The sequence below is a fragment of the Jaculus jaculus genome, chromosome 2 (genome assembly GCF_020740685.1).
Source record: "Jaculus jaculus isolate mJacJac1 chromosome 2, mJacJac1.mat.Y.cur, whole genome shotgun sequence".
Classification (NCBI taxonomy): Eukaryota; Metazoa; Chordata; class Mammalia; order Rodentia; family Dipodidae; genus Jaculus; species Jaculus jaculus.
Genome location: NC_059103.1, coordinates 180,396,639 through 180,684,996, shown reverse-complemented (window position 1 = coordinate 180,684,996; position 288,358 = coordinate 180,396,639). Strand labels below are relative to the sequence as shown.

At 39.9% G+C, this 288,358-nt stretch overlaps 2 protein-coding genes and 1 pseudogene across 16 annotated transcripts; 2 read left to right on the top strand and 1 right to left on the bottom strand.

The window, feature by feature from the left end:
• Positions 1-69,470: 69,470 nt before the first annotated feature.
• LOC101604374 (protein SMG5-like) lies at positions 69,471-206,071 on the bottom strand. Of its 13 annotated transcripts, none has more exons than XM_045142640.1 (8): positions 206,043-206,071; positions 191,250-191,366; positions 184,254-184,330; positions 134,347-134,429; positions 113,441-113,601; positions 86,791-86,869; positions 73,700-73,715; positions 69,471-72,879 (listed from the first exon to the last, which is right to left on the bottom strand). In XM_045142640.1, the coding sequence occupies exon 8, from the start codon at positions 72,834-72,836 to the stop codon at positions 69,918-69,920; it is 2,919 nt and encodes a 972-aa protein (XP_044998575.1). In that variant the 5' UTR covers positions 72,837-72,879; positions 73,700-73,715; positions 86,791-86,869; positions 113,441-113,601; positions 134,347-134,429; positions 184,254-184,330; positions 191,250-191,366; positions 206,043-206,071; the 3' UTR covers positions 69,471-69,917. The 13 variants fall into 13 exon arrangements, with proteins under 13 accessions (XP_044998575.1, XP_044998574.1, XP_044998567.1 ...); XM_045142639.1 differs by lacking the exon at positions 113,441-113,601 and adding an exon at positions 113,357-113,411; XM_045142632.1 differs by lacking the exon at positions 73,700-73,715.
• LOC101613069 lies at positions 101,704-102,897 on the top strand (annotated as a pseudogene).
• A 4,328-nt stretch (positions 206,072-210,399) lies between the features above and the next one.
• Sybu (syntabulin) lies at positions 210,400-287,215 on the top strand. 3 transcript variants are annotated; one of them, XM_004661387.2, is made up of 7 exons: positions 210,400-210,483; positions 212,169-212,382; positions 238,742-238,939; positions 274,072-274,174; positions 281,190-281,393; positions 283,618-283,767; positions 285,395-287,215. In XM_004661387.2, exons 1-7 carry the CDS (start codon positions 210,460-210,462, stop codon positions 286,473-286,475), a joined length of 1,974 nt encoding a protein of 657 aa, XP_004661444.2. In that variant the 5' UTR covers positions 210,400-210,459; the 3' UTR covers positions 286,476-287,215. The 3 variants fall into 3 exon arrangements, with proteins under 3 accessions (XP_004661444.2, XP_004661443.2, XP_044998576.1); XM_004661386.2 differs by having other exon boundaries at positions 210,445-210,483; positions 212,172-212,382; XM_045142641.1 differs by lacking the exons at positions 210,400-210,483; positions 212,169-212,382; positions 238,742-238,939 and adding an exon at positions 251,319-251,453.
• Positions 287,216-288,358: the final 1,143 nt, after the last annotated feature.

Genomic DNA, 288,358 nt, shown 5'->3' with positions numbered 1-288,358 from the left:
CCTTAACCACTAAGCCATCCCTTCATCCCTTTCCCATGTCTTAACACTGGCACTGAAATTTGTTTTGAAGTATGAAAAGAGGAGTCCTGAAAGCTTAGATGGCTAAAACCCATCAGTACAAAACAGGATTTCAGAAAAACCCAACAAAGAAACATCTCCCTTGAGCTGAACCTGAAATTGAGTAACTCATAAAGCATTTTATTCTCCCAAGTATAAGATAATTGAGATCCCTGCCTGGGCTTCACTTTTTTTTTTATTTATATAACACTGAAGTGTTTTGTTGATGCTAATATTCTTTGAGATTTTTCTCTCATGACTTTTCTCTCTAGTTTGTACAAAAGTCACAGATGATTTTTGCAATAGAATTTGAAAGTTTCAAGGACCATAACACAAGACTGGTCTCCAGTCAATCCATATCAAGAATTTCTAAGACATAGTCACTACTCATTTGTTTTAAAACCTCTCTGTGCAACAAAGAATGTATTCTGGCATGTCAATTTTCCTACCATAGTGCAGGCAGGAGAAAAGTATACCCATACACAGAGTCAATATGCAGAGACATTAGCCATTTTTGTATGATCTGGAGGGTAATATAATGTGGAAAAGGAAGAAATCCAGTTAAATAGTCACATAAACTGCTAGGTTATTTTGTTGTTTTTGGTCTTGTTTTTTGGGGGGGGTTGTTTTTTAATGGCCTTCTACCATAGTTCTTTACCCCTATAAAATTCCTGAAATTAATCCCTTCATCACTGCTTTTACGTTGTCTTCTTATCCTTTAAGAAAGGAAACAGTGTGACTTAAAACAAACTTCCAATGAAGTGTTTTTTCCTGTCCAAGTCCCAATTAAGAGAATTTTCAGTGGGGAAAGCATGAAAGTAGAGGCGCTGTTGCTTTACCACTGCATGCCCAATGCCCAGAACAGTAACCATGACACAGTATATGCATAGTATGTCTCTAAAGTTATTTAATTTTCTCATATTTAGATAATGATATCCCATTGATCACCATTTCCTCCAAGTCAAATGTAGAATATTTCCCAGGAGGGAAATGGTGAATGATCATACTGAGAGATACTTGAACTATATTCTAATCTCTTAAGCATATTTCATAGAAGTGGTGCCAAGAATCAAAAACGCTTATATGTTGTGCAAACTATCTCAGCAGTTAAAGAAAAGACCTAACCTATAGGCAATCCCTTGTTCTCTAACTCTGAGATGAATGGCTTTGCTTTTGCCTCATTGGAGTTTCTGATGCTGTTACCTGACCTACTGAATAAATAATACCACTTATTGTTTCTAATAATATCCAAATTTAAAGAGTATTTCCATCATCTTGACCTTTTCTAACTTGCAGTTGAAATATTATAAAAATTTTCACTTTCTGAAAACACTGTGAAAAAGCAATTTTATATCTAAGGTAGCTCTGATTGCCACGCCCCCTGGAAAATGCAAATTGCATCCCAGGTTATTAATGTTGAAAATGAAAAATATAATGCTATTTCATTTTCCATGTGTTAAATTTTGTGAGGTGACCCAGATAAGTGAGAAATTATTAAGCTCTAGAGGAAACTCCAGAAGAGAAACTTATACCAAGATCATTTGTCTTTCAATGGCAAACATTGCTCGATTACGCTCTTAAAAGATTTCCTTTTGAATACAGCATTTTGATTGCAGGAGGAAAAGGCATTTGAAGCCCATTAGTAGTTCTCCAAGCTTCTGAATGTGTATTTTATTCCAAATGCAAAATACATCACTGTGGCAAAGCATTTATTTTAATGAGAAAATTCCCCAAGAGAAAAATGGTTTTTCAGTATAATGCTGATCATTTAGAACTCTGCGAGTCACTGTATTGTACATAATTTTGACATTTTATGTGCAACTCGGAAATTTCTTGGAACCATAAAACAGAAACCTACGGAGTTTCAAAGTCCTTTTGCTCTGTGTTTGCTCTGTGTAATCCTCTGTTCTAGCCTAATGCCATCTTGATGTCATCACTGAAACCAATCATAATGGTGAAGCAAAAGAATTTTTTATTTCATTTTTTTGTCATTTTGCTAACTACCAATGAATTACTTTCAAGATGGAGAAAATCAAATGCACAATGTCTTAGCACTAAAAGGGAAAATGTGGCTCTTCTTATACTGTGACGTCTGGTCCTCAAAGGTCTTCACAGTCAATTTATACATAGTGACACTGAATCTGATGTTCAGAAACACAAACTAACTTATTTCCTAAAGACAGTAAAATTGCTAAAAGAACATTTAATGATCACAACAGCAAATGATGATTCCTATCCTTGCTTTGTCTCACCTAGGTAATATTTAGCACCTAAGAATTTCTGTTTCCTCATACTTTCATTAATAAATTGAACTTATCTATAGGGGGTAGGAGGCGAGTGGAGAGCTGTGCCAACATGATAGGAAATATTTAGCATTATTTCATTAAATGATTGGCACATGTCCTAGTGACCTTTAGTAAACACAGAGCTGTCATATTTGCTTTTAAAATTCACTAAGAACAATTCTAAGACATCATAAGGCACCTAAGGTTTTGCTATTGTCATTATTCAACAATGGACTGAGAGGAGAAACCAGCTCCCAACATTGAATGTTTTGAAATTTCTTCTAATTATCTCCAAGCATGCCATGAAAGATAAATAACACAGTAGACAGTTGGTAAACAAATGAGGCTGTGATGCTATTTCTCTCATACAATGTCTAAGCAGAAAGCACTGATTGAATATAAAAACACGAGTCAGTCTTAGTATTCTTCCTACCTGAATGGTTATTGACAGCTCCTTTTCTACTGTAGCCCAGGGAAACTTGACCCCACACAGCCTTAGGATACTTGATTATAGCTTACTTATATATATGTCTTAGCCAAGGGAATTATTAAATGGAAATCCAAATAATGAGGAAAAGCAACAGGCCCTCCACCAAATACCTATTTCCATATGTGTACTATATTTGATCAGCCTTTATAGTACCCCAATAGAGCAGAGGAAAATATAATCCTATACATAATCATTTCTCTAACCTTAGATAATACATAAGGGAGATAGAAATTCAAAGACAGAAAAGCAATATAGATGGGAAATGCTTATAGTAGCAGGATGAATGGGGAGGAAAAGCAATCTTCCAGAGGGAGTTAGAAACATCACATGGAGAAGATGAGTTCTGCACTTTAAGGTTAGCATTGAGAAGGATTTTTGCCAAGTGAAGAAAGATAGTATGATGTAGTTATTCAGTATTTGGTGAAAAAATCAGTTGAATGATACCAATAGAGGGTTAATATATAGATATAGAAGAAAATTGTACTAGAAATACTGGTTATAGCTAAGCTGGAAATAATCTTACAAATACTATTTGACTTAGGGAAAGAATTTTCTTTCCAAATCTGCTCTGATGTAATCAGATAGGAGAAGAAATAAACTCAAAACAGGCTAACTAAATATTTGCATTTTTAAGGTTAATTGGTGTCATCAACATCCCAGACATTTTTTTTTTCCTTCTTTCAAATTAGCTACCCTCAACATATTGAATTAATCGTAAAATTAGTCTTACCAAATTTCAAGATGGTCACAATAACTCAAAATATAGTATCCTAATATAACATAGACTAAAGAAAAGAAGAATGTAATTTTTCCTCCCTTTGTAAAGTGAAAAAATATCTCAAAACCCCTTAATAAATACTTCACCATATCTTCTGGCTAAAAGCCGCATCATCAGATGATTGTTCCTAACTCAACTAATGGAAAAGGAGAGTGGAATTGTGTGATAAGTGAAAGCTAATCAAGATGCATGTGGATCCATGAGGAACATTGCCTGTACATACCAAAACCAGATCTAGGATTTGTTAAATTGTAAGGAAGAAAATGGTGGAAGATCATTATGTACTTAACAAATAGTGCTTGTAAAAAGAACTTAGTCTAGGATAAGAGAGAGCAATGGCCAGCCAGGCTCTGTCATTCACTCCTTTAATAAGTCTAGGGATGGAGTTATTGCCCAGTGGTTAAGGTGCTTGCCTACAAAGCCCAATAATCTGAGTTTGATTCCCCAGTATGCACATAAGCCAGGTGCACAAGGTGGTGCATGCATCTGGAGTTCATTTGTGGCGGGTAGAAGCCTTGGAGTGCCCATTCTCCCTCTCTCTCTGTATGAATCAGGGCGCTCTAGAGGAACAGAACTGCTAGAACAAATTATTTTTAAAGGGGAACTTATTGGATTAGTTTACCGTAGTCCAATAGCAGTTGCAGGCCCAAGAATCAAGGAACCTGGTAACTGCTCAGTCCATAAGGCCAGATGCCTCAGCAATCCGGATCCTGCACTGCAGATGGTGCTGGAAGACATGGAGGCTTCCTGAGGAGCCACTGGGTTTCAGTCCATGGGGTCTTCAATTGATGTTGGTCTTCAGTCCTCACTGGTCTTCAATCCACGTTGGAATGCAGCAAGCAGCTCCGACAGCCAAGTGAGAAAAAGGAAGGAAGGGGCTCTTTTCACCCAGAGTTTCCTTATATGAACTCCCCCTCTGAGGGGGGCCAACCCCTCTGGAGGAAGGACTCAGTCTGGGAGAAGGACTTCCTCCTTCAGTTAATCCTTCCTGGAAGCAACCTCAAAGATCCACCCAAAATGAATTTCTGTGGATTACTAAACAGATCAAGTTGACAACACCTTAACTATCATACTGTCTATCTGCCTCTTTCTCTGTTTCTCCAAAAAAATTAAATAAATAAATTTTAAAAAAAATTGTATACTATTGTTACCTTTTCCATTTTGCCTAATTCAACGTGTTTTTTGAGGCATTTTTGAGATATAAATTGTATCTATCATGGTATGACCATCAAGTATTTCCCCAAAGGCAAAGGTACTGAAGGCTTTCTCCCTAATGCAAACATTATTCAGAGATGGGACTTTGAAAAAGTGACTGGATCATGAGAGTTGTATCTTCATCAGTGGATGAACCACTTCATAGATTTATATGATGGCACTATTGGGAAGAGGTGGAAAGTAAGAGATTGAACCTAGTTAGAGGAAGTAAGTCAGTGGAGGTCCTGAAGATATACCTAGTACCCAGCCCTTTACAAGCAAGGGAGACTTTCATTCAGCTGTTCTGGTTTATTGTTTGGATCTATTCTCTCTTATACACAGGTGTTCTTACATGAATGTTGTGGTCAAGACTCCACTAAAGACTTCGGGGAGAAAGACGCTCAGTAGTTCATTGGGATCAGAAAATCTCACCTTTTCTCTTTCCTCTCCTCTCTCCTCTAGTGTCCTGCCTTGTGAATAAGTTGCATCAGGACAGTTGTAGGTTCCACTTAATTCTTAAATCTCACCTTCCTGAACAGCAGCCTGGAAAGTCCCTTTGGTAGAAGTATCTCACAGGGAGTATAAATGCTATGACCAGAAACCATAAGTTATCCCATAAAAATTTCAGGGCCAGGGTTGGGATGTCTCCCAGCGAGGTATTGGCCAATGAGGCCTCTGAGTTCACCAAAACAATACAGGCTGTTACCAAGGTTCTTGGTTGCCCATCAGAAATGGAAAGTGAGTCCCCATTACTGAAGACACCACATGCTTCAGTTGCAGGACGCCAAGATATCAAGCTAGAACTGGGCTGGAAGCCTCCTTCTTTCTGACTTGTGGTATTAGGAAGCACTATGCACCCTAGTACAGAGAAAAGTCACCAACAGTCTTGACCAGATGTGGACTCTGCAAGCTACACAATTGACTAGATATAGCCACTGGGATGATAGTGGTGGTGTGTCTGTTATGGGTGTAACTAATTGCTCTTTAACTCAAACTGAGGCCTACTCCATTGGAGGTAATTAATGACTGATACTGAAAACCTAGTGAAAAGCCTATGGCTGGGATAGTCACAAGGAAGGAAATTGCTACTGTTGTTTGGTTACATCAAGTTTCTCTCTAAGTACTTATTTTTATGCTTATATATGAGTGCTCCTCTCACTTTTTGTTACAAAAGTAGCTCTTTTCAGATAGCAGTGACTTCTGGAGAGAATAAAAATCTCATCAAAACAATAAGAAGTGAAATATGAGAGTTCAGCACTTAAGGAGACTTCTGTACTATACTTTCCAGGGGCTCAAGGTCTATAGCAGAAGAGGTAACAGTAAGAATGTAAGAACCAAAGGGTGAGGAGAAATGCTTTGGGACACTGTCTCACACATACAAAGTGGCTGTACTCATGACTTCAGAGTGGCTGTCTTTATCTGCATAAGACCTGCATAATATTGGACCCATCAAAAGTTGTCGTGGATGATGGACTAGAGGAATACACTTATCAATATGGAAGAGGGAGTAGTAGGAAATAAGTTGGAGGTTCAGTGGAGGGGAATGGAGGGCACAAAAGAATGTGGCAAAAGGGATTATGTAAAATTTTTAATAAACTTTTCATAAGAAGTGGGCTGAAGAGATGGATCAGTGTTTAAGGCATTTGGCTCCAAAGCCTAAGGACCTGAGTTTAATTCTCCAGTGGGCATATAAAGCCAGATATGGAAGGTGGCATGTGTATCTGAAATTTGTTTGCAGTAGCTAGAGGCCCTGGAACACCCATTCTCTCTCTCATATTATGTGCCTCTTCTTCTCTCTCACTGTCAATCAAATAAAAAAAAATGAAATTTAAAAAATTAAAAAGGAAAGCATTAGAAAGGAACTCTTTTCAAGTTGTAAGCTGGGCCAATAGTGGGGCTCACGATAGTGTTTCATCTCTAAAACTCCATATTCTAATTGTCTGGTGTCCAATGTTTAGAAAAACAAGATTTATGTATTTTTTTCAGATATTTGCTCAGTTTATATGGAACTGTAAATCTGGGCCATTTTGTCTGACCAAAGACATGTACTCTAGAAGGTTTCCATTACTCTTGAGTCAAACTGCCTACAGACATTTCTGCATAATGCCATTTGTAATAAAGAGTTACAATTCACATTGTTTTACATGGATTAATCAAATTAGTACATATTAGGATGCCTTTTGTGAATTTTAAGATTTTTTTCAGTTCATAATACTGTATGAATTTATTAATGAAATGCTAATGGAATTTTACTCAGAACTACAGAGAAAAACATGAAATTTGCAAGAAAATGAATGAATCTGTAAAGAATTGTGTGAAGCAAAGTGACCCAAACTCAGAAAGTCCAAAATCACATGTTCTCTCTGATATGTGGATCCTAGCTCGTCATATCTATAGGTATGTATATAAGGGAAGGGAGCATGGGGAATATCTAAAAAGCAAGCATGGCAACCAAGAGCAGATATAAAGAGATATCTAAGACTGATGGGCTAGGGCAAAAGGGCATGTAAACATAATACAGAACAATATAGAGGGAGATGAGAGGAGACGGGGGTGAGAAAGAGACTCTTACCTAAAACAAGTGGTATCTGAAAATGCCAGAATGATACTTACAACTCTGTATGCTAATGGGCAAGCAAAACAAATTAAATGTTAAGTAGGAAAATACTAGATAGATAATAGGCATACACAATGATTGAGATCATAGCTTAGAAACCCATGGAGAAAAATATTTCTTTTCATCTTCTGCTGTGACTCTCAGGTTAGTTTGTCTTCCAACATAGATGAGGAACACCTCAAACTCTGTGAATAAACTCAGCTGCTTAAAGTAGTTATCCTCCAGTTCCTGTGTCTGGGGGACAGAGTGTGTGGATGCAGAGAAGAGAGGGCAAAGATATTTCAGAATGGTTAGGATATACTGTTTGAAATAATTCTCAAAGCCTGGCATTGGTGGCACATATCTTTAGTCCCAGGACTAGAGAGGCAGGAGGATCACTATCAGTTTGAGGCCAGCCACCTGAGATTCCATAGTGAATTCCGGGTCAGCCTGGGCTATAGTAAGACCCTACCTCAAAAAAAAAAAAAAAAAAAAAAAAGAATTCTGAAGTGATGGAAACACTCATGCCCTCATGCCTTACTTCAATAATCCCTAGTGTACATTATAAAACTGTAGTATTTCCAAAAGAAATCACTGAAAGAATTTGACAGATTTGAGAGGCACCTGAGTAATACCAATTCTCAATGTCTTGGTAAAACACTCACGAAGACAGAGAAGGTAAAACAATGGAATAAAAATTACCTCAGAATTTAGATCAGATTATAAAACATTGGTTGATTAGTGTAAACTCACTTATACCTCTGTGTTTAAAAAAAAAAAATGCCAGTTTCATCGTTAGTGCATCTTCCTATCTTATCTTCCATGTTTATCTACCTCATAGTTCAGCAGAGTAGCTTTGTCTCCCACTGCCTTCTTAGGGGTAAAATGCCATGAGACAGAGACAGGAGAGAGAGGGAGATGTACAAAATATTTTGAGTGAAGAACCCCCCAGAGTAAAGCAGAGTGGCGAACAATGGAGCATCGGCTTTCATGTGCTTTATCAGAAAATGTACCCAAGAGCAGTGCATGGAGGGGGCATGCTTCCATGCCTGTGAATGCAAGCAGACAGAGGGTAATGTACTTGCCCTGGCTGTTGACAAAAGACTGAATTTGAGAACTATCATTTTTGTCAGAGGATGAGAAATGAAAGCAACACCATTCATTAATATCCCTCAATAATACTCCACTCCCTGCTGTTAGAGAGATTCAGAGGAAATAATGCCACAAAAAAAAATGAATTTGAGATTAAGAGGGACCTTTCAGGAACACATTTGGTATTCTGGGGAGAAATAAGGAGTCTTGTTGTGTTTGGAAGGAAGGATAAGCCATAGACAGGATCAGGCTGAGACTAAAAAACAACTGAACTAAGTTAAAAGACAGCTAAGCAAGAGAGGCAAAAAGAGTCACTACTTATGTGATGAAAATTTTCAGGAAAATTTTTTCTAATAGTGATTTTTCCCATCTTTCCTCACATTCATCCTCCTTGTTCATAAAGTGCTTGTTATTATGCAGTGTTTTAGACAAAAATTGTTGGTGTTTAGTGCAGTTTTGCAATTAAATATTTTCATTTGATTATACTTTATCTTTTTTATGAAAATGTTCAGTTGTATATAGTCATGCAGATTCATAGAAAAACTATGAATATTTTCTATTTTCCCCACAGTTTGGAACAATTTAAATAGCATAGAAATTATTGTTTGATGCTTTCTAATTAGAGTCTGGTAATGTTTGGTCTGCAGACATGGAAATGGAGACATTGGTCATTTTCTCAATGCTCTCTATGCTTTACCTTATTTTATTTTGTGTTGTACTGATTTAACCCTCACTCCTGCTCCTGTTACCCTGGGGGCCCTCCTCAGTGGGGTTATGGTATTCCTGTGGGGTCATGAAGGCCTCAGTCAGTCTTTGTGGAGTAGCAGGGCACTGTGATATTTCTACCCACTCAGTGGCTCTTACAATCTTTCCACCCCCAATTCCACAATGTTCCTGAGCCATAGCAGATCTGTTGGCAGTCTGATTTAGCATTGAGTTCTTTGTAGCTTCTCTATAGTTTTTATGCCAAGATCCTTTCAATGTTGCTTTGTGTTAATTCTGGGTTATCCTTTCCAGAAATTCATGCATGTATTCAAATTAATTAAACACTCAACATATAGCTATGGAAAATGTTTTCTCATAATTTGAGATTTTTGACACAATCTTCAGTTTTTCCTCTTTATATTCAAAATATTGTTTCATTTTTCATCTTTCAATCTCAAGTGATCTATCTTGATGGAAACTGATTTTATATATCCCCACATTTCCTTAAACCTTCTGAGTCAGGCTAAGTATCCACACTTACTTTCTAGTCACAGATAAAATGTTTCAAAATATGAACACAATCCAAGTAAGAAATCATCTTTCTTCTCTATATAATCACTAACTTCCACTCAGTCGTACAGAGAATCACCTTGGTGTCCTCTAATCCTTCTTTAAAATTAAAAAAAAAAAATCAGGAATTGGTAAAGAGGAAGCATTTCTGCATTTACAAAGAACTGCCCAGTCTGCATGATGCCTACTGTTAATACTCCCTGAGGAACTGAAATAGCACTGGGGTGTTTCCAAATTCCCACTCAGTCAACAGTCAGTACAAATATTCTCCCTTTAGTGGTGATTTTGAATATGAGACTCCATGGCTGAAGCTCCATGTGCAGGACATATGAAGAAGGGATTTGCATTTGATGCTGCATTATTTTTCTCTAAGAAAAAGTTCCCAACTAGAAATATCCTAACAAAAAGCAGTCTCCTACCAAGAGTGAAGTTCAATCACTTTGAACCATGCTTTGTCTAATATGTCAGCATGTAGCTACTTTACTCATATAAGTTCATTTAGTTTGCGTATACCTGCATTAGCTGCCCATCACAGTTATAAATAAAAAAGGTTTATTTAGCTCAAGTTTTTTGAAGGTTTCATTTTTAACTGAGTCCACTACCTTGGGCCTGTGGCAAGGTAGCACATAGTGACAAAATTACATGATGGAGAAAAGCTGCTCATCTCATAGCTGGAAAGCAAAGAAAAAGAAAAGATGGGGGCCCACAGTCCCCTTCAAAAGATATCCCCAATTAATGAAAGACCTCCTCCCATAATAACCAGCTCTTAAAGTTTCTACCATGACCCAATAGCATGGAACTGGAGATCAAGCCTTTTAAAGACGAGCCTTTGCAGCACCCTTGCCCATGATTACACAAGGCTATTTTTTTAGTAGTTTAAACAGCTGGGGTGTGGTGGCTCATGCCTTTAACCCTGAAACTTGGGAAGTTGAGGTAGATGGATTTCCATGAGTTTCTGGCCAGCCTGGGCTACAGAATGAGACCTTACCTTAATGAATGAATAAATAAATAATATAAAATACTTAAAAGATAATTATACATGAATAAAGTTACAGTTAATGCTTTCCAACACTTATGCATAACAAATTTACCAAAAAACATACAGACTTTCCAGCCCATTTGGAAATTTATCCATAGTGACTAAGAATATGAATTTTTTAATTATTTATTTATTTGAAAGTGAGATGTGGGAGAAGATAGAGAGAGAAAATGAACATTCCAGGGCCTCTAGCCACTGAAAATGAACTCCAGACACATGTGCCACCTTGTGTTTATGTGGGTTCTTGGGAATTGAACCTGTGTCCTTAGGCTTTGCAGGCAATTATTTTAACCACCAAGCCATCCCTCCATCCCAGGATATGAAATTTTAATAAGTGTTTAAACAACTATCTTCAAACTTATATTGTTGCAGTACAATGAATTTAAGAGAACCACCAAAATTTATTGGTTCTAAAGCAGTTCTCCCAGTAATTATCAGAGAAGAAACTAATCTCCCTCGCTGTAGCGTGTGAGGAAAATATTGTTCCTGGTAATTTTTCATCTCTTTTCCATTATTGAATTTATTTCCTACCTGGTTTTCACGTTTCTTTATTCTTCCAAAATCTTTTTATCTTTTTCTCACAGAAATGGTGTTCTTGTCTTTAGTTCTTCATCTTTCTTTAATCTCTCTGTTTGGATGGAAATGTGTATTTCAAACTTAATTTGGTTCCAAGGTGGAGGTTTTTGTAGTTATTATTTTACTTACAGATGCATTCTGGTATGACATATTGGAAGTCATAGGGCAAAAATTGTGTGAACACATCATGCGGCCAGCTGTGTCTATAGTATTCTTCAACTGAAGAGAATAGCTCAAGCATCTTCAATCAGTAGTGGAAAGCTAGAAATTGTCATGCATAGAAGATGTTTTATTTGCTCTAGCATCAAAATATACTGAATTTGAAAGATAGTTTGAGTATAAAGCATTCTGCAGAGAAACAACCACATTACAAATATGTATGGCTTTTTTTCTTTATGACCTTACTCAGCCACATTAATAAATAAAGCTGCCCAACAGATGTACCCATGGAATAGGATTATTTCATAGCTCAATGCCAAAATTGATAGATTCAAGACTACTACTGCCATACACAGATCCACCTTTAAAACTTTCCTCACCTCCATGTGAAAACTTCCTATAGTTGTTGAATGTATATTGTTACCCACTCATAACCCTGTTTACTCTAAGAACTGGGGATTCTAATCCAAGAAAATGAACTCTTCCCTGTGTGATCTACCAAATTTAATCTTCTCAAATGCCTCTTCTATTGAAGCCAGCCATGCGAGCAATTCCTCCCCAGTGGCCCCAAGCAGTATCCACTTCTGATACTTAAGGATGCATATGTTCCCAGCACCACATTCTCCTATCCATGACCTATCTGACTTCAATTTCTCCATTTCAGGGTAACAGAAACAAAAGAGAGAGACATTGGGCAGTAGAGATGGCTTAGTGGCTAAGGCACGTGCCTGTGAAGACTAAGGACCCAGGTTCGATCCTCCAGATCTCACAGAAGCCAGATGCACAAGGTATCACATGCGTCTGAAGTTTGTTTGCTAGAGGCCCTGGAACACCCATTCTTTCTATCTCTCTCTCTTTCTGTCTCTGTCTCAAATAAATAAATAAATAGACATATACCCAACCATACAAGTGTAAGAATATCAAATTATAACACTAATTAATATACTTATTTATGGGGCTGGAGAGATGGCTTAGCGGTTAAGCGCTTGCCTGTGAAGCCTAAGGACCCCGGTTCGAGGCTCGGTTCCCCAGGTCCCACGTTAGCCAGATGCGCAAGGGGGCGCACGCGTCTGGAGTTCGTTTGCAGAGGCTGGAAGCCCTGGCGTGCCCATTCTCTCTCTCTCCCTCTATCTGTCTTTCTCTCTGTGTCTATCACTCTCAAATAAATAAATTTAAAATATATATATATATATACTTATTTAGATGTAAACATGCATTTATGCAGACATACGTCTATACACTACATATGTGATTATGGAATCATAACATATAAACAAACATTAGAATTTGACATGATATTAAAGAAAGTTCAAGCTGTAAAGAGAGATTTTTGTGTTACAACAGAAAAAGTAGTAGAGATGGAGAGCTAAGGAATAGAGAACAGGGAATAGAAGCAGGAAGGTTGACACTGGTGTCAGAAAGGTTTTCAAAACATGCTTACAACCAGTCAATAATATTACTCTTACTAGTGCCTTTTTCTTAGCCTCCTATATGCTGTTATTACAATGCCTTGAACCTGCTACCTGACCTCAGAGAAAACCTTAAGTTAACCAGGAACTCTCTCAGAACGAACGCATGTAGAATGGAAGTTCAGGACTAGGCCACACCCACACAGAACTAAACCTTTTTTAGAGACTTTCTCCTTTGTATCTCATTGCTTGTTGAGGTCAAATGGATTCTCTCTGCAATTCATCAGTTCTGTGCCTATTGTGTGCTTAGCAGCTCCAAATATTCATCTTTAGTGTGAAAAGCTCTTTTATCTGAAAACTTCATAAAGATACCTAAAGAAATAACAAACAGTAACGGAGCACATAGTAGAGAACAACAAAAAACTTAATGTGCAAAAAGAAAAGATATTCTAAAACACCGCCTATTGGAACTCAAGTTGGGACTCCAATGTCAACTCTGGGTATGTGCTCTCAGTGCATGTAGCCCACAGATCCTGAGTATAGATACGTCTAGGGCCTGCTTCTTGGCAGCAAGATATACGAAAGCTGACAGGATGTCCTTCCCTGACTAGATTAAGTAATATAACTAGGAAGATGGGTTGTCACTCCCATGATGACTCCATCTTAGCCAAGTTATTTAAGTCTTCAGACAGAGCCATAGCTCCAGAACTATTTTGATTTCAGCATCCCTGGATGCTACACAGAAGATCTAGACATCTCCGTGTCCTGAGTCCTAAATCAGGAAAAGTATAAGATAATGATAAGCACTGTTTCCAGCTGGGCATGGTGCTATACAGCTATAGCCCCAGCATGCAAGAGTACAAGAGGGCGAGGCAGGATACTCACAAGTTCAAGGCCAGCCAGAGTTACATAGTGAAACCCTCTCTCAAAAGCAAAACAAAACAAAGGGGTTGTATGGTCTTATTCTGTTAACTTTGTGATAATTTAATATATAACAATAAAAAATGAAAACAAATGGGTACATGAAACTATTGTGAATTTTTTCTTGAAGACCTCTCAGGCAATAGGATCTTTCTGAATTTTAACCATAACATTGTACATCATACCAATCAAATTTTTAAGTTCCCACATAAAGCATAAAGCATATTTATTTATAAAAAATTTACACAGGATTTTCATAGTTTTATTTATTCCAGAATAAACATTTCCATTTTTCTTATCTTGCCTCTTTACTGAGCTATAACTAAATTAAGCTTCAGTTCAACAAGTAATACATTGTGCCTTATGGATATTTTACAAGAATTAATAATTTAAATTTTAGTCTTCTTTTACTATTCTAAATCCAGTAAGTTATTTTTCAAGTTATATATATATATATATATATATGTATATATATATATATATACACATATATATATATATATATATATATATATATATGAAGGGAGACAGAGAAAGATCTTCTAAAATATACAGTTCTATTTGTGCTTATATCATATGTGGATAAATGTCCCTGCACAAAATAAAATTATAAAAAATAAAATAAAATGTTGAAGTATCTTTTTCAATTTTATTTCAGTAGTCTTTGGTGAAACTTTAGGCAAAGTTTGGCCGGGGATAGGGGGTGGTGTCTTACTGATTGTCTTTTTATCCTCTTTGTCTCTATGGCATCATTTTGTGGTGAATTACTTGCTTATAGTTGCAGTTCCTATTCCCATTAGTTCCAGACATGTTCCGAAGCAAAAGTGATAGAGAAGGTGTGTCCTTCCATTCTCTGAAATAATGACTAAGCTATCACTTTTCCGGGAAATGTTTTTTCTAACTACGATACAGCTTTTGGCAGCTATGAATGTCTGTCCTCTGAGAACTTGCTCTGAGGAAGGAAGAGGGATCTGCACAGTTTTTTTCTGGGGAAGGAAAAGCCCTTCCATGTACCCAAGCACCATGTTCAAGACCTCTCCTTGCACTATGAACCGAGGACAAATCCAAAGTAATCCACTGGATCAGAACTTCATTTGTTGTGACATGCTCCATAGTTATCCCCATGCCCCAGCCAGCATCTTTCTGCTATGTTTTTCCAAGTTAGTGTGGTCCAACCTCATTTTTAATCCATTTCTATAAAGTTGGAAAGAAATGTATTCTTTAAAGGTGGTCCCCATGTATCAAAAATAGTGGATAATAATAGAACCTTTCCATTCTTATAACTCCAAGCAGAAAGATATGGCAATAAGGCTTAACGCTTGAAGATCACAGGGAATCACAGTAGTAAACACAGTCGGCATTTTGCAGGAACACAGCCTGGTGGAAGGTTATAGAAAGCATCAGGGAGGGTTTGCAGCAGCATTCTAAAATGGGGTTGCTGGGTGTACTTCTCCATATGTCATTAAGAGGCACACATAGTTCCTAGGTATTACACCAAGTCACATATGGAGACAGACCTTGAAATAAGTCTTGGCAGTCAAGACAACTTACTCTACCAACTTGTCAAACAAAGATTTAAATAGTGATTTTTAACCATCTTATAATTTTACTTGTATATGCTCCTCATAAAAGTTAAACATGTTAGTATGTCAAGACCTTTGATATTTTCAATGACAATAACATTGCCATCGCTGTATTATTATAATTTGCATTACAGGTAGTATAACAGAATGACTAGTTACTTCTTTGTTCATTTGTTTGTTTGATTGGTTGGTTGGTTGGTTGGTTTTTCAAGAGGTAAGGTCTCATTCTAGACCAGGCTATCCAGGAATTCATGATACATTCTCAGGCTGGCATTGAACTCATAGTGATCCTCCTACCTCTGCCTCCCAAGTGCTAAAATTAAAGGAGTGCACCACTATGTCTGGCATATCAGAATGATTAATCAACATGAATTTTAGAGTCAGATAAATTGATATTGAAGTTGACTCCTCTCTGTTCATGAGAGAAGAGTTACTACATGAATCATTTAATGTCTTTCTGCTTCTTCACTTGAAATATATAGGAAGTAAAACTTTTTTTTAAAATTTTATTTATTTGAGAGCGACAGACACAGAGAGAAAGACAGATAGAGGGAGAGAGAGAATGGGCGCGCCAGGGCTTCCAGCCTCTGCAAACGAACTCCAGACGCGTGCGCCCCCTTGTGCATCTGGCTAACGTGGGACCTGGGGAACCGAGCCTCGAACCGGGGTCCTTAGGCTTCACAGGCAATCGCTTAACCGCTAAGCCATCTCTCCAGCCCGGAAGTAAAACTTTTTAATAAAAAGCTAATGAGATAATATTTATGTTGTGTTGGTCAAAATGTTTAAAGAAATTATTAGTTACAAAATGCAACAGAGCCAGGCGTGGTGGCGCATGCCTTTAATCCGAGCGCTGGAGAGGCAGAGGTAGGAGGATCACCGTGAGTTAAAGACCACCCTGAGACTACAGAGTTAATTCCAGGTCAGCCTGGACCAGAGTGAGACCCTACCTTGAAAAACCAAAAAAAAAAAAAAGAAAGAAAGAAAGAAAGAAAATGCAACAAAGAACTTATTTTTTATATTTAGAAGTATTCATTTCAAGTTCATATACTTTCTAATGTGCATTCAGCATGTAAAAGTGAAAAGGTGAAGATACAGTGAAGAAGAAAACATAACCATCCCATGATGGCTAAGTATGTGTCATAAAGACGTTGCTAAAAATTGTGTATATTATAGACTTGTATATTTTGTTACATATAAACCATAAATTTATCCTAGAGCTGACTAGGAGCCAGTATGAGAACACAATCAATTAAACATTACCTAAAAATAAATGTAGGGAGACTTTGTTCAGATCATCTGATAAAAACATCACTTCTAGATATTCATAAAGACAATATGTGAGGTATACACAATTTCCTCAATTAGTTTTTAACAGTATATTAAACACATTTTTAATTTTGCTATGATGCCTCTTGAATTTGGTGATAGGATATTACCAAAAGGCAGTTCTATAAAATCAGTTTTAAAAGAGTTCATTATGGGGTGTGAAAAATAGCTTAGTGGTTAAGGCATTTGCCTACAATGCCTAAGGACCCAGGTGGGATTCTACATAAAGCCAGATGTACATAGTGGTGCATGTGTCTTGTGTTCATTTGCACTGGCTAGAGGCCCTGGCATGCCCATTCTCAATCTCCCTCTCTCACTGTCATAAATAATAAAAATAAAAAATATTAAAAATGAGTTTCATTTGTGTTTATGACTATAATGAGAAACATTAAATAAATAATTTTTAGTAACAGCCAGCTTGTCCATGGTTATTTTTACATTCAAAAGCTAGGTAAAACAAGCATAGTCAGGCTCCTTTCACAGATCTGAGGTTTGAAACAAGTTCAATGATTGGGCAATTCTATAGGATGGAGGTGATGGATCAGAAACTTAAACTCTATCTTCTGTGATTTCAGTGCCTTTTTGACAACATGGGTATTGGATGAGCTGAGCATCAAAAGGCAGAAAAAGGATTTTGGTCAACACCACTCTCAGTGACAGAAACCATTTCCAACAGCTTTATTTTTTTAATATATAATTTTTATATTTTTAATATATAAATTTAATATATATTTTAATATATGTATATATTTTTATTGACAACATCTATACTTACAGACAATAAACTATGGTATTTCTCTCCCCTCCCCCGCTTTCCCCTTCATAACTCTGCTCTTCATCATATCCCCTCCCTCCTTCCATTAGTCTCTCTTTTAATTTGATGTCATCTTCTTTTTCTCTTTTTATGAGCGTCTTGTGTCGGTATTGCTAGGCACTGCAAGGTCTTGGATATTGAGGCCCATTTCTGTCAGACAATTGTATGTAAGGAGTGGTACCCTTCCTTTGGCTCTTACATTCTTTCCGCCACCTGTTCCGCAATGGACCCTGAACCTTGGAGGGTGTGAGATGTTTCTGTGCTGGATACTCTTCTGTCCCTTCTTCTCAGCACTATGTTGCCTTTTGGGTCATCCCAGTGCTCATTGCCATCTGAAAAGGGAAGCATCGCTAACCAGAAGTGAAAGTAGCATTAATATATGAATATGAACCTTAAGTGTAGTGCTTTTGGGGCAATTTGGGGAGAGTAATATATGCATTTATCCAGACAAGAGCAGGCTTTATAAACCTAAGAATCATGACCTCCCCTGTCAGAGGCGGTTTTTTTTTTTTTTTTTGAGAGCTACAGAGAGAGAAAGAGAAAGAGGGGGAGATAGAGATAGAATGGGTGAGCCAAGCTTCCAGCCACTGAAAATGAACTCCAGATGCACGTGCCACCTTGTACATCTGGTTTATGTGGGTCCTGGGGAATCAAGATTTGAACCGGGGTCCTTAGGCTTCAGAGGCAAGCACTTAACCACTAAGCCATCTCCCCAGCTCCCTTCTTTTTCTTTTTTTAATTTGCTACAGGCTTTTGATTAGGTTTTCAGTACCAGTCATGTATTCTCTCCCATAGAGCAGGCCTTTAGTCCAATTAGAGGGCAGTTGGTTTCCCCCAAAACAGACATGCCACTATTACGCTCATTCAGTCAATTGGCCTGTCTGGCCAAACTTGAGGTTTCCAGTGTCCACTGTTTTCACCACTGATGACTTCTGTTTCCCATAAGGCTGCATACAGTGCATACTTTTCCTGATTTCAATGGGCTGGGCTATAGGGAGAAGGTTTTCTGCTTAGCACCAGCTTGATTTCTCAGTGACTTGGCTGCTCAGGCAATATGAAGTCTTCAGCAATAGGGTCTTACCATCTCTTTCTCATGGGAAACCAAGGGCTTTCGCAATAGCCTATAATGTTTTGGAGGCCACAGGGATTCCCTGGCCAACAACTCACTGGAACATATCCTATTCCTGGCACAGAAAACTTTCTAGTAATAATCTATGGCTTCTGGATGTGCCGTTATTCAAGAAAATAGATTTTCAAATGTCTTATTCAGAATATCTTTAATTTTGATTGACCCTCCTCCCCACCCTTCTTTTATACGATCTCCTCCCCTGACCTCGCTTAGGCCTTTCCCTTTCCTTTCCCTGTAATCTGTTCTTCTACTTACATATATACAATACCATCCCTGAAAGTCCTTCCCTCTCCATGAATGACAATAAATGTTGGTGAGAATGAGGTCCACCAGTTTGATTTTGATGTACTAAAAAGTGAATTGGAGGGCCTTAACCAAATAGTTGTTCTGCTAAAACTCAATAACATGAAGGACCTCTGAAAGGTAATTTTAAAGTACAAGTCACTGGGTGTGGTGGTGCACGCCTTTAATCCCAGCCCTCGGGAGGCAGAGGTAGAAGGATCGCCATGAGTTCGAGGCCACCCTGAGACTACATAGTGAATTCCAGGTCAGCCTGGGCTAAAATGAAACCCTACATTGAAAAACAAAAACAAACAAACAAAAAAAGTACAAGTCACCTATAAGTTATAAAAAAAAATAACAATATTGTTTTTATGCCCATAGTACCTTATATTTCTCAAACAAGTTAAATATGATGGCTTATGACTCCCAAAAGAAGTCTGTCCCTGCAAGGCAAATCAATTTGTTTATGCAAATGAGATGCTAATCAAGTGTATCCTTTGCAAGGACTGCAGATAAACAAGAGGACATAAAATCTCATTATGAAAGCCCTTAAACAGGTCTTCTTGCAAGAACAGCAGCTCCGTGGTGGTAGTGGTCGTGGTGGTAGTGTTGTTTGAGGTACTGGTGGTGTATGTATAGAGATGTTTGTTCATGTGAGCACACGTTTGCCACAGCATTGTGTGTGGAGGTCAAAGGTCAACTAAGGGGTCAGTGCTCACCTTCCACTTCGTTTTGAGGCAGGAACTGTGATTCTCATTATTGTTCACTGCTGTGTTCCCCAGGCTACATTGTCCATGAACATTTCTGGGAAACTTCCCTGCTTCCTCCTCCTATCTTGCTGTCTGCCTGCAGGGATCACAGAAGCCCACAGCGTTCACAGCATGTATGTGAGGCTTAATGATCTAAACTCAGGTACACTCATGTTTGCCAGTCAAGTGCTTTATGCACTGAGCCAACTTCCTAACCCAAAAGTCTTGCTTTAGAATGTACCAAATTCTTCCTGACACTTTCTAGCAATCTTCTTACCCCACGTGGCATGGAAATTACTGTTAAGTTGAAAAAAAATCTGCCTATATTATGTGCGTCAGCCTTCATCAATTTACTCATTGGTATTTCACACATAGGAAAGGAGAAATGGCAAGTGTGGGCAAAACCGAAACACTTTAAAAAAGAAAAAGACTGAATAAACTCAGTTCAGCCCTCAAAAAGGGATAAATTCCCACTGCATTCTGAAAATTCTATACTGCTAATTTTAAATGCAACCCACAGCTAAGTGCAAAAATCTGGTCTTAGGGAAAATATTTGCTCAGATTTTAAATTATGGAATGTTCTACTTTCCACAGATGCGAATATTTAGTCTGTCAATAATTTTCTGTTTTCTGCAGGCAGTTAGTATAGGAATAAGAGGTGGTGGTGTGAAATTCAGCAGTTACTAAAAACTCAGTGGCTCAGCAGGAAAATTAGGTTTTGAAATTTTATTATTCAATATAGCCCTGAATATAGTAGTGACCTTTCAGTTAATATAGAAAACATCTCATTTGAGTCTAATATTTTGATCCTGGCACCTTATCTTCTACCGAGAAAATAATATAATCAGTCTGAGAGAGATCATGCAGAACCAAAATTAACCAATATTAACCAATGCTATTTTAAAAATGGTGCTCAGTGTACAAAAGGTCATTCGTTACCTATGTGCCATGACAAGCTGCCCCCTTGACTAATCACTGCGGGCTTCCATCCGGTGAAGAAAATATGTTCCTGTTCATCTACGCACACTGAGCTCTACAGCAGGGCTTGTTGAGAAAATGATCACTCTGCTGAAACCACGACCTCTCAGCAAGACAGAGTAAATCATTTCTTCCTGATAAATCAGAACAACAGACAAGAACCAATGTTTTAAATTTATTTCTGATTTTTTCGTGAAAACAAAATTGCAACTAAACATTTGGAAATTATATTCTTCTGCTACTCAAAATATGAGCTCAGTTCTTACAAAGGGTTTGCTGAGCTAGTACTGAAACATTTAGCAAAATATGTTCAATGTAGATCAATTATTCATGCTACTACTTCCTCTGGCACCCAGCTTCACTTTCATCTGGTGTTAAATATGAGACACGTGGGAACAGCATTTGATCTTTCTTTTATCCACTTCTCCTGGTTTGTTTGATATTCACTGAAGAACATAGTTGTGTAATTAAGCAGCCAATAAATTTATGGGAAATTTAATATTTTGATCTAGATGTTTGAGACCATCAAGTACAATATGATGACAGAAAAGCTTATAGAAATACAGCCAGCTCACTTTTCACTAACATGTCATTTTGGTTTCCAAATATTGTTCTGACATATGGTACCACTTCTCAGTCTAAATACAGACCTATTCCTCTATGACAGCTTAAAAACAAATGTGTTTCCTTCTTTTGCTGCTGAAATAGGTGCTGAGGGTGTTGAGGGCAGTGAGCTTGAGAGTGTCATTGATCCCATAGCCCCTAGACTGAAATATTACTATGAGCAGGAAAACAAACTTGGAAAAAACAATATTTTAGACTTCATTCTTTCTCAAATTTAACAAGAATGTCTTTTAAATGGATTCTTTTTATTCATGTGTGTATGAAGACAGAGCGAGGTTGCTTCACTTTGGCTTAATGAATATGTACAGACCATTTTCCATGTCCTCAAGATGGGTCTGGATCCTAGAGAAAACAGGTCTGAATCAGACCCTAAGAAACAGGACCATGGTCTTTGAAGTGTTCATATTCTAGAAAGGAGAATGGCATGTAAACAAAAAGCCTCCTTACGTGGTAAAGGCTGGACAGAAGTAGGCACAGGAGTTTTTGGAAACTACCACAGACTCTCAAGTAAAGACATGAGCAACTAAACGTAGCAGGGAAACATTGACTTCGGATAGCCATCTGAACAGAGGGGGCCTGTTCTGGGAAGATCACAGATGCATACATGACATTGTTTCCAGCTTTGCGCCGCTGCTGGGGAGAATCAAACTCTCATTGGTAGACTTTGTGGGCAACACCTCTTAACAACTGAACTATCTCCCTAACTCTCCATTATGAATGCTAAAATGTTAAAGCATTTTATCTCCCCTTCAGAAATTGTTCATGTGTATGTTGTTTTAAGTGAAATTATGTCTTCTTCCCTCAGATACAAAAGAGACTAAGAAAACTGAAAGTTAACATAATAACAGCTATATAATCACAGGTATGACCAAATGGACTCACAGTTGCTTAAGAGGGTAGGATAAGTGATTATCTGAAGAAGTCAGGGTCAAAAGCCACACCTCTACTGTAGGCTTCTTACTTCCCAGTTTGGGGGCTGCTCCCCACCTTCTATGTTGCCCAAAGTGGATTAGTGCCCTTGCAGCATTGTTCTGCCATTTTAAGTTTTTTAAATCACATTATCATCTACAAAAGAACTTCCTTGCTAACATAAATGTTTGATTAGAAGCTTTCATATACTTCAATATGAAATGTGCCTCTCACCCTGGGCTCGTGAAAGATACATCAAACAAGTTATTTGTGTAACATAAAACAAATTTCAAGACTCCTCTTCAAATATAATAATAACAGTTATAGACAATTTTTAATTCCTATAATTGGCTGCAGAAAGTAGTCATTATATCCCATGGATATATATGAAAATTTTATTTTTCAGAAAAGCTATTCTGCTAGATCTGTCACATGCAAAGAATAGTAACAGTTTTCTTTTTCAGCATTTCCCTAAAACATCTTACTAAAAAAACATTTAACTGGGGCTCTTTTTAATCATCACATAAGAATTTATGGAGCAATTCTTGACAATTCATCTTATTAATAACAATATCAATTCACAATTACATTGAAATCTGAGTTGCAACTGAGTTCAATCCTCAGATCTCCTTTGTAGCTCATTCTTAGGTGATCTCCTCCAGCATCAGAATTTTTACTATTTTCTGTGAAAATACAAGGAGGCATTTATAATTCAAGCCAAACCCTGTCTTGAATTCTAGGCTCATTTGTTCAATGTCTCTAATAGTGGATGAGGAGATGTTAATGCATGAAAATGTAGACATGAGCCCAAACTACATGCTATGAACAAGGTAGGAATGGCTTTTTTAAAAAAAAACTTTTAAAAATTTTTCTTGAGCTTTTTTTGAGGCAGGCTGTCATTCTAACCTGGGCTGATCTGGAACTCATTTTGTAGCCCAGTGAGTCTGCAAATTCTTGACAATTTTCCTACCCCCACCTCTTTAATGCTAGGATTATAGGTGTGAGCCACCATATCCTGCAAAGGTCCTTAAGTTGGACACTCCTACAGCTGGACAATTCAAGACAAAGAGAGCTAACACTGACAGTGGACAACCACACTACACATTTAACATAGAGATCAGTAGGTTGTTATTTATATTCTTGGGTGGGCTGAAATTTGGCAATTTTTCATTAGTTGTGGCATGGTTTAAAACATGTGCATCCTATGAGCAAACATCCTGATCTTTCTCTTGTTGAGCTATCAGGTGGTCAACTTCATTTAGGAGCTGACATTACCATCTTGGCCTTATGATTAGAGTGAGGGAATGTAGGTGTTTGAGCTGTTGAGAAAGCATAAGGATGATTCAGAAGAAACAGATACCATCCTAAGAGATAGGAGGCCAGCTTAACCCTGTATGTCTTGGACAGATCACTTTTAAAATGACTACTGGGCTAGAGAGATGGCTTAGTGGTTAAGGTGCTTGCTTGTGAAGCCTAAGAACCCAGGTTCAACTCCCCAGGACCCAGGTAAGCCAGATGTACATGATGGCACATGTAACTGGAGTTTGTTTGCAGTGAGTAGAGTCCATGGCACTCACATTCTCTCTCTTCCTTCCCCCTTCCATCCTTCCTTCCCTTCTTTTCTCTCTAAAACAAAAAAAAAAAAAATGACTACCTTGTATTCATGCAAACCTGACTCAAGGGTTAAAACACCAGAGAGGACAGGCCCATTTTGAAAGCAGAGGTGTCAGTGCTTTACTCCATTTTAGTTATCCATCAGGTGTCCGTACACTCTAGTCATTTTGGCTAAAGAAGCCCCGGAGGTTTTACAAAGTTACCTAGGCAACCGTTGTTACAAGCACATACCTGAGGAGTCATCTCCACAAGCTAGTGGGAAGCTGACAATGTATCTTCAGACCTGTGACCTCCAAAATTAGTGAGTTTTCAATTAACTTAGAGAAAATGCTGAAAATTTGCTCTGACAAATTGTCTGATATCCCAGTTGATGCTGAAGAATCAGCAAAGAAGTTTCTTGGTAGGATGACATTTTTCCTCAGTTACAGTAACAGGCTCCCTGTCACTGTCATTTGTAGCTACATAGACATACATACAAGCTACACTCAATGTAGCTTGGTTTAGCCCTTCAAGACACTTAACCTGTAGATTCTGGATTTGTGACCTAATCTGGAGCTGAATTAACAAAACTATTGAAAGCATGCTTGTAGATTTTGTCTTTTGTGCCACTGTCCCATTTCTACTTCAGATACTCCAAGCTTAATTTACCTAACACTAAACTTTAATATTTTACCCAGTTACCCCTCCTTTTACTCATTATTATTCAGTAAGTCCATATTATATTTCAGAGAAAAATTCTTGGAAAACTCTTTGTCATCCAACATATTACCCTACCCTGCCAACTCTTGACTGGATATACCCCTTTAATGTGACCAGTTCTCCTCAGTGCTGCACTGCATTCATCCAAATCTTGAATATTTCCACCTAAAGTGCAATTACTTTTTAAGTAGTCATCGCATTTCTCTTTTTCCTCCATTAAGTCAACATTACATGTAAGACACAGGGTTAGCTTTCTAATATGTCATCTCATGTCTTCCATCCACTCAGTTCTATTCATGAGTTCTTTATCACTCTCAGAGTGAAAATTTATTGTATTCAAATACTCTCTCTTTACCTGCTCTTTACTGCTGCCTCCTAGATAACAGCTTCCACCCTTCACATTTCCTACCGATCTAGTCACTAGTGTGTCTGTTTCTCCTGGTGCAAACCAGGCATCCTCCAACTTCATGGATTTCATACTTGCTATTCTATCTTTATTTCATGTGTCTACAAAAATAATCTTACATGATAGATACTTTTTTTTATTGCTATCACTCTTATTACTTGTACCGTTTAAAAAAAAAAACTGGGGTCCTCTTTGGAGGTCCCAGATATGTGCTTCAATAAGGCCTTTGACTGTTAAGACAGCAGAGGAGGAGAGTAGTGCTGATGATTCATAGGGTGGTCAGATATGCTGCTACACAATGAGTTTATCTTCCTTCACAACAGATGAGCTAGCCCACATGCCGATACTGTTGACATTAAGAAGTCTTGCTCTAGTTCTAAACTAATGGCTTTCCCCATCTTACTTAATAATCTTCTGCCTAAGAAACACCAATCCTCATCAATCTTATCCCTTATCCCCCATAAAATTTTAGATTTAGAGATATAGTGTTTCTCTGTTTATGTTTTGTGGCTCTTTAGAGTCATACACTATCGCATTATGATTCTGGGCTCTCAATAACGATTTTGACTTCAACTTTGTCTAAACCATATTTTGTCATAGCCCAAACAGGACTTCATGTAGTACTTTATGTGAAGACATAGTTACTGATGTGTAATAGCAAAACAAATTGGTAAATTGGCTTGGATATTAGGGTTGGATATAGGGATATAGCATATGAATTCTTGACATAGGCTTTCTCTGTGGATATTATGTTGTCCTTATAAACTGGACATGATGTAAGTATAATAATCAATGTTTAATTAAATACATTGTAGCCTTTATAGAGTGCCTAGTGAAGAATTTTGAGTTAAGAAAAGTAACCAAGATAGACTGAAGTCAGAAATATACCAACTAACTAGCTGTGCTCAGAGAGGGCCAAAATGACAATCCTGTCACTGAAACAATAATGACCACACTAGCACCTCAGGAATCAATGTCACTGCAAAGCTCTATGGTAAGCTAGAGTAATAGCAGGAAATCATGCTTCCTGGTGTCAACGAGAATTATTGATTAGTATTTCAAAGTACAATATTTTACTGTCAGGAAAAATTAAGCAGCAAGACACCCGTAGCAACCAGGACTATTGACCACGGAATTTGTGTCAATAGCTGTGATGCTAGGACCCTGGTATGATAGATAAGTGCCAATAACATAACAACAGCAACAAAAGTCAAAGGTTCTTGCAGTCTGTTCCTGCCATGCATAGTCCTTATGCCTTGTCCAAATCTGAGCTAGTTCTTAATCCTGCCCCTTGAAGATGAAGTTTGTCTAAAGAAGAATTGGAATGGCACAGCAAGTATATGCCAAAATGGCCTTTGAATCCTTTTGAAGAGGATTATGGATATATAATAGAGTATCTATACATGGAAAAATGTAGAAGCCCAGATATTCTTCCAGACAGACAGGTGAAAATTCAGTGTTATGACATATACACTGTTAGAGACTTTGATGCCAGATTCCATAACTTTCCAAACCACTTTGAGGACATCATCAGCTGCAGCAGTATTGGGGCCATGAACTACTTTTCGTCAAGTGCTCAGCTGCTGCCTGTTTTACTCTGCCTGTGGGCTTCCTCTAGTGTAACTGGTGCTCACTATAACTCTAAGGTTTTCAAATTCCAGGTAATACCAGTAAACAATGAGAGTTGATTGATAAAACAACCTAGTTTCCTCTCCCACTAGTGAGATAAAACTGATGTGTGACCTTCATGGTTTCTCAATGCACAGTACAGGTAGCACAATCACCATTAATGCTATTGCTGGTGGTGATGTTTGGTTGTCTTTTCAGAGCAAAGGTCTTCTTCCTCTTCCTCAGTTTCTACATCTTCCCTTGAACGTCATGGACCATCTCCTAGATAAAACATATAGTTATGTCTAATGTTGGATAAAACCAAACCAGAGTTGGAATGATGGCTTAGTGGTTAAGGTGCTTGCCTACCAAGCATAAGGACTTATGTTCAAATCTCCAGATCACACGTAAGCCAGACACATAAAGATGAGGCAAGTGCAAGGTCACACATGCCTACTAGGTGGTACAAGTGCCTGGAGATTGATTGCAGTGGCTGAGGCCCTGGAGTGCCAATTCTCTGCCTCTATCTATCTATCTATCTATCTATCTATCTATCTATCTATCTATCTATCTATCTTATCTATCTATCTCTTTCTGTCTCTCTAAAATAAAATAAAATTATTTTTTTAAATTAAAATATCCTTTTTCCTTAAAAACTTACCTATTTTATGACTTAGGTGTCTACTTAAATTAGGAGAATTTTACATGAAAAGTACCTAGAACAGGTTTAGAAATAGATAGATCTAGCTGAGAACCAAAAACCAGAATGCTGCAGTGAGCATTTCATAGACTATGTAAACCATCATTTGAAATAATTACAGGTTCATTTATAGTTAAATACAGGGACTTAAATTTTTTCACTTTTGAAATGGTCAAATTTCAGCTACCATTAGCACAAGGAAATTTTTTTAAAAAATGGCCCAAGAACAATCCTCATGAATTTAGACTGACTGTATTTTGGGGAGACAAAAGATTTAACTTGCTTCCTGCATGTCTTGACTTCAGTCATTTTAGGAGGCATGTCACTGTCTGTGGAAAATATCATTGTTTTGATTGGCATTTTCCAAGCCAACAGAAAATGGAGGTGACTTTAAATTTTCATTAGCTCTACCAGGCCTCATCCTGCCTGTCACTCTGCTTGCAGCTATTAGGGAGCAATTACTTGATGAGCTCTTCTAGAAGAAGGAAACGCTAGATGAAGTTCACTTAGTGGTAACTTAAAAATCTGATCTCATTTCAGAATCAGAGTTCCTGCTATAGGAGGTACCCAGCCAATGTTGGCAGCACTTCAGCAAAAGATGAAGAAACTAGACTTGGAGCAAACACTGTAAAAATTTCCTTAATGGCAACTTTACTCCAAAACATCTAGCATGTATTGCCCTGTAGGTCAAGTTATTTTGAAGCATATTAAGTCCAAAGAGATAAGCTGAATGACAGCAAATAAACAATACCAAAACTGTAAAGGAGAGTCCTCCATATATTCTCAGAACAAAAATATTTCTCCACAAAATTGGTCAAATACTATGGAAAATCCATTGGTTTAAACTTAGGGAAAAACCAATCTAAACAGTTGTCACTTACTTAATTGTATCCAGGAGAATCAGAATAAAACATACATGTAGCATATGCATACACACACACACACACACACACACAGTAAACAAGCAAGTGGGAGAGAAGAAGAAGAAGAAAGCTGGTTGTCTAGACTAGCCATTATATGCAAAGTTCATGCAATTGACAAGGAGGTAGAATTTACAGTCTTGCATAAGGAAAAGAGATACCATTACTTATTTCCAGTCAAGCACACGTAGGAAAAGGCATTGCTTTTGAGGAAGGATGTCTGAGCTACTTTCCCATTGTAATGTTACACTGAAGGTGGTGAATTAAAACCTCAGTGTTAGTAGAGATTGATAATTTTGCTAAAGTTGTTGCACATCTATTCCAACCTTAATTACAGCTCTCCTTCTTGATTTGAAGTTGTCAGAGAGCTAGTTACAAATATCAATGCATCCAATCTGATATAGCTTTATGTTGCTAAAATAAAATAATGAATTACCAACAGTAGTCTGCTTCATAAAAAACAAAGTTCACTATTATGAGTTCTTAATATTTTCACATGATATCAGATACAATTCAAATTTTTAAGCTTATGAGATAAATCCAGAGAAATGAGCCACAGTGGAGCTCTTTCCCTTGCTACTCATTGCTGCAGAACCACTGCCACATCACTCATGATGGTGAATATTCATTGTTAACTTGACTGGACTTACAGTGACCTAGAAAACTAAGGCACAGATCTAAGTATGTCTGTAAGGGCCTTTCAAGAGAGTATTTAAAGAGAGCAGAAGGACAGAGGTGCTCCCCAATGCCATAGATTATTAGGTGACAATAACAGTGCCAGGGGTGGATTCCTTCCTATGACTTATTGGTTAGGAAGGCCCTTTAAGCCCCAAAACAATGCATGCTATTGTTACTGCTCTTAGTAACCACTAGAACAAAATGCCAAGATCCTATTTCTTAAAACATTGTACACTTTGGTTTCACTACATAGAAAAGTCAAGCTGAATGAGCTTTAGGCTTTCTGTTGGCTAGCTTTCATCATGCTGGAAGGTGCTCTTTAGGGGTAAGGAAAGTTATAAGTAGCTTTCCTTAGCTGTGGACCCTCCATGCTTCACTACTGACCTACCAGGAAAGATATGCTCACTACTGCAACAGTTATGTGACTACTGTAGGGGTTACCAACCTCATTTTCAATGGATTTAAGGAGAGAATTCATGCCAAGTACAATAAACTTAGTAAAAAGACAATGGCTGGGGAGTTCATAGGCCCTAGTGGGAAAGTTATATTGTTTTACTAAATGGACACATTGTACTCACCAAACTACCTTCTAAATAGTTATGTTTATGTCCATAGATTAGTATTACTCTCAATTTTAGTCAGAAAATGGTCTTTTGCAATGGGCAACAATTACTGCAGACACTGGAAACTGGTCAAAGTGCTGAGATTAGAAGACTATTGAGTGCTTAGCCCTAAACAAGACATCTAAGTCATCCCGTCTAAGGCTCAGAGGATATTAGAGAAAAAGAAGACAGAAATAATGTAAGAGCTCAAGGAAGCAGAGAACATGCTGTCAAACACTTTCATCTTGCCCTGACACAGCCATCCAATCATGAATGCAAGGCATTTGTGGTTATGTGCACAGGGCCTGCACAAGGTAGTGTCCATAAACATTCCCTTGTGGATGAGGGATGGTCTCAGTAGGCCTCACCTATCAGTTAGCAGTTGCTATAAAAGAGGGTCTCATGAGTGCAACCCCTTCCTGGAGAGTCAATGGAAGGTAATGGTTGGGGGAGGGGTGATGTTTTTCTCCCTTCATATAGCCAATAGAAAGTTGCACGTGTTCTGGTAAATAACCCCCAAATCAGAAGTTCCTGAAGTGTGTTGTGCTGTGCTGTGTGGTTTTTGGCTTTTTGGCTTTTAATTTTTTTCTCTCTTTTCTTGGTCTTTTAAGAGGGGACCAACTTCTTCTGCCATTATGGAAATTCCTCTGGATTTGTAAGGTTCAGTAAATCCCTTCTTCCATAACTGTGCCTGGTCTGGAAGTTTATCTCAGCCATCCTGAAGCTGTCTGCTACAGAAGTTAACACCAGAATGTGGGGTGCTGGCTGGAGAGATGGCTTAGTGGTTAAGCACTTGCCTGTAAAGCCTAAGGACTCTGGTTTGAGGCTCGATTCCCCAGGATCCATGTTAACCAGGTACACAAGGCGGTGCACGTGTCTGGAGTTCATTTGCAGTGGCTGGAAGCCCTGGTGCACCCATTCTATCTCTCTCTCTCTCTCTCTCTCTCTTTCTCTCTCTCTCCTTCTCTCTGTCATTCTCAAATAAATAAAATTAAATTAAACAAAAAAAACAGAATGTGGGGTGGGATGAACCTGACCATATGGATTTTGTTCTTTTGGAAATTCTGTTTTAGAGCAATGGGCATGGACTTGGTACTTGCAACTGAAGATGCCTTCTGGAGTGGCAAGCCAAATATTATGGACTATTCTGATGAGAGTTTGAAAATGATAAGTGCAGACAGTATTGAACTTGGAGGCTTGGCTTATGAACTTCATAAGGGAAAGGAAAGACTGCAGAGGACTTTGCTGGAACTGGGCTACTGGCATAAGAGCTGGATGCAATCTGCTGCCCAGGCCCAGAGAGTTTGATCAAGGTTAAATTTGTAATGGACTGATGTGTTTGGCTAAAGATATTGGATTGAAAGATTTAAGATTTTAAGTTGGAAAACCTCAAGGAAGTTAAAATAACAGATATTGAGACTGGTCTTACATTACTGAACCTGCTATTGTCAAACACTTTAGCAATATAAAGGAAGATGACCCAACTGCTTTATGTTAAAACAATGGACAGGATGTCTAAGGAAAGACTGTGATAACAAATGCCAACTCTTTTTGGAAACAGTTGACTGAAGAAGGAACCTACTTTTGAAGGTTACAATTGATTTCCTCCCTGAATGAAGAATATGGTGGTGTCCTGCACACTTATGGCATTGGTTTGGGAAGCATGAAAAATATGCAAAATGGTCAGAAAGTGTACACACTGTTCCAGAAGCCACTGTTGAGATGTAGCATGAAGCAGGGTACAGTTCCTGGATAGGCCTGGGTAGACTACATGGTGTGGTGGTTTGAGTCAGGTGTCCCTCATAAACTTTGGTGTTCTGAATGCTAGGTTTCCAGCTGATGGAGATTTGGGAATTAATGCCTCCTGGAGGAAGTGTATTGTTGAGGGCGGGCTTATGGGTGTTGTAGCCAGTTTCCCCTTGCCAGTGTTTTACACACTCTCCTGTTGCTATTGTCCACCTGATGTTGGCCAGGGGGTGATGTCCACCCTCTGCTCATGCCATCATTTTCCCCATCGAGCCTGTAAGCCAAAATAAAGCTCTTTTTTTCCCACAAGATGCTCTTGGTTGAGTGATTTCTACCAGTAATGTGAACCTGACTGCAACAGTAAGGTGGTACCAGGAGTGCAGTTGCTGCTAGACACCTGACTATGTGACTGTGGCCTTTTTAGAGGTGATTTTCAAGAGGAATGTGGAAAGATTTTAAACCTTGGCCTAAGAGATACTTTGCAGTGCTGTAAGTACAGCTTGATGGTCAATTTGGTCAGAGTTGAAAGACCTGAATGCAGTAATAACTATGGACTGTGAGGTTTGGCTTATGAGGGTAAGAAAGAGTTTTGCTTGGGCTGGGCTATCAGTTTGTGTGAGGCTTGCTGTTATACTCAGGTCCTGAGAAGTTGTGCAGGGTTGCTTTGTGTAGAAATGAACTGGGGTGAGTAGAGGGATGTGATACAGAAAAAAATGAAGTCTTTGGGCCTAAAGTGCTGCCCATTCACCTGCAAGTTGTTTGAGAAATTATAACCTTTGAGATTGAGCCAGATGAAATCTCCATCAGCTATAAACCTAGCATTCAGAATACCAAAGTTTATGGGGGATACCTGAATCAAACCACCACACATGGAGATCCAAAGGTGTTTTGAGTATACCAGAACTGTGCAAGGGCTACAATAGAGCACACTGTTGGCCTGGGATGGAAGTGTTCCCTGGCTACTCTGGAAAATCTGAAAATGGTCAATATCTGATTATGATGGACCTAAACTGCAGAAGTTTGATGTTTGCATGATGGTGGTTGAGTTTACATTGTTCTAGTCTTTCCTTGCTATGCCTTATACTAGTTGAAAATGTTTACTCTGTGCATTTATATGTTGAAAGTATGTAACTTGTTCAATTTTACAGGACTCACAGATCAAAGACAATCTTAAATCTCAGAGGAGACTTGGGACTTTGGAACTATCTTATGTTAGTCAAAGCTGTGGGGACCTTTGTAATTGGACTAAATACAATTTACAATGTGTGATGGTTTTGAATCTGTTGGGGGCCAGGGATAACATGTAGTTTATAGATGGCTCCCAATATATTTAGTGTTTTCTTAGTTTGTAGTTTGGATCTGCAGCCACCTAACTAGAGAAGATGTCACTAGACAGATCTTAAGGTGTGGTAGTTGGTTTGAGATTCCAATGTAAAGATATGCAAAATGTGCCTTGTTGGAGTTCCTGAAGTGTGCTGTGCTATGCTGTGCTGTGTGGCTTTTGGCTTTCAGGCTTATTGCCTCTCTCTCTCTCTCTCTCTCTCTCTCTCTCTCTCTCTCTGTCTCTCTCTCTCTCCTTGATCCTTTAAGAGGGGGGCAACTTCTTCTGCCATTATGGAACTTCCTGTGGATCTGTAAGCTTCAATAAATTCCTTCCTCCATTAAAAAAAAAAAAAAATCTTTCATATGTAAAATTGCACTAGTTGGGAAGAGGAAAGAGGAATACAAGAAGGTAACAAGGAAGTGAAAATACATCACATACATGTATGAAATTGTCAAATAAAAATAATAATTTGGGCTGGAGAGATGGCTTAGCGGTTAAGCGCTTGCCTGTGAAGCCTAAGGACCCCGGTTCGAGGCTCGGTTCCACAGGTCCCACGTTAGCCAGATGCACAAGGGGGCACATGCGTCTGGAGTTCGTTTGCAGAGGCTGGAAGCCCTGGCACACCCATTCTCTCCCTCTCCCTCTATCTGTCTTTCTCTCTGTCTGTCACTCTCAAATAAATAAATAAAATAAAAATTAAAAAAGTAATAATAATAATTTAAAAATAAAATGGCACATGCTAAAAAAAAAATTAAAGGTACAAAGACTTGCCCTATATTTAGGTGGCACCCTTCCATAGTTTGGGACCAGGCATTGAAGGAAATAAAAGGGAGAAAGCCAGCTAAGCACCTGTATCTCCTTCCTCTGCTTCTTGTCACTGTCTTATGAACTGACATGCCTTTTCTATGATTTTCCCACCACAGTAGAATGAACCATATGACACCCTTAGCCAAAATAAGTCTTTCCTCCCTTTAAGTTGTTCCATCATGTAGTTCATCACAAGCACTCAATTCCTCATTATCTCCCTTGTTCTCAGATACTTTGTATTCAAAGAGAATAATTTGTCCTAAATTCTTCAGATGGTCATTCTCTGCCCCTAAGTTCTAGCTTTTTATAATTATGTAGTGATTGTAACTTTGCTGTAGTTACATCAGATTTCAATGTTATTTTATACTAAGTCAGTGTTTCCTTGTACAACTGGGAATATAGAATTTAATGTTTACCCAAAAGTACTGTGGTTCAATGGACACATGCTTTTGATACAGAACAAATTAACCATCTTTTAGAATAGTCATCTAAGAGTCATAGCTCACAGCTATGTTTCTGACACAAGGTGCAAAGAGTTTCATTTAATTTTTGCTTCATTTGGTCTGCATAATTCTGTGATGAAATCAACCTAGAGAATTTTTTAAGCTTCCCTAGCATCCATGCTCTTCTGTGCTGCTTTATAATGACTTAATTCAAGAAAAGAAAGCCCTGGGCATGGCGGTGTACATCTTTAATGCGAGCACTTGGGAAGCAGAGGTAGGAGGATTGCTGTGAGGTGGAAACCATCCTGAGACTACTACATAGTGAATTCTAGGTCACCCTGGGCTAGAGTGAGACCTTACCTCAAAAAGATGAGCCTCCAAACCAGGCACAATTATGGAGGAAGGGAATTTATTTGAAACTTAGAGATCTAAAGGAATTTCCATAATTGCAAAAGCAGCTGGCCCACTTTGATCAGTCAACACTGAGAGAAATACCTCCTCCAGGACCAAAAGCAAGCGGGCACACACAGACAAAGCTCTAGCACTTTGCACATCTTTAGACTGGAATTCCAGTTCCACCCCCACACCTTAGGGCTGGACCCTAGGATCCAGCCTCAGTGACAAGTTACAAGCTTTAATAAAACTTCTGAATTGATTGGGGGACATCCATTCAAATTACTACAACATGTAATAAAATTGATACACACATCCTCCAGATGAAAAATTTAATATTCTTACAAAGAAGAAAATCCAAGGGCAGATTACAAGTAATCACATCTGAAATATCCTTTACTTCTTGCTTATAATTGGCATATAATATTTGTAAATATTTATAGTATGGAGTATAATTTGATGCATTTAAAATCTATGATACATAAACAAGGTGTTTAATATTTCTATCTCTTTCAAATATTTACCATTTCTGTACATTAGGAATCTTTGAACTATTTTGACTATTTTTTTTTCTGTGCCTTTGTTATTTCTTTTTTTTTTAATTTAATTTATTAGGTTTTATTTTTCATCAAATACAGGCAGCTTGGTACCATTGTTGAGGTTCATCTATGATCTACTCCCTCCCATTAGACCCTCCTTGTTGATGTAAATGGGTTGTGCATTGTGGAGTTAGTCCCCAGTTATTGGTATGCTAAATGTCTATGACTATTTTTAATGTTTTTTCCAATTATTTAGCTGTTTTATGTTTTATGTATTTTGATTATAATTCCCTCTTATTACCTTCTTTTGTCTCCCTTCTCCCCAGTCTCTTCCATTAAACCACTTCTTTCCAACTAGTCCCTCTTCTATTTTAACACCTCTTTTTGTTCTCCTCCATCATTCATTATGGAATGTTGATGGGCCCAATATGATGTTGGTCTGTGTAGATAATGACAGCTGCTGTTAGGTCATATATGCACCAGTCACATCATGTCTAAAAGACTGTTCCCATGTACTTCACCCCATCTGCTGGCCCTTACAGTCTTTATTCCCCCTCTTCTACAATGTGACCTGAGCCTTACTTTTAGCACTGTGATGAGCTTTGAGTGTTCCCAGAAGTCACTGCCATCTCCAAACAGAAGCTTCTCTGATCATTGAGCAGCACCAATATATGGACATAAACATAAATATTTAAATAACAACTTTATGGGTGCAGCATATCCATTTAGCCAGATAATACTAATAGCTTCCCATTTAGAGCCTATGACGCAAAATCCATAGAATCTTGACCAGATTTTCAGTACCTTGCATGGATTCCTAGACACAGAGCAGATCTCAAATCCAATCAGAGCACACTTGATTAGCCCCATAGTAATGTCACTATTGTATATGTGGTACATCTGGCCTGGCTGGTGACTTGTGTAGCTTAAGAATCCAGTCCTGACAGACACTATTGATGAAGCCTGCATGTTACTTTCCAGCACTATGACAAGGCAGAGACTTCTAGTTCAGTTACAACTTAATTTTTCAGTGTCCTATACCTGATGCATGTGGTGTACTTAGAATAGCCAGTACGGCTTAGAGGAATTAAAAGGCCTCCCTGACCAACAATTTCATTGGGAGGCATTCCAACTCTGAAACTGGAATTTTACTATAACTATCTGTGGCTTCCGGGAGCAGCGGAAGTACCCTACTAGGTACTTGTGTCCAAACTCCTCTCTTTTTTAAAATTGATTGTTTTACTTAGCTAAAAAGTAGATTTCTATATGGATTTTTCTTAACATCATGAGTTTTGGTTAACCCTGACCCATACACTCCTCACCTCTATCCCTCTCCTCTGACCACCCTTAAATCTTTCCACCCCTCTACTTACATATCTATTACTATCCCCTCCTCTTCTTTAGACTTACATTTTCACAAAGGATGTAGTTTTATATCCTCCTTCCCTGGTTGCCCTTTGCCTAAGGGCTCCCTTAGTGGGGTTTATTGGTATTCCTTGTTGGGTAGTTGAGGCTTCAGTCAGTTTCTGTGGGTGGGTGGCTGTGCTTCAGGGTATTTCTACCCACCCTGTGGCTCTTAGAATCTTCCCAACCTATAGCCTTAGTGGGTTTTGTTAGCAGATTGGTTTAGTGATGAGTTCTATAGAACCTCTAAGGTTACGATTCAATGTATTTTGATTGACTACAGTGACGGTTGCATTTCCCCTGGAGCTGGTTGCCAGGCTACCAGTGGGAGCAATACTCATGTTGCTACTTCCTCTGCAATTTCTCATGGGTCCAGGCATATTTGGTAGAGGTGGCACATCTTATGGTAGGCAGTCAATTTCTTATTTTGTCATCTTTTTGGATCATTCCTCCATATTCTCTGACATCTGTATAATAAAACAGATTCTCCAACCAAGAGTGAGAGCAACTTGGATTAAGGGGCTATGCATCATTATTTGAGAGGTTTTTGGTATGTAATGCCACCCTTCTTATTCAGAGAGCAGTGCAGCTTTCTCTTCTAGTCTATGAATTTCCTTGTCATGGGATTCTGACTTGGTTTCCAATACCAGATATAAGTTCTTTCCCACTAAGTAAGCCTCATGTCCAATGAGAGAACATGGGTAACCCACAAGGGCTGTGTGCCACTATTGCACAACTATGTACTTCTTGTCTAGCTGGTTGCTTTCATAGTTTACAAGGTCTACCTGTTATGCTGTTGGTGACCATTCCCCCCCGCCCCCAGCAACTTCCATAGTGCTTTTAGGGATGATGAGGACTAGCAAGGTGGGAGCTGGTTTCCACCTAAGTTCTAGCATGGCATTTCTATCCCTCCTCTGAAGCCCTCCATTCTTCACTGTCCCCTCCTGGCCCCTTTATAACTTACTAACCTCTATTTACTCTTACCCAAACTCACATATAAATATAAAACATCAAACCTAGGATCTGCATATGACAGAACATGAGGCATTTGTCTTTCTTAGTGTGTGTTATCTTACTTAGTATAATATTTTAAAAATCCATGTATTTTATAATGAATTTCATAATTTAATTTTTACTTAAAGCTATTCTAGTTATTTTGAAGCATATAATAAATTGTCATATATTGAGGTAGTGTACTAATAGACAAAGGCCTAATTTTCCCTAATTGAAGTACACAAGCAGTTATATCTGGTGCAGTAAGAGTTGTGTCAATTTCATAAAAACTTCAGGAATAGACAACTGTAATTGATTATCTCATATTTTTTTTCTTTCAAATAATAAAAGCAGAAGTCCTATTTAAAAGCTCAAATATCACCACTATGATAGTTAAAATAGACTGTCAACTTGAAAGATCCAGAATCACCTGGTAGAGATATTTCTGAGTATATTTCTGAGATATTTCTGCAGGAGTTTCTTGATTGATTTAAGCAAGGAGGGAACACCCACCCTTAATGGGGGCAGCACCATCCTATTCCCTAGCATCCTATAGTGAATAAAAGTAGAAAGTGAGTGGAACGCTAGCATTCATTTCTCTCTGATTCCTGATTGGGGATGCAATGGGACAGTAGTCTAACGCTTCTACAGCTGTGCTTTCCTCACTATGAGGGTCTGTACCCTCAAACTGCAAGTCAAAAGTTACCATTCCTTTCTTCTTAAAGGTGCTTTTGTTAAGTATTTTGCCACAGCAATAAGAAAAGTAGTTAATGGCACCAATAGCAAAGTGTTTTCTTATACTTGAAGTAATGGATCAGAATTCCTAGTATTCTTATAGTAATCCTATTTATTTATTTAGATATAACTTATAGTATTAAGCTACGTTAATTGCCTTTAAAATTATAACTCAACATTAAAATAGTTTCTTTGTAAAGAAATGTCAACATATTACAAATATCAATTTGTTTTATAATATTTTCTATTTACATACATATAATTCAAAAAATAAATCAATATATTCTTTGGCCATTTTAAATATGTATCACATATTATATATTTAACACAAAAATCAACCCATGTTGTTATTATATACTCTTCCAAAGCACCACTTCTCTCTAAGTTTGTTTTGTTTAAGGTGAGTTCTCATTCTAGCCCAAGCTGACCTAGAATTCAGTATATAGTCCCAGGCAGGACTCAAATTCACAAAAATCCTCCTGCCTCTGCCTCCCAAGGGCTGGGATTAAATGTTTGTGCCACCATGCCCAACTCTATAAGCATTTTACAGCTATCAGTTTCTTTTTGTCATATCTCATATAAAATACAGGACCATTCAGTGCTTTAGGGGAATTTTTTATATGTATTTAGGAAGCAAAACTCAGTGTCATTAATGTGCTAAGTAACAATTGTCATTTAAACCTCAATTTATGATACACAATGTAAAATAAAAATATATTATGTGGTATGATGATTTAAATCAGATGTTCTCCATAAACTCATGTGTTCTGAATGTTTGGTCTATAGCTGTTGGAAATGTGGAAGGTGGGCCCTTGCTTGAGGAGGTGTGTTGAGGTGAGTTTAGGGGTATTATAAGCTCCTCCTTGCCAGAACTCAACTCACTCTCCTGCTGCTCTTTTCCACCTGCTGTGGTAAAAGTAATGTCTAGCCTTTGCTCATGCTATGCTTTCCCCTGCCATCATAAGTCTTCTTCTGGAGACTGTAAACCAAAATAAAAACTTTCCTTCCATCAGCTGCTTTTGATCAGGTGCTCTGTCCAAGCAACAAGAAGGTAACTACAGCATATGGCTATGTTGCCCATGTTATAAATTACCTAATAAAAGTGGCCTTATTTTATATTTCTGTAATGATTCACATACCCCAGTAAGAAAGAATATACAATATATACTCCTACATCTATTAGCTAAGGGATGTGCCTTTTTTTTCTTATAGACAAAGAAAAAACAAGAAGAGAAAAAAATTCCATGGTATGTTATCAAAAAAAAAAAATCTAATAAGAGAACAAATCTTCTTCCACAGATGAAGGGTCCATGAAGTAAATCTATTCCATTACTATCTAGAGAATCAAAGTGAATATCAAGAAGATTTTGTAAATGAGCTCACTCCTTGCCATTTATGAAGTAACTCAGAAATGGGAATTTTAAGTTTTCTTGCCAAATAAACCAATGCACCAATAAATTTATAGTACCCAGGATTTCCCAGATTTTTGTCTCATAAAATTAGAGAATTCACATCCATACACCAAAGGGTAAAGTCTAGAAAGGTTTTATTAGATTAAGAGAAGCAAGTGCAGAAAGTCCCTGCTACATGCAGGAGGGAGTAGAGAACTCATGTGGGAGTAAGTAGAAGATCTCCTCTCATCTCTATCCAGCTGAAACAAGAAAGGGAAGCTTAGTAGAACCCCAAAGATCAGGAGCCAGCCAAGAGAAGCTTGTGTCCTAGCATGCCTCTATTTATAACCTTATTGTAGTGGATTTCACCTTCCAGCTCAGGAGAGCCAGAACGAGAGATTATTGGTCTGGGCTAGAGGCTGGTCCAGGAAGAGACTAGTCATAACACCAAGTTCTAGGGGGCAGAACTTGACCAGCCACAATGTCAGGAATAGATTTAATGCTAGGAAAATTGAATCTCCCTCCCAGGAAAGGCTCAGGATTTTTTGTGGAAAAACAGATCAAGGGAACACCTTTAGGCAAGAGATAAGGACTCAGATCATCCTTTGATCTCTTATAAAGTAAAGATTGTGAGAGCAGACATTCCTGCCTTTACTTTGGGGGCCCAGTCACCCTGAACTACCGAACAAAGCTACCTGATGCCCTCTCAACTCCCTACACAATGACCAGTATAAGATATGAGATTCAACAAGTATATACAACATACAATGAAATTAATATAGGATTTGAGGGTTCAGGGGAAGTCCTCCAAAATTTATGAACCCCAAGTTTTGGGTTCTGATCTACCTTTAATAAAGAATTTAAAAAGAGATCCTCCCACCTCCCTGGTCTGGTTTCCTTGCATGGATAGTGTGTGGGCAGGTGCAGTGGTCTAGAGTGAGTATGCCAGACCCATTTCTGGGCTCCTCCCACTTCCCCAGTCTGAGTTCCTTGAATAGACAGTGTGTGAGTGGTGTGAGTGGTCTGGAGGGAGTAGGCCAGACCTGTGTCCAGGCTCTGCTCACCTCCAAGGTCTGAGTTCTTTGTGCAAACAGTATGTGGGTGAGCAAGGTGGTCTGGAGTGAGTAGGCCAGACCCCTATATCTGGGTTCCTCCCACCTCCCCAGTTGGGATTGCCTGCCCTGGTCTGTGTGCAGGAGGGGGGTGGAGCGGGGGAGGCATGAAGTAGGCCCGATCCCTGTTCCCTTACTCCTCCCAGTCCCCTGCCCGGGGAGGCCTGGTCCCTGAGTGAGCTGCGGAATCAGGCCTTTTGTTATGGCATCCTGACTGGCCACTAAATACCAACATCCCTATTCACCTGAGTCAGAGGGTGAATGAGCCAAAAAAAAAAACCTTGCTCCCTCCTCATTAAATTAAAGGGTCTTCCTAAAACGTGTGGACAACAACACAAAAAAGCCAATGAAAGTCAGAAAACTGAGAGATCATTACCAAAGATGCCTAGTACTACAATGGAAACCTCCAATGAAATCATAGAGAAATCAACAGAAATTCATTCCCAAAATGAAAACAAAATACCCAATGATACCCTGATTTAAAAAAAAAAAAAATTGCTGAAATTGAAACAAACTATCAAAGAACCACCACTAATATAAATAAAATTGAGCAGCATCTTCTCCTAAAACACTCAGCTTTTAACAGTAGGCTTACTTGATTGAAGAAAATGTTAGAACCCTCCATATATATATGAATAAAATTAAGGTAAGTCAAGAATTGGAAGACCTTAGCAACCAGTTGATTAAGCTTAATAACAACTTGATCAAATGCAAGCATGAACTACAGGAAGTGTCAAGAAAATCTGAACTCGAAGCCGGGCGTGGTGGCACACGCCTTTAATCCCAGCACTCAGGAGGCAGAGGTAGGAGGATCTCTGTGAGTTCAAGGCCACCCTGAGACTCCATAGTGAATTCCAGGTCAGACTGGGCCAGATACCCTACTTCAAAAAACTAAAAAAAAAAAAAAAAAAAAGAAAGAAAGAAAAGAAAAGAAAATCTGAACTCACATTGAAATCATACCTCAAAAAAGATACAATGTGTGCCAGGCATGGTGGCGCACGCCTTTAATCCTAGCACTCGGGAGGCAGAGGTAGGAGGATCACCATGAGTTTGAGGCCACCCTGAGACTACATAGTGAATTCCAGGTCAGCCTGAGCCAGAGTGAGGCCCTACCTAAAAACCAAAAAAAAAAAAAAAAGATACAATGCAAAAGCAAAATAACACAACAGAAAACAAAAATCAAATAGAAGTTACAAAAACTTCTCTAGAACTATTCACAAACAGAATTACTCATGTGGAATACAGAACCTCTGACCTGGAAGACAAGACAGATGAAATTTAACAGGTCAAAAACTGCTAAGTTCAAAGAATCAAGTGAACAGAATAGAGAGGGAACTATGGGACACACTAAATGACCAAAAATTCAGATCATGGGTGTATCAGAAGGAGAGGAAATTCAGACCAAAGGCATAGAGAACACATTCAATATAATTATTGAAGAAAATTCTGTGAATCTCACAAAAAAGAGGCCCATCCAGATACAAAAAGCCCATAGAACACCAAACAGAGAGGACCAATGAAGAAACTCTCCAAGACACATCATAGTTAATACTCTTAACAACAAAAACAAAGAGAGGGTGTTTTAAAAAAAGTTCCTAGAATTGAATAATAATGAAAACAAAACCTTTCAAAATTTATGGGACACAATGAAGATAGTCCTAAAGGAAAACATCACATCCCTAAATACCTTCAATAAAAGACAGAGTTCCAAAATCATTAATCTGACTGTCCACCTAAGGGAGCTGCAAAAACAAGATTTTAACCCAAAGAGCTCCAGATGGAAAGAAACAATCAAGAATAGAGCAGAAATTGATGAATTGGAAAATTAGAAAACAATTTAATTCCTTGTTTGCTTTTATTTATTTATTTGAGAGAGACAGAGAGAGAAAGGCAGAGAGAGAGAGAATGGGGGCACCAGGGCCTCCAGCGCTGCAAATGAACTCCAGATGCATGCACCCTTTTGCACATCTGGCTAACGTGGGTCCTGGGAATCTAGCCTCGAACTGGGATCCTTAGGCTTCACAGGCAAGCTCTTAACTACTAAGACATCCTTCCAGCCCAGAAAACAAATTTATAAATCAATGAAATGAAGAGCTGGTTGTTTGGAAACATAAGTAAAATGTATAACCCCCTGTTCAAACTGGTCAAGAAAAAAGAGAGAGAGGTCCCAAGTTAACAAAATCAGAAATAAAAAAAGGAGAGATCATAACAGACATCAATAAAATTGGAAGAAGTATCAGGACCTACTTCTAAAATCTCTATTCCAAAAAATTAAATAATCTGGAAGAATGACACATACCACATACAAAAACAAAACTCAGAGCAGATGAATTTCCTAAACAAACCTATCATAACCATGGAGACTGAAAAGTTAATTAGAAAGAAAGAAAAAAAGAAAGAAAGAAAGAAAGAAAGAAAGAAAGAAAGAAAGAAAGAAAGAAAGAAAGAAAGAAAGTTAGTTCCAGGACCAGATGGCTTCTCAGCTGAATTCTATCAAACCTTCACAGAAGAACTCAAACAAAAATTTCTCAAACTCTTCCGCATAATGGGAGACCAGGGAATCCTCCCAACTCCTTTTATGAAGCTAACATCACCCTAATACCAAAACCAGACAGAGAGGCAACAAGGAAAGAAAATTATAGGACTATATCTAATGAACTTAGATACAAAGATCCTGAGCAAAATCCTTGCAAACCAAATTCAACAACACATGAAAGCATTATCCACTTTGATCAAGTATGCTTCATCCCAAGGATAGAGAGATGGTTTAGCATACAGAAATCAGTCAACATAGTACACCACGTAAATAAACTGAACCATAGGAACCACATAATAATCTCAATTGATATAAAGAGGACTTTGACAAAATACAACACCACTTCATGATAAAAACACTGGAAAGAATAGCCATGGAGGGCTTATATCTCAACAAAATAAAGGCTATATATAAAGGTCCTGAAGCCCAAATAATACTTAATATGGGAAAGCTCAAGGAGTTCCCACTGAGATCCAGAACAAGACAGGGTGCCCACTCTCACCATGGCTCTTCATCATAGTACTAGATAACTAGCTTAAGCAATAAGAGAGGAGAAAAAAATAAAAGTGATTCAAATTGGAAAGGAAGAAGCCAAGTCAGCTCTATTTGCAGATGATGTGATTCTATACATATAAGTGACCCAAAAGTCTCCATCTCAAAACTTCTAAGTGTGGTAAATTTCTTCAGCAAAGCAGCAGGATTCAAAATCAATGCACAAAAGCCAGTAGTAATTCTATATGCAAAGGACAAATATGCAAAGAAAGAAATAAGTGAGGCTGTCCCATTTTTCAATAGCAACAAAAAACATTAAATACTGTGGAAAAACACTAAACATTATATAGGTTAAATGCCTATATAATGAAAACATAAAAACACTCAAGAAAGAAATACAGGGTGATTGAGAAGATGTAAAGACCTCCCATGCTCATGGATAGGTAGAATTAATATTGTGAAAATGGCAATCCTATGAAAATCAATATATAGATTTAAAGCAATACCAATAAAATTACCAGCATCATTCTTCACAGAGATTGAAAAAAATGATCTCAAAACTGACATGGAAACTGGGTGCTAACTCCACAATGCACGACGCATTTTCATTAACAAGGAGGGTCTAATGGGAGGGGGTAGATCACAGATGAGCCTAAATAATGGTACCAAACTGCCTGTATTTACTGAAAAGAAAACTAATAAATTAAATTTAAAAAAAAAAACTGACATGGAATGGCAGAAGGCCTGGGAAATCCAAACAAAAACAAACAAACAAACAACAAAAACAAGAACACATTTCTGGTAGAATCACTATACCTGATCTAAAGCTATATTACAAAGTCATAGTGAAAAAAGCAGCATGGCACTGGAATAAAAACAGAAACATAGAATAATAAAACAGAATTGAAGACTCAGACCTTAGGGCAAGCAGCTACAGCTGCTTGATCTTAGACAAAGGTACCAGCAATGAACACTAGAGAAAAGACAGAATCTTCAACAAATGCTGTTGGACAAATTGGATGACCATATGGACAGAAATGAAATTAGACGTACTCATTTCTCCATACGCAAAAATTAAGTCCAAATGGATTAAAGATGTCAATATAAGACCTGATACTTTTCAATTACTGTAAGAAAAAAATAAGAGTCACCTTCACTATGCGGGACTGTGAAAAGACTTCCTGAACAAAACCCCAGTAGCCAAGGACATTAAAGAAGCACACAACCAATGGGATCTCATCAAGGTAAAAAGCTTTTGCACAGACAATCATACTATAAACAGAGCCAATAGATTACACACTGAATGGAAAAAAAAAAAATCTTTGCCAGCTATACCACTGACAGACACCTAGTATATAGAATCTACAAAGAACTCAAAAAACTAAACAATTAAAAAAATCAAACAACCTACTCCAAAAGTGGGGCAGAGAACTGAATAGGAAGTTCTCAGAGGAAGAATTACAAATAGGTAACACACACTCAAGAAAATGTTGAGCATCCCTAACCATTAGGAAAATGCAAACTAAAACAACTATGAGATTCCACCTTACCCCACTAAGAAGAGCAAACATTAAAAACAATAAAATAAAAAATTTTGTTGATGAGGTTGTGAATAAATAGGAATACTCATTCACTGTTGGTGGGAATGTAAACTGGTACAACCACTGTGAAAATCAACATGGAGACTCCTGAAAAGGAAGAATATAGAGTATCAATAGACCCTGTTAATCCCTTTCTGAGTATTTTCCCTAAAAGCTCCACATCTCAGTTAAGAGTTGTTTGCTCAAGCATGGTTATAGCTTCTCAATTCATAATAGCTAAAAACTGGAATCAACCCAGGTGCCCATTATTACATGAATGGATAACCAAGATGTGGAATATCTACACAGTGGAATTCTACTCAGCCTTAAGAAAAAATAACACATTGAAATGGCTATAAAAATGGCTGAACATGGAAGAGATCATTCTAAGTGAACTACTACAATCACAGAAAGACAACTGTCACATGATCTCACTCATCTGCAGTTCCTAACCTGGATCAGCCCAAGTTGCTGACATAACTGAATAGCATCTTGAGGCTTGGACAATAGGGACGGTAGGGCTTGGAGGAAGGGAAAGAGTGGGTTTATAGATTTAGAAGGAAGATATGTGGGCCCACCCAAGGTCATCTGTCTAGGTATCATACTAGACTTGGCAGTAGAGGGGTACTATAGATCAGTCTCAATCAGATATGATTTCAATTTCTGCCAAGAGTTCCATTCTGTGTCAGGGCAAGTTGGCATGTGGGATGACATCTTCTGGTTCTCTCTGAGCCTCAGTCTCTAACCTAAATTATATAAAAGAAGCTAGCTTTCTCCTATCCTCCTTTAAAACTGCAATGGACAAAACATCTAGCCCCATTCAGAAATGATGAAGCCCTTAGAGTATCTAAAAGAACTTGTACAACTTTGCTAGATAAAATGGTAAGATGTGGATGTAAAATGTGTCCTACAGCCAGATGTGCTTTGAATGCTTTGTCCCCAGCTAATGGTAATTTAGGAAGGTTGTGGAGCCTCTGGGAGATTGGGTGGAAGAGATATGTGGCTGAGGGTAAACATTGAAGTTTATTACACCATCCCACTTGACATTCAGAACTAGGTCGCTCAGACTACTTCATTCTGATATGTGATATGTATGCTGCAACACCTTGGCTGCCTGATGTGCCTTAGTTTCCCCACCAAGATGAAGCTTACCCTTAAAATCATAAGCCAAAATAAGCTCTTTCTTCTCACCAGCTGCTTATGGTCAGGTCGTTTTTTGTTTTTGTTTTTGTTTTTTTACCAAGAAGTAGAACTTTTCCTGCAGTAAACCTAGTCTTTGAGTCTGGTTTGTTTGTGGCCATTCTGGTGATAATTTTAAACAACTAAATACAAACAAGACAATGGAAAGTGAAGGCTTATCTTATAAGATTTCAGAGGAGAAAGAAAGGACTTAATTAGAACTACACTAATGGTAGCTCATGATATATTCTGCCAGAGAAACTGGATGCATTTTGCCCATTTCCTAAGAACTTGAATTAAAATTATAAGTAATTTACTGGTGTGTTTTGTGGAAGAAAGTATACAGCAGTATGATTTGAAAAATATAAAATCAGGCTAGAAATAAATGTAAGCAAGTTTGAAATCCCAGGTACAGAGACTAGTTTTAGATTACTTCAGGTGCAATTAACTAAAAGCTTACTACCATTAAAAACAGGCAAATTGGGTTAGAGAGATGGTTCTGTAGTTAAGGCACTTCCCTGCAAAGCCAAAGGACCTTGGTTCTGTTCCCCAGGACCCAAATAAGCCAAGTGCCCAAGGTGGTGCATGAATATGGAGTTTGTTTTCAGTGGCTAGAGGCCCTGCTGTGCCCATTCTCTCTCTCATTCTATATGCTTCTTTCTCTCTCAAATACGTATATTTAATTTTTTTCAATTTAAAAATCAAGCCAATTACCCTGTATTGAGATAATAGGAAGGATGCCCAGAAGGCTAGATCCAACTCATTGAAGGCTCAAAATAATTTAAAAAAATGCAAATTCTTTTGAAATGAATGGGCCCAAAGGAAGAATGGTAAAGGAGTTTCCTATTCTTCAAGGACAAGTTTCAGCCAAGCTGGATTTACAGATATGACAGTGACACTATCCTGGTAGTGGTTTTAGAACTATGATGAATAGAGCAACTAGAGCGTTATTGAGTACAATCATGGCTCTGGGAACCACTAAGGTGCAGCAATGAGAAGCAAGCTCATAGTCCCATCATGGAATGCTGATGAGACTATCATGTGGAGCTTTGAGGATGAACCATGGGTTACAAACACTGCCAAGGAAATCTGCCATCTGTCTCTCAGGGAGAGTCTGCTTGGAAAGGAAGTGACCCAGCTAGAGGGGCAGAAAGTTTCCTAAGCCTTTCGGAAGCCAGAGGATTTCATCAGGAATCCCAAGTGCCAGCCATGGAGCTGCAAGATGTGATATTTTCCTTGATGGCTTTTGATCTTGAATTGAACCACTCTTGCCTTGCTATGTCTCCATGATAAAACTTTCCCTCAAAATTATAAGCCAAAATAAACACTTTCCCCTGAAAAGCTACTTCTCAGGTATTTTCTTTCAGCAATGAGAAGGTAATTGCTGCAGAAGGTAATCTAGACAAATGGAACAATGTATGGAAATTCTTGGAAATGAGAAGAAAAGAAATGTAGATTACAGTCCATTGAACTGTTTGATATGGCTGGACAAGGCTGGGTACTTGAAGTAAAGGGGAAATGCTGAATGATGCTAGAAAGAATGAATTGTGGCTATCCAACTTGGAGTCATTTGGACTTTGTTTGCAGTCATCAGCCATTATATTGTAACAGAGAGAGAGACAAAATCAGACATAGAATAGCATGGTGATGCAGGAAGCTACATAGATATAGGACAGAATGGTATGAGCTAAGTTCACCAAAAAAGTAGTGCACTTACTTTTAGCAATGCTAAATGGACTAATGGAACTTCTGCTATCCCAGAAGGATGGACTATTACATGATCAGAACAAAATTGCACTGGGCTACCATTATCCCCTTGTATAGACATTCAATGCCCACCTCTGTGTCTGCCTTAGCATACTGGTGACTGTCAGTCAATCATGATTGACCTTTTGGAATGTAAAACAGATCCCCAGCTTCCATCAACCCAAAGGCTAAAAATGTCATCAGGTAGCATCTGAAGTCCATGGTGGAGATTTTTCAGCTTGCTATAACCCACCTACCCAATGGTCAGCCAGTGTATTAAAAAAACACCTAAATTAAGATTCTGTTTTGTCTTGTAACTATAAAGCCTTCATTACATTTTTTTAAAGTTTCGAACATGAAGTTGGGATAACTTAAGTCTGTTTTTCCAGAATAAAATACCTCATCCCCTGTGAGGTATGAGCTGTGTCTTTTGCATCGATAGTGGGATTCAGGCAGCAAGATCATCTGGAAAGACAGTAATTGGTCAGCTCATGCTGAGGAAGACTTGAAATAGAGTAGGAAGAGTGGTTTGAAACAGCACTCTTAGAGAAATTTTGAATACAAATATTTTTTTGGAGTTCTTTAGCTGGTACTGTCATATTCTATGACATTTCATTCATAACAAACTGTAATGCATCTGATTGTATGGCATTGTGTATTTGGGAACACTGATTTCTGTGGACAATAAATATGCCTTACTTTCCATGACTCATGAAAAATATAGATTCCTCTGTGTCAAACATATTACTTAAAACTGCTTTTATAATCCTTATGTAAGTTGTCATAAGTATATGTTCAGTATAAGCATATATTCAGAGAGTTATTGAGAAACTGTTGCAAATTTGTACTGTTTGGTTTTATGCATTGACTTCATTAAGCTATAACACCCACTTTTTTAATTGGCCACTAATCTGATGATTGTATGAAAAGATTTATTGACATGTGGTTAACTTTACAGTCAGCTACCACTTAGTAAGGGCAATTACCTCATCAATGGTATGGACTTCATTCAGTTAATTGAAAGACCATAAAGACCTTAAGGGTAGAATTGTGAATTTCCTATTCTGCTTTGAGACTGTAGCTGCTACCTCAGACTCTATATCCTACAAATTTGTCAGCTATAAGCTAATGCCTTCAAAAGAACACACACAGGCACACACCCACAACCAAACAGACACACTCACAAATGCACACACACAAACACATTCACATGTATGTGTGTTTTCATTTATGTACTTTTGTCTGTGTGTTCAATTACAAAGTTTTTTCATTGAAGAAGAGTTAGAAGAATGGAATGAGTTTTTTCAAACTTAGTTAAATATCACTTGCAAAGACTACAGTAAAAAATCATTCAAGAATAAATAATTACTTCAGTATTAGACATGTGGAATTTCAGATATATGGGGAAATCTAGCAGAGATATGGAGAAGGCAGATGAAAATGTGAGGCTTACAGTCATAAAAGAAACTATTATTCAAAATATATGTTTCAACCACAATATAGTTTCTGGTTGCATCAAAAGCACAGATAACATATATTTATAGTGAGACTGAAATTTACACACTGTAGCAGACACACATACCTAGTTCTGAACATAATTTACCTTAAAACCTATTCCAACCAAACATAAAATTCTCCTTGTAGACAACTCAGTGTCTTCATACTTAAAACACTTTCCTCTTGGGTACATACAAGGCAGAGATAAAGCACCCTGTCAGGGCTCTGCTCTGCTCCCCTAACTTTGCATTCCCTGGGGCACTGATGAAGGGGGAAGGAAAGTGCCTGTATCACTGTGTGATCAGATTGGGAAGGAGAGAATAGTGTCTGGAGTTCATTGCTGCCCTCTATGTACTCCCTGAAATTTACTGATACCTCTTTCTCTGCCCTTCTTGGTACTGATAAATGAGTCAGATCTAATGATAGATTTACAGCCAAGTGTGTCTGGAGTAGAATATGAGATAAGTCACTAAGAAGATGCAGGTCTTTGTGCTGACTTCATTTTACTCATCTATGTGAATATGATTCTCTCCTATATTCTAGAGGAAAAGTAAAGTCAGAAATCAGTTGGCTCACTGAAGGTACTCTTCCTACCATAATTTTTAAATTTTATTTTATTTTATTTATTTGAGGAAATTTATTTGAGGAAGATGTGGGGGAAAATAATGGGTGCACCAGGGCCTCCAGCCATTGTAGACAAACTCCAGACATAAGAGCCACCTTGTGCATCTGGCTTACATGGGTCCTGAGGAATCAAACCTGTATCCTTTGGCTTTAGACAAGCACTTTAACCACTAAGCAATCTCCCCAGCCCCTGCCATAATCTTTTAAGCAATAGCATTGACTGGTGACAAATTCTCATTCATTGAAAAGAAATGGATGGCCTTTATCACATCATACCCTTCCTATCCACTAGGAAGTGAACAATCTCTTGTTGTACACACTCCTTCCCAATGATATTTTGTCCTGTAAAATGAGGCCAAAGAATTATGGACTAAATTCTCTCAAACTCTAGATGGCTTAAAGACTCTGATATTGAAATTGATGGATTTTTGAACTCCACAGCTGTTCTTACTTGGTAGAGGTGCTAGATTATGTTTGAAACATCTACTTGTTTGGGCACTGTACTAGGAATTTGGGGAAATTGGTAGAGGTTCAAAGAAGACCCAATGCGGTTCTTCCTTTGAAGAGCTTCCAAGCTGCTAGAACAGAAGGACTTTTTCCAGTATTAAACCCGGGGCCTCATGCATGATAATTAAGCACTCTACCATTACACTCATCCCAGAACAAAGATTTCAGTTCACAATTTGTTCTGCATTGGAGTGACCTTGATTATGGTCATCCCAATGGAGCCATGAGTATAGAAACCACAAGGTAGGAGTCAGAGGAATGGCTCAGAAAATATATAAGAGAATGGGACAAGTAGGTGTGGTCCATTGTTTTAAAATTTGTTGGAGAAAATGCAGACACTTTAAGAGAAATATAAGTCTAAACAAAGGGGTTATATGGAGTGTGTGTGTGTGTGTGTGTGTGTGTCTGTGTGTGTGTGTGTGTGTGCATGTGCACAAGTGTGTATGTTGTGCAGCTTAGAGGACAACATTTGATATTGTTCCTCAAGTACCATTTATCTACTTTGAGACAGGGTCTGTTATTATACTGGAACTCTTATAATTAGGCTAGACTATCTGACCATCTAGTCCAAAGAATCTGTCTTTCTCTACCTCATGAGTTCTGTTATTAAAAACACCTAGTATTACAAAAACTGGGGTTCTTATGCTTGCCAGGCAAACACTTGACTGGCTGAGCCGTCTTCCAGCCCTGTATGTGGGTTGTGAAAGACTTAAAGTATGAGGGGCTTTGGATTCTTGGTGGGTCAGAAAAAGCCTGTTTTATTTGATCTTTATAAGAAGGCGTAAAAGGGAAAATATAAGGCAGAAGGAAAAAAAAAGATAGCAAACTGTACATTAAAGACTGAGAAAATATAGGTGGACAAATTCGCACATGCCTGATGTCCCAGAATTTGGGAGGTAGAAACAAGTTGATCTTGAGATGAAAGCCAGCCTGGGTTGCATAGCAAGATCCAATTCACCTTAGGCTACATAGAGAGTTACTCTCTCAAAAAGGAAAGGTAAGCATGTAATATAAATAATGCTTTCAGTCATTCTGTTTTGTTGCTGCTCCATCCTCTGTTCTGTTGTCACATTGGAGAGCATGGCTATAATCCAGCCAACCTGGAGATACAGTAGGCACAAAATCAATAGCACAATTTGTGATAAGGTTCTGCTGCTTCCCCTAATGAACAAAAAGAATTCAGGAAAAGAAAGAAAAGAGTTTATAGAATTATACTGTGGTAGAAGAAAATCAACAAAGAAACCAGGTCCAGGTGATCCTCTAAAACACAGTTTGTATTGTAGGAGGTTTACCTGGGAGAAAGCATGACCCTGAGTCTCCTCCTTATCTATGCAGCTGCACCCTGCTCTTATGTTATCTGGTTAGTGCAGCAGTAGACACAAACATCCCAGAACAAACAGCTTTCTTATCACTGATTTACTGCTAAGGAATTTTCTGTTTGTGATCCAAAAATCATGTAACCTTAAAAATTTGTACCCCACCAATAGTATAATGAATTCAAGAGGATGTCAAGTTGCCTGCTATACTGTCTATAAGACCCCTGAGCTATCAGAGTCAGTACTCAGGCTTTGAAAGTTATTGCCCTGGTCCATATCAGCATGTATAAATTTTCTGATTCTCCACTCTATCTCTGGTGCCATCTCTGTGTGACTCAGCTTCCCATAACAATGTAGAAAACATGATAAAAAAATATTGATACAATGCTGCTATTTGAGAATTTGAAGTAAGGTATATTTGATCCCCTGAATACATGGAAGCATTTGTGTTCAGTCCCTCCTGCTTTCAAGACGCAAGTAGGAGGAGAATGGAAGAATCTGAACCCAGGTATGATGATATCTGACAGCCTGTGAGGAATAAAACAGAAATGAAACATATGAAGGCTTGTTTAGATTTTCTGATTCAGCAAATAATGGCTCTAAGTATTAAATGTGCATAGCCCAAGTGTTCATTGCTAGAAATTACTCCAGAGATAATATAAGGAACATTTGGAATAAAGGGTATCACGGAAACTGAAAATACATTGCTCCCTTGCAAAGGTTTGTGAAATTTCTTGGTGCTAAAAGTGAAAGTGGTACTGTTATGGGGTCCAGTGTCACACAAGCAAGACCACTGACTCATGGAAGGTGAGGCAAAGTTTTATTGAGTAAAAAGAAAGAAAAAGGAGAAAGCTGGTACACCAGGTCTGCACCCCAGATTTCAAGATCTTAAGATGAAGCCATGCTCTGTTCAGAGTGTCAGCTTTTATTGGAAATCACCACATGATGTTTATAGTAAAAACAGGATCAGGAGTTAAACCACAAAATTACATACTAATAATCAAGGGGAGACTATTACAAAAAGAAGTTACAAGGTTAAATAGGTCACATAGGCAGAACTGAGGCAAGAAGCATTCTATGCTATGTTAATCACAAAGATATTTAGAAACAAAGAGATACAGGGAGGTACTGGTATATTGCACAGAAGGATCATCCCATTCTTTTCACATTCCATTGTCCATTTCCCCTCTGATACGACACTAAGTCAAATCCTTGACTCATGAGGGACAGTGTCTAGGGTGTTTTCATCTAAGGGGTTGTATTGTGTCTGCAATACCATGAGTTTAACAGAATTTATTTTATTCTTTATATGTCTACTTAGAGCATTAATCTCCAACATCTTGGTCAATTCCCTAGTGATTATTGACACAAAGGCAGACCTGTTATCTGACCTTATCCTGAGACCCAACCCATAGCACATAGTCACTATTTGAGCTGTCTCATACTTGGTCAGTAAAGCTTCCACCCATCCTGAAAACGTATCAACATAAACGAGTAAATATTTGTATCCATATTGATCTGGCTTTACCTCTGTGAAATCCACTTCCCAATATCTACATGGCTATGTTCTGTGTTCTTTCATTTTGATTGGTGGTACCTTACCAGAGGAGGCATTTGTCTGTTGGCAAGCCTGGTAGCAGGTGGTGGTGTCCTTGATGACTGAGTCCATACCTGGGGAGAAAACTCTCCTTATTATCTCAGCTATCTTGTTTCCTAAGTGAGTTCCTTCATGGAGTTGCTTAGCCAGTCTCTGCCATAGGGCTTGGGGGCAACAACAGTCGTCCATTCTCCAGCTGATACCATCTTTGTGGGGTCTGTTCCTTTATCAGTCAAGAGGTGAGCTGTAGGTCCTGTTTTGTGTATGTTGGTCACTCAGGAAGAGTAGGTGCTGGGAGGGTGACCAGACAATTTGACAGATGCTGAGGGGAAGCACTCTTTGTAGCTAGGTCTGCCAGTCTGTTCCCTCTTGCTTCTGTGGTCTCCCCTTTCTGATGACCCAGACAATGGATTATGGCTACTTTAGCAGGCACACAAGTGGCAGCCAATAAGTCCAAATTTCATTTTTTAATTTTTAATGTCTTTTCTTCTGTTGTTAATAGCCCTCACTCCAAGTAGATGGCCCCACGTACATGTGCCATGGCAAAGGCATAATGGCTGTCTGGCTAGATATTCACTGTCTTGTCTTTTCCCGATATCAGATCCTTGGTCAATGATATCCGTTCAGTTTTCTGAGCTTATGTACTCCAAGGCAGAGCCTCAGCCCACAGGGTTTCTTCCAAAGTCCTCACAGCCACTGCCCCTGCATCCCTGATTCTGTCCACAACAAAGCTGCTGCCATCAGAATCCATCACCAGGTCAGGGTCCAGACAAGCCACATCTGTCAGGTCTGGGCAGAGTCCATGGCAGGCAGAGGTGATCTCTAGGCAGTCAGGCAGAAAGGTTGATGCCATATAAGTTTTTGGCAGTAGGAAGGGGTTCAAAGCCTTAGTTTGGCAAAACTGTAACCTTGGTTGATCTAAGAGCAAGGCCTGATAGTGGGTTATGTGAGGGTTGGAGAGCCACTGGTCTGGGGGGGGGGGGTTCTTTAAAAGTGTCTCTATCATATGTGGAGCCATAATTGACAAAGTCTGGCCCAATGTTAATGTCAGTGTCCTCTGTCAGAATAACAGCGGCTACTGCAATAGCCCAGAAACATGGGGGCCAACCAACAACTGCTGGGTCTAGCTTCTTAGACAAGTAGGCCACTGGGCAATTCTATGGCCTCAGTCTTTGAGTTAGGATGACCCTGGCTGTCCCTTTCATAAGCCAGGGCAGGGGCTGATGTCAGAGCTGACTTTAGTTCTTGAAATGCTTGTTGCTCATTTTCAGTCAAATTTAAATCTTTTGTTGTTGTTGTTTTGGTTCTCCCATGGCTTCATATACTCATATAAAGGGTTGGCTAAATCAGCAAACCTTAGGATCCAAATTATGCAATACCCTACAGCTCTGAGGAATTCTTGGATCTGACTCTTAATGGGGATTTAAGTGGTGGCCTGAATGCTAGAGGCTGACAGCATGCTCTGACCTCCTTGGACTTCATAGGTTGCCTTACGCACACAGAGTTGAGCCTTCCTGGCTGATACGCAGTAGCCCAGATGTTGTAAGTTGTCCAGGTGATGCTCTGTGGCAGAGGGGAATTCCTCGTCCATTTTTGCAGCTAGGAGTAGGTCTTCCATGTATCATAGGAGAGTTGCCTCAGGCATTTCCTTGTATAAAGGCCTGCAAGTCTCTATGAAGAGCTTCATCAAAGAGGGTGGGGTAATTTTTAAATCTCTGTGGAAGCCTAGTCTAGGTTAGTTACCCACTGGTGCCTTGTTCCAGGTCTGCCCTCTCAAAGAGAAAAATTGGGTTGACTTCCCTTTGCCAATGGGATACTAAAGAAAGCATCTTTTAGGTCCAACACAGTATATATTTGCCTTTCAGGTGGAATCATACTGAGCAAAGTTTAAGGGCTGTCTCATGGAGCCTTGTGCATTCTGGAAGGGAGCCACCATAACCTTAAGCCATTTTCTTAGTTTGTCTATCTTCAGGAGTGTCTCTATTATTATGTACCCTGGCAGCAATCTCTGTCAACTCTGAAAGAAGTTTACTCTCAAAGCCTTCTATTTGCTGAATCTCCTTTCTAATATCTGGTGAGGACTGAGTTACAAACACAATGTTAATAGTTCATTTATTCTCAGAGGCATCAGGGCCTATGGGGTTATTCCTATGTGTTTCCTGCAGCCTTCCTAGGAAAGCAGTGGGGGGTCTGTGGGCCCTTGGGTCACTTCATTCACCTTATACAAATTTGTAGGGTGCCAAGCCAGTGGCTGCCTGGAGACCACCCATCAGAGTCAGATAAAAGAGGTTAAAGACCACTCTACCTTCAGTTGGGATCCCAGTCCAGTCATGTGGAAGAGAAGACCTCATCAATAAGAGTTCTCTATGAAGTGGCCGTCAGCTCCCAACACTGGGTTCTTGGCTTCTGTTCAGATTTTCTCATGTTCCTCTGTGGTGGTGAAGAGGGTCTTCAGGAGTTGCTGACAGTCCTCCCATGTGGGCTGATGGGTATAGAAGACTGTTTCAAGAAGGAATATTAGAGAAACTGCTGTAAATCAGATTTAGGTTTAGCAATAAGAATAGGGGTGCTGGGGAATGAAACCTACATCTTTAAGCTTCCCAGATAAGCACCTTAACCATTAAGCCATCATTTACTTGATGCCTTTTTCATCACCTGTTTATATCCTGATTTACATTTTAGGTAAGTCTGATGTTTGCCTTATGTAAGGAGTTTGTAACTTGATCAAGTACCTTGACTCATTTTACCTATTTAACCCTTTGCCTACTGAGAAATTTCATCTAACAGATATGACTTTAGGCGTGCAAAAGAGAAGAACTATAAAGAAAAACTAAGTTACATGCCATTTGTCATTCCCTTTTTCTTGTCAGAGACAATTGGTTATTTTGTCTCTGGACAAGGTTAGGGGGACACATGGCTTAAACTTGCATGAGGTCTGAGATAAAGAGGGCATCATCCCTTTTACCATAGTCCAGCTTCCCATGACTTTAAATAGCATATAACAGGAAGCAAGAGCAAAAGGAAATGACATAGCAGACAGCCAAGCATCCTGACATCCCTTGTCTTACTCTGAAGTTGCTTGTTTTTACCTAGGAAATTTATTTCACCCATTTGTAATATATAAGGTGATAGGGTCTTGTCTATGTCTAACCTGGTTAGACATCCAAAGAATGTGAATTACTTCTATGCTTATGACTTTGTGACCCACCTAGCATAGGACATCACCTGTGTCTAATGTAAGCTGAATTTACATTAAGTCTATGTCTCTGTATAAAACCTTTAGAGCATCCTTTCTGTATATACACATCTTTATCTACATACTTTAACATTCTGATCTAAGTTCCATTGAAAAAGCATTTTTAGAGTAAGCATTCTATGTCCAAAATTGAAAAATACCTTCCCAGGTCCTTCAATCGTCTCATTTCAACCCATAATTAACCATCTTTATTAAAAGACTATTTAAAAAAAACTACAGCAAATTGATTAATCTTATAATCTACTGGCAAAGAAGCAATTAGTCTGGTTTCAATGAGTTATACAGTTTACTATTGGAAATTTGTAGAGAAAAAGCCTTCCTTAGTATTTAGGTCATCAAAAAATCTCTACCTGACAACCAGACTTACTTTATAATACCAACATGTACACCTTGAGGTTTTATATAACCCATTGATTTGAGATAGCTTCTATTAACAAATTCCATGAAATACACTTTCTGTAAATACAGGCAAAACATGACAACCATTTTGGGGATAATCTTTATCAATACTTCTAACACATTTGGAAATACTTTTATTAGGAGTAACTAAGGCAAATTTTTTTCTATCTTGAGGCAGGCTGGCCTAGAGCTCAGGCCAGTTGCCTCTTCCTTAAGTAACAGGACATTACAAACTTTTCAAATACCTCCAAATTATAAGTCAACACCTCAGAGAGAATTTTGTTGTATTTAATAATATGTAAGTTGAAGTTTACCTAGAATATAAACTCAGTAATTATATTTATGAAATGATCATGTAACAAAATATGGCCTTGTTTACACAAAATTTTAGTCACCATAAGCTTTAGTTAGACTTAACTTACTTTACTTTAGTTAGATTTAGACTTTTAAAGATAAAAACCAAAAAAAAAAAAATTGAAAGAAATCAAATGTCAACAAAAGCTTTAGGAGAGATTTGTTGAACTATTTGGATTAATAAAGAAGCCCAAAGGTGTCTATAAAAAAATGTCATATTTGTTTAAAGCCCCCAAAAAAGAGGAAATACCAGGCATAGTTCAAATTAATATTATTTACTTATTTTTATCAAGCAATTTAAAAGTCACATGGTTTAAAATGTGGAGTCAGGCTATCACATTGGAACCTTGAACTGGAGTCTCAGCTTCCCAACTAGAATAATAGGCCAAGCTCATTTTACTGTTTATCTTTTTTTTTTCTTTTGCCAAAGATCTTTAAAGTGCTTTTTAACCAGTTTTTTAAAATGTTTTATTTATTCATTCATTTATTTATTTGAGAAAAAGAGAGAGAGGAAGGGGCAGAAAGAGAGAGAGAGAATGGCATGCCAAGGCCTCCAGCCACTGTAAACGAACCCCAGATGCATGCACCCCCTTGGTGCATCTGGCTTACATGGATCCCAGGGAATTGAACCAGGGTCCTTAGGCTTCGCAAGAAAATGCCTTAACCACTAAGTTATTTCCCTAGCCCACTTAACCAGTTTTAAAGATTTTCAACAGAATGATTTTGACCTATATCTTCAAAGACGAGGACAAAACAAACGAACACAACACCAAACACAAACATGCTAGCAATAACAGCTCTCCTGACACTGCCACTTAGCTTCCAAACCAAAACTGAACCAGAAACAGACCTCCATTCAAAATCTCTGAATGAAGCCAGACAGTGTGAAGGGCGGCCCCTTGATCCCTCATCCAGGACAGTTAATGTTGCGTCCCTCTGCAATTTCTTCTGGACCCTGGCAGATGTTGAAGAAATGGCAATACTCATTGTAATCAGTTGGGTATCTTTTTGTCTTATCAATGGGTCTGGGTTCTCCTCCATTTTCTCTGCCATCTGTAAAATAAAACTGATTCTACAACCAAGCATGAGAGCAGTTTGGGTTAAAAAGGGATAAGCAAAATTTTTTGAGAGACTTTTGGTGTGCAAGCCTATTTTTCTTCTCCAGAGAGCAGTGGATGCTTCTCTCTGAAGTTTGGGTTTCCAGACCATGGGATTCTGACTTGGTTTTAATACCAGATATGAGTTCCTTCCCACTGAACAGGCTTTATTGTTGGGCCTTGAGAGGCCCGGGCGTGAGGCCTAGTGGAACTTCCTGAGCCTAGCTAAAGTTTGGTGACCTGTCTCTGGCCTAATGGCTTCTTGTCTGCTACTTCCACGCAGGAGTTAGAATTTTCACTTCAATAGTCACAGTTTACTATTGGCCTTTACCTTTTCTCTCATCCTAAAATCCCCGACTTCATCCCCAACATTATATAGGCCACTGCTTGTAACAATAAAGCGAGTTCCTGTGAGTTCCTACCTCCACAAGACTCCCGACTCAGTGTGGTTTTTCTCCGGTGACTAGGAGAGGTTCTGAGTCATGGACACTCATTCCCCCTTCTCCTCAACCCCTTGGGAGGAACCAGAGGGCCTGGTTCCTCCTCAGCACTAACTACCTGCTGGGGAGGAGCCCGGCCCTTCATGTCCAATCAGAGAACAGCTGGGTACCTATAGAGGCTGCATGCCACTATTGCACAAGTGTACACTTCTTATCTGGCTGGTTGATTTATAATCTGTAGTATCTTCTGCTTATTCATGCTACTGGTGACTGTTGCCCTCTAGCAACTCCAGCAGGGCTCTACAGTACTATGAGGGCTAGCCAGGACGAGTTAGTTTGCCTTCCAACATGGTACTCTAATGGCCAGGAAGCCTAGGCTGGGGTGTCTTCATCAATAGGAGAGAGAGAGAGAAAGAAGAAGAGAGAGAGAGAGAGAAATAGAGGAGCCACAAACATGGCTGAGCAAGTATCCCTGTAGTAAACGGTGGAGTCCTTAGGGTATATTGTATTGCTTGATCAAATAGTAGGTCTATTTCAACTTTTTCAGGAATCTACGTGCTGATTTCCATAGTGCCTGTACAAGTTTGCACTCCCAACAACAGTGGGAGGTCCTCTTTCCCTGTAGCCCCTCCCACATTTGCTGTTTGATGTTTTGATATATGCCATTCTGACTGGAGTGAGATGAAATCTCAGAGTTGTTTTTATTTGCGTTTCTCTGATGGATACAGATTTGAACATTTCATTTTGTAATGCCATTTGTAGCTCTTCTTTTGAGAATTCACTGATCAAATATCTGCTCAATTTTTAAATTGGGTTGGATTTTTTTGTTGTTGTTGTTTAGCTTTTTGAGTTATTTGTAGATTCCAAATATTAGACCTTTGTCAGTGGTATAGTTGGTGAACTTTTCCATCTATTCTGTGGGATATCTACTAACTCTGTGAACAGTCTGTATAATAGCTTTTTAGTTTCATGAGGTCCCAGTGGTTGAGTGTTGATCTAGTCCCAGGCTACTAGGGTCTTATTAAGGAAGTCTTTCTCTATATCTATATCTATATCATGGAGTGGTCTCCCTGGGTTTTTTTGTTTGTTTGTTTTTTGTTTTTCTCCTAGATATTTTACAGTTTCAAGTTTTATACTGAGGTTCTTAATACATTTGGAATTGACTTTGGGGCAGGCTGAGAGAAGTGGATGTAATTTCATTCTTTTACATGTGGTTATCTAATTTTTCTATCACCAATTGTTGAAGATGTTGTCTTTTCTCCAGTGTGAATTTTTTGTCCCTTTGTCAAACATGAGGTAGCCACAGTTGTTTGAATTTATAGATAGGTCTTCTCTTCTATTCCATTAATCTGTGTGTTTTTGTGCCAGTACCATGCTGTTTTATTTGTGATAGCTTTGTAGTATAACTTGAAATCAGGTATGGTGATACCTCCAGATGTATTTCTCTTGCAGGGTACATTTTTGGCTATTCAAGGCCTTTTGTCCCTCCATATGAATTACGAGACTACTTTTTCTATCATATTGAAAAACATTATTGGGAGTTTTATTGGAATTGCATGGAATCTGTATGATGCTTTTGGTGGGATGGGATTTTTTGCAATACTATTTCTTCTAATCCATAATCATGAGAGATTTTTCATAATTCTCATACCTTCAATTTCAGTTTTGTTAGTATATTTCTTTTGCTTCTTTGGTTAGTATTATTCCAAGGCATTTGATTTTTTTGTGGCTATTGTAAACCAGGTAGAGTCATTTATCTCTTCCTCCACATGTTTATTTTTGGCTTATAGGAAGGCTACTGGTTTTGTATATTGATTTTGTATCCTGTCAATTTACTGAAAGAATTTATCACCTTTAGAAGTTTTTTGGCATAGTTTTTTGGGTCACTTGTATATACAATCCTGTCATTACAAATGGGGCCAGTCTGAGTTCTTCCTTGCCAGTTTGTTTCCCTTTGGTTCCTCTTGTCTTATTGCTTGAGCTAAAACTTCAAGTATTATGTTGAAAAGCACTGGTGAGAGTGGGGCCAGTCTGAGTTCTTCCTTGCCAATTTGTTTCCCTTTTGTTCCTCTTGTCTTATTGCTTGAGCTTAAACTTCAAGTACTATGTTGAAAAGCAATGGTGAAAGTGGATACCCCTTTCCTTACCTAGACCACAATGGGAACACTTTGAGTTTTTCCCCATTTAGCATGATATGGGCCTTAGGTGAATTATAAATAGCCTTTATTTTGTTGAGACATATTTCCTCCATATCTAGTTTCTCCAGTGTTTTAGTCATGAAGGGTTGTTATATTTTGTTAAAGACAATCTCTGCATGTATTGAAATAACTTGATGCTTGTGTTTATGTGATGAATTACATTTAATGATTTCCATGTGTAGAACCATCCTTAAATCTCTGGGATGAAATCTACTTGATCAAGATGGATGATGCTTTTGATATGTTTTTGAATTCCATTTGTGAGGATTCTATTGAGAATTAGTTTTGTTTTTTCATGTCTAAGTTCATTAGGGATATCAGTCTATAATTTACCCTTTTTGTTTTGTCTCTGTGTGGTTTAGGTATTAAAATAACGGTGGCTTCATAGAAGGAGTTAGAAAGCATTCTCTTTTTTTCAGTTGTGTAAAATGCTTTGAGAAGTGGTTTTAGTTCTTGAATGAGGGGTTTGGTAAACTCAGCAGTGAATCTATGTTGGCCTGTACTTTTTTATTAGCAGTCTTTAAATTACTCTCTCAATTTTTTAGAAGTACAATTTAGTTCTGGGAGGTGATATGAGTCAAGGATTTCATTCATTTCTTCTAGGTTTCCCAATTTTGTGGAATATAGGTTTTTGAAACATGCCCCGGTGGTTTTTCCAATTTCATTGGTATCACTTGTGATGTCTTCATTTCCATTTCTAATCTCGTGGGTTTGAGTCTTGGCTTTTTTTTTCTTTTGAACAGTTGGGCCAGTCATTTATTAATCTTCTTTATTTTTTTTAAGAACAAGATCTTCAACAATTATCAATTGTTTTCTTTATTTCCAATTCATTGCTTTCTGCTTTCTGATCTTTCATTGCTATCTGATTATACTTTTCTTCCATTTGGTAGTTTGGGGCTTAGACTGTTCTTGTATATATAGCACTTTCATATGGATGTTTATGTTATTTATTTTATACCTATCTATTTTTGTAATGTAGGCCTTTAGTTCTATATTCTTCCCTATTAGAACTGCCTTCATTGTATCCCGTAAGTTATAGTATGTTGTGACTTTATTATTATTCAGTTTTATAAATTGATGGATTTCTTTTCAGACTTCTTCAATAAACCACTCACTGTTTAATAGAGAATTGTTCAGTTTCCAGGAATTGGTTTGTTTCTGATTGTTACTGTTGTTGCTTCTAGTTTTAATGCATTGTGGTTGGATATAATGGAGGGTATTATGTCATATATATATATGGTTATGCTTTGTTTGAAAGATCTGTCTATTGATGATAGTGGGGTATTAAAGACTCTTACTGTTATTGCACTGTGGTTTATTTCTGTTTTATTGTCTAGTAAATTTTAATTTATAAAATTGGGTGCCCCTATGTTTGGTGCATAAAATTTGTGATTATAATATCCTCTTGCTGTATTGTTCCTTTAATGAGAATGAGATGGCATTATTTATCTTTTGGTTACAAGTCTATTTTGTCAAAAATCTGGACAGCCACTCCTGCTTGTTCCTTTTTTCCATTTGGTTGGAATTTCTTTTTCCATCCTTTCACTCCAGCTTTCTGATATGTGTCTTTTGATTGGAAAGTTAAGCTTATTGATATTCAGTTATAACTGTGAAGTGTGAGTTAATCCCAGTCATTAGAAGGTTTTTAGCATATGTTTATTTTTCTTATTTTGTCTTTGTATGCTTTTATGTCCATTCAAAATTTTGATTGTTTCTTTTTATCTTCTCATGTGCATGCTGGTTCATCTCCTGAGTGTGGAGTGTTCCATGCAATGTTCTCTGTTGGGCTGGCTTAGTGCTCATGAAGTCATAAAGGTAGTTTATATCATGAAAGGTTTTCCTTTCACTTACTATTATGAGAGATAATTTTGCTGTGTACATCAGTTTGGATTGGTAGCCATGGTCATTTAGCTTTTGAAATACTCCATTCCAAGTTCTTCTGTCTATAAGTGTTTTCCCCAAAAAGTCTGATGTAATTCTGATAGGATTAGCTCTTTATAAATAAAGAGCTGTTTTTATCTTACAGCTTTTAGTACTCTCTCCTTGTTTTCTGTGTTTAGAATTTTGGTAATTACGTGACATGAGTTGTCTCTTCTCTGGTCCTACCTATTTGGTGCCCTGTGCACCTCCTATACCTGGGTTGGTTTCTCTTTTGTAAGGTTGGGAAATTTTTCTTCAACAATTTTGTTGAAGGTACTCCCTATACCCTTGGCCTTTATTTCTTCCTCTTTCAGTGTGCCTGTGATCTGCATATTTGGTCTTTTTTAAAGTTTCCCAAACTTCCCTCATGCTCTGTTTGCACATGTTTTTGAACTTGACAGCGTTCTTGAAATTCCAGTCTAATTCCTTCATTCATCCTTTGAGTTCTTTAGTTTGCCTTGTTTTCAATTCTTTGAGCCAACCTCTGATTTATAATCTGAATGTTTATTATTTTATTTGAGAGAGAGAGATAGAAAGAAAGAGAGAGAGAGAGAGGATGGGCATGCCAGGACATCTAGTCACTGCAAACAAACTCCAGATGTATGTGTCACGTGTATCTGGCTTACATGGGTCCTGTGGAATTGAACCTGGGTCCTTTGGCTTTGCAGGCAAGTGACTTAACTGTTAAGCCATCTCTCCAGTCCTGTAATTTGAATTCATTTTGCCAATGTTCTTTTCATTTCCTTCAGCCATTCTTGGAGTTCCTGTTTGATTACTTTTTGACGAGTTTCTTCCATTCAGACATCCATTTGTTCATAGTCTCATTGAGTTCACTTAAAATGCTAGTTGACAATTCATTTTGAGCTTCTATGCATTTGTTTTTTTCTAATGTTTTATTATAGGCTTCCCTTGTGTGACTAGGTCATCCTGGTGGGGATCCCTTTGCTGCGTGTCATGTGTTGTCTGTTTTGCATGAGGGCTTGTCCATCTCAAGATCAGTTGTCTTATTGAGGTTTCAGCAATAGCAGCTGTTGTATAGCCTGTGTTGGCTGACCTCCCAGGCAGCAGCCCTGGAAAGGAGCCTCGCATTTGGCAGATACTCCTGTGCTCAGCAGACTCACAGACTCCCTTATATGTTTTATTGTCTTTATATAAATACTATATTAAGTTCATTCTTGTTGCTTTGGACAAATACATAACAAGTGTCAGGCTCAGATCTCCCTCTTCTTCCCCATTCAAAACTGAACCCTTCTTCAAAGGGTACCATTCCCATCTGCCCCACAGAAACCCAGATAACCTGGCTCCTTGAGCTTGAACTTCTACCAGCCCCCTCTCACTGGCCAGCCAGCCACACTATGATCAAGGGAAAAGACATGAAGGCCCTGCCTCCATTACCCTGCATCTCTTGCTCTGTTTGCCTTTGTGTCCATGTACATATTTATGTCTACCCCTGCTTTCCCTGCTCACATGAGCTCTTTTTCTTTATTGCATTCTCATTCTGTCTATATATCACTATCCCTGTACCTCTCTGTGCTCCCTTCCATTTCTTCTTTCCTGCAAGTGGGCAGTTCTTTTTCTTTCTCTAAATGTGCTGTCATGCCCCTGAGGCAGAAATGCTGCCATTGGAGCCTTTATGCTTGCTGAAAACACCTCAGCAGTGGACAATGGGCCCCTTCCTTTGCTTTTCCATTTTTTCTTCTTGGCTTGTCCCCAAGCTCACAAGTGCCCCCTTCCCATGGGTGCCTTTAACCAGTGTATTGCCCAGGAAGTTTTCTTGTCTAACCCAAACAGTGGTACCAGAGTCTCTTACCTCAGACCCAAACATCTGCAAGAAACAACTCCAGGGAGGAGAAGTTTATTTTGGCTCTGTCTTTGAAAACCAGGGAAAGCAAGGTAGTGGAAGTGACTCACAGATATGGCTGCCGGAGCAGGAGGCTGCTTGCTCACACCTCAGAAGACAACAATGAAAAAATGGAAAGGAAATGGAGAGTGGGAAATGCCAATGTTCAATTAGTTTTCTTCTTTTCCCTTTTCTACTCACTCCAGATCCAAGCCCATAGGATCTTCCCCATCAGTTATTTCTTTCTGGAAAAACACTTAGAGATACATCCAAAAGTTTGCTTCATTAATAGTCTAAGTATTTCTTTATACAAGTAAGTTGGCAATTGAAATTAATCATCACAATATCAAAATATTTATATCTTTATTTAAAGTATCTAAAAGTATTATTATATTATCATTTATCATGCCTCCTTACAACTTTGAAATATTGGTACTATTTTGATATTTCAATGCTTAACATTTATTTAAAAAATATATAAATTATTTGTTCAGTGGAAAATTTATGACATAATGCATAAGCCTCTAGGACTTATTGATCAGCCTCACACAAATACTACTATTTTGGTACTAGACCAGTTAATATGGTAATTTTGGTTTATCTCACTCTTTATATAATGATGTAGAAAAGAAAAAGCTATGTGTCTCAGCAAACAAACTTTCATCCACAGTCCCACAGGCCTAGGCTAAAAGACTGAGCCACTTTTTTTTTCACCATTTCTGATATTTTCATGCATGTGTACAATGTATTTTCATCTTATTCCCTCCAATTACTCACACTAATTCCCATCCCCCTTACATTAGTTCCCTTCTTATTCCCTGTTAACTTCCATCTTACTTTTATGCCCACTGTGTTAAATTAGGGTTGCTTGCATGATAATTCAGGGAAAGGAAGTTACAATGGAATGGACAATTCACCAGTGGCTACAGCACTGATGAACCTGACTCTCCTTCCAGCAGCCATTAGTTGCTGCTAGCTACGTCATGCCAAAAGTGCTATGCAAGCTATTGGAGGAGAAAATCAATAATCCTGTCCACTTGTGAACCCTGTGTATTCCACAACAAACCTTCCAGGAAGGATATACTTACTGGTGCAATATTGGCACAAATGTTATCAGAATAACCAACCACTTTCTGATTGTTTTTGAGGCTTGCTCTATAGGAGAGATTTCATGCCTGGTACTATAAACCTGACCAAAAGCCTATGGCTAGGGACATAGGCTCTATGGGGAAACATACTACTGCAGGAATGCTAAACAGGAGCATGTCAAATTGCCTTCTAAGTATGTATATTTTCCCCCATAGGTTAGTAGTGCTTGAAGCTTCAACCACAGATGTTTCTTATTGCAATGGGCCTTGGTTAATGCAGATATACATAGCAAAATTGCTGAGAATAAGTGACTACTAGTGTGAAATCAGTCTCAAACAGGACATTTAAGCTAGGCATGGTGGTGCATGTCTTTAATTCCAGCACTCCACTCAAGAGGCAGAGGTAGGAGGATTGCGGTTCAAGGTCAGTCAGAGATTACATAATGAATTCCAGGTGAGCCCCGGCTACAAGAAGATGCTACCTCAGGAAACACACACACACACACACACACACACACACACACACACACACACAAAGAAAAATAGGACATAGGACATAAAACATCTATACCACCTGTCCAAGGCTCAGAGAACCTTGTGGAAAAGGGGACAGAAAGAGTTTGAGAGCAGTAGAATGCACAGGAGGGTTGTGAAAGACTATCTGGGTACAACATGCCCATTATGCTAATGAACTCGCAGGATCTGTGGTCTCCTGAACTATGGAGCCTGCCAGTACCTCCCTTCAGTGGGAGAAAGATAATGAGACATGACACCAGAATAGCTAATGGCAGGAACAAAGGTTCAAACTCAGCTCCATCTCAGCTTCTTTGTGTTCTGAAGCTGCAATGTGTGGTGTCTTCAACAATAGCAATTACCATCTAGATTTTGTAGGCAACCAAGAGCAATGGCAATAGCCTGTATTGTTTTAAGAGCCTCTATAGTATCTCACCAATAATGCATTGGGAGGTTTCTCATCCCTGGCACTGGAACTTACAGTTAATAACCTATGGTTTACAGTATCAACTTTGTCTCCCCATATGTGCAACCTTTGATCAAAGTTTTTGAAAAATTTATATTTTAATTGGCTTACCATGGTATTTTACTTAACAAATTGGCAAGGCAAAAGGGATTTTCTGTATTGAATACAGTGAAATACGTACATTCAATCTTACAAAGAAGAATTCCTACCACCTATCTGGAGGTCAGTTTAGTCTTATCATTATCAGTTAGCATAATTTTTAGAATCATTAGGGCTATAATCCTTACTTATCCTTACTTTAGTAATTCTACCTTTGGGAATTTGCTCTAATGATCAAGGTAACATGCAACATTGTATTTGCATTATTTATAACACAAAAAGGAACTTAAAATGCCAAAGAAAAGGGGAATTATTATGTACATATGGCATACCCCTGTGATGATCATTTTAAAAATAAAAATAGATGAACAAATGATCACAATACACTTATGGGAAAAGATAAGCTATAAAACTTTATGTTTGTTCTCTGTTTGAAAATAAAGTATTCTCTAGGCAATAATTCTTTCTTTAAAAAAGTGTGTGTGGGTGGGTGGCCTTGAACTCATGGCAATCCTCTTATCTCTGCCTCTCTGATATGGAGATTAAAGGCGTGAGCCACCATACCTGACTAGAAAAGGTTCTTTTGTAGTGGGTGATTGTAAATGCAGAGATGCATAACTGTTCTAAGTGCTGAGAATAAGTGAATGCTCAGGAATGTCTCAGAAGGAGGGTTGTGACTTTCTTCTGGACATGGCATGGATGTTACAATTATGAACATCCAACAGTTGCGGTTATCTGCATGAGAGTAGGCCCATCAATACTCCATCAACGGTGGGGTAGGAGCTCATGAGGCTCCCTTTCGTGAGGAGTTCATGGTATTAATACTTGTTCAGGGAGCAGGAGTCATTTTATTCAGTGGTACAGCCAGTAGGTGCCCACACCCTACTAAATAACCTCGCACCCATGTTTACACAAGCACCCCTAATTAAACTCAGAGCAGAGCCATCACAGGAAAAAGACATGGAAGTAGGAAGGGGACTAGAGGATATTAAGGAACTAGTTAGGAAGAAAAAGGTCAGTGTGGGAAGGTGATGAGGGGTAAATATGATCCAAATATATTATGGGTATAAAATTGAACAAAAATAAAAAATAATTTCAAAAAAATTCGTTTTTAAAAGATGTTAGTAACTTATGGTCCTGGGGAGATGGTTCAGTGAATAAAGCACTTGCTACATCATTATGAGGACTCAAACTTGGATTTTCAACATGCATGAATGTTGTGACCCGCATGCCTGCCTGTACTGCCTGTAAACCCAAATTTCAGGAGGCAGAGACAGGGCATTGCTAGAAGAAGCTGAATAACTAGACTGACTGAGTCAGTGAGTTCTGGGTTCAGATGAAAGACCACACCCCAGTAAATAGAGAGCAATCTAGAAACACAACCATTGTCAACTTCTGGATTCATGAGCACGTACACTCATGCATGCACACCTGCATACCTGTATGAGCATACTCATGCAAACATGCATACATACACACAAAAGAAACAAAACAAGGAAGTGAACCAAAATTGTTAGCAACTTAAAGTAGTCTGAAAAGATGATTAGCTAATATGACTGCAGCTTGAAAACGATGTATACAAATATATACAAAAAATATGGAAGGGTACAAATAGAATAATAAGTGGTAATATTACAGTGAGATATTTGGGGTATTTCTTTTCTTTAGTTTGTTGAAAATATTTCAAATAAGTATAATAAAATGCAAACAGTTTGAAAATTATGGTCATGATGTGGCAAGAAGTTTAAGTGAGACATGAAATTGCAGGAAAATAAATATGAGTATAAGATAGGCGTGAGGGAGAAGCTCCATGTGGGACTCTCTGCTTCTGAGCAAGTGGAACAAAGCTCAGTGTATGAGGAGGAGGAAGATAAGGGGACCACAAACACCTCCATGATTTGAGCTCCTTACTGGGTGCTGAGTGTGGCCTAGACATGTGGGGGCTGGCTACGGGAAGAACTCTGGAAATTAACAAAAGGAAAGAGGCTGATATTAATGCTTATAACAGATTTTAGTCAGAATAATGTAGACTTTAACTTCACACAGTATCAATAGGACATAGGTCTGTTTTGCTAACTATAAGAATAGAGTGATTTCCTGGAGAATACATAAAATGGGAAATTGAAGAGAGCTCCCAAATGAAATCTAAGAGCCAGAGAAAAAGGAAAAGACAATTTCACAGTAATCAAAGTTGTAATTTTTGAGCAGATGTAGGGCAAAAATGCCAATATTATACCATGAAATATGCATTTCTGAGTTACCCAGAGTCTGCCAATTCCTGGGGCTATTGATATCCTGCTTAGTTAAATGTGGCCAGGAGCATCAATAAAACTCGTCACCAGAATCATGAAATTTTAACTGTATGTTTATTGAGTTTCACAGATGGCAGAGGCATGCCTTCAATAGTAGGCATGGCCTCATCCTAATAAAACACCGTATGTAAAATCTCATGTCACAAAACAAAGCTAAGCAAGTTACATTAAGTCCACAATGCTATACTTTTATGTGGGAAAGATTTTTTTAACATGTTGCTTTACTATAAGATCACTGAACACTGAGTTCATCTTGGGTTTTTTGTTTTGTTTTGTTTTCAGAGAAAACATGGAAACAAGCCAAGAAGACAAAGAGGGAAACAGTAAGGTCTCCAGGAGCTATTACACTATAAGTCTTCCTGTGGGTAGATGCAGGTACTCATTTACACAATGCCTACCTCAGCGTCAGTGCTTACAAAAGAAATATAATGAGTTTCAGCCATACTGGCCGAAGAAGGTGGAACAAGACAGATGTGAACACGTCAACTGATGACCTTCCATTCTCTGTGGAAGCCCAGGATGTTCTTGATCTCGACACCAGCTTCAGTGGCCATCCCCAGCACCAGCTGCAGTGGGTAGGAGAAATTCCTGGGGTTATCCAAACAGACACCAGTGATGATAGTCACCATACTGCTGGGATCTGGTGTTCCTGGCCTCGATGTGTCCAGCAGCCCTTGGCAGAAGTCAAGAATGTTGTAGAGGTCCCAGGCATCCGAGTCTGCCCTGGTCATCCTAGGTCTCAGCAGTCTCTTGGATACAAAGGACTGGCAGAGAATGTACTGGTTTCTCCTCTTCAGCTCATCCTCTAGGAAGGCAATGGCCTCCAAGGCCCTGCTGTCTTCCCCCCTCAGAATGTACAGCGTGTCCACCACAATCTTGGGTATGATGAGAAAAAACTTACCACTGGTGGCGAGTTGTTGGATGACGAGAAGATGTTCACAGAGGGCCCTGGGGTCAGGGAATAAGTAAGGAGTCAAAGCTGACCGAGTCTGGGGACCCCTCAGGGTTTTCTCTAGCAACGCCACCTCACGCTGAAGCCAGAGCTGAACAATGTCTTTGGAAAACCTGATCCTGGCAGTTTCCCTTGGAAGCTGCTCAGAGGGGTTTTCTGATCTTTCAGTGCTGCTCACAAAGACACCTAGCTTAGAGTCAAACCTCAAGAGCTGTCCGGGAAGTCTGGTTGCAAAGTGGCCAAAACTTCTGAGGAAACATATGCGCACAATGGCTTCCTCCTGGACGCTGAGCGAAGGCAGCTCCGGCTCTGAGCCCGAGCTCTCCTGGGAGGCTTTGGCTGGTGTCTGCTGGAGCACAGCAGTGTCCTCGGGAAGCTGCAGGAACCTGGGAGCATGTGGCTGCTGAAAGCTCCGCAGAAGGTTCTGCAAATGATGGGACAGGCCGAGACCAGGCTGCTGAAGGTCTCCCATGGAGGGCAGCAGGTTCAGCAGCACACAGAGATGGTCCCACAGGCTAAGAGAGCTCCGCAAGTGTGGTGAAAGGAGACCGTGGTTGCTGCGGAGCCAGCTCAGGATCACTTTGATGATGGGCAGCAGCCCCTCCGCAGACAAGATCTCCAGTTTCCTTCGAATGCTCTGAAGATCGCTGTGACACTGGCCGATGGCCGGCTGCTGCCCCACACAGGAACGCGTATGGAACTCTGTGTCAGGAAAGCCACTCACATCGCCCTCAGTGCCAGAACTGCTGAGGTCAGGGCTCAGATCAGACTGGGGTGGCACAACACTGTGACTAATGACAGGAGCCATGTGCAAGCCGTGTTTACTGGGGAGCTTTTGGCTCAATGGAGCTGGCTGCTTGGCAGAAATAGTTGTTTTCAAGAGCTCTAAGAGTCTGTTGGGAGGTGTAAATGCCTTCAGCTTACTCCTGGAGTCAGCAGCTTTTGGTGTGGCTCTGACTCCATGTTCCTGCGTTGCTGATGGCGTCAGGGAACAACTCCCTTCTTCATCACTTGTATCTGAGTATGAAGTTTCACTACTTGTGTCTGAGTGACCCTGGGAACTTAAGAAAGTATTTTCCTCATCCTCTGTCTCATCTGAGTCACAGCAAGAATGAAAACTGGCCTCAGAGTTGTAACCCTCACTAGACACACAGGACCATGTATGGCTTCTCTGGGGTTTGCTGAGGGGGAGCCTGACCTCTCCTGTATCTTTCTTCCAGGATCCATGCCTCGGGGGAGCCACCTCTGGAGTCAGCTTCTCCTTGTGCAGCTGAGCATGGATTCGTGTATTCACGTGTTGAATTAGATGAGAGAAAAGTGTCAAAGTGAACATGACTGCTGGCTTGTGCTGTTTTGAGCCCGTTTTCCTTAGGCTGTGCACATTCATGAGGCAAAGAACCACCATGTGGGAGATGAGGAAGTCCGGGAGAAACAGGTAGCCTTTTGGGGCCTTCCCTTCTGTGGAAGCTTGGCACTGGCCAGACGGGCATGGTCGGTAGGCAAGACAGAGACGAAAGTCTTCTAGAACCAGCTGACACAGGGCTATTAACCTGGCGGCTTTGAATTTCCTCTGGGGCTGGAGGAGGCTCTGAAGGTAGAGGAAGCTGACCAGCAGCCTTTTGTTGTCCCAGCACTGCCGCTGGCTGCGAGACAGGACCCTCCCCCGGTACCTTTCCAGACAGCTGTACCTTTCCCCAGCTCGGTCATAGAGACGTTTCAGGTTCCAAGCCGCCCCTTTGAAAGGCACTTCTGAGTGGAGACAGCACTGATAGAAGTATGTGGCTTCAAGGTCATAGTATTTGCTTCCCACTAGAGCTCCCAACTGGTTGAAAGGCATTCCCATGCGTGGGGCCACTGACAGGGCTCGGTAATAGCATCTCTCTGCCAAGTTCTTGGTGTCCATGTCTAGGAACTCATTCTGGTAGCGGAACAAGTCTCCAAGGTAGAGCAGACAGCGATGGCAGGCCATGCGGGCCCAGGTGGTCTCTTCCTCTGACGCAGGTCCTGCTTTCTGACAGCCAATCAAGCGGATTGTGCTGTGGGGCCAGTCGATGTAGCTCTGCAGCCTCAGTTCGTAGTGACCCTGAAGGAACAGGAAGAGATGCTCATAGAACTTGAGGCCGCCCATCAGGTGGGCCTGCAAAGGGCCTCCCCAGTGTCTGAACGTGTCTGTGTGCTTCCTGTTGGCCTTCATGAGCAACATGAAGATGTCAGAGTACATTTTCCTCCACAACAGCTCTTCTGCCTTCCGTCCATAGGCCACCGGGTGCAGAAACATGAGCTTAATGCAGGCTTGCTGAACCACTTCTCTGAGTGCCTGCATGTGCGGCTTGAACACCTCTTTGTGGGCATTTGCTCTCCGAAGGAAAAGATCCAGGTGCTGAGCTGCTGAGCAAACCTCTTGGTAGAGGAGTTGGGCCTGCACAGGGTCTCCCTGGCTTCTCTCCATGAGGATTTGTGCTCCTGTGTTTCCAAAGATGCTGCAGTGTTTCCTGAGAACACACAGAAACTGCCCATCAGCACTCATTCACCAAGACTGACGTCAGGACAACCAGAACAATAAAAGGACATATCAATAAGCCCCTTTAGACACGGCAGTAGTAGGTCTTGCTTGTCCTTCCGCCCTCAGTTTAAACACCCTGCCTGCTAGAAAGCTCACCTTCCCTCTTCAAGTTACACTATGTGCCTCTTCATTTGCATTTGGGATTCTGAGACTCAACTGGTTGTGAATTTTTCTCATGTTTCTCCTATCAGGGCACATGTATTATTACCTATCTTTTCCTCCTAACTCTCAAAGTTCCCCAAAGATATAATGTGAGCCAACCGCACCATTTCCCCTAATATCTAAGAATGCTTACTTCAAGTGGATACTCAGTAAAGTATAAAGGTCATTCCCAATGCTGGTTCCTTGAGAATGCTTTTCAATTCCATGTTTACAAGAAAACAAACACTCTATTTTACTAGTTAAGATGCATGTCTAAAGAGAGGATAACATGATGGTTACATGATCATATTACAGTATGTTCATATATTAAACTTCGCAACATGTATCTAAAAGTGAAATATATTTTTTGTGATTCCCTGTAACTGTAATACAAAGCTGTAACACAAAAGGAAATCATCCCATATCAAAACTTAAATTTAGTGGCGATAAATTCTTTGGAGAATTAAACTTAGAATATAGTTAAATATATTTATAATGTAAATATAATAAATAAATGTAATACTATTTAATTAAAAACATCAAATTAATTACCTATGAGTAGAATTTGCTTTTAGAATACAGGATAGAGGGAAAATACAAATACATACCTTTTGTGCAGTATCTCTACAAAAGAAAATACAAAGAATCAACACAAAAGAAAATATTCTGCTTTCATAATAAATACAAAACAAAGTAAAAGAACTAAAAGTACAGTTCAGTGATAAGGCATATGCTTAGCATTCTCAAGGATCTGGGTTTCATCCCCACACAAGAAGAGAAGGAAGAGGAGGAAGAAGAAGATGAGAAGAAAGCAAATTAAAACAAACTTGAGGTAACAATTAAATTCTATCAAAATATTAAAAAATGTCTTAAATATTTAATGTTCACGGCCTTGGCAAAACTTTCATAAACAGCTGGCACCATTAAAACCTTTTCTTTTACTTATAAAAACACTTATGTTCATGATCTTTTACCTAACAACCCTATTCATAAGTGATTTTTCTTAGACATTGCTACCAAAAAACAAACCTACATAAATAAGAGGCCCATCTCAAATATATCTCTAATAAAGTAACAAAAAGGAACTATGGGGCTGGAGGGATTTCTTAGTGGTTAAGATACTTGCCTGCAAGGCTAAGGACCTATGTTTGACTTTTCAGATCCCACATGAGCCAGGTGCACAAGGTGACACAAGAGCACAAGCTCACACATCTGGAGTTCGGTTACAGCGGCTGGAGGCCCTGGCATGCCAGTTCTCTCCCTCTCTCTCTCTGTCTTGCATTTAAAAAAAGGCCAGTATGGGCTGGAGAGATGGCTTAGCGGTTAAGCGCTTGCCTGTGAAGCCTAAGGACCCCGGTTCGAGGCTCGGTTCCCCAGGTCCCACGTTAGCCAGATGCACAAGGGGGCGCATGCGTCTGGAGTTCGTTTGCAGAGGCTGGAAGCCCTGGCCCGCCCATTCTCTCTCTCTCCCTCTATCTGTCTTTCTCTCTGTGTCTGTTGCTCTCAAATAAATAAATAAATAAATAAATAAATAAATAAATAAATAAATAAAATTTTAAAAAAAGGCCAGTATGTTGGGATTACCTAAAAAAAAAAAAAAGGAATGATGGGAATTGAAATTAAAATAAATAATCTAAAATAAACGAATTGCTCATATACATGTATATATAGAACAATTATTAAAGCTAGTAAAATTTATAATTATGTCGAGTTATGAAAATAATTACTTGGAAAAGAGTAGAATATAAAATAATGTATACAATGAAAACTTGCATCTTTAAAAATAGAGCTGGGGTGGTGGGACACACCTTTAATCCCAGCACTCCAGAGGCATAAGTAGGAGGACTGCCATGAGTGTGAGACCAGTCTGAGACTACATAGTGAGTTACAGGTCATCCTGAGCTAGAGTGAGACCCTACCTCAAAAAAAAAAAAAAACCACAAAAACTAAAATATAACATCAAAATTAGAAGATGTTGATGAATAAACATGCATTACCCTCCAAAAGATCTATACTGCTGTCACTATCATACAGCCTACTGAAACTCCTTAGTTTCTATAATTTACGAATCTATATATTTGAAGGACTGGTACTAGAGACAAAATAGTAATTAAATACATGTTCCAAAACTATGAGGGCTGGACCTGGTGCACACATGTAATCCCAGTTACTAGGGAGTCTAAGATATAAGAATCACAAATTCAAAGCCAGCCAGGCTTTTTTCAGCAAGACTTTGTCTCAAAATGAAAAGTAAAAACGTGCTGAGGGCATAGTCCAGTGCCTGTCTAGCATGTGTGAAGCCCTGGGTCCATCTGCAGCACCTCAAGTATTAAAAAAGTGACTGGATAAACGAAGCTTCAATTGAGTAACTGGAACAAATAGTCTTGAGTGTCAAGAAAAGAAGACTAGGGCTGGTGAGATGGCTTAGCGGTTAAGTGCTTGCCTGTGAAGCCTAAGGACCCCGGTTCGAGGCTCGGTTCCCCAGGTCCCACGTTAGCCAGATGCACAAGGGGGCGCACGCGTCTGGAGTTCGTTTGCAGAGGCTGGAAGCCCTGGCCCGCCCATTCTCTCTCTCTCCCTCTATCTGTCTTTCTCTCTGTGTCTGTTGCTCTCAAATTAATAAATTAAAAAAAAATTAAAAAATTAAAAAAAAAAAAGAAAAGAAGACTACATGAATACATGCATCATCCGTGCAGCACACGTGAAGCTACAGCAGCTGGAATCTGTGACTCAGCTGGGGAAGTTGAGAGGAAAGAGCGGCGCAGGCAGAGCAGGATGCAGGGACGTGGCAAAGCTCCGGAGCACCAGGCCTCTTGCCAGGGCGTGGTGAGCCTGGCTTCTCCTGATTCTGAGAGTATGGACTAGGGAGATGGAAAATTGGTAAAATAACTAAATAAGTATCTAGAGAGGATGGGCCTGTGATAGATGGAAGCCCACACATACACACACACACATACACACATACACACACAATTTTTCTAAACTAAAATCTAGCTTTTTATTAAGCCTTAAATTCAGAAGCAAGAAGGTACAAGGTAAAGAAGAAAATTTTAAACTTCCAAATGTACTAGAATATTTTGGAGAAACAGACCTCACTGCAAAGCTCTCAAAGAACTGAGAATTGACCAAATAATTTATTTGCTTTTCTCCCTTCCCCTGTCCTCAAATGACACCTTTTGACCTCAGGTTAAAATGCTCATTGACTTTCAAAAGTCCTATATCCAGAGTCACCCACCAACATTTGCTCTGAGTTCACATTGTGCATGGAGTTCTCCTCCCCCAGCCAACTCTGATACAAGGATCAGATATTTCGACAATTTTATAGTCTTTATAACCCTGAGGTAGAGTTAAACATGGATAGAAGTATACTTAGGTTACTCAAAATGTATAGATACAAGTGAATCTAGAAAGAAACCCAGTTATAGGATGTCATCAAATTTTTGACTAAATAACTAACTCTGTAAGAACCATAAACAACCCTTAAATAGAAGTGAAAGATTTCTACAGTAAAAATATTAAAACACTGAGGCAGACATGAGAAGATGGAAAGAAGCCCCCATGCTCATGGACTGGGACTACTAATGTCATGAAAATGACCAAAGCCAATATACAGATCTAATGCAATTCCAATCTAAATTCTTACACTCTTCTTCACAGAAATACAAAAAAAAAAAAAATTCTCAAAATTCATATGGAAGTATAAAAGGCCTAGGATAGCCAAAAGTATCCTCAGCAACAAGAAAACTGCTGTTGCTATTACCATGCCTGATTTCAATATGTACTACAAAGCCATAGCAATAAAAACAACATGGTACTCGCAAACAAACAGACACATAGATCAATGGAATAGAACAGAAGAACTGAGTAAAAATTAAATTAACTACAGTCAGTCACCAGATCTTTGACAAAGAGGGCAAAAATGCACACTGGAGGAAAGAGCATTTTCAACAAATGATGCTGGAAAAACAGACGACCACGTGTGGAAGAATTAATTTAGACCCTTTTCTCTCATCCTGAACAAAATCAATTCCAAATAGATCAAAGATCTCAACATAAGACCCTAAACTGTGGAACAACAAGATGAGAAAGTAAGGATAACACTGCAAGATATAAACATAGGGAAAGCCTCTCAGAATAAGACCCCACTAGCCCAGGGAATAAGAAAACCACTCAATCATTGTTATCTTATGAAATGCTTAGTAAACCATCAACAGAGTCAATAGACAACCTGTAGAAGGGAAGAAAATATTTTCAAGCTACCCATTTCACAGAGGTTTAATATCTAGAATAAACAAAAAAAAAAAAACCCTCAAAAAACTAAACATTAAAAAAATCTAATCAACACACTAACAAAATGTGGGAGGGAACTTGAGAGTTTTCAAAGAAATACAAATAGCCAAAAACATCTAAGAAAATGTTCATCATTATAGTCATCAGGGGATGCAAATTAAAACTACTTTGATATTCCATCTTACTCTGATCAGAATGGCTACTGTCAAAAAATAAAATGACAACAAATGCTGATGAAGGTTTTAGGAAAGAGGTACCCTCAATCACTGTTGGTGGGAATACAAACTTGTACAGCCACTTTGGAAATCAGTACGAAGATTCCTCAAGAATCTAAAAATAGATTTACCATTTGACCCGACTGTACCACTCCTGGGCAAATAACCTTAAGACTCTTCTCCTTATTATAGACACACTTGCTCAGTCATGTTTGTTGCTGCTCTATTCACACTAGCTAGGAAATGGAATCAGCCCAGATGTCCAATTGATGAATGGATAATGAAGATTTGGTAAGTATACATAATAGAGTTTTATTTAGCAGTAAAGAAAAAAATTATGAAATTTGCAGGAAAATGGATGTACCCAGAAAAATTTATACTAAGTGAGGTTATCCAGGCTCAGAATGACAAACATTGCATGTTCTCTTTCATATACAGACCCCAACATGGAATTGTTTGATTTGTTTATAAAGTATAGTAAGCATCAGTGGTTCTGGTTTGGAAGCTAAAATAAGGGTAGGAGAGAGGAGAAGCATGGAGTGATTAGAGGAGGGGATAATCGACAGGCAAGTGGAAGAGCAGAATACATAGGGTGGAAGGGTCTGGGGGGGGAGCAAGGGTAAAAGAGGAAGGGAATGGGGAAGATACACAAAACTAAGGTTGGAATGAATCAGTACTACAGAAACTTTAAAAGAGGGATATGGTGAAACAAAGAGGGAGAAAGAGATAGGGACAGATAGAGAGAGAGAGATTAGGACAAGGCTTTACCCTAAAATAGGCTGCTGATGGTAAATCCCAGTGCCAATATTGGTTTACCCCCACAGTGAACTGTTGGCTAGCAAGGCCTATGAAGCCTCCCAAACAAGGCAAGACATTATCAAAGCACTTGGTTACCCACTAAAACGAAATGGTAAGGCCCCAATGCTAGAGACATTGCAGGTTGCAGTCATAGGAAATTAAGAAGATTAAGCTGGGACTGAGATAGAAATCACCTCCTTGCTAGATAGGCCTCATACTGCTAGAAAGGGCCATGTGAGATGCTAGGGATAAAAGTCACCAACAATGTGGACAAATAGTGGATCCTGCAAGCTACAAAATCAACCAGCCAGGTAAGATGAACCTACTGGTGAAATAGTGGCAGATAGGTTATGCTCTGATTGGGTATGAGACCCATTCTTTGGGAAGGAATGCATGCCTGGTACTGGGAACCAAGTCAGAAGCTGTGGTGGTTTGTCCCCAATTGATGGTAGTTTGGAAGATAGAGCTTTGCTGGAGGAGGCATTTTGTTTGGAGCAAGCCTAGGGGTGACACAGCCAGCTCCCCATTGATAGAATCTGGCTTGGTCTCTTGCTTCTGTTTTCCACCTGCTATGGCAATGCGATAATCTTCATCTTTTTCCTGCCATCATGGAGAGTCCCCTTAAGTCTATAAGCCAAAAATAAATAACTCTCCTACCAGGATCTGCTTTTGGTCAAACGCTTTGTACCAGCAACAAGAAAGCAACTATAACAGAAGCCTATGGCTTGGAAGGTCATAGAACCTAGAGGGATGCTTTCACTGTTCTTTGGCTAAAAGTAGAGAGGTATGCCTGTCAAAAAGTCTTCTAAATGTCTTGATTTATCCTCTTAGGTCCCTGCTGTTTTCACACTTGGTTAGAGAATCTGCCAATTAATATCAAGGAGACCAAAGACCTATCAGAATGACATGAACAGAAGCTAAGAGTGTAGCACAGGATGAGTCATCCCTCTCTGTCACACCTACCAGAGGAAGAGTCAGGTTAAATAAGAGTGATGTACTCATGGCTAACCTGAGAACCTTCTATAGGGAGATGGTGGTGGTCACTGAGAAGATCCAAAGCTCATCAAAAGAGAAAGGCAGAGGTTGCTAAGAGCTCAATGCTAAAGAATGTTTAGAATCTGCCTTCCAAGTGTCAGGGGATATTGAAGAAGAAGCATAGGAAAGAATTTAAGAGGCACAGGGTGGGAAGGTATACTCTGAGGCATTGGCCACCTCACAATAACTGACTAGTGCACTCACAATTCCATAATGATTACCAAGAATTCAACTGAAGAAGGACCTCAGTGGAACAAGAACATGAGTGTAAAATGGGATATGAGGACATGGATGTATAATAGGGACATAAGAGGATAACCTAAAGGGAAGAAGACCAATTTTCAATAAGTTCAAATATTAAAATTCACAGTAAAAATTACTTCCTTAAAATAAAAGTCTTATGTAGGGGCTCAGGAGATGGCTCAGCTCTTAAAGGTACTTACTTGTAAACCTGCTAGCCTGAGTTCACTTCCCTGACACCCACATAAAGCCAGATGCAAAAGTGACATAATTCTGTTTCCAGTGCAGAACCAGAATCTGGAGGCTCAAAGTCAGCTAGACTGGGACACATGAAGTGGCAAAAACCAAACAACACCAAAGGAGACCCTGTCTCAAGCAAAATGGAAAGAGAGGTAAACACCCACAAGGTGTCCCCTCAGTCTTCCTGCATCTTCCATGCACATATCATACACAGACACACATAGACTAAAAAAAGAAGCCTTAAGTAACACACTTATAAGTGACAAAATGTAGAAAAGTTTTCTAAATGTAATCTTACCTCATTCAACTTGGGAAAATTATTCTCCAACATGTCCAGAAAACAGAAAACTTATCAGCTTGAATCTAATTTCTCAATCTTAAAATTCAAATTAATACATTTATAAATATTTATATTTTTTTCCAAATTCTGTAAGCAACTACAGAGTGCTGTGAAATTGGATCACTGCACTCCCCAATTTCATCTGCATGATACACAAAACAAAATATCTAGTGCTCTACATATCTGGGCATGAGCCTGTGGAGTGAAGATATATTTTTTCACAAACATTTCCAAATTCTTTAATTACTGAGAGGTGTGCATTTTCTCTGACTGGACAGGAAGATGACCTGATCCTGCCATACTTCAATCTAATGCCGATGTTTCATTTAACGTCTTACTTACTTCTAGAACCTCTTTTCTCCATTGAAGACTGTAGTGACACAAAGAGCATATCTTTTCCTACTGAAGTCCCAGGCCAGTCACAGTTTATTGAGGCCAGGTGTTCCCTGAAGTTTAAGAATCTTATTTATAAAAGAGATAAAATCAAATCACTTCATTGAGATAAGTTCAAACATGACTTTTTAAACCCTTCCTTGGTCTCACCAAAAGCTGGGCTCTTGGGGTTACTGCTGCTCAGCCTTCTTCTTCCCCAGGCTGAAATCTCACTACCCAGGCTCCCAAAGTCTCTACAGAAGTTCTCTACAAAAGTTCTCTACAGAACCAGCATCAGCTGGGCTCAAAGTAGCCAGCCAGTCTGACTCAGGATGCAAACTTAGGCAAGTAACACAGGATCAGGCATGACCATGAATATAGAGAGATATAAGGACATATAAAAATCAGAAACTGGGATGGAGGCATTTGCTTGCAAAGCCAGAGGATCCAGGATCAATTCCCCATGACCCATGTCAGCCATATGCACAAGGGGACGCACATGTCTGGAGTTCGTTTGCAGCGGCTGGAGGCCCTGGTGTGTCCATTTTGTCCCCCCCCCCACCTGTTTCTCTGTCAAATAAATAAAAATAAAATATTTTTTTAAAAAAGTAGAAATTGAGATAAGATAGACAAGTATCACAGAGCCAGGTGCAGTGCAGCACACCTATAATCCCAGCACTTCAGAGACCAACACACGAAGACTGAAAGCCTAGGCTATATGGTGAGACTGTGAGCAAACAAAAGGGTATAAAGGAAAGAGCATATTACAGAAATTAAAAATCATAAAACTATCATGCTGCATATGGTAGATATCTTGCAGTTCTTTAAAAATTAAAGTCAGCTATTTCTTTATAACCTAAATAGGTGGGAGGGTACATAGATTCCTTATAATAGCTGCATTCAGGGTTAAGCTGGGAAGGATCAGCTTTTTCCAACCATCTGAAAGTCACCTTTTCTCCTGGCACTAGATCTGCTTTGAGGATATTAGTTTCTATTATCTTGTAATGGCTAGCATGTTGCAGATGCCATGATACCTTCTGTATCTGGTATATTTTGCAGCTGCCTCTTATTTGGTGATCACTGTTTCTAAATAGTAGCAAAGAACAAGTCCCCAAAGATACTCCTGTGCCATAGCTTAAATCCAGAGAAAATCCATCATTAGCAGATACAGATATCTCAGAGAGCCCATCCTCGTAAAGCCACCACAATGAGAACGAGATTAAAGTTCATGATCAAGTCCCTGCCCTCACCTCACGTGTGTCTATGGCAGTGAGATAGAGACTCCACATTCCTAAACCACAGTGAGATAGAGACTCCACATTCCTAACCACAGTAGGGGCCACTCCTGGGTAAGAAACACTTTGGAAACCAAAAGAGAGACATGCAATTCACATTAAAAGGCTGGTGGAGGGCTGGAGAGGTGTCTCAGCAGTTAAGCCACTTGCCTGCAAAGCCTAATGATCCAGGTTTTGTTCCCTAGTACCCATGTAAAGACAGATGCACAGTGGTACATAGATCTGGAGTTCATTTGCAGTGGCTAGAGGCCCTGGAATGCCCTTTCTCTCTCATTCTGTCTCTTCTCTCTCTTTCTCTCTGCTTACAAATAAACAAATAAAAATATTTTAAAAATGTTTTTAAAAGGATGATAGAAATATCCCTCCTTTATGTGTCAATCAAAAATATATTTTAGGGGCTGGATAGATGTCTTAGCAGTTAAGGTGCTTGCTGGCAAAGCCAAAGGACCTAGGTTCAAATTCCCCAGTAACCACGTTCAGGAGGATGCACAAAGTGGTGTATGCATCTGGATTTGTCTGCAATGACTAGAGGCCCTGGCATGCCCATGCACTCTGTGTGCCTCTCCCTCTCTCTCAGAAATTTAAAAAAAAATGGCTGGAGATATGGCATAGTGTCTAAAACTGAGGATTTCAAAGTCTGATGGCCTGGGTTTGGATCCTCAGTACTATGTAAAGACAGATGCACAAAGCGATATGTCCATCTGGAGTTTGTTTAAAGTGGCAAGAGGCCCTGGTGTACCCATATTCACTCTGTTTATCTCTGTGTGTCTGTATCTCTCTCAAATAAATGAATAAATTAATATATATTATTTAAAATGATATATTATTCCATGAAAATAGTAACACAGGAGCTTCTTGTCTACACCTGGCCCAATACAATTATAAAAACCAGTTCTTTAGTAGTCTGAACAATTATGGGGATCAGAAAATCTTTTAAACCAAATATCCAAAATAAAACAAGACAAAGCAAACAAGAACTCATTGACAGAAACCTACTGAACATTAGCATCTTCTTCTTATGTCTTGGCCATCCTGTGCAAAGCCTACAGTCATAGAAACTATACTTCCAAAAGAAAAAGACTGACCCACAGGCATGACAGTTACATGAGTTTAACTGAGCCCTCTAGGCTGGATTTCTTACTTTCACAACCAAACTTTGTGCCAGTTAACTATTGAGATCTACATTTAAATTCAAATTATCTAAACTACCAACCCAGAATCATTTATATCACATGGAAAAGCAGCAAAATCACTGCAAAAAAAATAATATTTTTGACAAATATATATTTATATTTTATTAGGTATATTTTAAATATATGGATAACAAGTGAAGAAATGAATTAATAATTTTTAAATACCCATCAAGAATGCTAAACTCCCAAGTTCTTCACTAATTCTATCAAGTATTTAAAGAATATTTAATAGCAAATCTTCACAAGCTTTTCCAAGAAATCGAAGTAAGTGTTCTTCTTAACTCTGTCTGAAATCAAAACCACATGAAACTAAAGACCAAAATCTTTATACAATTATAATATAAAAATTCTCAAGAAAATATTACAAACTGAATCTATCAACTTTTAAAATCGTCGCATTGCATAACTAATGAAGACGTTTCTAAAAATGCAAGGCTATTGAACACCTGATAATAAACTAAGGCAACACACCATGTCACTATAAAAGAGCAGACACGTACTTTTGTCTCAGTAGTGTAGAATGGGCAATGGCAAATCTCAACAAGCACCTAAGATAAAAACACTCAGTAGAGCAAGGGTAGAAGGAAATGTGCCCACACTGACAAAGGCATCTACCAAAACAGCATCAGCAGTATCATAATTAATAGTGAGGGAATTAAACATGGCAAAGATGATCACTTTTACCACTACTGTTCAGCATTGTACTGGAAACTCTAGCCAGGAAAACAGGACACAGAAAATGATAGAGAACTATGTTCAGATGTCATGATCTTGTATATAGAGCCAGTAAATGAGCTCAGCAAGGTTTCAAAACAGAGTCTATTACACTTCTATATACTGTCAATGAACAATCCAAAAATGAAGTTAAGAAAATATTCTACATATTCTGAGCCTGATAGTTTATACCTATTATACTTGGAAGGAAGAAACAAAAAGATCAAAAGTTCAAGGCCAGTCTCAAGTACATATTGGGTTGAAGGTCAACCTGGGTAAAATTCTGAGTCTCTGTCTCAAAAAGCTAAAAGAAAATACTTTGTTTACAATAGTATCAACAAGAATAAACTATGTGTCAAAAATTTAGAGTATGTGTAAATTTTAACTAATTTGTATTAAATGTTGTTTAAGAGATCAAAGAAGAATGAAATAAATGGAAAGACACTCATACTTATGAATCAGAAGGTTTAATATTATGAGATGAGGATAATTTCTAAACTGATCTATACATTCAATCCTTTACCTATTAAAATCCCAGCTAATGTTCTTGTGAGAATTCTAAAGCCTACACTGCTACCAACATAGATTTGAGCAGACTATTTAGTGCTATAGCCCTTGATTTGCTTGCACAAAACTCTAGATTCACTCCTCATGAACACACACACACATACACACAAAGAAAAAAAATAGAGCACTTAAAATTACTGATCTTAAAATTCCAACAAAGCTATATTTATGAAGGGAGTATGCTAATGAAAAAAGAGACATATAGATCGACAAAATGGAAGAATGAAGAAATAAGTGTTTAAGTGTATAATTGTTTTCAAGGATGTTAATAAAAGTCAATGATGAAAGAATCAGCTTTACAACAAAGGGTGAGGAATAACTCTATGTTATATGCAAAGGAGTAAGTTGAAGCCCTTCCTTAGGCCAGTCATTTAAATGGATTATAGGCTCAATATTTATATATGTTTAAAGCTAAAACTCTAAAATTTTATTAAGAGAACCAAAGAGAAAATATTTTGGATACATGAATTTTTCTTAGATAGTATAAAAAATGGTGAGACCATACCAAAGTCTTATCAGGGAAGTTCTCATGAAATTAAAATGGAATCATATTTTTATGCCAAGCAAAGATTATTTGCTACTATTTTAGTCAAAATATTAAAATATAGTCCCAATGACAACACATTACTTTCCGAAGTTCTAGCTCTCAGCATTACTTCAGAAAATATATACCTAACTGAGTGGTATCTTTGTCTGGGCAATCTTTAGGGAAGGGACTTTGAAAAATCTTGAAATACCATTCTCTTGCACTACAGAAATGATGCAGTACTGTGAAATATAGCAATTGTTCTTCATTTTCTAAGCATTTAAAAATAATATGCAAAACACATTAGTATACAAATAGGTTTTTTAATATTTTATTTATTTATTTATTTGAGAGAGAGAGAGAGAATGGGCATGTGAGGGCCACTAGCCACTGCAAATGAACTTCAGATGCTTGCTCTACCTTGTGCATCTGGCTTCATATATATAGGTACTGGGGAATTGAACCTGGATCCTTTGGCTTTGCAGGGAAATGCCTTAACCACTAAACAATCTCTCCAGTCCCATAAATAGGTTTTAAATTATAAAATCGGTTTTCAAACACTGTTACAAAAGTATAGTAAATATCAATTATCCCATGTTTAGGTAAAGAAATATGAATTTTGGAGCAGTACAGAAGACACAGTGGTTAAAGGCTCTTGTTTGCAAAATCTGATAGCCCTGGTTCAATTCCACAGTACCCATGTAAAGCCATATACATAAAGTGGTACATGTGTCTGCAGCTGCAGTTGCATAAAGCCCTAGTGTGCCCATATTCTCTCTCTTCCTGCTCGCAAATAACCAATAAACTATATTTTAAAAATATATGAATTTTTTGTTTTAGTATTTGATATATGTAAATTTGTCCATATATAATAGAAATGCATTCCAAAACATAAATAAACCTTTTTAGAACATAATAATAGAAAAGAACATTTTCATATCTTCAGAATAAAGAAGAAATTTTTAAATGAGTCAATATTCAAGATATACTGACAAAAACAAAAAGTTAATATATCCACTTGCACTAAAATAAAGAACTTGAATTATAAAAATTATTTAGTATTAAATGTTCTAGAGGCTGGCAAGATGGCTCATCAGTTAAGGCACTGGCCTGCAAAGGCTAACAGCCCAGGTTCAATTTCCAGTACCCATGGGAAGCCAGATGTACAAAGTGGTACATGCATCTAGAGTTCTTTTGCAGTGGCTACAGGCTCTGACATGCCCATTCTCTCTCTCTCTCTCTTTCCTTTCTGCTTAAAAATAAGTTAATTGATTTTTTGAAAAAGAACACAGCTTTATAAAAAGTTCTATTGCATGGGATAATTATAATATTCTTAATATTAAATGATTAATATCAAGAATTTTTTAAATTTTTTTGTTTGTTTTTATTTATTTGAGAGCAACAGACAGAAAAAGAGGCAGAGAGAGAGAGAGAAAGAGGGAGAGAATGGGCATGGCAGAGCCTCCAGCCACTGCAAAGGAACCCCAGCCACATGCACCACCTTGTGCATCTGGCTAACGTGGGTCCTGGGGAATCGAGCCTCGAACCGGGGTCCTTAGGCTTCACAGGCAAGCGCTTAACCACTAAGCCATCTCCCCGGCCCAAAAATATTATTTTTAAGTCTATGAGTGTACAAATGAAAAGGGTAATCTTTTCAGGCACTTCCAAACTTGAAAAAGGTCAAATGGCCAATAAATAATATCCAATCTTAATCTTCAGAGATTTATATTTTCATTCACAATCAAATACATGACATGCATACCCTCCAAATGGCAAAGTGTTAAAAATCTGACAAAGCCAAGCATTTGCAAGTAAGGAGGAAGTTGGTACATTACTGTCACAATTGATTTCACTACTGTTAGAAACTCACATACCTTACAATGCAGCACCTGCGAGTTTCGATTTGCATCTGCACTCCACTTGATGTATGAAAAATATTCCTACCAGCATTGTCTGCAATAAATAAAAGCAAAACAAAGAGAAAGCAATGACTGGAAAGTATCTGAGTGTGTTAACAGTCAATTGCATAAATCATAATATGTCTACACAACACTACATGTAAGTGAACACCACCACACACATCAGTGTGAATGTGTCACACAAACATAAGTCTGAATGCATCACAATAAGATAAGGTGGGCAAAAGCCATAGGACAATATATAAAATATAATGGTCTTTATTCTCAGACTCCAAATAGGCAAAACTGTACAATGTATTCTTTATGTATGCAAACTTAGCCAAACCAGGACAGGGGAGGTATGTAATTACCACAAAAGTTAAGAGCATTTTCCTATGGGGATACCTTATATATTTTTATATGTGAAATGTAAAAACTCATATGAAAAAGAAAATAGTAAGTATATCACAGATTTTTTATTCTTGTATCTGGGTAATTTCTACTTTGACTCTTGTGGTTAACTTGAATAAGAATTGATATTAAATATTAAGTGACTGTTTTCTTTTAGATAGAGAAATTAAGTCCAGTAAAAGTATTCAAAATAGTCAAAACAGTCTTCTGCAGAGAGTAAGAACCAAGTAAGAACTGGGAACGATGATGAATTCAAAAGTGCAAGAAAGTAGAACAACCTCTCAAATAATCTTTTGAACTATAAATCATTCCCAAGTACTGCAGCTGAATTAGGTGTGGTCACAATATTGTGTGATCAGGAGGTGTGATGTGGAAGATTTGTTTTAGTACAAATCTGGTGTCATGACAAATCTTCTGAGCATCCAAGCCTACCTATTTTTCTAGCTGTATTACATTGAACTTTTCTTCTATTTTCATCTTCTTTCCTTTTCAGCCATGCAATTCAGGCTAAACATGCATGATACACTAGTTCTAAAGTATAAATGATGAGTTTTTATTCACATTAGGTATTCTTTACCTAATAAGAGCACATAGCTTTATGAAAAAGTCTCATAAAATGACTGATTTAAATGGAGCTCACAAATGAATGTGTCATCCATCATTCAGTAATTGTAAGGCCAAGACGCTTGGAAATATTATATACCTTTTGTTACATCATGGAGAAATCCCACATGATAATATACTGAGAGGGTCTCTAAGGTATTGATAAAGCCATAGATACCAGGACAAAGATCACAAGAATATAAAAAGATTCCATCTGTATGAGCCATAGTGTTCATGTCAAAATGGAAAACATCCAGGAGAGTGTTTGAAATGATCAGGCTGAGGGAGCCTAGAGATATTTATCTTAAAGGTGAGAGACCCAAGAAGACTTTTAAAAGGAGAGGAGATAGATGCCTTCAGATATTTGAAAGGATATGCAAGGTAAATACATATATTTCAATAACTCCAAATGGAAGCCAGAAATGACTTCAAGAAAAAAAAAAAAAGGAGATTTATTTTGCTTTTAAATTTTTGAGACATGGTCTTATTGTGCAGCCCAGGCTGGCCTTTAATTTAGGATCCTCCTCTCTCTCCAGTGCAGGGATTATAGGTGCCCATCAGCACAGCATTTGGCTCTGTGTCTTTAAGAATGAATGAGCTCTCTGATGAGGGGCAGACCCTCCAGCCAGGGAGTGGATGAGCTTTGGCTGAGAGTGGAAGACTGGCTTAAAAGAATGCTAACAATCTTTTTTTGTAATTCTGTAATGCCTTTTTAATAATTCCTAGAGATTGTTTATAGGAACTAGCTTTTATGTAATGGTGGGGCTTTGTAAAGAAATCCAGGTAAGGCTCTGTATTAGTCTTTAAGTCTCTGTAGCTGCTAAAGTGAGCAGTTGGGAAGGAAAGCTAGACTTGAGGGGAGAGCAAGTGTAAGTGGAAATCTCATCACCTACAAAGAGAAACTGGAGTCAGCACAGCCACAGGAGGAGTCAGCACCCTCCTCTGTGAACTTCTGTTTTAAAAATCAAATATTCTCAGGTTTTCTCCCACAAAGATTCCCTAATCTATTTTCAGATGCAGCTTACCAAATCACAATGAGTTTATATAAAAAGATAAAATCATATTATATGCACATTCATTTTGACCAATAAGTTAGAAATAAAGGATTTTCTTCTATTGCCTTGCTTCTGTTGCATGAAGAGTATAACACTCACAGGCGAATCTGGACAAAATGGTTGTGGAGCACAGCATGTGCCTTTTAAATGTAATCTGCCATCACTCCCTACAGCCTGGGCGAACAAAGGAAATTCCAATTTCAACCCCAAGGAGAAATGGCAGCAGCAAGCACCAGTGTGTTGACAGAATCCTGTCTATAATCACTGTCTCAAGGCAAAGGCTTCAGTGAGACATAGCTGCAAGGTCAGACTCTTTTCTTTCACAGTATGAGAATGAAACCTGAACTTCGCTGTCGGTGACAAGGTTAGAGCAGTACACCACCCACACAGAAAATGAATCAGACACAAAGAACCAGATTCTTCCAGAACTTAAAGCACTTCTGCAAGCTTCCTTAACTCTTTCAGAATGCTGGGGAAACAAAACAACGTATCTAATAACAAACTTACAGCAATTTAAAGCTACTGATAATGGGACAATGGAAAGAATTTCAAGTGCCCAACAGAAGAAGATAATTAGATGAGTTATCATTTACCCAAGTCATCCGGCATTATCACATTCTACATCCACTAGGCTTGCTACGTATTATAGCTATAAGCAGGGAGGTTAATGACAGGAGCTAGGTAAACAATTTACAACAAGTTCAAAAAACTTTATAAGTGAACACCATTAAGAGAAATAAAACTTTGCAAAATATTTGAGTGCTTGACCAGATGGCAAACTACCAGCAATGTTGCCTCTACCCTGTGCTTGACAAATCATTTGCACAAACGAGAAGAAAAATGGCTAATTTTAGAGAACTACGCTGGGAGATGCTCAGTGGAAATAGAAGTTGGTTATATCCAAGTCAGAGAAGAGAGAGGGAAGGGAAAACTGCCCACACTGAGCAGAAGAGGATCTAAAACCAGGACCTAGGGTCAACTTCCTTCTTGTGTCTTTTATTTTAGCTCAGCTGGTCCTGGATTATAGTACACATGATTGGCAATTGTATGCAACATAACATCAGGATTACCAGCGAGGGTCATTCTGAGCTAGCCAGGGGCATCAGAGTATTGTTCCAATAGAGACAAACCTGGAACCAATATGGAACAGCAAAAAATAATAGGTGCAGGTAAGAGGGCCAACTATTTATTAGAACTCATCTTTGATCCAATGTCTAATTAGCATTTCCTAACCAGAAGCACCAGGGCCACCTTGCAGCTAGTTAGAAAGGCAAATATTTGTCTTCTCCCCAGATTCCATGTATCAAAAGCTCAGGAGAAGGAAGGCTGAGACCTGTGTACTTAGTTAAGCATGCCTGATGATTTGGATGTGAAACAAAGTCTAGGTAATATAGTACAAGGAAGGCAGCTCCAGAAACGGGCCCTTTGTGAGATAGAGAATGAGTTACTCAGAGGCAGGACCAATGGCATTGTGAAAATTATCACATCTAATATCAGCTTAATTGGACTTAGAATCACCTAGGAGATAAATCTTTGGATATGTCCACGAGGGAGTTTTAGATTAGGTTAATTAAGGTGGGAAGGCTCAGTCTGTGAGTGACACCATATTGTGAGCTTAGGTCCTGGAAAGGGCTCACTGATCATGAGCATTCATTGCCTTTGCCATCTTTGCTATGGACTGAGTGTGGCCTGCTATTTTATGGTCCTGCTACCATGTGTTCCCTGCTGTGATGGGCTATAACAAGGAAATCGAACCATCAACAGGCAAAGAGAAGACAGACAAAAGCAATAGTCCAGCTCAATGGTAACATGACACCTATGATACCTCCTCCTCACACCTAGTCCCCAAATTCAACAGGAGAAGCCCAGGACCCATGAAAACACGTTGCCAAGTTCAACACCATAGGCGAGGAGGTCAAATGCATGGACTGAATTAATTATGAACTTTTAAAAAATCTTAAAAAGGATATAAAAATCCTCTAAAATAAGAAAGAAAGAATATTAGAAATATGAAGAAAGACCAAGACATACGAGGGTAACCTCTGGAGATACTGGGTATGCAAAGGTATAATAGTTGAAAAAAGTGAGTTGAATGGCAGAAAGAATAGTTCTATAAAGAAAATGCTTTAAAAATAGAATGGAAGGAATAAGATCTGTATGGAATCATTTATAGAAGCCAGTTAACAAAACAACACTATAGTTCCACAATGTCTGTGGGCACATAGCTCAGTGAGCATAGGTTAAATAATAGTAGAGTGAAAGTATGAAATTGAAGGGGTAAAAATGAAGGGAGAAAACATCAAAATTATAAAGAGCCTAACTCAGAGCTCTGATGTAGGCTGTGAGTACTCTGCTGCTTCAGAGAACCAAACATAATTGTTTAATTATATATTTTAAAAGCTGTAAAACAAGAAATTAAAAAATTGTTATGTTTATAATGGATACATGTGGATATTGCATAATTTTAGAATTTACTGTAATTTTGTTTTATAATAATATTCAAGCAAAAAAATGTCTTCCTTTTCAAAGCAGTGTATATACTAAGATAATCTAACATTAATCCATTGATACACTTACAATATTGGATTGATTTTATTCCAGCTGTGAGTCATATGGAAATTAGAACATCTGACAATGTAATGCCTTTTTAAAACATTAATCCTTGTGTAACAATAAAGGCCTGTCAGTCAGTAAATGTCATCAGGAAAAAAAAAGAGGAAAGTTTATCTTCATTTAAATAATCTAAGCTTCTAGAATTTAGTGTGTCAGTTGCTGTATTTTACTCATCAAAAAATCCTATTGTTGTTTCAACCAGGGTAATTATGAGCCATCTGTCTATTATACAAATTGCCTGATATTTCTCTCTACACATACATGAAGATTAGAATAGCCCTGTTCTACATTTCTAATTCCATGTGCAATTGTTAAATAATATACTTAAAGTATAAGTTATCATGCCAGTATGTTTTGAATTAAGATGAAATCCACATTAATTTAGCCAGTTCTTTTTTTTTTTTTTTTTTTTTTTTGGTTTTTTGGGGTAGGATTTCAGTCTATCCCAGGCTGACCTAGAACTCACTATGTAGTCTCAGGGTGGCTTCGAACTCATGGCGATCCTCCTACCTCTGCCTCCCGAGGGCTGGGATTAAATGCGTATACCACCACGCCTGGCTCATTTCAATTTATTTTTATATTCTTATTTTTACTTATGAGAGAAATGCGCACCCTTGTGCATCAGGTTTATGGGGGTCCAGGGGAATTAAACCCGAGTCCTTCAGCTTTACATTTACCTTAAATGCTAAGCCATCCCTTCAGCCTCAAGTTAGCCATTTTAGAAGGCACATGTGGACAGGTTTAGTCACTCACATCAGCTGACCATCATCATCTCTACTGTCTACATATCTTCTCCATCCCCACAGAGGTACCCTGCCCACTAAGAACTCACTCCTGGGACCCCTCTCACAGGCCTTGGCAACAGCTGAGCTGCTTTTTCTTCCTAAAGATTGACCTAATCTGGATATTTCATATACACTTAATTACATAATACATTGCAGTGATTTTTATATCTCTTTAAAAGAAAATCATTTTCATTGCTTGAATTGTTAAATGCTATAATTGGGACAATCCCAAAGGTTTGATCTATGTTGCTTTACAAGTAAATATAATTATCCATTAGAGTAGCACTTACCTAAACAATGGGGAAAACACAACCTGTGCACATCTAAATCTAATTTCATGTCTTTCTACCCGTCCAATCTAGTCACTCACTAAATTGGGCTCTTGCCAATGCCTAAAATTTCATTCATTCACATATACAAAATACCTACTTATCCCTCTATGCATTTATATACACTGACTCCTCGAAAGTATTTTTCCTGTTTGACCACCGTAAATTCGACTAGATTTGGTGGTTCACACCGATCATCCAGCCCTTGGGAGGCTGAGGAAGGAGGAATGCAAGCCCAAGGCCATTCTAGGCTTTATTAGGATAACATATCTAAAAAAATAATAATAATAATACATAAAAGTAAGAAAGAACTCTAAGTAAAAACATCACCCTGATATTCCACATCCCCCATGTAAAAGCTTTCCCGACACCACTCCAGCCCCCTGTTACCACTCATCCTGGTGTGGGCAGATGGGCCTCTCTTACTCTGCTCACCGCCTTGCTTTGCAGTATACTCATGTTTACTATATATGGACTACGTCTATGTCTCTAATGACTATCACAACTTCTGTAACAAAGAAATTAATAAGGTATTGAACAGATACAAGAAGGAGTAGACAAGGTGATCACAAATATTCTGCGGACCGTAGTTCAAAACACCTTCCTCACAGTGGTTCTCAAATGGTGGACCCGCACAAGCAGCATTGGCATAAACAACCTCAGAACCTGTTCTAAATACGAACTCTTGGGCCCAACTCCAGGCCTGCTGAGGCCCAACGATCTATGTATTAGCAAGTCCTCCAGGGGACTGGTGCCTACACTTTTGCACACAGTGATCTGAATGTGGAAAACAATGGAACAACTGCCAGAGCATGGCCCCTTGTCAGCCACACCCGCAGGAATTTGTATGATCAGAGGCTGCTCATTACAAGAAACCTCTAAGGAACCCTCCTCCCTTTTCACACACAGTGCTGGAGAGTCCAGGCTTTTCTGGGCTCTTTTCTGTCTATACTCACTGCATGTCCGCACGCATCTTCTGTGTAATGATGGTCTATTCTTGTCTCAAACCCCTCTCCCCTGAAGTCACCTCATGTCAGTCAGCCTTCTCTGTGTCTCTGTTTGGATGTCTGAAGCATCTACTCATACTCTCTCCCTTTACAGTGTGGCTTTGTGAAATTGAAAACATTTTTTTTTCAGGCTTCTATGTCCAAAAACCTTAAAATCGCACCTGATCCCTCTCCTTCTATGAAAACTCAAATCTAGTCATTAGCACGTTTGTGCAGCTACCTTCCCTGACATTCTCCACTAGGCCTCCTCATCACTGCTGCCACTCAGTCACCTTTTGCCTGAGTTATACTAGACAAATATACATACCACAACCCATATATTCCATTCTCCACATAGTAGTTAAAATATTAACTATATTAACTGAATTATTTCATCTCCAATTGTACATTAACATAAAAATCTCAACTCCTTCCTGCAGCCTTTAACACAATATACAATCTTAGCTTCAAAATCTACGACAATGATTCTCCTTGAAATGTTGATATCCTAGAGTTTTTCCTAAACACTTGGAAATTCACCTTTAATTGTACCATTGTTTATAACAATCTTCTCAGAGCTACCAGAAAAGTCCTTCAATACTATATTCTTCTTAAATTCTTACTAAGATATTATTTATCTTTACCATCCAACTTGGCACTGTCTGTACTAGCTATCTACTGCCACCTAGCATTGTCCCCAAACTTGAGCTAGAACGCATTTGTTAGCTCACAGTTCTGGGGACCAGGTAGCTGTGGGTAATAAGAATCCTCCCCCAGTACTTCAAGGCTCACTTGAGGAAGGATTTGCTTCCAAAGTTACTTGGTTATTATCTGTTAAAACATTCCTGGAATGCTGTCGGGTTGAGGGCTTCAGTTTCCTGCTATGTGACTTTTTTTTTTCAAACACACACACAGAGAGAGAGAGAGAGAGAGAGAGAGAGAGAGAGAGAAAGAGAGAGAGAGAAATCAGCCAAAGAAACAGTGCTAGCAAGATGGAAACCACAATATTCTGTAACCTACGCACAGGACAGACATCTTGTCAACCTTTTCCAATTCCATGGGTTAGAAGTAAAACATCCCACAGTTAAGAAGAAAATTCGGTAAGACTATGAATTCCAGGAAGAAGCGTTCCTTGGATCCTTCCTACAAGCCAGCTACACTCTCCTAGCACGTGTCATGTGTGTGAAAAGTAGTGCTATATAAGAGAGCTATTTTCCCATTTTAAGACAAGATTACTGAGATAAGCAGAGTTCATACATGTCATCAAGTTCACCTACCTAATTAGTAAGAGATTGGCTAGAATTTGAATGCTAGTCTTCCAAGCTCCCCTGATCTTTGTGAGGTCATTCCATTCTACCACATCTGTAATCTGTTGCAAGAATGGAGTTGTATTTTAGTGCTAAAAGTTGCAAAGTTTAACATTTTACCTTAAGTTTTACTTTTTTTTGTTTCCATTAGCCAATCTTATCACCATCTTGATTATTATATAAATGTCTATTGCCTGGGATCTCAACAGAAAGGTACCTGGATCTTTGAATGACACAGCTAAACTCTTTCACATCACAACAATTCAGTGTGAAAGAGTGTTAATCACTGGTATTGTTTAAATGGTTAAGTAACACTCAACTAAATAAAAAACATCTGCTTTTGCCCCCTGATTTTAACTCCTCTAGGCTTATTACATTCATCTGTTAAATAAGATCATTGAACTAAAACTCCTCATAAAGCTCTTATGTCTGGATGACACAGTACCAGGCTGCAAGATTCCACCAAGCCTTTTCCATCCTTACTGTCTTGCTGCTTCTAGGGTAGAGGTACATTTAGGCAGATTCTCCTCAAGATTTTATGAGACTATTTACTGAATCAACAGAATTTCAAGCAGATGGTTTCCATATCCTTATGTCCTAGTCTTATTTATTTTTTATTATCTGACATGTGAACAGAACAGGAAGATGAAGTTTAGCTATTTTATTGTTCTCAGTTTTCTCTTTCATCCAAGTTCCTGGGGAAATTCCCCTGCCTTTCACTCTCCAGAAGCTGTAAGGAACTATCATCACTCAGGCCTGCCTTCATCTCCACTCTGAACTCTACTTTTCTGTTTTTTAATTATTATATTATATTATTTATTTGAGAGAATGAGGAAGGAAGGAGGAAAGGCAAAGAGAGAGAGAGAGAGAGAGAGAGAAAGAGAGAGAGAGAGATTGAGAGAGAGAGAGAGAGAGAGAGAGAGAGAGAGAGAATATGGGCACACCAGGGCCTCTAGCCACTACAAACAATCTCCAGACACATGCACCACCTTGTGTATCTGGTTTACATGGGCATTGGAGAATTGAACCAGGCCATTAGGCTTCACAGGCAAATCCCTTAACCACGAAGCTATCATTCCAGCCTATGAACTCTTCTTTCCTGAGATGCATGTAAGTCAAATAAAAATGCATAATGAAATAAAAGGAGATCACTATTGCATATGTACATTAACTTTTCTTCTATTAAACCTTTTAAAATATTTAGCTCAAAACCTCATATATGATGTTAAGTCCAAAATGGTTATTTATAATGAAAAGGAAATCCAATTTTAGTAGATTGAACTCAGTCTGTTGAAAGTGATATTAATTTCTGACTTTCCAAAATAATTTAGGATTTCTTTTAATTTTATCAACTGTTACATATGTTATTTCTTGAAAGACTTATCCAAAGAAAACTATATTTATGATTCCAAGTTATTTGAATACAAATAAAGCTATCAAAGTTACTTACATTCACAGAGGCATTTCTGTTCAAATCACCATTACATAATAAGATACAAACAGATGCTTCTCGTGCTTGAATGGCTGCCCACCCAGGCAAATCAGAGAAAACAAAACACTATCTGACTAGAACTTTATGTACATCCGAATGAAGAGCAAAGTCAATAAGTAGAAGTTCTTGCATGCAGCAGATGCTTAATGAACATGAAATATGTAGAGGGAAAATGAAGTTAGGGGCTGGAAAGATGGTTTAGTAGCTAAAGTACTTGCCTTTGAAGCCTAAGGACCCAGGTTCATTTCCCCAGTACCCACATAAACCAAATGTACAAGGTGGCACATGTGTTGGAAGTTTGTTTGCAGTGATTAGAGGACCTGTTACACTCATTTGCTCTCTATTTTTCTCTATCTGCCTCTTTCTCGCAAATAAATAAATAAACATTTTTACAAAGATGTTAGAAAGAATGACAACTAAGGAATTTAGGACCTGAAGAGTTGAGATGATGATTACATGCTTTATTTCCATACATGTTTCTACAGTGCACACTAATGACCAGGCTCTGAAAAACAAAGACCCTAAAAGAACATCAGTCAGACAAAGATGGTGTACTCAAGTAAATTAGCATTTGAAATGCTATGTGGAACACAATGGAAGCTTAGCAGAAAAGCTAGGTAGGAACTCAGAACTTGAGCCAAGTGACTTAAGTAATAATTATAATAGAATAAGCAGAAAGGTAGAAAGACATAATCCAAGAAAATGGACTCTCAATAGCAAAGCCGGAAAAAAAAAAAAAAGATTCATTAGAACCTTGGATAGATTCCCCATTACCCATATAAAGCCAAATGCACAAGGTAGCACATGCATCTGGAGTTTGTTTGCAGTGGCTAGAGGTCTTAATGTGCCCATTCTCCCTCTTTCCCTTTCTTTCACTCTATCTTTCTACCTCTCTATATATACCTCATAAGTAAACAAATATTTAAAAGCAGGATATGAGAAATAAATAATAGGAACACCAAAGACCAGAGTGTTAAATTTTCATAATAATTCAAACAGTTGATTTGTTTCTTCCTAAATGTCAGGTGGGTAGAAAAATGTTCCTTTGAAGAATAAAGGAGTAAAATCCTCCATAACAGGCAATTCTGATGAAAAATTATTAAATTTAGTCTGTTTGATATGACATTATCTTGCCTAGAGTTGCCAAAGTAAATAAATAACATCAGATTGGATGACATATTTTCTCAGAATTTTGGAGGTTAAAGTTGAATTAGCAAGGCTAATTTCTTCTAAGACTGCTCATGCTTTCCCATGGCCATCTTCTTCCTGCTTCCTCTTTCAGGGGATCTGTGTCCCATCCTCTTCCTGTACATAAAGATTCATGGCTATGGCTGCACTGTATAACACAGTGCCCACCATCCACATATGCCTATATAAATTTAGATCATTAAACTTTAATGGACCTTAAAAACCTAGTGTTGGGCTGGAGAGATGGCTTAGCAGTTAAGCGCTTGCCTGTGAAGCCTAAGGACCCCGGTTCGAGGCTCGGTTCCCCAGGTCCCACGTTAGCCAGATGCACAAGGGGGCACACACATCTGGAGTTCGTTTGCAGAGGCTGGAAGCCCTGGCGCGCCCATTCTGTCTCTCTCCCTCTATCTGTCTTTCTCTCTGTGTCTGACGCTCTCAAATAAATAAATAAATAAAAATTAAAAAAAAAAAAACCCTAGTGTTTCTGTTGCACAGCTACATTTCAAATGCTTAACAGCCACATGTGGCTAGAAGTTCCCATCTCAAGTAGCATACATGGAGAATAGTTTTATCATTTTTTACCAAGTTCTACAAGACACTTGCAGTCCAGTATATTCTAGAAATCAGGAAACTATTTCTTCAAGAAAATTTGGTGGAGCTTAGCTTTAAAGCTCACTTAAGTAGCTGCTGCTAGCTCATTTCCACTAAACACTGTCATGTATTTATGGCAGAGGGAAAACCCTTTCAAACTTTCCCTTCATATTTCTTTTCAATTTCCTACAGACACATTTATTCAGATGAGGCTAAACTTGGTGTTAAGACCAGAACAAAAGTTATAAATATATATACCTGATATCAATTAATATAAACCATTGAATAATCTCAAATGGCTTAGCATTAACTTTAGGTTATTTCAAAAGTTCTCCCTTCCTCAAGAAACAGTTGGTTCCTTCTCCATTTCTAAAACACTGTCATCAATTCTGCATGGTATTTCATCTAAATATTGAATCAGCTATGAGACATTCTTCTACCCATATGCAGATTTAAAACCAAAAAAGTATAAGTAATTGAAACTCCTCCTAAAGTCACACTATATGGTAATAATGAAAACTACCACAACAAACCATTTTATTTTTTAACAAGAACAGAACTTGATAAGGTCTATACAAAGGTCAGTGAATAGTATGGGAGGTATTTGGGCACTGAGGAGCCATGAGGGTTTGAGTAGGATTTGACTTAACAGCAGGCTCTACAGCCCAAGTGGTATGCTTCTCAAAGGGTGGCATTAGCCCCTCAGAAGCACTTGAGAGGGTATTCTGAAGAGACCCAGAACCTCCCCCCCACACACACAAATTCATGATGTCAAAGTCCCAGTGGAAAAGATATGGAGGGCTCCATCTATATGGCTTTCTTGGATGATTTTCTTGACTAATTTTAAGGAGAATATGAATATCAAAATAAAATGCAAAGCCCATATGTTTGAAGACAATCTGGTGCCAATTACTAGCTGTCTGGTCATAAAAGTTCTCTATCAAGGTATAGAGAAGTAGTACCTTTTATAAAGCAGGTAGAATTAAATGTTTGGTTTTTGTCTTGTTTTGAACTGCAATACTGACAGGAGTTTCAATTATAATTAGAATACTCTTCACTCTGCCTCATAGCCTTGTAGCCTCACCCAGTTATATGATACTTGTGCATGCACAGGATGGGATAACCAACTTCTGAAGGTCATTTTGAAGGCTGATGGTTTTATATCCTGTCTTTACTCAGCTCACCATTTTTTTCAACTTTAAAAATCAAACTTAAAGACATCTAATCTGGAAACTATTTCTACGGAATTGAAATACATGAAAAATAATAATGAGAAATGTTGCTGGGGATTTGCCTCAGCAGTTGAAAACACTTGCTTCAAAGCCTGATAACCCAGGCTTGATTCCCTACTATACACATAAAGCCAGTCAGCAGAGGCACCTGGAGTTCATTTGCAGAAGCAGGACTCCCTGGCATGTGCTTCTCTCTCTCTCTTTCTCTCTCTCTCTCTCTCTCTCTCTCTCTCTCTCTCTCTCTCTCTCTTCTACTTTCTTTTTTACAAACAAATGAAAAATGTTTTAAAAATAAAGCACAAGAATTTTTAATTGCTTGTCTTGTTTTAAAAAATAAAAGCAAGCTGAGTGATGGTGCACACCAGCCAAACGTGGAGGCTGAGGCAGTAATGTCACTGAAAGTTGAGCACAGCCCGAGCTACACAATAAAACTTTATTTGTAATGAGAAAGGAAGAAAGGAAGGAAAGAAGGAAGGAAGGAGAGAGAGAGAAAGGATAACATTAGAAAGGAAAAGAGTAAAATATGCATCACTTATGCTAACATCTAAAAATATTTCAAATTAATCCATTGATTGTTATCTAATATTTTTCCACATAGTCAACAGGAACTGAGTTCTTATAACTCCTAACAATGACTTTGTCCAGAGACTACTATCTATAGTATAAGATGTTTTGGTTAAAATGAAAATACAGGCTGGAGAGATAGCTTGGCAGGTGAGGCCCTTGCCTTCAAAACCCAAAGGACCGAGGTTCAATTCCCCAGGATCCACATAAGCCAGATAGCCAGATGCACAAGATGGCACATGCATATGGAATTTGTTTTCAGGGCTGGAGCTGGAAGCCCTGGCATGCCTACCACGCCCCCCCCCCGTCTCCCTCTCTCTCTAATGAATAAATAAAAATAAAATACTTTTTATAATTGACAAATATACATATATAACACACATAACATGATGACAGATAGTGCATGGCTTTACGAAGTTACACTGTCACCCCGCTCCACATAACTAGTTTTGTTTTCAATATGACTTCTATACTATGAATGTCTCTCCTCTTGCTTTGTTTTGCATAGTATCAACAATTGAGAAGGCCATTTGGAATATGAGTGAAGAATTCAGGTAGAACTTTCTACAAGCACTCACTGAACACCTAACATGTGCTGGGCGTCATCTATGTCTTTTGTAAACACTTTTAACACCTCTTAAGTTCTGCCAGTGCAAAGCTGGACTCCACCTTTTGCTTGTGGGTCAGCTCCAAAGAACTACCCAGAGAATCACATTTGCACCTTGAGATACTCCAGGTGTCTGAGTCACCATTTACTTTCCACAGGGAAAGGGTGGGAAATGCACTTAGAAAGTAGTTTCCACCTGCTAAATCATTTTATTTGGCAAGTGTTCTTTGTTGCTGACAGAACCCAAAGATGTGTGTGAGAAGGAAACTTTTTTTCCCTTTTATTTGAGAAACCCAAGCACTCTTCATCCAGCCATTGCTATCCAAATAAAGTGAAATGATGACAGTTGTAGGCTCCAGGGCTCATTCTACTCTTTTTCATCCTGGCAAGAGGATCTATCACTCATCTGAAAGACATCCAGTCCCTGAAAACAAGACCTTAACGCTTCATCAAAGTGTGAGGAAGCTGGAGGATGCTTTGGAAGTTAGCCAATTAGGAGCATCTGCAGGGCTGCCTGCCCCTCTTTCACTCCCTTCTACCCTTCACTGCCTGAGTTCTTTTATCCTACGCTCAACAGCAGCCAAGGAGCCCGAGGCAGTAAACAGGATCTGAAACAACTTTTACACACATCAAAAGCCAGCTCCTTTACATAGATGGCAAGCCCAGCCTTTACCCTGACTCTGGCCAGTTTGTAACTACACACTACTAAGCCCAACCCCCGAGGAAAATAAATGATGAAGAATATCAGAGAAAACAGATCACTATGATAAAGGAAAAATTTAACCTCTTGCTGTGTAGAACTATTGAGTTATTATTCCCTCACCATGAGTTCTTTACAGGTGAAAATGAAAATGCTACCTTATTCACGTCTCAAACACAAGGTCTGTCACATGAAAAAATTCACAAAGTTTAAGTACTAATTATAGAGAAAAGCGGCGGCAGCGGCTCCAGCAGCAGAAGCAGCTGCGCCGGTGCGGGGTGCAGGTCTCCGCGGCGGGTGCGCGTGGTCGGGACAGCTGCTGCTGGTCACCTCGGAGTCAGGACGAGCCCGGTTCGGGTCCGTGCGTCGGGTTCTCTCTCATGTCGCTCAGCTGCGGGAAATCGGGCTGAAGCGACTGAGTCCGCGATGCAGAGAGAAAAGGAACAGTTCCGTAAACTCTTCATTGGTGGCTTAAGCTTTGAAACCACTGAAGAAAGTTTGAGAAACTACTAGGAGCAATGGGGAAAGCTCACAGACTGTGTGGTAATGAGGGATCCCGCAAGCAAAAGGTCAAGAGGATCTGGTTTTGTAGCGTTCTCATCCATGGCTGAGGCAGATGCTGCCATGGCTGCAAGGCCTCATTCGATTGATGGGAGAGTAGTTGAGCCAGAACGCGCGGTAGCCAGAGAGGAGTCTGGAAAACCTGGAGCCCAGGTGACTGTGAAGAAGCTATTTGTTGGCGGAATTAAAGAAGACCCCGAGGAGCATCACCTTAGAGATTACTTTGAAGAATATGGGAAAAATTAATACTATTGAAATAATTACTGATAGGCAATCTGGAAAGAAAAGAGGCTTTGGCTTTGTTACCTCTGATGACCATGATCCTGTGGATAAAATTGTATTGCAAAAGTATCACACCATTAATGGTCATAATGCAGAAGTAAGAAAAGCACTGTCAAGACACGAAATGCAGTAAGTCCAGAGTCCTAGGAGTGGAAGAGGAGGAAGCTTTGGTTTTGGAGATTCCCCTGGTGGTGGTGGAAATTTTGCACCAGGACCAGGAAGTAACTTTAGGGGAGGATCTGATGGATATGGAAGTGGACGTGGACTTGGGGATGGCTACAGTGGCTATGGAGGAGGACCTGGAGGTGGCGATTTTGGAGGTAGCCCTGGTTCTGGAGGAGGAAGAGGAGGAGATGGTGGTGGAGGACCTGGATATGGCAACCAGGGTGGGGGCTATGGAGGCGGTTATGACAACTGTGGAGGAGGAAATTATGGAAGTGGAAATTACAATGATTTTGGAAATTATAACCAGCAAGCTTCTAACTATGGTCCAGTGAAGAGTGGAAACTTTGGTGGCAGCAGGAACATGGGGGACCGTATGGTGGAGGAAACTGTGGTCCAGGAGGCAGAGGAGGAAGTGGGGGTTATGGTGGGAGGAGCCGATACTGAGCTTCTTCCTACTTGCCATGGGCTTCACTGTATGAACAGGAGAGGATGAGAGCCCAGAGGTAACAGAACAGCTTCAGGTTATCGAAATAACAATGTTAAGGAAACTTTATCTCAGTCATGCATAAATATGCAGTGATATGACATAAGACACCCGAGCAGATGCAGAGAGCCGTTTTGTGAACGGATTGGATTATTTAATAACATTACCTTACCGTGGGGGAAGGATTGTGAAAAAATGCCTTTGAGACAGTTTCTTAGCTTTTTAATTGTTGTTTCTTTCTAGTGGTCTTTGTAAGAGTGTAGAAGCATTCCTTCTTTGATAATGTTAAATTTGTAAGTTTCAGGTGACATGTGAAACCTTTTTTAAGATTTTTCTCAAAGTTTTGAAAAGCTATTAGCCAGGATCATGGTGTAATAAGACCTAATGTTTTTCCTTTAAAAATTTTGCGTGTCTATGTAGAGTTAAGAAGCTGTTGTACATTTATGATTTAATAAAATAATTCTAAAGGAAAAAAAAAAGAAATAATTATAAAAGAGTTAGAGAGCCCAGACATTATCTCTGTATTACCTTTAAGCACTCACTCTCTGGTTTTATTTTGTTTGTGTGATCTTAGAGCCAAGGATGTCAATTTCCATTCCAGTTTATTCCTTGTTATCTCTCAATTAGACCATGGAAATTGACTTCTAGTTAAATGTCCAGTTTTTCTTCTCTTCAGCACTATTCACTGGCACAGAATTCCTCAAACTGTACTATTACTCCAATTGTGCTAATCCCCACACACAGAGATGCCCTGGCAGACCTCCTTATTCTATGACAAATGAATTCACCTACCAAGCCAAATTTTTTTTGTTTCACCTTCTTTCCTTCCAGGCATGTACTGACTTTGCAGCAGTCTATAAAGATGCCCTGAGATGCCCATTCCTGACCTGCTTTCCTTTTCTCAGAGGGAATCTTGTTTCACCTGTTCATCACTGAGATGCTGGCTCAGGAACCATGCCCTCCGACACCAGCCTAAAGATAATTTCTTTCTAAAACAGACACTGTCACTAACCTTCTAACAGCACTTATGGCCTACACTGCTAAACTGGATTCCTGGGAATCTTTGTCTAACCTGCTATAGCAAATATGGAACTAGAGTTCATCTCCGTAACATCTGTAGGCTCCTACCATGACATTTTTTGTATGTAAACAACACATGTTGGTACCATCCTTTCACTCCTCCCTGCCCCTTTTCTGAAGAGGCCTTCCTCTTTAGGGATGCAAGTCAACCCCATGGGGATTGTGGGTCATGCATTATGGGGGGGGGGGGTGTTAGAAGGAATGTCTCTGTGCAAAATGTCCCAACAATCTTTCTGTGCCCTCATCCACAAAATTCCCTGAGCCATGCTGGGAGCATTTTAAGACAACATCCGTGATGGGCACAAAGGAGCCTCTGGACCTCTGGTTTAGTAGGTGTTGGGTGTCCTCAGTGTCTGTCTCCTTCACCCTTGTGCTGATACCAGATTCACTGAGAAAGTAGCTCCCTTGCTAATTTCCCCAATTCCTCTGTGGTTTCAGCTGGGGCCGGGGTAGAGAACACTGGGTAGTTCATCTCCTCAGGTCTAGCACCCATCTGAAAAATAAAAGCAGATTCTCCAACGGAGAATGAAATCAGCACCAGTTAAATGGGATAACCTTCTTATAGTCTAAGGTTAGTGGTAGCTTCACAATGGAAAACAGAATTATTGTCTGCATATGATTCTGACTTGTTTCCCAGTTCTAGATATAGTTTCCCTTCCAATGAGCAGATCTGTTAGCCAATCCCAGAGCAGTTGGTTACCCACCATGGCTGTGTGCCACTACTGCACTTGTGTGAGCATCACATCAGGTTGTTTGCTTCTGAGTCACTTAGACTTTGAGTTGCTTAGACAAATGTTGGTCACTTTCCCCTGACAGCTCATGTAGTACCTTCCAGCACTAGATAGTCTACTTGTCTAGGGACTGGCTCTCCTCCAGAGACACATAGGTGTCTCTATGGTCTGTGCCAGATGCATTTGGTGTCTTCAGCAATAGGGTCTTACCCTTAACCTCTTGTGGGAAATCAAGTGCTCTGACAGAAGTCTGTCTTGTTTGTTTTGGAAGACCTAGTAGGTCTCTATGACTAACACTCATTGTGTATGTAGACCACATCCTGGCACAGGGAATTACAGGCCAGCACCAAGGGAAAAGAAAAAAGAAAATGACAGAGAAGAAAGAGAAACAGGAGAAATTTGAGGTTAGATTTCATCTCACCCTCTCCAGGGACCTTCCATTCGAGTGCCCCACCTAAGGTCCTCTTGATGGTTCCCCTTTTAGTATAACTTCCAGGATATAGGATTTTATGGTACCAGTTCAATTTGGGTTCAGTTTTGTGTCCCCCACCCTTTACCTTCCCCCTGGCCCTACCCTCCCTATTGTCTAAGCCTCAAGATGCTGTTCAGTTATGTCAGCAACTGGGGCTGATCCAGGTTAGGAACTGCAGATGAGTGAGATCATGCAATTGTAGTCTTTCTGTGATTGTGTGAGTTCACTTACAATGGTCTGTTACAACTTCAATGATTTTTCTACAATTTCAATGTGTCATTCTTTCTTACTGCTGAGTAGAACTCCATTGTGTAGATATACCATATCTTGGTTATTCAATGAAGAACACCTGAGTTGATTCCAGTTCTTAGTAATTGTGAATTGAACAGCTATAAACACGGTTGAACAAATGTCTCTGAACTGAGGTGTGGAGCTTTCAAGGTAAAAGCCCAGTAAGGGAATAACAAGGTCTGTTAGTAACTCTATATTCACCCTTTTCAGTAGTCTCTATATTGATTTCCACAGTGGCTGTACCAGCTTATATTCACACTAACAGTGGATGAGTGTTCCTATTTCCCCACAGCCTTACCAACATTTGTTTTCATTGTTTTTTTTAAATATTTTTTTATTTTATTTTATTTTTTTTAATTAATTAATTTATTTATTTATTTATTTATTTATTTATTTATTTGAGAGCAACAGAGAGAGAGAGAGAGAGAGAGAGAGAGAGGGAGGGAGGGAGAGAATGGGCGTGCCAGGGCCTCCAGCCACTGCAAACGAACTCCAGACGCGTGCGCCCCCTTGTGCATCTGGCTAACGTGGGTCCTGGGGAACCGAGCCTTGAACCGGGGTCCTTAGGCTTCATAGGCAAGTGCTTAACCACTAAGCCATCTCTCCAGCCCTATTTTATTTTATTTTTATTTATTTGAGAGCGACAGACACAGAGAGAAAGATAGATAGAGGGAGAGAGAGAATGGGCGCGCCAGGGCTTTCAGCCTCTGCAAACGAACTCCAGACGCGTGCACCCCCTTGTGCATCTGGCTAACGTGGGACCTGGGGAATCGAGCCTCGAACTGGAGTCCTTAGGCTTCACAGGCAAGCGCTTAACCGCTAAGCCATCTCTCCAGCCCTCATTTTATTTTTTTAATGTTTGCTATCCTCTCTGGGATAAGGTAGAATTTCATATTTGTTTTAATTTGTACTTCCCTAATGGTTATGGATGTTGAACATTTTCTTACTTGTGTGCTAGCCATTTGTAATTCTTCCTCTGAGAACTTCCTACTTAGTTCTGTGCCCCACTTTTGGAGTGGGTTGTTTGACTTTTTTATTGTTCAGTTTTTTGATTTCTTTGCAGATTCTAGATATTAGGTTTCTGTCAGTGGTATGGCAGGCAAAGATTTTTCTCCCATTCAAGGGGTAACCTGTTAGCCATGATTATGGTATGTTAGTATGTGCAAAAGTTTTTCAGCTTCATGAGATCCCATGAGTGTTTGTTTAATTTCCTTGGCTACTGGATTTTTGTTCCAGAAGTCTTTCCCAGTTCTATATTGTGAAGAGTACGTCCTACTTTTTCTTATAATAGTTGAAGAGTTTCAGATGCTATACTGAGGTCTTAAATCCATTTGGACTTGACTTTTCTGTATATAGAAATGAATGGCCATAATTTTATTTTTCTACATATGTCATCCAATTTGTCCAACACCATTTGTTGAAGATGCTGTCTTTTCACCCATCTGCATTATTGGCACCTTTGTCAAAGATCAAGCAGTTATGGTTGCTTGCTCTAAATGTATGGGTCTTCAAATCTGTTACATTGACCTATGTTTCTGTTTGTATTCCAGCACTATGCTGTTTTGTCACTATGGCTTTGTAATATACCTTTTGGTCAGGTATGGTGATACCACCAGAGATGTTTTTTTTGTTTGTTTGTTTTGTTTTTGCTGAGGAGATATTTGGATATATGAGGCCTTCTTCCATTACATATGAATTTTGAGATCATTTTTTCAATCTCTGTGAAGAATGATGCTGGTATTTTCATTGGTATTGCATTAAATCTGTATATTTCTTTTGGTAGAATGCCCATTTTCACAACATTAGTTCTACCTATCAAGGAGCATGGGAGGTCTTCCTATCTTCTCAGGTACTCCTTATTTCATTCTTGAGTATTTTCATTATATAGGTATTTCACATCCTTGGTTAGTGTTACTCCAAGGTATTTATTTTGTTGTTGTTATTGAAAATGGACAGCCTCACTGATTTCTTTCTCTGTATATTTGTCCTTTGCATATGGAAAATCTACTGATTTTTGTGCATTGATTTTGTATCCTGCTACTTTGCTAAAGGAATTTATCATGTCTAGAAATTTTGAGATGGAGACTTTCAGGTCACTTATGTATATGATCATATCATCTGCAAACAGAGCTAACTTGACTTCTTCTTTTCCAATTTGAATCCTTTTTATTTCTTTCTCATGTATTATTGCTTGGTCTAGTACTTCTAGTACTATGCTGAAGAGCAGTGGTGAGAGTGGGTATCCCTGTCTTCTTCCCAGTCTCAGTGGGAACTCCTTGAGTTTTTCCCTATTAAGTATTATTTTGGCTTTAAGGAGCTTTATATATAGCCTTTATTGTATTGAGATATAAACCCTCCATGCCTATATTTCCCAGCCTTTTAATCGTGAAGTGGTGTTGTATTTTGTCAAAGTCCTCACCTGCATCAATTGAGATGATCATGTCATTCTTATGGTTCAGTTTATTTATGTGGCATATTACACTGACCAATTTTCATGTTAAACCATCCCTGCATCCCTGGGATAAAGCATACTTGGTCAAATTAGGTAATGCTTTTCATGTGTTGTTGAATTTGGTTTGCAAGGATTTTGTTCAGGATCTTTGTATCTAAGTTCTTTAGGGATATAGACCTATAATTTTCTTTCCTTGTTGCATCTCTGTCTGGTTTTAGTATTAGAGTGATACTAGCTTCATAAAAAGAGTCAAGGAGGATTGATTCCCTGGTCTCCAATTATGCAGAACAGTTTGGGAAAATTTAGTTTGAATGCTTCTATGAAGGTTTGATACAATTCAGCTGAGAAGTCATATGGTCCTGTAATTTTCTTTCTGGAGAGGTTTTGGAATATCTTTTCAATCTCCATGGATGTTATAGTTTTGTTTAGGAGATTAATCTGCTCTGAGATTAGTTTTGGTATGTGGTATGTGTCTAGGAATTCATCCATTTCTTCCTAATTATTTAATTTTGTGGAATAGAGGTTTTGGAAGTGTGCCCTTACAACTCTTTCAATTTCATTGATGTCTGTTGTGATCTCTTCTTTTTCATTTGTGATCTTGTTGAGACTTCTACCTCTCTTCCTCTCTCTCTTTGCTTGATGAATTTGGAGAGAGGTTGTCAATCTTGTTTATTTTTTCAAAGAACCAGCTCCTCATTTTGTTGATTTTTAAATTTTTTTTTTCATTTCCAACTCATTCATTTATGTTCTAATCTTGATTATTTCTTTCAATCTGGAGCTCTTTGGATTTAATTCTTCTTTATTTTCCAGGGCCTTTAGGTGGACAGTCAGGTTATTGATTTGGGATATCTCTGTCTTTGTAATAAAGACATTTGTACTGGAGAGTTTCTTCTTTGGTCCAGTCTGTTTGGTGTTCTGTGGGCTTCTTGTATCTGGATGGGCCTCTCTTTTGCAAGATTGGGAAATTTTTCTTAAATAATTTTGTCAAATATTCTCTCTGTGCCTCTGGTCTGGATTTCTTCTCCTATAGTATACCCATGTTTGATCCTTTTAGGATGTTCCAGATTTCCCTTGTATCCTGTTCATTTGATTTTTTGAACTTAGCAAAGTTTTTGGCCTTCCAATCTATTTCTTCTGTCTTATCCTCCAGGTCAGATATTTTGTCTTCCACATGTGTATTAGTGTCTGTTAGTGAGTAGTTCTATATAGGTTTTTATGATTTCTACTTGATTTTTGTTTTCTTTTTTTTAAATTTTTTTGGTTCATTTTTATTTATTTATTTGAGAGTGACACAGAGAGAAAGAGGCAGATAGATAAAGAGAGAGAGAGAGAATGGGCGCGCCAGGGCTTCCATCCACTGCAAACGAACTCCAGACGCGTACGCCCCCTTGTGCATCTGGCTAACGTGGGTCCTGGAGAATTGAGCCTCGAACCGGGATCCTTCAGCTTCACAGGCAATCTCTGAACCGCTAAGCCATCTCTCCAGCCCTGATTTTTGTTTTCTTATGTATTGTTTTGCATCTTTTTTGAGGTACAATTTCAATTTGAGTTCTGCTTTTCTTGAGGCTTCCTGTAGTTCATTCTTACATTTGATCAAGTCTTCATTAAGGTTCATCAACTGGATATTGAGGTCTTCCATTTATTGACTTACCTTCAATTTATTCATATCTCTTTGAGGGTTCTAACATTATCTTCAATTGGGTTAAGCCTACTGTTAAAAGCTGAATGTTCTGGGAGATGATTCTGTTCAATTTATTGATATAATTGTTGGTTCTTTTTCTTTTTAAATTTTGTTGTTGTTGTTTATTTTTACTTATTTGAGAGTGACAGATGGAGAGAGAGAGAGCAAGTATGGGCGCACCAGGGCCTCCAGTCACTGCAAACGAACTCCAGATGCATGTACCCCTTTGTGCATCTGGCTCACATGGGTCCTGGGGAATCAAACCTCAAACCAGTATCCTTAGACTTCACAGGCAAGTGCTTAACTGCTAAGCCATCTCTCCAGTCTGATTGTTGGTTCTTTAATTGTCAGCTTCAAATTCAGCGACTTTGTTTTAAATCAGGGTATAATTGGTTGTTGTGTTTTCATCTTGGGAATGAATTTCTGTTGATTTCTGTATGGTTTCATTGGAAGCTTCTACTGTAGGACTTGAAATCCTTGGAGGAGGTATCTCAGTTTTCTGGCTTTTGTTGGCTTTTTTGCATTATTGTTTACCCATTTTAGGAAGACTCTTTATTTTATTAAGGTGGAAGCAAGTTTTTAACCTTTGGCCCATTCACACTCTGAGTCAGGTGAACAGGGATGTTGGTACCTAGTAGCCAGTCAAGATACCAGAGCAAGAGGCCTGATTCCATAGCTTATACAGGGACCAGGCCTCCCCAAGCAGGCCACAATGAGACCTACCAGGACCAGGTGACTTGGAGGAGTAAGGGAACACGGATCTAGCCTACTTCTTGCTGAACCCTCCAGCACACAGACCAGGGCAGGCAACTCAGACACTAACCCTAACTCTAACCCACAACTGTCAGAGCAAGGAATTCAGACAGGCAATTGGTAATAGCCTGGAGGAAATGGGTCTGGCCTACTCACTCCAGACCACCTAGTACCCACCCACATATTATCTGTACCAGGAACTCAGGCCTGGAAGGTGGGAGATGTCTGTAATTGGGACGGGCCTACTCACTCCAGACCGTGCTACCTGCCCACACACTGTCAGAGCAAGGAACTCAGAACCAGGAGTTTGAATTAAAAAGATTTTATAGACATTCAAAAACATTTCATTTCCTATTTCTTCATACTACTGTCAGAAATGTGAATATATTGGCTGTTAAAAGTGAAAGGAAGTACTTTTTTTTTTCAAGAAGTAGAGAAAGAAAAGTTACCAGCAAGGTACCTAAATATGCAGAATTAAGACGATACACATAGAGATTCAAAAGTTGATGGAAGAAACAGTAGTCTTACCATTAACTGGAAAAACAATTTGAAGATGTATGCTGATCTGAAGGGAATCAGTGACTTTATTTCCTTCATTCAATAAGTACTTGTTGGGGGCTCTCTAATGCAGGGGAATTTTAAGTTCTATTTCAGACAGGTTACATTTTTTCCTTGGTATACTCTGTAATAACTAGATGTGAAAGTCAGTGAAAACCACTACTTCCTATGCTTAATGAAAACTTATTAAAAATAAATTGTTGAAGGCTGGAGAGATGGCTTAGCGGTTAAGCGCTTGCCTGTGAAGTCTAAGAACCCCAGTTCGAGGCTCAATTCCCCAGGACCCACGTTAGCCAGATGCACAAGGGTGCGCACGTGTCTGGAGTTGTTTGCAGTGGCTGGAGGCCCTGGCGTGCCCATTCTCTCTGTCTCCCTCTTTCTCTCTCTGTCTGTCGCTCTCAAATAAATAAATAAAAATAATTTTAAAAAAATAAATAAATTGTTGAGAAGGAAAACTTCTACTATATCCCCAAACTCACATGAAATTCACAGATATCTTGACAAGCCTACCACTAAAACAATATTTTGGGGGGCTTGAGAGATTGTGCAGTTATTAAGTCACTTGCCTGCAAAACAAAAGGACCCAAGTTCAACTGCCTAGAACCCATGAAAGTCAGTTGTACAAGGTGGCACATGCATCTGGAATTTGATTGCAGTAGCTGGAGGCCCTGGTGCACCCATCCCCTCTCTCTTCCTCTCTCTCTCTGTCTTCCTTTCTTTGACTCTTTCTTTATCTCTCGCAAATAAATAAATAAAAATAAAATATTTTAAATATAAAATAATTATTTTTTAGAGTTTAAAGAGACTTTATGACTTTTAAAAATTTTTATTGATTTATTTATTTGAGAGTGAGAATGAGATTCAAAAAGGCAGAGAGAGAGAGTAAGAAACTGGGTGCTCCAGGGCCTCCAACCACTGCAAATGAATTCCAGATGCATGCATCACCTTGTGGATCTGGCTTATGTAGGTCCTGGGGAATTGAACCTGCGTCCTTTTGGCTTTTGCAGGCAAACACCTTAACCATTAAGCCATCCCTCCAGCCTGACACTTTATGAGTTTAAGAGAAGAGGAGATACCATGAAGAGCTTCTGTCCATGAGAATGCTGGAAGGGGTAAAGTCTAGATTAATAAAAAAAAAATGTCTGTAAATGACCATTTTGTTTAAGATGGAAAGCTTTGTTTGAGGTCATGTGGGACTTTAACTATGCTGCCTTTAAAAACCAATTTCCAAGTCTTAACTCCATTATTTTGAGCTACAGAGACAAATGGAGTGCTAGGCACTCATACCTGAGACTCATCTTATCTCATGCAAAAGTGGTAGGGCCTTTTCACCCTCTGTAGGAAACTACTCTAGAGAGTGAAGCAACCCCCCACAATATCTCAGTGCTCATAAACACGCCTGCTTTTACCCACTTTATTTGTTTAGCAACAGAAGTTTGACAAAAGTATGCACTTTTTTTTTGCAAAGAATTTTTTCCATGTTAACATTCCTAGAAGCTCCAAGAACTTTGTCTTCACTGACAAGATCATATTGTCATTAGTGGCATCTCATTGGAAACCTAAAACCAAAGCCCTTTACAAATAAAAGGGTCCTTCTATTTTTACAGCCATGTGTTTCTATGTATTTATTTCACTGTTTCTACCTTAACTGTTTTAACTAAAAAAATTGCTATAAACAAATCATTGTCAAGTAACTTTCATATACCCAAAGCAATAGAAAATATAAACTGGTTTTGTTCAGGAAGCCAACTGAAAATAAGAAAACATAGAAATCTACATATCACACAGAAAATAGGAACCCCAAAGACATGAGTAGAAATGAAACCCCTAAATATTTTCATACCAAATATCAAAACATATACTATATCGAGGTTCATGGTCTGCAACTTTAAAAACCTTGTGTACCAGATGTAAAATTACAATTGTAAGAATAAAGACTCAGTAAACAAGAGAATTTTCAATATTTAATCATTCAGCATACTAGCTACTGATTAGCAATGAGCACCAGGTATATCAAACATAAAAGAAGAAATTATCATTTTTTCTGTATTTTTTAACTATTGTTTGTAGATTTAGTACTAGGTGAAATAAGCTGAGGGTTCCTCTGAGAAACAACCAAGAGCTGTGTCCTAGATCACAATCATAAGCACTGGTGTCTATTAAAAAGAATTAAGGACTAATGATTTTGCCTAGTAACAACTTCATTTCCAAATCTGTAGCTTTTTGGGGGGGGACGGGGGACTCTAGATATTGGATATATTTTCAAATGATAAACAGTGCTGACCCAAACAGAGAGATTCCATACAGCCTGTATTTGCTGAGTTTCAAAAGGCTCTGAGGGATGTTTATCTACTCAGTTCATTTAGAAAATATTTATTTGAAACCTATTAGTACAGGCATGAGGGTAAAATATGATCTGCATTTTCAACAAGCTTATTTATCTGCATGATAATTAAAAACTGATGAGGTAGCAACTGTGGTCAGCCTTGAACAATGAGATTATGGCACATTTAGAATACCTATGCAACACGGCCCTGTGATTAAAAGCATTAGAACTTTCCGTTCTTACCATCTGTGAGAGCTGCGCCATCCACTCAACCCTGTGTTCTACTGAATCCTTTTACCTAGGATATAGAGAAATAAAAACAGTTACCTTGTGGGGTTGTTTTGATGAGGGCTATTTTTTAGCACAAAGTAGTTTCCCTGTGACTAATGGTTCCTGTTGCTGGTAGACGTAGTTCCAGCCGTGGTTGGGTACACTGCAGCACTGCAGAGGGAGTGCTGGGCTCTGAGGAAGGCGGGGATGGCACCTAACTAAAAAGAGAGGGGAAGGTGTGTTGAATAAGAACAACAGCAGGTGAGAAGAGATTTGAAAAGCTGTTTATTCAGAAAAAAAAAAATAAATCAATTCTGCATTCTATTAGGTACTAATTGAGTGGTGGTAAGAAATAATAGGTTTATAAAAAGTTTAATTATCATACTCCCTGCCAGATGGGACTTCCATTTATTAGAATAAGGAAATGCTGGTGTCTAGAAAAGTTTTAAAAGTCAAATATTAGCCACAGGGACTTTATTGGAAGTGCATTACAAGTCTACTACAAAAGATTTGAATAGGCTACATTTGAGGAATATTCCTATTGGAATAATTAAAATCTGTTCCAAAACATTTTTAGAATTATCATTACTGCTGATAAGTGAAAAATGTAAACAAAATCATTTGTGTGATGATGAAACTCTATAGACAAGAGGATTAGCTCATTTTCACTTATATATTGAAATATATTGTATAGTGAAATATAATGTTAGAAGTCACCCAACCAAGACTAGATTTTGTGGGGAAAAGGCGGGGGTTTACTTTGGTTTAAAGACTCAAGGGGAAGCTCCATCATGGCAGGGAAAAACGATGGCATGAGCAGAGTCTGGGCATTACCCCCTGGCCAACATAAGGTGGACAATGGCAACAGGAGAGTGTGCCAAACACTCGCATAGGGAAACTGGCTATAATAATAATCCTGCCCCCAACAATACACTGCCTCTGGGAGGCTTTAATGTCCAATTGACATCAGCTGGGGAGACTAGCACTCAGAACACCTAAGTTGATGGGAAGCACCTGAATCAAACAACTACACATTTCTATGTTAATGGACTGAAAAGATTGGAATCATAGGGACATAGTGAAGTCCCTAAGAGTGCCCTGAGGGAAACTGGAAAATCTATTCAAAAGCAAGAATTAAACATATTCAAACTGCTGGGTCTCTTCACTGTGATGAGCAGAAAAAACAAAATCAAAATCTCTCCTCTCTTGGCAAAGATGAGAATAGCCACCAAGGATATGTAGTTGTGGGTAACTGAAATAGGTATCCCTCGTGTACAGATATAGTCAGATTTAAGCTTGAGTTGTTGCAATTTTAGGTTATCTCAGACACATCATCCCATGCCTTTGTGAACTGTTTTTCCTCAGACCATCTACAACATAATCACCTAGAATGCACATTTAAAACTGAAGATTCATGAGCTCCAACTTGTACTCACTGAACAAAACCACCTGCAAGGTAGCTTCCATCCAGGTGAGCTTTAAACACACTACCCTAAATAATCCATATTGATTCAGGAACTTGGGGTGTCTTTGAGAATGATGGAAACATTCTTTGTGAGTTTTTAACTCAGGAGTTAGGGTGCCAGACACTCAGGAAAACACAAAACCTCCACTGAGTCAGTGGTCTTCAGGTTCTTGTCTCATGAATTTGATGAATGAAATCCACAGAGGGTGAAGTTTAGAAAGATTTTATTATAAAGCTCAAGAGAAGGAAAGACAGAGCTCCTGTACAGCAGGAGGGTGCCCTGGAAATAGAACACAGCTAAAGAAAGTAAAGCAGAAGAGTTGGGAAGGGTTGAGAGAAAGTGATCCACATTGTGAAAAAGATGGGATTTCTTATAGAAAAACACTTTGCTGGATGGGAGAGGGGGATGAACTAGTCAGTCTATTGTGCCAGGTATCTAGGCACCCATCTCAGGCACATCTTTATGCCTGGTTTCTAGAAAAGAGGAACTCCTTTAGGGAAAAAGTGATAAGGAGAAAAGTACAGATCCTCCCTTTTGGCATTTCTAACCTCCAGCAAGGTGGAGACTGCCAAGGACTCTGTTAGTGAAAACAGATAAGGAAAAATTCAGGTCCTTCTTTATAGGCTCAAAGACATCTCTCCCTTTTAGCTAAGACAATAAAGAAGAAGAAGGAGGAGGAGGAGAAGGAGAAGAAAAAGGAAAAGTTCACTTTTGAGACCCTGTTCTGCTAAACTGTCTAGTCAATTTCTGCCTCCTATTCTTCATCAGTGTGGGCACCAAACTGGAAAGTAAGCATTTTGAAATCACATTTCCCTAAATATAAAATATTTTAAGTTAAAAGGGTTATAGAACATGTACTGTTATTTTAACCTTTGTTAAGTAATAAATGTAATATGATGTCAGGCACAATAATTCTTGTCCTTAAGATCTTGGAGTGTGAGGGTGGAGACCAGGAAGACAGATGAGAAATGTGTGTGAATTCCTGCTGTGGAGGGGAAACAGTGCTGAGTTCTCTCAAGAGGGCCTCATCTGACTAGCTTCACAATAATACTGTAAACTAGATATTATCAATTAAGTCTGGTTCAGGGATCTGTCCTTTACACTAGAGGTTAAAAAAAAAAAAGTAATTCAGTAAGATGGGATGAGTTTCAAGAAGTAAGAGCAACATAGATAGTCCTGGAAGAGTTTTTTCCACATGTAAAAAATAGGCATTTCTAGGATTTTACCTCCCCAGAAAAGAAGGAAATCATTGCAGGGTTCGCCGCAGCCAATTTTTAGAATGTAACTGTGGATTTCATCCAAGAGGGAAGAACTTTGTGAGAACTCAAACAGAAAGACAACATTAGAGAATCCATGAAACTTTCTGATTTCCAATGTAAATCCCCAAATAAAGAAGGCTTTTTTCTTGGTCTACCATTCCCCTACCTGGGGAAGTTTTCTGGTTCTTTTACTTCCATTCAACCAAAGAGTCTTTCCATTGTGTTCCCATAATGCCACATGCTTATATAACTGGCTGGCAAGCAACATAGGCTAGCTGTATCATAACAGTCACCAATACTGTGGACCTGTGTATTCTTTAACTTCTCTTCCACTGAACCAAAACCTACTTAATGAAAATAACTCGTGTGTGTGTGTGTGTGTGTCCAAGACATTCTCAACTTTCATTTCTATTATTGCAACCTTCTCAATGATTCCCTACTCACACCCTCAGCTCCTCAAAAACTCATGTGTTCTGAATGCCTAGTCCCCAGCTGGTATTAATTTGGGTGGTGGAGCCTTGCTGGATATGTGTTGCTGGTGATAGGCTTAGAGGTATTTTAGTCAGCTTCCATTTGCTAGAGATCCTTTTACTCTCTCAAAGCATGGAACCTCTAAAAGCATATTACATAATAAATACCATTCCAAAACACTTAGTGAATGAACAAGTGACAATATTAGGAGATATTTATCACTAGCAGAATGCCAAGAAAATAAATAAGCCAGTAGAGGACATGATACTATCACATCCTACATGAGCATGGGTAGCTCACCCAAGTTCTTACAAACTTCATAAAGTGAAGTACAAAGTACCAAGCTAAGTCTGATAAACTCCATTGTCCACATTCTATTACTCTATCACTGCCCCCAAATTAGCACCTACAATGACCAGGTCTAATACCAGGCACTTTACACATGTTATCTCCATTCACACTCAGACCAACACTATGAGGACAGATTACCAATCTTGTTTTACTGTAGTGGAGTGTACATTTCTTGCCTAACAACCAGCACCTAGCCATCAAGGCACTGACTGGTCCAATGAACTAAACAATTATATTCATTGTGTATGTTCTGCCTTCTAGTGTAGACACTGAACTACTGGAATAACCTGCTGTGTCCTAAATTCTCTGACTTATATCAGTGCTCATGCAGCCTTGATCAGTGAGCTTGGGATCACAGAAAATGTTTCATTTGGAATCAATTCCTCTCTGGCAATCTAGCAGGAACTAGTATTCAAATTCTAACCAGGGGAAAACAACCAACCAGATCCAAAACATCCTAGGGTTTTTTTTTTGTTTGTTTGTTTTGTTCTTCAAGGTAGGGTCTGGCTCTGGCTCAGGCTCACCTGGAATTAACTATGTAGTCTCAGGGTGGCCTCAAACTCACAGCGATCCTCCTACCTCTGCCTCCTAAGTGCTGGTATTAAATGCATGTGCCATCACACCCAGCCTAGGGGATTTTTATAATCTCATTTAGTTTGGGCAGGTTCTGTTTTAACCTAGCAGGATTTCCTCTGTATAGTTTGTATACATGTATTTTGGAGGGTTGGGTAAAGAGGCACAGACACAAAGACAGGGGCATAGAAGGTAAAAGGAAGGAAGGAGAGAGAAGTCACTCTTCCTGGACGCCTGCATTCCTCACAGTTTGAAAAAGTATGACAGCTGGACCACTCAAACCCCAGTGGCATGGCTCACCTCTGAAAAGCTCTCTGAAGCCTGCCTTTGAGTGATTGAAAAGGACAAAATTCAAATTCTTTGCTTAAGAAACCAGAACTCAAGTCTTCAAAAAGAGAAACATTTGGGGATTAAAAAACAAAAATGAATAATAAATGGAAGATTTATTGAGAGAATGATGGCTCCCAGGAGAGATTGCTGAAAGCGTCTCCGGAGTGCGCTCAGTGCTCGGTGGCAAGGCTGCTGCTACCCAAAGCCAGGACTCGTCGGGTGGGATTAGTGAAATGACAGCTCATTTCTCAGTCTGAGGCTGAGGTGTGTCCTCCAGGATTTCTCTCTTTGCTTTGTCTACCTGGTGGGTTGTGGAGATGGGTGGGTTTTGTTTTGTTTTGTTTTGAAGCATTACTTTAGCTCAGTATTTCATCCTTATCAAGCCATGCCCTTTCCTAATATCACAGGAGGAACATGCCTTGTCAGTGTAGACAGGGCCCTAGGCGGGCTTGTGCTGTTTCTCTATTGTGAGCTCCCTCCTGCTAGTTTCCACTGGCCCGTCACCCCTTGGGCTGCCAGACTGAGAGCCCAGGACAGAAAGCAAGTCTTTCTGAGCCTTCAGATCCTCTGAAGCTTGATCCTCAGCTCAAGTACAAAGCAGTTACCAAAGGACCTCTTGAATTCAAGAAAATACTTTGTGCATTTTAGTATCTAAATTACAAGTACATGTGACAGGTTTTCACATCTAATTGTAAAGAAACAGGTAGAGTTATTCAAAATTACATCTGGAAATACAAATACAGTGAGGGATAGAGAGTATAAAAGTGGAAAAGGGAGGGAGAATGAGCTTATAAAATGTGAAGAAAGGAAAGAGGAGAGAAACAAACTTTTTTTTTAACTGTTAGAAGTCAGTTTATATTTTTGGTTATTCACTCCTGCCATCTAGTGGTTACTATGCAATAACGCCTAAATCAGATCTGTCTAAAATAACTTTTTCAAAACAAATTATTTTTATTAGATCTAGACAACACATGTTGGGACCATGTTTCCCCTCTCCCTGCCACTTTTCCAAAGAGGCCCATTGGGAACTTTGATATGTGAGTATACATTAATTTGATCATACTTTGCCTTTTTTTTTTTCATTTTTATTCCCTTTCTCCACCCCTAAATATCCTACTTTTTGAAGTTAGTCAAAAATGTGACGTTCATTTTATCCCAGTCAGAAGGGCTATAGTCAAGAAAGCCGACAACAAATGTTGAAGAGGATGCACGAAAGGGGAACTCTTATTCAGTGACGATAGACTGCAAGCTAGTGTAGCCATTATAGAAGTCTACTTGAGGCCAGACGTGCATGCCTTTAATCACAGCACTTGGGAGGCAAAAGTGTGAGGATCGCTGTGAGTTTGAGACCAGCATTGAGAAAGAGTTCCAGGTCAGCCTGGGCTAGAGTGAGACTCTGCCTTGAAAAAAAATATCTATTTGAAATATTTCAAAAACTTAGAAGTAGAAAAAACATATAGAAAAGAAGTATGGCCCAGGTATACTCCATTTGGGAGTACACTCTAAGGACTCCACTCTGATTCCGAGAGAATTGCTCATTTTTCTTTATTACTGCCATATGTACAATCGCTAAAAATTAGAACCAGTCTACATGCCTATGAATGAATAATAAAAATGTGTTGTATGTAGATAATGGAATTATATTTGGCAAAATGTGAACATGAAGTTTGTAGGAAAATGGATGGAGCTGGAAAGAAGTGACCCAAACTAAGTAAGAGTGAAACCATGGGTTCTCTATGATACACAGGTCTTAGTTTGTAATCCATGTACGCGTGTATGTATACAGGGAGAATTGAAACCAAAGACAAGTAAGAGAAGATGAGATGAAAGAGGAGTGAGAGAAAGTACAAAAGGGAAAAGATATTAGGAAGGAGTTGAGGGGAAAGGAGAATTGGGAGGTAGGGTACGATAATCAACTAAAACAAATTGTATTTGAAACTACCAGAATGACACCTCAATCTCTGGATGCCAACTAAAAAAATAAAGATAAAAATATGTTAGATATCTGTTTATCATTGTAAAAGCCCCATGTTATTCAGTATCACATGGACATGACCGTGAGTGTTGTTTTTGTCCCCAGAGTTTTAATAGGGATCCACAGCTTGTATCTCTGGATTGTATTTTAAGTTAGTGATTTCCCCTAACCAGCTGTCACTAGACAAATTCACATCCCAGAAAAGTTGTCTTTGAAATTCCAATTTTCAATAAGCTTATTTCCCTAAATATTGGATGATATTTACATCTGCTTCTTATCAGATTCACTTAAGAGAGAGTTTATAGTAATAAAATAGAATAATAGACCCTAAATATGGATTCAAAACTCAGGGCTAGTAATAGAGTTTATTTGGTAGAGTACTTGCATAGCATGCATTTGGCCCTGGGTTTGAACCAACACATTCAGTACTTCATAAACTGAGTTCAGTGGTCCACATCTGTAATCCCAGTTATTGGGAGGTGGAGGCAAGGTGAACAGAAGTTCAAGGATGTCTGTTACTACATGAGGATTTAGAGGTCAGCATGAGATACATCAGACACAGTCCAAAAATTATTTTGAAGACTCCTTTGAAGTTTTAATAGTCCTCTTACTTTTTAGTTTTCAATATTTGTAAAGTTGTTTTTAAAAGACACTATTTCAAAATTGACAGGGTCTGATTATATATAGTATATGTATTATATGTACTTATTATTTTGCACAGGCTGGCCTTAAACTTGCAATCTCCCTGGCATCTACCTCTTGAGTGCTGGTATTGCAGGCATGCATCACTACTCCTGTCAAGCTTCAATCCCGCCCCCGGTACAGTCATCAGATTTTAGACCATTGTGTTGCAGACTCAGCAAACCTGGGTGCTGTGCTGGAGACTCCCACTGGCATTGTAAAGACCATACCTTGCTGTATTGCAACAGTACTAAAAGGATTGGGAACAAAACTAGTTGTAAGATAAGGAAATTTTACAAGCGTTGGACTCCTGCAGTGAGGGGCTTGAGCTGTAAAATCTGAAACAGAGGGTCAATTTTTTATGTTATTTTTATTAATTGTGAACTTTACTACATGAACGTGTGGTGTGTTGGTCATACTTCCATCCAGTTATACTCTTATGTTCCTTCTCTTCTGCCATGTTCTGCTGAGGGCATCCTCGATATAGTTACTGGTATCCAATCTGCTTTTTACTGATGGATAGTTTTTGCGCGCGCGCGCACACACACACACACACACACACACACACACACAGTCACTGTAGCCCAGGCTGACCTGTAGTCTTTCAGGGTGGCCTCAAAGTCACTGCAATCCTCCTACCTCTGTCTCCAGAATACTGGGATTAAAGGCATGTGCCACCATGCCTGGCTGGGTTTATATTTTTTAAGGTAAGAAAAAAAAAATCACAAGGGAAATTCCAAGTAAGAATTATGGAGCAGCAGGCATGAGTAGCTTTCTGGATTTTTCCAACAATGTAAAACAGACCCAGTTCTTAACATGTGGACAAAAAAAGTCAGAAACCCAGATATGTTTTTAAAAATAGGATGCATTAAGGAGAGATAAGATTTAACATAGACCTTTAAAAAGTCAGAATTAAATGCTAAAAATAATGTAACTCAGAGGCACAGATACACCTTGCATTTTCTAGTGGAAGAGAAATTTTCATTGATCTGTTTTATTCATGAAGTCTGCATGACAGTGAGATGAAAAAGTCAGGAATGTGTAACAAAGCCATCCTTGTGCAAATACAAGGCTGACCAGATCTCCCCAAAAGATATTTCCCAGAGCCAGAATGGGCATCAGGTCACATGATCCCTTTCTGGTATCCTTCCTTTCTGTCCCTACGTTCTGATCACCCTGTGTCTACCACTTGGGCTTCTTTATAATCTTTGTTCTTTCTTATTCCTGCCTGAGGACCATTGAGCCCAGCAGTTTTCCTCTATCAGAACACTGACCTTCAATGTTCTGATGCATTTCACTTAATAACATGTATCTATTTTAATATAATTACTTTTAAAAGTTTTCCAGGACTGGAGAAATGAGCTAGCAGTTATGACACTTGCCTGTGAAGCCTAATAACCCAGATTCCATTCCCCAGTACCCACATAAGCCAGATGCACATGGTGGCACATGTGTCTGGAGTTCCTTTGCAGTGGCTAGAGGCCCTGGTGTGCCCATTCTCTCTCTGCCTCCCTCCTTCCTTCCCTCCCTCCCTCCTCCTCTCTCTCCCTCTCCCTCCCTCCCTCCCTCTCTTTCTCTCTCCTTTCCCTCCTCTCTCTCTCAAATAATAAATAAAAATACTTTGTTTTTAAAAGTTTTCCATATCCCTATTAGTTGTATGTCATCCAACACTAATTTCTCATCATTAAACAAGTTACTTTTTGTCAAAAGGGCAATTTCATTACTATTAGTTTGTATAGTAATTAAATTTTAACTATCTGTTCTCCCCTCCCAGAATATATACTCTACAAGAGCACGTTCTTTCAGTACTTATTTCCTAAATGTTTCAAAGCCCTATCAGGAAGAGCATCAGTAACCAGAGGAAATTTAATATGTGGCTGTGTATGAAGTGATGGCCACCCAGCCTATAGTACACAGGTGCTGGACAAGTTTGAGGGAATATAATTAGGGAGTGCTGGTGTCACTCTCAGGTCTGAAGGTCAAGATGAAAGCAAAACTGAAAGCCAGAGAACAGAGGGGCTGCAGGAAGGGACCACATGGCATGAACGGAGACCTGCAGTGGAGACAGATCCAGCCTGTGGACTCCCTTTGGGGAAAGGCGTGAGATCTCCACTTTGCTCTCTCCCACCTTCAATGGTCATCATTGAAGCTCTCTAGTACTACATTCAGAAGAAAAGCAGAAGTCATTCCTGATGAGCCTCAGGGATACAAATCTGGGTAGAGATGTCTGAGAAAAGGCCTGCAAATGCTCAGAAAACACATTCAGTAGACAGCCACATTGGATGTGAAAATAAATCTTAATGCATACAAGTGCAATCAGTGAGTAGTAGCATGTCTAGGAATCCAAGCCTGAATGACCTCTGCCTTAAGAAAAATCAAGCTTGCTCTTTCCCTGAAGACAAGTCTCAGTCCAGGAATAATTAAAGACATATGCTTTCCAGGATGACACGAAGGAGCCAGACTTGACTACTTGCCATGGGTAATGTCTGCCTATGCTGGATACTAAGGGGACAATAGAAACCTTGCAGAGAGATCAGAGTGTGGGATTTCAAAGTGGACAGAGGAAAGATGCATACTTTAGAGGCTGGCACAGGCTGTTCACTCATATTCTATCAGCCTTGCTAGAAGGCTTTGTCATTCCTCAAGACCTTCATATAGACTATCTCATTCAGGGCCCAAATTCACTTTTAGCCAACTTAAATGTCCTCCCAAGGGCATAGAATCTTCAGGGTCAAACACCGAAAAGAGAAAAAAGAAACTTGTGAGAAATAAAATTTCTTTAAAACATGGGAGATGACGTGAGGAAGCCCGGTAAGCCAAGGCAACCAAGAGATTTTTATCATCAGTCACTGCTTTGTCCCAGCCATTGCTGGCTTTGAACCTGTTGAGACTTTGAACCACCAATATTGGTAGTGAAAACAAACATGAAAAAACACAAAGAACATAAAATGAAAAAACGTCATGGATCTATGTCATCTGTCTGGATAATTCAAATCCTAAGAAGATAACATCTAAGTAAAGCTGCCTTCAAACACAATTCCTCTCCTTCCTGCACCCTAAATCTTCTCCCAGGAATCAGATTTAAGGTGCAAAAACAGTCAACTGCAAGTGTTAGCAATTCCCGTGAAATACTGAGAAACAGGCCTTTTCCTTCTGAAATATTAAATCTGCCAAGATAGAATTCTGACCCACAGGGACCAAGCTAGGAAACTGAAAACTCATTGTTAATGATCTGTCTTCACCCTTCAGCTTGCATTCATCTATTTTATCTCTTTCCCTGCAATAAGTTCAAATGCCATTTCTCATAGTCCACTCGCACAGAAAATGTAAGGGAAGCCTTTCTTTCCCCTCGCTTGCTGACTTTTGGCCAACATAAGAAAGCCTGGGCCCAGGCTATCCTGGGAAACCTCAGTGACACAGGAAACAAGGATGCAACTCCAGTAAAGGGCAGGAATTCCTGGAGATTCGTAAGTCTCAATCAGTGAACAGTGCCCTCCCTTACCCCCAAATGGATTGCTCTCATTAGCCTACACTCTGGTCTTACACACCTCATGTGGGTACATGAGACTCTTAAATACTGGCTATTAGTGAAAACCACTAAAAGAGCTACTACTGAAAAATGAGAAGGTACACACTATTAAAATTCATTTTTTTAAAAAAAAACTTGAAGGTATAACCTTGGGGATATCATTTAGAATCTATTTTGGAAAGTATCCATTGAAAATGTTGCCCCTCTGGGACTGCAACCACTGTTTTGCATTATTCAATGAGCTAGTCTGCAATTAATCTGAAAACCTTACTCCCTTGCTGTCCGTGGAAGTTGAACAGCACACAATAAAACAACCTGAAAACCAACCTTCCTGCTTGATTATTCACGAGCTGGGTTTCATAGTTGCTATTCATAGACAAGTTTGTTCTGAGACCAGACAATTAAGCAGACAGAAACTTGATTCTGTCTGCAGCATATGCAACAGAATTAAATGACCTACCCTGCAAATGAGAAAATTCACATCATAACTGCTTCCTTTAGGATACAAGGTGAACCTTTGGCTACCCAATCATCCTAGTTCCTAAATGAGAATGGTAATGGTGTTACAGACCACAAGCATGGCACGACTCACCAGAATTAGCCTCTAGCCAAGGACCTTGGCAACTGCCTTTAAGCGTAGATATCTGAACAACTATCACGGAGTGGCTCATCTATCTAGGGCCACAGGGTGCCTGTAGATGGGATTTGGAATTAGGAAACTTCACAATTTGCACTGTTTTCTGGGGCATATTTACCCCCAGCCCTAACGCTTCAACTGAAAGAAGAACATCATAATAGTGTACAGTACACTAGGGAACACATCAGAGGCACACAGGGAGCCTGTAAGCTGCATGTACACAGCCTAGTTAAGTGGTGGAGCAAGGTCGGCTTCTTCTCGGCAGGACTTCCCCTGCCTACAGCAAACAGCCGATCTTCCCTTTGCACTACTGGCTGCTCTTTCCCACAGTACTTACTCCCTCCCACATTGTCTCTCACATGGGCACCTCCAAGGACTTGAAGGGGACCAGTGTCAGTCCCTGGAAGGCTCGCTTTGCCCAATCTCTATGCATCCGTTGAGACTTTGATGGTAAGAGAGAAACAACAGTTACAGAGGAGGAGGGACCTGCAGGACACGTGAAAAGGAGCTTGAAGCATCAATAAGAGCCTGGGTTACCAAGTACGCTGGAAGACCAGGCTCAGAATTTCCTCCATTTCTGGATTCTCACTCAAAATGTTCCAGCAACTTTTTGTCACTGTAACTATGTCCCTATCGGATGTTCATGTTCATTTGTGTCTCATTAGATCGTAAGGTTTTATTAAGTTAATGCCTACCAAGCCCTCCCCTAGAAAAATGCACCAGCGCTAGAGAACCATTAGTGCGTATCTGTTACATACTGCCGAAAGACTTCTCACTTCCACCATGAGAATAATTGTCACCTCCTTTGTCATCGCTTTAGTTACCCAGTGTACTGCTCACCATCTCACCACAGCAACTTCCTCCTTATATGTCTGACCCATACCCACCCTAAGAGAGTTACCCAGCATCCTCTTCTCCACCCGTGGACAGACCCTTCTAGTCCATCTGCGCCACACTCCTCAGACAGTTACCCAGCCTTCTCCTCTCCTCCTGAGGACAGACCATCTAGTCCATCTGCGCCACACTCCTCAGACAGATAACCAGCATCCTCCTCTCCTCTTGAGGACAGACCTTCTAGTCCATCTATGCCACACTCCTCAGTTACCCAGACTCATCCTCTCCTCCTGAGGACAGACCCTTCTAGTCTATCAGTCCTATACTCCTCAGTTACCCAGCATCCTCCTCCCCCCCAGGACAGACCTTCTAGTCCATCTGTGCCACAGTCCTCAGACAGTTACCCAGGATCCTTCACTCCACCTGGGAACAGACCCTTCTAGTCCATCTGTCCCATACTCCTCAGTTACCCAGCATCCTCCTCTCCTCCTGACGACAGACCTTCTAGCCCATCTGTCCCAAACTCCTCAGACAGTTACCCAGCAAACTTATCTCCACCTGAGGACAGACCCTCCCTCTCTCTGGCACATCTGATCCATATCTACTTCTCAAGACAGCTCTCACTGAACCTTCTCTCTGCTTTCCCTACACAGAGCCATGTTTAGCTATCTTAGAGGAAGTGACTCTCAGGCCACTCCTCTCTCTTGTCTCTCCCTCTCTCCCTGCCTTTCTCCGACATATGAAACTTCTGAGTATACCACAGAAAATCAGCTGCAAATTTAATGTAGGAATTGGAAGGTTCCAAATTCACCAGCCTTTTCTTATCTCTTCAACTGATACCTGACTAGTTTTGTGCCCCTACCCTATTATGACATCAATCTTGGGACTTAGTCCCCATCACCAGCGCTAGGATACCTATGTACAAACTTCCAAAATCTTACTTTTCACTGAGTATTTTAGTTTAGCTTTCCTCTGTCAAAGTACAATTCCATGTCTCTATTCATTGATACAAAACATCTATTAGTGGCTCCTGAGCCATCCAGATAAACAGGTATCAGAGATTATTAGATTTCCCTCAGTTATCCATGTTCAATGTCTAGGCAGGGCTCCCATCCTTCCTTCCTTTGATTTTATCTCATCCCCTTGCTTCCAGACCTGCCTAGTGGATTGGATTTCCCAGAATGCATTCAGTGATGCTTAAAGAATAGCATGAGGCCACATTTCCCAGCTATGTTCAGGGTGGTCCGAGTCCCTACCAAGACTGCCTGTGGTAGCTCTTGTCCTGAAATGCTACCATCTACCTTCGCAGCCTCACTCCTCACCTGTGTGATTTGGGGAGATTTGCTTTCTTCACCTACTGGGTAGAGACAGTGAATGATATTTCCTACCTTAGACAAGCCTTTTTTTTTCTTTGGAAAAAGGTAAGATTTGTTTATTTATTTATTTATGAGAAAGAGGCAGATAGAGGAAGAGAGAATGGGCTGAGCAGTCCTTCAGCCACTGCAAATGTACTCCAGAGGCATGTACCACCATGTGCACGGTTTATATGGGTACTGGGGAATCAGATCTGGGTCCTTTGCAGGCAAACACCTTAACCAATAAGCCATCTCTCCAACTTGACAAAACTTTTTGTACAGGCTTAATGCTTGTTTTTGTAAATACTTTCTTGGTTTTTCCTGGGCCCTTGATCATCCCCTGCTAACTTCTTCAGCTGCGTCTCTTTCTATTTTCCCTTTGACTTGTGCTATGCCATGACCCTGAGTGAAAACTTGACCTTTTCTTGATCCACACTGCTCAGCCTGCTCCCTGGGAAACAAATGCTCCACTTATTCCTTCATTTGGTTCTAGTCAATCTCAGGTTTCAACTGTTAAATTATATCTTAACAGACTTCAGAGGGCTGGAGAGAGAATTGAGTTGGTAAAGTGCTTACCCTGCATCACAAGGACCGAAACTGTGTGTGTGTATGTACATATATGAAGACAGAGGGCACCTTGCATGTTATTCCTCAGCAATATGTTGTCAAGCCAGGTATGATGGCATGTGCTTATAAGCCCAGCACTGGGGAAGCAAAGACAAGCAGATGTCTGGTATTAGCTGGCCAGCTCTTTTCACCTACTTGGAGAGTTATGGACCAAAGGAGACTCCCTGACTCAAAAAACATGTGGACAATGTTTAGCGCACGAGCACACACACACACACACACACACACACACACACACTTCCCAGACACTCCACCACCTGAGTGCCTTCCATGTGCTCAGCCAGCCCTGGCCCTCAGCAGGATCGGCGTATTTACTTGCAAGGAGCTAATGTTCGTCTTTACTTTCATCTTGGTTGCATCCAACTGCACATCCTGTGAAAGCAGGAAGCATCTCCCTCCCATTCATGCTTTCTCTGTGCATCACACATAACATTGACACCTGGTAGATGTTCCACAAATATTAAGTATTAAAATCATGGAGTTTAAACAAAGGAAAGACACTTACACAGTTTTTCTTTTGTTATGATTATTAACAGCATATTTCGTATGGATACCTTATGTGTTGATGCCCTCTTTTCCCTCATCCCTGCCCCCATTCCACTTGGGACCCTCCTCAGTGGGGTTGCAGGTATTTATTTGCCACAAATGTTCATAAAACTCTACCACCTTTGTGGGCTGGAGAGATGGCTTAGCGGTTAAGCCCTTGCCTGTGAAGCCTAAGGACCCCAGTTCAAGGCTCCGTTCCCCAGGTCCCACGTTAGCCAGATGCACAAGGGGGCACACGCGTCTGGAGTTCGTTTGCAGAGGTTGGAAGCCCTGGTGGGCCCATTCTCTCTCTCTCCCTCTATCTGTCCTTCTCTCTGTGTCTGTCGTTCTCAAACAAATAAATAATTAAAAAAAAAAAACTCTACCACCTTTGTTTCAAACTGTAACATCTTCAAAACAAATTATTATCTTTGCTATCCCTGAACATGAACAGAAGAAAAAAAAAAAAAAAGACATTTCCAGAGATAAGAAAACCTTGGCACTTCCAGCCAGGGCTTCCAGAAAAACCAGAAAAAGACAAAAATGATGTTTCCTTTTAATGTACTTCCTATCACTTAGAAATTTATGAATGGTACTTAAGATGTTTCTTTTGGCTGTAGCCTGAGTTTTGATAGGAGGAAAGAGAAGGAAGGTCGTAGACATTGCCTTCTCATTGCTGGGACAAAACACTTGACCCAAATCAGCTTATGGAAGGAAAGAGCTTATTTCAGCTTTCAGTCTTGAGGGGAAGTCTGTATCATGGCTGGGAAAGCATGGCAGGAGCAGACAACTGGGCACCCCATCTCCACAGCAGGAGGAAGGAAGGAGAGGGAGTGAGCGCCAACACCCAATGGGGATGGACTATTAGAACTCAAGGCCCACCCCAAGTGAGGCATCTCCTCCTGTAGACTTCTATTCCAAAGACTGCACCAGCCAGGGACTAATCACAAACACAAAAAGCTGTGGAGCACATTTTCTATTCAAACTAGCACAAAAGTGAAAGATGTCATCTAAAGTACCTGATGTCAATCATCCCTTCAATCATTGCCAAGTCTTCCTATTTAAAGTATTTTAATTCAGAGAGAGAAAGAAAGACCCCTCCAATTCACCTCTCTTTGAGATATCTTTCTTCCTCTCCTTCCCAGCAAAATTTCTTCAGTGAGACATTTACAGGTCATCACCTCCTGTCCACCCTGCAGCCATTCTTGGCCAGGACTTCTTTTCTACCTCTACTGTGGCAACTATTCTAATGATGATTTGGGGTTACATTTTGTTTTGTTTTGTTTTGTTTTTGACATAATGTCTCACTCTATCTTAGGCTGACCTGGAATTCACTATGTCGTCTCAGGTTGGCCTCGAACTCACAGCAATCTTCCTACCTCTCCCTCTGCCACCATGCCTGGCCTAATGATTTTTCAATCTCCTGTTATTTAATCTTTCAGCAGTGGTCTTTCTATGTTGCCATCTTCATTTCCCCACCCCTTTCCTTAACACACTCAAATCTGGCTTCCAGCACCTCCACTCCACTCTTAACTTCCCCTCCAAGATTATCTAAGATTTCCAGATAGGTAAGGCTAAGGACACTTCCATCCATCACTATTATTGACCCTTAGCACATCTGATACAGTGAGTTTGAAATGTTCTTTACTCGGTCTGTTCCATACATGTCAGCTCCCTTTATGTGTGTTTTTCTAAACCATTAAGTGTTAGAGTTCTTCCAGATACATTTAGACTTTCTTCTTACTGTGTATCTCTTCCTAACTCTTATTCATGCCAAATTATATATCTGTGACTTAAATTTTTCTCTCTCTCTTAATCCTTCCTTCCCTCCTCCATCATCTTCTCTATCTCCCTCCCTCTTATTTAAAAAATGACAGCCATCCATGCACTATATTGCAAGAAACCTAAAACCTTCTTCATATCTGGTTCGTTATGAAATGTTGAATTTGTTTCTTTAATTTCTGTGAATATCACCTCCTGTATCATCTTTACTGGAAAAGTCAAGCCTACACACAGTATAAATATTAGTTTGTTTTTTTGGGAGGGGTTCAGTTTTTCAAGGTAGGGTCTCAGCTAGAAGAAAATTAGAAAACCATCTACTATGCCCAGATTTTTTTTAATGTTTTAATCTTTTTGAACACCATTTCAAATGATGTGTGTGTGTGTGTGTGTGTGTGTGTGTGTGTGTGTGTGTGTGTTGTGAATATGGGTACATGTGTGCCATGGTGTGTATTTGGAAGCCAGAAGACAGCCTTCGGCTATCAGTTCTAGCCTTCCACTTTGTGTGAGTCAGGTTGTCTCCTGTTGATATGCCATTGGGAACACCGGACTAGCTGATCTGCGAGCTTCAGGATTCTCTGGACTTTGCCTTACATTGTCATAAACACAAGGGTACGTGTGCCATCCGTTCTGACTTTATATAGGTTCTGAGAATCCAAGCTCCACTCATCAGGATTAGGCACTTTTAACCACTGAGCCATCTTCCCAACCCTTAAATGATTTTAAGTAGATTATAGCATCCCTTACAAGCTCTTAGATATTCATCCATTGACACTGAGAAGTTAAATGACTTTTCCAAAGCCACACACAGAATCAAGCCTTACACCTGAAGATTTGGCCAGCAAATCAGATCTCTGAACTCAAGTTGCATTGCCTCTCTGCTATGCCATGTAATATTTCTGCTTTGTACTATTTCTCAAAGCACTTCCTGTGCCTCTTCACATTTACTGTTTACAACAGCCCTTGAGGAAGAGGTTTAACAGAAAGAGCTTCCTCATGGAGTAGAGCTGGACACCTGCTCTGTATGTCTTGCTAACTTTTTGCTTCGGACAGCCACTTCATTGCTCTGATTCTTCACATTTATAACAATTAAAGTAGATAATCCTTACCAGTTCCTTTGGATTAAAAAAAAAAAAAGAGCCTTGAGCCGGGCAAGGTGGCACACGTCATTAATCCCAGCACTCAGGAGGCAGAGGTAGGAAGATTGCCACGAGTTCAAGGACACCCTGAGACTACATAGTGAATTCCAGGAGAGCCTGAGCTAGAGTGTAACCCTACCTCAAAAACAAAACAAAACAACAACAACAAAAAAAAAATGCTTGTTATTCTGCCACATATTTTCTCTCCTTTAAATCATCATTTGAGATCCATTATCTTAAAAAATAAATAAAATAAAAAAGGAAAAAATTACCTCTGGAGCCGGGAGAGATAGCCCCATGGGTAAGACAGCTCACTGTGCAAGAATGCGGGACTGAGTTAACAAACAAAAGGCTAAATATGACCACACACAACTGTAATCCCATGCTGAAGGAGGTGGAGACAGGAGGACCAGCGTGTCTCACTGGGCAGCCAGTCTGACGGAAAAGTGGGGAGCTCCAGGGTCAGTGATGGAATCTTTGGAGGGAAATAAGGTAGAAGAGTGAAACAGGGCTCCTGACACCGTCCACCTTCTTCTGGCCTCCACATAATGCTCACAGAGCATATACATCTGCACATGCCTATGCATAGCACACACGCACACATGCACACACACACACACACGTTGTTTTTGAAGTGGTAACAGCAACCCTTTAATGCATTTGAATAAGGGCTTTCCTCCTATTGCATGTATCTGTCACAAGTTTACTTTTTAGCTACTATCATGGATTTCTCACTTAAACCATTTCTGTAAATCTGTTCAACTAATACTGTTCATGTATTGTATGTGAAAATAAAATTAATTGCCTAACAACAACACTATACCATGTTCACAGAATCTAAAATACTTAAAATCACACATAGCATATTATCTCTTTGTATTCTATAAATGTATACAATTATATTATGTAAATTTACAGTAACAAAAAAAGAGTAAATTCTTGGGAAATAGTCTGTCCTGTAACCCTGTAATTTACCACTAGAGGGCAGGGTTGATCCAGTTGTGTGGTTTATCTTTTGTTAATGTGTTAACAGGGATATTCGGATGTAGATCAGACAGTAATATAAATTAACAATTTTTTCTCAAAAATAGTAGTTTCTTTTACAAGAATTATAAAAATTTTCATAACATCTTCTCTTGTGTTCAACTAAATGGAATTATTTTGAAAAGTATGAGCCCTAAAGAAATAAAAAAGCTATATACAAGAAAATACTCCTTGTAACACTTTCTAATTATTTTAAAAGTGGAAAAATCTAATATTTTAATGCTGTATATCCAATCTCATAAGTAGATCATAAATCAAGGATATTATTGTATAGCAATTATCTAAATGAAATATTAAGCATTTTGTAAGGAATAAAAAATTCAATTTATTCTGGATGAAATACATGCGAAAAATCACAAATATATATTTAGCATAACAAGAAAGAAGTGAAGGAATATGAAAACGTTGCTTTTATGTGAGTTCTCATTCACAGGATGTATCGTGCATTTTCATCCCTTTGCCTGGAACAAACAGGATTCATGGTAGATGTCAATGCACATTTAGAGACTTCTTCAATATATTCAGACTGCATCTATGACACCATAGCCCAACTGTAGCATAATCCGCAGAGAGAAGTCAGTAGTGTAAGAAAAAAAAAAAGTCACAGGATCTGCTACCCACAGAGGAAACGGAAGTTACACGTGAGCGCTGCTCTCACAGCCAGCCTGACCAACTCCCCTGGGAGGATGACAGTCAGTGCTGAGGACACTCAAAATGTACCAAAGCAGAAGTTCAGAAATTGTTGAGAGCTCAGCACTAAGACAGACTTATAACACACCCACCGCGGCTCAGGGAATATTGCAGAAGAGAGAGCAGAAAGATTGTAAGTGCCACAGGGTGAGAAAGAGTATTCAGGGGCATTGAACTCACCCACAGTGACTGCTACATTCATAAGCCAATGGTGGATCCCAGTAACCCCACTGAGGAGGACCCTCAGTGGAATGGGGTTAGAGAAAAGGGGGCATGATAGGATAATACGAGGAGAATAGGACAAACCCATGACTTATCCATATAACAAAGTTTAAAATAATAAAATTTTAAAATAAAATAAAAATGCTACCGTCATCCACTCATTGTTTCCACCAGCATTTTCTGAGGGCCTAAGTAAGACCCAGGATCAGAAGCAGAGTCATAAATACCAGAGATCATTATCAATGCTGACAATAGCCACAGAACCACAGTGACAGCATCACGTGTTCAGGCTCCTAGGGCTCCTATGCATTCATTTCAAAGGCACCTTCATGCTTCCCATAACTATAACAAATACTCAAAGCAAACAACTTATAAGAGGAAAGAATTGCTTTCAGCTAAAGTTATGGAGGATTGATTGGTCCACTATTTTGTGGCCTGTTGCTAGGCAATAAATATATCATGGCAGGAGCAAGTGTCAGAGCAAAACCCACTCACCTTCTGACCAGAAAGCAAAAGAGGAATGGGTGGAATTACTTAGGTCCTACCGTCCACTTTAATGGCCTGCACATAGCCCCCTAAATTTCAGCTCCTCATGCCACTTCTACATCTGAGGAATTCATCATGGAAAGAAGAAATGGATTCAGCTTCCACCATAGTTTTGAGAGAATTCTCTGAGCTCTATGTTATAAGCACAGTGACCCTAATCACCTTAAAACCCCGGGGATGGGGGTGGGGGGAGTTGGCTGAGACATTTGGTATGTATATGCTGTGATTTGAATGTGAATGTTTCCCAAAGATTTATGTGTTTGAACATCTGGTCCCAGGTGGTGGCGCTGTTTTGCAAGGCTGTATTACACTTGTGAAGGTGCAGCCCAGCTACAAGAAGTGAGTCACTTGGAGGGCAAGATGGTGAGGTTCTGGGTTTCACCCTAGCTCTCTTCTTTCTGATCCACAAAGACATGAACAAGCCCAGATGTCACAAGTTCCCTCCCATGACAGACTACCCTCTGAACCATGGGTTGAAATAAATCCTTCCTCCCTTTAGATGCTTTGATCAGGTATTTGGTTACAGCCGTGTGAAAAGTAACTCAAATGATGGGCTTGTATCCTTCATCTGGACTCATGAGACTGCACTACTCTGTGCTGTTCTAGCATCTTTCCAGAGAGAAGAGAGGCAGTCACATATGTTGTCTTCTATTTGGAACATAAGGCAAAGCTTGGACTTGCATGGCAGCTGAGGACACTGAGAAGCATTAGTGAAAGTCACTAGATAAGTGCCTGACTTAGTGTGGAGAAAAGATTCACAGCATGAAGTGATCTCCCTTCCAATTACATTCATTCATCATCTCAGTAAATATTCATTGAAATCTACAAGAAACCAGGAGTTGAGGTTGGTATTTTCACATAGGAAATGGAAGACAAGTCTTGCTCAGCAGGGACCAGAACCTTGTGCCCACTGCAACCAAGGAGACTTACGGTGGTAGCACATAAAGGTGCCAAGAAAGGCTTCTTGAAGAAGAACATTTGAGAGTGGCCAACAAAGCAGAGTCTGTGTTATTCTGGAAAATAAAAGGAAGAGAAGATTATGACAGAAAATAGGCGTATGTGAAACTTTGAATATTTAACTATAACTGGGACAAATCAGAACAGGACACAGGGTTGAAAGTTGATAGAAACCAAGTTCATGTGAATGTCATTCTAATATGTCTAAATTATCCTGATAGTGATCAAATGACAATGACATATTTCAAAATAATAACATTAATTATCCATTTAAGGTAATTGATTAAAATTTATTTTGAAGAATGGACTGAAGCAGGAGGTTAGGTTAGCTTGGGAGGTTAGGTGACATTTAAGGTAGTTAACTCCAGGCCATAGGTGATTCGCACTTAACATATCCATTCCACCAAATTGAGATAATATGCATGAAAATCACGTACTAGTGTGATGAGAAAAAAAAGAAGCCACTTAATAAAGGCAGCAGTATCCAACTCTTGCTCTATTTGGTCCTCGTAACAACTACATAAATTGTGATTAGCCCTGTCTGAAAGATGAGGAAACTGACAATAGGGAAGTCATCTGATTTATCAAAGGACTCACAGCTAGAAACAACAGAGTCTGAAATAAGAACTGAATTGGTTTGACTGCCAAACCAGAACACTCTGAACCAACCTCACCATGGTTTACACTGTCTCTGAACAACTATCTTGGAATCTGACAACCTACTAGGTAGAGACAGAGATGAAATTCAGAAACCTGAGCACAAATATCAACTAAACCTTTAGTTCTGTGATTCTACTGTTCTCTGGCACGTAGATGATCCTACAGAACCACAGTCTGACAGCAGAAGGAAAAGAGATGATGTGGCCCTCCAGGGCCATGAGATTACTTGATTTCCATTCTCATTAACTGGCAACCTCAGCCACATTATTTAGGATAATTAACTACAAGTCTCCCAGGAGTATGCCCATTCCTCCTCTCTTGCCTCTCTGATGGGTAGAAGGATGAGTCTAGAAAAGAAGGCAAAATATCTCCATGGAAATGAATCCTGTCTCTCTCAGCTCCCATAATAAGGCCATCTTTAATTTTTTTTCTCTCCCATCCCCTGACATCTTGATAATGTCATCGTTTTAATATTGATTTCCAAGGATAAAGAGCTCTGAGGAACTTGTGCTAAGCAATTACCCCAGGGAACAACACATACAAGCGCATGATATTTACTTAAAATTCTCAATTTGGTGGATATGTCAAGGTCTTTATAAACAAAACTGACTTTTTCAGTGTTAGCAAATTAGCACCGTGTCCAGAATAATCATTTCCACATGGAGAATGACATGCCCTTATATTTCTTCTCATTCACTGGTGACAAATGCCATTTCAGTCAAATTTGTAAAATAAATTACAAAGATTGTATGGAAATAATGTCTAAATTGTTTTTGTACATGATGTAAAAATGTCTTCATATGGATAATTGTTGAAAGGCAAGAAAGAGCAATAGTAAAGAACTTTCTCATTGTTTGAGAGTTTGTCACCAAGTCGTCTGTAAGGTGATAACATGAGAAAAGTATCTGCTATTTGAACACAGGGTGATCACAAAGACACCAAGGTGGATTCCTATCAGAGGAGTTACATAAAGCACTGACTAGGGAACAATCACCTGAGTGATTCTATTGTGATTATAAGCAATAATTTTTTGTGTTCTGGCTGTTTTTTTTTTTTGAAGTGGGGTCTCACTGTAGCCCAGGCTAGCCTTTAATTCACTCTGTAGTCCCAGGATGGCCTATAACTAATGGTGATCCTCCTATCACAGCCCCCAGTGCTGGGATTGAAGACCTGTGCCACCACTCCTGGCTAAAAATAATGTTACTCTTAAAAAAAAAAGAGAGAGAGAGAGAGAGAGAGAGAACTTTCCCAGCACTTCCACTTTTAGGTTCATACCACAAATAATTGAAATGAATCAAACAGATATTGGTACATCCATGAAATTTATGACAGATTAAAAGAGACTGTCCATGGAAGATTACACACACAAGATATGGTACAAATGTAATGAATACACCTACAAGATATGGTATAAATGTCATGAATACACCCACAAGATGTGGTACGAATGTAATGAATACACCCACAAGATATGGTACAAATTCAGTGAATACACACACAAGATATGCACAAATGTAATGAATATACTCACAAAATATGGTACAAATACAATGAATATGCCCCACAAAATATGGAACAAATGCAATGAACACACTCACAAGATATGGTACAAATGCAATAAATACACCTATGTGTTGTGGCTGGTGAGATTGCTCAGTGGTTAAAGAGATTTTCTTCCAATTCCTGCTGTCATTGTCAAGTCCCCAGTATCTACTAAAAAAGCCAGATGCACCAAGTGGCACATGCATCTGGAATTCATTTGTAGTGGCAAGGCCCCAGCACATGCCTATACCCCCCATTTCTCTTTATTTCTCTTCCCCCCTCTCTCCCATTGCAAATAACTAAGTGAAATAGATTTTAAAAGTAATGTTCCTTTGAGTAGTCTTCTGGAAACCTTGGGGCCTTTTTTCTGGAGAAGGAAGGACAAGAACAGAATTGATGGCACTCAGAAGCTTCCTTGTTGACTATGATTTAGAGGACTAAGCACAGAGGGTAACTTTTATAGTGTGAACATGCAATGCCCCCATTGACTCATGTATTTGAACACTTGATCGCCAACTTATGATGCTATTGTGGCTGCGGCATGTTGTAAAAACTTGTTGACATGGGCCCCAGACTGTAGAAGTATTGTTGTAGGTGTTGGCCTACAGTGTTGTTGCCCAGCCTTGTTCTAACATGAGCTTTGTGCTCTCTGATCCATCAAGATGTAAAGAGTCCCAGCCAAATGCTCCTGCCACCATGAACTCTTCCATGTCTCCCTCTCCCCCGTGGTGGACTACACCACTTCTAACTATTACTGAAAAGAAAACTTTTTGTTTTATTTGGTTTTTTAAGGTAGGGTCTCACTCTTGCTCAGGCTGACCTGGAATTCACTCTGTAGCCTCAGCGTGGCCTCGAACTCCTGGTGATCCTCCTACCTCTGTTCAGGAGTGCTGGGATTAAAGGCGTGCACCACCACGCCCAGCGAAAACTTCCTTTTGTTGTTGTTGTTTATATCAGGCATTCAGTAAGTAACACAAGAATAGCAAATGGATGAGGATTCTCCTGGGCTATGATGTCTGACTCCATCTAAAGAGACATGGGAGCCACAGATGGGATAACAGAACAGAGACAATCATACGTCATCCAAACACTAATGGAATTTGCGTGAGATTTCAGCTTTCTCTGAGACGTGTGCCTTTCCCACAGCCTATGATCACAAATGCTGAATCGTGACAAACTTAACGTAAAAGAAAAGCCCTTATACAAGCTGGGCATGGTGGGCCATGCCTTTAATCCCAGCACTCAGGAGGCAGAGGTAGGAGGATCACAGTGAGTATGAGGGTATCCTGAGCCCTGAAACCCTAGTGAATTCCAGGTCAGCCTGGGCTAGAACAAGACCCTGCCTCAAAAAAAGAAAAAAAAAAAGCTTTATACATGGTGATGTCACCTCACTATAGTAGTCTTGTTAATAAGCTATTACATTCAACTTTGGAACTATTTTTGAGACCTGCCTGCACACAGCTGTCTTTTTTTTCTTTTTTAAAGGAAAACTTAATAATATCCTTTCTGAGTAAAAAGAGATTTTGTATCCGGTTGTAATTTGGAAAGGAACAACTAAAATTATATATTTTGGAGGAATGTAGGAAATAAACACCCCATTATTACTGGCTATATGGTTCTATTTTTATGCTACTAGTTAAATTACCATTCTCTGTGAATTTTATAGATGGGAAGCATTTTTATGCACTTAGTAGAAATTGATACTTTATAATCCTAGGTTAAAATTTCCAATGTATTTGAAACATTTTAAGTGATAATTTTTGTTTCTCAGTCCCAACTTATTAAATATTCAGTACAAATATTGGATTTTAGCAAATCAAATGAAATAAACATTGTAATGCAAACTATCCTATTGTGTGTCTACTAAGTGTACACATCAGTACCTAGAGAAGAAAAAGCTAAGAGTAAATGAAAAGTAACAAGAACTGCATATTTGAACTCTTTAGACAAATAATGGGTCCTTTTGAAATTCTTATGAATAGAGAGTTTTGCAGTCAGATGGCTGTGATTAAGCCCAGCCTGGCAGCAGTACTTGACCAACCCCAAATCTAAATATAAGGTCGTGTTTTATTCTAAGTTCATGTGCGCCCTACCACATAATCTAACAAATTCATCCTGACAGTCAAGTTTTCCATAACAACATCTGCCCCCTGAGGCACAACATCCCATTTTCATTGCCCCACTGATCTCATTGTCCTTTATCTGTATTTAATACTTTCCCTCCTGAATTAAGACAAATGCCATGGGATATGTGGAAGAAGAAGCACTTTCCATCACCTGCTGGGATTAAGAAACTCTATAGCCAGCCAAAAGTGCACCATTTGCAGAAAATTAAGATTAGGGCTTTTTACTCAAGAAAAAGAAGAAGAAGAAATAAGTGTGATGATTTAAAGATGCATTTCATCTCTTCCATAGACTTAATCTGTTTATACTATGATTATCTGAAACTATTTGTCAGAAATTCAATCCTTAAGTCTTTCACTGTCTGATAATTGATGCAAATGAGCAGCATGGCACCAGCGCTGTGTATGTCTCTGCTAATGTGCAGGGATATAAGGAGCATGCAGTTAGATTTCTACAGCAATGGCTTCATCGTGATGGGCTTCTCATATTTATTGCACACAACACTGCATCTCCCATTTAGCATAGAAATATAATATTTCCTTTTTGAATAAGTTTATCTAAATTAAAAGCAAGTATATATTAGCACAGTTAATATGTAACCATGACTACAGACACAAAATTATATGAAAAAGTTAGAAAATAGTAAAATAAGAATATATTCTCTATGATTATATAAAGTAAGAATAATTGACTGTGCTTAGGTCTGGAAATATAGGCGGCAACTTCTAAGATGGCAAGGACCAGGAAAGTCATTGCAGACAAAGAAAGACCACACAGACTGTGACCAGAATTGTATGTGTGACATACATGCGAATTCCTGAGTTAATATGGCTAGAAAACTGGAGGGTAGAGGAAAATAAAAGACTGTGAGTTGTAACGCAGTAGAAGTAGTTATAGAAAGCAGAACACAGATCTGTGCTGCATGTAAGTGACAAAATTTATACAAGGAACCAGGTCAGCAGAGGTTTTCTTACTATAGTGAACGTTATACAAACCATGAGAAAGCATCATGGTTTGTACGTGTTGCAAGCAGAAAGTAGCAGGGCTGACAGCATTCTGAAACTATAGCACAGAACCACTTAAGGAAGGGTAAGAAGACTGTGAGAGGCTACTTATGGGAATATGAAGTAAAGCACTAGGAGACATAACTTCATAAAATATTGATGAGTTGAAAAAGATGGCATAGCAAGCATAAAACAATATTTAAAGTGGTTGGGTTGCTCAGTGGTAGAGCATTCCTAATATACACAAGAAAGACCCTGGGTTAAATCTGAGCACCACCAAAACCAGAAGAAAAAAAAGAAAAGAAAAGAAAATGGAAGGCTGAGTTCAAAAGAAAAATAAACATATACATTATAGCTCTTAAGTCATAAAGAACTCTCCCAATTTACTACAAATATTTAAATGCTACTTTAATAATAATTAATGAGCAAAATAGGCAATTCACATTATAAACATGAGGCCAATAAATATATGAAAATGCTGGGATGTGGGCTCGAGAGGTGGCTCAGTGTTTAAGGTGCTTGCCTACAAAGTCTAAGGAACTAAGTTTGATTCCCCAGTACCCATAAAAAGCCAGATGCACAAGGTGGCACATGCATTTGGCGTTCATTTGCAGGGACTGGAAGTCCTGGTGCACCCATTCTCTCTTGCATATGTGCTATCTGCGTCTTCCTCTCTCTCACTTTCTCATAAGTAAGTAAAATATATTTTAAAAATGCTAGAATCTGTTGACTTTCAGGAAAATTGGCACTGCAAGAGAATGGAGTACTGCTGGTTTTTGCCTTAGATAATATTTAGGCCTGTCAACAGTGTGACTAAAAAGACTTTCATATAATGTGAATGGAAGTATACATTGATACTGGCATCACATAAACCATAATTGTGATATATTTTTGACCTTTACCTAATTTGTAATTTTTCATATTTTATTCACAGGACTATGTTAGGAGAAGGAAAACATATGTTACAGAACTCAGTGGTTAACTCAGCATATTACAAACTTTATTATCAAATTGAAAATGATTCCCTTATCATTTCCACTCTTCTTTGTAAAGCACTAAAAAAAAGACTACCTAAACTAATGTAGTAGAAATAGCTATAAAAAGCAGAACACAGATCTGTGCTGCATGTAGGTGACAAAATTTATATAATTTAGTATCCTAAAATGAGAAAGATGACAAGAGGGGGGAAGAATTGATTATGGCTTAAGTTTTTTTGGAAATGAGATGGTGTCTTTCCTTAGATAGAAAAGAGAAAAACAAAACAGGTACATGTGTGAATGTAAGTATGAGTTCATTTTGAGACTTGAAAGATTTGAGGAACCAAAGATAAATTCACAGGAAGATATTCAACAAGGTGATGAATATTTGTGTCTGCATATATATTGTATTAAATCACTAAGAGAAGACAATCCCCAAGAAATTTTGGAGAAAACATGAAATTTGTAATAAGTATATAACATAAAAAGAGGGGCTACCAAAGGGAAAGCTTTGGGATAACCAGTGTGCAACTAGAAGAGAGAAACCACGGCAGGGAAGCGTTTGAGGACTGGCCACCTGGGCCTCAGCCAGTGGGTCTGGACTCCCAGGCCCGGGCTCTGTGACTGAGACGGACAGGTGGAAGTCTCAGCCTGTCTGTGTTTACATGACACTCAACACTACTGGGAAAAAAAGGTGCCAGCGAAGGTGAACCAACACATCCTCTTTGTCTGCCTGAGGCATTCTTGTTTCTAGAGGAAAAGGGGTGCCACACATAATGAGACGTTTTAGCAGCCATATGGATTCTCAGCCCAGGAACACTTGCTCCCCAAATTTGTATGCAAAGAAATTGGCAGGAGACTAGCCACCCCTCTCTTCTCATGCATTATTGAAGAGTCTATGCCCTTTTGCATACACACAAAAATAATCATATTAGTCCAATTGGATTAGTTCAATGCATATCATTTGTAAAGCCCCTGGGAAAAAAAAATGGAAAATACTTTCCTTTGTTTTCAGAAAATTTGATTCAAGCAGATCATACATATGTTTGCAAAGGATAAAGAGCCAGATTAATTTACACAGGTAATGCTACAGGGAGCTTTGGTCATGGGCATTATTTGTTAACAAAGAGTACCTCAAAAAAAAAAAAAAAACAAAATAATATGAGTACTTGAGATGCATTAAAAAATACTGTAATTGACAGTATTTACATAATAAATCCTAAAGCAAATTTATTTATAAAAATAAACCCTATTCTACTGTCCTTTGATACTAAATATCATTGGTAAGTTGAGTTATACAAGCAAGCACTACTGTGAAAAAATATATAGCCATATTAATATGAATGTAAAATTAGGAGAAATAAGATGATGAAAGTCAAAAAATGGAAAAAAAAATTCTAATCATCCCTTTGTCTAGTCTGCTATTTCTTTCTTTTTATAAAAATAAAATCACATTTTTAAAATCCCAAATTCAGTATTTGCTATTAAGTTGACACCAATATATATATATATACATACATACATACATACATACATATACATACATATATATATGTGTGTGTGTGTGTGTGTGTGTGTGTGTGTGTGTGTATTAGAACTGTGTAGAAGCATAGATCCTTGTTAATGAAGTCTAACAGGACAAAAACTATGGAATGCTCATTTGCTGAGTCATGGGACAGGACTGTCTTCTTTCATTACAGAGAGATATTTGTTGTAATGTTCTTTTATCACAGCCCTTATATGTTTCAAATCCCCACAAAAATAAAAATATTCTTTACCTAATAGCATATGGAAATTCCACGTCCAGTATTTTTCCTCAGAACACAGATAAAAATATTTCTCACCCTACTAAACCAAAAAATACAATATTGCTAAGCCTCAAGAGGTGAAGACAATGGATTTTCATCTATGCCGAATGACATTTACAATCTCTGTCTTCTATGCCTTCCAAATAAATGTAGTTCACAACATGAAAGGAAAGGATCAGAAAGAAATAAAGGGGGAAAATTGAGGCAGGATGACAGGCTCATTAAAATGTACAGAAAGCATCTCCAACTCCCTCGAGGATGCTGTTATCGTGAAATAATCACATTGATGAACATGGAAAGAGTGGACTCCGGCAGGGGCCTTATATTGCACCCAAGAAGTTGGTGATTATATCCTGGAAATGTGACCCAGTGAAAGGCTGGCTCCTTTGTTGCTTAATAGAGTTCACAGAAAATGCTTGTCTCCAAAATGAGATTTCTTCCCTATTTGCTGTGCAGCATGGGAGTCTTGACAGGATGAGCAGGGGGTCATTTCTCCTAATCAAGGGGGGATGTGAACCCCTGGGGGTAGAAGATTGCAAGCAATCAAGCTCAACTGTTGCAGGGAACAGTATTGCCTTCTGCTCCATTGTCAAGTGGTCATAAAGGAAGGGTTAGGAAGCTGCTAGAATTTGGTAGAAATGAGGATAATAGGTCAGATGGACCTATTTGTCTTAGTAATTATCCATCTCTGGGGCTCAGAAATATTCCCTTGCTGCCTGAGCAGCCTATCCACATAGTGTGCTTAGCTCTTAATTAAAATCTTTGTTAGTGTTTCATTTTATCACCCTGTTAGTGCAAAAATCACAGACATGCTTTAATATGAAAACACGAACAGGCTCTATAAACTGTAACCAAATAGATGATCTTCCCCTTGGTGTAGCAGAACTGTGAGACAATGGGAAAGACAAGGGTAAGAGTCCACATGAAAAAGGCAGCCATAACTGCATCTGAAGGAGCCCTTTGGAAACCATCTCACAATATGGGTTTCCAGACAGGGATAATGATTTCCAAAGCTTGATCATTTCTGGTACAAGTACAATTAATTTGTATTTTCAAATGAAATAGTAAAAAAGCATACTCTATAATTTCTTTAATATTTGATAAACTGTATATTTGTGCATATTCACAACATGGATATAAATGCACTAAAATGATCACAGCAAATACTCCACTATTAATAATGACAATTTTTATAACAGCATCCATGGGATAAGAGATAGGAATGAATGAAGACTAGCCCTTTGTCCTGAATGTAGTCTTTAAGACTAGTTCCAAAAGAATGTACTCACATATGTTGCAGTTAGCTTTACATTGCTGGCAGAAAACAACCAACTAAGAACAGCTTGTGAGAAGAAAGGGTTAATTTTGGCTTATAGACCTGAAGGGAGACTCTATGATGGCAGGAAAATCTGATGGCATTAGCAGAGTCTGGACATCACATCCTGGCCAACATCTGCCCAACATCACTAGCAGCAAGAAAGTGTGTCAAACACTGGCAAGGGGAAGCTGGCAATAACACTCATAAGCCTGCCCCTACCAATGCATCACCTCCAGGAGGCTCCAATTCCCATATTTCTATCAGCTGGAGTCCCACCATTCAAAATACATAAGTTTATGGGGGACATCTAAATCAAACCACTAAAACATATCACTTATGTCAACTAACCTTTAAAAGATGAAAACAACATGGTTATTCTATGACTTGATCTGGATTTGGATGTCAAAGAAAACTGAACCGCAGGCTCTAAGATTCCAAAACAAGTATAATTAAGGTCAATTTCACAATTCATATTGACCATTGGGGATTCTATCCCATACAAGCATTCTCTGAGGTTACGTCTATCGGGTTTAAATAACTTTCTGTCTCGGATATCTGTTTATCAACGTAAACCTCTTTCCCCATACCACAGTTTAGACCTTAAAGGATCATGTGATCTCTAAGCCTTAGTCTCCAGCTTGGCACTTTTGAGACAGGATGGAAACCTTTAAGAACTGGTGTCTAGTGGGAGGTATTGTCATGAGTGCAATCCCCTACAAAGTAATTGTGGATCCTGCCCATGTCTCTCTGACGCTGCCTGCCACCCGCCTCGAGCTGAGCGGCCTCCTCCATCTGCTCCTTTCATGCTGCTCTGTGTTGCCACAGGCCTCCAAACTATGAAGCCAACTGACCACAAACGGAAACTTCCAAGTTGTGAGCTAAAATAAACTTTCTTTTTAAGGTGATTACTTTTGGTATTTTACTACAGCAATGAAAAGCTGACTAACTTAAGCTATATTCCCTAAATTACTCCTGAAGCAAAATTAAAAGATGTTCAAATTGGCTTTGTCTCTGCACACAATATGCTAGTCCTATCAAGATGTAAAAAGCGGGCTGGAGAGATGGCTTAGCGGTTAAGCGCTTGCCTGTGAAGCCTAAGGACCCCGGTTCGAGGCTCGGTTCCCCAGGTCCCACGTTAGCCAGATGCACAAGGGGGCGCACGCATCTGGAGTTCGTTTGCAGAGGCTGGAAGCCCTGGCGCACCCATTCTCTCTCTCTCCCTCTATCTGTCTTTCTCTCTGTGTCTGTTGCTCTCAAATAAATAAATTAATTAATTAATTTTAAAAAAAGATGTAAAAAGCATGGCTCAACCTAGACAATGATTGAGTTACTTCTAGAATTGGTGTGATTTCCAATGTACCTCTACAAATTATCCTATGTATTAGACTTAAGAAAAAATAAATAACTGAAATGCCATGTGTTTATAGTAAAACTTCCATAATCTCATTTATTTACACAATGTGATGAGTAGTTCAGAATGTGAAAATTCAGGTACAACTCACGTCCTAATATAACTAAAACAGTGCCTAACAAAACTCTCTAATAAATTATTTGAAAATGAGAGGTGAAAATATTTTTATAGATTTTTCCAACCAAAATGTGCTTTGTAGCCTGAAGTCAGAACTTTTGGTAGATCACTGTTGTTTGTAATAGTTTAGCCTTCCTGAAATCCCACATACCCAAGTCAGTGATGTCTTGGTGATACATATGTTAGGAAATGTTAACAAGTAAAACCAGGCACAAGGCATCCACTTCATCCTGTCTCCAGTTTCATGGAGAAGTTTATCCCATGTCATGAGCTACTTCTAGAACAGAGGCCCTAAATTGGCCCAAATGTCAAAAATCTTTCAGTTGAATCCATTTTACTAATAGCTGATAATTATGGACTGTGTCTCATCTAACATGCTTAAATGCTCTCTCTAAAAGCAACAATTATTAAAAATATTGAGTTGTATAATTTTTTTCTCAGCATGTTAGTTGACAAGACACCCCACTGGTTATAATGCAGCCATCAGTCAGAGTTTTGTATTATTTAATGCTGAACAGATTATTCTTCACAAAGACAAAATGAAGATCCACATCTTCAATCTTGTTTTCCATTCTGTTACGTTTCCATTTCATAGAATATCTTGAGTTTGATTAATGGGGGTAGGGGATCTCTGAAAATCTACAGCAAGAATAAATCCAAAGGAAAAGGAAGGATTCATAATACTTTCTCTGCAGGGCCAGAGAGATGACTTGGAGCTTCAAAGAGCTTTCTGTGCAAGCCTTTTGGCAAGAGTTCAGATGCCTAGAAGCCACTAGCTGACTGCAAACAGCACACTTGTCTACAGTTCCAAAGGCATTTATGCCAATGGGATGCAGAGGTGGGAGAATCCCAAAGCTAGTGTGGCATTTTTAGAGACAAACAGTAAGAAAGACCCTGGCTCAAACAAAGTGGAATGAGAGAATAGAAATCTCAAGATTTTCTTCTGAACATCATGTGTGCACTGTGACACATATGCATCCACACACACACACACACACACAACTGTCTGTAAAATTAATGGCAGGAAAGTGTCTTTTGTGCCTGAACACATGCACCTATTCATTTATACTCAACACACACACACACACACACACACACACACACACACAAAACCTGTCTGCAAAACCAGTGGCAGAAAAGTGTCTTTTATGGCTACATGTCCTCAAAGGAAGATTTCTGAACCTCTATATTGGAAGAATTATCTGCAGCAGAGGTGTTTTACGTTGCAAAAATGCCTGGGATTAAAGCTATAGGATATTGAAAGAGGTCATATAAAGTGACTCACTGTGTAAATTTCTATCTAGCTGAACATTCAAAGTCCCTGTGATTACTCTTAATGTTGGATTGCATGTAATTTGGGGAAAGAATAAATCATGCATTATAGGTAAAATTAAAAATGCTCCTTTCAATATTAGGAATACTATGTAGCAGGTACTGGAGAAGTACTGATAATAGTGTATAAAGCCAATCCCCAACTTCAGATTTCCAATTCAGTTCTTCAAGGGTGAGATTCTTGCACTGGTGTCTTAAAGTCTCTCAAAGTCTAAGGAGTCTGTCATACACACACCTGTCAGAGACCACCAGTGGTTAGACCATGTGGTTTAACTTAAATGGACTTCCCGTTAAAAATGCTCATACAGACAGTATCTTTACACCTATATCTAACAAAGAACCTATATCTAGAATATAGGAAGAATGCCTACAAAATAAAAACAGATCCACCACCAAAACAGGTCAAATATGTAAAAGGTTCTTCCTGAAAGCATAGTTCCAAATGAACATTAAAATAAGGTCATTGTGGGCTGGAGAGATGGCTTAGTGGTTAAGCGCTTGCCTGTGAAGCCTAAGGACCCTGGTTCAAGGCTCGATTCCCCAGCACCCACATTAGCCAGATGCACAAGGGGGCGCACGAGTCTGGAGTTCGTTTGCAGTGGCTAAAGGCCCTGGCGCACCCACTCTCTCTCCCTCTCTGCCTCTTTCTCAATCTGTCTGTTACTCTCAAATAAATAAATAAAAAACAAAATTTTTAAAAAATAAGGTTATTGCTATTGCTAGTCACTACTGAAATACAAATTACAATATCCTACAGGACAGTACCGCCAGAAGGGCTCAAAGGAAACCGAAGGTTGTTTCAAATGAAAACTAATCACACTTGCAGGTGTGGCTGAGGAACAAGTAATCAGCCATGAATGTTTTGGAAGCGTGTTTAGCAATTATCAGCTAAGCTGCACATATTTGTGTTCTGTAGTGACCCCACTTCTAGGTATGAGGAAGGCTTTGTATATATGCTCACTAAAAGACATGGAGACAAATATCCACTGTGCTATTCACAACAGCTCCAAATGAAAACCAGTCACACTGTCCCTCCCTCCACCACATATTTTTATAAAGGAATATGGTATGGTACTGAGCATGAACAAAAACTGGCTTCATCCTTAAACACAAACTGGTTTTACATACTTTTTAACCATGAAGTATGAAGTATACTGGCTGTGTGAGTCTGTCTTATGGACAGCAAAAACAAATCTGTAGTGTTCAAAGTCAAGACAGAGGTTAACCTTGTAGAAAACTTACTGGGACTGGGTAGGTATAAAGGGGCCTCTGGGATGTTGGTGATAATTTTGGTTTTGACTTAAGAGCTAGTTTCATGACTTTTTTTCATTTTGTAAACCTTACACATTTCTGAATGTAGTCATACATTGGAAACAGCTAAATCATACCAAAGAGTAAAAATAATAATAACCCTTTTTATTAGGATGGCAGTTTATAATATGCAGGTGGTCCTGTTTCATTCATTAACTCACTCATTCATCAAAATTCAGAATGTGATATTTATGTGAGGGAATATGCTAAGTGTTGCAAGAAAGGTTAACAGGATGTGGTGGCTGACCTCCAGCAGCTTAGAGAACTAAACACTTTGAAGACCCATGTATAGCACAGCTGTGTTGCAACTAAGTTTCTGTTTCCAGCATTGGACACTACCATCATTCTCCCTGACTTTCTCAACAAAAATCACTTTATTGGAATTAACTCACAAATAAAAAGATCATATAGCTGCTCAAGAAGGCCATTCAAATATTTATGTAGCCACAAAATATGCATCTCAGTCAACTGATAAATAGTCAGAATATACTTTTTTCATGACTGTTCTGAAGTAATGGAGATACTAATACAAAGAGCTTTAATTTAGAGCCTTATACTTTCACAATCAATTATATTTTTTATGCTAAGGAAACTTGTTCATCACAGAAGCTTTTTCATTTCTTCAACTTGAACTTCTTGATGAGATTAATCCTAATAAGTGATGTCAAGTTTTTCAGGCTCAGCATTACCACCTTCCATGAAGCCAACAATGAATGACCCAAGACATGCACCTTGGCAGAGCCACAGCCATAGCAGCTGTAGCAGATGCTTTCTGGAGCTGGCTGTGGGGATGTAGCATCAGAGGGCTAAGTGCAGATGTGGGTACTACTGCTGGTAGCTCAGCTTCAGTGCTACCAGTGCCTGGGTGTAGCTCTCATCTAGCTGGCCGGAGGGGGTCACAAGGGAAATCCAGCTTTGGATTCCCAGCAGTGTAGCATCTGAAGAGGGTATACTCTCTTTCCCTAGTGGTATTAAATATTTGGGGCAGGGGATGGGGTGTCAATTGTTGGTGCTAGGGAGAATACTTAAGGCCTTATACACACTATATGCAGCAGTTACCTTCTCATTACTGGGACAAAACAATGAGCCAGAAGCAGCTTATTTATAGCAGGAAAAATTTTATTTCCCACTTAAAGTTTTGAGGGGAAGTTTCATCATGGATGGAAAGTCAGGGCAGGGGCTGACAACCAGATACCATATCTCCACATCAGCAGGGAGGAAGGAGACAGCATGGGCTAAATAATACTGGGCTACAAAAACCCCAAGGTTTGGGCCTGAAGTGACTCACTTTGCTTTCAGCAAAACTCCACCTTCCAAAGGCCCCACCAGCTGGGGATTAAGTATGAGGTCTAATCACAAACATATGTGGTTATTGGAGACATTTTACATTCAAACCACTATACCAGGCAAGTACTCTACCACTGGGCTACATCTTATTACATGAAATAATTTCAAGAAAATAAAGATTTTCATGTGATATTTATTTTCTTTTTGTAACACAGCATTATGTAAATGCAAAATAGAATGACAGTTGTGGAAGAAAAGAGATGAAATTCTATTTCAAGTCTTTATCTTCAGGGGAGACTATAAAGCCTGGCAACAACACATTGTTCCATGATTTCATCTGCTTACTCAAGAACTGCAGAATTTAAACTGACTTCCAAACACTAGTATATAAGTATGAATTCCAGGACTGGAGAAATGGCTCAAAGCAGTTAAGGTGTCTGCCGACAATGCCAGAGGACCCAGATTTGATTACTCAGCACCCAGGTAAAAGCAGATGCAGAAGGTGACACATGTCTGGAGTTTATTTGCAGTGGCTAAAGGTCCTAGCATGCCCTTCCTCTCTCTGTCTCTCTCAAATAAATAAATAAATAAAATAAGCATGAATTCCTTTCCAATATGTGTCTTAATATGATTTTTCATAAATATCCAAAAGAACCATGTACTAGTTTAAATTTGTTTCCTAAAACCTAAGAAATTTTAGCAGTTCAAATAGAATGTCAGCCTAAAAAAAAATGGGAGAAGTGATAAAACAACTGTAAGGATAAAATAATAGGAATATTTCTAGGAAAAATTTGATGCTTCCATTTATTAAAATATAGGTTTTATGAATGTGTCAAACCCCTATGAATCAATGTCAAAGAAAATATGTAACAACTTATATTATCATAGGTATAGCATTTTACATAAATGATATTTACAAAAGCATATGGATGTATTTTAAACAAGACTAACCCTATATAACCAACTTTACAGATTCCAAATCCATTAATGTTTGTTTGACATATAAGTATCTCTATTTGTTCTGTGGTGATAATCCATTGATTTTACCATATCTTGTGGCTTGAATTGGGTGTCCCACACAAACTCATGTGTTCTGAATGCTAGGTCCCCAAGTGATGGCAATTTGGGAATTGGAGCCTTGCTGGAAGTGGTGTGCTATTAGGGGCAGGTTTAGAGATGTGACAGCCAGCTTCCTCTTGCCAGTGTTTGGCTCATCTCCATGCTGTGGTGTTCTACCTACTATGATTAAGGTGATATCCAGCCTTTGTTAATGCTACATTCTTTTCCTGCCATCACGGACCTTCTTCTCCAGTTTGTAAGCCAAATTAACCCCTTTCTTCCCATTAACTGTTTTTGGTTGGGTGTTTGTCCCAACAATGAAAAGGTAGCTGAAACAGTAAAATTGGTACTGAAAGTGGGGTCACTGTTGCTAGAAACTTGACTATGTAGCTTTTGACCTTTTAGAATTAATTTGTGGGGGGAATGTAGAAAGATTTAAAACCTTGCCATAAGAGACACCTTGAAGTGTTGAAGGCAAACTTTCATGGACCATTCTTCTCAGAGTTGAAAGACCTGAATGCAGTAAGAACTATGAGCTGTGAGTTTTGGCTTATGAGGGTGAGATAGAACATGAGAACATGTCTAGTCTAGAAAGAGTTTGTCCGAGAGGCTTGCTGCATTCTGCCTGCCTATGTCCTGAGTACTTGTGCAGAGTTACTTTGTATAAACATGTACTGGTATGAGCAGATGGATATGGCATAGAAAAAAATTAAAGTTTCAGGCTGGAAACAGCACCTGTTCAACTGCAATTTTTTGAGAGATCACCACTATTGAAATGAGGCCAGACATTCTGCATTGGAACAGTAGGAAGAATCCTGAATCTTTTAACATTAGGGGTCCTGAATTCTAAAGTGGTATCATTCCTTTCAAAGTAGGCTTTATTGCCCACGGGATTAACAACAAGTTGGTAGACCGCCTAGTACCATGAAAGTTTAACAAGAAAAAAGATGGACATTGCATTTCCTTTATTAAATATTTTGATTGATTGATTGATTGATTGATTGGAGAGAGAAAAAGAGGTAGATAGAATGGGTGTGCCAGGGCCTCCAGCAACTGAAAATGAACTCCAGACTCATGTGCCACCTTGTGTCTCTGGTTTATGTAGGTTCTGAGGAACCACACTAGGGTCTTTAAGCTTCACAGGCAAGTGCCTTAGCTGCTAAGCCATTTCCCCAGCCAGTCACTGCCTTTTCCATGAAGATTTGTTTTATAGAAATGGCCATGGGCAATGTGAGGCAGGGCTGTTGAAAGTCCCTATATGGAGACCTAATGGAGCCATAAGGATGAACCAGAGGTTGAAGGAGAAACCACATCCAGGATTTGACACAGCTTCCAAAGAGTGCTGCTGGCTCACAGTGGAGTTTTACTTGGGCTGTGAACAGCCAAAGGGGAGGGGCAGAATTGAAACTACAGACACTTATTCACTGGTCAGAGATGTAGGATTTAGAGCTACAGTATTTGATGTTCAATCTTTCCTTGTTATGCTCAATGCTATCTTTTGCAGTGTGAATGTTTGTTCTGTGACATTATGCTTTTTGGTTTTACAGCACACACTTAAGAGATCTTAGACTATGGGGATATTTGAACAGTGTTGGGATTGATAAAGACTGTTGGGATACTTAAAGTTGGACTGAATGCATAGCATTTTATATTATGGATGATTATCAGCTTATGGGGGCCAGAGCTAGCATGTGGTGGTTTGAATTAGGTGTTCTCCATAAATTTATGAGTTCTGAGTGCTAGTTCCCCCAGTGGTGGCAATTTGAGAGGTGGAACCTTGCTGGAGGAAGTGTATTGTTGGAGGCGGGTTTGTAGGTGTTATAGTCAGCTTCCTCTTGCCAGTGTTTGGCTCATTGTGATGCTGTAGTGTTCCTCCTGCCTTGAAAGAAGTGAAGTCAAGCCTCTCTGCTCATGCCACATTTTCCCTTGCCATCATGAATCTTCTCCTCAAGACTGTATACCAAAACAAACTCTTCCATCAGCCATCAGCTGCTTTCACTCAAGTGTTGGTCCCAGCAACGGCAAGCTGACTGTAACACCGTGTATGTTTCATCATTAACATTCATGTCTTTTTCTATGTTTTTTTTTAAATTTTATTTACTTGAGAGAGAGAAGAAGAGAAAGAGAGACGGGGGGGGGGGGGAATCCCAGGGCCTCTAGCTGCTGCAAACTCCAAATACATGTGCTACCTTGTGTATCTAACTTACACGGGTCCTGGGGAATTGAACATGGGTCCTTTCGCTTTGTAAGCAAGCACCTTAACAGCTAATCCATCTCCCTAGCCCCTCTTTTACCACAAATTTAATCCACCAAACAAAATAGTGGTCAACAAACATTATCTTATGAAATCATTGAACTGGAGTTATAGCTCAGGGGTAGAGTACTTGCCTAGCATCCACAAGATCGTGGGTTCAATCTTTAGCCCTACCACACACAAAAAGTAAACAAAGACTTTCAATGAAGTCATTGGCTTTGCCTAAATCTTTCCAGGTACTGTGATGATCTTCAACAGAGCAACTGAATCACAGTAGACTGTAACTTGTAGACACCATGCTTTCAAGGACTATGCTTAAGACCTATGAGGAACAAATGCAATTTTTAGTACTGTGCTCAACTTTGAGAGTTCTGAGAACAAAATGGAGAAAGCAGAGCTCATGGGAGCAAGAATAACACAAGATCTCTAGTGAAAATGCTAAACAGCCATCAAGATTTAAAACCCCATTAAAACAGAGGCTTATAAGAAATACATTATGAAACGTGCTAAAGCATGCTAGAAAAATGTATTTTGAAAATAAAAGTGGAAAACAGAGAGTGATTTCATTCATTAGCACATTCATTTCTTTAAATAACAATTCTTCAATACCTTTGGCTTGTCAAGTCCCATGGTAGAGATTAGGTATAGCAAAATGAAAACAAGGTCCCCAGTCATCATACTATCTAATGGTGGTAACAGCGATAGTTTTAGCACAAAAGCAGTAAATCTTATAATGGATTTGACATTAGGGTGCCAGGTAGACACCTGGTGAGGAACAGGAGGTGAAGAACTTGCAAGCTGTAATTAAGAAATATTTGGGTGTGGTGGTACATGTCTTTATTCCAAGCACTTGAAAGGCAGAGATAGGTGGATCACCATGAGTTCGAGGCCACCCTGACACTACATAGTGAATTCCAGGTCAGCCTGGACTAGAGTGAGACCCTATCTCAAAAAAAAAAAAAAAAAATCAGTAATTAGGGGACATTTAATCTACTGTGGATGAACAGCATGAACAAGAACAAGATGATTAGGCTACATGTTGTGGCTTCAATGTTACATGTCCCTCTTAGCCTTACATGTTTGTAATTAAGCCTCACAATTTCTAGCTGGTGGAGCCTTTGGAGTGGAGACTTGTTGGAGGAGCTGTGTCAGTGGGGGCAGAATAAACGTTTACTAGTCCAGTCCTACTGAGTGCTTATTAGCTTCTTGCTCTTGTGACTACTACCCAGTTGATTTGTGACAAAACGTGATGTCCAGCCTCTGCTTTGTCATGATTTCCTACCATGATGAAGCTTCCTCTTAGGGCTGTAAGATGAACTAAACTCTTTCCTTCCATAAGCTGCTTCTGGCCAGGTGTTTTCTTCCATGAACAAGAATGTGACTGCTGTAGTTAAAGTAGCATTTCTGAGTATTTGGAAGTAATTCAAGATGGGTAGAGCCTATGTCATATGGTCAAGACAAATGAAAGGTTTGAGGCTTGAGACAGACTAATGACAGGACTTGCTAACACTCCTGGATTTTATCCAAAATGCAATTTTCTCTGACTTTAAAATGGTTTAAGTAGTGCACTTAAGACTCTGCAACATAAAATAAAAAATAAGACAGAATACAAAAGAACATATGGGTTTAGACATGCACTTATCCAGGCAAGGTCAAAGTCAGTTCTGGTTAAAAATAAACTGGTCCAGATCCAGTCCTGAAAATACAAAAAGATTCCCTGTATGGGGAGGGCTTCCAAATATTTGCATAAATTATATTTTTTCTGCTCCAGGCTATAATGTTAACAAATCATGTCAAGAAAAACTAAAAGGTCACATCAAGAACCCTAGACAAACTTTTATACTATATTCATTCAAAACAAAAATAACCTGTGCAAATCTTTGAAAGGATGGTGGGTAGGATAGAGTTCCACTTCAAGCAAGAGACTATATTGATGAAACTATAAGGTAAGGATGGCTGCTCTTTAGTTGCTGGGTCCTCTCTCTGATGATGTGATGTCAGTTTATGGAACAGTTTCAGTGCAGATAATTAAAAAGTACTTAAGGATTTTATCCCTTCCCTTCCCTACCCCCATCTACCTATTCTGCTTTCCATCCCCCCCCCCTTATTCTTGGCATGCTGGAAAAAATTTACAACAGATCCATTTTAAGACATGATCAATCTAAATTCTGCAACCTCAGCTATGCTCCCAAGCCTGCTCAGAACCAAGTGTTCAGCAAATCATTATTTCCCTCATCAGCCTTTCCACCTTTTAACCTAGATTTTACTCCATCTTTTGGATAAAGCACCTATTCACTGGTTGTAAGGACTGAGTATGAAAGATTTCATCCACAGATGCTCAAAGATTGTGACCAGCAGACTGATGGTGTTTGGCCCTTAAAGAAGACTGCAAAAGGAGATAACAAAAAAATGAGGAGGTAGCCAAAGGCTATGCATTACAAAATCAAAGAAAGCAAGTATTTTAAGGATGAAGTAGAAGATAGAACCAATGCTGCAGAGAGTTCTAGTAAGCTAAAGGTCAGCAGGGTCCACTGAATATGATCATGTCGTGGTCATAGCAAGCAGTGCTTTTATGACAAGTACATTAAATTAAGTGATGAGACTTTAATTGGCCAAGCAACAGATGAGAGTGGAAGAAGGATGGGGAAACAAGGGCACGCTCCTCTGCAGAAAGGTTATGTGAAACAGGGAGGTGCCATGACTGCTGTAGCAGACAGCTTCAGGTTCGCTGAGATGAAATTTCAGACCAGACACAGTTATGGAGGAAGGGATATTTATTGAAGCTTACAGCTCCAGGGGAAATTCCATAAATGGTAGAAGAAGCTGGCCTGCTTCACAGGACCAAGCAGAAGCAGAGAAGTACAAGCCTAAAAGTCAAAAGCCACAGCACACTTCAGGAACTCCAGCTAGGCACACTTTGCTTATCTTTAGATTGAAATCTGAAACCCACCACCATATCTTAAAATCCACCCAGTGACACTGCCACCAGCCAGGTGGCTGAAGATACAAACTACAAACAATAAAAACTGAATATACTGGGGACCATCTATTCAAACCACCACATTCTGCCCTGGCCCACAATAGACTTATAACCATCACACATTATAAATTGTACTCAGTTCAATTTCAAAGGTCCCCACAGTCTTGACCAATTTAAGATATTAAGACCTGTAAAATCAAACAAGTTAAACATTTCTAACATATAAAGGCACAGAGTAAACATTTTCAACAGGTATAATGCATAGCAAGGGGAGACTAAAACAATGCAAATTCAACCACCATCAAACAAGCCTCTAACTTTTGCAGTTCAAGTCCAATACAACCAAAGACTGACAGTCTCCAGATTTTCCAATTCCACCCCTCCAGCTGGGTAGAGTAGCAGGGAACACTTCCATCTCAGGCCAACAGTGTGCTCTATGGTAGCGCTTGCATAGTCCTGGTATATCCAAAACGTCTTCAGGTCTTCATGCAAACCACAGTCCATCTTCCAAAGGCTCGTTCAGCCTATCAGGGCATCAGGCCTTACCTCATGCCACATCTCAGCGGCAGCTCCTGGAAGCATGTGCAATTCACGACCACTCCTCGTATTTTTCATGCTTCTGAAACCAATATCAGGTGTGCAGGACATAGCCATGGTCTTATTTCACAGACAAAATAAATCATAACCTTGAAAAGCAGGTTCCTTCTCCAGTCAACTCTTTCCAAAAGTTTTTGCATTTCTATGATAGTCTTTCCTCAGGCATCCTTTCTGTGGTAAAGCAATTGAAACATCTTCTTTTACGATTGCTAATGTGAACCGGGCGTGGTGGCGCATGCCTTTAATTCCAGCACTTGGGAGGCAGAGGTAGGCAGATTGCCGAGAGTTCAAGGCCACCCTGAGACTAAATAGTGAATTCCAGGTCAGTCTGAGCCAGAGTGAGACCCTACCTCGAAAAACCAAAAAAAAAAAAAAAAGATTGCTAATGTGTTTTGACAATAGCAGTGCCTGTAATTTTAACTTGCTTGAGGTTTTCCAGCTTAAAATCTAAATCTCTCAGTCCAATATCTTTAGCCAAATGCATCAGTCCATTACAAATTTAACCTTGATCAAACTCTCTGGGACTGGGCAGCAGGACGCAGCTAGCCCTTGTGCCAGTAGCCCAATTCCAACAAAGTCCTCTGTAGTCTTTCCTTCTCCTTAGAAAGTGCATAAGGCAAGCCTCGAAGTTCAATACTGTCTGCATTTAGCATTCTCAAACTCTCATTAGAATAGTACATAAAACTTGGCTTACCACTCCAGAAGGCACCTTCAGTTGCAAGCACCAAATCCATGCCTATTCCTCCAAAACAAAGGTTTCAAAAGATCAACATCCACATGGTCAGGTTCATCTCAGTCCACTACTGGTAACAAGTTTTGTAGCAGACAGCTTCAGGTTCACTGAGATGAAATTTCAGAGCAGATGCAGTTATGGAGGCAGAGATATTTATTGAAACTTACAGATCTAGGAGAAGTTCCATAAATGGCAGAAGAAGCTGGCCTGCTTCATAGGACCAAGCAGAGACAAAAAGTACAAGCCTAAAAGTAAAAAGCCACAGCATACTTCAGGAATTCCAGCTAGGCACACTTTGCATATCTTTAGATTGAAATCTAAAACCCACCACCACAGCTTAAGATCCACCCAATAACACTGCCTCCAGCCAGGTAGCTGCAGATACAAAATACAAACAATAAAAAACTGAATTCATTGGGGGCCATCTATTCAAACCACCACAACTGCCTTAAAGGGGAGACGCAAGGGACAGTTTCATTATGGTTATGTCAACCCAATGATGGTGGTAAAGCTGGCAGAGCAAGTAGCAAAGGTGATGGCAGAGACTGAAAAGATGGGGTGCTGTAGTGGTGGTAGTCTTGGAGTTAGTAGGGATGGTAGTGATGCAGGTAGTGGAGGTGGTTGCATTGATTGTAGAGGAAATGGTGTCAGTGGAGGTGACAATATGATGACAAAGGGCATGGTGGTAGTCAAGGTGAAGGAAGTGATGGTGGTGATGGTGTCAGTAATGACAACAGCAATGTAAGTAACAGTTTCAAGTGTAGGACTCACTGATGCATGCTCAAACATTAAGGTAAGAGACAATAAAGAGGAAAAGGATGATAACTGTTGGCCCCAGAGGAAAACAGAGAAGGAGGTTAGAATACTTATAGAGGAACTAAAACTGTCTTCCATCCTGAAAATCCTCCTGCTAAACTACCTTCAGTTCTCCTTGTGTGTCATGGAGTTCTGTGTCTACCTGTCTGCTTTTGTACTTCAGCATACTCTCTGCCCACCCGCTCCCAAATCCTCCCTCTCATTGTAACCTTATATACTATTCCATCTTCAAACCAGGACTCAGAATCCACTTCTTCCACAAAGCCTTTTCTAGAATACCTGTCCATGATCTTTCATTGTTGTTGTAATTGTTTTCTCCACTTCAGTGTAAGACCCAAGGGTGCAGGCTGACAGCATACTTTCACGTATTCACCCAACAAAACTAAAATACCATTACCATTGACATTAAAAAAAAAATCCATTGAAGCTCGGTGTGGTAGTGCACACCTACAGGTACAGACTGAGATGACTGAGTCAGGGGGATTGTGAGTGCCAAGCCAGCCAAGCCACGCAGTGGGACCATGTCTCAAAATAAACCAACAAAACATTTCTAAGCACTTACATTATTAGCTAAGGAGGAAAATTTCAACTCATCGCCTGCTTTGTGATTAACGTTTTATTGGAACACGGCCACATCTATGCATTTTCCTATTGTCTACAGCTGCTTTTACATTATATAAAGTGCACATCTGTATTAGAGACAAAGCATTACACAGATCCTAAGTGTTTATTATCTCATCTTTGTATAGAAAAAAAAAATGCCAACCCCTACATCAAATAGTACAGACACAATAATTCAATCCTATCCTATAAAACTCTGAACTTCAATGGGAAATACTAGCAATTATAACATAATATGATATGTGTTTTTTAGTGAGAATTAGAATTGCTATGGGAGCATACAGGAGAACTATTTAGCCTATGTTTGGGAAGATTAGGGGCCTTTCTGTGTCCAACATTGTGGTGGTTTGAATGTAATGTCCCCATAGCCTTAGGCATTTTTTTTTTTTTTTTAAGATTAAGCTTCCTATTTGGTCTTCAAGATGCAGAGCCCTGCTGGGGAAGGTTGTCATTGGGGGTGGATCTTGAGTCCAGCTCTACTGGGTGTGTTCAGAGCCAGCTCATGCTGGCTGTTGTCTCTCAGCTGTGGATATATGCTAAAGTGAGCCAGCTTATTTCACCATGAGGAAGTTTCTCCTGGAATCTGTAAAACAGCAATAAGCCCTTTGCTCCCATAAGCTGTCCCTGGTCTGGGATATGCCTCAGCAATGCAAAGGTAACTTCAACAAGCATCTAGCATAGACAACATTAGTGGATGTTTTACAAGTGAATCATATTCCACCCCCCAGGGGGAATTCATTTAGAACATGAAATATTTGAGTAAGACTCTAAGACATACAGCCAAACCACAATTCCAAAGAACTACAAATATTTCCACCATAAGGGAACTAAATTAAGGCCTCATGTACTTATAACATCCAGTTAATAATAAAGCTAATGTATCCACCTTTCAGGCTCTTATTCTATCCCAAAGTGATAAGACTCCAAATTGGAGCTTCTAATAAGTAAAATAGTAACTGAATCTACTGCCTGACCTGAGAGGCTAACTTGAATTCTTATTTAAAACTAGAAGACCAAAGCGATATTCATATCTTTCTTTAACCTTCTCAGAAAATTTCTCTCTGAATTCTTTTGTTGTTGTTGTTGTTGCTATTTTGTTTTCATTTTTGTTTTCCGAGATAAGGTTTCACTCTAGCTCAGGCTAGCCTGGAATTTTCTATGTTGTCTCAGAGTGGCGCTGGGATTAAAGGTGTGTGCCACCATGCCTGGCTTTTTCATTATGAATTCTTAATGACAAAGGCTGCCCTCATAATATGAGTTCAGTATTCTCCTTTCTAAAATCTTACCATTTACCTTCATATATGCATGCATGCACACACATATACATACACACATGCACACACAATTTTATAGTTAATATCATCTCCTATATAATTCATTCATCTATGTGCATACACAGTCCACATATCCTCATAGCTTCAGAAAAGATGTACTCTACTTAAATTCAGCCCACGTATACTTAAACATTTATCCTAATCAGAGATGGAAAATAGGCTTGACTGAAGGGTAGACACAATAAGTCCCAGGTCCGACTCATGACACCCTATCAAGGAAGCCTAAGAAAATTTCTTTCAGCTCAAGATCTTGGAATAATGGTCTCTCTTCCCTAGTATTATTAGCCTTGGACACAAGGCTTAGAAGTGGTGAATGGAGTGAACTTATTTGATATTCTGTCCCTTAGGAACTTTGCACATTGACAGATTTCTTAAGTTACTTTTGTCCCAAGCTTACCTCAACTGCTAAGCCATCTCTCTAGCACCTGGCCACTGTTTTAAAGTTGTTAAATTAGGAAAGGTAATGACACTACAGTCTTAGCATCATCCCCTAAGTGCTAGTTGAATTTCAACCTCAGTGAGTGGCTAGCAGCAACTTCAGTGGGGAATATGATGAGAAGTAAAAATATTTCAGATATGGGCTGGAGAGATGGCGTAGCGGTTAAGTGCTTGCCTGTGAAGCCTAAGGACCCTGGTTCGAGGCTTGGTTCCCCAGGTCCCACGTTAGCCAGATGAACAAGGGGCGCACACATCTGGAGTTCGTTTGCAGAGGCTGGAAGCCCTGGCGTGCCCATTCTCTCTCTCTCCCTCTACCTGTCTTCCTCTCTGTGTCTGTCGCTCTCAAATAAATAAATAAAAAATTAAAAAAAAATATTTCAGATATATTCGTTATAGAACAGACAAGCTTTACTGGTGGTTTTTATGTGAAATCTGGGAAGAAAAGAGAATTAAGAATGTGGTCATTCTCTCTCTCTCATTAATACATAAGTAAAATATTGAAAATACTTAAATTATATATGTAAAAAACAGTGGTTAAAATGACTTTTTCTGTTCTCATTTCTTTTACCTCCCTCTCTTCCTAAGAGTTTTAGTTCTTAGGAGGTAGGGATTCTATTTATTTTCCCATCACTATATTTATACCATCTAAAACATCCTGACATATCATATCCACTCAATAAATACATTCTGACTCTGTCCATTCCCATAGTATCATGTCATTATAACTTTCAACAATGTTGTTAAGGAAGTGATATGACTTCAGACGATGTATTCTTTTTGTTTACCTACTTCTTCATTTGATATTTGGAAAAAAAAATTGAAGAATTTATAAATCCCTTATCCCTGCTAAAGTTTTATGTCTATATCTGTGCAAATCTGACCCTAAATACAAAATATCCCTTTTCTACCCAATTCACAATGTGTTCTCCACTTGTCTCCTACTATAAACACTACTACGATGCTATATAACTATAAATACTTCTACTATAAATAACAATGAATGTGTCCTTACAGTTCACAAAGCACTTTTCTTTGTTTTGTTTCCTTTGACATTCACTTCAATCTCTTAGTGCATTATGTTTATTATTTCAAGAGGATCTACTGGCTTAGAGAGGATATGTGTGAGAATTGTTTAAAGTTCCTCTACACTATGTGTCTTAGATCACTAAATTATGAATATGAGTTATTAGATAGTATTTTATTTTTTAAAATCATGGTATAGTCCTAGAAGTTGTCCAAAATATAATTTTAACTAATACTAATCATCCTATGAATGGTTTAAGGTGTTCTAACACTGTTCCCAAGTCTTCATAAGGGTTTTTACCAGGTGCTAGGCTAACCCTTTCTTAAGAATAGCTACTGCATGATTGTGTTGAGTACTGTAATGGTTAAAATTCATTGTCAACTTTACTAAAACTAGACACACCACAGTGACACCCCTCTGAACATCGAGGGTGCTTACAGAGACTTAGCTAAGAACTGAAGATGCACACCGACTGTGGGTGGCACCATCTCATAGGCTGGGATCTTTTGAGTGCCTAAAAAGAAAAAAATGAGAGAACAAATACAGGACAAGAATTCATGTCTCTTTGCTTCTAGACTGTGGACACAATGTGATCAACTTCCTCATATTGCATTCACTACCTCCTCACTACAATGGACCCCTTAAACTGTAAGCCAAACTAAACCCTTCCTTTTTAAAAAATATATTTTATTTATTAGAGAGAGAGAGAGAATACACACAAGGGCCACCTGCCACTGCAAACAAACTCCAGATGCATGTGACCCCTTGTGCATCTGGCTTATGTGGGGTCCTGGAGATTCGAACCAGATTCCTTTGGCTTTGCAGGCAAATGCCTTAACCTCTAAGCCATCTTTCCACCCCACTCCTTCCTTTCTTATACTTCTTTTGTTGGGTATTTTATCACAGATCTGAAAAAAAGTAACTAAAACAAATATCCAAAAGACCCATAGGACCAAATCTAACCCCCTTTCATCCAGCAAGACCATTGCCTACTCCCATTCATGAATTGCTTTTCATAAATGCATTGGCTTCAGAAAGCCTCTGGAGTAAATAGGAATACAGAATGATTATACAAATTTAGCTTCAAGGAATCCCCGATGGCACAGGCCTGCAAATCCTGTTATTTGGGAGGCTAAGGCAGAGGATTGTAAGTTCAAGGTCTGCCGTTACTGCAAGGTCCATCTGGGTAACTTAGCAAGACCCTGTCTCAAAATAAAAATATTAAAAGCTGGGTTAGAAATATTGGTCACTATTAAGAGAACTTACTCAGCATTCATGAGGCCCTACGTTCAATCCCTAGTACATCTAAGAAAATGTTTAGTTTCAAATCACCACTGCAGAATTTACTGACTTCATGATGTGAACAAGTTATGAGCCTCCTTTTTGTCATCAGCAAAGTAAATGGAGATAACTACATCTTCAGAAGAATTGTAATAATTATGTCATTCAATGTAAAATAGGGCCTGGTATGTAGCATGCACTTTGCCAGTGGGAATGCCCTCATCCCATTATCTTGAAGAAGGAACACACAGATCCATACTTTACCAAACAAATCTTAAAGAACATATAAGACAAGTTTGGAATAAGGCACTTTGTCCACATTGCTGAGTGAGGAACTTAGTTAGAGACAGATACAAGCTCTACATGTTTTTTGATAACACAGTGATGAACTGAAATTTAGATATTCTTTTTTTATTAGTTATAGACATTGTATGTAAAGAGCACATTTTGTACCATCTTTTCACTCATCCCTGCCACCCTCCAGAGGGTCCCTCCTCATTGGGGATCCTGGTTATTCCCATGGAGATTGTAGGTAGGGCATTGTGGGGATAGCCATCAGTTACAAAGAAGAGGCAATATATCTGTGTGTAATGTCCCAACTTGTGGCCCTAACAATCTTTCCATCCCCTCTTTGGCCAAATTCCTTGAGCCATGATGGGTTCATTTTAGGTCTACTTCAGGGCTGGGCTCTTAGGCGCCTCTGAATCTTTGCATCTCTGGTTTGGTAGGAGTTGAGTGTCTTCAGTGTCTATCTCCTTCACTCTTGTGCTGATATCAGGTTCACAGAGAGAGAGCAGAACTCTTGTTCATTTCCCCAAATCCTCTACAGTTTCAGCTAGAGCCCAGGTGATCTTAAAATGAGATAATTACACTCCAGTACCAGAAAAGAAATGCTGAAGTTTCTTTGCAAATACTTTCACTTATTTTTTTTCTTTCAACTTCCACTTTTTTACAAGACAATACAGCTCTGGACAAGATTCAAACTCTCCAACTTGTGAACTCCTTACTTAACATCCTTTGAAGACATAAAGAGGTCAAGAGGGAATTTTCTGCAGTCTAATTCCAATCTAGAGCATAGAAAGAAACGAGAAGATAGGGGAAAGTGGTTTGACTGGTTGGTTGGTTGGTTGATGCTATTCTGGTAGATGTGTACAATGAACGCAGACTTGGATACATAATGCATTTTGAGAAATAATGCAAAGAACCCAAGAACTGAGGAAACATGATTGATATAATATCTCAGAAGCAAGAATGAGGTAATCTTTTAAGTGCCTTTATACTCCAAGATTCTATAACTCCTCTGACTGATACTTTCTTCCTACATGGATCCTGCAGCTTGCACCATCACCCTGTGTTCTTGCAGTAAGTCCATCTAAGTCTGAGTCCAGTGGTTTGTGTTTTGATATTTGTCTACAGATCTTTATTAAATGCATTTTACTTTTTTTTATTTGCGAGCAACAGACAGACAGACAGAGAAAAAGGCAGGTAGAGAGAGAAATAAATGGGTGCGCCAGAGCCTCTAGCCACTGCAAGTGAACTCCAGATGCATGCACCACCTTGTGCATCTGGCTTACGTGGGCCCTGGGGAATGGGGTCTCGGACTGGGGTCCTTAGGCTTCACAGGCAAGTGCTTAACCACTAAACCATCTCTTCAGCCCTTTATTTAATTCTTCATTTCAAAGGTCCTCTGTAGATGATGTTGATGAGGCAGGTGGAACATAGCTCTGGAGGGAGCCTCTGCTCTGGTTGCACCACATAACACCCACTAATGGAAACCATATTGTCTTTCTCTTCTTCCCAATCTGTGTCTGTCTGCCTGACACTTCACACTTCAGTGCTGCCTATCTGCATATTTCTATCTTCCTTCTTCTCATGTTACAGCCTTCATTCCTCAACCCTTCCACATCATTTCCCCAATACATGCTTGTTTTTGAGGCTTCAGCCTTTGGCAAATCTGGTGGATTGAATATAAAATGTCCCTATAGGCTCTTGTATTTCAATACTTAATCCACAGCTGCTGGCAATGTTCTTAAAAGTTGTGTAACCTTTAGGATATAGAGCCACTGGGGGTGAGCCTTGTGGTTTTATAATCACACTTGCTCTTCTTTTTTTCCCTTTCTCCTCTCCCCTCCTTCCCTCCCCCCCTCCTTATTCCTGCTGATGTGATGATGTGGCAGTCGTTTTTTGCTTCTGCCATGCTTTCTCCACCATGATATACCCTCTGAAACTGTAAGCCCAAATAAGCTCTTTCTGTAAGATGCTTCTGCTCAGGTATTTTGTCCCAGCAACAAGAAAGTAGCTGATACATGTAAAAATCTAATGACATTCCCTTCTAAGCAAATGAAAATCTCTGTTGTAATGGAAACTACAACGCAAGGGCAGAGTTGACAGGTTTTTACACAATAATCTTATTATACTTGTGTAACTCTACTATGATCTTTGAAGACCTACTAAGGAGTTCAATGATGCAAAGATCCCAAAAACCTGAATGGTGGAGAGCACAAAAGGAGGTAAACCAAATTTCTAGGGCACAGTCCCAAGAGAACCTGGAAGACAAGCTGACCAAGGAAATTTTGGACAACCATCAGTTTAGGCCAAAAGCCATGCAGATGGGGGAACATGCATTATATAAAAGCTAAGAAAGGATGAAACTCAGCGGTTGGATCCTGAAGAGAGATGCTGGAGGGAGGACAAAGTAGCTACTAAGATCCAGTACTGCCAACATTTGAAAGGACAAGAGAGAAGCAGGGAGGGAGGGTCCATTTTATCCTAATCTATGTGTGCACAGAACTCTAGTAAACATATGAACAGAGAGCAGAGGAAGGGGAGGCAAAGTGGAGGCCAGAACAGGACTCTGCTCTCCACAAGCAGTCCTGGGCACAGAAGGATTCCTGGAGGGGCACAGATAAAGATTAATCCAAAAAAAAATACATACATATATATATATAATCTCCAAGAGTAAGCAAGTGACAAAAGAGACTTGTGTGGAAGCGTCTTTAGCTAACTGGGTGGCTAGTGTGGACCTCTTGGTTTACATGAGAATTAACAAGCCTGAGCATAGAGTTTCTGCAGACTTGACTTTCTTAATGGGGCCACCTGGAAGGAGCACATCTGAGAGAAGTAAGCAGAGGCCCATCAATCTCCTCTGAAATGCTTTTTCTTTCCTTTCTTTGCGCATGATCTCTTAAGAACTAGAAAATGAATGATGACATTTATTATAGGTAAAAAGTCAGGGCGGGGAAGATGGCTCAGTGGTTGAAGACACTTGCTTGAAAAGCCTGATGGCTGGGGTTCAATTCCCCAGTATCCGCATTAAGCCAGATGCACAAAGTGGCTCATGTGTCTGGAATTCATTTGCAATGGCAAGAGACCTTGGCGCGTGCATTCTCTCTCCTTCTTCTGTCTTCTCCCCTTCCCTTGCAAATAAATTTTTTGGTTGCTGTTGTTTCTGTTTTTTTGGTTTGTCGCGGTAGGGTCTCACTCTAGCCCAGGCTGACCTGGAATTCACTATGGAGTCTCAGGGTGGCCTCGAACTCACAGCGATCCTCCTACCTCTGCCTCCCGAGTGCTGGGATTAAAGGTGTGCGCCACCACGCCTAGCCAAATGAATATATATATATTTTTAATCAGAAAACTCAGACACCTTGTTAGGGGGACTGACGTGCCTCCGATGTTTTGGTGAAGTTAGAAAGGGCTGTGGCTGGAGGAGGTAGTGTGTCCTCAGTTTGGGGTGGCCTCCTTACTGCTCCCAGGCAGACTGTGATGTACACAGGAATTTTCTCCGCCCCAGGAAATAGACTGTGCTGAAGGTCACCATAAGTTCACACTGTGGTGCTTCTCATCTCCAGGGCGGGGGTGGGGGTGGGGGTCAGGGTACTCCTAAACTCTGCTGTCGCCCCCAGGGCTTCGCGCAGGGTTGTGCAACGCGGACCCCCGCCCTAACTGAGGCTCCCCCAACTGGTGGGAACACAGAGGCACCACTGCAGTGCGACACCCGCTAGGAACGGCTTGTGGAGCCTGCCGGCCCCGTGACTGCATCCAGCATCGCGGCCTTCAGGTCCGGCGCCTGCGAGCGAGCCAGCGGGACCCGGGGACTGCTCGGCCCTCCCAGCGCACGCCCGCTTCGCTGCGCCCCCCACCTACCGGTGCCGGCCCTCGGGTCTCCGGGTTGTCCCCACGTGGTCCGCAGTCCCAGCCACCGCCGAGCTGGCTCCAGAAGCCAAGGGACAGCGGAGAGTGGCGCGGACCGGCTGCCGCGGCACCACGTGTCCCAACCGGGCTGGCGCAGTTGGAGAGCGCGGGGCTCGGTTCCTGCAGCCTGAGCGCAAAGCAGCCGCCACGCGGGGTCTCCCGGGTCCGCGGCCCAGCGGGGCTCCGGCCTCCCCGGCGCGCCCGGGCGCCTCGTGGACCGCGCGATGGACCCGGTGCGCAGCGAGAGAAAGGGTAAGATGCGCGCATCCGTGTCAGTCAGTGTCAGAGGACAACCAGCGTCTTGGGTCCAAAGTGGGCGAAGAGGGACAAGGACCCCAAGCCATCCCTTCCATTGAGGGAGACATGCTAGGCGCTCTGGAGCAGCCCCCAAAGCGCTTTGCAGAGGGTTGCTGAGGGGTCTGCGTCCCCTTTTGATTGGTTGTGGATTGGCTGGACTTTGCAACCCGAGGCTGTCTGTCTGTTTTGCTTCCTTTTCTGCCCTGGCTGTCCTCATAGCCAAGCTTGGAAATGCCACCTTTTCAAAATGGGGATTCCGTAAAGAGCAGGTGTCTCCAAAAGCCCTGGTGGACCTTTCCACATCCTCGCATAGTCCCAAGTCCCCAGAGGACACCCTTGAAGTTTCGGTTTCAGAAAGATTATCTGAGGCCAACAAGGTGAATGCATATATTATTGAACAGCCCAAGGTGACCTGTACTCTTGATGGCCGGTGTCACCACGTTTGAATTTGAAACAGGCATGGTAGAACAGAACAGCAGAGAAATGCAAGTTTAAATTGGCACATGGAGAAAATTCTCATAGTTTTAGGTAACGAAGTCCCTAGGGGATCGCTGCTGTACAGGTGTCACCATTAATGGAGCCATTAGTGAGATCAAGGAAATCCAAGCTGGGGACTCCACTGATGACTTCCCAGCCTCCTGTCTCAGTGGTAACGGAATGAGGCGCTTCCAGCCCCTGATTCCTCGCTTCCCAGGGAAAGACCAAATTTGAACCCCACAGTCCAGAATCGCCTTGAAGATTCTGCTGCCACACTACCAGCTTAGATACCTGGTCAGGCACATTGGGCATAATACCTTCTTCCAGCCCAATGGGCACTCTTGGGGCAAAAGGAGTCAAGCACTCTCTGTGCCAAATTTCCTCCATATGACATTGGAGAAAGTACAGTACACTTGTCACTTTGAGAGCTGGAAAGTCATTGTTTTTTACATGATTCAGATCTTGGAGCAACAATATATTGTAATGCAAACTTTGGCTGTTTAATTTGTTTGATAATGGCATAATTTTAATGAAAATACAGGTAAATCTCGCTGTCCAAGTCATAGTGCACTCCAGTTTTAAGTCATTTGGACTTCACAGTCTTCAGTATCAAAATGGAAGCTAAAAAGGAAGATGTGGCCAGGCTTGGTGGCCCACACCTTTAATCCAAGCACTCAGAAGGCAGAGGTAGAAGGATCGCTCTGAGTTCAAGGCCAACCTGAGGCTACATAGTGAATATCAGGTCTACCTTGGCTAGAGTGCGACTCTACCTCGAAAAACAAACAGAAATCAGATGTGTTCTTAAGGTAAATTAACACCCTGAAATGTGCTGATCTCAAGCTTTATTTTGTGGGTAAGCTACTGAAGCTAGCAGAACACATTGTCCAAAGGTGGAATAACTAGCCAGTTGCAAAGACAGAACCAGTTAAGGCTCAGTCATGGGAGGTGTTCTCATATTTAATAAGTAATTTTTTCAAACTAGTTTTTGGTATAGCTTACATATAGGTTGAGAAAAACATGACTATACAGTTACAGGTAGCATAAAGGAGACTTCCGTGATGATGGCAGAGTGGCCATCTTGACTGGTAATAGGATAAAATGCCAAAGCTTTAAAAACACATTACACCAATGTCAGTTTTCTGATTTTAATGTCGTACATAAAATATGATCATCATGGGATACTTGGTGGAAGGTCACAGGAACTCTTTGTATTATCTTTGCTAGCTTCTATAAATCTGTAATGATTTTACAACTAAAACTTTTCTTTTTTTTTTTTTTTGGTTTTTCGAGGGAGGGTCTCACTCTGGTCCAGGCCGACCTGGAATTAACTCTGTCATCTCAGGGTGGCCTTGAAGTCATGGTGATCCTCCTCCTCTGCCTCCCGAGTGCTTGGATTAAAGGCGTGTGCCACCATGCCCGTCCCAAACCTTTCTTTTTTTTTTTTAATTATTTATTTATTTCTTTGAGAGCGACAGACACAGAGAAAGACAGATAGAGGGAGAGAGAGAGAATGGGCGCGCCAGGGCTTCCAGCCTCTGCAAACGAATTCCAGACGCGTGCGCCCCCTTGTGCATCTGGCTAACGTGGGACGTGGGGAACCGAGCCTCGAACCGGGGTCCTTAGGCTTCACAGGCAAGCGCTTAACCGCTAAGCCATCTCTCCAGCCCCCAAACCTTTCTTTAACAGCATTTTATAAATGCTTTAAATCCCAACTTCCTATTTTCTAAATATAAATGTACACAAAATGCCTTATTTTATTGTACATGTTATCTTAAGTAGTGTGTACTTAAATACTTTTCTACAAACTAATATTTGCATATCAAGTATTTAACTTTTGAAAGACTATACATATGTTTAAGGTATTGCCATTCAATCAAGGATGCCAATGTAACACAATAATACATGGCATTCAATATTAATTCCAGTTTTGTACATAAATTTTAAGGAATAAAGGAGAACACTATTCCCTTGTATTTACTGTGATAAACTAAGTCTATGTTTATCTATCCTGGTTTTTGGCATGACAATATTAAGATTTTAAGTGTACATTGCACTTTCTTTTTAAATTTCTTTTTGTTCATTTTTTATTTATTTATTTGAGAGCGACAGACATAGAGAGGAAGACAGATAGAGGGAGAGAGAGAGAATGGGCGCGCCAGGGCCTCCAGCCACTGCAAACGAACTCCAGACGTGTGCGCCCCCTTGTGCATCTGGCTAACGTGGGACTTGGGGAACCGAGCCTCGAACCGGGGTCCTTAGGCTTCACAGGCAAGCGCTTAACCGCTAAGCCATCTCTCCAGCCCTGCACTTTGAATGATGGGCTGCTTTCAGGTGATGAACCATGCTATCTCCTCGCAGAAACAACAGGAAAGGACTGGATTTTTGTAGAAAGAAACTAATGTTCATAAGCACTTCTCTCTTTGAGAGAAATCTGAAATACAAATAAAATATCTGAAAAGTCTCTTCTGGACTTTAAGAACGATCTTGTTAGGAATGTCTTCTTTGAAAGTTGGCCACCAATGGAAGAAGCCACACAATATGTAAATGTAATTTCCCACACAGAAACAAGAAACTAAATCTTTGGTCCCATCAACCGAGTATGGGTGCAAGCCCATACACACTTTTGCTCAAAGAAGATCCTTGTGCATGTGGAATATTGTATTTGCAGAGCCTCAGATCCACTAGTATAGAAGCATTTTTACAGTCTCTAAATATGAGCTATACTGCTACTATTTGCTTAAAATTACTTAAGCAAACTATTTTTTGTTTAGATTTTATACCCACAAAATATCAAGCTTTATATGTTAATTACAATTGTGTGTGTGTGTGTGTGTGTGTGTGTGTGTGTGTGTGTACTTTTAAAGAGAATTGACTACCAATTACCTAAAACCGTCTGTGAACTACAAGTTGTGCACCAAGAACACTGTGAGACTTTTTCAGTGAAAAAGTTTGGGGCATGCTCCAGGGAATGAGAGAGGAATGCCTACTTACCAAGAACAACTAGAGAACAATTGATATTAAACTAAAAAAAGGCTCTTCATGCTTTCCCATCTATGGTCCTAAAAATGTCTAAATGTGCTGAGGCAGCCATCATTATATCCAATTACCATTATATTGAGATGAGATACTAACTCACATAATTGCAGCATCTCTACTTTTATGTAGTTCAAAATAATCTATAATAACTTCCTGTGAACACTTACCAGATGCCTTGCTGAAGGACATATGCCCTGCCACATGTCCCAAGCTAACAGCTTATAGGCCGACTTCATTCAACAGATATATTTTACTTTGTTTTAACAATCAGAGTAATATTCATTTATAAAAGATAGATATTGTCTTAATCAGGAGAATTCACACACTTAAAAAAAAAGCAACTTTCTAGCCTCCTCAGGAGAATACCATGTGCAAAGTTGGCAAGACCTAACTTCCTACGGACAGCAACATTGTAACTTTATTTGATGGTACACTGACCACTTAGACCATTTGTGCTAGCTGTATCCAGAGTCTCATCTCTGTCATACCCATTTTTTCAGATTTACTAGTCCTAATCTTATCTGTAAATAAATAGTAAAGTTAGGCTTTTATAACTATTCTTTTGAATCTAGTTTTAATATTTAAGTTCCACTGTTTTCTAAACATTCAGAAAGTTTCTTTTTAATTCATCTGTTCCAAAGGACTGCCTATTTATTTCTATCTCAATAATCTGTTTTAAAGTCTTATTGCTTTAGTTTTTGAAAAGCTGAACATTTCAAAAACTAAATAAGTAGTTGTTTCCTTTCTAGATTTCTATCTTCTTCATATCTTTGCACAAGGGTTAATCAAACACATTCACGATAGTCCCAAGATCTTTTGTATAAAAGATAACAGTTTAAAGCCTAGGATATACTTTGCCAAATGAACTAAATTCCTTAGGAGAAGCAAAGAGCACCATTTGTCTTAGGTTTTATGTTCCATTATCAATGTTATTCTGATATGCTTTTACTTTTGAGTTTATACATCATGAAGAACAAGAGTATATAAAGAATTCTTATTCTTGTAGTCACCTTTCTGTATTAAATAAACTGAAACCAGTACTGAGTTTATACTTTGTTTTTGTTCTTTCCAAACATAAAGTGAAAATTTTGTTTAGTTTTATTTTTGCAAATTTAATATTAGATTCTAATCTCCCTGACATTCTGAAATGAAGTCATGTTCCTGAAACCAAACCATGGATTTTTAATTATTTGTATTAAAAGTACTAATGGAAATATTCTTAATCATAATATCTATTTTAAACTTTAAAATAACTATATGCATGCTGGATAGATGGCTTAGCAGTTAAGGTGCTTGCCTGCAAAGCCTATTGATCCAGGTTCAACTCCTCAGTGTCCATGTAAAGCCAGATGCACAAGGTGGTATATGTGTCTGGAGTTCATTTGCAGTGGCTGGAGGCTCTGATGCATCTATTACCTCTCTTTGTCTGCCTTTCTCTCTCCATAAGTAAATAAATAAAATATTAATAAAATAACTATATACCATTATATAATGTGACAAATAGGGAAGATATGAGATAGAAATGACAAAATAATAACATATTGAATGGCTGTCTAAGTTGAATATGCAAGTTGAGCAGAGTAATGGAAATATAGAAGAAGTTATCTACTTTTCTGAACATCTGTATGTAAAACATGAATTTAATCTCAAAAGAGAGCATTTTTTCTCATTCCCTAAAGAAAATGATGAACTTTTGATGACCCAACCAAAAACATTTTCCTGAATTGAACCATAAAATTCTATTTAAATTCAACCTACCATCAGTTATCATTTCTTTCCTGGGGCCAAGATGTCATATTTTCTAGAATAAGTGAAGAATGTGGTAGAAGGAAACATTAACCAGTCTTTCCCTTCCTTTCTTGACTTAACCTGTGCCCAGGGAGAGTCAATTTGTAATTTCATCAATTGCACACCATTAATACACATTAAACTAACTTTAAAAGGGATGGAATGATAGTCTAAGTGAACAGGCACTGTTAATCCTAATGACACTTAAATGCACATATTAAGGTAATGTGTGTCTCTGAAAAACACCGTTACTTTTTTTTTTCTGTAAGATAGAAGATAGAGGTATAAACTTCTTATTATCAAGTTCAGCGTTATTTATTAATTTGATTTTTAATGAATTTAAATGAAAATGGCTGTTATGAAGCTATTTCTTAACTTTAATCTGGGGCACCCCTACCTATAGCCCCCAATCAGAAGCCGAGTTTGAGGGTTTGTCCATGGTGCTGAACCTGGCTCTTCCCCAGTGACCCCACGAAGTACTAAAGGAAACAAGATTGGTGTTTCTTCTAGTTAATAACTTATGAAAACACAAATACTAACTTGGAAATTCACATGTTATTGAATTTTGTAATCAGTTATAGCAAGACAATTTGCAAACATTATTAATTTGTGTATTTGAGTGACTTGGAGAATAAATTGCAAATATTTGTTTTGCATTTATTTGAAGTTCTACTTGATAATTCTCATCTGTGTACTCTTAAAGTTCCTTTCATCATTAACTTGAAATACAGCAGTAATAATAAATGGTTGTTGGCTTCTTTTTTTGTCATATTGGATTTTTCAAAGGCCCATCCTTTGAACATTTTTCATACAATTTCAAACTGGGTAATGTTTTATATTTTCAAATAATGAACTATAGTTTGCATTCCTCTCATATGTGCATACAGTACTTGCTCTCAGTTTCAAATTAAATCAGTCAGAATGTAATATATATAACTTTGAGCATTTCAAAACATCTTGACATATGATACCTGCCCTGAGAGCCTAAAATTGAATAATTATTACACAAATATATCACAAAGCAGTATATTTCATGAGAGTATAAGATCACTGAGGGATTGGACCTACTTGGCATTTTCATTAATTTCTCTGTAATCTGTACCTCAGTTCCTAACATGTAGTAAGTATTCAATACATATCTGTTCCCTAAATTATAATCTGAATGAATGAACCAGTGTAAAAAGAGCAAGAACTGTTGATTGTTCACATGTTTATCACTTACAGCTATCCCCCTCAGAAGGGGCATGTGTTCTCCAGTCTCCCTGTTACAGAATATGATATACATATTTGTTTCATTCAATGTGTTAAATTATCAAAACCATAAATAAATAATTTCCATCAGTGCACATTCAAGTGTTTAGCATTGGGGGATTGCCTATACTACTCCATCTAATGATTGTACAACTATTGCCATTCTCTCTACAAATGAGGGAAGTTAAGAGAATTTCTTTTTTATTTATTTATTTATTTGAGAGCGACAGACACAGAGAGAAAGACAGAGGGAGAGAGAGAAAATGGGCGCGCCAGGGATTCCAGCCTCTGCAAACGAACTCCAGATGCGTGGGCCCCCTTGTGCATCTGGCTAAGTTAAGAGAATTTCTTAAGTAACCTAGTTAATAATTAAGAATTTTAAATGTTTAACAAATACCTAATCTTGAACTTAAAAACCATTCTTATTTCAAAACCCAAGCCAGGTCTTGACATCTCAAGTGCATTTTTAATTTTCATATCATTATAAAAATCAAAGCTCTTTTATAAATTTTCCTCTCTTGACCTATTTACTGAAGTTTTATATGTAGACAAATTTCTTTTTCTAGCTTTCTAGTAAGAAATCATTTTTTACCTTTTCCATAACTGGAAAATTAAAGGATAAAGCAAGTCAAGCCAAGAACCAGAGATAACCTTTGGATTTAGATGGGCAGAGGAGAAAGAAAATGATACTGGGAAAAAAAATATGCAATCCTCTGTACTCTCTACTTGCAGCTGGAAATGCTTTCTGAAGCTGTGCAGAAATGGCAGTTCTCCAACTGTTAGTGTGTTCCATCCTACTTATTTTCTTAAGTAAAAGAAAGAGAGAGAAAGAGAGAGAATGGGCACACCAGGACCTCTAGCCCTTGCAAATGACCTCCAGACACACATGCCACCTTGTGCATCTGGCTTATGTAGGTCCTGGGGAATTGAGCCTGGGTCCTTTGGCTTTGCAGGCAAGCACCTTAATTGCTAAGCTGTCTGTCCAGTCCTCTCCTATTTCTTCTTGGGGTGAAATAGCTATGGCATGATGTCTAGCCAAAGACTTAGGGAAAATGTTCCAAGCCAAAAAAAAAAAAAAAAATTAACAAACTCAAGATCATATGCTTGGACATGTAGATCAAACTCCCTTATACATTCAACTCATTCACAGAAGTATCATTAATGAACCCACAAACTCATTCTCTCAGCTTGATTAATATTTCTTTTCTTTATGTTCATTTTTGCTACCAAAACTTTCAAATCTAGCATCTATTTTTAGCTTCACCATTAATCATCACTGCAGTTTTTCCAGAAAAGTCATCAATCATCTTAAACTCAGCTCAAAATAACAATATTGGTCCTTTCTCATTAAAAAAGTATTGGAAGAAAAAGAATCCGTACAGTACTTATATTTAACAGGTAAAATTCTTTGCATTCATAAAATTGCATTCTGTCATCCAATTAAGGAATCCCAAAATAGAATGTTAAATGCAAGAGTACTGAAAAGACTTCTCATACAAACAATAACTAAAAATTATTTTCCTCAGTGGAAAAGGCAAGAGCTAATCTGATTTTACTTACTAAAATGATGATGAAGTTATGAATTATATGAAGTGACTAACATGTTAGTTCTGTACACTACAGGAAATATCTATAGAGATTCATAAATTACATATATGATGATGCTTGTTCAATTACTCTAAAGCTATTTCATAGTCATTGAATTATATATTTTGTTATCCAATTATATAATATAAAGATAGGACAATAAGTATCAGTTTTATGGACATAGAGAAAAGGGCGTTAGAGAAGAACATAAACCATTTAAAACCTCTTCTTAAAAACATGGGACTTGCCGGGCGTGGTGGCGCATGCCTTTAATCCCAGCACTTGGGAGGCAGAGGTGGGCGGATCATCGAGAGTTAGAGGCCACCCTGAGACTACATAGTTAATTCCAGGTCAGCCTGGACCAGAGTGAGAACCTACCTCAAAAAAACAAAAAAAAAATAAATAAATAAAATAAACAAAAAAAAAAAAAAACCATGGGACTTAACAATGATACCTTGTTTTCTATTCCCTAAACAAAATTTAAAAAACATTAGATGACTTGAAATTAAACTTACCTACTTAGAAATGCATCATGTTAATATATAAATAATTGTATTGCTTGTTTTCTTTTAAAGCCCTAATTTTGTCATAGCATTTTTCATTTCATTATGCTGCTTATAGCTCACTACTATGAAGAATGTGTTTCCTTTTACACTGTTTTTTATACATACTAATGAAAATTTTGCACGCCAAGGAGGAGAAAATGGCATGAAAATTTAAAGATACATCCTAGTCTTTCTTAATGAATATTTAAAATAAATCCAATTTTTATGTTTAATATATGTTTATCTTGTGAATGAGACTAGTGATAATGTGACCACGAATTTTTAATTGCCTGGCTTCATGCATTCATCTATGGCTCATGTTACAAGTACACAAGGTGATCTCATCTTCTAATATCTATTTGCCCAAATCAGGATATTTTAGCTGAAACATTTGTCAGACTACATTAGCAGGAATGCAAATTGCAAATTTAGCATTGACATTCTACTTAGAAGAAAGAGTGGCTCCAGATGCACTACACCCCAGGACAGATTTCTATGATTTCCATTTAGAGAGTAGACACAGCCATCCGACTCTTAGTCTATTTAGACAAGTCTTATCCCTTGCTTTAGAACTAAAGCTTTCTATGTTCTTCCTATTTGCCTGAGAAGTCATATTTGATAACATCTTCCCAATACATTTGTCTTCTTGTGATGGTGAATGAGGAAATTTGTTTTCCTTGGGGGTTATACTCCTGTCAGAAATTTGTCATAATACGTAAGAAAATTAAGGAAGATAGGTTAGCTAAACTACCTTGTGTAAAATGTTGGTAATTCTTGAAAATCTACCTTTTGAGTTAAAAGTCTGGAGAAAATTTAAAATTTCAAGTAAGCAGTAAGAGTGAGGAATTTATATTATCTAACTTGTGACTCCTGACACACACACATACACACACACATATGTGTGTGTGTGTATGTATATGTATATGTATATGTATATGTATATGTATATGTATATGTATATGTATATGTATATGTATATGTATATAGTAGAGCCTGGCATAGTGGCTCATACCTTAACCCCAACACTAAGGAGGCAGAGGTAGGAGGACCGCCATGAGTTTGAGACTACATAATGAATTCCAGGTCACCTTGGGCTAGAGTGGAACCCTTCCTCAAAAGAAAAAAAAAAATATTAAGCACATGCTTTAACTTTTGTTATGGTGAAAGTACCTTTACTTTCATCAAATTATTCGAACTACATTATGTGCTCTTCACTATGAGTATCTGTGAGCTGATTGACGGGAGAGAACTGCTAACTATGGTGGCATGTAGCTATTCCCATTCTTGCCAGATTGAGAGCCGTCGAGTGACTGAATTTCAATGAGTATCTGTTCTGAGTTTACTTCAGGTCATATGATTTTATGCTACAAGCTTTGTCTTAGGAAGTAAATGAGAATTAATGCTATTGATGTAAAATTATTACCACACATTAAGTCCATTGTGATATATTGGCTGCTTTTAGGTTGTACAAAATATAGCATATGGGAGTTTTTACATGTTCTCCTGGTTGGAAGTTAGTACAAACAAGGATTAAGGAGTCACAGCAGCTCCTAAGTAGACATGCTATACTATTTATTTAATTATATAGTGTGTAAATTTCAAAAATAGCTAACACAAATATCATAGTCGACATCTTTTTGCATTCTTGAAGGCAAAGTTGGAATTATATATGGCTGTTATATTTATAGGTTCCAATCTTGCTTGGCATTAGACTCCTGACTTAAAAAGGAAGAAATGTTATTGGCCAATATCCTAAGGCAATTAACAGTTTAGTTAGTCTTATGGTTTTGTAAATGTGCATGATTGTGCATGCAAGTGCATATGTCCATGTGTGCTCTGCATGTGAAGGCCACAGAATAACGTCAGGTGCTGTCCTCAGAAACGTCATGTCCTTTGATATAGGGCTTTTCATTGGCCTGAAGATCACTAATTAGGGCAAGACTAGCTGGACAGTGAACCCCAAGAATCTTCCTGTCTCCACACCTCTAACACTTGGATCACAGGCACATCCCACCACAGCTGGCATTTTGTGTGGGAACTGGGGATCGAACTCAGATTCTCATGCTTGCAAGTCAAGTGTCTTGCTGACTGAGCTGTGTCCTAAGCCACCCCTCCCCCACAGGCTTCTGCTTGATTAAAAGTACAGCAAAATACTCTGGTGATGGTGATCACCATTACTGTCAGTTATGCCGTTCCTAATGATAGACAGAACCATCAAACCGGTGCTGTGCTTAATTCCTAATAACCACTTGATACATCAAACCTCACTGGCAGAGCATTCAGAAGACTAATACCCTAGCTGTATGGAGAAACTCAAAGTAATGTGTTCAAAACTTAGTTGTACAGTAGAATCAGAATCACACAATGTGCCCCAGGCATTGACTTTTTAAAAAAGTTCAACCAAGTAATTTGAAGATGTAGCCAAAGTAAAGAAGCGTTCCCAGAGAGAATCACTTCCCTCTGCAATCTTAAACAACCTTTGAAAGTGTTCTTCCTCTACACCTCATACAGCAAAATCGGAGTGGGGAGTGGTGTTTCATGATCATCATCAATCACAGGGTGTGGACAACAAGCCCATGCTGTATCCATGCATTTAGCTCTGAGAATACATCACAGGTTGTTTCACCTAAGAGTTAATGTATTTGGAGTCAGGTCTTGAAAGAGAATTTTTAAGTTGAACTTGCCGGGTGTGGTGGCGCATGCCTTTAATCCCAGTATTTGGGAGGCAGAGGTAGGAGGATCACCATGAGTAGGTCACTCTGAGACTACATAGTGAATTACAGGTCAGCCTGAGCTAGAGTGAGACCCTACCTCGAAAAACCAAATAAATAAATAAACAAATAACTTGAAAGGGTATTTAATTTTACTTTTACAAATCTAAATATATCTATATCTAAATATAAAAAGTAACATTTGTGGGCTGGAGAGGTGGCTTAGCGGTTAAGCTCTTGCCTGTGAAGTCTAAGGATACTGGTTCGAGGCTCGGTTCCCCAGGTCCTACGTTAGCCAGATGCACAAGGGGGCGCACGCGTCTGGAGTTTGTTTGCAGAGGCTGGAAGCCCTGGAGCACCCATTCTCTCTCTCTCCCTCTATCTGTCTTTCTCTCTGTGTCTGTCGCTCTCAAATAAATAAATAAATAATTTTTAAAAAAAAGTAACATTTGAGCAATGTTTATCACACTACTGTCTCTGAGATCTATTTCATTCTGCAGTTTTGGAAAATGTTCAAGCCATCTTCCCCATGGAGTTAAAAAAAATAGATTTACTATGACTTCATTTATAAGGTTTTTGTTAGAATATGAGATGACACCCATGAAATCTTCTAGTGTGGGCTGGAGAAATGGCTTCGCACTTGCCTGTGAAGCCTAGTACCTAGGTTCAATTCTCCAGGACCCACGTAAGCCAGGTGCACAAGGTGGCACATGCATCTGAAATGTGTTTGCAGTGGCTGGAGACCCTGGTGTGCCCTCTCTTTCTCTCTTTCTGTCCCTCTCTAAAAAAACAAATAAATAAAAATATTTTTTTCAAAGCTCTAGTGTTATGCCTGATACCCCAGTGGGCACCTAATCTGAGCTAGTGTTTACCTTTGTTCTTTAGCTTATTAACCTTCCCAAGTCAGGTATACTCATTGGGTGTGGAGGATTCTTTAAGCCCCATACATTGTGTTGATTTATTTGTAAGTTTATTAAAGTTCATAATTTGGGGTTGGAGAAATAGCTCAGTGAAATGCTCCCATGGGGCTTCAGAGATGGCTTAGTGGTTAAGTGCTCGCCTGTGAAGCCTAAGAACCCTGGTTTGAGGCTCCATTCCCCAGGTCCCACGTAAGCCAGATGCAAAAGGGGGCACATGCATCTGGAGTTCATTTGCAGTGGCTAGAGGCCCTGGCACGTCTATTCTCTATCTAACTGCCCCTTTCTCTCTCTGTCACTCTCAAATAAATAAATAAATTGATAAATAAATAAATAAAATAAAATAAACAAAAAATGCTCACATGGGCAGCATAGGAACCTGAGTTTGATGCTCAGAACTGATGTAAAATGCCAGCCATGAAGGCAAGTGTTTATAACCCCAGCGCTGCAGAGGTGGAGACAAGAGGATCCTTGACGTTCTGTGGCCAACTGGTCTAGCTAATTGATAAGCTCCAGACCATGAAAGAACCTGTCTCTAAGAAGGTGGATTGCACTCCATAGTATGAAACCCAGTGTTGTCCTCTGACCTCCACACATGCATACCTGCACATGCATCTGTAGCCACTGTGTGCACAGACATGCATACATATACTACACATTTCATAAAAAAGTAGATTGACTCAAAGTTTTTCCTAGGACATTGTATTTCTTTGTAATTCTTTTCAAAATGAGGCATAGAATTTAAAGTTACTAAGATCATGTAGGTAATGTTAATACATATAAATGTTAAAATAAGAAAATGTCTTTATTTGGTTATTGAATATTTTTTAAGTAAAATGGCTCCAGGAATTTAGTATTATTATTATCATGGTTTTTTGAGGTATGATCTCACTCTAGCCCAGGCTGACCTAGAATTCACTATGTAGTCTCAGGGTGGCCTCAAACTCACAATGCTCCTTCTACCTCTACCTCCCAAGTGCTGGGTGTATATGTTATTTTTAAGTGCCTTGGATTCTTAATAGGTTTTTGAGAATGTCCATTCTCATCTACTAGAATAATTTCTTTAAAAGCATTTCGTGGAATTATAATTCATGTAAAGTCCATTTGCCTCTATCTAACCAAGGACATGTTTCTGGCTCTTTTCTCCTATGTCTCCCTAACAGAGAGAGGATTATCCCCTTAATATATTCTCTAGTATGCATGTTCAACCTGCATCCCATGTGCTGCCTGCATCCCAGAACAGCTATGAATGTAGCTCAATACATTTTTAGGTGATAGTGTTATGTCACAATATCAAATGGTTGAGCACTCTTGCAAGGTCTTAGTCAACTTAAATGTTGTTACAACTTTCTTCTTTCAAAGCAATCCACTAGATGCCCAACTCACTTGTTCTTAATTTTTATATGAAATCCTATTCCCTCTTGAGTGCCATGTCTACCATCCAATACACTAAGAAAATATGTAATTCATTTAAATTATATAATTCCTGGACAGCAAGCTATGAATCTGAATTCAGAGATTTAGAATGTGTTTTTCTTTTTCACTTGAGTTCTCACTAACTTATGTTTGTGTAAAAGGATAAAGAAAACACCTCCTACTTTGCTGTGGAAGTGGATTTAAACAGCTAAGCTTAATAATGGGACCTCATATTACAAGTTGGCATAGTTCATTAAATATACAACAGCCTTAAAATTACTTGCATGTACCATTATGTTCTGTCTACTAATAACAACCAGCCTCCTGGGTGCTTAATTAATAATGGTAGTCAATGTTTTCCTGGGATTATCATATGTCTATCTTAGATATATACAGAAATGGGATGGAAGAAGAGGCTACTTCTAAAATTCACTTTCATATGTTTACTTTTGAATATTTTATTCATTATTACAATTTGGTAGCACAGGGGGAAGCAATCAGATATTAAATGAAAATAAATGTCTTTCACCTTGTTCTTAAATAAAATAGGGAATTAAATATTCATATTGTTAGCTCATTTAACTTTATAAATATTCTTCAAGACATTTATGATAATAACTCTTTTTTTTTTCGAGGTAGGGTTTCACTCTAGTTCAGAATGAACTGGAATTTACTATGTAGTCTCAGGCTAACTTTGAACTAACAGTAATCGTCCTACCTCTGCCTCCCAAGTGCTGAGAATAAAGGCATGTGCCACCACACCCAGCTCAATAACTCATTTTTAATTCAAATTGGGGAGAAACATACTACCTTTGTTTTTATAATAAAACATGTATAAATCAGCCACAGCATTTTTAGTGCCTGTTAATGCATAAGCTCAAACCGTCTTTAAATTCTTACAAAAATCATAAATCCAAGTTAAAGAAGTAAATAAAAGGATGGGAATGCTCCCAAAATTGATTAGGGGATGATTTATTTTCATTTTTCATAATATTTATTAAACACATAGTTAAAAAAAAGTTTGAAACTTCTCAAATGCTTTGATCACTCAAATTAATTTAAGGTGGAGTGTCCTGAGCCTAATTCATGGGCTGAAATATTAAATTCCAGGGAACTTAGCACCCACTGGAGCACTGTTGTAAGAACTCTCTGAGGAGGATCATCTGCCATCCTCAGTGAGCTTGCCCCTGTTCCCACTGCAAAGCAGCCTTGGAGGTTGCAGAGGAATGCAGTGCTCAAAGAACACATCTTAGACAATTCCTGTGTGGATCTGACCTCCTTCTACTTCTAACGGCGTGCATGAATAATGAATAAGAAGCTTATGAAATATGCACTCAAATAGACTTCCTCTCCTTTTAATACTGTACCGTACCATAATAAGGAGAAAAACAAAAAAAAAATGTCTCAAATTTAATATGATTTCCATCAAGTGTAATGTTCTGCATATAAACTTAGTTCATTCTACCAAAAGGAATTATAATAGGGCTGGAAACCAACATCACACAGTTGAAGTGAGATTTCTTTTTATATCTGCTTGCTATGCTAGATATTAGGGAAAGAGATAATATCAACTAGAATAATCTTAATTCTAATGAAATTATTTCCATCAGTCTTATAAAAAGAATATGTGGAGGGCTGGAGAGATGGCTTAGCGGTTAAGTGCTTGCCTGTGAATCCTAAGGACCCCAGTTCAGGGTGATTCTCCAGGACCCACGTAAGTCAGATACACAAGGTGACATATGCATCTGGAGTTCATTTGCAGTGGTTGAGGCTCTGGTGTGCCTATTCTCTCTACGTATCTGCCTCTTTATCTCTCTATTGCTCTCAAATAAACAAAATTTTAAAAATAAACAACAAAAAAATATATGGAGTTTTAATCCTTAGAACACAAAGATGAGAAATTCTGTGGTAAGATTTCCCATGATACCTATATAAAGTTAAAGCAATATCTCATATTTTCCTCCTATCTCCTTCCCTTTTTCCTTTTTTCCTTTTCTCCTGCTTCTTTTAAATTATAATTCATACATGGAAGGAAGGGAAAGAATAACAGAAGGAAAGGAAAAGGAATTATCAGATAACAAAATATTTTGTTAGTAGAATGAAATCTTCTTTCCTTAATACTTTATTCAAAAGCATTATATCTAAATAGTGATAAAAACATACAGTATAAAAATGGAATGTTCTTTATGCCTTCATTGAATAGTATTCACAAGAACAAAAGAAATTTTATAATAGTCACATTAGAAGAATATTACCACAAAACATCATGGCAAAAATAAAAAGATATTCAGAACCTGTGAGCTATTAGATATGAAAAATTTTAAACTAAAATATGTGTATTAATATTAAATTTGTAATAATTTTCTATAATGATTGTTTTTATATTTATTTATGAGAGAGAGAGAGAATGAGTGTGCCAGGCCTCTAAGCCTCTGCAAATGAACTCCAGACACATGCACCACTATGTGCATCCGGTTAACGTGGGTATTGGAGAATAAAACCTGAGTCCTTACAATTTGCAGGCAAGTATCTTAAGCACTAAGCCATCTCTTCCACCCTGGAATATTTTATAAATATTAAAGATCTCATTTTAATATTCTTCAAAGTATAATTTATATTGTTTTATATTCAGTTTTGATCCCTTTCTTAAGTTTTGATCTCTGTATGGGTGCATTGTTATATATATGTACTGGTTATAACAAGTAACGGAATAATAAGACAGAGCTAATTTCCTCATCAGGAGAATGAATTTGTATCCTGTTCATAATTCTGTTGATATTCTTAATCTTTTCTTCGATTTGCTTGGATTAGTCTTTACATTCAAAGTGAAAATAAAGATGACTTTGTTGAGCACCCCCATCAATTACAACCCCTCAGTTGTTAAAGTGCTTTAGTGCATATGCACTACTGGGCTTCATGGTTTGCAAATGTAGGTGAGCTACAGGGGCAGTCAATATTACTGTACAAAGACCGTTCTAACCAAGGAGCAGAACTTGTTAAAGGTAATAAATACACATTCATATGGAATCTCTAAAATCAATTATTGTATTTTTTCCGGGTTTCAATGATGTCCTTGTAACTACCAGTGTTCTTGCACAAGTAACAGAAGAAAAGTGAGAGTGGAATGAAACAACTGAATGTAGCTTTCAATTGGGATAAGTGAACCTACATTTCCTTATGTATACGCTAGACATTAACTCACACAACATTTATGGAAAATAGGCATGTACTAAATCAGAAATGACAACATATTTCCCAGTTAAAATTCAATATTTGATATAGTTTATATAATACTTGTACAAATATAATCTATTTAATTAGCATTTATAGTTATATATGCCAGAGTTAATAAACATTTCCAATGTCACAAATCACAAATAAGCCAGAATTTCCACTGCCCACTTACATTTTTGCTCTTTTTTCAATAATCCCCTTTCACAGACACTTAAGTTTTTGACATGTAGATAAATTTTAATTCATTTGTACTTAAATTTTAATATAGTTGAATTATATATACATATTTACTATTTTTCATTAAACAATAAAAATCCAAATTTTAAGTTAAAAATTACTGAGCCTAATATTTTTCATTATGACTCTCTTAAAGGACTAAAAGTTTAAAAATAACACATTTACCATGTAGTATTGGCCTGGATCAGTCTGAATTGCACTTATTGAGATCTTCCAAACTATAGTCACCTTTGCCAGCAGTCCTGAAAAAGAATGATATTATTTTGCTATTTTTAAATTGTACCATGAAAAATATTTTTGCTTTTATTTTTCTTGTTGGAAAATTATATGGTGATACCTTCTTCAAAATTGACCATTGTCATCTATTTTCATAGCATGTGCACATGTATACAAAGAGGTATGACTGCATTATACATAAGGTTCAGGTTTTAACAAAAAGAACTCAAGCAATAATCTAGTTAAATATCATGGACATTTCTTTAAATTGCCCAAATATGTTCACTGTTTAGCCATTTTCCTTGTAACCTCAGAAAAGTATCACTTTCTTTCAATATCAGGTAAAGTGGGTAGCTTATAATTAAAGACCTGAGGTTAAAATACTTGATCACTAAAGATTAAAAACCCATGTGGCCCTGTGTGTGTGTGAACCAAGGGTATAGCAGATTCACCCCTCCTTCACTTCCATCCCTAGGCCTGACCTGGAGAGTGTGAATACTATCCAAAGTTTGTCTTGCTGTGGCTTTTTAGCCCCATCCCCATTTCTTTGATCTCTCCACCGTTTTTCCTCATCCTCTTGATTTGAATACCTGTTTGATATCTCCCTCTCTCTCTCCCTCACTCTCTGTCTCTGTCTCTCTCTCTCTCTCTCTCTTTCTGTCTCTCTCTCTCTCTCTCTCTCTCCCCCCCCCCCTTTTTCTCTCCTAATAAGGGTGTGACAACATTCCAAGATTCCACTGTTTTGCCAAACAGCCCATTAGCCTCCTTGAACTGACAGCCTCGTGCGTCAGGCCAGCTCTCCAAGTGTTGTCTGAGAAGCAGTATAATACATAAGATAAACTGGGACCTGGCATTGCAAAATTATAAGTTTGAATTTCATTTTTACCAGATTCATCATTTTTTACCACTTATTTCAACACTTGGAGCTTCAATTTCTTTATTGGATGTGGGTCATAGTACCTCCCTGAAGGAATTCTAAGGATTAAATGAGAGAACATGCATTAAGCATAGTATAGTGCTTATCAATAAATGGCAGCTTTAAAATTATCAGTTATTTGAATAATGCTTTAAAGCCCTTTTCTTTTTTTTGGGGGGAGGGGGTCAGGATTGCACTAGCTGAGTTTAGGGGAGGATTGCTCATGTGCTGTTGTGGATAGAAGCTGGAGATGATACTAAACATTCTACAATGTAAAGAGCAGCCCCGACGATAAGAATTGTCCACTTTAATATGCTAGTCAGGTGAAGATTCAGAATAAAGCCATGAACTTTGAAGGAATGTTCTGTTGCTGGATTTCCCACTCCCACTCCAAACCTTATTGGCAGGATGCTGTGTTCTCTGAAGCACAGTGGTGGTCCTGGTGTTCCTTTTCTATTTTAAAGCAGTTTTTCATGGTTCCCACCTACAAAGTGGGCCCTGGTTACTTGGTTCCTAATGGGGATTAAATGTGCTTTAGAAGCAGCAAGAAATTTGCAAGCTCTCAGTGAAGAGAATTTGTAAAACAAAAACTGAACAGCAGGCTTCTCATTTCTTCTCCTCCAAAGTGGCCTTAGAGGATTCAAAATTGGAAGTGTGAATAAAAGTACTTCATATTTGAAGGAGCAGCATGTGGGAAGCACTGGTGGAATGCCTTCAGGATGTGAAGTTTTGCTGGTACATGAATACTTTCTTAGAAATGTGATGGGGTGTGAAGAAACTACACCAGCGGGAAGAATCATTTGATGTTTCAAAAAACTGAATAATAGGTTCATAGAACATGTACGGTTACAGATCAGTTGCACAGACAGAAAACCCCTTCCTAGTTGTCACCGGCCCACTGACTTTTCTTAATTTATAAACCAAAAGAGAGCTTTACAGTCATTTATTTTCGTTAATTAGCCAATCTGGGGGAAGAGAGTTGGAACTTTTCACATGTAAATTTATTAGCCTGTTTTAAATCCAGCTAAAATAAATAAATAAATAAAACACATTTCCTTAAATGCACAAAGCAAGTGTACTTACCTGCTTAAATTTTAAATAATTTGAAACATTTGATCATAGTAAAAACTATTAGAAAATACACTAATTCTGTGCTGGAGAGATGGCTTAGCAGTTAAGACACTTGTCTGTGAAGCCTAAGGACTCAGGTTCAATTCCCCAGAAGCCACGTAAGCCAGATGCACATGGTGGTACATGCATTTGGCGTTTGCAGTGACCAGTGGCCCCAGCGGGCGTGCCCACATTCACCCCCCCCCCACCCATCGTAAATAAATAAATAAATAACTCAAAAGAAAATTTTCTAAATCAACTCTGTTTCACCCAAGTAATTGCTGTTAATGCATAGATGTATCCTGTCCAGTGTGGTGACATGCACGAGCCAGGTGCCCATTGAGATCTGGCTACTCTCACCCGAACCCTGCTGCAAGTGAAGCAATGAAGAAATGTCAGTCTCTGATGCAACACTCATACTAACTTATACGGTGACTGCATGTTGAAAATGAAAACACTGAAATGCTTCAGAGCTAAATTAGACAAAATATATAGTAAAATTAATGAAACTTACTTTTTTAAAGAATTGAGTTCATTTTTCTTTCCACGTATGTTACAAGACCAAGTTTCAAGAAACATACGGTATGAAATAGTGTCATATACAACTAACCAGTCCATACCCCTTTTGGGGCCTTTGCTCTTCCATTATATAAATCAATAATTTAATTAAATTTCAAAAATTTATTTTTTCCTAGTGTGTATTTGATTTATTGAAGCCAGAAATTTATCTTAGCTAGCACTGTGCAGCATGATTAATTACTTTCTGGTTTAGCTTAATAGATCAAATGGCCATGTTGCATGCATATTTGTCCTGTTAATGAAAACAGAAATACTAATTGCATATATACATCTACCCTTTGGTTTTTGATATTGCCAACTTCTTAAACTCTGACTAGTTGTAGAAATACAGGGAAAACTCAACGTCTGCAGAATGGAATCCCTCCAACAACCCCAAGCAAAGTGAATAAATACCACTTGTTTTGGGGTGAGAGAATTACAGGAGTAAAGTCACTGAAAATTATAGGATAGGGCCAAATAGAATACCAGAAAATTAGTCCCGAAGAGTGGGATTTATGCAAAAAAGTGTCATTTATAAGCAGCTGAAGACACCATATTTAAATTTATCTCAGTGAAAGGCAAGTAGTTGAATTAATGTTACATAAGACATTCATTCTTAATATTGGAATTATTAGTACAGTACCCTTTTTGTGTTTGAGTTAAATCTGCTATAAAGAAAAAAAGTACAAGTCTTAAACATGTTTATTTCAGTTAAGAATTCTTTAACATATCAGAGCAAGGTTTGTTTAAAAACTATTATGGTGTCTTCAAAGACTTGATATAAAGTACATGGATAGAGAATTGGTTTGTTTGTATTCTGTATTCACATTAGTTGCTGAAAAAAAGGGGGTTAAGATTAAAGTTGTTCCCATTCTCTTCATATAAGTATATGTCCCCTTGTTTAACTGACATACTTGGGGCTTCAGTTGTGTGCTGTAATGTCTTATTAAAGAAAAACAAAAAATGGAAAGAATAAAACAAATAATACAAGACTACCAGAGTTATTTTAATTGTAAAACATAAAGTCACTTTCATCTGCAGCTATTGGCTTTAGTTTTAAATTAACTATAAATTATTTTTATGCAACATTTTACATTTTTTTAAAGTCAAAATTTCTTTCAGCTGGCATATGTGGTTCTATAGTCTTTATGAGTTTATTTTTTGACCTTTCCAAACATACATACTAAATTTTGACCCTATGTACCCATATTACCTTCTCTCAGCCCCCTCAGTCCCACTGAACTGCTTCTTCCGTCACTAGTCAGCACCATGGAAGAGCCTCCATGCGGCTCCTCCTCCTACAACAGCTCTGATTTCTTTTAAAGTATACACTCATCAAATAATTTCAAAAGTCTAATTGGTTCATTACTATTTTACTCACATGCATTGAACAACATAACTAGAATACTTAAGCAAGTTATGAGTTAAACATAAAAGATAACACCTACGAAATACCTTGTTAGATCTAACCTAGACTACTCTATGCAATCTGATTTATTATCCCAAAGTCAGTCCTCCTGCTCCTCTAATTCTCTTGATATATACATATTAGTGTGTGTGTTTATGAATCCAATAACCCATCCCTACACACACACACACACAAAATGTAATTGAAAATGGGTTTTCTATCCCATTATATTCCCAGTGTTTGGTATGTTCCACCTAGTATCTGCAGAACCACTAACAGTGATGCTAAATTGGGCATTTTCTTTAAGAAGGAGGGTCTCTTCCTTGCTTATATCTCAAAACTCAAGAGCATAACTTAGGATCCAAGTTTCTCTTAAAAACTTGTGATTAAATATCACCCATGACATGTATTGTAAAATGTTCTAATCATTGGCAAACAAGTGTGTATTTACAATCTGCCTACTGTGTTTGGGGCCAGGAACTTTGTGAGAGTAAAACAAAAAAAGCAAAAACCATACTCCCTTTGCCTTCAGGGTCATAAGCTGGTTTGAAAAAAGATCATTAGAAAGCAAGTGAAATATGAATGTTTATTTCTATGGAATATATATTCAGAAAAAAAGAAATAAAAGCAGGACCAGAATTACCAGAATGAAGAATGAAGCCAATTTTTAAAAGTATTATTGAAATGACAAGCGTGTTTTACACTATGTCCTGGTAGATGGTACAAAACTCAGAGGATTTTACAGAGAGAGTCGGAAGGATGAACCCTCTGATGGGGTTAGATTGACTAACCCAGGTGGAAACAGAGTTAGACAGAGGCAGGTGAGATTTGATGTTCTCAGGGTTTAGCCTAAGTTGGAATGATGAGAGCAGTGGTCCTGGGACCTGAACAACAGCAGTTTTTGCGAAGACCAAACAGGATCTTGTGACTGTTGGGTGATAAAACATGTGCTGTCCAGCCCCAACCCATGGCTACTGTGATAGTGCTGGAAAGTGTTAGCAAGCTGCTGGGTGAGAAAATTTGTCAGCACGTTTACCTTACCCAACTGTTGAACAACCTTGTGTGCTACATTCATAATTGACCAGCAAGTCAAGATATGCCCACCAGTGCAATCGTGGCATGACTGGTATGGAAGGAACTAACTCCTCTCTGACTGGACTTGAGACCTGATCAGTGGGAGAGAATATGTGCCTGGTACTGGAAACCTGCTCAAAAATCTATGGTTGTGAAGGTCATAGACCCTAGTGGTAAGCCACTATTGTTAACTAACTAAATGGATATATTATGCCCATAAAATTGTCTTCTATTTATATTATTTTATCCCTTTTGATTAGTCAGAGAAACTTTTGCTGATGGTGGTGACTCAGAACTCTCCAAAGTGCTGAGAGTAAGTGAAAGTTAAGCAATCAGCACTAATTGAGACATCATCTCCAGGGCTCAGGGAACATTGCAAAAGAGTGGATAGCAAGAATTGTGAGAGCCAGAAAGTGGAGAGAAGCACTTTGGGACACTATCTTCCATACATGAAGTAACCATTATATCATGACTTCATAGTAGCTGTCACTACCTCCACAAGACCTCCACAAAGATGAGCTAATCAACATTGTGACATGAATGATGGAAGAGGGCAAAAGGTGTCAGCAAGATGAGAGGGTCTTACTGAGAAAAAAAGAGTTCAGTGGAGGGGATGGGTGAAGGGGAGGACAAAAGAAGGTATTGGGGGGGATTATGATCAAATTACATTAACTTCATGTACGAATATTTTCAGTAAAAATAACAATTATCTTCTGCTCTACATAATAAATTCTTTTTTGTTTCCTTCGGGCAAGCCCAAAAGTTTGACCTTTTTTTATGAGCGAGAGAGAGAATGGGTACACCAGAGCCTCCACACACTGCAGTTGAACTTGAGACACATGTGCCCTCTGGTGAGCGTGTGCAACATTGCACACTTGTGTCACTGTACATCTGGCTTATGTAGGACCTGGAGAGTCAAACATGAATCCTTAGGCTTTGCAGGCAAGCGCCTTAGCTGCTAAGCCATCTCTCCAGCCCCAATAAGTAATTTTTAATAAAAATAAAAGTGGATAAGGATAGTAAAATTTATCCCAAGGTTTTGAGCACAGATGAAATATAATAACATATAATGAGTTTGCGCATTTTCTCTGTGCCAGGAATTGTTTTATATACTTTCTTAGGATTTCCCCCACATTTTATAATGCTTTCGTTGGTGTAAGTACTAATATTTTCACTATGTTATAGATGAACAAACTGAAATTTGTAAAGTTGTCTAAAGGGACAGCTAAGTGGAAAATTTAATTAAGGCAGCATAAATGCAATGCTTCTAAGTTCTGTATTGTCTCACATCCTAAAAATATGTGGTGACAGATCAATTTGGGAAGATATAACTTGAAAATCTCAAAAAATTGACATATATTAAAGATAGCCTGGGTTTCAGACAATGGTATTTCCAAGTATATATGTCCAAGTAAGATTTAGAAATAAAAGACTTGCGGTTGTGCAGAGCAGAGATCTAAATTTTACAGTAAGGCTCAAGGGGAATAGAAGGTCTTCAAGAAATGAGAACACATCAGAGATATCAAAGATGGTGATTTTTCAATGACTCTTCGTAACTAAATTGATAATCTTGAAAATTAATGTGACCCTTTACTGGTGCTCTATAAACATGAATAGCATGCTTTATTTTAATGGAACTACTGAGCATATGCTCTTAGCATATGTAATCTGCTCTATATTGTTTCCTTGTAATAATGTGGCTAATGAGGAGTTCATACTGGAAGACAAGGGAGCCTCACCCCTTCCTGGTTTTCTTTTCCTTACATCCTAAGCACACAATTCAATTTGACTTGCTTTTTCTTGCAGGGCACTTTTGAATCCCATTGTAATGTTACCAAAATAAAACTATACCACATTATCCAAGCACATGCATACTTACACTTCATTGCAATGCACCATAAATGAAAGAAACAAGCTGGACTTGATGTCAGAGGTCTGTAATGTCAGCCAGTCCCAGGATGACACTGTAGAATTGGGAGTTCAGAGCCTGCTTGGGCTACAGAATGAGTTGAAGGTCAGCCTATAATTTCATGATATTCTGTCTCAAAGGAAAAAAAAAGTTAAAGGGGTGTAGATATTGCTTAAAGGCAGAACCTAACCCATGTGAGGCTCTAGGTTCAACCTTTATTGCAGCAAAGGAAAAATGAGTTAATAAGCCACTGTCTACGCCTGCATTATGGACCTCTCATTCTCACAGCATTTGCCAAGGTAGCACCAGGTACCACCTGATGGAGGAGCTCAGGGAACTAGAATCACTCCCTACGTTAAATATCACAACTGCGGACATACAAGTGTCTTTTTAGTATTTCCTGTCACACCTGATAATTTCTTGGACTGCTCCATATGCTGACGGAGATCTTCCCTGTTGTTTGGAAACCACTGACTTTGTCAGCTTTCTCAAGGGTCAGAAAATTCTTTGCCATGCTTATGTCCCAGTGTCCACAGTCAGTATGTGCACACACTGCAGTCGTGTATCCATAGTCTATAAGCACACACCCTGTGGTCTTGTGCCATAGTGTGTGTGTGCGCGTGCACACACACACACACACACACACACACACACACTGCAGTCCTGTCTGTAGTTGATATGGGCATGCAGTGCTGTACAAAATCCACACAGCCTTTTCCTTTCCAGATCCTAATCCTTGTCATTTTAGTCACTACCCCACACGTAACATCTCCCCCACCCCATTTTTGTTCATTTTACTCTCTTTTAACCACTTTAAGTTTGAGCATTTTTACTGTTTTGCCTTGCTTCTTGTATACAATGTTCATAATTTCCTAGTATTTTATCAATGAGGCATAATAGATTTGTAGCTGCATATTTTTAGGTTCTCTGTATGGTGTCAGAATTATTTCTTGTAATACCCAGTAATTCATGCCTTTTCCACTTTCCAGCTTCAATCACCTTGGAAAGAGGACTTTAATTTATCATAAATAGTGCCAGGTTAATGTGACCCTTGACTGGTGCTCTATAAACATAGTGAGAAATAAGGTAGATAATATAAAATGGTAATGTTAGAAATATTAATTCTTAGCCAGGCATGGTGGCACACACCTTTAATCCCAGCACTTAGGAGGCAGAGGCAGGATGGTTGCCATGATTTTGAGGCCACCCTGTGACTACATAATGAATTCCAGGTTAGCCTGGGCTACAGTGAGACTATCTTGAAAAACCAAAAAAAAAAAAAAAAAAAAGAACTATTAATTCTTGTCAAGTAAATAGAAAATGTTATGAAGAAGTAGATGTGTTTGTTCTGTTTAGGCTGTTGCATTTTGTACGTCTTGCATGTGTGCGTGTTTGTTCAGGACTTCTTTCCATTGCATACAAATGCTAGACATTTAAGCCACTTTTGTCGATCCAGCTTACATGGGTTCTGGGGAACTGAACCCAGGCTGGTATGTTTTACAAGCTAGTACCTTGAACTACTATGCCATTTATCCCACCAACTATTGCTTTTTAATGTATTTTTAGTCCAATATACTCCTCTTTATCTCTTTATTATCTTCTTTCACATTAAATTTCAGGTTTTTCTAGCTTGGACAGATAGTAATCCTGTTTATTAACAGACTCTGGATACTTACACAGTTGAATTATTTGAGATAGTATACAATGCTACACAGCTAGGTAGAAAATTCAGGAAGTTTATTATATGCACACCTGTCTAGGATATGTAATCTATGAAACAGACTTTACATCAGCTTGTAACTTCTCAACACAGTGTTGATAGAAACAATTTATTAAAACTATAACTTCAAATTAAAAAACAAATAACTTGGCTAACTTCTAGATTAACAAAAGTGTTATTTACTTTCTGATGTGCAACAAAAAATGTAGGCTCTGATTTTATTCTAAACTTGAAATCAATATGAGAAAATATCTATGTTTCAATTAAAATAAGCCAATCCCAGTTGATATATAAAAGGTGGCTTAGAATTAAGTATATGTTGCATCATTCTTCAGGGATACTTAGCCTTTTTTCTATTTGCTTCATAATTAGTATTTTATGTAAAACCCTTTTCTGTCCTTCTCTGAACAACACTGATATTTTCACATGACAAATGTAGTTGGGATTGTATTAATAAAATAAATTACAAAATGACTTCAGAAACCATTTTACAAAACTGTACAATACAAAATATGTACAATCTTAGTAACAATAGTAAATATCTACTTTTTCCTTCTGATACTGATAGTTCTCTAAATTTCACCTGGTAAAAACTACAGAAGAGCTGATTGATTTAGGAAAAAATAAAAAATAAAAAAAAACAAGTGGAAAACATAGAGGGGAACAACTGAATGCCTCCTAGCAGTTAAACAATGACAGGCAGGATGGATGTGCTCCTGCAATTCAGTTTGGGCTCTGATGGGAAGATCTTTCTGTTCTCTGTGTACAAAAGAAAAGAGGCAATTGGGCCAGTATGACATGTACAGCAGCTTTAGCCCACAGCAGCAAGTGCTTTTCATTGAAAAAGAACAGTGTAAATAAACACAGGCTGCAAGCTGCACCAAGAGCTCTTGGCTTTGAAAACATCTCTGCCTCTGCTACCATGGAGAACCTGGATTTGGCAATGATAAATAGGAGTGATTTTAGCAGGAAATTTCCCAGACTTGTCTTCTCACATGGTCAAACTAGAAGCCCATCATAGAATGGAATTGAAGAAAAGCATATCTTAGAAAGTGAATGTGAACTCACCCACATCACTGACCAAGTCACCAAGCTGGATCTGATGGTCACTTTTCTATGAGCATAGAGCTTTTCTGCCTTTCATGTAAACCGCATGGGTCTTAAAGCACAGGGCCTTTAGTGACTGTGCAATCATGATGGTGTTCTGTGTGGATGAGATGGCTGTACCAGATGGATTACATCATTGAATGTAAATGAGACCAGGAAGGTAAATGAAAAGTTTTATACATATAAACGTACAAACATACACACACATATCACATGTGCATGCACATGTATGTGGGGGCTGAGAGTGGATTCTAGCACTTTATAATGCAGGGCCAGTGTTCTACCACTCAGCTACAGCTCCACTCCCTCCACAGTTCTTAGGGCAGTGTCCTATGGGTGCAGTGGTATGAGCAGGAAATTCTAGTACTTGAGAGGTTAAAACAGGAAGGTCATGAGTTTGAGGCCAGCCTGGGCAACACAGCAAGATTCTTCAGGTGAAAAACTAAAACACAAGTATAGAGATACAGCTCAGTTGGTAGAGTGTTTGCCTAGCATGCACAAAGTCTTGGTTTCAATCCCCAGCCCTGCGTAAAATCAAGGTACGGTGGCACACACCTGTAATCCTAGTACTTGGAAGATGGAGTCCAGTTTAGGGTGTGTGAAATTATGTATCACAATAAATAAATAAAATATAGTCTTAGAGCTTAGAGTGGACATAAATAACAAGCATTTTAGTTTTGTGAGGGATGGCACTGATTATAATCTCCAAATGACAAAGAGACATTTCAGATACACTCAAGGAGTAAATCCTAATTTCAATGCTTTGCCTCAGTTATTTAGAGAGCTGATAACTATGATAAAATTTATTTTGTATGTTTTAACACTTTTTTTGTTTTGGATTTTTGAGGTAGGGTCTCACTGTAGCTCAGGCTGACCTGGAATTCACTATGTAGTCTCAGGGTGGCCTCGAACTCATGGCGATCATCCTATCTCTGCCTCCCGAGTGCCAGGATTAAAGGCATGCGCTGCCACGCCCAACTTTTAGCACATTTTTGTTTGTTTGAAACAAGTTCTCAGGTAGCCCAGCCAAACCTCAAACTGTCTTTGTAATCGAGGATAAACTTGAACTCCTGCTTCTCCTACCTTTGCCTCCCAAGTGTTAGGATTGCAAGGGAGCACCAGCATGCCTATGTAAGGTCAGCCCCCTTTCTCCAGGGCTAGTACTTGAATCTAGGGCCTCACACATGCAAGGCAAGCATTAGACCACAGGCTCAGACTACGGAACACATTTAAAATGCTAACATTAATGGCATTTACTGCTCTTGATAACTTACACTAAATAGTCCATATTTGTCTTTATGAATTGAGCAGTTTAGTAATGTCTGTATGAAAGCAGGTTTAACAATTTCAAAGAAAGCAGACAAAATTATTTGCTATAAAATAAAAGCAAGACAGGAAAATCCTGTTTTTAGTGTGTTAGTGTTTTAGCCTAAAATTATGTTCAGTGAGAAAACCACAAGTCCAGGTCTAAAACAATGAAAGTATGTTGATCTATAAGCATTCTAACCAACCTAAAATTTGTTCCACATACTCCACTCAATCATGAAGATATTAGGTCTCCTCCTCCCAATGTCACTGAAAGACAGTGTGTTGGCCATCTCACTCCTTGAAAATTGCTTCTGTGCCCTCAAGAGAATAGAGGAATGGACCTCATATGGTGCACCCAGGAGTTTACTGACGAATAAAAAAGCAGCGGAAAAGCAGCAACTTTCAATAACATCAGAGGGAGAGCATTGTGATTAAAAAAACAACAATTAGGGAAACAAACCTTCTTCATGCAAATACCATTCAAGGCTCTGCCCATCACATTTGGGAGTCTACACAACAAAGATGCATTCTAGTGTTTACAATTATTGAGCATATCTGGATTTTCAGCAAATCAACAAGCTTTAAAAAGAGACAAAGTCAAAGCACTGGAAATATTTATTTATCTTTTTTGAAGGGCTGCTGCAATTAAATCATGTGGATGCCTCTCAGTTGGCAAGAAAATGAGATTTCTCAAAGGTTTCAGATTGAAAAGCCTCACACAGCTCTCCAGGCAAGAAGTTTGGCAGTGGTGCTGAAAAACTACAAAGGCAAATTCCCAAATATTTATCATATGATTTGTATTCTGCACTCATTGCCTGTCTCAATGGCAACAGGAAAGGATGAAGTCAGATTACAGGAATAGAATGCTTGAGAAAGGACTTACATACTGAATGCACCATGGAAGACCATAGCAACAGATCTGCTGTTAGCCTTTTCTTACTAAAGCTGACTAGAACAAATAAATTACCTTTGGGAAAAGACCACCAGAAAAAAAAAAAAAAAAAAACTTCAATATTGAAGGATAATCATAGTCCTCCTGGTATAAATAAATAAATACATGGAGTTTTTCTGCATCAACTTCCTATGTGAATTATCTTTCATCATTTTTCAAATTACAGAAAATTGACTGGTCTGTCATAATGTCTGATAACAGAGCTATTATAGCAAAAAGAGGTGAAGAAATGAGTACATTTCCCACCATTAGAGAATCATATGTGCACTTAGCCTTAATGCTCCATGGAAAAAGAATTCAAGGGATTTAGCTATAGAGAAAGGAGAAATTTATAATTTTCATTTTCTTTGCTATAAAGAAAAAAATCATATTCTGGTTTTATAAGTAGGACTTCATTGTGATGTTTTTGGTGTGAATTTATTCTTGGTTTGGAGCTGGAGATAGAAAGAGCTCAATGCTAATATTAAATGTTTATAGGTGACGTTCATTATTTTCTTCTATTCTCATGGCCACATAACCAATCCAAACACTGCTTGGGTGCTGTGCAAATGAACACAATAAAGTGAGAAATCACACCTATTTCCTACTACCCTGGCATGCTACTTAACTTTCTCCAAACATTTACTGGAGTTCTTGGTAAATAACAAGGGCTCCATTGATATTTGTTGAATGAATGAAAATCACTTATTTCCAAAATTTCCAGGATTCAAAGTGTGACTTTTGCATTTAATAAAGGTCTAACTGCAAGTCAGTTCTTAGGCAAGGTCAGGGAAAATGATTTATTATTGTTTGTTTCATCCCCATTGTATTTAGAAATGGATAGACTTCGTGTTTAAGACAATGTGCTCTCAAATATTCATTACTGCATAATTAAAAGCCAAATGATGAGAATAGATCTTTAATTATTTACATATAAACATAACTTATATATAATTACAATTGATTATATTTATCCCCTTTTCCACACTTCTGTCTATCCCTAGAAAGGTATTTCTGAGTTTATAACATTGACAAAAGACTATTGACATTAGGGAAGATAGAAAGATAAATAGTAATTTAGATGCAAATGTTGCAGGTGTTTACTCTGGGAACTACAAGCATATTAACTTTAGTAACTCACACTTCTATACTTAGCCTCTCAAGCATTAGGAAATTGGCTGCTCTCAAAGAATATTTAAAGCAAATTTGTAGTGTGAAATTTTCTAGTGCTCCCTGCATAAGTAACTATTTTCCAAGTTTTAAAATAGATCTGCATAAATCATATATGCATTTGAAAATGATGCATTATACTGAACTTATAACCAAGAATATAACAGTGTAACTATATGGCTATTTAAAACTACAAATGAGAATATATTTCAGAAAATAAATCTTTGCCTAGAACTGTTTCTTTTATAGTACTAAAGGTCCAATAAGTGGCAGGAGAAAAGAGGAGTAACAAGGAATTCTGGGAGTCATTTTTCAAATAGCTTTCTTTGAATTCTTACTCAAGAGAATTGAACACATTAAAATAACCAAGCTAAGATTAATATTTCATAATATGTAAGATAAAATACATATGTTTTCTGTGGCAGAAGCTTTTCAAGTCATACCAATTTGGAAATCATTATTCTCACTTGGTCACTTAAAAATTCTTTTGAATTGATAATTCAACTCATGCTACAAACCCCAGAGCAAATGGCGCTTCTGTTTCTCACATCTGTAATATGGCTTTGGCTCTCTGCTTCGCTGTACACCCATGCAGTTCCCACACAAAGTATATGCAAGACCAGAAATTATTCTCTCCTATCTTATTGCCAGGACAGGAGTAAAATGTCTTTTGGCTCTAGTAAATCGAATTACCTAATTTGGAGGGCTAAAGGAACTGGACAATAACTGCGGGTGGAGACTGGAAGTGGGGACGAGTGCTCTAGGCAGTGGGAATACTTGTGAAAGTCAACAGTGAGTGCCAGGGCCTGACAATTGAGGGTTCTTTCATCTGTACATATGAGTTTTATCTTCAGGACACTGGCAAGAATCAGGACGATTCTCTTAAGGGGGAACAGGAGGGTGGGAGTGATGTACACACTAAAATACTCCTCTAGCTAGTGTTTATTTTAAAAACCGAGTCAGAGAATGTGGAAAAATGGATCAGTGGTTAAAGGCACTTGCTTGTAAAGCCTTGCTGGCCCAGGTTTGATTCCCTAGTACCCATGTAAAGCAAGATGCATAAAAATCGAGTCAAGGAGATGAGTATAGGAGGCCAGGTTAGAGATCTAGGCAGAAAGACACAGAGAGAAATGAATACATTTCAAGGATAACTAGGAGGTAGATCAAATAGAACTCAGGTTTCAATTCAGTAAAGGTATAAGAGAGAGAATTACCAGGGTTAACCAGGTCTCTCAGGGTCTGCATGGTGATATCGTGTATTACCTCAGAGACAATTCCAAAGACAAGTTGTAGAAGCATCATCATCCAAAAGAGTACCTGAGTATGTGTGCATTCTAGGGCATAAAAGTGGAGGTGTGGGTTGGAGAGATAGCTAAGTAGTTAAGGAGCTTGCCTGCAAAGCCTAATGACATGGGTTCAATTCCCCAGTACCCACATAAAGCCAGATGTACAAGGTGACACATGTGTCTGGAGTTTGTTTGCAGTGACTAGAGGCCTTGGCATGCCCATCCTCTCTGTGTATGTATGTGTGTCTTTTTCTCAAATAAATAAATATAAAAGTTGAGGTATTCAGATTGGTAAGGGTTTATAGAATATATAGGTAGCCTGCCTACAAAAGTCATTGAAACAATTGTAAATAAGTACTTTACCCAGGGAGGGAAGGTATGATGAAAATATGAAAAGGCAAGCAAAACATTTAAGGAGCTAAAGCATACCAAACAGTAGGGGAAAAATCGAGAGGGAAAGTATGGTTTTCACAACTGTAATACTTGGGGCTGGAAAGATGGCTTGGCAGTTAAAGATACTTACATGCAAAGCCTGACAGCCCGGGTTTGACTCCTCAGTGTCCACATAAGGCCACATGCATTAAAAGGTGCATGTATCGGGACTTCATTTGCAGAGGCAGTAAGCCCTGGCACACCCACACTCACTCTCTCTGTCTGCTTCTCTCTCTCTCTCATTCGCTCTCTCCCTCACTTATAAATAAATAAACAAACAATTAAAAAAACTGCAATAGGTTATGGTAAATGCTAATCAGAACTCAGGATGAGGGTAAAAACTGGTTATTAGATTAAGCCGCACAGAGGTAATTTGTGACTTTCAGCAAGAACTGTCTGGTAAAAATGGTAGGTATGTGAGTGGAGTGGACAGGGTGTGGGGGAGAGTAGTTCTGAGACAGATGATATAGCGTGCCCAGCTATCCTCATCCGAATTTTAATGATAAGGGAAGAGAACCAAGCCAGTAATACAGACACTAGAAAGAGAATGAATCTCCGGGAGTCATTTATTTCATCTAGAAAGATTTCAGTGTGCTTAAATGCTTGTGTGGAACATACAGCAGGAAAGTAGGCTGGAGGGGGAAAGAGCTTGTAAGGCCTTACTCTTCCCTGAGGATTTATATGCATTTAATGACTGCAGGAGAAGAGAGAGATTTTCTTCAGTGATATAGCCACTGGTGAGCTACACGTGCACCAGTATTCCTAATGAAATGCATTGGTTCATGTAAAAAAATAAAAAACCAAGCATGAAAGTAGAAGCATGTCATTGGTTGTTGGTCTATTGGGAAGAGAAAGGGGACCAGTGGGAGTGAGAGAAGGGAGAATAAGAGAAGGTATGTACATGTATGAAAATGTCATGTTGAATTTTAGATATAACTTGTATGTCTAATAAAAAGCTTCAAAAATTAAAATTAGGGCTGGGGAGGTGGCTAAGTAGTTAAATGTGCTTGCTTGTAAAGCCTGTCAGACCAGATTCAATTCTCCAGTGCCCATATAAAGTCAGATGCACAAAGTGGCATAGAAGTCTGGAGTTCATTTACAGTGGCAGAAGCCCTGGCAGGTTCATTCTTTCTCTGTCTCTGTCTCTGTCTCTGTGTGTGTGTGTGTGTGTGTGTGTGTGTGTCTCTCTCTCTCTCTGTCACACACACACTATATATATATAAATATATATATGTATATATATATATATATGTATATATATATGTATATATGAAAATATTTCTAAAAATAAATGAAAGTAGATAAAGATACTTTTAAGAGAATAATAGGTAGGCTTAGCATGTATTGGGCTTTCTCCCAAGCTCTTCAGGTACACTATCCATGGATGCTCACAGAAGCCTGGGTGCTGTGAGAAGAACGATGGTTATTCTACTTTAGCTGCTATCTGAAGCCAGCATGATTCCAGAACACTAGTTTGCTACTCATGGGCAAGTTAAAACAAAATCATCCACAAACACTCTGTACTAAACTTATGCTTGCTGTGTTTTGGTTGGGGTGGGGGTGGGGAGTTGAGACAGGGTGGCCTTGAACACTCATCTTCCCGCATCAGCCTCCAAAGTTCTAGGATTACAGGTTCATACACCATAGCCAACTGGTGTGAGATTTTTTTTTTAAGCTGATGCCTTATTTTACTTAGTGCCAAGGAAATCAATCCTGTTGACTTAGAAAGATCGATTGGATAACTTCTGCAAAGTGTAGAAGAAGTGAAAGGCAAAGGTCACTAGGTAAAGAAATCTTTAAAAGGGGTACATGGGAGAGGCGGAGTGAAGGCAGGGGATTATAGGTTTGGATGAAGTGCTTTCTTGTGCCTTCACTGTTTGCCAGTCAATCTAGAAGAAGGGAATCTGCACAACTTGAGGGAGAGGTGGGTAGGTTTAGAACATGAGGGTTGTTGGTTTGAAGCAAGAAGGAGAAGTTGGTAGGTTTGAAGTAAATCCTGCTGTGAACAGGAAAAAAAAAAAGTACTGATTAAAGAACATGAAATGATTGCTATGCAACACTCAGGCCCCCACCAGCTCCACCAGCTAGAGTGCCATTCATCAGGGGTCTTGGGGTTCCCTCTGTGCTTAGATGCAGGGAGAGGAGACCATCCAACGAGGTTCCAGGAGTCAGGGTGGTGGAGTCAGGGTGGAGAACCCAGCATGCACACACAGAGGACTTTGCTTGGAAACAAACCAAATACACAAGGGGAATGGGGGAAGGGGGTATGGATCTATCTAATCAGGTGCTTGTTGTACCTTCTTTAAAAGTATAGCTATATCTAATTAATTAGCCAAATAAAAGGGTACAAAATGTGTCTAAAGATGTAAAAAACTAAAATTTGTTGAGGAAATTTATGGCTATTTTCTGTACTTCCTACTTATTTTTTCTGTAAACCTAGAATTTCTTTTTAAAATACCATGTAGTAATTTTTAAAGTAAACAAAAGAACAGAGAACCATCCAGATATTGACTTTCCTTGTTTTAGAATTGGTACAATTGCTTAGCTAAAATTGGCTCATAGCTCATCTTCCCTGAGGTTTTCATGAATTGAGGGAGAGGAGAAGAAAGGAAAAGAAAGAAACAACCAACCTATAGTTGAATCCCTATTGTTTTTAATCGAATTGCTGGGCTTGTTATAGATGTTAATCCTTAAAGGAAGCCTATGAGATCACCATTTGTACACCTTACAAATAATGTCATAGAGATGTGGAGATGCCACCTAAGTCACCTGCAGAGGCTCTAGGGGTAAAGACAGTAAGCACTGTCTACAGACAATGAGCACCTGGTCATTTTCCAGCATCCACTGCATAACTTTTTTGTCACTGGCATTCAGCCGCCTGTGTGACCTTACATTTTGAAAGCTCTCTGAAATAGTTACAATAAAGTTTGAGTAAAGACACTAGGAAGCTTTGCTATGAAGTTTGTTTTGCTACAACCTACTCTTGACGCTTCAAAAGAAAATTCACTCATGAATCAGTAGGTGGCAGTATAACACGGTGTTCTTAAAATTTTAAGTCATATTAATTAGCAAAAAACTGATTGAGACTCCTCCACATATTGGGCTTGGTACTTTTGTGGGCAGTCAGAATTGTAAGACAAATCCTTTTCTTCCAAACACTTTCAGCCAGGCAGTAAAGATTTAATGGGTAATCCTAAACCGCTGTATGCATCAGCTCATTTAGGCCTGTATGGCAGCAGAAGTCTTTCACAGTGGGAAGCAAAAAGAGAAGAAGAGTGTGCAGGGAAGGGAAGGGAAGGGAGAAAGAGGGAGAGGGGAAGAGTGAGAGAGAGAAAGGGCAAAGATAGAGTGGGGAGGAAGAGGGAAGAGGAGAATAGGGAACAGAAATGAAAAGGAACTCTCAAGAAAACAAAATCAATAGGACCGATTTATCCTTTAAAATTCATCTCACTTCTCACCCCAGGAAGCCTCAGACTCCAGTCTAATTCAAATGCTGGCAAGCACTTTAGGCATCTATCTGACATGATGCCAACACCCTGAACAGTGTCATAGCTGATGGTCATGTACATGCCTCCAGTAAGCCTGGAGACACTAGCTCAGAATAGAAACATCAATAACCACAGATGGGTAATAGGTGTATGGCTTTTATCATCCCTTCTCCCTTAACACTTTTTAATCTACCTTTGATAGGAAAGGACTTATTAAAATCTTTTTTACTGTGAAACTCAGTTTCCTTCTTTATGTCATAATTCCTATGGGAAGGCATTGTTCCTTTTTTAGAAAAATATTTTATTTATTTATTTATTTGGGAGAGAGAGAGAGTGAGAGACACACACACACGGGGGGGGGGGGAGAAAGGGAAAGGCAGATAAAGAGAGAGAGAGAATGGGCATACCAGGGTCTCTAGACCCTGCAAACAAACTCCAGATGCATGCACCACCTTGTGCATGTGGCTCATGCGGGTACTAGGGAATTGAACCTGGGTCCTTAGGTCTTTTAGGCAAGCACTTTAACTGCTCAGCCATCCCTCCAGCCTGTCTTTTTAAAAATATTTTATTTATTTCCTTTTAACAAAAATAAAAATCTCCAAATTAATATGAACATGAAACAAGCCAACAGGAGGTGACAATGGTGGTTGGAACAGTTTTATCTTGAGAAAGAGACGTTTAAGAAACTCTAACCATGTCCCCAGCATAAATACTAGACTTGTCTAATCCTTATAACAGTATTACAAGATAATTACTATTATTAAGTCTATTTTATAGGTGTGAAAATGAAGCTGAGAGCTTAGTTTGCCCAAAGGCATTAACTGGTGCAACTGGATCATCCGTCTTTTACAACTAACCTGCAGTTATTACCTGCTGAGTCTTGAGGGTCCTTAAACAAGTCAGGAAGTAGCACTGTCAGGAAGAGGTCAGAGGGGCCTTAAGTCCACACCTATGGGACTCAGGGACTCATATCTTCTACTCAGTGGCTCATCACAGATCTCTATGGAGACTGGGAAACTCCTATCACTTGCTCTGCTCTTCCCAGAATTAACATCACCGTAAGGCAAGCCAGTGGCTGCGTTTCCTAATAGAAAGAGAGGGACACGGGTGTCTTCGCCCAATCCCTAAGAGAGTTCATTTCTCCAACCTTAGCTGTGCTAATTTTGTACCAGCTTGTCCCAAAATTTCAACTGGTACAGTGACCTCCAGGGCCAGGGACTCAGGAAGCCATGATGGAGCTCCTAAGCTTTCACAGGAGCCCCAGCTGTATGTCCGCAGTTTAAGAAGGTCTATGGCTCTGGCCAGGGCCAAGGAGAGGACAGACAGAGGTGATTAACTTCTTGGAAAAACAATGAGCACTCCAGCCTGCCAGTCATCAAGAAAGCCAGCTGTGACGGCATGCACGGGCCCTAGATGCCATTAGAACTTCATTCCCATCCTGGCGCTGTTTTGATATTCAGTAAATAAGTCTGAAAGAAAAGATTTGTTGTTGTTGCTGTTTTGTTTTTTTAAGCTAACAGAAAGACAATTGGGATCAAGGTATTAGAACAATGTCTAATGAGAAGTTTTCATCGTTTATTTTTCACAGATTTTATAATGTAATTTTAGGACCTTTAAAAACAATATCAAGTTAGCTTTTCAAAAAGCATTATTTGCTTGCTCAAACGACATTCTAGAGGTAAAGAAGATATGTGGATAGTGAACCAACATCGACCATATTCTTAAATTCTAGATTTATTTTCCCATGATTTTTTTTTTTCTTCAGTGAGTTAGAGAGGAGCTAGGCAAACAGAGCACAGCTGTTTACTCACTAGGTCATGTGATGTCAGGAATGGAGGAAAATTGTTCACATGAATGACCTAGCAAGTGAACAAAGCAGCAAATAAAATTGTTCTCAAGCCAAGCGTGGTGGCGCACGCCTGTAATTACAGCACTCAGGAGGCAGAGGTAGGAGGATTGCTGAGAGTTCGAGGCCACCCTGAGAATACATGTTAATTCCAGGTCAGCCTGGACCAGAGTGAGACCCTACCTCAAAACAACAACAACAACAACAACAACAACAACAAAAAATGTTCTCAGCTCTCCAACTGCAGAGATACCTTTGTCAGTCGGCTCCAACCCCCACCCACGCCACCCCAACACGCCCCTTGCAGACCACCCCTCACTTCCCAAATAGCCCCCTGGTCCCATGAGCTCCTGTAGCAGCGGTCATAACGGCAAGGTGACCACAAGGGGCGCTCTGCTCTATCCTGCGACAATCCTCTGGTCCTTTGAGTAGACAGGCTCAAAACCATCCCTCCTCCCATCTTTTAAAGAAAAAAGGCAGATTTATTTTTAAAGGAGTGTTTACTATAAAGGACATAGGGGAAAGTACAAAGTCACCACTATAAACTAGATTATGTAAAACATCCTTTTAAGTATAATTAGCTAGAGATCTTCCAGGGGAAACAATTATAAATTCCTTTGCTAAGCCTGGACTGCTATGGGAGCTGAAGGAACCTCAGAGCTTCTAGCTGAGGACCCTCTCCTCAGCTCCACTTTCCACTGCCCTTCTCTAGCCTCTGGTCTCCCAGAGGAGGAAGGTGCTTTGGTAGGCCTAGCCTTCAGCTTTTGGATTTAGACCTTCCTGTGTCTGCCTCACAGGTAACTTCCTGTGCCCTTCCTGTGACTCTGTAAGACCAACAGATTGTCTAACCACCCAAAGCAGTTTGTTAGGTAAATATCCAGACTCAGGCTTCCCTATAAAGATGGCAACCAAGAATGACGATTCCCAGACATCTTCATTTCAGTCATTCTAATCCATTGTCCTAAAAGTAAACAACTACCTGCCCCACCTTGTGTCCCCATTTCGTTTTTCACAATCATTGTCCCTATGTTTTGGCTAGTCATTCACTCTATTCCCACAAAGGGACAAAAGGCCACAGTCAACAGATAGCATGTGTTTGGAGAGTACCTCATGTCTGCTTACCTATCAGACAAACAGAAAAATGCATCCTTGTAACTTCCCTTAAACCCCCAGCTCCCAACCTGGGCCTGTTCACCTAGACTTTCCTTTAATTTCTGTTCTTCTCTGAGAAGCACCCCTGACTGAAAATTCATTTGCAGAGCTGAGATAATTGGCACAGCCCAAACCCAATGAATGTTCATGCCACCCTGCCTCAGGTTACCCACTCCCCACTCTGTGTCTCAAGTCTTCTCTGGGCCCCCTCCTCAGGGAGTGATCTTGCGTAATCCTAGTCATTACAGTTTTACAACATCAAAATACCTTAACCACATCGTAACAATAACACACATACAAAAAGAGGAGGGTCGATCACTCACACGAGCTCTTACAGGAAAACAGGCAGCTCTCTCCCTGGTAAGAAAAAAAATACGGGTCTCCACCCCACCACAAAAAAAAATCCCAGGATGCCCCAGAATGCAGTTTCTTTCTTTCTTTCTTTTTTTCTTTTTTTTTTTTTTTTTATGACGTGCGGTAAAGCACGTCAGCTGCTCCTTGTTGCTGTGCAGATCACCCAACATCGGGTCACTGAGAGAGGAGGCAGCGCTGGCTCGCACCACTGATAGGATTAGGAGACGGTGCTTTGTCAGCCCTGACTGAGCCCAGAAAGCTCCAGCATACGCAGGTGAGATGGGGCAGAGGGAGAGTGGAGGAGTGTGACTTGTCCTGGTTGTATGGTTGCAAATGTTTTCTCTTTGGTCATGAAGCTGCATTGTCTTTTCTGAAGTTTACAGTCTGGGGATGAGGTTGCCTGCCAATAAAAACCTGTTCTTTAGACTCATCTGGCTTTAGGGATTGGCCACTTACAGCCCACAGGATTTGGGGGAGACTCCGATGAAATTGTATACATGAAAGAACTCTGAAAATATAAACTTGCATGCACGTGGAAGGTATAAATCATTAAACACTCAATTTCATGTAAAGGACCAATTTGCTCTAGACTTGAGGATGAGTATATAAAGACCTTTCATTTTCCTCTTCCTGTCTCTAGTATCCTATGTTCTATGTTTCTTGACAGGCCTGAACAGGTATATTATTCATAATCCTTAAGGATTTAATCCTTCTAAAGCAACAGATATTTTCTAAAAGGCCAGCAAGACATCCATTTTTGAATGAAAAGACACAGTTACCAAACAACACAATAAGTACTTAAGTAGAAAATGAAAATGATGCATAATAATAAAAGTATAAAGCAGATGAAAGATGAATCTATTATGCTCTATTAGATTATGTCTCTTTGATGATGCAATCAAAATGTTATCAGACATTTCTCCTGATGGTATGAGAAACACTTGAATGGAACTAAAGGCAGCATGAATATAATCATTTGTAAAACTTGCCTTTTAGAACAGCAGAGAAAAACAGGCTTGGGTTCCAAAACTACAGAGCTAAGAGGCACCGGAACACTAAACCATCAGCCTTTCCCTGGCAAGGTTGCCATGGTGACAACAGGGCTACTGCACAGCTTCTCAGTGCCTGCACTTCTGCAGTAAAAGCTTTTCACTGAACACATGTTGGATTTTTTTTTTTTAGGCACACGCCCATCATCAAATACAAAGACATATTGGAGGCAGCTTTATCTGAGTCATTTGCCAAACACAAGTTGTGTGTGTGTTGTTTATTCTGTACTCATGGGCCCCTCATGGGTTTTGTGGAATTTACTTATTGATGCGCTCATTCACTGACAGTTGTACATGGATGTGTACTGTATGTTAGACACTGTATCACACACTGCCTGATGAAAACAAGTGTCATGAGAGTTCTGAGTAAAGATACTAACAGTTCTCCTACTGGTCAACACAGATTTCCGGGGGTATCAGTGCTGTTTCCAGAGTAAAAGCTGTCTACAGTGAAACTTGCTGGATCTCTAGGAGCTTAGAAGGATGAGTGAATGGAGTGCAAGAATGGAGGGCTGGGAACAGGGGACCAGCACTGCAGCCAACTAAAAGGAAAAGAACAGGAAACCTCCAGGGAGCTGAAGGGGTAGTTTGAGCAACCTTCATTTGTATGTAGAGGAAGAGCAAAAGGGGCTGAGGAGGTGCAGTGAGGCAGGGAGAGAGTGTCTGCTATGGAGAGGGAGTGGCAAGAGATGAAATTGGACCAGTAAACAGAACAGACCTTGAAAGTCCTTTGTACCACCTGTAGGAATTTGAACATTACCTGGAGAAGAATAGGGTAGTCATAAATGACTTTTAATGAAGAAGTGTGACTTGATTTAGCTTTTCATAGAAGGGGTTGGTGAGTTAGTTCACTGAGAGTGTTTGCTTGGAAGTGTGTATTCTGGATTTGGTCCTAAGCACCAAAACACACACACACACACACACACCAGATAAGACCAAAACTAAATGTGGATGGCTACTAGCTCTCCTTAAAAGCTTTATGGAAAAAAAATCTAATTGGCAAGAAGGGTCCAGGAAATGGCCTAGTCATAAAGTGCCTGCCGCACAAGGATGGCAACCTGAGTTTAGATCCCCAGAACCCATGTACAAGTCAGACACATCGCTGAGGAGGCAGAGATAAGAGGGCTTGCTGGCTAGCTAGTCTGGCCAAATGGGAGAGCTCCAGATTCAGTGAAAGACTCCTTTGAATCATAAGACGAAGAGAGATTGAGCAAAGCCACCAGTGTCTAACTCTGGCCTCCACACACATGCACATACATCCTCACACACATGTGCAGTCCTCCGCCTGCCCACAAGCTAATTGGCAAGAAAGGAATACAGGGCCAGACCGGAAGCAGGGCCACTTTAGGTAGCCTGTCTTTTTAAATAATCCGGGATGATTGCAGGTTTCAAATGAAGACAGTGGTGGTGAACAGTGGGCAGAGTGATCATATCAAAGTCTGTTGTTACTAGGGTGCCATAGAGAATTGTCACCATCACTGGGCATGGTGATATTGTGGATCACTGCAGTGGAGTGAAAGGAAGACAGAGTGTGGGCAGGAGGAAGAGGTCAAGGATGCCTTGACGGTTCTGACGTGGACAGCTCCATGGACAGTTTCTGCTGTTAAGTCCCCACCATCAAGTTTCAGCTCTATGTGGGAAATGTGGAAGCACCCCTCTATCCTAATAGTCCATGCCTGTTTCACCATATGCAAACCTAGGCACATAATAAATGGCATGACTCCTCCTAACCATGCCCTTTCTGAGGTCCATGTTGAGACAGCCTTGAGGGTAAAAGAATGAGTTAATTACCCCCTCCCTCCCGAACTTTAGGATTATGTTTCTGCTAAAGCAGATTGAAGAGGGATGAGAATTTGTGGAGTAAAATCTCTTGGGGGTTTCAGGAAGACACCGATCTCACTAACCCTCTAACTTCACCATCTCCCTGGCTCAGTGTGCATGCCTGGGTTTGAGTTGATGTTCAGATGAAGGCTACTTGGAGGGCCAATGGAAATGGTGGGCATTGAAATTCATTGCCAAGAATGATGGTCCTTCCATATAAGTCACTGAGGTGTAGATCCCCCGGGTGTGCATGAAGGGCATTTTACATATTGAGTTCCATCACCAAGTATAATTTAAGTATAGCAAGTGCAGCACGTCAAGGCCTGAAATACTTGCCTACATCACAACTGCGTGTTCTGCCTTTCTTGTAAAAGGCATTGGCAAATATTGGATGACCTGGACCTGAACCAGCTGCTCTTTGGAAAGTTTGTTTCATTTAGCTGGGTACAGCTGTTTTGTTTTCCTTGTCTAAACCTCACAGCTCCCCTTCAGGTAGGTATCATTGTCCCTGGCATCAAAAAGGATCGACTTGAAGCGCACAGGGCCTAGGCTTTGGCTATGAAAGGGTCCCTCTCAGCTTGAAAGAACTGCAGAAAATCAGGTACAAGCCAGCATGCCTTTCAAGCTGGGTCTCCTTCCTCCTGGTGGGGTGTCTACACAGCGGAGCTCAGGGTAAGGTTGCTTTGCCTGTGAGAATCCTAGTTGCCCCCAAATGCAGGGTGCATGCCTCCTTGTGCCCACTCCGCTGTGCTGAGCTGCCACCCGAAACCATTCTGAGGTTTTGATGTGTCTGTCACTCTAGCAGAATTGGCTTGGTTGAGGTCCTGGGCCAGGGAGACCTGCCTCACCACCCTGACATAAAACCCAGACGAAAGCCGGGCGTGGTGGCGCATGCATTTAATCCCAGCACTCAGGAGGCAGAGGTAGAAGAATGGCAGTGAGTTCGAGGACAGCCTAGACTCCATAGTGAATTCCAGCTCAGCCTGAGCTACCGTGAGACTGTACTGTACCTCGGAAAACCAAAAAAAAAAAAAAAAAAAAAAAAAAAAAAAAAAAAAGGCATGAGAGACCTTAAATTGGAGGGGGGAACTTTCCCTTTTTCTCCATTTTGGCTGTCTACTACAACAGCTTTGCTCAGCCTCTCAAACCCAGATCCGGTGCCAGACAGAGACGGTGTGGGCACCTCTGAGCAAACGTCACTGCAAGCCCGGGTCTGGCCGCAGAGGGTCGGGCTCGACCCCAGCGAGGAGAACTCGCAGAGGCGCGGCGCCCGGGCCCGCAGGTGAGGGCGGCAGCGGGGCGGCGCCTCCGGGGCGGGCGTGGGCGGCACCACGCGGCCGCGGGGCGGGGCGGGGCGGGGCGGGGCGGTCCTCCGGGGCCGCGCGCGATCGCGGACGCCCGGGCCCGCGGCATCCGGCGCTGCTCAGCAGTCTCCTCCCTGGTCCGGTGTTCGCAGGTGCCTCCTCCTGGACGGCGGCGGCGGCGGCGGCGCGGGGAGCCGGCGGGCGGCGGCGCGATGGGGCCCCTCCGGGACAGCAAGGTAAGGGGGATACGGGGCCCGGGGCGCGGGAGCGACGGGGAGTGGGCATCCGGGTGGGAAGAGGCCAGGTGAGAAATGCACGGGGGAGTGTTTGGAGTTGGGGTAACCCCGGGAAAGCAGGCGATGGGGTGATGGAGGGTGGTTGTGGGGAAGGCAGAGGGTCCTTAGCTGTGGGGATGGGATGCGGTGCCTGGGGAGGTATCGATCTGGGAGCTTCACGCGAGGATGAAAAGAATTGACTTTAGATGGTTAATCCTGTCTCCTGAAACTGGGGATTTTGAGAAGTGTGTGTGTGTGTGTGTGTGTGTGTGTGTGTGTGTGTGTGTGTGTGTTGTCACTAAAAGGAATGCGATGCTTGCGTGACTGAGAACTAGGGACTCTGGCATGTCCGTGACCCGCACCGGCTCAGAGCCTGCAGTGTGCCCAGCGTGGGTGACCTCCTGGGTGACTGATGTGCAGGGCAGATCCCCAGGCTGGGCGAGGCTCCTGGTTCCCGGATGGCATGGATGCCTGAGCCACCTCAGATGTTCAGGGTGTCCGCGGGGTTTTTCCCTTCCATCCCTGCCTTCTGCTGCCTTCCCAGGGGTGTTTACTTTGGCCTTGACCGTTCCTGGTAAGCCAAAGAAATGAACAGGAGGTCATGTTGCAAAATGACATATCACCTCTGCCAAAGCCTTCTTTGAGCTGCAGAGGTGGGAGGGAGCCCGCACTGAATTTTTGCAGAAAGCTCATAGGAATCCATTTTCACGAGGCAGGGTGGTGGCGACTCCGAAAAGCCCCGGATATGAAGCTCAGCTCTCTCAGTTCGCAGCCTCAGTTTCTTCATCTGTGCATAGGGAATTGAATTACTTACTGACTTTGTTGCAGCCTGGGGTGCAAAGACCCTTTAAATGAGGTAACGGTGGGTAAAGCACCTTTAAATTGAAAGACACTGCCAACGTATTACTTCTTATGCATTTTTAAAAAAAACCAAGACCTGATATGGTATTAAATAGTACTTTGTTAAGGAGAGAAAATTTTCTTCTCATGGGTGTCATGTAGAGAAAACAAAAGCTCAATCTGATGTGAAAGGTGGAGCCATCTTCTTATATTCCTGGATATTGGATGTTGTTTGCTTTTCTGTTGGCAACAAGCCTTGTGTACCAGGATATTAATGAATAATTAAGATCCTGTCTGGAAAAGGAAGGATTCTAACGATAGGTGTATGTGACCCATCACAAAAAGAATTGCTCAGATAGAAGATAGATAAAATTAGGGATTATGAGGAGAAGAAATACAGAACTGAAATTGTCACTGGTAATTCAAGAATAGCACAATGGAAATCTAAAGGCATTAGCTAATAAGTGGGTGTGTGAGGTAGGTTGCAGAGCCTTGGAGAGCCCCAAAGCCTAACCGTGATAGAAAAAGGCAGAGTGAGAAGGTGAGTTAGCAATGGCTTAGTCCAGTGGGGTTGAGGTGCTACCTGCTTATGGGTGGCTGTGTGTGAGTGTGTGTGTGTGTGTGTGTGCGTGTGTAGTACTTACACATCAGGAGGGTGCCATCAGTGCCACAGTTTTGGAGTTCACTTCAGCAACTGAGATGCGGAACTGTCTCTGTGAAGACCCAGTGTTGAGAAATGTGACTTAGAAACCAAGCTCTGCAGGATCAAACAGATGACTGTTTGCTTTTTAATTTCCCATTTGGAGAAGGAGCAGAGAGTGCAGCATCATGAAAAGGAGATTTCCAGAAGCCGGATTCCTCGCCTGATTCTTCGACCTCACCTGCCCCAGCAGCAGCAGCAGCAGCACAAAGTGTCCCCAGCCTCCGAGTCTCCCTTCTCGGAGGAAGAGAGCAAAGAGTTCAACCCTAGCAGTTCTGGGCGCTCGGGGAGGACAATCAGCAGCCACAGCTTCTGCTCAGGTATGGTGCCCTGCAGGCGGATTGTGACTGGGCATGAGCTGGACCCTTGCATCCCAGAACCAGGCCTACTATTCCTATGACATGTGTATTAGCCTTTCCGGTTGCTTTTTCACTTACCAATACACAGTTTCATATGGTCCAACACCTTGGAATTTCATACCTGAATTCTACGTGTTATTCTAGCTTATAATTTAGTATGTAAAATTTAACAGTGACTTTAAAATGTGTGGTCTCCTACTAGATCTAGAAATATCAGTCTGAATTTTATACTATTAATCTCTATAAGTCTGTGTGCTTTTGATTATGCAGTCCCGTAATTAAAGTAACTCCTGACAAATGAGTTCCTGACCAGAGAGGGCTCTACTGCAGGGTTGGTTGGCTTTGTAGTTTAGTAGGGAAGAACACAGGCTTATCTGCCGTGCCTGGTTTCCAGTCAAAACTGTAGTCTCAGACTTTAGTCACTAATGTGCTGTGTGACTTGGCCATGTTGCTTTAACTCCATAAGCCTCAGTTGTAAATAGCAGTTGAATACCCCTATCAGAAATCCCTGGGAATGGAAATATTTGGATTTGGGAATTTTTTTCAAAGTTTTGAATATTTGTGCATACAAAAAGAGTTATGTTGGGAATGGAGGCCAAATCTAAACACAAAATGTGTTTCTTATATATTCGCTTAAGTAACTTTTTAGTGTCTTTTGACTGCTACATGACTGTTACGTGGAGTATGGAATTTCCAACTTGTAGTTTCATGTTGGTACTCACACAATTTCACATTTGATAGTATTCTGAATTTTAAAATTAGGGATGCCTAAGGTGTACCTACTTTGTCTAGTCGCCACGAGGCTCAGTGAGCATTTACCTGAATGTAGCTGTAACACAGAGCCTGGCACATTAAGGTACTTAGCGATGGGTAATTCTTAATGTGATGTCACACAATTGATTAAGGAAGTGTCCTACAGATTGGGAAAATAATTTGGTAAGACACAAATCTCTTCATCGATTCTCAAGGTGCCACCATTTTCATTTGACAGAGCCTACTGAAACACTGAGCTTGAAAAGACATGCATTCTTTGAGAATATTTGAAATTTAGGTCAAATTTTGAAAAGTGACTGTCTTATGATTACAAAAGATGTTTTGTCTTGGATACATGCTTATGACTTGTTTGGGGAACATGTATCTAGAAAATGAATTCATTTGTGAGAAGGAACAATATGCTATGACTTATGCTATAATTGAAAGGATGCAATATTCCATTGCATTTGGTATAAAAACTGTGTTTTCCAAGTACTTTGATAAATATAGCTTTGGATTGATAATATACTTTCACAGAATAATTTCATCCTATGCATAAATTGTCCTTTAGAAATACCTTTCTCTGTACTTTTGTTTTCCTCTATGAAGCCTTATATTCTCTGCTTGGTTCTGAAAAACAAGTTATCAAAATGTTATATTCTACAATTTATTTCCATTTGGAAACAACAACTTTATTTAAATATGGAAGGTAACTGACAAGCTAGAGAAACTAGAACTAATTATAGTGTCCAAATGAATGTTGCTTTCTCTGGCACCATTTTGGAGCTCAGAGCCCACTGCTGAGTGTGGGGCACCATTTTCAGCTGACACTGCTCTGTTCACTTAAGTCAATTACACATTTATTCCTGATATTATGTCCATAAAACCACTGTCTCAGGGTGAGTAGTTATCAGCAGATGAAATGTTGGCCAAAAGATAAGGAAGACAAAAAAAATTTAAAAAAAAAACAAAAAATTTTTTTTAAAAATTTTTTAAAAAATGGGCTGGAGAGATGGCTTAGTGGTTAAGCGCTTGCCTGTGAACCCTAAGGACCCTGGTTCGAGGCTCAATTCCCCAGGACCCACGTTAGCCAGATGCACAAGGGGGCGCATGCATCTGGAGTTCTTTTGCAGTGGCTGGAAGCCCTGGCATGCCCATTCTTTCTCTCTCTCTGCCTCTTTCTTTCTCTCTGTCTGTTGCTCTCAAATAAATAAATAAAATAACCAAAAAAAAAAGTTTAAAAAGATAAGGAAGAAAAACACCAAATATATTTTACAAAACATCAAGGCAAACCAACAAAACTATTAACTTTGGCTATGAGTCATTCTCTCCCAGACCCACTTCCTGAACCATCCAGCTCTTCTTCCCAGAAGACCCATCTCCCATGAAGGCCATAATGCTGGACATGACGATTGACAGCATATATTGATTTGTCTGCCAGTAAGTAGCTGAGAATTGAGTTCCTGAGACATATAATTGTGGGTATCTGCACAATGAGCTTTCAATCTTTAGCCTTCACCCTGTCTCCAGATAGCATTCCCTCATGCCTGGGCCCCTCCCTCATCGCTCCCCATCTTCCTGTGTTGGCTCTTTAATTTCTTTCCTACTATCTCTGAGAAGTCCCACAAAGGGTTTTGAGTGCTGCACTGACTGAAATTGACAGCACAAGGCCTTTGGGGGCGCGTTAATGATGCTTTAGAAGGTCAGTGGGTGGGTAGGAAATGAATGGGTTTGTCCTATGGGGAGCACTAATGCTGCAGGCAGTGAACTTGGGAATGTAAAGCCTGTCCAACCAGCAGGGGGAAATCTCTGGCTTTCATCCAGCCACTGAAATGCTGAGACCAAAATAGGGGCTGTTTATTCAAGGCCCTTAAATCAGACAACAAAGTACAGATGTTACCACAGCATTAAAAATGCAACCCTCTGCTGAATGAAACCAAAACAGATTAGAGGTGTCTGTGACAAAAGCTTCCAGCCCTGCCCTGCATAGATCTTTCAGCATTAGTTTATGTTTATTATAAATCATTACATCCATGATTGTGAAGGGAACATGGGGAGCTAAGAGAATTCTTATAAGATAAAACTATTACAGATGTTACTCAAACACAATAAATTTAATTTGAAAATTACTTTCTTTTCCCCAAATTCTGTATCAGTGACATTAATGGTGAACAGCATCATCCTGTGTTTGAAAATGTTCATCTTCTTGAAAGAAAGATAATGGAGAGGGTCATGTTAATTTTACTTACTATAAAGGAATATCCTTTATTTTAAAAATCTGACATTCTTTTCATTTAGATAAATCATTCATAACAGATGATGTTTATATTTGGGGAAATAGGTAACAACTCTATGTTATTTCCTTTATTCCCACTCTATGCTGTTCTTAGAATTTTGCTCCTCTCTGCATTTGAAGACTTGGTACCACTTCCAACATGGCCTGTGCATCTTTCTGTACTTTCCCTTTTCCTTGTCCCACTGAACTGCCTCCCTTCTTTCTTCCCATGGGAGCCTTGGCAAATGACTGGCTATTCTGTGTGCTAATTTCTATGTTGTGCCTATCTCATTTCAGAAGGATGGAGTTGTGTGTGACCTTTTGCAATTCACTTGGGGTGTGTCCCCAAAGAGCTCTTCTTTAGTACTGCTTATAGGCAGAATCTCTTTGAAGATAAGCATGTGTTTTGTGCATTACATCAGCGCATAAGTGGTTTTGCACTTGGACTACTTTCTAGTGGTAAAACAGACCATGCCCCACAATTTGTATTGAGCCTTAGTCATTTTGACCTCAATGGAGACAGTTAAGGCCCTAGTTTGTATACACAGTAGGAAGAACATTAGTAAATGTAAATTAGTGCTTTATTTAAATAAAAGAATATGCAGGTGAAGCATAGTTAATAGGAAGTGAATATGGAAAAAAATAATCTGCTTTCATATTCCCATTCTTGTTTTTTTTTCTTTTTTGAAGTTGGTGTTTTGGCATAGTATCAGCCTATCTCCTTCTCCTCACCATTTTCTGTGTTTTTAGAATGTGCAAGAAAGGTGAGAAAGCCAAGATTTGCAATTGTGTTTTGGGTGTGGCCCATTAATATCAAGCCTTTGCTCATTTCCCCCCTCTTCTGTTGGTAATGACTTGTGTCTGTCATTGTACTATGACCCCAGCAACCATTAGAAAGGCTGGTGACCTGGGTGAGTGTGTGAAGCAGAGGCCTCAGTCACCAGCCATTGTTAGCAGCATGCTGTGCATTCCTGTTTGCTTAGTTGAGGCAATAATTACCCCTTAGAGCCAGGAGGCAGATAGATTGCTGGGTTTTAAGCTAGTTCTCCTTAGGGTGCCTTGTAAACATGGCAGGTGGAACAAATTATGCAGATATAACACTGGTTGTTTTATGGGGGAGAAGTAATTTCTCTAAGTTATCTTCATGTTTCTAATGTGCACAAGAGATGAGATCCATGGACCAGTTTGTGGGTGTTAAGAAAACATATATACCAGGCCAACAGCCAAAAATCAAAAGGGTCCGAGTCAGAGTCTTTGCATTCTAATCTCAAGTAAGGTATTTGCAAAAAGTATTTCTTTCATAGTGGCTTGTATGAAATCTTTCTTTCAATGCCAGTGAGCTGGAGGTAATCATTGTTGCTGTTTGTGGGCAGAACAATTAAGGCAAATTATAACCTGACTAGTGTCCTGCTGAGGCATGACAACGCCTCCAAAAATTTGCCAGCCCTTGCCAAACAGAAATATTTCTGCTCTGCTCTCGTCTCGTTTGAGGAAGCATGGCATCTGGATGGAGCGAACCTTTAAACATGATGATTAGAATTGAGATGAACTGTTTCAAGTGAACTGAGCTGCAATGCAAAATTATCCTATAATTGAATGACTGCCAACCTGCTGTGAACTGAAAAATGAAGACCCCAAGAACTGAGTATCACTTTAATGAATCTGGGGCCTAGGTGCAAAAACATGTACCTAATGAAATAGGTTATATGTGTTGGGCATGAAGGCAGTATTTCTTTGAAAAATGTGGTAATTGTAATTAAGAGAAGACAAGAACACTTTTTTTTCCATTCAGTAAGAAAATATGTGTAGTAATAGGAACCATGAAAGGTAATTGTGATGAAAGAATTGGGCTGTATCAAAGATAAATAATTGCTTTCAACTTGAAAATCACTTATATGCTAAAGCATGCTCTATAACAGCATTTTGCAGGTTCAGAGCATGCTGTTTTTTGACTTCAAAACCCCCAGAGAGTGGGTTGAGGATGTAGCTCAGTTGGTAGAGTGCTCACCAAGCATGTAAGAATCCTTAGGTTCATAAAAACTGGGTGTGGTGGCACATGCCTGTAACCCCAGCATGTGTGAGGAAGTTCAGGATCATCTTCAGCTGCAAAATGAGTTGGAGCCAACCTGGGATACAGAAGAGCCTGCCTTAACAGCAGTAAAAATTCCCCATTGAAACTCATTCAAAATGTTAATGTTCCATCACCATCCTAAACCTACCAGCTTGGAAAGTGAGAGCCTGGGAATCTGCATTTTACCTTTTTATCAGAATATCTTTATGCATGCTGACATCTCAGGATCAGTGGCAGATGATCTGTCTGTATATGTAAGATGGTGATAGGAGGAATGTGAGAGGAACACCCCAAACTACACAATTAACAAAGACAAATCTAGTGCAATTGGTAATGAGCAAGCTCTTCACACCATGGCTGTGGGGCAAAGGAAATGTCTTATCTCTTGGAATTAATAGTTTATGGCTTTATATCAACAAATCCTATGATATTAGTCTTAGAATTAATGTTTATTCACAGTATCAGTTTAACTTGTTTCTTAGAAACTTAACTTGTTTCCTTAGAAACGTTAAGGAAAAAGTATATTCTTGCCTTATTTTCCTATGTAATTCTCTCTCTGGATTTACTTCCTCATCTCCATTTTTCCTTACCTTTGGAGTTGGGATGAGTTGGGGCAAACTTCAGATGAGTATATGAGGTGCCAGAGTGACCACTAAGCAGCCAGTGGTTACACTGACAGAAACAACTGAAGAGAAACCTACACCTGGGTGCATTAGGAAGTGCATCATTTTACTAGTTTCTTGGAGCACATACTTATCCAACGGGCATTTCTTACTTATCTGCTAACTATCAAGAGTTGCGTGCAGGCTATGAAGATGAGTACAACACAAAGATACAAAAATCATTTATTTTACTGCCTTAACCAAGACACAGATCTGTTGGATGTAATTCCCACACTGCTCTCTGTATTTACTTATTTTATACCCATGTCCCTTTACCCACGCCTACCTCATACACATTCCTGTTTTGTAATTTGTGTTGCTTCCTCTACTTATTGTCACCATTTTTCACATTTCATAAGTCTGAGGGTACAAAGAAGTAACTTATTTCACTCCACTGGACAAACATAAACCTTGTCATCAGCTGACCTCAGCCAAAATCATGGTATGGGAGAGGAGGGCAGCCAAGCTGGATCATGAAAAGCTTGTATGCCATGTGAAGAACCTTATGTGTAACATTGCAGGCCCATACTTGAACGGGACAATAACATACACTGAGGTCACCTTGATGAAAGAAACTAGAGGGGACTCTAGAACTGAACAGTATGGGCCACTTCTAATGGTGTTCAGAATTTTAACAATATAGCCTTTTAACTAACTCTGTAGGCCACATAGCATGTGTTATAAGTAGCTGGCTATTGCTCACAGGCTGTCATTTTCAATTCCCAAAGATCTTGCAGAGCCAATGATGTCTATTTAGCATGGAGGAGTTACAACCAGGTTTCTAATTTAGAAATCTGTTTCTGTGGTGGACAGTGGACAGAAGGGACATGGAATGATGGCAAGAAGCATGACGGGCTTAAAGGCCATTGCAATGTCATACAGGATGACCAATCAAATGATAAACATGAGCTTTGAGGTCTTAGGTTCCAACTGCATGTGGAAGGAGAAGGAAAGGGTCTTGTCTACATGTGCATTAGGTAGACACAATAGGATAGCATCACTGGGAAGAAGGAGAGTGTGACAACTTTTCGTTCAGTTTAGATTTTTTTTTGCATTTGAGATGAAAGTCTGGAACTCTTACTATAATTCACAGATGACAGTAGTAGAATTCCATGAGGGGACTCATAGAGGAAGTTCAGGGAACTGAGAGTAGAACATTGTATAGCAGAACTAGACCAAAAAGGAGCCCAAGACCTTTGAAGCAGGCATTCCCAGAGGATGTAAGGAAGCCAGAGAGACAGTGTCTCTCACCCCAAAGGGAGGAGAGGTTAAGAAGGATGACAGCAGGTCCAGATGCTACAGTAAAGTTAAGGAAACACTGCACTAAATAGTCTTCCAGGGTCGTCTGGGATGTCATGATCATAGGGAGAATGTCAATCCCGTGAGGATGGGAGACTGAGACCTGAGAAGTGGCAAACAGAGAAAGTGCAGACAACTACTTTAAAAGCTGAACTGATACAGGAGAAAAATAGAATAAAAACAAATGTCACATTCACAGTAAAGTGGGTGTTTTGTAGGTGAAAAGTGTTTGATAAAGTTAGAGAAGGAAAGTAAACAGTAAAAGAGGGGAGACTAAAAATAGTAGCAAAGTAATAATTGTGTGTGTAAATGATGTCATATGTATATAGATACTTTACATATATGTATGTAATGTGTTACATATATGTATGTAATAAGACAGGGATAGGATGAAAAAGGCTTATGTGAACCAGGAAAAAAAGGCTGGGTTTGAGAGTAATTATTTGTTGACGGATAACTACCCCAATCTAAGATCTAAAATTATTTAAAACCAACAACTTCTGATAGTTTATGCAAACCTCTCAAAATCCAAACTATACAAAGCCTAAAATACTTTCAGTCCCGAGCACTTTAGATGAGGCATATCAAGGTCAGAGTAAGACAGCAGAGGATGCAATTCAAAGTGCAGGCTACATGCTTACAGGTATACTTCTGGAACAGCACATGGCCAGATGTTGCAATTTCTCCCTTAGCTACCTGCGCCCCAGTTGCACAGTTACGGTGTACTCTGCACAGAGGTAGGGAAAGTGTTGGCCCTGCACTCGGCCTGACCCGTAGTATTACTCAATTAGTATTTGTTGGGATTTGGTCAAAGGTGTAATTCTAAGAACAAGAAAGCAAAGAAGTATCGTTCATTTGATAATATGTTGAGAATGGGGTACAGGTATCCAACTTAATGTCCTTGTTAAATGAAGGCAACATTCCTGTATTGAGTCTTGCCACCATAAGTGTCAAAAGGAGTAATTTTGGTAATGGAGCCTTGCTGCAGTGCTATAGTTAGCTGGCAGAAATATATCTTGGTAAGAAATCCAAAAAATGCTTCCCTCAAAAGTTGGCAGGTAAAGATGGGTTTGAAAGCTGAGCTTGAGAAGAAAATATAATGGATCACAGAGATCAATGTGTGTAAAAGCACAGTCCTGAATGTGCAAGGCACATTGACGAAAAATTGAGGACACTGTCTTCTCTGACCCTCGTTGCTCAGTCGTACAATCCAGAGGAAGTCGAGCAGCTCAGATTGTAGAGAAGAAGGTGTTTAATCCTGTGCTCCCAAGGCTCTGACCTGAAACCAGCCACCCCACTCCACCCTCCACCCTCCACACTGTTTTTTTTTTTTTTTTTTTTTTGGTGAGAAATGCTCATCTCCTCCTACTGACCCAAGGCAAACTTTCCATATGAAGTTCAATTACTCAAGACTACCACATATGCTTGCACTTAAGATGACTTTCCTTACTGAAGGACACAGTAACTGCCCCAAACTGATGTGTGACTGCGCCCAGTGCCTTGAAGACTCAACCCAGGTCCTCCCTGCCTATCCTACCAGAGAGCCCCACCCCACGTGGTCCTGCCCTGGCACCAGTAGATACAGCAGCCCAGCCCAGGGCTCCCAGTCTCCTACACTCGGGGTTGCCGGGGCTCCAGAGGAAGGACTTCAATTTCCTCTGGAGTGCTCTTTCTACAGGAAATGCAAACAATGCTTTGCGGTGCATACCTGTGTCCTTCCTGAGACCACGCTGCCCTTACGCCTCCCGCCAGAAGCCCTCTTCCTTCCCCTTCCCCTTGTAAGTGTCTGTAGACTCTTCTCCATCACTAGGTGCCTCTGTGTTCCTTCTGCCTTCTGTGTGGATAGCAGTTCTACAAGAGACTGGCCTACCTCTATGAAGTCTTAAGGCTCTATGGATCATAATCTTCCCTTTTCTTTCTTCTGTGGTGTTTGCAATTATTCTGTGTGTATTTAGTGATAGCTATGTCTTATGTTTTAATACAAAACTAAGAACAAATACATTTCTTACAAAATGGAGAAACACATTTTTAGAATTGCCAAAGACTATGGTATACTGTGATGGGTGATCCTCTCTATTTATTGGTTTTGTTAATTGGTATGAAATACCTGGTGTAGGAGAGATGTTATTCTAGGAGGAGACTTCCTGCCACATACAATCCAGCCACTACTAGAACTGTCAGCATGCAGAAGACCTCTGCTTCATGCCATTCTATTGACAGCACAGTATCCTGCTTAACTGAGAACTATCATTTATTCAGCCAGTCTGTAGATGGATACTTTGTCTATGAGTCCAACTTCTAAATTTTGAATTTGGCTTTATGGATGTCACTGGAATTAGACAACATGGATATTTCTTCTTTCACTCTCCTCTCCTTCTTTGTTCCTATTTGCAAAAGATATAGACTGGAGGTATAGTTCAGTAGCAAGAGCACCTCAGCCTACTCAAGGCCTGCCTTCTGTTCTTAACACCTTTACACCCCCGGAAGAAGTAGCTATCATGGCACATGCGCAGCATGTGGAAAGATCAAATGCTGCAGTTTCATAAAGTATACAATGAATATTGGTTTGTTTTTATCCCTTTCTCTGTTTTGACCCCACTGTCTTCAGATCTTTAGTATCAGAAGTAGAAGGAAAGAAAGTATTCACATTGGTACCACTCAACTCAGTGTGGTGCAGATATTCTTAGGGTAATTGCAGCTTCCTTGATACCAGAAGCTCTAGAGGCTGGGAGCTGAGATACTGCCTCTGTTTCCTCTTTCCTTTCCAGTCTTCTAGGTCTTCCTCTCCTTCCTACTTCACTCTCTTCTCCTCTCCTTAAATTAAATTTTTTTATTTTTAAATATTTTATTGATTTGAGATAGTGGGGAAGATAGAGAGAATGGGGGCATGTCATGGCCTCTAGCCACTGCAAAAGAACTCCAGACATATGCATCATCTTGTGCATCTGACTTTAAGTGGGTACTAAAGAAGCAAATTTGGGTCCTTCAGCTTTGCAGGCAAGTGCCTTAACCACTCAGCAATCTCTTCAGCCCCCAAAATCAATTTATTTTTAAGAAAGCAAAGGCTAAAAAGCTGGAGAAATGGCCCAGATTCAATTCCCCAGTCACTCTCATAAAGTCAGATATGAATCTGTTTGCAGAGGCAAGAGAACCTGGTATGTCTCCCCACACAATACAGGCATATTTTCAGTGTTAAAAAAAAAAAAAATGAGCTTGGGCTGGAGGGATTGCTTAGTGGTTAAGGCATTTGCCTACAAAGCCAAAGGATCCAGGTTCAATTCCCTAGGACTCACATTAGCCAGATGCACAAGGGGGTGCATGTGTCTGGAGTTCACTTGCAGTGGCTGGAGGCCCTGGTGCACCCATTCTCTCTCTTTCTTTTTCTGGGTCAAACAAGTAAATATATTAAAATAAATATAGTTTTTAAAGTGAGCTTTGAAGAGATCATGACCTAGAAACTACAAATTAACCCACACTGCTGAAAAAAAGTTTAAAAAATTTGTAATATCCCTGTTTGGGAAAGATAATCCTATGAAAGAAAGAACAAGAGAAATATGGGCTTTCATAATAGCAGAACTCACCACTTCCCTGCCTTCTGGGAGTGATGGAGACACTCTCTTCCTAATTTCTTTTATTTTTTTAAAAAATTTTTTTGTTCACTTTTATTTATTTATTTTTTGAGAGTGACAGAGAAAGAAGCAGATAGGGAGAGAGAGAGAGAGAGAATGGGCACGCCAGGGCTTCCAGCCACTGCAAACGAACTCCAGACGCATGCGCCCCCTTGTGCATCTGGCTAACGTGGGACCTGGGGAACTGAGCCTCGAACCGGGGTCCTTAGGCTTCACAGGGAAGCACTTAACCACTAAGCCATCTCTCCAGCCCTCTCTTCCTAATTTCTATCCCTTCCCAGTCACAACATCTGGATAGATGCATTTCTCATCCTAAATTAAGTACCTAGACCATAGTATGCTTCCTCTGTGGCCTTTGGGAGGAAACTAAGTCTGAAGCCCTCATCTCTGGTAGCATTCCTGTTCCTCCATCTCAGGAACGGGGCTGACTTCCCTCTGCCTCCCTGCACTCTCCTGTGAAGTCCAGGGCTTCACCAGAAGGACTTTTATGGGAGCACTCCAGGCTCCAAACTAGTTCAGAAATCCTGGGAATGTTTACATGTGAGATGATTACTTTGTCTCCAAGAAACAAGAGAAGCATCCACTAAATAATGACCGTGCTGCCTGCTTGCTCCTGGACCTGCAGGTTACATATCTTAGGGTGAGGTACGCATCAGAACTGCTTGGTGAAGCTCACTTCCCTCAGCACAAAAACCAAAACTCCACAGCCTGAAGAGGCAAAGAAACTCCCCGAGCCCCATCTCTGCAGCTGCAATCCCTTTCTTATGTTCTTCGTCACAGCAAAATGTCACCAATCTGTCTCCACAATTTACCTTCATCTAACATGTAGGCAAGCCTTCCTGTCTCGCCTACCATCTTTTCCCTTGGACTCTTGGCAGCATTCAACACAATGGTTTTCCTCTCTGGCTTTGGTGACACCACCTGAGTGAATCTTTTGTCTCTTAAATCACTACTCAGCCACACCCCTTGCTCCCTCCTGCTCCTGCCTTCTCTGGGGTTCTATCCAGGCCTTTTTGATATCCTTTTCTGTGGGTTGGTGATGCTTCCAACTCACTCTCCCAAGTCAGTTCTTTATGCCATCCTGAGTTTGTGCCTCAAACTGACCATATCAAAATCAGAATCACTTTTCCTCATTCAGCCAAATATGACCACCTCAAGGAAAAAAAATAGATAACATTGTTTCTCTCCCATTCATCAAAAAGACTTTCCAACACCTTTCCAAATATATCTCAGATATATTTATTTCTCTCAATCTTCACCATTGCCACCTCCATCAAACCATTGCCACTCCTCATTTGTGCTATAGTAGTGACCCTTAGGTGTTCATTTGTAAGGGGGCATGCAGCATAGTGGTTGACAAGGGAAGTTACCCATGAGCTGTGTGGATTCAGACCCCGGCTCTACTACTTACTTGCTTACAAGCTTGGACAGGAGGCTTAAAACCTAGTGCTAGCTTTTTATGTCCCCAGAAAGCCACGGTGACAGTAAGACTTTCTGAAAGGCATGCCAGATTAAATTAGTTGCAATTAATGTGAAGCAAAGTGCCAAAAACAGTGCTTGGTGTTTAGTAGGATCTTGATAAATACCAGCTAAATATATTATCACTAATATAGCCTCTTCCCTTTTATCAGAATAACCTAAATATTTAGGCTTTTGTCATCCCTTGGTTAATATATTGCAATAGTTGAGATCAGCATAGTGACTCCTGGCCTGCACACGTTGAAGTTCTGCCTCCCTCCACCTCACTGTCATTCTCTCCTGTCAGTGTCCTCAGAATTCCTCATTCTTTCTAAGCTCAGAGGTTTTTGCACTCTGTTACCTTTGCTCAGACTTTTCTCCACGTTTTAAAAAAAATATTTATTTTCAAGGAGAGAGAGAGAGAGCGAGAGCGAGAGAGAGCACAAGAGAGAAACAGAGAGTATAGGCATAGTAGGGCATCTTGCCTCTGCAAACAAACTGCAGATGCATGTGCCACCTTTTCTGCACCTGGCTGTACGTGGACAACAGGGAATCCAATCTGGAATAGGAGGATTTGGAAGCAAGTGCCTTTTACTGCTCAGATAGCTTCCTAGCCCTATTTTCCTTATTGTTTCTCTGACAAGTTGGATCATAATTCAACTTACCTCTTTCAGAGCTTGCCATGACAGCCTTCTGATGAAGTTCTTCCTATCCGTTTAGTCTGCATGTCATTTGATTTGTTTTATTATCAGTACCTTACAATCCAGAACACCTTCTCTATGTATTCTTCTTGTCTATTTACCATTTGTCCTTTCCACTAACATGTGAACCCCATAAGTAAAATTATCTGAGATGGCTTTATCATGACAACTGTAACACATAGAATAATGGGTGACATGATAGGAAATCAGAAATTATTTGTGGAAAGGATGGATGGATAGATGTATGGATGGGTTTGAGTCTTATATGTCAACACTAACAAGTAACATATGCTAGCCATCTTTATAGATTTGTGAGTTCTTACTATGAAATGATGCTAGCATTAGGTGAAGGAATACAAGTTCAACTTTTGCCTTTATAAAAGTAAAAGTGGGGCTGGAGAGATTGCTTAGTGGGTAAGGCACTTGCCTGCAAAACCAAAGGACCCAGGTTCGACTCCCCAGGACCCATGTAAGCCAGATGCACAAGGTGGTGCATACGTCTGGGGTTTTTTTACAGCAGCCGAAGACCCTGGTTTGTCTGTCTGTCTCTCTGGTGCTCTCTCGCAAACAAATTAAAAGCAAAACCGTAGTGCACTTGGAGCACATTTGGCTACATGTTCAGAGCCCAAAGTACTGTAAACTGCTAGAAAGAGCTTTTTGCCTCAAATTTTTGTGGTGTGCTTATTATGGGATGGCTTCTTTCTAACAGCTTACTTGTCTGTTTTTAATTGGGGCATTCCTAGAATTGCTGATGTTTCCTCTTGAACAAGCTAAAGGAGAAAATTGTAAAAGAAAGCTGGCTGATGGTAGTGTAAACCAGAACTGTACTTTATCATGCAAGCCTGAGTTTGGATCCCAAGGGAGTGCCTCAGTACCTCTGCAGCCATGGGGTCCTTCACTCCTCTGAACCTCCACTGAGGCTACCTTATCAGAATTACTGGAACGCCATTATTGTGTCTGCCCCACGATATGTACTTAGTAAATGCTGGTTTCATCCCGCACCTCTGGCCCTTTAGCACATGTGGAGGCTGTGTAGCAAGAATCTCACATGGTTCAGATTAACCACGGGTTTAAGCCTTGGCATTTGACCAGTGTGCATCCAGCAGTCTTCAGGGTTGAAATCAGCAAGAATAATCACTGTGTTGGCATCATTTAGCGCACAGTAGGTACTCAGTAAACTTTTAATAACTGTAGGTCCCTAAACACTTTGGTTCATGAGAATCAACTAGAATTCCATTTTGTTCAATGTGTGCTGCCTTAAAACAGAAAGGATTGGGCTGGAGAGATGGCTTAGCGGTTAAGCACTTGCCTGTGAAGCTTAAGGACCCCGGTGCAAGGCTCGGTTCCTCAGGACCCACGTTAGCCAGATGTACAAGGGGGCACACGCGTCTGGAGTTCGTTTGCAGAGGCTGGAAGCCCTGGCGCGCCCATTCTCTCTCTCCCTCTATCTGTCTTTCTCTCTGTGTCTGTCGCTCTCAAATAAATAAATAAATAAATAAATAAATAAATAAATAAATAAATAAATAAAAAACTATTAAAAAAGAAACAGAAAGGATTTTCTCCCTGGAATTACGCAACCAAACACGGAGTAGCATTAAACCATAACTGAATGTTTCAAGACATTATGGCATACAACCATCTTTCCTTCTGCCTGATGTTATTTTTAAATGTTTTCTGAAATTGTTTAGTTCAGTGTTTTAAAAAACAAGCAAGCTCTGAAATCTAAACTCAAACAAGAGCCAAGAGGTTGAGAGATACTTTTTGGACTTTAGAGGATTATTTTTATTTTTTTTGTTTATTTTTATTTATTTATTTGAAAGCAACAGACACAGACAGAGAGAGAGAGAGAGAGAGAGAGAATGAGAGAGAGAGAATGGACACGCTAGGTCCTCCAGCCACTGCAAAGGAATTCCAGAAGCGTGGGCCCCCTTGTGCATCTGGGTAACGTGGGTCCTGGGAATCGAGCCTCGAACCGGGGTCCTCAGGCTTCACAGGCAAGCGCTTAACCACTAAGCCATCTCTCCAGCCCCAAGAGGATTATTTTTGATATTTTTAAAAATTTTTATTCTAATCTTTTGGTATTTTATTTTTGTAAAATTCTAGCAAGTCTGTGTAACTGGTACATGAAAATTTAAGTGGGGTTTGATCATTGTAGTTGCCACCAAATCTGTTTGAGGACACTGCTTGCTAGACATATTTGTTAAAGATTAGGAAATTTCATAATACACATTCATATGTACTTGTGCATGGATTCCAACGTTGAATGCATAAATTTTGTAAAAGTAGTCATTGATTTTAAATTTCTGTCATAAAAATAATTGTGCAAAAGATATATTTCCTAAAATTTAATAATAAAAGTAGTATCTAATCTTGACTGCATTTTGTAATGCATTCCAAATAGATTTTATGAAAATGAAAGTAAGCCTATGAATATCTTGAAGATAGTATAGGTCAACATAGAGTTGGTCTTTAACTGTAAAAGGACATTTCAAGCAAAAAATTCATTGGAAGAATCCACTAATGAACATATGGAGAGGCTTGACCAAATAGAAAATGTCAAAAGCATGCAGGTAAAAGTTAAAATAATTATTAGAGCCTTATGAACATGAGGACTTCTTACAGATTAATAAATATGAATGCGCAAGTAGAAAAAATAGCAAAGGATATTAACAATTAGTAGAATACGTTTTTAAATAAACAACATACAATGTTAAAACTTACCAGTAATTAAAAACATGAAAATTATGATACCCAAATCCACTTTAATAATTAACTTGAAAAATTACAAGCAAAATAATATTTAATACTGGCAGAAATTTAGTCAGTGAGATAATGTCATATAATAGAAATCCAAGTTGTCTCAAACTTTATAAAAAGTTCAGTAAATCTACAAGATATATGTTCTATGAGCTAATCAAAGATTAGAGCAAGGCTGCTCAGTGGCTATAGGCACTTTAAAAATTTTTTTGTTGTTATTTTTTTAATTTTTTTTTTTTTATTTGAGAGCGACAGACACAGAGAGAAAGACAGATAGAGGGAGAGAGAGAGAATGGGCGTGCCAGGGCTTCCAGCCTCTGCAAAAGAACTCCAGACGCGTGCACCCCCTTGTGCATCTGGCTGATGTGGGTCCTGGGGAATTGAGCTTCAAACCGGGGTCCTCAGGCATCACAGGCAAGCGCTTAACTACTAAGCCATCTCTCCAACCCAATATAGACACTTTTTTATGAAACCTGCCAACCTGGGTTCAGGCCCCCCGTACCCACAAAAAGCCAGATACACAAAAGGAAATATGCAGTTGGAGTCCATTTGTTGAGGCAAAAGGCTCTGGAGTGTCCATGTGAGTCCTATCACTCTCAAATAAATAAATATATTTTTTAAAACACTGTGTTTTAGGGATAATTCTTTAATTTTTTTGACCAAATATATATCTATAAAGTATGTTATTAAATCAACCTTTCCCATTTGTTTATTTGACAATTTCATATGTGTGTGTTTATTTTGAGCATACATACCCCAAATTCTCTCCCTAAAACCTTTCTAGTCCTGCTGAACCTCTCTGTCTCTCCATCATTTACCAGTGGCTATACCATTGGAAAGAATAACTCCCCTTAACCCAGCAGCCATTAACTACCGTTAGCTCCTCAGAGAGGGATCTGGCATCATGAATTCCTCCTCTTTCTCTCTCTCTATCTATCCATCTCTCTCTCTTTCTCTCTCAGAGAATATTGATACCCCCAGTCCTGTACAGTCTTAAACAGGTAACCAAAGCTGCTGTGAGTTCATGAATGCAATGACCATGTCACGTCCAGATGACAGCATTCCATAGCTCTCTTCCTCTTCCTCCAGCTCTTGTGCCCTTTGCCCCTCCTCTCCCATGATGTTTTCTGAGTTTTGGAAAGGGTGATACAGATGCTACTTCTTAGCTGAGAACTCAATAGTCACTTACTTTCAACTGAGAAGAGCACTAATCTGTGTATATAAAAGTGTGTATTGGGAAGCAGCTTAAAAACATACCTATTTAATAATAAAAAAAAAAAAAACACTAGTAGGATCAGGGGCGTATGATCTCCCCAGCTATGGGCTTTTGATTTTTTTTCCTGTACCAGGCATGCATTCCCTCTTATGGAATGAGCATCAAACCCAGTCTGAAAGTAGTTGGTTACCCCTTATGACTGCCATGCCACTGTTACACCCTTGGGGGCATCTTGCCTAGAAGGTCAGTACTGTAGCACAAAGGGTCCACTGCTGGGAGAAAGTGTTGAAGACTTTTCTCCCACAACAGATTGCATAGCACCTTCTGGCTGTATGAAAGCTAGCCACCAGGGAGGAAACTTCCAGTTCAGTTCAAGCTTGATGTCTCTATAACATACAAGCAAAGGATGTCTTCAGCAAAATTGTCTGACCAATAAGTTCTGGTGGGAAACCAAGAACAGTGGCAACAGCCTGTATTGTTTGGGGGAATTCTGGATCTTCCCTGACCACCAACTCACAGGAGGGTAACCTATACCTGACACTGATACTTTTGCTTATCAGTCTGTGGCTTGTGGAAGCAGCAGTATTCCTCCATGCAAAGTATCTCAGCAATAGATTTCCCTATGGATTTTCATATCTCCTAGCTTTTTATTTTCCTGGTAGTGAGAAAAATAGAAATATCAAATATCCTATAAGATGAAATTGGTCTTTAAAACCAATATTCACAACTGCTTTAATAGCACTTGTTTAAAATATTTGCGAGATATTTTAAAACTCTTTTATTGAAGAACATACTTTGTATGGATGCATTATGGGTTGGTACCAAATTTTCCCTCCTCCCTACCCCTATTCAACTGCGGACCTTTGTCAGTGGAGTTGCTGGTATTCCCCATGGGTTGTGGGTTACACACTGTGAGAACACCAGCATAAACTCAAAATCAGAGACTAGTGCAGTATGTATATCATCATGTTAACTTACTACATATATCCCTTTTTATCCTTTGCTAAATCATTTTATTTAGTTTTTTTGCTTGTTTGTTTTTGCTTTTGCTTTTTGGGGTTTTTTGTTTGTTTGTTTGCTTTTTTTTTTTTTTTTTTTTGAGATAGGGTCTTACTCTAGCCCAGGCTGACCTGGAACTCACTCGATATTTCCAGGCATGCTTCAAACTCACAGTGATCCTCCTACCATTGCCTCCCGAGTTCTGGGACTAAAGCATGTGCAACCATGCCTGGCTCTTGCTAAAACATTTTCAAGCCAATCTCCAGACATCATGTCATTTCATGTCTACTTTCTTACCTTAAGATCATTTATAAAAGCATGCATACACACTTTTGTTATATCATCACAGTACTCTAATTAACATAATGATAGGGAAGCACTAAAATATCCCTAATTGTTTGAAAAGTGTGTTTGCTTCCTTAATGCATCATGCAACCTAGATATCAACTGTTTTTTTGTGGGTTTTTTTTTTTTTTTTTTTTTGATGAAGCCAGATAGTAAATATTTTTTTACTTTGCTGGCCAGACAGCCTCTGTTGCAGTTATTCAGCCCTGCCATTGTTGCTAGTAAGCCATGACAGACAATGAGAAGGATCAGAGTGGCTGTGTTCCAACAACACATTATTTACAAAAGCACATAGGGCCGAATTTGGCCTGCAGGCTGCAGCTTGCTAACCTCTGATATAACTCATTAATCTCCATGTATTTTCAAGAAGAATATTAGTTTTGTTTTTTTATTTGTTATGTATACAATGTGTATACAGCCATGTTCATTAGCTTCCTCCTTGTCCTCCCCCCTCAGAAGGACTCTCCTTATTGGGGAATGTGTGTTGTGTGTTGTGGGGATAGCCATCAGTTGTGGGAAAGAGGCAATGTCTCTGTGCATAATGTCCCCACTTGTGGCTCTAACAGTCTTCCCTCCCCTTCTACTACGAATTTCTCTGAGCCATGTTGGGTTCATTTTAAGTCTACTTCACTGATGAGGTCTTGGGAGACTCCATGTCTCTGGATATCTGGTTTGGTAGGAGTTGAGTATGCCCTGTGTCTATTTCCTTCGCCTTTGTGCTGATACCAGGTTCACAAAGAAAGCAGCACTCTTGCTCATTTCCCCAATTACTCTATCGTTTCATCTGGGGCCCTGGTGAGCTGCAATGGGTTGATTCTCTCCTTAGGTTCTGCATCCATCTGAAAAAGAGAAGCAAATTCTCCAACAGAGAACTGAAGTCATCACTAGATAGGGATTACCATTATTATTTTAGAGAGAATTTAATAGGTGTAGGCCCTCTTATAACCCATGATTGGTGGGAGCTTGATATTGGAGAGCAGACTTGTTTTTTGCATATGGTTCTCCCAGTTCCAGCTATGGGTTCTGTTCCACTGAGCAGATCCATTAGCCAAATTAAGAGTAGTTAGTTACCTACCATGACTATGTGCCACTATTGCACTTGTGTGAGCATCACATCAGGTTGTTTGCTGCTGAGTAGCTTATATCATGAGTTGCTTGGACAAATGTTGGTCATGTTCCCCCAATTGCTCATGTAGCACCTTCTGGCACTAGCAGGCTATCTGGGGACTGACTCTTCCAGATTCCAGTCTGGTTAATCCATGTTCTATACCAATAGCATATAATGTTTTTGCAGTAGGGTCTTACCATTAACCTTTGGTGGGTCATCAAGTACTCTAACAGCAATCTGTCTCTTGGGAAACCTGGTAGGTCTCTCTGATCAATAGCTCACTGTGGATATTATCCACATGGCCACATACAGCACCAAGGAAAAAAAGGAAGAAAAAGATAGGTAATATAAAAGAGACAGAGAGAAGGGGAGAGATTAAACAGGAGAAAATTAAGGTTAGTCATCATACCCTCTCCAGAGCCCTGTGATTCTGGTGTTCCCTCTAAGGACCTAATTAAAGTTCAACCTTTTAGTCTGTCTTTTAGGATATAGGATTGTTATGATACTATCTCCATTTGGGTCCAGTTTTATGTACCTCCCCTACCCTTACCCTTCCCTTCCATCCAACCCTCCCTATTTTCCAGTCCTTGAGATGCTTATTAGGTATGTCAGCATCTTGGGCATATTCTGGTTAGGAGCCACAGATGGGTGAGACCATGCAACGATTATCTTTCTGTGATTGGATGAGTTTTCTGAGAATGATCTGTTCCAAGTTTGGCTATTTTTCTTCAAATTTCATTGTGTCATTTTTCTTTACTGCTGGTAGAATTCCATTGTGTAGATATACCACATCTTGGTTATCCATTCATCTAATGATGGACATCTGGGTTGATCCTAGCTTTTAACTATTATGAATTGAGCAGTTATAAACATTGTTGAGCAAGTCTCTCTGAATTGAGGCATAGAGCTTTTAGACTAAATGCCCAGTAGGGAAATAACTGGGTCTGTTGGTCAACCTTTTTAGGAGTCTCCATATAAGAGCATTAGTTTTAAAGTGATATCAAATTTAGGGACTATGTTGTATGGCAAGATACTTAGTAGAGAGTTATTTTCTTAGATTTGCTTGTTCTGTTGATCCTGTTCTGGTGCTGTGGACCCTTGTACTTGTTAGGCAAGCTATCTCCCATTGAGCAAGTCTGCATAGGGAGTTCTGTCCTATCTCACACCCTTCAGAAGATACACAATGTTCTTCGTCCCACTGTTGATGATGCTAAGAATGCTCAGTGGGTCCATGTGGACAAGGCCAGATTTTCCTACTTTGAACTCTTTGTTGGTCTTTTGTTTAATGGTTTCATCCATTAGGTTTGTTGCCTAGCTCAATTGTTTCATTAGAAGTTGCAAAATAGTAATTTCATTATTCTGTTGACTTTGATTACCTAAAATGCTTTTGTAAAGAACTTTCCAATATCATTGAAGGATTTCATTTACACTGAATAAAATACAGCTTGCATTGGAACATTTTTATGAGTAGCATATCTGTACATTCTTTTCTCCTAATGGAAAAATTTTAAATAAAGAATTTGTTCCTGTATCACTTCTAGTGATTTCCAGGGAAAACTTGGGGAGTGAAAGGGACCTCTTTCTCTTTATTTTATTTTTTGTGGAGAAATTAATTCATATATTTATGTTTATTTATGATGATTATGAGTCATTTGTATTTATTATGTTTTTGGTGCTCATATCATCCCCCTTTGTTTTGCAAAGCCCCTTTGTGTTGGTCCTATTACTATTAGTAATTTCTTGCTCACTAAACTAACAAGTTCCAGAGAGAAATTTTTAATAGCAAAGTAATGACATTGCCCATTAATGTATGTTGAAATTTTGATTTTAGCAAGCAGACAAATAAACCATATCCATTATGTTTACAAAATGTTAATGAAACAAATAGGCCAGACTGGTCATTTGTGGTGGGATAACAATTATAGGAAAAAATATTTCCTTGCTTCTTTGTACTCTTCTACATAGAGATTGAGTAATACTTAGAATAGTAAAAAATTCTGTTGAGATTTTAATATCAACAGATGATTTTCAAGTTCTTTTAACCAGCAAGTAGAACACTTATAATAAGATTTAAATTATTTTAGATTGTACTTATATTTTTCAGAATTGTAAGTAACTGAACAAGTATGTAAAGAGAGGAAAATAACCCCCAAACTTTTTAACATCATCCAGGCAACAGGATCACAACAGTTGTCTGTTTCTTCAACCTGTCTTTACCAACCTTAGGAATCTCACTAGGAAACCTCTGCTGGTACATTTCCTACACTTCCTTAGATAGGCCACAACTTCTAGAGGTACCTGAGTATGTGAGTGTCCTTTCTTCCTCCCTAATTTGTAATGGCACATTTAAGTAAATGAAGAACAATAGAATAACCTATTCTCCCTCTTTCTCTCTGACAGGGTCATGCTTCGTAGCCTAGACTAGTGATCCCCCTGCTTTAGCCTCCTAAATGCTGGGATTCTGAGGCTGTAGATCCAATTTTTTTAAAATTTAATTTTAGTTTTCAGTGAGCTTAGAGAGTTTTAGGTATCATTCTGGCGTGTGTTTTTTCAAATACAATTTGTTTTATTTAACTCTCCTCACCCTTCTTTCTAACCCTCCTCCCTCATATGTCCGTCTTCCTTCTGTTTACATGCTCCATGCATCCTCTTCCCAATCCCATTCCTAGTCATCTCTCTGTGCCTGCTCTTAGTTACCACTCAAGCTTTATAGGTTTCCCAACATACTCCTTTCTATACATATATGTAGACATTACAAACTCAATATATTTAATATAATTCTTTCCAGATCCAGCCATTTTCCTGAAGACTTCATTATTTATTTCATTTTTCTGTACTGTTGAGTAAAATTCAAGTGCTTATATGTATCAGACTTTCATTATCTGTTGATGGTATTCTATAAATCAAAGAGGAATGTAAATTTGTCTGCTTCATCGTAAGTTGTTATCACTTAAGTATGGCCTCCATCCTGGTGGTATATTGGACCCAGCTAAGCAGAAATTCACATTGCTGAATCTGGGAGGAAATTGTTCCATTTTTAATGAGAATTTTTATACATGTATAGTATGCATTTTGATCCCATTGCATTGCCTTGTCCCTCTTCTCCCTTCCCCATCTCAATGAACCCCTTCTTCCCAACTAATCCTTCTTCTACTTTGATGTATTTTTTTTCCTTTGCATGTGTATATGGCCCACTGAGTTTACCAGTGGCTCACCACTGAAGAAAATGTCTCCTGCTCCCCACCAACCATTAACTGTCAGTAACTCCTCAGGGAAGGATAAAGGCTTCATGTTCACCTTCATCATCTATGACAGAGTTATAATGGGCCTCATTACTGTCTCACTCTGTAAACCATGTAAAGCGGGCTTCATATTTTTAAATATAGGTATATTTGCCATGAGTAATGGAAAAGAAAATGTACAATTGTCATTATGTGATAGCTGTGGGGCATGTGCGTGTGTGTGTGTGTGTGTGTGTGTGTGTGTGTGTGTGTGTGTGTAACTCCTCCTTCTCAGCAGATCAGCAGCCTTTTATGTTCTCTTTTTGAAGCCTTGGCACAAAGCTTCCCTTCTGGTCAAACCATATTGAAATGATTTTACTAATCTGAAGCATTTTTCTGAATCAGTCAAACCTAGATCAGTCATTTAGGGTTTTGGCCATTTCTTGTCCAGAAACAGTTCCTTTATTCCTATCACAACTAAAACTTTTTTCATTGAGAATCTTCTATTAATGTAACCTACAAATGCTACTGTTTTAACTACCAAATTTGTAAATCTGTAGATTGCCTGGGGAAAGTTTAGTACTCAGTTTAGCAGTGGAAAACAGAAGTCATGCTCAGTTCAACTATAGCAGAGCTAATAAACAATTTCTTTACTGTGTCCTGTGTCATCTGGCAATAGTACAATAATCTAAACAACCAAAGAATATCAACTTAACTTAGAATTCTTAGAATCTCAAACTACATGAGAACTGAGAACATCCTGCAGAATTTTGAAAATGGCTCTCACTGTCATCTGAATTGCTAAGAGCAGACAGTGGCTTGAGAAGGGGACTAGCTGAAAAGATAATCTCTTCTTCAGTGCTGCACTGAAAAACTGCCCAGGCCCCATGAGTGACCACAGGATTCTCAGGCATGTGAAGCTGTGTCCATAATGGACTCACTTTGCATGGCTTTGGTTATAACAGAACTAATGGCTTGGCCCTTTCTGAACAAGATTCCTTTGTTAGTTGGTCCCCTTAGCCAAGTCAGACAAATACTCAGACTGCTCTAGGACACCATTGATTTTTCTGGAGTATGCACTTACTTGAACAGACTGGCAATGCAAATGGTGTGCATGAGCTCTTTTGGGGTTATTTATAAGCTCCATCAACATGATGTGGCCTAGGTGCAATGCCTGGACTACTTCTGTACCAGGGTTTGATAAATATCTGCTTAGCCAATGAAAACCTTGTCCCATTTTCCTATCATTTCCCTTTCCCTATGAAGCTTAGTGGTAGACAGTGAAGGAGATGTTGGTGAAGCAATGCAAATGCTTTTAAAGGTATCTAAAGTTCATGATTGATTTAGGCCTTCATCTTCTTATCCCAGCCCTGGCAATACAGGCTGTTAATCCCAGTGGCAGGTAAACTACACACTCCCAAGGGAAAAATATCTACTGCCTCTCCCACAGTGGCTCTACTGTAAATAGTTTAACTCCTGAAATTCTAACTGGATCCTAGCACTAACCCTAGTTACTAGTGAAATCATTAGGGCCGAAAATGTAACGTGTAGCATGATGTTATTATTTAAGTCCAGAAAAAGGTTAATAGAACCAAGCAAAATGCATTTATTTCCTATTTCTTTAAACCATAATTTTGGTAGCATTTTCAGTACTGTTTCTCAATAGTGAACATCATTTAATTTTATCCCTTTGATTCTGAGGGATTTTAACCAAAAAACCCAAGATACTTTGGGTAGACATTCTAAAATATAGATGTTTATTTATTTGGAACCTGTCTCTTTTCAAAAGAAGTAAGTTATGGGGCTGACTCATAAGAAAATTACTGTAAAGGCAGTAGGTAATCTTGAGTGATTAGACCTCATTCATGTGAATTTATCTACTTTGTTAATGGAATAAAGAGAGTCTCTGAGGCACTGTGCAGACTTGCTGAGTCTCTAACATTGCTGTTGCCTGTCTGATTTGAGTATGCGCAACTTTGTGCCTTACCCCACAGTGACACCAAGGACCCTATTGAGGAGCCCTCTCAGGGAAATGGAGATGGGGGTGGGATGAAGGGATACAAAACTACAACCTATATAAAAAATGGTGGGGAAAAAGGAGCTGGGCGTGTCCATGCCTTTATTTTAATCCCTGCACTCAGGAGGTGGGAGGAGTCAGAGGTAGGAGAATAGATGTGAGTTTGAGGCCAGCCTGGAACTACAAAGTGAGTTCAAGGTTAGCCTGGGATAGAATGAATGAGAAGACTCTATCTCCAAAAAATAAAGATAAAAAAAGAAGAGCTCCAATTTCTTTGAGCAAGGATATGCAATTATAAGGGAAAGGTGGAAACAGAAAATGACAAAATAAGCTCAGCAGTAGCAGCCTAGAAAGGGTCTCATCATCCAACATAGGTCCAGAGGTCTAAGGATCAGGAAGGATGTAAAACATTTGCAAGAACAGTATACCACTCACTTCCAGAAACAGACCTTGGCGATCCCATGATTAGTAATGTGTCTAAAAGTCCAAAAAAGAAAAAAAAAATCAAGAGAAATAAATCATTTTGGAGTGCCAAGTTCATTTTGTTCTAGGAACTAGGATATTTCATAATGAAACAATGAAGTAAAAGCCAAAAAAAATGAAGCAATGGCAATTCTTACTTAGATGGATCCTAGACATCACTCAGTCAGCATCTATTATTCAGGTCTAGTTCTTTTTCTGTCTTGATTCTAGCCTGTAGTCCTAAGATAGTATTTGACAGATGTCAAATTATTTTGTTTCCACTAATTCTCATAAAATTTTGAAAGTTCTGAAAAAATTACTAGCACTGTATGTTTTCTTTTATTCTTTTATCTAGTAAAATATTGTTTCATCAAAATATTGCAATAAAGAAGTATTTAGTACTGAAAATATACCAGTTAACAAAGAAGATACAATTTTTAAAATATACCTGTTTATTTATTTGAGAGAGAGAAAGAAGCATGTACAGAGTTTGAGAGAATGGCCAGGTCAGGGCCTCTAGCTACTGCAAACGAACTCCAGATGCATGTGCTACCTTGTGCATCTGGCTTATGTGGGTACTGGGGGATCAGACCATGGTCCTTAGGCTACACAGACAAGTGACTTAACTGCTAAGCCATCTTTTTAGCACAGACTTTTGGTTGCTTTTTGTTGTTGTTTCATGAACAGTTCGTAAGAAAAACTAGAGCTTCAGTGTGTATGTTTCAGAGTTATTTTGCTAGGAAATAAATACTTAAATATTACTCTCTCAAATAAAATATTTTTAAAAAAATTTAAAAAAACCAAAAATCTTTGAGCTAATGTGGCTCAAAATTATGCACTGTAAAAATACTCACATATAGGCTTAAATTTCTATAAGATAGAAAGTTCCAGAAATATTTGTGATAAAAACTTACAATATTTGCCCTTAAAATGTTATTTTTTATGGGCTGGAGGGATAGCTTAGTGGTTAAGGCATTTGCCTGCAAAACCAAAGGACCCAGGTTCAGTTCTCCAGGACCCACATTAGCCAGATACACAAGGGGGCGCACGTGTCTGGAGTTCATCTGCAGTGGCTGGAGGCCCTGGCATGCCCGTTTTTTTTTTTTATCTCTCTCTTTCTCTGTCAAATAAATAAATAAAATAAAAATTTAAAAGTTATCCTTACATAACTGGTATTTTCTTTGCCCATATGAATGGTCAAAATAAAAGGAGCATCCTCCCAAGAGGGTCCTCCTCAGCAGTTCACCTGCGCCTCACAAGCAGAGTCCCTGTGAGTGAAGGAGAGTCAAGCACACTGCATGGCTTCTCTGTGCCACAATTGAACTCTCACCGATTCCTGTCTCCTAGATGACACGGGCTGTCCTAGCAGCCAGTCGGTGTCCCCTGTGAAGACCCCTTCAGACACGGGCCACAGTCCCATCGGCTTTTGTCCTGGCAGTGATGAAGACTTTACCAGGAAGAAATGCAGGATTGGAATGGTTGGAGAGGGAAGCGTCCAGTCAGCTCGCTATAAGAAGGAATCAAAGGGAAGTCTCATAAAGCCAGGTGAGTGTACAGACAACTCCATGTATTCACCAGAAAAATGTCATTGAGGAGCTTTCCCATCCTCCTGTCAAGTAGATTGCTTATTCTTTACTCGGTACTCAGACGCATTTTTTTTAAAGGTGGTAACTTGTAAGGTAGAATGTTTTCTTCAGCAGTTTTTAATAAGTAAGTATAATGATATGTGTATCCATTACAAGGATTTCTTTTCAGGAAACAAATCCGTGTGTGCAAGATGGATGGTATGGATGGTCTGACAGTTAAAAGTCGAGAATCAATTCTAACTTAAATTATAAAATAAAAATACATTACTTAATATCAGCTAAGTGACCACAAATTGGCAAAAGAGCAATTTATCTTGACATAAATCTCTAAAGCTATACATAATTGGTAGCTTAGCTGATTTATTTTTTCAGAGACTTAAATGTGATTGTGATGTTAAATACATATGTTTAATAACTATAAAACACTAGATGTTATAAGAAGAAATGTTGATAATTACTACAATGAATGAAATGCTATGTGTTTCAACAATAGGTCAATTATCAGAATCTGCAATATGAAAATCAGTATTATGCATCTCAGAAGTAAATAAATATAGCTCAAGGCAAACTAAAGCTGTAACTTTAAGGAAAAGGACTCAAGAAATAATATTTGGGAGTTGGAAAGATGGCTAAACAGTTGAAGACTCTTGCTTGCAAAGCCTGCTGGTTGAAATTCAGTTCCCCAGCCACTCACATAAAGTTGGATGGGCATTTTCTTGCAGTGGCAAGAGACCCTGACACACCCATAAACAAACCCATAAATGCAAATAAATAAATTTTTAAAAGAATTAGCATTTGAAGAGAACTTCTAAACTGATTCATATATCTGTTTGGTATCTACATATATATTTATTATCTGTTAATAATCTATGTATATGATCTTTAGAAGACAAATTAATGGCTTGTTCTTATTCCACATTTGATTTTCAGTTTTTGTTTTATGATGTTACTGTGAAGGGGCTATGACTATTTTATTTTTGTGGGGCCAAGCCATGATCTTCTTTCTTTGTTGGATACCAACATTTCTCTGCATTTGGACTTCCTGAAAATTGATGCAATTAGCATATCATAATTAATAATTCTTCATCTTGCTCTTAGCTAAGAAAAGATAATGTCATTTTATTTCAAAGCTAAACTTCATGGAAAAATAATATATTAATTTCTGCTTTGGAATAATATGAAAAGGGGCATAACACACAACAGAGAAATTAAGACAACATGTAAAAGACAAAAATAGGGATTGTATAAATGGCATTGTGTATCCTTACTACTTAAAAAAGAGATAATGAGCCAAAGAATATTATGCAATTATAGCCAGAAGATGTAACCATCATCTTGTGTACACAAGAGCCAAAACTGCCTCTGTCTTTCCTGCATCTTGATTGTTAAATTGAGATTTTTGTGTTGGTTTGTTTTTTCAAAGTAAGGTTTCACTCTATCCCAGGCTGACCTGGAATTCACAGCATAGTCTCAGGGTGGCCTCGAACTCACAGCAATCCTCCTACTCTGCCTCCTGAGTGCTGGAATTAAAGGCACATGCCACCCTGCCCTCCCAGAAAGAGATAATTTTTAACTGAGACCAAATTTTTCAAATCGAGATATAATTCACAGACCACAAAAATCCACCTATTTAACGTGTAGAATTTAGTGACTTTTACCATTATCTTGTTTTCCAAAAATGTTTTACTACCAAAAGGAAATCCTTTAGCAACTTGTCTCCATCCAGTCTTCCCCAAGTCTCTAACATCCACTTATGCACTCTGACTGCCTGGATTTATCTTGCCATATAAATGGAATCACACATTATTTGACTGTGTATGACTTCTTGCACTTATAATAATGTCCTCAAGGTTCATGGGTGTAGTAAGCATATCACTTCATTCTTTTTGTTTGAATAATATTTTTACTTTACAGAAACTTCTATTTAAGAAATACCCTTCAAAATTTTTTTTAGATTTTAATTGAGTGGAGCTTATCAGAGTTCCCACCCATACCTTCACTACCGCTGTTTCTTGCTTTCATTAACTTCTCTCCCTCGTGTGGTCATACATCACATTTGGTGTATCCTTTCCTAAACTGATGAACATTTGTGCTGTGTCTGCATTTTGGTTATTAGGAATAATGGTGCCATGAGCTTGGATGTACACATTGTTGTATGAACATGTTCTTAGTTTTCTTTGACATATAGTTAGGTATAAAATTGTGGGGTCATGTGCAGACGGTATGACTGACTGACGACTGAAGAACTGACAGGCCATTTTCTAACCTGGCTGAACCATTTTACATTCCCTCCAACAATGTATGAAGGTTCTAACAACATTTGGTATCATCTATCTTTTTATTATATTTATTTGTTTGGTCTCTGTCTGTTTTGTGCTGTTACACCTGAATGCTTGAGACAGGGTAATGTAGAAACAAAAAAATTATTTTGTAGAGTTTGGGATACTGAGATAGTTAAGGTGGAGAGCCAATATTTTGTCACAGCCTTCTTGCTATTCTCAACATTATCACTGAAAAAGTCCATGAAGCCTTGAGTAGAACCTGATTCTGTACAGTAAGCTCTTTGTATTTGAGAACAAGCTGCACTGTGACCTGTAGTCCTCTCAACCTCTGGCAAAACTAAACCTGTCAACTTCATGCATGGGAAGAGAGGAAATGCAGGAAGTGAGGCCCTTGGACGACTCTGACGTTTATAAAGTGCACAGACATAATCTGCAAAGCTCAGTGAGGTCCTGCTCCCAGGGTAAAACCTTTCCCCTTAGCCAAAGCTATCTTCAGCTCTGGAAGCATGCTCTAGATTTTTAAAAAATAAGTCAAGCCATCAAAAATGGTACCAACTTATTAAAATAGCAGGCAATTAGTGGCTCTTACACAGATGCTCAGAGGCACTTTAACTAACCAAAGCCTCCAGCTAATTTTAGGAGCATTGCTCTAGATTCTAGAATACTGCTGTTCACCTAGAAAGGAGTCATTAAAATGCCCCCAAGGTCCAGAGAAAGAGCTAGTAGTGGTCGCTGAGCCTGTGACATGTGCACAGAGAAGAGAAGTATATCACAGGGAGCAGGGAAGGGCTTGCAAAGGTGAGCTGCGCTGAGCAAGCCTGTGCCTGGCCAGCAGGGCTGCACCCAGCAGGAAACCCCTTCCTGTCAGGCAGAAACTCCTTCTGGACACTTCTAGGAAGCAGTGAGCCTTCTGTCATTTTGGCTTCCAGCACTTCATACCTATGAAGATTTAGTTAGAAACTGCCAACTAGGAGCTAAAATAAACATTCCTACGGCCCACTTGCCTAGGAGATTTATGTTTTCTCATGTTTTTCATTTATCCACAATTCAGCAAATCACAGAAGGCTGAGTCTCCACAGCCCAGTATTGTGTCTGCATTAGCTAGGTGTCCAGGGAATGCTCCGATGGGAAATAGAATGTGCTCTTTGTACAGGGATTAAGTGAGTGTGAGGAGGGCCTCCACGGGAGACAGCGTGCATGACCCTGTTTTGAGGGAGTTGGTAATTCAAGGCAGCTTACTGCATGATAAATCTGTGTGATAGCACAGATCAAAAGGAAAGCAGTGAAGCCCTTTCTCCCAAGGGGAGCTTTTTGGGGAATCCAGGGTGATTACACTCCTACCCCAGGTCTCCCCCTACATGCAGTTTGCAGTGAGTTTCCTGACAAGATGGGTTTTACCCAGAAATTAAATTTCTAATTGGATTACTGCAATGCTACATTAAAATATTCCTGAGCCCTCTCTAAAGCCTGGTTCATTACTTGAAGAGTATCTTTACCCTCAGAAGCAAAAGATTCATTGTCATTGTTTTACAAAGAGAAGTTCTAAATCCTTTTGTCCACAAGGCTGGTTGGAAAGCTGGGGGAACAACTACAAAATTTAAACAAATAATTAAGAAATATGAAAGGGAAACCACCAAAAGACAAGGCCACAAAGGAGATAAGTACAGAGTAGATGGTCAGAGTCACTATAATTGAGCAGAATCCCACATTTAGAAACTGAAATGTTAAAATCTGCATTTGAAAGATGTCACAGTATCTCCTTAGCATTCAAGCCACATTAGTACTCCCTTGTCACCAGACACCACCCAGGCCATGGAAATGGGAGACCTGGCCCCGCTGAACTATAATAACCTCACAACAATGGCCAGGGATTGCTTACTTGAAATATTAAACAATTTCCCACACTCAGTAGACATTTTCTAGAAAACTCAGAGGGCACTGTGGGTTAGTGACTAAGCAGTGCTAATTCCTGTGACAGACAGAGCCTTTCCCTCCCAGCCTCAACCCAGATGTTTCCCTTCTCATCCCGAGTGCGAGTACCCTTTCTCCCTTTCTACTTCCAGGGCAGTTCCGAGAAATAACAGTTTAGCAGGTTACCTGGAGTAGACCATTCTTAGAACAACCAAACTGTCTGCAGCAGTGCAAGGAGATGGGAGGGCCAGACCCACATGCTTTCTTCCAGGTTAGTCAGCTTGACTGTTCTTGAGGCAAAAAAAAAAAAAAAAACCCACAATGGCCACACACTGGAGCAGTAGGGACATTTTTTTGGCCACTAGACTCAAGTCTACCACAATAGGTTCAGATCTTTCTATCACTGCCTTATAACTGTCTCCTTGTGCCTCAGCCTGTCTGGTGCTAGGATTCCAAGTATGAGCCGCTGCACCCACTTTATAACCACCATCCAGGGGGTGCTTGCTGTCCTTTTGAAACTTTCATGCTCCACATCTAGAAAACAGGCCCTTGAAAAGATTAAATAGGTCAATTCCTTATTAGATGTTATGAATCCAGCTGATGTAGGAATTCTAGGATTCCTCACTGATGCACTAATACAAAACGCCAATGCACCAGTAATTTGGGGGTATCTCCGTATTCTTGTCTGATGAATTCAAAGAATGAAATCCACAGAACAAAGGATAAGGTTCAGAAAGATTTTCTTTTAGCTTACAGCTTTGGGAGGGAGAGCTTTGAGAGAATGGGGCTTAAAGACGAGGAATGCAGACATTTAGAAGCCCAGAAGGTAAGAAAAGGAAGTAAGTCAGGGCTCTTGCTCAGGGAGTATGGGGGTATTCGGAATATGGGGGTGATTTGAGAAGCCCACTTCAAGACTCTGAGGGCGTAGTTTTTATGAGCCCAATGGATAGGCAGCTATTTTAGCCAATCTAGTCCCTATGTCCAGTGTCTGGGGTCAGGATTTTTGGATAAGGGCAATCTTCCCAGACATCTTAATTTTCTCTGAAGGGCCCTGTTCCCAGAAGGAAGTGGAAGGAAATTCTAAGGGGCATAAATAAGGAAAGGCTAGATCCTTCTGACATTTCTGACCTGTAGTAAAGTGTAATGACCTAGATTGTCTCTACAGGCCTAAGGACAATTCCCACATTTCATCTTCATCAGTGTATTCATCTTGGGATTCTGTTGCCTCTAAACTACCCCAGAGTAATCTTTTGCAGCATTTCATGAAGCGGTCACACATCCTGTGCACTTTATCCACAGAAAAGTGAAAGTCTCACACATAACATACATTTATTCAAAATACTGTTCTAACACACTCATGTCATCCCAGCTCACATGCAACGAGAAGGATACTTGATATGAGAAGCCATAGATAGGAATATGAATTTACAGCTGTTTTCTTGACAGTTCCTAAGGGGACAGGAGAACCTGAAAATCCACATGGGCGACCATCATGGGAAACCTCATTCTTGGTTCCTCAGGTGCTTCAGACTTTTGATGCTTTGCAGCATGATGCGTGTGGTCTTTGGTGTGAAATCCGACAGTCATCACGATGGTTGAATTGGCAGAAAATGATGTATAGAAAGGCAGAAAATGTTTTAAGCATTTACAAAACATTGTGTAGAGTATAGGATTCTTCCTTTTAGTGCTGAAAGGCAAGTTTTTGATTATGGGCACTTCGTACATTCTTTGTCTAGGCCTCATTTTTCTAACAATTCATTAGCTATAAGCATGCCTTCCAGCAGCCAAGACTGGCCTTACATATCTCTGCAATGTGTTTCTGACACTAAAATCAATATATGAAAGCATTTGGAAGGTTCTATCTAATATAATTGTGGGATCAAATAATGTTTTGAACTATGGTTAACATTTAAGCTAATAGTTTTTGACACTATCAGTGAAAAATCCAAGAACTTAATTCATTTAATTCTACCCTCAGAGGAAAATAGATGCCATTCTCCTGCACTTTACATATAGGGACAATGATGCATAGAGCAGTTTAGTAACGCATACAACGTCACAAAGCTTACAAATTGATTTTAGGGTAGCCATGCTACTAACTCTTAACCCCTGCAATAGTTGTAAGGTCCCCCTCTAAAGAAATCATTCAATTGTAGTCAGGGAGTAGGACAGAGAGTTATTTTTCTTGACTGTTTATAAAGTCTTAAAGATTCATAATGAGGTAGGAGGATTGCTGTGAGTTCAAGGCCACCCTGAGACTACATAGTGAATTCCAGGTCAGACAGAGCTAGAGCAAGACTCTACCTCAGAAAAGCAGAAAAAAAAAAAAAGAAAAAAAACCTCATAACGATTCTTATGCATTACCGACATTGTCCATGGGTAGATTATATTGGCACCTGATGATAACACAGCCAGTGGGCTTCCACGTCACTGCAGTAGTGTACAGAAAACGTACAGCTGTTTTAGTGTCAGCCAGGAGGACAGGATGAGAACATCAAAGGAGTGTGAAAGTCCTCAGTTATTTCCATTGAATTATGAACTAATCCTTTCTCTGTTGGTTAAAATATTTTATGTGCTGCCCTGCATATCTTCAATGCTTATTTATTTATTTGTTTACTTAGTGTGTGGAGTCTGGGATAGAACCCAATGCATTGTGCCTGTGAAGCTTGCTTAAATAAAGGTCAGTAGGCTTTATGAAAGACAGGCTTTGCATTCATATTAGAATGGGTCTCTGAAATTTCCACCCTGAGAAAAAGAATGTTCACACGTGGTTTAGCAGACAAGCTTGGTGGTGACCTGTCTGGCAGACCACCCCAACAGAGACCAAAAACAGCAACATAAAGCATGTGTGTAATGAGCAGATAGAAGTGTTTATCCTTGTGGCTGGTTTATGTTTGACTCTCATGGCTGCCTCCCATCTGTGCTATTTTGATGACATGCTCAATCAGTGTAATGGTGCCAAATGGACCTTCATGGATGTTCCTTAACAATCAGTGAATTGTAATCGTCTTCCAAAGGTAACTACTCTCCAAATGTAGTCTCCTAGGATTTATCCCCTGTGCAGCATTCTTATCACTGAGTTGGGGAATCTGCCAGATGGTCACTAAGTACTCTGCCATGTTGGGGGACCAGGATAGGCCTCTTACACTTAGCCAAGCTCTAGTAGACCACACACCCACCACTGAGTGTGCTTATCAGCCCTACACATGACAGAAGTAAATGTGGAAACGTCCCTCTGTCATCTACAAACTTGGAAACCAAGAGATGTGAGTCAGGCAGATATGTGCTTCAATTGGGCTGAAAATTGCCCTCATAATGAAGAAGCACTTACTGAAGAAACCTTGTCTGGATCTGAGAACAGCCAACTGAATCAGTAAGATGCACAAACACAGACCAGGGTTCAGGTCTGAGAACGCAGTCACTATGTACCTGAATGCTAAGATGCACAGAATAGAATGTTTACAGCATTTCCATGTAAGGGTCTAAAGGGAAGAGGACCCCCATTTTACCATGTAATTAAAAAAAAGGTTTCTGCAGGCTAGGGAGGTGGATGGGTGAGTAAAGTGCTTGCTGTGCAAGCAGAAGGACCTGAGTTCTGATCCCAAGCACCCGTGTAAAATGCCACTTGTGGCAGGCACGGCTGGGATGCCAGCCGTGGGAGGAGGAGAGACAGGGGATCCCTGCACTCACCGGCTAGCTGCTGTAGCTGAGCTGGTGAGCTCTAAGTTCAGCAAGAGACTCTGTCTCAAAGAATAAGTCAGGGAGTGACTACAGTATAACTCACATGTACTCCCACATGTAGCTGAACATACAGAGAGAGAACAGGTTTTTACTAGACCTAAGTCTGACTTCATACATTCATTCAACAAGTCTATGAAGCACTCTCAATGTGCTGATGCCATTGTAGTTGGTATTAAAGATGGAAGAACAAAAACAGACATGATGTCTATTCTCATAGAATCTTTTATTCACATGGCCATGTGTCATGTATAAGCATACAAGATAAATGCAAATGGCAATAAATGAAAGAAGGCAACGGTATAGAGAGGCGCTGGGGAGGTAGGGGCTATCTTGTGGATATGGCGTTTGTGCTTGGGGAGGGTCTGGAGGACCCTGCTGGTAGACAGGGTGGGGAGTGAAGAAGAGCATAGCAGATGAGGTCCGCATTATCAGAGTGACGGGAGGCCATCACAGGGCTCCAGGGGAAGAGGGGTGATTTGATTGATGAGTTGCAACTCCGTGAAGCTTGGATTATCAACAACTGAAACTGGAAGCAGGTTATGAAGTTCAGATCATGCCATGCTTTTGGAGGCCTTTTTCTTCCCCTCGTAGTGGAGAAGCGCTTACTGCTCCTGCTCTGCTGGAAGCAGAAGGGATTGAGACAAGTACAGGGGTGCCCAGATGTGAGTGAATATGAGGCTTTCCATTTTACCAGTGAGAGCGTTTATCTTACTTGTCAATGCCTGTGAGCTTTCAGATATATGTATGCAGTTACAAAAGCCAATGACTTTGAATTTATTATTTTAGTCAAATACATGTATACTGTCTTATAGCCTAGATGCACTGCTTTTTACTTCTTGTTTTAATCTTTTTTTTTTTTTTAATCACTAGAGCTGCATCTTGTTCATCAGACTTTTCCACAGCAAATAATCCTCCCTTCAAACTCAATTTCTTTGAGATAGGGCAGTTTTGAATCCATGTCTCATTGACTGTCATTTTTAAAGCCTACATGTATTATGAAGGGAAGGGTTATTGCTGGCTCCAAAACACACAGGCTAAGACTAGGGTGATTTGTCTTGGTCTCTCTCTGTCTCTCTGTCTTGCCAAGGAGCATGTGGATATGTGGGCGCTCCCAGCTTATGTACTCCTCTGACAGTCGTCTTCCTCTTACGGGGACGGATTGCTGTCATCTGCCAGGCCAAGAGCAAAGAGATGAGGGACTAGGGAGTACTCAGTCATCTTAAGGTCAAGAAGAAGAAGTGCCACATGTCATTTCCAATTATATCCCAGGGCGCCATAGTCAAATGATGCCTGTTATCACAGAAAGGGGGAGAATGGAGGCAGACATCATTGAGTACCGGTGGGCTGTCACAGTGCTCCTTCCAGACAGTGGAAGGACAGCTGGCTTTCTGTTATTCTGTGGTGGCTGAGTTCAGATAGCTAGCGCTAGAGAGCCCCGTGACCTCTGCCACTTAACCACTGACTGCACTGCCACTCAGTGTGATCCATGCAATCCTGGAGGTGGGCTGAAGGGATGGAGCAGAGACCAAGAGTACTTCCTGTGCAGGTAGAGGGCTTGAGGAGGTCCAAGAGACTGCTCCAGTTCAATCCCCAGGTCAAAGCCACACACACACCTGCCAACCCCAGTCCTGTGGGGAGCAGAGATGTGATCATTGTGAACTTGCAAGAAGAGCAAAACAAGGCAACCTAAGGAATCTGTGAGAGATTCCTAATCAAGTAAGAACGGGTGGGAGAGCAATGGAGCAGGACACCCGAGACTCCACTCAGGCCACCACAGGCTAGTGCACAGGGTGCCCCATGGGCACATGCATGCGAATACTCCACACACACCATATTATGTACACAGATACACACACGTGAACATACACACACTGCATCATGTACAAGCACTTGAACACTCCACACACATATCATGTTATATACACAGAAGTGAACACTCCAGACACACACACACATGCACACAACACTCATATGTACCACATTATGTCTTTTTGTTGGTTTTTCCAAGGTAGAGTCTCACTCTCGCCCAGGCTCACTTGAAATTCACTATGTAGTCTCAGGGTTGTCTCAAATTCACAGCTATTGGCCTATCTCTGCCTCCCAAGGGATGGGATTAAACACATGTGCCACCATGCTGGGCCACACACCACATTATGTACACACATGTGAACACTCCACACACACACACACCACATTATGTGTACATATGTGAACACTCCATATACATTCGTGAACACTCCCCCCACACACCTACCACATTATATACACACATTAACACTCCACACACATATACCATATTAGGTACATACACAAGAACACTCCACACAAACAAAAATACCCCACATTAGGTACACACATATGAACACTCCACATATACACACTCCAAATTATGTATACACGTGTGAACACTCTATACACGCCTGATTATGTACACACATGCAAAAAGATAATTTAAATTTAATCCTTTGTTTTTTGAAGCAGGATCTCACTCTATTCCCAGCTGACCCAGAACTCACCCTTTATCCAGGCTGACTTTGAACTCATGGCAGTCCTCCTTTCCCAGTGCTGGGATTAAAGGTGTGTGCCTTCATGCCTGGTTTAAATTTAAACTTAAAAAAATATACTGGAGGTGTTGTGCCTTAGCAATAACTAGAAAATACATTAAAGAATATCTCTATCCCTTTCATTTTAAACCACCCCATCAGTTGACCTCTAAAGGCAGTCGGAGCCAGCACAGACTCAGGCCACTTCAGATACGCAAGACAGATGTGTCCTTTTTCAAACGGCACTTTTTCCCAAAGAGCGTAATTATGAGAGAGCCCTACAATAAGAGGGACTGGGAAGGCTCCAATAGAAAGAGAGTTCCCCTTCATGAGAGGTAATTTCAGGAGAAGTAGAAATCGCCTTATTTTTAGACATTGAGGTGGAGTGGGCAAGACCACCTGCAGAGCAGGTGGGGGAAGAGTTGTGCAAAGAATAGTATAATATAGTGCTTTCTTTTCGCTTCTTTGTGCAGAAATAATACTTAGCTTTTACACGGCTACAAGGTTCATAAAAGATGTGGGGCTTGGGCTGGAGAGGTGGCTGGCAGGTCCAGTGGTTGCTGCTGCAGAAGCATAAGGACCCATGTTCAGATCTCCAGAGCTCATGTAAAAGCTGGGTATGGTAACACCTGTATCCCCACATGGGGGAGGCAGAGGAAGAACTTCTAGGGCTTCTTAGCTAGCTCGTCTAAACAAATCCAGGGCTCTAGCTTCACTGAGAGACCCTGTCTCAAAAATACTAAGGTAACGCCAGGTGTGCGGGTGCATGCTTTAATCCCGGCACTTGGAAGGCAGAGGTAGAAGGATTACGGTGAGCTCGAGGCCACCCTGAGACTACATAGTGAATTCCAGGTCAGCCTGAGCCAGAGCGAGACCCTGCCTCAAACCCCCGCTCTCTGAAAGAAGTATATATTAAGTGGGAGAGTGACAGGATGACACCCAGTGCTGACCTCAGGCCTCACATGTGTGCATGAGCGTGCACACCACTATGTTGTATACACATGCCAAAGGACAAATGTCATGAAAACTAGAAAAGAGTACACTTGTCACCTAAGCTCTGAGGTTAACATGTACAGCCTCTGTCTTTGCCAACACCACTGTCAGCATGTAAGGGAGAGATTATAGTGGCAATATTTGTGTGGCAAATAGCAATATGCTCAACAGATGATTATTTTCATTATGATTATAAAATCAGGAGAGTTTTCAAATTGCACAATCTTTCATGTATGTGAATATCCACTCACCATCCCAGCTGGCCATGGCGCTTTATTAGTAAGAATTACTCTGATATTATAGAGGGCTGTGGGGGAAGTTTTACAAAATGTGTTTGCTTGTAGAAAGTTCCTGTTTGGAAGAAATATTCCTTCAGTTGTCCCAGTAACTCAAGATTCCAGTTTTTCTCCTCAGAACAATAGGGCTCCCCTATTCCTCTCTTCCAGACAGCAGTGCGAAGTGCCTTGAATATTTAAGTAGCCTTAATTCATGAAGTACTTGGGTGTTTTTCTCAAAATGTCACATGCTTGCTGTTAAATTTAGGGAGACGTGGGAGTCTGATGTCATTTCTTGCTTGCTTATTGGGGCATTATAACCAAAATCTGTTTTTATTCCACTATTGTCAGAGAATTAGCCTTGACAGTTGGTGTGGGCATTTATTTCCATTTGACAACTTGGTATTTCTGCAAATGCTTTGTGTCCATTCATGAGGGCGATGGTTTCATTTGAAACACTGCAGTCACCAGGGAGAAGGGCCTGTGCTCTTCCCTGATAGGCTGGCTCTCCCTCTGCCTCCTGTTGCTATGGTGCCCAGCAGAGTAACTTCTTTGCCCTGCACATGCAGGAGGCTCCATCTCCATGGATACCTCACTCTGAGACTGTATTCTACTGAGAGATGAGCTGCACACACTGTATTTCTGCAATCAACATACCACAGCCTGCGGTGGGAGGCTGTTTGCAGAGGCAGTGTTTGCCATGAAAGTCTATGTAGCTTACTTTCTAAGTAAGTAATATTAGTCACAGTAAGTAAATTATTGTGTTGTATCACAGAGGTGTGTGTGTGTGTGTGTGTGTGTGTGTGTGTGTGTGTGTGTGTGTTTGCGAATGTGTATGTGTGTGTGAAGTTAACTGTCGTAGGCTAACAAGGTATAGTGAAACCAAGTTTCAACTCTGTTCATGCAGGCCATTTGGATATTCTAGATTCAGGATCACTTTCTCAAGTTTCTGAAATTATACACGTATCTTGTTTTAAAATAACCTGGTTATTTATGAGTCTGCTTATGTAATTTGATGAAAAAATAAATTTAAAAAATAAATATAGATTATTATATTTTAAAAATGTTGTTCTCACCTTGAGTATTGCATGCTATGTTTATAAATAGCGGGTGTGGACTCTACCAGTGGAGAGCTGGGGGAATAGACAAGCACAGCCACGATTAATGCTAATTGGCACTGCACTCCGTGTGCAGGAGGCCTCCGTGTAGGGTGAGACGCGATGCATTTATTGTCAAGAGAGAGCCTGCTCATGTGAGTAGCCAAAGGAGTCCCCATATCTGCCAGTTCACCATGAGTATTATTCAGGGCACATCTGTCTGACCTGTTTTACTTTACTTTTTTCCTTACGACATCCAGTAGAAATTCTGAAACTGCTCATGTCTACAGGATTCAGATATGGAAGCGTCTTATTAGCATGAACCAATTCATTCTAACACACTTCCCCTTTACATTCTAAAAGCATAAGGGCTGGGATTCCACTGTTGTAAAGTACATGAGTCATGTTAATGCACTTCTCATCTGCTGGGCACATGATGAATGCCTGTGGTGTTAAAATTAATTAGTATCAACACAAGAATGATTATACATATGGTCACTCCAACTCTACCTTGATAATCTTTAAACCATATCAAATCTTAGTTTTCAGATTTGTAGATTGTCTGTAGTGGCACCTCCGCATGGAAAGCAAAATTGGACCATGAGGTATATGAGATTGATTTTTAGTCATGAGCTAGGGTGTGGGCACAGAGCAATGCTAAATTATAAATTTTTATTTTCTGTAAGTCATGGCTGTTCAAGAAAAGGTCACCGTGTTTGGTGTCATCTTTTCCAACAGCTAGCCATGGTAGTGGGCATTGTCCCAGATGGTGAAAAGGTTTCCCTTTTAGAGCATGAATGTTGTCATGACTATTCTGTTCCAACATTAAGTTCATTGCTGTAATGTTGCATAAATGTGGTCTCCATCTGATGATGGAGCAATGCATAAATGTGGGTGCAGGCTAAGTACTGTAGAGATTGTGATTTGAGGAACCTGGAATCGATGTCAACGACACTGTCCCCTAATTAGTAGTATATAGCTTCCTATCTTGTTCGTAGTGTGTCTGGTACATTCTCTTTCCTGTCTGCTTCTGAAAAGGAGCAGTGTGAATTTTGGTACCGCAGAATGCCTGCATCTTCTAACATCATGCAGATGATGTAATGCAGATATACAGAACAGGTGATGACTGCCCATCAGCTTAGACGACCTGAAAATGTGATGTCACACAGCACCCAGTAAACACTGGCTGCAGTGACATCATGATTACCGTCAGCAAAAGCAGAAGAGGCATTTTGATAATGCACAGGGACTCAGGGAGTTTTAGATAACAGCTTGAAGCATTCTTCCATTTGATTTTTTTGTGTAGCCTGTTAAATTTTATTAAATATCAAGAATTACATGTGCTTGGCATTTTGAATGGAGTCATGGGATTCATGGACATGTAAATGAGCTCACCAAAAATGAAATATTTATACTTTGTCTTGTCTTTAAACTTATGGCTTTGTGTTCTGTTAAATGGCCGCACATATATAAAGGAATACTTGCCAGTTAATTTGGTTGTCACTTACAGAGCAGATACACAGGCTGTCACAGTGACAAGTATGTAAAAGCAGTGAGGCCAAACCACAGTTCAAGTTCAAATTTATGGCCTGAATAAGAAATATGATGATTAAAATCCAAGTTTTAAGTTTTAAGCTCCCTTCTTTTCCTGAAAGGATTTCCGTTCAGAATTCAGTCAATGACATCGTTTGAAGAAAGAGTAATTTCATTAAGTTGAAAGATCAGGAGACGATGGGAGAGGAAGAGATGGGAAATGATTGATTAAGCTGTATAAAAATAGGCCCCATGGCGAGATTTTTTTTTTTTTTCCTTTTGTGCTAATCCTGTGTGACAACTGAGCCAAGTTGGGAGAGAAGGGGAGAGAGAGTGAGGGAGAGAACGTTGCAGAGCCATACGCCCAGAGCTGCTGGTGCCAGGTTTAAATCACACTGACTTGACCTAGATTACACTTTGCTGCTTTCTTTTTATTTTAATGCCATTTTCTTTTTCTGCTTCTTTCTGGTATGTTCTCTTCTTTCCATCTGTTTGCCCTGGAAAGAAGCATGTTCCACAGTGCTATATCAGCTCACTCACTTAAATGAGAGCAGGAGGCACATTTGTGGGATGCATTTAGAAACGAGGCCTCTAGAGGATAGGCGCTTGCAATGAGTGTGGACCCACACGCGCTGTTAGCTACCGTGGAGCATGATTTCATGTGCAATGGTGATCTCAGGAGCTTAAGCCTTCTTTTCTGTTTCAAGGTGAGAGCTGAAGGCTTAGCAACATCTCTGCTAACATGACAGTATTTACTTATATTCTACTCATTTGTGATCAAAATAATGTCCCCCTTGCTTTTCCACTGTTGTTGTTTGTGATACACATGCTGTGGGGCAGTATGTCACAGTCTGTGTCAGGTCCTTGAACCTTCATAGCCTTTCTTTCTCTCTCCCTCTTTCTCTCCCTCTTTCTTTCTTTTCTTTTCTTTTCTTTTCTTTTCTTTTCTTTTCTTTTCTTTTCTTTTCTTTCTTTCTTTCTTTCTTTCTTTCTTTCTTTCTTTCTTTATTTATTTATTTATTTATTTATTTATTTTGAGGTAGGGTCTCACTCTAGCCCAGGCTGACCTAGAATTCACTCTGTAGTCTCAAGGTGGCCTCAAACTCATTGTGATTCTCTTACCTCTGCCTCCCAAGCGCTGGGATTAAAGGGGTGCACCACCGTCTCGGACGTGTCCTATCCTTTTGCTGGGAGTTCAGTGTCAGTTAACAGTTAGGTCGCACTGAGTGCTTTTTCAGTAGGAAGCCTTTGTGGCCATTCAGATAGAGGGGTTCCCCTGGCTTACATAGCTGTGACATTGTTCACAGAAACTGGATCTTCCAGAGTCTGGTTTTTTTATACTCACCTCCAGGCCGAGATAGGCAGTGCTGAGGACTCTGCCAAGAAGATCTGATCTCTGCCTGAGACGAGGAGCGGGCCTGACTGTTCTTAGTAACAGAGGCTAGGCCTGAGCCTGATACTGGGTTACAGCCTGATATCCAATGCTTTTTCCCTCAGAGTAGTGGAAGACTGAGAGATCCCAGCCAGAGGTTCAGCAGTTTGTTCAAATAGGACAATGGTTGGGATGTATAGATCCCACCATGTCTCCTAGGCTGTCAAGCCCAAAGAAGCCAGATTGCAAAGGCAGTTTTTGCCTGTGCCTTGAAGTTTGCCAGGATTCTATAATTTAGCATTTTACCCTTACTTTTCTTATTATTCTTAGCCACCATTCAATAGAACTACACCCAACTTCATTGCCATCACTGTTCTCTAAGACACTATGGACATCCTCAAAAGGTTATTGTGAGAAATCTTATTATGGCCACTGTGTGATGCTTAACATGCATTTAGCTTTTCATTAAGATGTGAACTTCTCTAGTACAAGGACTGTTCTTACCATTTCCTTTCCCTTTTCTTTTCCTTTCCCTTCCTTCTCTCTCCCTAATTCTTTTAATCATTTTTTGCATTTTGCTTGAAATTCATTTTTGCTTGTTCCCATCTTTCTTTTATATATTACATATAATCTGTGCATAATGTAGTATCTGCAAAAGCTAGGTGACATAATAATGAACCTGATGGGATCATGACCAAATTATTGTGTGCTCATATATTTATCAATAAAGGTCCATAAATATAGTTATGATGAAACTTCCTTGAAAAATTGCCACCATTGAAACTGTGTGTATATTCTTCCCACATTTTATTCACTGCCTCCTAGCCAGGAGTAGCCCCTGAACCTCATATTGAAATATGTTTTATTATGTCCTTGTTCTTAAATTAATTTGACCACCTTAGTCATGTGTTCCTAAAAAGACACGATGAGCACAAGAATATAACTTGAAAGTCTTGGGGACTTTCTTTTTTTTTTTCTTTTTTTTTTCTCTGCCTTTGCATTCCCCTTCATGAATACAATGCATTGTTGTCACCAACACTTTTTTTAACTGAATAGTTGAGTTTATTTGAGAAAAAAAATCATAATTCATGAGGTTTATTTAGGGGAAATTGGTATCTAGGAAAATGCTGGGATGCTGGGCATGGTGGCGCACGCCTTTAATCCCAGCACTCGGGAGGCAGAGGTAGTAGGGTCGCTGTGAGTTCAAGGCCACCCTGAGACGACAGAGTGAATTCCAGGTCAGCCTGGACTAGTGTGAGACCCTACCTCGAAAAAACAAAATAAATAAATAGATAAATAAATAAATAAACAAGGAAAAGGCTGGGGCAGTTCCACACACATGTGGGAAATGGAACACAGAAAGCCTTTCAAGTAACAACGATGATTAAGAAATAAGGAAGGACTCAGAGATCAAAGATAAATCTTACATATAATCAAAGTGAGGGGGTATGCCAAAGCATGGCACAAAAGACAACAAGAAAAATATTCAACTCAAGATAAATAGTCTCCCCTTCCCAGGAGGGACAGACTCACATGGATGTTGAGGCCAGGTCACAGGTCAAAGGAAGAGAAGAGAAAGACCCAAAACTTTTTTTTTTTTTTCCTGGGGAGACAAAAGCACATGTCTATTCACCCAGATAGGGCACAGACACCAGACCAAAGCACAATTACATTGACCCAAGTTGTGGTGAACCAGTGAGTTTATTGGGGTTATTGACAGAGCAGAGTGAGGGGTTGCTTCTCAGAGCATAGATGACTCAAAGGCAGCTGTGTCTCCAGAAAGCCCACCCCAGTATGGATAACAACTCACAAAAGGTGCATCTCTGGAGCTCATTACAAGACTTGCAAGCTTCTGGGCCAGTTGCGGTGTCTCCACCCAAGCAGCTGTTTAACCTTTATATGACACTGTTGGGGGGGGGGGGGCTTGTCTTACAACCTTTTTCCCACACTTGCTGACCTCCTACATCTCTGTCCTTTCCCCAGGAAGGAATGTTTCCACTCAGAGAAAACTGCTACACAGCACAACACTGTCAGAGCCCAGCTCCCAACAATTATTTGCAGATCCCATAGCCTTGGGGAGTGGTCCTAAGACCTTTTAAATTTTAGGTCTCCAGGACTTGATCTCCTGTGTCTTCTTCCTTTTCCTATTACAAGGGAATTTTGTTTTGTTTTGTTCTGTTTTGTTTTGTTTTGTTTTTGTTTTTTTGAGGTAGGGTTTCACTCTAGTCCAGGCTGACCTGGAATTCACTGTGTAGTCTCAGGGTGGCCTCGAACTCATGGCGATCCTCCTACCTCTGCTTTCTGAGTGCTGGAATTAAAGGTGTGTGCCACCATGCCTGGCTATGCTACACTGGAACTTGATAGGTAAATGAATGGATGTGGAAGAGTTTTCTGTGCTTCTGTATGGAAAAGGAACAGTGAGATCCAAATTTAGTCTGGTTGGTTCTTTGCAGCCCTGTTAGTTTTGTATCCTTAGGAAGCTTGTAAATGTAGCATACAAAAATAATTCCCAGCATATCTAATTGCTTAGGGTGTTTTCACAGAAGCCTTCCCCAAGTCTGCTCATATTTACACCATCTTGACAGTGTTCCCCAGTGGCCTTTGTTTGCAAGGCACTGCTGAACTTTACTGTCCCCTTTTAAATTTTCATAGAGTATTGTGAGGTGGGGAGGGAAGGAATAGAAGGAACAGAGAACATTGAGTACACTTGAATTTAAAAGTTAATTTGCACAAGGGGGTGAGGGCAGAGGAGGTGGGCCAGCCAAAGGCTTGGCCTGGGAACATGTGCTCTGTGCCAGATTTCACCCAGGGCGAGATTCTGAAGAAGGTTTCATGAAAAGAGTCTATGGGTATGTGGGGAAATCAGTGGGCAGATCTTTTTAAGTGCTAGAATCCATCTTGAAATAAGTAGAGAGCTCTTTGGGAGAAAACCTAGGTAAATGTGGACACCCGGAAGCCAGTGTCTCTCAAAAGTTTAACAGTTGGGATGACCTACAGCTGTGGCCCAGTGAAGTGAGGTGCCATGCTGCAGCTTGTCGCTGGAGGTGGAGCACCCCCTCCCATGATGACCCACGTCCGGTCCCAGAGGGACAATTGAAATGCACGCAGTGTTGCAGGCGCAGGTCCCTTCCCAGGGAGACGCTGCCCTTGTCACTCCTTAGAGCTGCAGTTTCCTCATGTTTCCCCTTGGGAAGGAAGGAAGAAAGGAAATGGCAAGTGTAGCCTTCTTAACCAGGAAGCCACTGAGGACAGAGGCTAGTTATGTTACTTCCCATCATCCATTGTATTTGTTGTCCTCTCAGAGCCTGTGTCATCTTTGGCACAGTGACAAGCGCCTGGAATAAGTGTCACAGGGCAAGAGCACAGGAACCACTTCACCTGCCTTGCTGTTGCTTTCTTCTGAGCCCAGCCCATGATCCAGACACCTGTCAGTTGGAGGCCAGGCCCTCCCTGGAAACATTTCCTTATGACCTCATTGTCCCTTCTCCCCTCTTCCGTGAACACATGCCATAATTCAGGTAACCCTTCGGAGGATTTCCATTTCTCCATATTCGGTTGTTCCCACATTGTGCATCAATGACAGACTTTACCCAGCTTATTTATTTAATGTTATTAGAATGTGCTTGCAAAAGTTTTTGCATTAAACAACACACAGCGGTAAACCCATCACTGGTCTTGGAGTATCTCAGTCCATTTAGGTTGGATTATTCAATATTTTAAAACAAATTCCGTAGGCAATGTGCCAAACAATTTGTTCATTTGTTTAGTTAAGATAAGTCCTATTTTGTTGGCTTTTCTGCTCTTTAATTGGGTGGAACATAAAATATCTTCCTTTGATTGTTCTGTTCCATGGCAAGGAGCACTACACCAAGTATTAGTGTAAGAAAAATTATTCTTACTGTTTACTTTATGCATTTTCTATTTGAAATCTTTCATTCACCTGGAGTTTTATGTGATTTTGAAAGCGTAAAACTCATTTTCTGAGACTATAAACTTTGTGGGAAGAAACTCCATACTCTTCCGTTTCCGCTCTAGCACGTGACCCATCTAACTGTCGACAGTCACCTGAATTTCTGCCCAGCCTCTCGGTACCGTCCTGCTGTCGCATGTCTCCATGAAGCGCCACTCATTTCCTGTCACCAGTCCATTCACAGCTTGCCCTGGCTCCGTCTTGCCCTCAGTGTGGCCTGTGTCCCTACTGACTGTAGAATCACATTCACAACTTTTATCTCTTGCTACAACCCTCCTTTATTTAGCTTCTGCTTGCTCATCTGATCGTGGTACTCCATGCTGACAAGGGACTGATACCCCATACCCCTGCTCCGTGCCCTCCCCGCTACATGTTTTAGTTGATGCTCTCTGTCACCTGAGCTCAGCTGCCTCTCTTCATTCCACTCTGTCCAAGGTCATCTCAAGTGACATCTATCTGCCCTCATGATAAAGCCCTATGCCTTCTTCCCGCCAGTCACCAAGAATGTGCCTTCCTTTCTGATTTCCAAGTGGCCTCTTTTGACAGTGTGTTCAGCTGCCCCAAGAAATCCCAAGGACTGAAACTGTTTTCCTATGCCATGCCCCATGCAGAGCCTCAACTTGTGCAAGAGCCAGAACACACTTGAAATGGCCTGACTTGAATGTCATCACCCTGGGTTCCAAATGTTAGACCTTTGTTAATTGTGATCATAAGGTCCCATGCAGAGGGCAAAGGAGAGAGCACACTCCAAATCAAACAGGTCAGCTCTGTTTGCTATCGCTGTGACTTGGAGCAAGTAACCCTCCCACAATCTGAAGTCTCCTCCTCCTTACCTTATGTGTTTATGGGCAGAAGGATCAAAGGAAACCACGAGGTTAGAGTTTTTCAACAGGAGGTTCTGAGGACACAGTGGCTAGTAAAATTATTATCTGGTTTTGTCATTCTGCTGTTTGTTATCCCTTCAAGGCGTGTGTCATCTGCAGTCTTCTGTCAGCACTTCCCCAGTTCCGTTCTTGTCATTAATTAAGCATGTTAAATGGAATAAGGACAAGGAGAGAGTCAGGTGACATGTTGCTAGAGATTTCCCTCGAGGTTGATGGCCAGTCCATTAGTCAGCCTCGCCTGGGCACTGAACTGTGCTATCACCCAATGAACACATGTCAGCCCTGTTCGTCAGAGCATCCTAAGTGTTAGTATTAAATGACTACTGGATTCTAGATATGTGATTTATATGGCAATCACAACCTTGTCAGAAAAGGATATGAGAAGTATTTCATATCTGGCTCTCAGTGAACTGCTGGCTCCTTACCTTATTAACGGACTTTTTCTACAATTTGCTGGTGATCAACACTAAACTCAACAGTGTGTGATTTTCAGAATTTATTTTTTCCCCTGTAACCTCCATAATTTTGTTGTTGAGTTCCAACCTGCTACATCTCTTTCTTTATAATTTAACGGGAACTAGCTTCATTATTTCCCTAGTAAGATATATAAACTTTTCAGTACTTTTCTCCCCTCACTCCTAAAATGTTCCTGTGAGTGTGTTGTATCCCAACCACCATGTTTGGCTCTGGGAATGCAGTGACAGATAAGAGTGAGATCTTCCCAGTCACATCCTAGTGATTTGGGCTACAAATTTGAGTTTTAAGAGAACTAGGCATATGGATGTATGTAGGAGTGAAGGGACTTTTTTTTGTCTTTATTTGTTTTAAATAACATGAATCTTGTCAACTCCACCTGAAGAGAATATAGGAAAAAGATGGTAATTAAATGAAGACCCCCTTCCTGAAGATATCACTGAATCCCAGGAGTGAAGTTACCTAAATGCTATGAGGTCTTTGAAGGCCGCAGCACCTTCTATGGGTAACCTCATCAATTCACTGGGTCAAGCGATGGACTAGCCACCAGGAAATGTACTAAAGCAAATACACAGTCACAGTGCAATGGTTCTGATGCTATGAATGCTTGTCAAATTCTGTGTGAGGTGAGAACATAGCAGAGGACCCCACATGCTCTTCCTGAAGGAAGAGAAGGTCAAGGCTAAACTAATCCTGAAGAACAGGTAGTTTAGCCAGGTCAAGAGAGGACGAAAATAACCTTGATTAGAGGGCACACCATATATGGAAACTGGGCATCAAGAGGCTGGTAGATCGTGTGTTTTAAGGACACAGGCGCCATTGAAAGGTTCCAATCAGGGGAATCCATTAAGGAGATGTATGCTCTGGGGCAGTGTGAAAGACTAAGTATCCAGGGCCACACCCATCAGCTGAGCACAGTGTAAGGCTGTTCCTGGAAATGTGGGTGACTAGGCGATGGCCTCAGGTGAGCACTCGGGATGGGAAGAAGCAGGTGGATCAACAGCCGAGGTGCAAAGAGCTGGAAGCAGTGTGCACTGATACACTGAAAACAAGACCTCATATGGTAGTAGTTCTCCAACTTCCGTGCACATAATGGATCATCTGGGCCGTCTGTGGCAATGTGGTGATTCCTCTAATGTGACCAAGTTGTTTATAAGCAGAATTGGAGTTTAAGTCAGGCATCTCTATTTCCACCAGGGCCTCAGATCACACCAGGCAGAGCCCTAGCTCTTTGATGTTTGGATAACGACAGTGCTTGTTTTAGGTAGATTTGGAATGTGTGAACTCTCTGTCTGAGAGTTCAGTTCCATTCCTGTTATCTTTGCTGGAAGCAGATGAATGGCACAGCCCCAAGAGTTCTGAGCTAGCTAAGAGCACTCTGTGGTAGTATGGGCTGGGGGCTGTTTGCACAGAGGTTTGTTCATTCTGTGATGGGGATACAGAGCAAGCAGTGAAAGTCTTGTTGGAGCCCCGGCTGCAGATTGTTTACAAACACTCTCTCAGAGGTTGTGGCTTGCCCTTTACAAGAGCAAACAGACTTACAGGCAAATAGAAATGTCCTCGATGTTTCAAGTTCCATGCAGATGTCCTTTCTCAATGTATAAGACATATCTCAAAGCACTTATGTTCATGAATTTTCCCATCTCAGCATTACCATTAACATTTTACCTCGAGCTAGTTACCTGCCCACTTCTCATATTGTCTGTAAATTGGGGATACTAATTTTACCTTACTCACTGGCTGACGTGAGTCCAGGTAAAGTACTTTACACCATGTGTGAACATAAAAGGCTATTTCTGTCAATTGCTGAAAGAAGCCAGGTAATCTGCAACAAACTTAACACTTGTGTTACAGCTTAGTCATTTCATAAACTCATTACTTCCTTGCTTAAGGCACATTGACTTTTTAAGTCATATTACCTGAATTCTTAGAGAAATTATTTAGCAGCTCACTTATCAAACACAATGACAGGCAGCCTACCAATAACGGTGATGAATCCTTCTGCACACTTAGTAAAATTCTCACAGTCCCATGCAGTAGGTGTGCTTTTGTTCCTTTATGGCTTATGGAAACAGGCACAGTGAGGTTAAACAATTTCCTGGGGTCACCTTGTCATTGAGTTAAAGAACAGAAATTCACCCCGGAGCTGATGCTGGAGCTCACTCGGGAGCATAGCTGTGGGATGCGTGCCAGTAGCTGGTAGTTGGTTGCACGAGGCAAGGCTAGTATCACTCAGTATTCTGCCAAGTAAGATAAATTGAAATTTCACATATTGGATATGAAATGTGTAAAAATAATTCCCAAAATATATACTGTAGCATGTAAGGATAATTTAAATAGCAGTCGCACCTTCTGTCCTTGTCTTGTCAGAGGCAGTCTGCTCTGTGAAGCGTCCCGGGCATGGGCGTGTCTCACAGCACTCAGAGCCTGAGGGGCTTCTTAATTCCCCGTAGTCCTAAAACAACCGAGGGCCTCATCTATAAATTACCTAACTTCTCAAACAACTTCTCTCAGTGAGACTTGCTCCCAGTGATACTCATGCAGATGGCTTGGGGCGAGGTGATAGGACCTGAGGATGGGGTAAAGTCTGTCCCTTCACTGCCTGTCCTGCTCCACAGATAAGAGTTATTCAACAAACACATTCTCACACATCACCAGCTCTAACATATGGATGCTGGCATGACAATCAAAAGTCTTTTCTTTGGGCTGGCACACACCTTTAATCCCAGCACTTGAGAGGCAGTGGTAGGAGGATCGCTGTGAGCTGGAGGCCAGCCTGGGAATACAGAGTGAATTCCACGGCAGCTTGAGCTAGAGGGAGATCCTACCTCAAAATTTTCTTTTTCCTTTGGCTTTAACTTTTCTAAAGCAGGGCAGTTGCTTTTAAACAAAGACTTTTTAATTTTTTTGTTTTTATTTATTTATTTGACACAGAGAAAGAGGGAGAAAGAGAGAGAGAAAATGGGCACACCAGCCACTGCAAACAAATTCCAGACACATGCGCCACCTTGTGCATCTGGCTAATGTGGCTTCTGGGGAATTGAACCTGGGTCCTTTGGTTTTGCAGGCAAATGCCTTAACTTTAACCGCTAAGCCATCCCTCTAGCCCTAAATGAAGACTTTCATATGGTGGCTTATCCTTCTCTACAATAGCAGGGCCTGGTTTAAAACTCAGGTATGTCCTTCACTTGCAGCTCAAATCTAAGGTTTGCCTTAAAACAAGAATCAAGTTCTGAGCTGTGTTAAACACACACTAACACACACTCCAGAGGAAGCCTCTACCTGTCTCATTTTCTCACCTCCCTGGGACAGGGGTTGCCATTTTCAGGGAGGTGCTGTGGACAGTGCAGCAACGATCTCATCTGGTCACTGCTGCAGACTGGTGATTTTTGTCAATGCAAGGAAGAGAGTTATGGAAGGAGAGACCAAGGTGTCAGACAATTCCTGACCTTTCAGGGGTTAGCAAGATCAGAGCTTCCAGAGGGGGGAGCATCACCACTTTGGACTCTCAATTTGGGATATAATGACTCTTAACTCTTGGGTCTCTGTAACAAGAGGGAAAGGAATGTGAGTACAGCTGATCTGCAGGGCATTTCTTTTTTGTTTATGGATATTAAGCAAATGAAAATGCATGTTTATCAGAAGGAAAAACCTAGCTGTGTACCTGGAGTAAATCCAGTTCATTTTCTCATTATCAGGAGGATAAGGAAAGAAGCTGGGGTATAAGTTACACAATGGAATGTTACATATCAGTAAGATGAATATACTACAATTATATTGAGAGCTTTGAAAATTGTCCCCAAAGATAATATTTCTCATGGTAATTGTTCATTACAAAACTAAAAGCAAAATAAAAAGCTAAAAAAAATCCTACTTTAGGAATACTTATGGGTGTGATCTTTTTTTTGTAAAAATGAAAACAAGAAGATGCTAAATAAAGGATAAATAGAAAGGACCACATGTCAGCTTCTGGTTTCGGTGACAGGGGATGGTGGTGGTTTTGTCATTTCTCGTAAAGGTAGGCTGAAAGAAAGAAATATATAAACATAAGTAAATTGAGAAGAATCTTACATGGGCAAATGAAGAGAGTATGACATGAACCAAGGATTATTTCCAATCCCATTCTGTGAACCTGAGATTCTAATAATAAAATGAAATGAGAAAATGATGAAAAGTCACTCTTTGGGGGAATAATGGCATGCTTGGTTCCCACGTAGCACGGTGTGAGTGGAGCCTTGGCCTGCCCCCCCCCCACCTCTCCTGCCAGTCTTGTACATTATAAAGAAGACCTGAAAGGCGTGTATCCAGAGACCATAAGAGGCTGTCTGTCCTCAGAACCCCCCAGACGGACTTGTGGGTGTGGTATTGAAGGTGCAGGAAAAGCAGGCAATTCCCTGTCTCTCTGAGAAAGAAGACCACATGTTTCCTCAGAGATCCTTTAGAAACTTTACAGACTGCAAAAACAAAAGGCATGTGTTCCAAGTAAAAACAATTTTTAAAAACAATTTTTTGACAATTTTCAGGTACGCGCTAATGCATTTTGATCATAATCCCCTCCCATTCCTTTTTTTTTTTTTTTTTTGTCCCACTCTTCCGCTTACCTCCTTCTTCTTTCCAACTAGTCCCTCTTCTATTTGGTTCTTTTTGTCTTTCTCCATCATCCATAACAACATTGTTGTGCAGTAGCATGCAGGTAATGACAGCCACTGTGCAGTCATAAATAGAATGGGTCACTTCTAGTTTGACATCTCATAGCACGCCTCCCTGTCCTTTGACTCTTGCATCCTTTCCACAGTGTTTCCTGGGCCTTGATAGGTGTGGTAGAGAGGTCTCCGTGCGGAAAACTGAGTTATCACTTCTGCTCAGTACTTGAATTGCTCTGTTTGTTGGGTTTTTTTCGAGGTAGGGTCTCCCTCTAGTCCAGGCTGACCTGGAATTCACTTATGTGCCCTTGAGGTGGCCAACTGTGGAGGTGAAAATGAGGGAAGACAGTCAAGACTGTTAGGTTCTGGAGCCAGTTTTTAAAAATGCCTAAATACAGACACTAGACGCGATTTCAGAGCCCTGTCGGATGTCTCGGCAGAGAGTTGTAAGTTATGCCATGTCTTTTCCAGCAAATGGAAGTGTTTCTTCCATCCAGATCTCTCAGTGAAATCTGACAGTGCTTGTCTGTGGAGAAAAGAAGCAAGAAGAAAAGAGTAGCTCCCATAAAGTACACCCTCCCTTCCTCATCCCTTACATTATAGGCTTTAAAGTCACAGTCCTAATCTGGAGATTTTACTGTTCATTTCCCCTACTCCCATCACCTTTCTACCCTTCCCTGTCCCTGACAAGGCACCCTGCTCCCACCCACCATCACCACCGCCTTTATTGCTGTTTTCCTGCCAGACATCTCATTTAGGTGAGCACTAGATAAACAATTCTTAAATAGAAGCAGCAGGATTTCTAACTAGCTGTTTTAAAGGGGCAGGAACTCAGTCCAGTTCGCAAGCTTAAGAGATCAAACTTAAGAGCCATGTAAGAGTCAGAAAAATCTTTCAGGCCTGGCATGCTCCATTATTTTCATGTCCCCAGTATAATCAGTTAGGATGGGGTTGATGAGCGCTGACTGGAATTCTCAGAAGCTGATTCCCTGTAGGAGACAATGGATTCTGAGGAGGGTGGATACTTTAGAGCTCTTCCGCATTGTGTTATGGACTCACGGACTACACTAAAGTCAGCAGCTTAGGAGTGATGAAATAACTGAAACCTAGTCTGTGCTGGATGGTAGGATACTTCCTTCTTCTGAGTGGTGTTTGTTTTCACACCTGTAACTGTGCACTCCAGTTTTCCTTCTTTTCAAAGAGGATCAGGGCTGGGGAGATGGCTCAGGGGGTAGAAGCATGAGGACATGAGTTTGGATCCCCAGGACCCATGGAAACTGGATGGGGCAGTGCGAGCCTCTGTAATCCTGGTCACTGGCACAGCATATGCAACAGCCAACAGCAAAGAGACTGGGCTTCCAACAAAGGGGAAGGCGAGGATCATCACTTGAAGTTGTACTATGACCTCCACACATGAACATGCCCGAACTCAAATTAAACAGGATCATGAGGGTCTTAAACCATGCGTCAGTTGTCAACCAACCTCTATTATGTGAGTTTGGCTCGAACTGGCCCAGTTTTAAACAGCTTGTTTGTTGTATGCATCCCCATCTTCCCTTCCAACTCTTTAAAAATGCATTCAACCCAAGGAAGCGTTCCTGGAGACCTATGCGGGCCCAAGTTGCTCTGAATGTTAAATTCTTCTCTCCTGGGTATTCAGCCCGTGAACTAATTCCTCCTTCCTTCAGCGGCCTCCTCTTCCACTTGCTCTCTGCCCACTTCCCGCTCAAGTTTGGCAGACCTTGCACAGCCCAGTGCTCCTGACCTTTGGCGCGTTCTACCTGCTGCCCCATCGTCTGTGACAGTCATGAAGATGCAGATTCCTCAGTCCCCTTCCTCCAGACCTTCTCAACTAAAGTGTCCGTCTTTTGTCCAGAAAGATACACTGCCATTAAACTCCGCAGTGACTCTCATGCATGGTAAGGTGTGGGAATCATTAAGTTATCGATCATAAGGTGAATATTTGTAAGTATATCACGCTTTCTGTACATTAACTCATTTCCTCTTCCCAACAACCAGCCGAATAGGAATCGTTATCCTCATACCCAGAGCAGGGCCTGGCATATGGCAGAGCAGATATTTAATAAATATTTGCTAAGTATACAATAACCCTTAAAATATATAAACACACCTATATGTCTGTGTTTCAACTAAGGCAGATGAGAAGGTTAAAAACTTCACCAAAACCACATAGCTGGTTAGAAGCAAATCCTTTTGGTAAAAATATTACCTTTCTCCTCTTTTGTTGAGCTTGTGTATGCCTTCTCTGTTTCTGGTTTCTCTCACTCACTCTTGTCGGCAGGTGGATTGCTGTATTTCTGCCAAGGACAGGTAGATAAGCCAGCTCAAGATAAAGGAGTGACGTGGGTGGAGCCACCTCTGGACCTCAGGCCCTCTTGGGGCCTCTTCTTACATATGTCCTCCGTCCTTTTCTTAGGCCTGAAAAGCCACCTGGATGAGTAGCCAGAGCTGTGGTAAACCTGCTGGCACTTTCCCCGGGGTTCCCTGAAAGCAAGGCTCTGCCCCAGGGGTAATACCACAGCGTCTTGGATGGGCCTGTGAGGAGGCTATTTTAGGATCCCCCATCCTTAAAAACCCTGTTACAATGGCTCAAGGAAAACTGCTTACATGAAGAGTCATTATGAAAGTGCATGACTTCAATACAATAAAGTATTCCATGTTATGGGTCTTTCTTGTAAAAAGACCTGGTAGTTTCTGCAGAGCCCTCTTCTGGCCCTTGAGCTACTATCACAGTAGCTAAAGTCATAATGAACTCATGTCGAATGCCTTCTGTGTACAGGCCCTGTGTCATTTCTTGTCATATTTCACATGAATTTCAACAATCAGTTACTACTCATATCCTCACTCTTACTTTGTAGATGAGGAAACTGAGACAGAAAGAGTATAGGGACCTTGTTCAAGATTCCCCAGAATATAAGTAGACGAGCCAGGATTTAAACTCGGATAGCTTGACTCCAGAGTCCTTACAATACTATACCTTATGCTATGATTACTGATGCTAGAAAAAGATTTTTCTTAACAGAAATTTAGATTCTTAAGTCATTTCCCTTGGATTCATTTTTTGTGGTGAGCGCCATCTGCACGTGGTTAACAAAACCAGATGACGCAGGAAGATAATAAAGTGAAAGCGTGTAAATGTGCCTCTTCCCTCCTTTCCCCTCTCCAAGGGAAACCACACTGTACAGATCTCTTGGGAGATAGTCTGTGTGTGGAGCAAGGGACATAATTCCTGCCACACCTTGTTTCTCCCATCTAATAACAGGCTGAGGTGTGTTCCTTCCACAATCCAGGAGTCATGTCACTCCTTTGCATGAATGCAGAGTTCTCCGTGGCTGCTCTGACTCCAGTCACGATGGCTCAGCGCTAAGGCTGCCTCTGAGCTACTCCTGTGCACCATAAATTCCTAGCAGTTCCTTTTCCTTTCTAAACATACAGGATCAGTGCAGGCTCTTACTGACCCCATGTTCTGTGTTCACACATTCTTAGCAGAGCACATAGTATTTTATTTGCCAATATTAAATGTAGAAGAACTCCTTGTTTTTACCCACGTTAAAAAAATTATTGTTATTTTGAGAGAGAAAGACAAGAGACAGATATGTGGTCACACAAATTCTGTCTCATTCTCTCTCATCAAAAAATGCAAAAATAAATAAATAAATTTCCCTCTGAAATAATCACCTCAGAGAAGCAGCTTGCAAAAGCTGAAAGGAAGCCCTGTGTGATGGCAGAGTATTTATTAGGTGCCTTGACTGGGCCCCCAAAGCCTTCACAGCTAAGAGTCACTTCCACTGAGTCTGATTCATGTCTGGGGTGACTGTGTGCATCCACTGCTCCAGAGGCTCCTTGGTAGCAGTGATTGGCAGCAGTCACAGGGGCCCCTTTGTCCTCTCCAGAGGCCTCTAAAGAACAGAGCTGCTGTGTATCTCTGTGTGTTTGAGTGTGGGGATGGGAGGTGAAGAGCTGGTGAACTAATTTATTTTTCTCTGTTATTGTTTTCTTTTCTTTTCTTTTCTTTTTCTTTTTTTTTTTTTTTTTTTGCTGCCACTCTTTAATATGGGGATATAGATGGACAACTTGACTTAATTTGATCGCTTTGGAGTAACATTGGATACCAGGGCAATAGAATGGCTTAGTACTGTTTTAATAGTTGGAAGGATTGCTTTCTGTTCAGCTGTATGGGGACCTTCAAGTTTCCCCAGAGTTCCCCCAGAGTGGCACAGAAGAATAGCAGTCTAAATGACTCAAATGCACTGACTTAAGACTTAGTCTAGTTATTAGCCTGGGTACATACTCTGTTTCCTGTTTCCTTCTCTTATTCTCTGCCCATGCCATTCATGTAGCGAGTTTTTATGACTGTGACATCACATAGAACTACACAGCCCAGTAAGACTATCAAACAAAAGAACACCAGAGGTGTTGGGGAGATGTCTCAGTGGTTAGGCTAGAGTTTGGATCCCCAGAACCCATGTAAAGAAAGCCAGATGCAGGTAGCACACACAACTATAATCCCAATGTGCCTACAGCAATGGGAGGGAGAGCCGGGAAAACCCCAACACTTGTGGGGCAGCTCATCAGACATTTACACTGCCAAAACAAGAAGAGGTCCTATCTCAAAACAAGGTCCTTACCAACACCCCAAGGTTGTCCTCTGACTGCCACATACACACAGCACCGTGCAGCCACCTATATGTACACACACACACAAAAGGACACCAGAACTTTTGGAAGCTAACAGGTATATCTTCTTGCTACCTGGAAAAGGGCTTTTGCTACTCGATTCTTAATTCACCAGAAACTAATCATCACAAAGTATCTTAGAGGTCATGGTGTCTCCCTCCCTGTTCAGGCAGATGATTAAAGGCAGTGTGGGTGAGGGTGATTTAGATATACATCTCCCTCAATGCCTCAGCTTCATGGGAACAGGCATATTTGATGCCCACATCATTGCCAGTGCTTTGCCAGAGTATTGCCAGTGACAATACAGATTTTCCACGAGGTATCCACATGCAGGCAGGTGGGAAAAACTCTCTTGACCATGAAACTACTTCAGACCAGAGCCTCCTCCAAATCCCATGGATATGAAGCTGGTATTATGTCTGTCAATTGAGCAGATCAGCCAGTAGACAGGTATATAAATTTCTGTGCCTAAGCATAGCTATTGAACATTCGCTGGGCTGGAGTCTGGTCCCCAGGGTCAGATGGCCTGAGTTCCAGTCTGGACTTTTGAGTCCCCTTATGTGTATCATTCACCTATTCTCTATAAAAGGGTCTAAAACTGTCCCTATTTCGTAAGGTCAGTATTATCACGAGAAATGAAGTAAGATGTAACAGGTACATAAGACAGTGCCTACTATATCATATTTATTTTTAATAATAAAAAATATAAGTAGCTGTCATGGGAAACTCTTCCTATTGAGACGTGAACACACAACTTTCCCCAAATAGGGCCCAGAAGACAGACCAAAGTAAGATTACACCATAGCCAGTTTAGTGAACCACTGAATTTATTGGGGTTGCTTACAGAGCAGGGTGAGGGGCTATAAAGGAGCAATGGACGATTCAAAGGAGTTGTTACGGAAAAGCACACCCAAGCATAGGCGATGACTCCTGGAGGCGTCTCTGGAGCCCAGGCGGCTCAGCTGCTGGGAGAGTCCCGAGTCTACCTCACAGCTTGCACACAACTCAGTTGGAGAGTCCCCTCCCTCCCTTCAGTAAAGAATATTTCAATTTGGAGGAATCTGCCACACAACAGTAGCCTAAAACATATTTACTTATTTTATTAAAATATGGCATATTTTAAAGATTGTCATACATCAAGGGAACAAAACAAACAGTGCACATAATAATGTGTTAAGTACAAATGCTTAATAGTTGTATATCAAAATGCTGTACTTGGTAATAAAATTATAGACTATTTTTTTCTTACATAACCACTATTATTGTCTTAATATTAAACAAAAAATATAAAGTATCATAAAAGAAAGAGAATGGGCACACCAGGGTCTCCAGCCACTGCAAAAGAACTCCAGACATATGTCCAAGCTTGTACATCTGCTTATGTGGGTCCTGGGGAATTGAACCTGGATCCTTTGGCTTTGCAGGCAAGCACCTTAACCACTAAGCCATTTCTCTAGTACAAAAATTACCTTTTTAATCCCCACAAAATAATAATAATGGTCAATATCACTTATTCAGAGTATATGTCAGATGCTGTACTAAGCTTTATATTATATACATATTAACTTCATACAAGAAGCCTATAATGTAGTTGCTACAGTTATTTTCTTCACTTAGCAGATGAGGAAACTGAGGCACAGAGAGGTAAAGCAATTCGTGTAACATCCACCATCTAGTAAGCAGAGGTGGGACTGGACTGACTCCACGTTATCTGACTCAGGTCCTGTGGCTGGACTCTGAGCTCAGTCACACTGAAGGGCTGTGTGCAGCTGCAGTACGCACAGCAGTGAACGCCCCGTTGCATACACTGTTTGAATGAAATGAGTCAGGGTCCTCTCCTTCCTTGTATCTTTATTGACAACAAATAAATGAGTGGCGAGTTTGCAGGTCTTCTGTCTTTCACTTAGTTATTTCACTTGGTAAATTGGAAAGGGATATCAGTTGTTGTACTAAAATCAGCTTTCTTAGATGGATATTGTAACAACTAGCTGTAGTCCCAGCTACTCAGGAGGCCGAGGCAGGAGGATAAAATGAGCTCAGTAGTTCAGAGCCAGTGAGACAGTACCTCAAAATAACATAAAATTGGGCTGGAGAAATGGCTTATCAGTTAAAGCATTTGCCTGTAATGCCAAAGGATCCAGGTTCAATTCCACATGGTGGCTCATGCATCTGGAGTTCCTTTGCACTGGCCAGAAGCCCTGGTGCGCCCATTCTCTCTCTCTCTCTCTCTCTCTGATAAATAAATAAAAATAAAATCTTTTAAAAAATAACATTAAATTAGTTTTCCTGTGTTCCTTAAAAAGAATTTATTTATATATTGTATTCATCAAATTCTTTTTTTAAAAAAAATTTGTTGTTGTTTATTTTTATTTATTTATTTGAGAGTGACAGACAGATAAAGAGGCAGAGAGAGCGAGAGGGGAGAGTGGGCACACCAGGGCTGCTTAGCCACTGCAAACGAACTCCTTAGGCTTCACAGGCAAGTGCTTAACTGCTAAGCCATCTCTCCAGCCCAATCAAATTCTTTAAAATTATTAATTGAAGCCCTTGTGAAGTACCAAGTGAAGACTTCACTACCAAAATCATTTAAGTAATTTTGAATATGGCTGCACAGGGGGACAACGAATGTGGCTTCTAATCTTTATCAGATGTGCAGATGATCAGATAGAAAAGTACTGGTCCAAAGTGACCTCAGGCCCTACAAATATATAAGAACTAATGTTTAGTTCCAGTGGCAGTGAAATGTAGAATGAAGTTAGCCCCTTAGCTCAGAAGCTGTAACTATTGCTGATCGAGGGCACCTTGAAGTGACAACAAAGCTTTAGCAATTGTCTATTTCTGTTCTAGAATTTCTGGCTTTATGCAAGCCATAAATTAAAACTAATGGTATAACTTATAACTCCTAAGTTTTGCATTCCTTTCAGGAAAAGAAAACTGAGTAATTCAGATCACAATTTCACATGTAGAAATATCTTCTTAAACCTGGTGACTGTACTACAGAATTTAGTTTTACAATTCATCCACCTTTATTATTTAATAACCACCTGGTAATTGGCTAGCAAAGCTTGGTGAACTGGGCTGTGAAGAATAGTGACTTGCTAGATTGCTCTACCAGTCATGAGTCCTTGAGATAGTAAAATGCTCCAATTCATCCAGTGGATTACTCAGAAGCAACTGATTAAGTTCAGGGAGCTTTGAAAGTTCATTTTATCCTTAGGGTGTATCCGCAGTCCAGAAGGAATAGCTGGTTTGGATCCCAGTAAGTGGCTACCCTATCTGTTAAGAGCTGGGAATGAGTGTCCTGTGGCTAAAGGATGACTCTCTACTCTTTCCAAGAAGAGGCTCAACTTCCTGAGGGTTCGCAGAAGCTAAAGGGACTTTTCTCCCTTCTCAGGTAGCAGCCCCAATAAAACCTGTAGGCAAACTGCACACTGCAGTGCCAAAATCTTGTTGCATATTGTATATACCAGGCTGTACTTGGTGGTATCGTTGATCTCAGAACCTCTCTTTCCTCCCTGCTGTCCTCTTTGTCTTCCTGAGAACAAAGCACAGTGTAACAGATGTGTTCTGAGGCTTTGGTACTATACCCATCACCCACAAGCCTGGAGCCAATCAGCTTCTGTTTCCTCAGTAGTACCACAGTCAAATGAATGTCTGCCTTACAAAATCAAGATTACCTGCAGCATTGGTGATCCAGCAGGCACTCCATACATGGTAGGAATTGACTCTGGGTTCCTGGCCAGAAGAACCACAAGTTGTGCTAGAGGGGTTGCCTACCAAGCTCAAATAAAATTGTAAAGCTAGATTGGGTTCCCAAAACCACATGAAATTTGATCTCTTTTGAAAATGTCTTTTGTTCTCTGTTTTCTGTTGCCTCTTCTTCCTCCCTCCTTTTGCCTCCTCAAACAATCTATGGAAATGATTTCATTCCTGATACACCAGCCTTATTTTTTATTAGAATGGCTTATATGACTCTACCACACTATATGTTTCTAGTGCAACTGCGCACCCAACTCTCACTTTATTCAGGATGTAATGTGATCTTTGTAAACTAATGAACAACCTCAGAGCTAAAATTTCAAATTTCTGTATAATTCAGAGGTCCCAGTGTTACTCCGTTTGGAAATGTTAATTTCCTGCTTTGGGGTTAAGGTTCTATTCTTTACAAAAATCCTGTTGTCAGAGATAGCCAGATCTATGATGGGAAAGTGTTGTTTCAAGCAGTTTGTGGAGCCTAGGGCTCTCCTACTGACCACTTCTAACTGGCGGTCCCGAGAGCTGTGGTGCCAAATTCAACTTTGCAAAAACCCAAAGATAAACTCTTGGAAAAAACTAGTTTGAGCTGATAAGCATGTTTGCTTTCCCTGGGCGCACACTGTTGCTGAGTGAAAGCCACCCCTGGGAGGCAGGCATTCCTTGCCCTCCTCGGGCCACTGTTCATAATCCGCAGGAGGCTGGCAGCTTTAGGAAACCCATCCACCTGTGCTTGTAGCCTTGTTTATGAAATGATGTCGTGTGTGCTCTTTTGTCTGCACTGAGGGAAACGCTGAGTGTCTGGAAGCTCTGGATTCTTGGCACTTCCAGACTTACAGCTGGGGCCTCAAAGTCCGGACACTGGCCTGGGAGGTTTCAGGTTTCATTTCCTTCATGCTTCTCTGTCCGTCTTGTTTTGCAGGTAGTGAAGCGGATTTTAGCTCCTCCAGCAGCACCGGCAGCATCTCGGCTCCCGAGGTCCACATGTCTACAGCGGCCAACAAGCGCTCCTCTTTCTCACGCAAGTAGGCCTGGTCTCCTGGTCCTTAAGACTTTTACACGTGACTCCTCCACACCTTATGGTTTTGTGGAACCACCTGGATTACTGCCCATTCTGATTTTGTCATTATTCAGTAAGGTCTGTTCTGCACATCACAGTGGTTTGCAACTGGTCCTTTGTCCCTACCATACCTACCAGGGTCATGGGAGCTAGCCTATTTTCTGCCCCCACAGCTGTGTCTTGTCGAGACCTTTCCTCTGGGCTGTAGGCCAGCCTTCCTGCATCCTCCTCTCTGTCCTTCTCTCACCTGTGTGTGTACTCGCCGGAGAATTTAGCTCCTGTTCTCCACTTTCCCACCCACCTGTCCTTCCTTAGTCCATCATTTCCTAGCCATCTGTAAAACCACTATCTTCACCCTTTCTTTTTTTAAAGCTAGGCTTCTGTTTTGACCTTGGAGAAGGAAGGAAGCAGTTGCTCACACCCTCCTACCTTTACTTGGGAAGCAGAGAGGAAAATATAAAGTTCCTAGGTGTGGGTGGCCACTGTGGCCAGAGGCAAATCAGCCCAGCAGCTGGGGGTGTAGGCTCTGGAGGCATACCCTCTTGGCTTGAGCACCAGGACCAACCATCTACCTACTCCATGGCCCCGAGCAAGTGGCCTCGCTTCCCTGTGCTTTGCTTCCTCATCTATGAAATAGAGCTGTAGTGATATCTACCTCGTAGGGTTTCTAGTTAGGTCAGTGCTTGACAGGTAGTCAGCATAAGCAGATGTTCACTGTAATGTTAGTGTGAGGGAGAAGGTTATGGGAAAATGTGTGTGTGACGTTCAGTGGGAGGGGATCTCAGTCTTAGGAGTCTGTACCCATGACTAGTGTCACTATTCATTAAACAAGTATTCACTGGAATTCCAGATGAGGCACTAAACAAAACTCCATTAAAGCTACATTCATTCAAGTAGAGCAGGAAAGACAATAAATGGATAAATTATGGAAATATTTTTGAAAACCATACCATAAAAGATATAGAGGATAATGGAGCATGCGGTGTATCTTTGATGGGCTGGTCACAGGACACCTCAATGATGAGGCAAAAGTCCAAAAGAAGCAATGGACTGACCACGTCATTACCTAGGGACCTTTTGCCCTGGACCACAGTATCCAAATTTGATAACAAAGAAAAGGGTTCCTTAAAAAACTATGATTTTCAAAGTCCTTTTACAAAGGAAAAATATTTAGCTTCCAGAAGCTAACGACTCCAGGACACAGCAAGAAAACATTTCCTATTTGTTTTGGGTGAGCAGAAGGCTTGACTGATGTTGATAAAGGGAACGCCAGTGTCCTCAGTGTAGTTTTATTATTAGCAGTGAAGCTGAAGCCAGACGACCTGGGAGCACACAGAAGTTCACCATCGCGGAGCGCGTACCATGTCTCCGGGATCGCAGGGCAGGAGTGTAAGCGTGCTCTGTACAGATGTGACTTGCCCTGGGACATTAGCTCATACACATGGCACAGGGCATCAAGCAGGATGCCCCCTCCCCCAAAAGCCAGTTTTATTGAGTATTTCAAAGAAACCAATTTTTCATTAAACTCCGAGATCTTGTCAGTAGCACAAAGGGTCTCAGAGAAAATGTTCTACTGTGGAACTCTTGCCTTTGTAAATGAACAAAAGTAGATAGACTAAACAGTTAACAGTTAAGTGGGAGTATGTGCCAATCAGATGTATGTATATGCAGACCAGAATCTTCTCCCAATGAGCACTAATAGGCTTACTGGAAAGTTGAGATTGGCTCCTTACTCATCATTGGCTGAGCCAGGCATGGCAGCATGATTTCAGAAGGACTCGCTCAGCATGTTCCATAATCCGTGTCTAAGACCATGTGTTGAGAATGATTCTAGGTGGGCTGGATGTATCCATGCCAAACTCCACGGCAGCTTGCCATCTGTTTAACAGACAGTTCCTGCTGTAGCAGAGAAAGGTTAGCAGAAGCATACGGACTGTAGGGGACAGGTGGAGCTGGTGAGAAGATTTTTGACAGGTGATTTTAAAAGACTTACAGATTGACGCATGTTGCCGAAGACCAACTCCACTGATATGACAAAGGAATTTTCTTTCTTAAACTAAAACACAAGTATGTTTTGAAGCAGGCAGAAATGAAAATGGGAAAAGGAAAAAAAAAAAAAAAACAGTTTGGAATTTGGAGTTGGTGGCGCTTTGAATGTAAAAATGTCCCTCCATAGCCTCAAGTGTTTGTGATTAAGCTTCCGACTTAGTCACCAGCTGGAGGAGCCCGTGGGGGGCGGGGTCTTGCTGAGTGAGTTTTGTGCCGTGGGTAGGCCTTAGGTTTGTTAGTCTAGCCCAGTTCCAGAACTAGCTCACTGTTGCTGTTCTGTCTCTGCTGCCTGTGTATGAGTTGTGACGCCCCAGCTGCCTGCTCTGCCATGCTTTCTCCACCATGATGAAACTTACCCTCAAAACTGTAAGCCTCAAAAATACCCTATCCTCCCATAATCTATTTTTGGCAAAATGTTTTGTCCCAGCAAGGAGACTGTAAATGTTGCAGTGTCATACAGGTAAATGTCTTTTCGATGTATGGCTCCAGGCCTCAGTTTCTTATTCTGAAAAATGGGGTAGTAATAATGTTTACTTCATTGAGCTAAATGAGCTGATAATAGGTGAATAAAACAGAACAGAGCAGCTGACAAGGTGAACAGAACTTGGTAAAAGGTTTTATTTGGTCATTATAAAAGAAAAGAAAAGGACTGTTGGTTCTGGTGATTGTGATTATGGTGGTTATGATGTCTGTTAGCCTTCTGTAACTGCTAAGTGTAACAACAGGAATTATTCATTCACCATTTTAGGGACCAGATGTCCAGGGTCAAGGTGTGAGTAAGGTTGGTTTCTTCTGAGTTTTCTGTTTTGTTTGTTTGGCTCTCTTCCTTATATTGTCAGCCCACTGGACACATGTCCAAGTTCTCTTTGATTATAAGAGTACCAGTTAAATTGAATGAGGAATCATCCTAGACTACCTAATCTTTACTTAACTACCTTGGTTGAAGTCTTGTCTCCAAATCCATTTATACTCTGAAGACTGGGGAGCTGGGGCCCCAACATATAAGCTTGAAACGACTGCACAGCTCAGCCCATAACAATGATAGTAGTGATGGGGATGGTTCAGTAAAAAGTAGGAGGTGCTGGTAATGGTGGTTATGGTGTGATATTACCTGAAGTAAAGGGGCTGTGGCTAATGGAATAGAGATCTATTAGGCCTTTCATAAGGATCCATGGACACATATTTTCTCTCAAAGTCTCTTTGTTCAGGTAACAGAATGGATATAGGGTCCACAGAATCTTCCCTCCTCTGTACACTGATCCTTTTTGCCCAGCTGTCATGGGGCTTAGGGTAGATGGAGGAAGCTAGCATTAGGCTTACCGCCCTCACCATGACAAGGATGAAATCCCATCTTCCCCTTTAAAAATATTATTTATCATTATTAATGATAACTTTGTGCCTATATTTATAACTGTGTATTTCCTTTTAAAAACTCAACTTTTAAAATTCTAAAAATTCATTTCCTGGAGCATTTGCTTAATTATGCTTGAATATTTTTTAAATAAATTTTTGTTTATTTATGTATTTCAGAGTGAAAGAGAGAGAAAAAGGCAGAGGGGGGGAGGGAGGGAGGGAGAGAGAATGGGCACACCAGGGACTCCAGCCACTTTGAACGAACACCAGACACGTGTGCTCTCTTGTGCATCTGGATAACGTGGGTCCTGAGGAATAGAGCATCGAACCAGGGACCTTAGGCTTCATAGGCAAGTGCTTAACCACTAAGCCATTTCTCTAGTCCATGCTTGAGTATTTTTTGTTTGTTTGGTTGTTTTTTTTTGTTTGTTTGTTTGTTTTTTTTTTTTTTTTTTTGGCTTTTCAAGGTAGGGTTTCACTATGGAGTCTCAGGGTGGACTCGAACTCACGGTGATCCTCCTACCTCTGCCTCCCGAGTGCTGGGATTAAAGGCGTGTGCCACCATGCCCAGCTTGTCCATGCTTGAGTATTTTTAATTGTGTGTAGTATGGGATAGAGATATCTAGATTAGTGGATGGGTATAGCCACACGTGCCCTGCGTGCATGCATGGGTGTCCTTGCTCCTCTGTGTTGCGTTTCTGAATCACGGTGTCTCATTGAACCTAGAGGTGCAGTTTTCGAGAGCCCCAGCAATTCTCTGGTCTCTGCTCTTCACAGGATTGTAGTTACAGGCATGTGTGGACATGTCTAGCTTTTAATATGGGTGCTGAGGATCGAACTCATTCTGTCTCAGGTCCTCTCATGCTTGCGTGGCAAGCTCTCTTACCAGCTAAGCCATTTTCTCAGCCCACTCAAGCAATGTTTGATAGCTTGAAGAACCTTTCATTCTGTGTAGCAAGGTTTCATGAAACCTTCATCTAAGTGAATGCTTAGCACTCACTGATCACATGCCTTAGTGCTTCATGGCACTATGAGTATTGGTTGTTCAGACAGTAACTATAAACAAGCCAATACCTGATACCCCTTTTCTAGCCAAGAGCAATGTATGCCATGTCTGTAAAGTGGGAGATAGTATTATAAGGTTTCAAAGTACTTTTTGAAGCCCAACTCAGCTGTGTGTTTAGTCTTTTTATCCTCCCTGGGCCTCAATTAGTTCAGGTGTAAATGGGAAGTAATAATTATGCCAGCTTGGTAGGATGTTGTTAAGTGAAATGCATGTTTTTGCAGAGCCTCTGGAACAGCATGCAGGTCACAGAAGGTCCTTGGAGATGGCTAACTCAGAGCATAATTCCCTGAGTCCAAGTTTAGATAGTTAATTTTCTCCTAACTTGTGAGGGTTGGCCCTCTATATTTTCTTATAGTCACATTAGGACATTTGCTGGCCACTGCCGGGCTTGGAAGTGAAGCACAGAGAAAGAAATCCAAGTCAAGAGTGCATGCTCCCTTCAGCTTCTCCGAGTTCTTCCCACTCTTGGGCTGCTGACATTGCTTTGTTGCTGAGCCCTCAGTCCATCTGTTCCACATCAAGTGTCTCCTTTCTGGTGAAAAGGAGAGTCTATTGGGATGAATTCAACAGGAAAGAACTTTCAAGCTTAGAATTTGGTGGGTTTATGTGTGATTTCCTAAGTTTGGCAGCAGGTTGAAATTACATGAGATTTTCAACAAGTAATTAAGGATATGCAGCCAAGTTTATATACACACAGGCACACTGGTGCTCACATTTGCAGCCGTTTCTCGTTGAGATGTGTCAGTTGCACAGAGTTGTAATTAAAATTGCAAATAGAAGGGGTATGAAAGGAAATTTCTTCTATACTTTCTTCTAATGTCACCAAGTAATATTCCTGACAGAACTTGTTATCCTACTTCTGTACATCTGACATTCTCAAGATGTTTCCCTACTCTGGTAGATCTCAGATCTGTGGAGTGAGATGAACAGGAAATCCAAAAAACCAGATCCTGGAATATCAGCCTACAGTTGAGTTGTATTCCACTTCTCAAATGCACTTAGATGACATCTTGCATCTCATTTTTGTCTAGTTTACTTTGTGAGGCAAGTTTTCATGTAGCCCAGGTTGGCCTCAAATTTGTTATATAGTTTGTAGTTGAAGATGACCTTGAACTCCTGATCTTCCTGCCTCTCCTTTCTGAGTGCTAGGCTGACAGACATGCACCACCCAGTTTGATCTGATTTATCACCAAGTCTGTGAAGGCAGGAAGGGGTGTGTGTGTGTGTACGTGCATGCACACTCAAACCAAGTTTATTAGTTCAGCACTCATTTAAGGAACACATACCACATTCTGAGAAGTTGTAGGCTATCAGTGTGTGTTGTCTTAGTCTGGCAGAAAGATGTACAAGCATTGAAGATGCTATGTGTCAAGTCCCATGGTGGAAGTTTTAACCCAGTGTTGAGGGTTACCAAGGAGTGGTGCCTACATTGACCTAGGGAAAGAAAAACCCAGAGAGAGTGTAGTCACTTCCCATCAGTCTTGAACTAAGGGGCATCTTGGGTATTCAGGGATTTAGGGAAAGAAGGGGGAGAATTTTCTAGGTTCACTAATATAAAGATGATGATGAGCATAGATCCTTCAGGAAGCTTATAGTCATTTAGAGTGCTTTAGTATATACAAGACTGAGCCTGTGAGCCATCTTAAGGTGTTTGGCCTTCACTCTGGAGGCAGTGGGAAAGCATTGGAGGGCTTAGAAGAAGCCAGTGGTATTGCAATTCTGCTCGAGAAGCCATTCCAGTTCCCCGTCAGCCTCCTCCTAAAGGGAGCAAAGCCAGAGGCAGGGGACCAAAGAGGGACTGTTACATGTTAGTAGTTAAATGGGAAAAATGTTGTGGCAAGTCACTGGGATGGAAAGAAAAGGAGAAATGTGGTCAAATTACAGACTTGATATATTCACATAGCCTTTTAGTTTTTCGAATAAGTTCTTGCTATGAATCCCTGGCTGGTTTTGTATTCATTAAGTAACCCCCTCCTATTGACCCTAAATGCATGACAATCTTTCTTCCTTACCTACTAAGTGGTATTCAGCTTATTCAATTAGCCTCTTTGTCTGTACCCTTTTTCCTCCTCCTTTATAGGCAACTCCCACGCCCAAATAAAACTTTATTTTCTTACCTCAACATGAACTAAACCAAAATACTTCTCAACCAAAACAGGTATACTAAATAACTTGAAAAAAAAATCTTCAAAACAGCCTCCAAAAGGAGCCTAAGCTAAATCAATATTTCCATGGTTTGTTTTCTTACAAGCCAACTGGGTTCAATTCAAAACCAGCTTTCTGGTTAGAAACTACTTGAAAGGACAGCAGAGGGGCGTTGCCTTGCTCATGATACTAGAAGAAATATCAGATGCACTCATGAGGACAGTCTGCATCCAGGACCGCACTGCCCTCCTCAGCCCCAGGAGTTGGATGTTTCTCAATAGTAATGAGCCTTAGGGAGTATCAAGACAGCAGTACTTGAGTATCTCCAGCAGTAAGGGCTCTAATGACATTTGTGATGTTCTCCCAGTCGAGGTCCCCACGGACGGAGTAATGGAGTGCCATCTCACAAGTCTGGCAACAGCCCACCATCTCCACGGGAAAAGGACCTTCTGTCCATGCTGTGCAGGAGTCAGCTGAGCCCCATAAGCATCCACCCCAGCTACGCCCCTTCTTCGCCGAGTAGTAGCAACTCAGGCTCCTACAAAGGAAGTGACTGTAGCCCAGTCATGAGGTGAGTCCTGTTCGCCTCTCAATTCATGTTTGCTAGTTTGTCCTGCCTGGAAAGCTTCTTAAAAGAAGGGAAAATATGTAACTCTAACTCTCTTGTCTTATTCTATAATAAGACACTTCTCTTCTTCATACTTAGCTGATCCTTTAACGATTGCCAAAGCAATAGCACAAACCTCAAGTTTTAACAAGGTGCAGCGTTCCAAGCAGTTACTGCATAGGGAGGGAAAACAGCACAGTGGCAGTAGGAGGAGGAAGCTACTCATTTGCTTAGCACAGAGAGGAATCACGCATGCGTTCACTAATTCATTCCAGCATCAAAAGCTCACTGAATAGCAGGGTCTGTGGTAATCACTGAGAATAGAGTGGGGATCAGAAATGAGTTCGTTACTCAAAGGAGAAGAAGGACATTAGCTATCTAGTAACAAAAACAAAGTAAGATTCATCTACGGGTACCTGTTGCTATATGAGCATGTAAAAGGTGGAGAGGGGCCAACTCGGGATGGGGCAGTCACAGTGGCTGTATAAAGAAGTAAAATCAAAGTGAGATCTAAAAGGTGAGTGAGGAGTTAAAAAGGGGTAGGGAGGAATGGGGATCAGATGGAAAGAACTATATATCCAAAAGAGCCAGAAAGGAGAGCCTGAGAGTAGAAACTGGACCCAGGCCAATGCTGACCAGAGCGCAGGCACAGGGGCAAGCAGCACAGTGGCTTGGGTTGGGTCCAGAGTCGGAGAAGAAGCTGGCTGCCTTCCTTAGCCCTCTTCCTCCCCAGCATCCCCATTCTCATTAGTCAGCTCTCTCAGAGCAGGGATGCCCAGCACTCAGCCAGGCCAGAGAGGGGCCAAGATTCCATCTGGGGCTGTGTTTGCAGAACATTGAGTGCTTCTCCACAAAGTGTGCTGGTCAGGGTAGAGCGGCATTGTTCCCTTTGGAACAAGAAACTTCCCATCCCCACCAAATTGGCAGTTGATCTCAGAACAATTTGAATTTAGTGGCAAGCAGGATCCCATTGTGTGGAGAATCAGGTCAATTTGCTCTCTCCCTTCCCCCTCCAGTTCCCCCGTAACATTGTCCTTCAATGTAACGGCATGTTACACTGACCTGGCAACCCAGGCCTGTGGACAATTGTATATTCATCTGAGATCATTCCTAAGCCATGAAAAGCCTTCCTCCACTGTTCTATGCCTCCACAAATACTTGTACACCTCAGTCTTCCACGTAATTAACAACACTACGATCAGGAGGAGTGTCTGACATGAGCTATCTGCTATTGGGATTTGAGAACCCAGCACACAAGTATCCATTCTTCCCAAGCTGTCTGCTTTGTCTCAGTTTGTAACAGGATGATAGATCCTGTGACTTAGAGGCAAGAGACATGCACACATCCCAGTTCTAGAGACTGTGCAAAGATGGTGCCAACATGGTAAGGTTCTGGGGAGGCTGTCTTACAGGTTGGGACTGTTCACAAAGGGGAAAGAGCTCTAGGATTCACTCTAGTCTCTTTGTCCTTGAATTTCAAAAAATATTTTATTTTTACTTATTTGTTTATGAGACAGAGGAAGAATGGTTGCACCAGGGCCTCTAGCCACTGCAAAAAAAAAAAAAAAAAAAAAAAACTGCAGACACCTGTACCATCATGTGCATCTGGCTTACATGGGTTCTGGGGAACCGAACCTGGGTCCTTAGGCTTTGCAGGCAAGGATCTGAACTGCTAAGCCATCTTTCCAGCCCAATATTGACTTATTTATTTGGGGGGAGGGAAGAGACAGATTAACTCCACATGCATGTACCACCTTCTGTATCTAGCTTTCTGTGTGTACTGGGGAATTAAACCTGGGTCCTTTGGCTTTGCTGGCAAGCACCTTAACTATTAAACCATAAATTTTTATTAGTATAATTTAATTGTAAAAATAATAGTTTTCATCATGATATGTTCATATGTGTACATAAAATACTCAGATCCTATTCACTCCCCATTCTCCCACTGCCTAGTTTGCTTCATCTTCACTAACATGGGTCCCCGATAACAGTACTAATCCCATCACAAAGGCACTATCCTCATTACCTTCTGATTACCTCCCAGAGGCCCTACCTCCTAATACCATCACAGTGTGGGTAGGATTTTGACTTATCTATTGTAGAGGGCCTAAACTCTCAGTCCGTCCCTTTCCTTGTCTTTCTTTAGTAAAGGGGTCAAACATAGAGTTCATTACTTGGATTGTTTCAGGCGATCTGGAAGATACATGTCTTGTGGAGAAAACCATGGCGTCAAACCCCCAAATCCAGAGCAGTACTTGACGCCCCTGCAGCAGAAGGAGGTCGCCGTGAGGCACCTGAAGACCAAGCTGACGGAGTCTGAGCGCCGACTGCATGAGAGGTGAGCCCCTGAGGGGGCAAGGTGATATTTGAACTCAGTTATATAAAATGATAGGAAAGGAAAAATTATTTTATGTTTTGTGAGAATTTTAAGTCAATCTTTGAGCTGTCATTTCATAGTTCTTTGTGATTTAACTTTCAAGAGCTCACTAGGGGCTCAGAGTTTAGAGGGGATCCTTTGTTTTACCTGAGTGGGCAAAGCTTTGACATGAAGAATTGGGTGTGTATGTAACTATTTTTAAATGGAAGGAACATTTGCAGGAACAATCCCCTGCTTTCAGCTGAGCAAGTCACAGTGGCCCATCCAGCCCTACCTATCCGTGACGTTGGACAGCTGTGTGCACCATGACTCCCGCAAAGTATTTCTGTACTGAAGGAAGAACTTTGCTATACTTGGCAGTATTGAAGAGATCTTATCACACAGATTAAAAAAAAAAAAAAAAAAAAAAAAAAAAACCTAACATCTTGGGGACAAGCCAGGTTTTCTGTTTGGTAGTTTTTTCCTGGAACTTGGGTCAGTTTAGCAGTGCTCTAAGCCAGGAGCTTTGTGCTCAGGGTCAGGGTGGCCTTTGAATTCTCTGAGCTTGGGGTGTGGTTCAGCACTGATCTGGAGCAGCCCCACCCGCATCCTCTGCTGCTCCAAGGATGTGGTGAGGAACCTGGGATTTCGGTTGGCAAAGCTTGGTTGTGTAGGTGTACAGGTAGAGAGATCAGGGGCCTTTTCGTCTTCCAAATTAATGTGATTCTTTACCTGCTTGAAATATACTGGATCTCAGCCCAAAGGCCGAGAAGTGATATGTCTTTGAAACAGACTTGAGACTCAAGCTCCCCTCTAGGGTGAGTGTTGTGAAGGTATATGATTTATGAACTGAGAAGTCTAAGGGAAGTTTGGTATCCTTCTAAGAGGGAGAGGTATAAGAAAGAAGGAAAATTTGAGGAAATGTTCAAGCATAAACTCAAATAAGCAGCTAACAGTGCTTCGTGTATATAAACATCCTGACCACGCTGCCCTTCAGGCTCCCAGAGTAATGGGAGACCATACATTGACTTTGAAGAAATTACATAAAAGAATTTCTTGGCAAAGGTTTTAAAATAACTTCTTGTGAATGTTAATATAGACAATGTGTAAATTCTCCACACTGTCAGGCAGGTTCACCACTCTTACCTGAGATGAGACAGAGGGAGGACCCTGCTGCAACATGGAGCATTTTATAATTTAAAAACCATTGGAGTGTGATCAGAACAGTTTCATATGGCTAAAACATCATTTCAGCTTCTGTATTTCATCAGTCATTAAAAGTGAAATGGTCCTCCACAAATTCTCAATATCAAGTATTGAGAAAAGGGTGATTGCCTGTACTTAGTATAAGGTCTGATGCATGGTGAGCACTCACAAGGGAAACAATGGTAGCTACTTTGATTGTTGCTCTGGTTACTACTATCAGCTGAGCTCTTTTACAATTAAAAGGGGAAAGATCCATGGCTAATCCCTGCCAAAAAGAATTTAGAGCTAACCTAACTTCGGTATTTCAAGTAGAAGAAGTAGGCCCCAGCGGCTGGGCCTCAGAATTGCTTGTCACTGGTTTCAGAGTCAGCATTGCTCAGAACTATGCTTGCCTTCCCTCTAGGGAATCTGAAATCGTGGAGCTGAAGTCCCAGCTGGCCCGCATGCGTGAAGACTGGATTGAAGAGGAGTGCCACCGGGTGGAGGCTCAGCTGGCACTCAAGGAGGCCAGGAAAGAGATTAAGCAGCTCAAGCAGGTCATCGAGACCATGAGGAGCAGCTTGGCTGATAAAGACAAAGGCATTCAGCAGTATTTCGTGGACATTAACATCCAGAACAAGAAGCTGGAGTCCCTGCTGCAAAGCATGGAGATGGCACACAATGGCTCCCTGAGGGATGACCTGTGCCTAGACTTGTGTGATTCCCCAGGGAAGAGCTTCCCGCTGAGCGCCACATTTGAGAAGATGGCAGATGGCTTATCTCTGGAAGAGCAGGTCACAGAGGAGGGAGCCGACAGTGAGCTGCTGGGGGGAGACAGCATGGCCGATGGCACTGATTTGTTGGATGAGGTGGTGACAGCCGCTACCACAGAATCTGGTGACCTGGAGCTTGTGCATTCCACACCGGCAGCGAAGGGCCTGGAAGCTCTCCCCTTGGAAGCCAGCCAGGAGGAGAGCAGCGTGCTGGTGGTGGAGCAAGCCGTGCAGACCGACATGGTGCTGTTCAGCCCTGCCTTCTCTGAGCTCAAGCTGCCCAGCTCCTGTCCCTCCAGCTCAGCATCGCCCGATGATGCATCCTCCGGAGCTGACTGGATGGAGAGCTTCCCAGAATCCATCTCTGCCTTAATGGTCGATTTAACTCCAGGAAGTCCGAACTCAGCCATCCTCCTGTCTCCCGTGGAGACGCCATTCTGCAAGGCAGCTATGGAAACCAGTGCAAACCGCCTCATGAGAGAGCTGGACTTTGCATCCTGCGTAGAAGATAGCATCCTCTCGCAGGGGGCGGTGTCGAGGCAGTACTGGAGCCGCAGCTTCGTGGTGGATCTCCTGGCCGTGGCCGCTCCTGTCTTACCCACTGTCCTGTGGGCATTCAGTACTCAGAGGGGGGGCATCGATCCCGTGTACAACATCGGGGCCTTGCTCCGGGGCTGCTGTGTGCTGGCCCTGCACTCCCTCCGCCGCACAGCCTTCCACATCAAAACCTAAGTAGAAGTCGTTACCGTGTGCCAATGTGTCCTGTGTGGCGTGGTGCCAGGTAGAGAAGCAGCAGGTCGATCTGTGGCAGTCTTGAGTCTGTCGTTTTGCTCCTCGGTATTTGATTTGCACTATAGTTAGTTGAAGCCTGTTCACTGTTTCAAACCAGAGGTTATCGTCAAAGGCATGGAGACCCGGTTCTGGTAAACGTCCCACCAGTGTGGTGTAGAAAGCATGCTCATACCCCTGCCGTGTCGTCTGAGGTGCCCGTCCTTATCCTCGTGGTTCAGGAAAAGAAAATGCAGTTTGCACTTTCACCGCAGCCTCCCTGAGGCTGGCATGTTATCTCCTTGCTTTGCTTTGTGCCCTTTAAAAAAAAAAAAAAAAGTGTCAATGTTCCAGCATTCCAATGGTTGTGTGCATAGCAGGGGGCTGTAACCAAAAATAAAAGTGTACTTGTGTAACCGGTTCAAAGAAGTCTTGAATAGCGCTTTAGTGTCTCACTTGGAGTTGATAAAGTTTGGGTGTTTGATATTTTTTACTAAAAGTAGCTGCAAAGTGTTCAATGGCTGGTGTGTTCTTGAACCTGTTAATTGATAAAACTGTATGTAAATTTACAATGTACTAACTTATTTTTTGCTTATTACATATAGTGTTTTATTGGAAATTGTTTGTAGCCACATACTTCAGCATGATGAAAATAAAGATTAGTGTTTCCATTTAAATAAATGTTTTATCTGCCTATAAAATGATTATGTGTGTGACCTCTATATATAACTAAGTAACCAATCTTCCCTCTACATTAAAAGGGTTCTGTTCAGTAAAAATGAAATTAACTGAAGAAATGTTAAAGAGAAAAGAAATTAAAGAAAGGTGAAGATTTCCTGTCTTAGTATTTTGAGGGCTGGAGAGATGCTGCTAAATGGTTAGAGGCCCTTGCTTGCAAAGCTTGACTGTCTGGGTTCAATTCCCCAGTATCCACGTAAAGGCAGGCTCATAAAGTGGCACGTGCACCTGGAGTTTGTTTTCAGTGGTGAAGGCCCTGGTGCACCCATATTCATTCTTTCCTCTCTCTCTTTCTCCCCTTTCTGACTCTCTGTGTCTAAAATAAAAGTAAGAAAAAGCATTTCTAAAATGAAGACTGCTTTAGCCACACATTTGCTTGCATGCATATTTCCTCACACTGCCTGTATGGAGTCTTTCCAGGAGAGATGATGGGTGGTTTTGTTTTTAAGCTGGCTGAGTGCATGGAAGGAACAGTATGGTGGAACCATCTATCCTCTTACCTTTGCAATGGTAGTGATAGCGGTATGAGGGTGTCTGGAAGGAAGTGACGATATTTGCTTGCCATTAATTCATTTTTCTCTCCTGCCAAGCTTGTGACATGGGTGCTCTACTTTGTAAACAGGAGTTTGTGTGTGTGTGTATCTCCATATGTGTATGTATGTATATGTATATGTGCTGTGTATGTTGTTTTCACTTTTACACCTTATTACTCCCCCCTGCAGCCCACTGATAATGCTAGCTAGCTCTGGTAAAGGACAGAGGTTGGAATTGTCTTGTTCAAAATGTATGTCCAGCACTTAAACAGATCAGGCATAAGAGATCTGCTGGGAATCACTGTTGAATAATTCACCCAGCAATCATTTACTGGGGCTCCCAAGCCTGTGAGACACCCTTCTACCCTCAGGGGTCTTCCATTGTTCGTCTGCATTGGAAGGCAGTGCTTGCTAACAAGATAAGTGTTTAGAAAGGTGTTTGACCCAAGAGTGCCAGGGGAAAGATAAGGAATATTATCTCTGAAGAAACATCACTATGCTAATGGGTAAAAAAAGAGTCAATTATGAGAAGCTGTGGGTAAAACCTTGCAGAAAAAAAAAAAAAAATTGCAAAGG

Excerpts from the sequence above, each read along its gene's own strand:
- Sybu (XM_004661387.2), top strand. The coding sequence starts at position 210,460 with ATGGGGCCCCTCCGGGACAGCAAG. Across the intron at positions 274,175-281,189 it reads CGCTCCTCTTTCTCACGCAA|TCGAGGTCCCCACGGACGGA; the intron begins GTAGGCCTGGTC and ends ATGTTCTCCCAG. Across the intron at positions 283,768-285,394 it reads GAGCGCCGACTGCATGAGAG|GGAATCTGAAATCGTGGAGC; the intron begins GTGAGCCCCTGA and ends CCTTCCCTCTAG.
- LOC101604374 (XM_045142627.1), bottom strand. Across the intron at positions 72,880-86,790 it reads CGCAGGTGCTGCATTGTAAG|GAAACACTGCAGCATCTTTG; the intron begins GTATGTGAGTTT and ends GTGTGTTCTCAG.